The sequence below is a fragment of the Denticeps clupeoides genome, chromosome 9 (assembly GCF_900700375.1).
Source record: "Denticeps clupeoides chromosome 9, fDenClu1.1, whole genome shotgun sequence".
Lineage (NCBI taxonomy): Eukaryota > Metazoa > Chordata > Actinopteri > Clupeiformes > Denticipitidae > Denticeps > Denticeps clupeoides.
The window spans coordinates 13249875-13520049 of NC_041715.1; the positions used below are offsets into that span (position 1 = coordinate 13249875).

A 270175-nucleotide genomic window follows, 5' to 3' on the forward strand; every position below is an offset into this window, starting at 1 on the left:
CTACTAAGGGTCGCACTGGGCACAGGGCCGGGACTCAGGCCGGGAACCTCCGCACACGAAGGGTCAGAGTCGGGATTCAGACGCACCACCTTGCAGGCGTGAGACCACCAGCGGCCGTACGTAACACACATGTTGGGGCTGGAGTCGCTCGAGCAGCACAACTCAATATATAATACAAAAACCCACTTATAGTAATGAGACAGAAAACACACAAAAAACATATTATAACCAAGACAACGCTACATAAAAAGCTGGAGGTGTTTTTCTTGATAAAAGTTCGTACTTGAAGTAGTTGTAGCTGCTGTTGTAAATATTACTTTTATTCCTATTTAAAACACGTTTGTGTTTGAAGAAGTAGTTGTAGACATTAAATAAAATGTAATTGTTATTACTGTTGTCTTGTTTGTGATAATACTAGTAGTTAATTGTTGGAACTATTACTGCTGTTATTAGATAAAGGCCGGATTTTGTAATAGTTCCATTTACGGCATTTACCAGACACCCTTATCCAGAGCGACTTACAGTCAGTAGTTACAGGGACAGTCACCCCTGGAGACACTCAGGGTTAAGTGTCTTGCTCAGGGACACAATGGTAGTAAGTGGGATTCGAACCCGGGTCTTCTGGTTCACAGGCTAGTGTGTTACCCACTAGGCTACTACTCCCCTGTATTTGATGCTATTACTGCTGTTATTAAACACACGTTGGCCGTTACGAAATAGTTAGTGTTAGTAGCTAGTAGTTAGTAGTATTTGCATTATGCTCTTGTTAGTAAGTAAACGTTCACCAGATTGCCGTAAATTCACGTCGCGCCACCTTAACCGCGCGACTGTGACGAACCGGAAGTTCCTCTCCGCCAATCCCGGGCGCGGAAAAGAGAAACATCAACCATGAGCGCCATGACGCTGCTCTCCGAATGAAGACGGCGTCTCAGCTCCGACGCTAGCCACCCCGGCCGCGCGGCATGGCGGACGGCGGGGACCCCCCTTATTTGTCCTGTCCCCTCGTCACTGTCTCGGGTCTCCCCAGCAGCACGACTGCAGGTACCTGTCTCTGTAGAAGCGCTGTAGTAGTATTGCTGCTCTGCGCATGCGCCTGGGATGGGCTGAAAGGGTAAACAGGAAGCTTCATGCGGGCAGGTGTTTGGGGGGGGTGTCAGTGTGTGTGTTTGAATGGGTGTATGTGTTTATGTGTTTGTGAGTTTGTGTGTTTGTATGGGTGTATGTGTTTGTGTGTTTATGGGTGTTTGCGTGGGCATGAGTGTGTGTGTGGGTGTGTGTATGTGTGTAGTTGTGTGTGTGTGTGTGGGTGCAGCCGCTCTGACTCTGGACGCGTCCGTGGCTCTCAGGACGGAACCTGAAGGAATGGCTGCAGGAGCAGTTCTGCGATAAACCGCAGGAGCAGTGCGAGGACATGCGCCTCCACAACGCCGCTTACGTGGGTGACATGGCCACCCTGAGGCGCCTGCTGGAAGAAGACTCCTTCAAACAGTCTGTCTCCTGCTCACCTTTCCCTTGTTTGCATAATGTCACATGTTCTGAATGTTCTGGGTGACGCCCCTGGTCATGTCGGTGCAGGAGGATCAATGAGAAGTCCGTCTGGTGCTGCGGCTGGCTGCCCTGCACCCCGCTGCGCATCGCGGCCACCGCCGGCCACAGCGACTGCGTGGCCTTCCTGATCGACCGGGGGGCGGAGGTGGACCTGGTGGACGTGAAGGGGCAGACCGCCCTCTACGTGGCCGTGGTCAACGGGCACCTGGACTGCGTGCGGATTCTGCTGGAGGCCGGGGCGGACCCCAACGGCAGCCGGCACCACCGGAGCAGCCCGGGGTATCACGCGGCGCGGGTGGGCAGGGTGGACATCCTGAAGGAGCTCATCAGGTGGGTCTGATCCCATAAGCAGCAGGCACCATCTATCTTCTTGTCAGTCTCGGTGGGCAAATAATAAAAGGAAGTATCAGCCGCGTTGGATATTAATACTTTGTCTGTTGCGTGTGTTCATGTAGGGCCGCACGACGCCACCAGGGAGTTTGTATGCCCTCCCCCTGTTGGTGCAGGTTTTCTCCAGGTTCTCCGGTTTCCTCCCGTGGTCCAAAGGCATACACGCTAGGTGGACTGGCAATTCTAAATTGACCGTAGGCGAGAGTGCGTGTGTGTGCGCCCCATGTAAACTAATCAGTGAACGATGCAAAAACAAAGTCATCTCACGACTGGACTACTGCAACTCCCTTCTAGCTGGTCTACCACTATGCACCACTCTTCAACTCATACAAAATGCAGCAGCACGACTGATCTTCAACCTTCACAAAATCTCCACACCGCCCCTCTGCTACGTTCCCTCCACTGGCTCCCAGTAGCTGCACGCATCTACATTCAAAATACTGATGCTGGCCTACAAAGCCAAACATGGAGCAGCACCATCCTACCTCACAGCCCTTATTACACCTCGCACTGCACCTCTTATACTCCGAGCCTCCAGTACTGCTCGCCTGGTCCCTCCATCGCTAAAGGTAAAAGGAAGACTCTCATCTAGACTCTTCTCTGTCTTGGCCCCTCGGTGGTGGAATGAACTTCCCCTCGAGGTCAGAACAGCTCAGTCACTGAGTATATTCAAACGGCAGCTCAAGACCTTCCTCTTTAAAGAATATTTAGATTAACTTGTAAACTTCTTATTGTCTAACTTGTGTACAGAATCTACAACAGAGTGAATAAAAAGATTGTATTCATAGTTGGGGTCCTAGTGAACCGGAATTGATCTCTTCATCGATGGTAACTTGAAAGCACGTTGTAAGTCGCTCTGGATAAGGGCATCTGCCAAATGCCTTAAATGTAAATGTAAGTAATAGTTCATTATGTGAAGCAGTGTTGTTGGAATTAATTAGTTCATTATCATATTTTGTATGGTCTGTCAATTTTTTTTTTTGGTCCAGGTTAGAGACCCTCCAGGCCATGTACAAGATGGGAAAAACAAACCTGGCATGCACACATACACACACACAGTGGCAACCACAAGTTTACTCCTTCATAATGCCAGGAGTTGCTTAGAAGAGCCCATAACACCACCACAAAGTCACAGGTTCAAACCCCACTTACTACCGCTTAACCCTTAGTGTCTCCAGGGGGATTGTCCCTGTAACTAATGATTGTAATGTCTGCTAAATGGCATAAATGATTTTTAAAATCATAAGTTCAAGGAGGCAGAGAGTTGATGCAGCTGTGAAATGAGCTGGCCTTTCCCAACGTGGTCCAGCCATAGAGCAGAAAGCCAAACACAGTCTGGAATCTTGGTAAAGGTTACCTAAGTACTTAAATGTTTTGGGGTCACCATTATGTTTAAAACCCCTCAAATCTTCCAGTAAAAGGTGAAAAGTAATGTGTAAAGAAGTATTTCACTGTATACCTTTTGGTGAGCAGATCGTGTACCGACTTAACTACTCATAGACATTTAAAGCGAGGGCGTCCAGATTTTTGCAGATTTTTTTTCGTTGTATGTGTGGTTTCAACCCCGGTCTGCCTCCTGCTGCTGAGCGAGGGTTGGTGCCAGAATAATCTTGCGGTTCTTCTCTGATGGCCAAAACAGAACATGTGTGATTTAGTGCTACTGTAAACCTCCCCAGGTTCAACGCAGACGTGGACGTCAACCACCAGCTGGGCCCCAGGCCTCTGTTCAGCGCCCGCACCCTCAACACCCTGGTGGTGTGCCCACTCTACATCAGCGCTGCCTACCACCACCTGCAGTGTTTCCGCCTGCTGCTGCAGGCCGGGGCCGACCCGGACTACAACTACACCGGGCCGGTGAGCCGGGAGGCGCTGGGGCGCGGCCTGGCCTCCTGTCTGCTGGACGCGGTGCTCAGGCACGGGTGCGAGCCTGCCTTTGTCAGCCTGCTGCTGGAACATGGGGCTAACCCTGCCCTGGTGCCCTGGGAGGAACCGGACTCCGACGCCATGGGTCGCGGGAAGGTCAACCCAGAGGCGCTGCGCCTGTACCAGGAGGCCAGACGTGAGTGAGGAACAGGGACAAAAAGCCCTAAACAACCAAAATACAACCATTATTATCATATTTTATCCATATAACGTTTTTTAAGTAATATACACAGTCAAAAGTTCGGACACACCTACCCATTTATGGGTCTTGCATTTTTTAAATTCTAGAACAAAACTGAAAACCCAAGACACATGGTTATGTAATAAACAACCAAAAAATATCAAATAAGACAAAAAGTTGAGCTTGCTCAACTCTTGATTTTACACTCTTGGCTTCTCTCCACCACTTTAAGCTAGATAACAGGGACGGTTTATGCTGAACACTTTCTTATCATTCACTCGTGTTTTAATGAGCATCTTACGAAGCAGATTTTGATGATGACAATGGTGAACAAAGCAGCCCTGATGCAACAAATATTAAATATGTCTCTTGCATTGGATTCTACAAAATAGATCCATCTTAGTCTAATTAACCATCCAAACTTATTATCCACATATTATCCAGTTGGTGTTAATAATAATATTTGGTAAATTATGCTATTCAGTTAAGTTGCGCTGTGGGTGTTAACAGCGTAACGGGACCTATTATGGAGTGTTGTACAAATTAACTATATAGAACTATACAGAGCCAAGTCTACTACCACCTTTAAGAAACATTTGAAAACTCACTTGTTTAAAAAGTATTTCAAAAGAGTAACACACACACACACACTCACTTATCAGGGCTCTTAGTTTTGTAACTCACAATTTATGGAAACCGAATGGGAATTGCTGGTGTCTTCTCATTGTAAGTCACTTTGGATAAAAGCATCTGCCAAGTAAAGTAAATAATATTATGGAATGTTCTTTAATTCTTTTTTTATTTTATGATTATGGCAACACATTCTGGAGTAGGAGTGGGGAAGGATGGTGGTTAAAATGTGCAAGGAAATTACTGTATGAGTTGAATGTCCGTATAGAAATATAGTAATTTGAATAGTAATTTTTCTTTATTGCATAGATTCATTTTGCGGTGGTGTCTTCAGAAATAATTAAAAAATATTTAGCAATAAAGTGATAATTATATACTTAAAGCATTGGATGGACTAGACTAGGTATGGCAGGACTCTGGAGAGCGACTAATTTCTCAATGATGCGACCTAAAAAATCGGTGCGACCAGCCATTCAGGGGAAAAGTGTCCGTAAACTCCATGTGGTTCACGCAACAGATACATATTAGGAACTTATTGTATTCTAAACCAATTATATATTGTGAAGGGTGGGGCCTGCCTCTAATTGGCTGTATGTTGGAACGTGCGCGTGCTGCAGTCAGATGGAGAGGCGAGTAGTCAGATTGACAGTGGATGTGGATGTAGCCAACGATTAGAGCTTTAATCAGACCTGAGCCCAACAAGTACATCCTTTTAAAAGCCCAAATCCGACAATATTGTGGCTGCGGATGTCTGCCAACATGACTGTACCAACATAATTATACATTTACACAATTTTTTATGGTCTAAGTTTTTTTTCACACCTCAGACTTTGCTTTCGTAATTGCCAGAAGTAACCCCCATTTCCATTTTTACGCTAATTGAAACACATCACCTGACCGCTCATGTTCCACGCGAGCCTGAGTGTTAGACATTAAATGCAGAAAAAGCAGCAAAACACATGAAGCGATAAATGTACTGGCCCAGCGCCCCCTCTCCACAGATCGAGATGATAATAAAGTTCAAGCCCTTAAAAAAGTTAGACACACCAGTGCAAATGGTGCAAAAAGTTAGTCTATGTGAAAGTGAAGTGATTGTCATTGTGAGACACTGCAGCACAGCACACGGTGACACAACGATATGTGTCCTCTGCTTTTAACCCTCGGTGAGCAGCAGGCAGCCATGACAGTCGCCCGGGGAGCAGTGAGTCTGGTCTGTTTCCTAACCCGCTAGGCCACCGCTGCCCCCTGATCCTTCTGAGCTCTGTATGGATTTTTGTTTGGTTTGGCCCATTCATAATCTAAAAGCATCTAAAATGATTATTTTGTGTTGAATTTCTACCAGGAGTCCCTCGCAGACTGACTCATTTGTGCCGGGTGGCTGTGCGGCGAGCCATGGGCAAACAGCGCCTCCGAAACATCACATCTCTCCCCCTTCCCGATTCCATCAAGAGCTTCCTGCTCCATGAAACCTGAGCGGCCGTGCTGCTGCCACCGCTGCTGCTTGCCGTGGATGAGCTTCGCTCTTGCCGTGTCCCCCGTGTCTCCACTGCCACCAGCTCTCTGGTTTCCTGCTCCCCTCACCACTATTTGGTGTTGATTTCTGATGCTTCTGTTGATGTTGGCATTTCAAACCACTGCAGCGGACTGATTGAAACACGCTACTTAAACTTGGTTCTTCTGGATGTGGAGTGAGGGAACTGGCAACTTATCTCAGGGTAGAGGGTGTCATAATCATGGTTATATATAAGAAACATATTGTTTTTATTTCATTTTATTGTAACATATGATGACTGTTAATTATAATTAATGAATATTCACTACAGACCAGAACGCTGCTCTTTTAAAACATTATTACAAGAAGGAATTTGGGAGGAAATTCGTATGTTTAAACGAATGGAAGGGAAATATTTATTTACAAGCTTCATCAAAAGAACCCCCCTTGCCTTCATCACAGCAGATTTACAGACTCACCTTTCCAGTCAGTGTTTGGATTTAACTTTCAAACCTGCAAATTGAGTGTAAATGTACTGAACACACGCCTGTTCAACAACCAAGATATTGGTTGTTACTCTAGACTACAGATACGGATGAAAACTAGTCAGTTCTGTTTGTTTACTGTATTGCTAATGTTTTTCTTGTAATAAAATGTATTTACGTCAAGTCACATGAAGGACACACTGATCTGTTTGATCGATTTGATGATTGATGATGGATATAAAGTTGTCTGACTCCTACATGTAGGCTAAAGATATCTAAGGCGCGTCTCTTTCCTCTCGCTTATTCACTGATGTGTATGGTTTGAAGAACAATGAATTTTACAAATGCATATTTCTTCCTGGCGTAGTTGCCAGGTTTTGATTTTAAGATACCTGTGATAGTAATAAAGTTCCGTCAGTGTTCTTCCTGCGTTCTCTGGTGAGAATCTGTGAGCATTTTGAATGGACGCTTTGGTTGGTGATGTGATGCTGGGGAACACTGCTTACATCTCCTGTGGCTGCTTGGAAGTGGTGCTTGGAAATGTTTTTTAACGGTGTCTTCGCCCACTACTGAGTCCCCAAGCGCTGAGTGGTTATCATGCAGCGAAGTGCCCCTCAATATAAGGGTCTTCAGTTTAATGCAGGGTTCCTTTGAGGCCTGACTGACTGTTCTCATGCAGCCTTGTTCACAACCGGGCCTCCGAGCACAATTTTCTCCCCACTGAGCCATAACTTCAGCTTTGCCTGATTTTGTCACAGTGAAACCACATCTTGTCAAAAACCACAAACTGTAGGAACAGCAAAGCCTGGGAAACGTCTGTGTCTGCCAGAGGAGCACCAGCAAAGTTCATCGCTCACAAAACGGCTGGGCCTGGACCTGCCTCTGCCAAGGAGGGGAAAGGTGGGTTCACACGCTAGCACACTTTTACTCGAAACCCCCACCCTCATAGCCCGCTGCCTCCTCCATCCTCTTCTTCATATTCCCTGTTAGTGGGAAAGTGATCAAAGCTGAGGAGAAGCAGCAGGCCCAGTGTCAGTTCGTCAGAAACTGGGTCTTGAGTAATCTTCCACTTTTTTTTCTTCCCGTGGCCTTTCAGTTGTGGAACTGGAATGACGCCACAGCAAGCCGAAACCCCAAGAGCAGGGTTGGAAATTAGACTTTCCCATTGGCTTTTGTTCTCCAAAAACCTCCCAAACGTTTAAAGAGCATCGTTGTCAAACGCTTCCTGTCTGTAACCCACTGCAGGACAGGTCAGTTTGTCAAACCACCACACTGGAACCACCGGGAGCACCTTCAGCCCCTTAATAAATTAGGTGCATAGTTAACAAGAGCCCTTTAACCCTGTTGGGCGCATCTAAAAACCTTGTAATACAGGAGCATCCTGGGACTTATGGCCTCAGGAAGGAGACAGTTTAGGACCATGGGATGGCTGTAGATGGCACTCTCTTCATGTCAAGCTTCACAGCCCAAGTGCTTAAAGGGGCGGGGGGACTTCATCCGTCTTGCCCTCTTCATTCGAATAAGATGCACATTGTCGACCATACCAAGATTTTGACAAAGAAAAGTTGAAATATAAAAACAATAAACAGTGACTGATACACAGTAGCCAGAAACGGTGCAAGTTTTTTTTTTGTTATTACATGGTAACCAGATAATAACTATTAAGCACAGGCCAGTCAGTGTTTATACATGCATTAATAAAATTAATACAGTCAGTTCAAATAAACCAGACGCATTTAATGAACGTATTGCTGAAATATGCAGGAAGTGATTTTATTTATAGTTGGATTGACAAAAACGGGGGAAGGGGAATAGAAAATCAGGGTCTACTGAAAATTTGCAGAATGCGGAATGGGTAGAATTTTTTTCTGTTCCCCACCAGTCTGAATGAGCTGTTTATAGTATAAATTCTATTATGTTTCTACTCTACAGAGGCTGCGTCCTTTATTGTGCTTCTCATTATTGTTTATTTGTGGAGTCACAGAAGCCACAAATTGCCATCTGTTCTTATAAAATATATTTTTTATATCTCCCAGTGAAGGATGGTGCAGTATTTACACTTAGTAAAGAAAGGAAATGTGACCAACAGGCTTGTTAAAGGTCCAATTGTAAAAACGTGTCACAGTGTGCTGCCCTCGAACCAAAATATATTTCCTCCTTTTATTGGAATTGAAAAGCAGCTGTAAGTTATTTAAGGTTTTATCTGCCTCGATCTGATTACTTCTCGCACTTTTTTCAGCCTTAATTACAACACTTTTCTCTTGTAGTGATCTCAGGACTTTGACTTTCCAACTAAAACAGTTAAGCTATTTGTTTGTAACTCCAAAAAAGTAAAAGTGCACTTTCCTCTATTCGAGTTCGAGATCAAACGGCGTTTTTTGATTGTGCGCATCAAAGCCTGATAACCAGCCTGCTTGGTTCCTGTAAAATATGAAATATCACTCCAAGTAAAACACTGCACAGCATTTGTAGATCTGTCAGGTTGGTTTAAACAGGAAGGACTGGCCATGCTGAGGGATTTAGGAAAATATTGGTCATTTTTCATTTTAACGTCATATACACACACACACACACACACACACAGGCACGCGCACAATGTAAATTACAACAGTATGTCCAATCCTGAATTACTGTGTGCTATGCGTTAGATATCTTATATCCTGTCTGGTTGTGGTGTTAACTGTAAAGGAAGGGGACACTGAAATGATTAACTCGGCTATAAGGCAGGAAATATTGGATCTGGCTAATTCACCTATAAACATGGTACTTAGTTTTAATTAAGAAACCAAAATTGCTTAGTCGCGCTTAATTTGGCTTTTTTCCCAAGGGCACCGGTAGTCGTGAAAGGGGGAAATGCAGGACGATAGGATCACTAATTAATGTCTCAGTCTTTCAGTTCATGTCATTGGCAACATAATGCCGCCCCATAAAATGTTCCAAGTTCATTTTACTGCCTAATAAACTTGAGTCTTAGCTTTTTCTCTTCTTTAAATACATAAATAAAAAAACAATAAGATGATGTATAATTTAGTAGAACAGGGTGGTAGTAGCCTAGTGAGTAACACACTCGCCTATGAACCAGAAGACCCAGGTTCAAACCCCACTTCCTACCATTGTGTCCCTGAGCAAGACACTTAACCCTGAGTGTCTCCAGAGGGGGACTGTCCCTGTCATTACTCTGGATAAGGGCGGTAAGAATGTAGCAATTGAACCAATGCAATACTTAGATTTATTTTTAATCTGTGCAATCCATACCTTACAAATTTCCATGTGACCTTTTCACTTCTAAAAGTGTCTTAATATGTCCTTACCGCAGAGTTCCTTAATCTTTCCAGCCCTCTAAGTAGAGAGGATGTGTAATTGATTGTGTTCGTTAAGCCAAACTACCCATGGTTAATTGCTTCAGTGAAACTCCGGGTCTGCGGCGCCACAGATGAGAGTCTTTTCCGATGGCTTTGGGCAGAGAGTGAAACCGTCAGCAGGCTGGATCTGACGGGGATATGGTCTTCCTCGCGACAAACGGCACCACTGAGTAGAGGAGGGGGTGGGGTCGGGGGAGAAAGAGCGAAGAAAACAACAATTCCACAAGCACTGTGGGAACGTTGTAAAATGTGTTTTCCTGAAGTCCGGAATCCCACACGTAACCTGCAGGCATGGAAATGAGCGCAGAAGGGCCCGGAGTCCCAGGAGAGGCGAGAGCTCGTACCCAGTGGTCTGTGAGTTTCTGAGTTTCACCACAGCGCATCACTTCTGTGCCACCAAACCTCCACCATTCGTGCCACGTGCTGCAGCCTCCATCTCGCTTGGACAACGACAAAAGACAAAAACAGGATCGCCGTGCACCCGTGCCGTGGGCGAGTACATTAGCAGACATGGTCGGAGGCCGGTGGGTGTCACTTGCTGTGATTCCGATCAAGTGACCCTGAAGCACGGCGGGGACTTGGGGTGCCCCTGCTGGACAGATAGCGACTCCTAAGGGGACTCCTCCGGCTCTTCCTTCCAGCGCGACCCCCCTCATCCCCACCCTCACAAAGGGTGGGAACAGCTCCAAGCCTGCGGTCCAACGCCACATCAAATCAGCCATTTCCTCCCCTGATAAGAAGGCACAGACGAGCTTCCCAGATCAACAATAAGTGGAAAAAGAGAGGGAAAGAGATGTTTCAGGAGGCCATTGCTGGTGTCACACAAACTCTCCTCATCCTTCCAAACGTTTCACGTTTCTCCATCTGTGTTGAGGAATCACGTAAGCTGCTGATCCCCAAACCTTGGTCTCTGCTCTCTCGGAGGGAACGTATCTTTCCCCGATGGGGATTTTGTGTCTCCTTCATTTTAGACGCCCTAGTCCTCAGGCACAATAATAGACTGCGAGGTGAACCACACATCTGAGAGAGAGGAAGGAAGTCGAGGGAAGGTGGCCTGAGAGACCTCTAAGACCCACGAAGCCAGGGCAGCTGGCTGCCGGATTAACCAGGCCGTGACGGAGCGGAGGCTGAACGCGGGCCGCCAGCAGATGAAAAGGAAGCCTCCCCGGGCCAGGATTACGCAGCCCTCTCCCAGTGGCCTGGGGCACAACTTGCTCGTGTAGCGGTTCTTCTTCTGCGTTGTGTAATTTTTTGATTCCTTTTCTTGAACTGTAATTGACGAGCTGACACCCAAGAAATTTTCCGTGCAAAGTGTATTCTGTACAAAAAGCAAGGTCACATCAGAACATCGCGTCACAAACCGCGTCTCTCTGCAACTCTCTCTACAATATACAGTATTAACAGAACATAAAAAAATGTTCACAAAATAACACACATGTAAAATATTCCTAACATGTACATAAATTAAAATAGAAAAAAAAGAACTTTTTGCACACAAACCCCACGCAGCTCTCACAGCTCATGCCATGTGTCCTAGAGAACTAAACCGGGTCTCCAACCCACTAACCCAAGGGCACGGCTGCATCCAACCACTTTTCGGGGGGTGATCAAAGTTTTAGAACCCACATAACTTTTTACAATAACCATAAATTGAACAAACAAAAATACAGAAACATATTTAACATAACCAGAAACATTAACACATTTTAACATTCTACAATTAAACAACCACCCTGATTGTCGTTATAATTCCCTTACCCACATCAGAATACAGGTAAACAAAATAAAAGTCTTTAGAAAATAAGAAAATAAAAGACACAAGAAAGAAGAAATACACTTATAAATCTAGTGTAAGCATTTAACTCCGGCACACTTGTATCGCTGTATATATACTATACACCATATACTATACACCAAATACTATGGTGTGTGGTGCAGTAACATGCAGACAATGATCAACAAGACTACAATTTTTTGTAAACAGGATCTACAATGATTTTAAAGGTGCTTCTTATATTATAGATTTTTTATATTATATATTCTCAGTTTTGTTGATGCCAATAGGCAGGTTAGACACAGAGGGCACTATTTTCATAATGGCACTAAGCACCGTGCTACACTCTAAGGAGTGTACGGTTAAAGGCATTCTCATATTTACATATATAAAACATGAAAGAAACACTACCTGTAGTACCACTACCAGGTATAATCATCCAGAATGAAGACATGTCATCTGCGATAGCTGCCAATCGGGCTGCTTAACTTAAAATTTTTATATAAAAAAAAGTGAATTGGTTTCTCTTCTTTAAGATTCAGAAAACTACCAAGTGATTTTTCCTCGTTTGATCTTTTTTATTTATGCATGGCCTGAAGACATTTATGAACAAGGCCCACGTTTAACCCGTAGAGCTGCACTTTGCTCCAGTTTGAAAATATTTCGTATTTAGTAAGTTAGTATGAGCCAGTTATTAGTTCCTCGTTCCTGGTCGATGCTCGGAGGCGCTTGACAGACATTAGCCCATCGCAGCAGTGTTGCGTGCGAGAGGAGCGAACGGCTCCAGTCCTCAGCGAATTCCGCCCTGAATCACATTGCTCTTGTGGTTTCTGACGGTTTCTGAAGTCATGGAGAGGCCTGTTGATTTACGCTCTCGGATGTCATCGTCGTGACTGCGTGGAGACCCAGACCCGGAGTGTGTGCGTATGTGTAAGTGCCACGCGGCCGCCATTTCCCACAGTGGCAGATTTGCAGCGGGTTTGTGCGAGAGAATCCATGCAGCGTTCCACAGCACCGTGTTGGTAAATCGGGAACCAATTGGCTGGGATTTAAGCGTCATAAAACCGCCAGGGAACGGTGTGAGTCAACAAGGCCGTGGAGCGCTACCGCGTGCAGATGACACAGATGTTGGCCGATCTGATCCTCTCGAAAGGGCGTGCGGGCTCGTGTGTGCCCTGGGTGCAGACGCACAACGAGATAAACACCGTCTTCTTTACGACCAGGCCGCCCGAAAAACCTCCGCCGTTTCATCCTTGATTCACTGCTCCTTCTACTCAAGGGGACGTGCACCCATTAGTGAAGCTGGCCTCTGTAATTTACTCGTCGAGAATGCAGGATCCTCAAATTTACTGCTCATCCCGCTTCTCATTTTCTCGCCCGCACGCCAGCATGGACCAGCCATGCATGAACTCGGTGTCCCTACAGGGATGCAACCAAGCGGGAGATTCTCCTAATTAAACTGGCGGGATCAGGCGGGATCAGTGGAGCCATCAAGAGGAGATTCGAATGGGCTTGGTTTTCCCATGTGCTGCCATGTTACCGGTTGTTCCCTTATTCCGTACGTCGTATGCTGAGTGACGTCTCGTTCAACACGGGGGCCGGGACGGAGTAAAAAGCCACTTGATTGACTAGGCTTCCTGTGGCTGGTGCTTCTGGCAGGGCTGGGTTGCTGTTCTGGTACCCCTTCACCCCAGAATCTGAACAGCGCTCCCCAAGGCCTCTGGCCGCCCAGCAGTGAATTTTCCTTTTAATGGTGTATCAGACTAATGTGAGCATTCGATGTACAACACAAATATGCGATTCCTTTTTTTAATATGAGTATGAGCGGGAGATTTAGTGGGTTGTACTCCCTTCTAAACAGGACAATTGTTGTTTTTCTTCCACTCTGTATCACACGAACGCCGCAAGCTCGTTTGATGTAAATGCAGCGTTCGTGATTCTCATCAGCGTGGCCGATCCAGTCGGACCGGTGTGGTCTCCAGACTCGCGGCTCTGATTACTGTACGTCCCAGAGGGCTGAGCTGTCAGTGACGTTGCCAAAGATTCCGAGGGCCTCCGCTGTGCAAACACTCCAGCTCTGATAAACACACAATTCTTGATTTCGGTTCAGGCCGGCTCTGATAAACAGGAGACGGGACTAGGCCCAGAGCGGGAGTGTGTATATGTGTGTGTGTGGCGGGACCTGGTGCAGGCAGAGTAGCTGCTAATTGCCGTTGTGTATTTTGTTCTGTCTGAGCTCGCGGGGGAAACTGAGTCGCCCGGGCCCGCTCCAATTACGCCCCTATAACACCGGGCATAAACATTTCAACTCCTGATGCCTTTTTATTTATCGCAACGCGCTTCCACATCCTACAGTAATGGCCGCCATATTTCTCTGATAAAAGTGGGCCGCGGGGGGCGGGGTGCTGGGGGGGGGTCGGGGTCGGGGTCGGCGGTGGGCTGGGATGTGCGTTGCATGCGACGGCCCGCTCCACACTGTTATTCTTCTTTCCGTGTTTGATGGGTGGGAGGTTTGCCAAGGGAGGTTTGTGTGTGTTTATAGTGTCAAATGTGTACCACATGTGGGCTCAGGTCTACTCCTGCACCAGCACCACCAGCACCACCAGCACCTCTCGCCCGGCCCCAGCTCGGTCTCCGGCCCAGACGGCAGTAATTGGCCAATCATCTCTGCAGATAATCCGCAGTGTTGCACTTGTTCTGTGATGGTTAAGTGGCAGATCGTTCATGTCTTGTTAGTAAGCATGCGATCAGTTATGCCATGGCTGTTATTTCTGTGTTTTTTTTTATAGTGATTGTAAGAAATGTACAGAGATCTCGAGCATTCCCAATGTGCAACGTCAACAATAAAAAAACGCTAAATTCAAGCAAAAAACATTTTTACATACAGGTTTACCCTGACAGATACTTCAGAAAAGCTACTGCTTACGGCATGGTTGTCTTATTCTCACAGGAACAAGTTGATTTGAGAATTATGAATTTGTTGAATAGTACAAAAATTCACTAAAAGACCTAAATGGCTAAAAAACATTGCAACATCATCAGTTGCAACAGTTCCAAAATCCTGGAGGGACTAAGCAACTAATAAACCAAATATTTCTGTGAACACTCGATTCTGATTGGCTGGCAGGCCTGTTGTTTAAAATCTGGGCTAAATCATACAAATGGAGAAAAGGCAGCGCTTTACTGGCTTTACAGTTTCACGAATGCTGGACGCACGGCATGCCATGACACACACGGCTCAGGCTGCGGTGGCTCAGGCTTCTCCACCTCCTGCCAATTTTTCTGTCACAACAAAAGGCCCAATAATTCTCTCCTGTCCCACTGGTGGAGGAGGAGTTTTTTTTTTTTTTTTTTTTGTCCGGTTTTTCGGTTAGCACACGCTCCTCGATCCCATGGTGCTGGACCTGTGCCTGAGATCCTGGGGGCATGACAATTTATTTATTTAGGCCTGGTTATTTATACTTTTATTTATTTACTTTATTAGTTTGCATCTGACTCCGGGACATTTCCGTTCGGTAAATTGTCTGTTTATGTTTCTTTTCCCAGTTCCACTTCACAGAGCGCATACCCACACACCCACCGCCCCCTCAGTTCAGATGTGGGGATCGAAAGTCACTGACACGTATCAAGTGGCAGAATTCGGACTGACAAATTAACCCGGTCCAGCGCATCACCGCATCATCCACATGCATGTCAACATTAATGTGGTTTGTTAATCGGTATGATTAATATATAAATATTTCACATGCTAAAGCGAACGAACAGCAACAAGGCAGCTCCATTTTACTTACTTCTTGCGTGGGTCTGACCCATGTTACAGATGCAAAGTTCATCCTAGGAGGGGTACACTGTACCCACCCTGTACCACGTGACTCGATGTACCTACATGAAGGAGTGACCTGGTTGAATCAATCACGGGAGCAACGTGCCTGTGGTGTGTCTGTGATGCAGTTTATTCAGGAGGGTGGAAGTCGGGTGGAAATAGTTTAAACGCACAAAGTGATGATCCAACACTCGGCATCGTGAAAAGAAGTGATAAATAGGCCCGATGGTCCAAAATACACTCAAAAGAACATACGCAGCATAACATGTACAGCAACACATCAATACGGGACAAGGGGGTGAGGGAGGAACGACCGCAGAAAGGGTCCGAATTAGAACCCTTGCATGCCTGTGTTTTGGTTCCATGACACACACACTGTACCCACACTGTACCACGTGACTCGAAGTTGGCAGCATTTTTTGGGCATCCTGTCTGAATCAGCATTTATTATGTTACCCGACTGAACTGTCATAGAAATCTGCACAAAGTTTTACTCACTGTCAAAGTCTGTGGTTAATTGTAATTTATCCCATTTAATTTATTATGACACGTGGGATTCATTAGTTCCATTTTTTATGACAGCACTAACTTGTATATGGTTTAGTTTTTGTGTAAAATGAATAAAAGAGAGTTTTGTAAAACACCCTCTTCGGTGTATTTGGTTTGAGTCGTTAGGATGACTCACAACCGAGGCGAAGCGCGGAAGCTGACGGCTTCGTGGAAAAGCTGATTGCCGTCGGCCTCCCGGCACCGATGACTGGATGGGTCTTGAGAAATGAAGTGAACAGAGGAATCCAGCGAGCAGGTGAACACTGCGAAAATCCCCGTCTGTGTGCCAGGAAGATTCCGGCCCAACGGCTGCCAGACAGACAGAAACCGACTTCGCCGTGGCCCACCGCGTGGCCTCCTGGGGAAGCGCGGGGACACCGTAGGACCCGCCCTCCAGTCCTTAATTCAAAGCATCTTTCGACAAGCGCAGCTCTGAAAAGGATGTGGCTAAAACAAATAAAAGAATCATAAGGGGGGGGGGATCAAAGCGGGCTCGCAAATCCATTCCTTCTGGACAACGCGCCTTTCAAATGCGAAAAGGGGGTGGGGGAGGAGGGGGAGACGAAAGGACGAAATCCCACATCCCGACTACATATCTGGAACGGGTCGCCGGCGAGCGCGTGCCTGTCTGAGATTGACTGAGCGGACACGGAACGAGTTCGGCATCTCGCCTCCCGTGTCAAAGACCCTCCCTCCACCCCTCACTTCAGACCTCTTTTTTTCCATCCTACGCTCTATTTATAAAGCCGTTCTTTGTGTGTGAGAGTGTGATTGTGTGTAGTTGTGTGTAAGGGGGTCTCAAACACAGATGTTGGCACGAGCGGATGACAATTATAAAAGCCAGGCCACCGGGAAGCCTGTAACGCCATTAAGGCCGGGTGCCACCACAGGAACATTTGGTCCCGCCCCCCCCCAATCCCACAGCTGCTTGCCCCCCCCCCGTCCACCGTCCACCCGCGCCGGGGGGCTGATTTATCCCGCTTCCTTTACACCCAGAGCAGAGCGGCCAGGCCCGTCGCCGCCACGTACACACTGTATATCCATCACTGCGCCAGAGCAGGCCCCGCCTCCCCTCTCCTGATGTCCCCAAGGCCAGAGCGAAGGACTCTGGGTAAGGCTGGACCCAGAGCTGCACTTTGCACGCACCGCATACTTGAGGCATGATGCGTCCGGCCCTGCAGTAATGCGCTGGTCACGTCGTTTAATAGTCAATTTACCACGAGGAACATTCAGGATTTCACAACACGTTTTCTTTGTAGGAGAATAAAAGACGGTACTGAGGGCTTGAAGGAAAAATGAATCAAACGCAGCGGGCGAAACTATGCTGTTACTTCACTTGTTAGATTTATTTCACAAGGCATCAAAGAAGCTGGGCAAAAACCGCAAAATGTCCGTTTTCCCCCTAAAACAAATACGCATTTTTCGTCTAGCAGCGCGTTAGCTTAGCGGGAAATACATATTCCAGACTTGGAGCTGAAATTGACACTTTCCTGCCTCAGTCCACTGCTCGGCTTCGTAGGATCTCTGTGGCGGCAGAGACTGGCACATGGGCTTCATTTTCCCCGGCTGGTGCAGCCACCCCGAAACGTCTCAGAAACAAAGGAACGGCTGTGAGACGGTCTCGGCAGACAGGAGGTTCAGCGTGGCCCTTTGTTGTCACCGCAGAGGACATACCAGCGGGATAAGTCAATAACTCACCCCCAGCCCCAAACCGGTTCTGATGTCTGCAAATGATCCCGACTCCGTTCGGAACAGAAGACCGGGGCCTGGCGTGAAGGAGGATGTATGGCGTACTGTAGGATGTGTGAAGGAGCGCAACTGAAGGCCGCTTGGTTGACGGCGGGGGCTTCGTTGGCCGAGGTACTTACGCCAGACATTAATACCTCCTGACAATTGGCTGACAATCGTGTAATTGTTGGATCGGGCCAATCGGGGTCAAGTACAGACCGTGGATGGCAGCTGGTGACGCAGTAGCACCGTATTAACGGCTCAACGTCCACATTCTGGGAGTTTTGTGAGGAGGAGACCAGCAAAATGCGCGAGGGTGGGAAAACGATCCTCCCGGCATCGCGCCGGCGTTGCGGTTGCCAGGGACCCCTGCCGGGTGTTGTTGTTGCGTAATAAAGATACTCTGATTCTCACAACGCATGCTGTGTGGGGACCCGGGGCGGGGGTTCCTGCCTTGAAAGTAGCCGTTCTTGCCCATTAAAAGGCCTCCGAAAATATGGGATGCTTATCAAATAATAAGAACCAGATCGGCCAATTCCCTGGCAACCCAGCAGCGGCTTCTGCTCCAGCGATATCTCCACCTTTCAAGTTGCCTTTTGATGTTGGCGACATTACGTGGGTCCGGAGTGTCTGGGAATGCTGCATAGTTATATGGGCTTTGGAGCACCGGCCTCGGCCGGGATCACAGCTTCACAGAGGCCTGAGAGAAGCCCGGTTGGGCCCTTTGAATTCCCTGCAGGCCGGGAGATCAGTACTTGGCATTGGCTTGTTGTCTGCATGATATTTCGGAAAATCGGCATCTTAAGGAGCATCAGAAAGTGTCGTCCTTGGCTGAGGAGCACAGCAATCGCTTCTCCTCATGTGGAAAGAAGAAAAACAAAACACAGGATCCCCCCGTAATCGGCTTTAAATGTTCTTTCCGCACTGGTGTTTTTTCCAGCATTAAAGGGTCCAGCTGATTTAACTGCAGACCCGCTCCATGACTCTGGAGCCCGAGCTCGGGTCCGATCTGTCGGAGTCACTCAGCCTCACCTCCAGGTCTATTACCTCCAACCGACATATTTCCAGGTGGGGTCAAGCAGGTTAGAATAACAGAAGAGAGGAATGGGCCAGAGCAGTGGGGCAGACGCCTTCACCATGGATGAAGACTCCGGAATGACAACTGCAGGTGCAGGCGAGTCCCGGCCCTCCAGTCCCATCAGCATCACCAATGAACCAGCGTCTGCACCCCATATGAGCTGTGCAGTTGTCGCGGTGTGCAAGGTACAACGACAACATTAAAAACGATGTGATCTACAGAGCAGTTTTAAAGCACACGTTTGAATGCACATTTATTGAGATAAATGTACATACAACTTTCATTACCTACACAGGAAAATGCGTCATCGTAATAATAATCCACCATTGATCTTGTTGAGGTGACTTAATTAAGCGAGATTTAGACAACCAGAATAGCAAAACGAACTTCATGCTCTCCACTCTGAACCAAAGCCAAGGGCCCGTTATTTGTTTTCAGTCTTATTATTTAGTCCTCATCAAAGAATGCGTTCATGTGTTTACTGCACTGGTGCATGAACCGGCCGCTTGGGCAAAATTCATTCATATGCATCTCGAGGCTGGGCAAACAGTTCCGTGGCATGCAAATTGAGGATGGCCGTCTGTCTTTGACATTTAAGCCTGACGGTCACATTCATCGGCGCATTCCTCCTGCATGGCTCATATTCCTCGCGTTCGGTCCAAGACGTCTTCCTCGTGCAGCTTTCTTTTGGGAGGAAATTATTTTTCATTGCCCCCGAAAGAGTTGTGCGTTGCCAAGCTGCGCTGATCCACGCACTCCGGCTGTAAGGCTTCCAAGTCCTCTGTGGCTCCCGCAGGATCCGAGCTGGCGTCCTCCAGCCCAACGAGAGGCAGAGCCAGGTCATCTGTACGGGGAGATACGGGTCACGGGCTTTGCATTTAACCAGTGAGGCACCTGTACAGCACCATCTGTTGAAGGTACATATTTTATCTTAAATATGTACTCTCATAGGCTCGTCAGAACAATCTCACAGGGTCCAATAGTTCATTTTTATTTAGATAACCATTTTTTGGAGCATGGAGCTTGTTTGCTAGGTGAAATGTGTCATCAGGGTTCACATGAGTAGATGAAACAAGAAAGAACCGCTTGGTAGTTTCTGTGTCTTTAGGAAAGAAGAGAAACTTCGCTTGTCTTTGGTGTGCAATCGTTTAAACATGCTCTTTCATTATGTTTAGTTAAAATGAGTTTAAAATGGGAGGAGCTTGATGCTTGAGGATCAGGTGATATGTAAAAATGCCCATTAATCATGTTTTGGGCTGGAAGGGTTAAAATGTAAAAGGTCTGTTTTGTTTTTTTAACCAGCGGGAGTGATTCTGCAGATCTGTGCATTTGCTTGTGGGCGGCTCTCTGGTGAAATGCCGCTCCCTGCAGATTCAATTCTTACACGTTTCACCTTTCAAATCGTTCAGCCATTTCAAATGGCTTTGAACACTAGAGATGTAAAGTTCTGTAAAGTCGGTCATTTCTAATGAAACTACGTTCGACATGTAAACCAAAGTGGCGCTGTGGACACATTCCTCGTAGCTGCGGTTGCCTTTACTGGATCCTGTTTTTGGAAGGGATTGTTCTCACTCCGGTCTGGTGTCAGTGTCGCTTTTAAACTGCATGTTAGGTTACCCACGCGCATTCCTCAAGGTCCGGGCATCAGAGCGGGAGAGCCCGTGGCATTAAAAACACTTCGGACTCTGCTGGAAGTCCCCCCACCCCCCCCCTTCCCAGGCCCGCTGCCATCCGAATCGCCCACAATCCCACAGAGGGCCGCAGAGACCTTGGGAGCGCTGGTAAGGAGGGGGGGGGGGGGGGTGGGGGGGGGTTCATCTCAACCTGACCTGCCGCCGCGAGGCATGACATGCCCTTTCCGTGATTTCGAAAGTTACGCCGAGCCAAAATAGCGGTCCCGCTGGGAGAACGTGCTTCCACGGCCGTCCTGCAGGCCAGAGGAGAGTCCTCGGAGCGTCTGGTGTCTGTCCGGCGCGCTCCCATTGGCTGGCGGGCCGCGCATCGTGAAATATGATGATTCATTGATCTGAGCGAAACTCCTTCATCCTGTTTCCTGTCTCTATGATCCCCTGATTAGTGTTTATGTTCGCGATCTGTTTCTCATAATCTTCTGTCCCCCCCCCCAGAACACGGCCTCGTCCAAATTACTCCGCCGCTCCAGAGGAATCGCGTTTAGGGTCCTGGCAGAAGAAGAAACGTGGAAGAAACTGCAACACCTTGACCATGTGCTGCGCCTTCAACTCGTTCCTTCGCTCCTCTGAGCTTTTCCAATAGACGTCACCGCGTGATGCGACCGGCTGATGGTCGGTTCCGTGGACCCCAGCCTTTCGCGGTCGTTCAGATGTTCCTTACTTTGCCCAAAAGCCTCTTGCGTTCACTTTGATCATACGCGTGATGTCACTGCTTTATTTCTTCTTCTGTCTTCTCCACAGGAAACGCATTTAAAGCGTTTATTCCACAACGACTGTGACCTTTCTCAAAGCCTCAAAGCTTATCGCAATTATGGTCGTACGGCTTCCTTTCTTCCATGCAGCAGGTCCTGATCTGGAGCGAGGCTGCGCTGCCGGCGGGACGTTGGCGTCCGTCTGTGACCCCCGGTTCTTGGACAGAATGCTGGTGCACAGGCTGGCTCCCGGACCTGGCCGGGTCGCCCTACACATCGTCCTTTCCACAGAACCCGCCATCCAGATGACTGTCAGATGTGGGCTCGTTTCTCGTTGAGAGGCTGAATTAATTTATTGCCTTTTATTAAACGCTTTGAAGGCCTCTCTGGTTTGGTGCACTTCTGGCCTTTTACAGCGTCCCTCTTGTAAGGATGCAGCATCCTCACCAGCCATTTCATTCCATGTTCCCCAAGGGGAAGCTCTGGACGTGCTACGTGAGGCCTGGTGGATCAGGACGCACCTCCAGGTGCGTCCTGCGATGTCCGATCGTCTTTTGGGTGACAGTAATAAAGACCCTCGAACAAAAAGGCTTGGGTTCAAGCTCATACATATGACTAGCAAGCCGTCCTTGTTTGTGTCTGTCTGTTTCGGTTAATCCCGGAGACACACGCGACGTGACGTTAGCAAACACTCCCCACTCAGCAACGTATATTGCAGCTTCTCGCCAATCTCTCCCCTGTCTCACTGCCATTTTAGATGAATGCGCTTTGCTAAATTCAACATTGCCGCGTAAATAAGCTTCTGAATTCACCGTACACAATGGTATGGAAGAACGGAGTCGGTAAATATGAAAGCCATCTGGCGTGGAGCTTCGCTACGAGAAGGTATTCATCTTTAAATAGAACGTCCGGGACGGGCCTGTCTGCAGCGTGGGGGAATGATAGATTGGGATATTACTCTGTCAGATGGGCCTTCTTTGAAGCGCTGCTCCATACGTTTAATAGCCTGACAGCCTGCGATCCCGTCTCTTTTAACATGCCTTTTTGTTTCGTTATATGGCTCCTCCGAAAGAATTCATTACTCGTGCGAGCGCTGCTGAGATGCCCATCTGACTGATGTCCTCAAATAGCAACTACCTCACTGTCTGTGATTTTAGCTGTAAAATATGATTATTTGTCACGTCAGAATCGGAACACTGTAAGGTAATCTTCATGTTTACCCCTGTGTGACCTTTTCACAGGGAAGCATCTCGCCGACTAGTAAAAGTGATTTGAAGGCCCTGCTTAAAAATGGAAGTGGGGGGTCCTGAGGATTGGGTTTCGGGACCCTGCGACTCTCCGCTGATTCCTGCCCATTTCGGCGACCTTCTCCCTGGACCTGGTGACGGGGACTGGAAACAGCACCTCATTTCCTGAGGCCGTTCTCAACTGGGACGATGAGGAGCGTTCATCTCAGAGCGAGGGGGTCCGTCTTGGTCCAATCTACCCCCAAATACATATGTTTGGCATTAAGTGGAAAGAAGGTCCTGAAATTACAGAAGGCATGTCTTGAATGTGACTGTCATATGCTGATAAAAAAAAAAATGAGTGGTTCCTGTTATAAGGTGGCCTTTCTGTCCTGAATATCTATACACTCATACTCATATTGGACATACATGAATAAAAAATTTATATTTAGCACTATTTCATAAACAGAGGTCTATTTCAGATTTTTAAACATCATTTGGTTTAAATGTGCAATCAGTTTTATCATGTTATCAGTACAAACCTTAATATTTTCTTGTATGTTCTTACAAAACTTTTTTCCTTAGACACCTATTAGGAGTAGCCTGTGTTTTAATACTAGAATTAAAAAAATGCGATGAGTGACCTTCCACGATGGGTGGAAAATAAATGGCAAAAAATGAACTGTTATTCCTACCTTTTTTAAACATTATGAAGGCTTATGGTGAATGTTTGTCCTATTAAACATGTTTGTCTGGTTGTCTGCACAATTAGCCTGGCAAATGCCATTCCTGACGTAACCCTCCCCATTTACCCGGGCTTGGGACCGGCACTGAGAAACTCACGTCACATGCGTCCCCAGTTCCTGAGCCTGGACAATACGCAATCCTTAAACCTCAGCTTGTCACTTCTTTGACAGGAGACACGTTAAAAATATCATTTAAAATATTTTTTTTATTTATTTTGCTATGGTAGAAATATTGTCTTTCTTGTTATAATCGTGTTGGCAACAAAAAAGCCACATCAATTCGTCAGCTGATGTCCCCGTCTTGCTCCAAAACAAACAAACAAAAAAGTCCTTTATTTCCACCTAAGAGCTGAAAGAGCCGAAAATTCCGAACTGGTGCGCTCACAATTACAGCTTAAACAGAGGACAGACATTAACGCTCGCCTGTCCCTGCCGGTCCCCTCCAGCCTGACCCCGTCTCCAGAGGCCGACCTGCACCTGTGCCCTGGATGAGAGCCGCGCTGCACCTCACTGGGCCGGCGTGGGCCGGAGGAGCCTAATGGTTCACATCTGGCCTGTCAGCGGGACTCTCCTCGATGGATGAGCTCTTTGGCCTCTCGGCCCCGGAGGTGAAACACCTCTGCCTGCGCCCCGCCCGCTCCCTCCGTTCGCACGTACTCGCCAGCCAGAGAGCTTTGACCCTTTGAACCGCAGGTCCTCGCGCTGGTCTCTCTGGCTGCCACTAGAGGGTCTGGCGGAGCAATTATCACCCCTCCCCTTATCTCGCAGACCGAGGGGGACAGAAGAAAAGATCGGGGTCTCGCCTTTTCACACACGAAAGAAAGTCGGGGCCCTTAAGCAAGGCCGTGGTGGAGGCCATGCTGCCTCCCCTGTTCCTCCGCTGTCCCGGTCCTCATGAGGAATGTTTACGAAAAGCACTTTTATATGTGGATGATGCCTTTTCCAGACAAGTGGCCTGTGACAGAAGAACCTGGGGGAGAAAAAGGGGAAAGGAAGGGGTGGAGAAGCGTGTCGCAGTCGTGCTGGTGGACCGGTGCTCCCAGTGGACACATCCCTCCACATCATCATTCACCTCACACCCGGTCCTCCACCGCAATGTCTTCATCTGCCTTCATCCAGCCACGTGGGGTGTGTTAGCATCGTTGCACAGACCCTCCGTGTCCCACGCTTCCTCCAGCCCACCTCACTCTGAAGCACGTGGAGAACAGCCTGTGGTCTTCACTTTGAATCACTTGAGTACTTAACATGTCCAACCTGCATAGCTGGACTAGGTAGGCCCCCGTCTCTTGCATTTACGTTCTCTGGAGCTGTCAGTGATGAGAAGACGTGTAGCTGAGAGAAGAGCAGTGGAGGCCACATTAAGAGACTGTGATCACCGTCGGTAGAGACCTCATCTACTGGAAACCAGAAGTGCAGAAACTGGGAGATGGTGTTTGCTCTCTTACGGTCGCCTCTGAACCAGAAGAGCACAAAGTTACAGGTTCAAGTCCCACTTACTGCCATTGTGTCCCTGACCAAGACACTTACCTGAGTGTCTCCATGGCAACTTTGCCAGAAAATGGTGATGCCATGAGCACAAAATAAAGCATGTAAGGTGTGGTCTAACATTTATGGCATTTATCAGACGCCCTTATCCAGAGCGACTTACAATCAGTAGTTACAGGGACAGTCCTTTCCTGGAGACAACCAACCAACCAGCAGGAAGAACCTGGCTGAGAAACAGGGATCAGGAGAGATGGTGATCATCGGCAATGCGATCATCGGGATGTCTTTAGACATGAGAGGGTCGTGAGACTCGTGTCTCCTTTCCAAATCTTTTGAAACTCTGCACGGGTGTGACTTTCGTGTCGGTGTTCACCAGCACGCATCACGAGCGAATCTGGAAACTGGCGGTGACTATCGCAGCACCGGGCCGGGGACATGAAAGAAATGGCTGCTGATGCAGGAGATTGCAGATGGCTGTTGCGGTGCGAGTTTCACGGCATGACGTCTCCTTCCTAATCAGCATTTCCCCCTCGGGCCTGACCCTAGAATATTTCTGAACAGGGTGTCACGCTGATTCACGTTACAGCAATCGGCATCTGAAGTCCATATAGAGTTTTTCCTCGGTTGATTATTTGGGTTTTTTTTTTTGGTGATCTTTGTTGTTACTGATTTGACAGGATAGGTGTAGCAGGATGGATGGTTATGCACTTTTATATTCCCCCTCTTATTTATTTATTTTTTGTTTTCCTGCAAATAACTCCCAAGTTGAAAGAACTTCAAAACCCAGAAAGTATAATTGCAAGCAGATGTGAGCGCGCACGGCTTAAAGCGTCTCGTGTTCTGCAGCAGAGGACATGAGGCTGTATGGCTGGCTGGCTGGCTGGCTGGATGGATGGATGGATGGATGGATGGATGGATGGATGGATGGATGGATGGATGGATGGATGGCCGGCTGGATGTATGTATGTATGTATGTATGTACATTTACATTTACAGCATTTACCAGACGCCCTTATCCAGAGCGACTTACAATCAGTAGTTACAGGGACAGTCCCCCCCTGGAGCAACTTAGGGTTAAATGTCTTGCTCAGGGACACAATGGTAGTAAGCGGGATGTATGTCTGTATGTATGTATTGATGTATGGATGGATGGATGGATGGATGCCCAGCTGGATGTATGTATGTATGAAAGGATGGATGGATGGATGGCTGGATGGCTGGATGGATGGATGCCCGGCTGGATGTATGTATGTATGATAGGATGGATGGATGGATGGATGGCTGGATGGATGGATGGCCGGCTGGATGTATGTATGTATGTATGAAAGTATGGATGGATGGATGGCTGGATGGATGGATGGATGGATGCCCGACTGGATGTATGTATGTATGATAGGATGGGTGGATGCCCAGCTGGATGTATGTATGTATGTATGTATGGATGTATGGATGGATGGCCGGCTGGATGGATGGATGCCCGGCTGGATGTATGTATGTATGAAAGGATGGATGGATAGCTGGCCGTCTCCCGGGCTGGAGGGTGCTGTGCAGGTGTGTGTTTCTTCTTCACCGGTTGGATCAGAAGCAGCTTCTTCTCCCGCTTCATTGTTCGGGCCTGAATGACGCGGCCTGCGTTTGACAGCGCCGGAGCGGACGCGTCAGCTGCGCGTGAGCGCGGAGAGGCTGCGCGCCAGCAGGTTGTGACAAGCGCGCGCTGCACTTTTTTTTTCTTTCTTTTCTGTGACGTCACGCTTGTTTATCGCCGTTTCTTTCAAGCGGGAAAAAGAAAATAAAAGAAAAGAATCTTTTGTTTCTCGGCTTGGTTGGAGCGTGCTCATCTGAAAGGGGCGTTACCCCCTCTAATAATAAACAGTGTGTGTGTGTGTGTGTGTGTGTGTGTGTGTGTGTGTGTGTGTGTGTGTGTAATAAATGACGGTGTAGGTGAGGATCAGCGGTTCCAGGTTGATTTAAACTCATTCATAAACTATTCATTTCCTCTGTCAAGTGTTAAAAACGTGCGATTTTGGAAAAAAGAAATAGATTAAGAGATAGAAAGAAAGAGAGAGAAGGAAAGAAAGAAAACAATCATTAATCAGTTTTTCCCCTCTTCCGATCTTGGAATTCCAGTCGTGGTTGAAGTAAGGAGGGTCTGTGCTGAAAGGGGCTTGTAAAAACAGTGAAAGGCAGCTCATTAATCGCATGTAATTATTGTAAACTTGATCCTTGGGAAAACCAGGAAAGCCGCTGACCTGAGGTTTTCCACAAAAGTAACGAATTTATTATTATCATTATCATTATTTCTGTTGTTATCCCCAGCATCAACCATCCCCGTTCCTCATCATTTATTATTGCTGTTAGTATATGAATCATATCAAATCGTACATAACTCTCATCCGTCATAGGAAACAGTCATTCCACATGTATTATTATTAGTCATTATTATTAACAATATTCGTATTAGTAGTGGCATATTAGCAACAACTGTGACACCAATGAAACAGACCAAAGAACAACCTGTTGTGTTGAAATGTAAGAAGTGTTCATGCTTTATTAATCTGTCATTCTCCATAACCAGTTCTGGAAATGTCAAATAATTGACGTGTGATTCTGGTTATTATTGCCATTGTTGCCAGGTGATTAGTGAAGGTCCATTAAGAGGAGCAGCTGTCAGGTCGGCTTTATTTGAACGAGGTTTTATTCTCCTCCTCTGTTTTGTCGCTCCTCTCCAGACGCTCCTTGAGATGCGGCTCAGGGTTCCAGCTTTTCTTCTCGGTAAATATTAGTTCGCTGGCTGGGATTTGACATGCCGGCGAGTAAAGTCCATTAGGAGGGGCGGCCCGGGTATAAAGGCGGCTCTGCTCGTGTCCCCTGCGTGTCCCGGTCTGAGATGGAGGAGACGTTCTTCGACTTCGATCAGGACGTCGCCGCCGATGTCGCCTTCTGGGGACAGGTGGACGGCGGCTTCCCGCTGCAGTGCCAGCTGGACGGCCTGCTGCTGGACTGCGGCCCGCTGTCGGGACAGTTGTCCCCCTGGTCGTCGCTGGCCGACCCCGCGCTGACCTTCGCCGATCTGGAGCCGGAGGCCGGTGCTGAAGTGGACAGCTCCTCCACGGACGAGGCCCACGAGGGCGGCGGCCGGCGGCGGCGGCGTCTCGCCACGCACCACCCGTACAAGGTGCAGCGCCACGCCGCCAACATCCGCGAGAGGAAGAGGATGCTGAGCATCAACTCGGCGTTCGAGGAGCTGCGCTGCCACGTGCCCACCTTCCCCTACGAGAAGAGGCTCTCCAAGATCGACACCCTGCGCCTGGCCATCGCCTACATCGCGCTCCTCAGGGAGATCCTGCTGTCCGGCTGCGACCCCAAGGCCTACGTGGACGAGTGCGTGAAGAGCGGCTACAAGAACCACACCAACGCGGTCTGGAACACCAGCGGTGAGTGATGTGTCCTGCTCATGTGGGGTTTCAACCCGGGGCTTCTGGTCTAGAACACCAGCGGTGAGTGGAGTGTCCTGCTCATGCGGGGTTTCAACCAGGGTCTTCTGGTCTGGAACACCAGCGGTGAGTGATGTGTCCTGCTCATGTGGGGTTTCAACCCGGGGCTTCTGGTCTAGAACACCAGCGGTGAGTGATGTGTCCTGCTCATGTGGGGTTTCAACCCGGGGCTTCTGGTCTAGAACACCAGCGGTGAGTGGAGTGTCCTGCTCATGTGGGGTTTCAACCCGGGGCTTCTGGTCTAGAACACCAGAGGTGAGTCCAGTCTTCTGCTCAGGTGAGGTTTCAACCCGGGGCTTCTGGTCTAGAACACCAGCGGTGAGTCCAGTCTTCTGCTCATGTGGGGTTTCAACCCGGGGCTTCTGGTCTAGAACACCAGCGGTGAGTCCAGTCTTCTGCTCATGTGGGGTTTCAACCCGGGGCTTCTGGTCTAGAACACCAGCGGTGAGTCCAGCGTCCTGCTCGAATCCCATTTATAGGACTGAATGACGAATTTTGCATTTAAATTTACAGCATTTATCAGACGCCCTTATCCAGAGCGACTTACAATCAGTAGTTACAGGGACAGTCCCCCCCTGGAGACACTCAGGGTTAAGTGTCCTGCTCAGATGGGGTTTCAACCCGGGGCTTCCATGTGGGTATATACATACTAGAATCCCATTTATAGGACTGCAGTACTTCAGCTTTAAATATTGGAGCAAGAGACATTTTATTGGACAGAAGAAAGTTGAGTCAGGGCAACTGGACTTGAGGTCACAAGCCAACTTCCCTCAGATTAACAAAGTTCTGTGGACGCAGAATGGAACGTATCTACCTTGAAGAAAGAATGTCCAGTTGCCACGACTCAACTTTCAGACAATTTCACCTGGACGACCTTCACAGACGTGATGTTCTTTTGCCGATAATTAACCTGCAGTTAATGAAAAGGACGTTACTGAAGCTAATTGATGGCAGATTTCTCCCAGGAAGTAAATATCTCTTGTTTGGTTTAATTTGGTGACAGCAGGGACGCCGTTTTCTTCGCGTCGGATCCCATTTCGGAGGAAACTCTGATTCTGTTTTTTTTAATCCCAGCTGTCCGGCCCTTTGCCACTACACAAGTGTTCTCGATGGGCTCAACAGAGACGGCGCACTTCACTTAAACAATTCTCTGCGCCCCCCCAGCTTCGGGGGGGGAGCTTTAATGAGTGAACAGGACGCTTTTGTTGGGCCTCAGGCTGAAACTTGTTAAATGGTCATTAAAACGCAACTAAAGCTGAACGTTTGCATTGGCCTTTGTCTCCCGCTCGCCACAGATCTGACAGCGCGCCTTTCCTGGATAAAGTGGGATTAAGTCGACCTCGGGCGGAGCCGCTGGCCGCTGAATGGTGATCCCCGGAGCGTCGGGGCTGACTGACATCTGCCAGTTTCTCACCCAGTTCCTCCTCTCCGCGCGGGACCCTCATTTCCAATTCCAGACTCGCCTTTCAGGAGAGGGACTGGCGGACTGGCACGGGCCAAGTTGGCGCAGGAGGAAGGGCCGATGAAGATCACTTTATTTATAGAAGCACATGCAGTAGATCCTCAGTGTCGATGGATCTAGATGGACTGATAAAAAGTGAACTTGTATTACATTACATTATGTGCTATTACACTGTGTTATTTAATGATTGTAGACATTATTCATGCTTACATTCAGCACACTACATAAAGAAGTGACCAATTATTTATGATTATTAACCAATTTAGCAGTTGCATTGGAGGTATTGATACGGGCTTTATTAACGAAGCGTAGAAGCCAGAGCCGTACTAAGCAGGTACAGTTCGTAGCCGAGTCGATCCCAGTCTGGGAACGGACCCGTGCCTCCACACGATTGTTATAAATCACGATGGCCGTTTTCCGACTGGATTTCAGTTCAGCCTTGCTGCTGGGGCGGAAATACTGTATTACCTGCCAATCATTCCTGAGTGGCTTAACTTGCAAATGCAGTTCACTGTAGATCCTGTTATTTAATTACTGTTTATATCATTCCGGTTCCTCAGTCGTTTAAATCTTCATGGAAGACAATCTGTAGAATATTTAGCTCTGTCCACGACCTTATTTATTTATTTATTTATTTATTTATGACATTTAATATTTATGTATTGAATATTGATTGCTAACTGTGAAGGAGCGATGATGTTTAATTTGAATAAAAAAATGTAAAAAAAAAAACGTCGTTCTTTGCTACGTGTGGTGTTGATGTGAGGCAGGACGCTTCAATATGTTTTTACAATAAGGAACTGCAGCTCATTTTCACAAGAGCATAATGGTTTAAATGTGACCTGGGTTCAGAGTTACCCAGCATCAGTGTGTGTGTGTGTGTGTGTGTGTGAGCTCATTAAGTAAATCAGTGACATTGAATTCACAGCTGTCCCATCACGACTGCATTTGTTTTAGTCATTTCCCCTTAGAGAAGGAATCTCACCCTGGGGGGCTTTCACTCACTTCTCATGGAGCTGCTCTCCGAGATCCTAACTTGAAGATGGATGGATGGATGGATGGATGGATGGATGGACAGATAAAAAAAACAACAACAAGTCAATCATATATCTGTAGAGCTTCTCCACTGTTACCTGAGAGGACGTGACAGAGCGCCAGTGTGATGTCTGTCGTGGGAACAGAAGTCTGATGGGGAGATTTCGACCCCTAAAACTCTCAGACATCTGGAATATACCGACTTTTTTTCATAAAGTCATTGTGAGGGGTGGTCCGACTTCACCTGGATTATATGTCCCCCTGCACCGTGACATGCCCCCGTGCTGACTGGGCCCTGGAGTCCGGTTGAGACGGAGCAGCTTTATGGAGATTGGTACCGACTGCGTTTATTTATTTGGCTGACACCCCCAGCCGGGGCGATGTTCTTACCAGGACCCCTTCCTTTTCCTCGGGGAGGGGAGCAGCAGGTGGAGGCCGATCACACGGCTACAGCGGCAGCCGCCCAGAGGTTTTAAAAGTGTGTCGGTGCTACGTGTCGCCTCCACAATTTACTGCTGCGGCTACACACAGATGTGGCGCCTGCGTTTCCATGGGGACCTTCTGTAACTAGATGCCCCTTAAAACACATGCAGCCGCTTCATCAGGGACCAGCAGGTTCCTGCAGTGGAGGCCACATGTCTTGCAGAGTGCAGGTGAACTGTGTGTGTGTGTGTGTGTGTGTGTGTGTGTGTGTGTGTGTGTGTGTGTGTGCTTGCTTGAGTGTGTGTGTGTGTGTGTGTGTGTGTGTGTGTTCATTTCATCTACAGGTGAAGCTGGTCAGACCCTCACAGGAAGTGTGATGAGGACAGCAACTTCAGCAGGTAATGATCAGATGGTCACTACTGGCTCCCTCTAGTGGTTCATATATATATATCTATATATATATATATACACACACACACACACACACACACACACACACAACAGAATAAACAGAATTCACTTTAACTTAATGCTGAAGGATCTTTGGTGAACTGAGGCAAAGATTAAGCGTAATTGAACTATTTAAAGAGTGTAAGCCCTTATTAGGAACATAATAGTAACCTAGTTTTAAGCAGTGAAGTGAACACACACAAATTGATTATTACATGCGTCTCCTCGGGGATCTGTTTCCTCTTGTTTGGTGCATTCTGGCAGGATGAGCACACTCCTGCAGCGCTGACTTCATCAGGCTCCGCTTTATTTGTTTTTGGCCGCAGGAACGTTTACGGATTGAACATCCAAGCTGCAGGTGTGTTTATTGTGTTTCCTCACGGAACTACAGGCCGTCGACTTGTACAAACACAATTAAAACATCCCTTCCTCTTCACTTCAGACCAGAGCGTGAGATCCCCCCCCCCCTTCCTTTATTATGTTGCATAGGAGACCATTACCAAGCAAATGCAGATATCATAATTCTGCAGATTTTACAAAAGAAGGTCTGTAGGAACGATTTAATCCAAACCAGAGTTGCCCTTTTTTATACTGAAGGTTTAACTTCCATTAAAACTACAGCTTTTCATGCTTGTTATTTCAGAATGAATATTCATACGTAAATGCTAATTATTATGATTATTAGTATCAGAACCAAACTTTCTGAACACTGATGTTTTCAATTAATTCACATTCCAGTATGCAGGTTTCAGCATACAAAAATGTTGGGGCTCTCTGCATTATCTGCATATATTGTTGATTAAATGCGAACAGGCTGAGGTCCTCATTTATTGGAGAAAGTTTGATCTTTTTAAAATGTCTAATCAAATTAGGCTTATAGCTCCATTTTACCAATGGGAAAGTGTGAAATAAAAAAGTGTTTTTTCTTTACAGATCCTTAGCTGTTTCAGTAACATTAATACCCTTCATAAACGCTGCTCTGCGCCCCCTCATTACTGTAATTTCTCACCTTCAAGGACTTGACTCCCAGACTGAGATAATAGGGCCGATTAGCGCACACTGCTGGCCTCCCAGCGGCGGCTGGCACCGTTGGCATTCCTGCACGGCGGGGAGCGCCATCTGAAGCCTCTGTGACGCTGCCGCCACCGGGGTCCTCAGCCATTTCACCCCCCAGTTTAAAAATCACCGTTTTCCCTCATGCTCAGCATTTACAAGGTCACAGCAGAAGGAGTGCAGAGCTTACCACAGACACAGCGACATGACAGCATTAAGAATATCATATTAAAATAGGACACTTATAGCACACAGTTCACAGAAAAGACATGAATCAGAGCGATACGTAAAAACATTAAATCACTTCATTAATATAAAAGGTTTTTATAAAAATCACAATAATGCTGCTTCTTTGTAAAGTTGTTCTGATTTGGGGGGGTGGGGGGTTCCACAAATGACTTTGATAGGGGCGGTGGTGGCCTAGCGGTTAAGAAAGCGGTTCCGTTATCAGGTCGCTGGTTCAAATCCCGACCCGCCAAGGTGCCACTGAGCAAAGCACCGTCCCCACACACTGTTCCCCGGGCGGCCGTCATGGCTGCCCACTGCTCACTCAGGGTGATGGGTTAAATGCAGAGGACACATTTCACTGTGTCACCGTGTGCTGCGCTGCAGTGTTTCACAATCACTTCACTTTGATGCTCGTGTTCTGAACTGTGTTTGTCATGGAGGCCAGAAAGGACGGAACTGCAAGAGGAAAGTAAGGTGTAGAGCAGAATTACTTAAAGAAGTACAATGAGGTGTCGGAGAGAAACGTCCGTAAAAAATCATACATTGAAGGAAAAAATATAGAACTAGAGTCCACCGCTTGGCTGAAGCAGTAACACCAACAATGAACTCCTGGCTCATGCTGCCACGCCCCCACCCCAGCCACTGTTTCAGAATTCAGCTGTGGGTGGAGTCAGGCACAGTGCTGAGTTAGGGGAGGTGGGGGGTGAAATCCATGCATTAAATACTTAAACATGCGGCCGAATGAGCCCGTGTCCCAGACCGATGACTGATGGTGGCTCGGCCCGGCCTGACAGTGTGGTGTTAATGCCCCCCCCGCGTTTACATCCATGATGGGCCACTCTTTAGCCCCTGCCTGGCCCATCAGCAGAGCAAACAGCTCCTGTTTGCCCAGGTTGGCTCTGGCCGGCGTGGCCACCTGGGCCGCGGGACGCTGCGAACTGGGAGCCACGTTGTGAGTAACCTTGGCACTAGGGTCACAAGTGCATGTCTCAGTCGGCTGTGTTTGTTGAAGGAAAGAGGGTCCGGCCTGCCCTACCCCCCGAGGACCAGCACCCACTCACAGACTCGGCTTGCTGCACACAGTCACTGCAGTTGCGTTCATTTCTCCGTAATTGCCTCAGTAACGCTGTTCTCTGGAACAGTCGGGTCAACACAGCGCCAGCGAGGAGGCTGAGGTTCGAACTTGGAGGCCACCGGGGCGAAAGCTGACAGCACGACCGTATTACACACGGCCTGCTGGCTCGAAACAACACACGGAGAGGCGGGCCGATGACGTGCAGTCCTGAGGAGGTCTAATCCTGCGCTCGGACCTTCAACCACAGAACGAGACTGAACATCTCACCATGGACCAGAGGGAATCACAGAAATACTCACCATACGATACCACCACGTCGCTGCAGATTCAACTCACTAGCTCGCAATACAGCCATCTAATCATTTTATTAGAGCTTTTTCCAAATTTTAACATTCAATTATTTATGCTAGAAACTCATAAACCATTTAAAAATAATATTGATTGTGTGCTACTGTCCAGCAGCATATCAATCAGAGAAACAATCAGGGTCGGACCAAATACTCCATGAAAATGAGGTTAATATGATTTTGAAATGAATGTGTGACAGTACTGTTCTGTCATCATCATGTACGTGCACACAGTAATTGTTGTATTTATTGTTAAATTAACATTTGTGTTGAATCTGCCTCATTATTATTACTATTCCACCAAGACACATTTGTTTTGTTGGCAATAAATTTGGCCACAAAGTTAATTTCTTATTAATTACTTTTTGCCTTCCTACCTCAGCATGAATATTCATGATGTATTCTAATAACTTGCAAAGTGTAATGTGGTCCATTTTTGCATTCTGAATAAATTACATACCAGCCATTATACTGAAGGACACCTTAACAAACGTTTCCAGAACATATGCAGAACCTTGGACTCGAGTGATTGCAGGACCTTCACTGCATACAACATTAAACAGTGCAGATCCCCCATTTCCCCCCGGACCATTTTACCCCCCGCCCGTCTGAACAGACCGTGTGTCGAGGAGCAGCTGGGGGGGGCGGCACCCAGGACAGGGTGTTACAGGCCCGGAGCTCCGATCCTGACAGGAGACAGAAGGCGTAAAAAAAGCCTGCGTCGTATTAAACGAACCTAAATACTTCAAGCTGCCGCACGCTCCCTAATGAAACATTTATGAAGGGCCCCTAATATGATTTCAGGGACACCTTGTCATCAGGGTTACAAGAACGTGGAGTTTTGATGCCTCTATCAGCGTTCCTACGAAATATGAAATATGTCATACGGCGTCGGTTCTCAACCATTCCGCCCTGAGAGCATCCGCCGCTTTCAACAGATTCCCGACTTGGGACCGTAGGACTCTGAAAAGAATTACCGTCTGGGCACCATTTGTATTTTCAACAGAGGCTTATACAACAGTTCGATGGGAATGATTAGCAGGCATCTCCGGACGGAGCGAGGCCTCGAGGCCGAGGCACAGACGCTACCGCCTCCCCGTACCCCCGCGCCAGTCCACCGTCCGGCGAACTGAGATCAAAACAAGAGGACCACGCCGGGCTTCAGGATGATGGAAAGCTAAGAAGCGAATGGTCGCGTGCTGTACAGAAGCCAGGACGAAGGTGTTAAGCCGATTAGCCGCGGCGTGGAGCAGCTGGCCGTTCTTCTCCGGGACGAACACACCGCCCTCCCGAGGTCTCGGGCCGCCAGTCTGGTTTATCATCATCGTCGTCATCATCGTCATTAAATACGTCGCCCGCCATGTCGCTTTTTGCAGCCGACGTGACGCTGCGACAAGCGCCCAAGTCAAAGGGGCGCCACACATTTGTCCCTCTCTCGCCCCCGAGACGCGTCTCCATGGCCGCGGCCCAGCCGACGTGACGGGCCCCCGGCGAGAGGACTCCGCCTTATTGAAGGGTTCCAGCCCATGTGTTGGCGATTTGGAGGTGTCAGGGAGATAGAAACGCTCCATCTTCCCCGGGTGAAATACGGCCCGGCGCATCTTTGATCTGACGCGGGTCATCTCCAGCGCGCTCGGCAGTTCAGACGCCGCCGGGCCTGCGGCCTGCTACGCGCGGCGCATCAGAGGCGCGGCCCGAGGCTCGGGTTCCACCGGGCCGCGCAGCTGGGCCATATGGGCTCCGACTGAAGGCAGGGGGGGCGGAGCCTGTCCCAAAGCTCCTAGCAGCCCGGTATCTGGCCAACTGCGCGAACACACACACACACACACACACACCTTAACTTTTCCCCAAACCTGAGGTTCCCAGAAGCCGGTGTAAAGTGCAGACGGGAAACTAACGGGATTAACGGCGTGCGTGTGCGGGATGTTCAGGAACAACGTTTGTCGGGGGAAACAAAAGGCTGCAGCTCCGAATTCACGTTGCATCGATTAGCCGGGGCAGGGAAAATTGGCGGAGGTCAGAATATCTGGTTTAAAAACGGAATCCCCAAGGGTTCATCTGCAAGGGTCCTCAAAGAAAACACGTCTACCTCGGCAGCAGGTCAAAGGTCAAGGGCCGTAATCAGGACAGACCGTCTATTGTCCGTGGGCGTGCGTGACTGCCGGGCCGGGTGCCGTCGGCCACGAGCGGCTACCAGGACGTCACTCAGGGCCTGACGAATTTGATCAGATTTCACGTTGAGACATCGGGGTTTTGGGGGTCCGGAGGTGGGTTGGGTGAACCTGACGGGATTATAATGGTGTTTCGTCAAAGAGACGCTCCAGGCCCGATGCACAATGTCTTAAAAAATAGAAGCAGCGTTGTGAAGGCCAGCAGGTCCACCTCACAGATGGACACTTTTCTGTGGGGACATTTTCAAGGCAATTTCGGCATTTTTTTTTTACACATTATTAAAATGCTACGACTATTAAAATTGTGGTCGTTATTTAACAGTTGAATAATTCGTCATGATGCAGAGATGAACAGAGACGCCATATTAAAAAAACGGAAAAGAGATTTATATCTACAATAAAACCGAAAGACTGAAAACCCGCCGAGATTCTGATCACAGCGCGTAAAAAGCAGTCACGTGACGCTCGTTTCTTACTTTTGTGGAGAAGAACGCGCAAAATAAAACGGAACTATTTTTCTGAAAAGGAAACTGCTTAAATGATTGATTTGATCAAGCTACATATTCCATGAAATTGTGATTTTTTTTTTAATATGGCGGATATATGGAAAGTAAATAATATCCACCTGAGATGTGTGTGTGTGTGTGTGTGTGTGTGTGTGTGTCCGCCATGACTAAATGCCTCCTGCCCCCCCATCCCACACCAGGGGTTAAAATAATACCCAGTTCCCGTGATTCCCGTGGATATCCTGAATCCACAGTTGAACTTTGCGCCCAGAAGGAGAAATTCTGGAGAGAAAAAGAACGTAAAACCTCCGCCAGTAAAGGGGAGGCTCGTTTTCAACTTCCCGCCTTAAAAACCGACCTCGGGGACACCACGATCGAATTAGGAAGAACGAACACAACCATAACAATAAAGTGGGAAAGTGTCCGGAGTGAAGAAAACATGACACGACGCAGCCAGAGGTGGCGCTGCGGGCCCCACCCCGTTAAACACCCAGCCCCTTCCACAAGATTCCATTTCACCTGCCTTCATATGTTGGGCTGTCATTTTCTCTCATTTTATTCCATGTAAATTAAAAAAAAATTGAAACGTTATTGGCTAATAGATGAATGAATCACATAAAGGAATCACAACATACATTAACATTTACAGCATTTATCAGACGCCCTTATCCAGAGCGACTTACAATCAGTAGTTACAGGGACAGTCCCCCCCTGGAGACACTCAGGGTTAAGTGTCTTGCTCAGGGACACAACGGCAGTAAGTGGGATTTGAACCTGTATTACATACAAATAATACATAAATATTTTAAATAAGGTATATAGATATTCTTATTGCTCTTATGGACAGGTGATCGTAACTCTAGTATCGGTTTTTGTGGTTATTGTTATTATTACTATTTAGTTTGGGTCTGTAATTTAAAACCGGTCCCTCCTGCTCATTGGTCAGCCAATCAGAGCCCAGCGGCTCCGCCCCCTCCGCTATTTAGCGTCCGTAACGGCGGCGAAGTTCCCGACAGGCGCCGCCGTAAACAGCAGGCCGCGTAGCGGGAAGGTTCGGCGTGTCCCCACGCACCGAGGGAGGATCTACTTCTCCCGGCGGAGAGGAGAGAAGGAGGGAGATGGACGACGGCTCCAGCTCCCCCGTCTCCCCGGCGGGCAGCGTCGCGACCAGCGAGGAGGAGCCGGACCGGCAGCACAAGCGCTGCGGCAGGAAGCGGAGACCCAGCCGAAAGTCGAGCGAGGACGGCAGCCCCGCGTCGGCCAAGCGGGGCAAGAAGGCGAGTCCGAGCGGCGCGCAGTCGTACGAGGAGCTGCAGAACCAGCGCGTCCTCGCCAACGTGCGGGAGCGCCAGCGCACCCAGTCGCTGAACGAGGCGTTCGCGTCGCTGCGCAAGATCATCCCCACGCTGCCCTCCGACAAGCTGAGCAAGATCCAGACGCTCAAGCTGGCGTCCCGCTACATCGACTTCCTCTACCAGGTGCTGCAGAGCGACGAGATGGACAGCAAGATGTCGAGCTGCAGCTACGTGGCGCACGAGAGGCTGAGCTACGCCTTCTCCGTGTGGAGGATGGAGGGCGCCTGGTCCATGTCGGCGTCCCACTAGCCGGAGGGGAAGGTGGGAGATGCTGTCCGCGTTAGTGCGTGGGGTTGATGTACAAACAGGAGCATTCTTCTTATTATTATTACTATTATTACTATTATTACTATTATTATTATTATTAGTATCATCCGACGTTCCAGACGCGCTTTAGTGGTTACAACTACTTCACTGAAGTGGCACTTAACTCGAGAAACTGGTGCAGTTCATTCATTTATGCACCTAATGAAGTAGAAAACGACAAGTTCTGATTGTTAAATTAAGACGGAAAAAAAGAAAGAAGAAAGAGAAACTCTGGAGGATCTGGGCCTGTGGAGCGACACGCGTGTTTTGCTCAGGTCACCAGTTGACCTCCAGGAAATTCTCTCCGCATTTTCAACACCAGAAACCAGAAAACAGGAGAAAAATCGTAATAAAAGCCAGGTCAGTACCACGCAAAATACAGCTTAGCAGTGATTTAACTCAATATAACACGCGTTCTAATGGTCACGTGATACTAGCATAACGCCAAAAAAAAAACATTAAATAAAAGCCACGACATTTAAATATATATAAAATATATATCATCTCCATTTTTAAAAAAATGATTTTATTTTGCGCTTTCCCACCGGCATGCTTGACATTCTTTTCCGGTATCGACATGTGGTTCCGTTTAAGGTCGTAGTAATTATTTCATTAATTACTTCCCCTACTTACCGACCTGCAAATAAACAAACGCCGCAGCGAATTCTGGGAGTTTGAAACGCATCTGCATGAATTGTTGTCGTTTTGTGACGGAGTCCCGTTATCTAACCCCCCCCCCCTCCAATTATTCCCCACAGACTGTTCACTTCCACCACGCGCGGACGGAGACGCCATGGGATTTATCGAAGAACCTACGAACCTCAGAGACGTTCTAAGAGACGCGTAACGCGGTAAAGAACGGCGGAACGGGCACGCGCTTTTCCTGCGTCACCCCCCCCCCCCCCCACCGGAACCGGGACAGCGTCCTCTGACCCCCCCCCCTCCCCCGGGCCGACTTCGGGGTGTTGATCCTGCAGGAAAATGGAAGGGGAAAAAAAAACTATTTTCTCTACGTCTTTAAACAAAAAGAAGTCTATATATGTTTCGATAAAATAATATTGTAAATACGCTACCTGTGAGTACTGCCAGCTATAAAGGGACCAATGCAATTTAGATCGATTTTTTCCTCTTTGAAGTACGCTGCATGGATTTTTTTTACCTAGATTTTTTCTTAGGCATCATGTTTAAAAAAAAAAAAAAAGTCCACTGTATATTTGTGCTTATTTATTAAAACCAATATTTTTGAACAACATAGTTGAGCTGCTTGCTTTATGCAGATTAGAATCTAGGAAGCCGGTTCGGCTCAATTCTGATGCTGTTTCCGTCAGAAGTAGTCTAATAAGATCCAAAAAATAAACTATTTCCCCAATGCCGCCTTACATTCTGCGTCATAATTCAGATTTGGGTTCAAAAAGCAAGCAAGTGGGCCAGGTCTGGTGGGAGCCCACAAATCTCAAATACATATATATAAAACGCGCTTATAAAATCTGTACAAATTTTCCCGACTTCAGTTCAAAGGACATGAACATGATATCATAACCATATTTAATTCTGAACGAAAAATTTAAGATATTAGAAATATTACGAGCAACACACGACGAGCGTGACCTTTTGATAATAACTATAGACATAATGGCACATTTACCTCTAAATGATAAACATTACGTGTATTCAATTATTAAATTAACTTAGTAAATTAAACACTCTTCATCCCGCTGTCACGATGGAAATTATACGAATTAAAAATATTCCCCGAATCCGCAGAAAACGGTTCGAGTAGTTTAAAGAAAACAGTTTTTAGGCTTCATTCACCGCACATTCTAAACGAAAATAATCTTGCCCTTCTTAATATCGTATCTATAAATTGCTTGAGGTTGAAGCGCTTCAGTGGGTCTCGCGAGAACCACGGCCGTGGCGAGACCTCGCGCACCTGCGCCGCCTTTTTAAAATGTGCCATTTCCCCTAATTTCATACATGCGGTGCATTGTTATTAATATATACGTAAGCGTCCGATGAACTGGTGCGACGCAGTGACGTCATCGCTTCCCGAGATGCTCTTCATGCTCAGCAGGAATAAGGACTGAACGCTGCATCTAACATTTCTCAAATGAACGCACATTTATGATGATGATGATGATGACGGTGAATAATTTTGTTAATATCTTAATCGTGAAAAGCCCGAGTGAAGCGCTTCACGGCGCCTCATTACTCCGCTTCTGCTCTCGGCTTTTACCCATCAGCCAACGCGCCGCGGGCGCGCAGCTGTTTCCCGTAAAAATCAAACGGAAAAAGCAACAAAAAAATTTCATTCGCAGTAAAAGAGAGAAAAAGAAAAAAAAAACTTGGAGCGAGTTACAGGTTTTACGCGGCGCGGGATTCCATGTTGGTATTCCTCCTGCGTGGAAAAGGTGGAGGACCTGCGTGGGGCGCCATCCGCGTGGGTCTCCGTGAAGCCTTCAGACGGCCGAGATTCCTCCACTTTTTCCGCGCCAGGAAAGGAACGCTGAGGCTACAAGTCAGTGGAAATAAAGTGAGGTGTGTGAGGTGTGTCACCCTCATCCTCCTCCATCCACTAAATACAGCGGCCCTGGGGTGACACGGGGTGACACGGGGATCACGTGACCCGGTCATGGGCATCATGGTATTATATAAATGTTTTTTTTTTTTTACCAAACTATGCAGTCTCCGCCCGAGTGCTGTAATAATAGCGATAATAACAGACGTGGCGGCCTAGCAGGTAAGGAAACGGAGCCGTATTCCATACCATCGCCGGTTCGATATCAGAGGTGCCACTGAGTCCCCTTTCATGGCTGCCCACTGCTCACCGAGGGTGCTGGGTGCACTGTGTGCTGCGCTGTGGCCTTTTACTTCACTTCGCTAGATCGTCCTCAAATATCCCCGGAGAGCTCCGTTCAAGTTCCTGTTTCCGAAACGTCCCTTTCTCCGCTTAATGGTTTTAAAACTCGGTCGTTGTCGTGGGAACTAGCGCGGCGTTAGTCTGTACGGCCTGGCCAGAGGGGTTAACCGCATCTACAGTGAAATGATTACGTCTCCGTTTTTCAGGCCCGCATTTCCCTGAGCAGGTGGAGAATGTTTCTCCCAGCCACAGTGTTTGCGAAAGCGGTCCAACAAAAACCGTCCGTATTCGTATCCAGTGCAGCACATGGAATGTTTTCAGCAGCTCGAGTCGAATCATCCTGATTACAGATCTACTAAAAGAAAATCCGGTCCACCCCGACGGATGAGGTCGGCCCGGTGACCTTTGGGGTCTTGTGTGTGGCAACGAGACACAAGCTCAGCCGCCACTGAACCCATGTGTATGGCGGGCGGATTGGTGCCATTTATTCTGTCCCTCCAGTGTCCATCACATCCGCCGTGATGTCCCGCTGTCAGTATCCTGGTGTAACAGTCAGACTCGGTCCATGACGGTTAAGGTGCTCTTCAGTACAGTTTTGAGATGGTTCCGTGGAGCAATCTATGGATGAAATCAGTGTTCTGTTCGAGGCCGGCTGATGTGACAATAAAATGCCACGCAACTAGGCTCAGGCACTTCAAAAAGGCCAGCGCCTCCTAGAAGTCCTAATTGAGCCGTTTGGTGGCACAGTGCGAGGAACATAATGAGGTGGAAGGAAATGAGCTCACAGGCGGAGGACCTCAAAACGAGGAGCCGCACATCTCCCCCGGAGCCCGAAAGTGCTGACGGCTCTGGCTCAGTGCGCCGCGCCAGCACTCGGCCCCACCGAGCCGACCTCCACCAGAGCCCCCTCCCTCCCTCCCTCCCTCCCTCCGTCCCGGGCAGTGCCCAGAACCGTGCAACCAAAATGCTGTGAGGTTTCCGCAATCCTCAAAAGGGGTGGGGGGGATCAAACTGGACAAGAAAATGGGTTAAGAACACTAAAGTGGTTGTAAAGATGGCTGTAAAAAGGCCGGGGAGGAATGCTTGTGCGGGCCAGGCCGGGGAAATTATAGCCGGACTGAAGTGGCTTTCCAAGGATGAAGCCCTGGGCGAGGTTATTTAGCTGCAGCGTAGTGTTTTTTTTTTTTTTTAATAATGCTCTTCTGGCTCCGGCACCTGAGGTCTCTTTATGAAAATCCTGTCTTCTCCGCCGAGCTTCGAGGACACCTGACTGCCCGCAGAGAGCCGCACCCCGAGTGAAGGAGCGGGGCTCGTGAAATGCACAGAGGGGGGAAATTGCTGCCTTAGCACCTAACACGAGACGTTCCCCGCAGTTCTGGCACGTCTGCGTTGCTCACTGGAGCAAAAGCTCGTGGAGGGTGGAGCCTGGAAACTTAATAGCAGAGAAATGTTGAGGTCTTTAGTGAAGGACTGCATTACGTTGCAGGTTGAGGGACTGTTTACAGTACATCGTCCATTCCAAATGTTGGAAGTGCTACAAGGTCCCAAGGTGAGACAATCATGACAGGTTTGAGCCCTAGAAGAGGACGATCCCGCGGAAATCGATGGACCCACAGAAGAAAAAACCTCTAGGATGTACTTAAAGCCATTTTCATTTACAAGCTGCCAGACCATAATCTCTACCAGGAACAGCGCCATCAGCACTGGAACATGTAACTTCACAAAAGTGGACGAATCAGGGAAGACAGAGCAGCTCCCCACCAACTGGAGACTGCTTCCATTTTGGTTGGCACATCAAATTTCGAACCTTTCACACCGTTTCAGGCCAAAATACCATTTCTGTTCTCTGCCATAACATGTCATTCCAACGGGGACCCTCTTGATTGCAGTGATTGTACTAGAAGAAACATGGTTCAGCAGAATGAGGTCAAAAGATCCTGCTCGGAACCGCCTCCAGAATCCGCTCTGTTGGTGGAAAGGGGCTTGGTGAGGTAAGAAGGATTGGTTCCAGTCAGAAGAGGTTTTCCACGGGATGGGTGCTTCTGTTCTGGGGTCACGACAAGGCTGATGCACCCCACATGCTGGTCAGCTTGGAGGGAAGACAACAGACTGCTGACCGCTGACCAGAGCCGCACGGGATAAAAGAGGGTGGGGTCGGGGTCGGCGCCAAGACTGGCAGCTGAGAGGAGACCAGGGGGCAGCAGGGCCTGGGAGAGACCCTACTGGCGACTGAAAATAAACATGAGTGGGTAAAGCACATTAAAGTTACAACAGCAGCACACTTGGGACCAACCTTTAACCCGGTTTCACAATCCAGAGTGGTCAAATGATGCCGATGCGCTCGAGGAACCAAAATTTGTGACGTCCGGGATCTGTAGAGGCTAAACGAGATCACCGATCCCTTCTGCTCAGAAACCTGATCCTTCCTGGGGCTGGACCCTCACTGTGCCATGCCTGCCCACCACACCACTTTCCTCTTCATTTGAACAGGAGTCACACGGGGTCACCAGAGGTCAGGCAGCTAGGGGAGCCGCCGCTTTCTCCCTTAATCCCAGTCCTCTTTAGGTCACAACATCTGACATGAAGAGAACATCTTCTGGAAGATGCCTTCTGAGATGAAGAGGCCTATTCAATAATTCACAGTCAGTAGACCTGAATAGTCTTATAATGTCATATTGTAGTAATCACAGTCCACTTTAATAATTACCTACATTAAAGAGGCTCTTAACCATTTTTTGATAATTAATCGGGGAAACGCTTGAGAAGTTGTACAAGGTTTGATGGGTGTCGTGACCGCCTTCGCTCAGTGCTTTTACGTCCACTACACCACGACAGCGGTTCTTTTACGAGGCTAGTAATGCAGGGGGGAAAGAACAGATTATTTTTATCATTCAGATTTAAGGCCCTGCAAACAATGGGCCGTTATTAAGAAGCATCATAAATACCTTTCAAATCCACCCGGCTAGTAAATAAATTGTTTACAGTCAGGTTTCTGTGCTCTCAAGGGGAACCATTATAACACAGTAATAACTTTAAACGCTCAATTTGAAGCAGGATCCCTATTACGGCTGCTTTTTAAAGAAAACAGTAACCTTTTTTTTTCTGTCCCGTCGTAAGGGGCATTGGGGGAGGGGCTCTGCTGGGGGATTACTATGCAGAAATGTATGTGGTAATGCTTTCCTCATGTGGAGTCTTTAGGATAAAACATACATTCTCTTTTACAAGGTTATTCGTGCCCGGGGGACTTGCGGTGCGAACGACGTGAAACGAGCTCAAATGAAACACACTCTGAGGAGGCAAATCCTCACCCTTCCCCTTCCCCATTTTGATCTAGTACAGCAGGAAGGTGATAGGTCACCTGTATAATTTGGACTAACACAACAGGCATGAATTGATGCGGGCTTTTGCGTGGGTCTGTGTACTTTTCAAAGGTGTAGGAGGGGGGGTAATGTGAAAAATATGGCCCGGAGCCCAAAGGCTACTTTATAATACCGTCCCTGAGAAAGGAACCGTAGAAACGAGAGGGAACGTTCATCATTGAAGACCCGCTGGGAGCATGTACATTTTGATCAAAGGGGCCATCTTTAAATAAATTGATAAATGATCATTAATTCATGTAGTGTGACTCAGTAAGGTCGTACCAAAGGCCACGCGGCGATGTTTTCAGCCCTGAAGAGACCCACTCTGCAGGACACGGTCCACACTGCACTACTAGACTAAACAGACAGCAATACAAGCAAACGCAGCGCAGCTTTTAAAAACATGGAGGACATGGACAAGTTATCACACGGTATGGCTTCAGAAGACACTTCAGACCACCAAGTTCCCAAGGATGATCCTTACAGTACACATACAACAAAGGAAAACATACCAACCCACGGAATTAAAAAAGCCAACAAACACATGCACACAAACCTAACTTCAAGAGCACATATCAAAAGCTAAAGAAATATATGAATTAATAAGGGGATTATTTGAAAGTGAACTTCACAAGAGACCCAATGAGACTGATGATATCACAACGTATAATCAACGTTTGACACCAGACTGTCAAACGTTCAGATGCCTTCACCCAAAGGCCAAAAGTTTGAAGGACAAAGGGCAGAGGGATCTCTCCAGAGAGGCTGCATGTTCTCGGTCACTCAGGCCCACGTCTAATTGCTTGTGTCACGTCCCCGTGACCGTGCACGGCTCATCTGTAATTTCGCCGCTGCAGCACAGCTGTCCTCGTCCTCGAGCGCTCAGGGCTGCAATTAAAAAGTTGAAATGAGCAGCAAGTGACGCTGACAGCGGAGGCCCGATTTCTAATATAGGAGATGGTAATGACAGAGCACGCGGCTCCGGGATGAGCAACAGAAGAGACGGAAAGGGAAGGAAAGGAAGAAAAGAGCGTGGCCACAGACGGGAATGTCATTGTGCGAGGGAGGGAGGGGGTCTGCTGAGCCGGCCGGGCCTCCGGCTTCTCTTGGAGGTTTTATTGTGGGATGGGATGGCTTGTGGGACCGTGATCAGTAGACATGGGCTCTAAATCAAGATCCCGCCCATGAGTGCCTAACCTCATTTCTGGGGACCGGGGTCACAGTTCAGATGGTGGCCGCGCTGCTGACGAGCTTCCTGCCACCTTAACCCCGTCTCCCCTGCCCGTTCACGGCTCTGACATTTACAGCCTCGGCACTCCTCGAGGAGCTTCAGAGGAGCACATTCTTGGGTGTCGTGTCACCTTTTGTGAGGCGCGCTTCGTCTGGAGGAGCCCCTTTTCACGACTCCGAAGACAGTAAATATTGTCACTCTCGTCTCAGTTTGCACTTTTGCTTTCCGAACGTGCATCCAGTCGTTTGCTTTGGGTCCTGGCAGCTCGCGGTCACAGACTGATTTATGAATATTCTGACATCCCGGCCTGCGACACTTTCTACTTTATTTGCACCCCCCCACCCCTCCTCTCAAGCCAAAAAATAAAATAAAGCTGAGAAAACGGCAGAAATCACAGCCACTAATGCCTCCGTTTACTTGAGCGCTCCGAGGCGGACCGTGTTTTCTTATCAGCCCGTTTGTTCTCTGCCGCAGACTGACCCCTGTTTATTTGGACAGACATGTGACCTTTGCCTCCTCCGAATTCGCTGGTAATCACGGTCAGGCTACTGTGAACCCCAGACCCCCGCTGGTCAGCGGGGGCATTGTGGCCCCAGGGCGGGTTCAGGGACGTAGGGTGGTCCGGCTACCGCGTGGTTGGCACAACTTTCCGAGTCGCACAACCTGCTGCGTGTAAAGCTGACAAGTTTTTGCAAATAAATTCATACAAACCGATTGTTGGTTGTCGTCTGGTTGGCAATCAACCAACAACTTTTTCATGAGCGACCTCAAAATTGGCCCTAAGTTCTTTTCAGAACTGGGTAAGAGTGGCTTTACACTCATTTTACCTCCAGTAAAACTGTGTTCTGTTTAAAGATTCTTACCAATTTGGGAATCAATCAAAAAAGTTATCACCAATTATCACAAGAAACAAGAAAATGCAGAAATACCTCCATTTTAACACCCCATTCCTGGCTGGTTAGCACTTGGTAAATATCTCAGCAATGCAATGTGCAATCTGTTAATTCTTCGTTCTTTTGATAATTTTAGCACGTAAAACTTTTTTTGGAATATTTTTCTCACCATCTTCATGCGTGTGAAGATCTCAGTGGGTGGTTGATACCTGTTAGCAGTGATAAATGAGGAACCCAAGACGTTTCCTGTCTGCCTCATGCCTGAGCTCTGGTGATGGGGAGTCGCTGTGAAAACAAGCCGCCGCTCTTAAACGGCCCACAGCAGGACAGCTAGACCCTGTAACCAACCCCCCCAAAATCCAACGCTAACCCCAGAGGACCCTCACGTCTTCTCTCGGCAGCACAGCTTCAATCGCTGATTGCCGCAATTTCCAATCGAACAGATTTACAGAGATCCCCACTGCCGTAAGAAAAAAAAAAAAACGGCCCACTACTGTAAAAAGAGCTTCACGCCCTGTTTTTTTACATAACCAACACTGCACTGACGCTCTGACACAAGTGGACTCCTGCAAATAAAACCCGGGCCATGGGCATGTTCACTAATGAAAGCAAGAATAAAAGATTTGAAAAAGAATGCACTGCTTAGCACCTCAACTCACTGCTTTCTCAGAAATGTTCTTAAAAAGGAGGAAATTCCAGTGTCCCAGTGAAAACAGCCCACAGCCGTGGCATCTCTGAGGGGAGACCAGAGGGCAATTCTCTTTGAATGGAATCCCAATTGTACAAGTGCCTTAAAAAAGAAATGGTTTCATAATAATCTTCTGACATATGTGTCCAGACATATAAACGGGCAGATGAAAGAATGATTATTAGATAATGCATGAAAAAAAAACATTCTTTATTTCGAGTTCCTAAACGAATACAGCACGTCACCCTGTTTAGTGCAGTGAATTTGTACTGCATGATTTGTGACTTTGAGAATATCCATTGCAAACTTTGTGATAACGTTGAAAGATTGAGGTCTGACACCAAGGCTAAAACTATTTAGCAGTTCCTAGTTTAAAACCTCTGCATTTGCAGTTGGTGCATATTAATTTCTGAATACTTGAACCAAGGTCAGAAAACCTGATGTCAGCGCGGGAAGGTCATCGTGCAATTTCAATGACAATGTTTCTAATTACCCAGAATTCCCAGTGTGGAGCAGGTATGGAGGAATAACAGACCATAGTTCGTCGGAGTAAAGCATTTATTGTTAGTTACAAAGTTGGTTTAAAACAAGGGGCTTCAGTTTGAAAAAAAAAAACCAATAAAACGAAGTAAAGAAAGAAATCATCATGCCAGTCGGTGCGGCTGGCTTTATACACAATGTCAGTCAGTCAGTGAGGGCTACAGCAAACGTAGGCGTGTAAATCACACCTCTCCATGAAAAAGAAACCTGACGGTTGTATAGAGAGCTGCGTGTCTATGTACTAGTGTTACAGTCTGGAATGTGCGCAACATCAACACTTAAAAAAACGATAAAACAAACACTAAAGATTCAAACCAAAAAAAGTGCAACGATGTGGAATGTACTGACAAGGCAGCAGCAATAAGTAAAATACGACATGACGTTGATGTGTTGATAGTACAAAAAAGGTATTTGATGAGTGTTCTGTAGATGCCATGAATAATAACAATGACATTGTGGCTTTCCAAAAAGTGACATTTTATATGCAAAGACAAAAGGTCACAAAAAAATAATTTCCCAAGAGCAGTTCAACTGTAACAATGCAAACTAATTCAGACAACAAAGGTTTTTACAAATAAGACAAAGATTTCTTTATATTTGTAAACCTAAAACTGGTTTGGAACCACAGTGGTCATGGATATTACTGGCTGTGAAGAGTTCAGATGATCTGATCATGCTTTACCTGTTACACATCTGGACGTGGCCTTTTGATAGGTCCAGATGTTCTTGGAAAGGAGGAGAGAAAAAAAAATCATTTCCTACTCCGCCCCCGGCGCTAAAACCACAGTGAGCGGAGTGGAGGGGAAATGAACAGTCCGTCTGCAGTCGTGCTGTATTGTGTCGCTCACCTGAAAACAACGGTTGTACATGAACACAAGAAAATCTATCGACCGTAAGTGCTTGATGAAGATTTTTTTGGTTCTTGTACAATATTCTATATTCGAATGTTAAGTCGTTCACCTTCTGTTGTTTTTATACACGTTAAAAACACATCAGTTGACCGCGCAAAAAAAAAAAAGCTCACAGTTGGCTGTCCTCACTGACCGCAGAAACAGAAGGAAAAGAGGAGTTCAGTCCCGTGCGCTCGAAGGCTGCGAACTCTGTCCTTCAGTGGCCTTCCATTGTGCAAAAAAAAAAAAAAAAACTGTTACAAGGACAGACAGGCATGCGAGCACACAAACCATGCAGAACGTACAGAGGTGGTGAGAGCGAGAGCAGGGGACAGACCCACAAGCAGCCCTCCCTGACAAACCACTACTGGCCCCCGATTCATGGCAAAAAGCAGGAATGAGGTCAAAGCCCCCCAAAAAAGAAGGAATGTTTCTTACTTTAACACCGCTGAGAGGAAAATAAAAAAATTAGAATTAGTTAATTCGGCCGATTGAGAAGGTCCCTTTATGAATATCGACTCTGCATTAATTAAACCTTGTTCCTGTGAAATAAATAGAACTTTGTCAACATGTTCCCATGATAATGCAGTTCCTCAGTATGCATTCAGTGCATTTTAATATTTAAGAAAGGAAAATAAAATGAAGGAATAAAGAACTACTAATGCGCCCAAATGATTGTTTCCACTTCGGATTTGCTTCGGAGAGTAAAGGCAGCGCAGCGCCTGGATCTGCTGCAGCCGCCAGGGGAAGGCGGGGGTGGTGAATCTTTGGAATAATTGAGGATGTGGGGAATTTTTTGATGCAAGCTGGAGATAAAAAAAATAATAAAAATAAATAAAAAAATTCTGCGTGCAGGACGTCTTGAATTTGGCAAGATGAGCAGTGTTCAGCGAATCAGCTCGGCCCCTGGCCCACGGCCCATGAGCGTCTATCTGTAGCTTATCTGCGGGTGACGCGGCACGCTCCCCCAAAAAAGCGTAGAGCTCGCGACGTTCGTGACCGGGTGGGGTGGGGTGATGCTTGCTAACCATGCACGCCATAACTACATTTTATTTAGCTGTTCATTCCAGAGAGAGAGAGAGAGAGAGAGACGATGTGTCACATTACAAAAGCTGAGGGAGAAGTGAACCAGTGCCGCGCTACGCTACGCTCTTAACTAACCACAGCCTCCGACAAGTCAACAGCGCCTTCAGAGAAGCCAGACAGCGGCCAGCTAGAAAAGACGTGAGCACATCACCTTGCAATACTATTTTTTTTTTTTTTTTTTTTTTTTAAACAAGATTGTATTTTTTTTATAATATATAATATATCTATAGATTCTGTATTTTTTATCATATATATAAATCTACTATGAACAGAACATATAGTAAATACACAATTGTCAGAATCATTATACAAAGTAGAAATGTCTGCGTCCCTCCCACTCTTGCAAGAAAAAAAAAAAAAAAAAAAACTAAAACAAACCCCAAAGAGCCCCCAAAGATGCATGAGAAAAGCTTCTGCTTTCTAGGAAGAAAGGAACGACAGACTCACTAGATACGTAAGCGTGTAAAACACATTGTCAACTGTACACAGTGTAACAGTGCAACAGCAAAAACCATTCAAAACGGATCTTTAAAAACTGAGAGAGTGGGTACAATACCCAGAGTGGAGTAGTCATGTGTGGATAAGTGGAAAATATAAAAAAAAAAGGACAGTAAGAACAGTGACAACAGTATCAAACGCTTCCTTCCACGACTCCGATGTCTGAAATACCACAAGTTTTTCGTTTGTTTAATCGGACATCGGTGTTGCCGGAAAGGGGGAATCTGGACTGTCACCTTTAACATGCAGACTCTGCTTATTTACAGGTATATGTGCCATACGTAATACACCAAAACCCTGGTGTACTTGAGAAATGTAGGGCTGCCGTGGAAACCACGTGCGGATTGTCATCTGAGATGGTGCTTCCCCACCACTCACAGTTCTCACAGAAAGAAAGGAGGAAAAAAACAAAACAAAAAAAAAACGTTTTTGCAACGTTTGTCTGGATTGGAGCTGGTGGTCTTATAACTTTGTGTAGCACCTGCCACTCATGAAATGGTCTGGCTGTGAATAAGCCCCGCCCCCTCAGGAAACGTTAAGCTTAACACAGTCACAAAACATCGCCAGGTGGCACATCTGAAGGCTCAGTGGCTAAATGTCTACGTGGTGACCAGCCCTTGTCTAGAAGGTTGAAAATGGTCCATCTAGGAATAGTGGACATTATAGCACATTACATATTTAGATATTACAATGTATGTAATATGTACTTTTAATTATTAAAGGGTACTTGTGTAAGGGTGAGAAAAACAGAACCATAAAGTGTCATTCTTGCAGCTAGTGGCATGCTCTGCATATTCTCTTCCTTCAGCGAAACAGCGGTCAGATCCTGCAGGAGGAAGGTTGCTCTAGAACAGTGCATGCTGGTTAGCTAGTTACTGTCACTATAGTTACATGAAATGTATTTGGTCGAGAGATTTTACACAAGAAGCTACATTGGGCACCACAGAATTCACCGCAGAGGAGAAAATAAAACCCTCCAGCCCGAAAATACAAATCTACCGTTTCATCATTTCCTGTTCACCCCCCCCAACAAGCAGAGAGTCTGAAGGCAAGCAAAGTAAAATGTACACAAAGGAAAAAAGACAAAAAAACAAAAAAACCCAAAGACAAGAGAGTTAATTACGTCCGCAGGGCATTCCTGGTAAACATGCTGAGGGTCTCTCATGTCCACTGGCCGATCAGTAGCCTTCAGTCTCACATCCACACTTACGAAGCTGGAAGGGGAAAAAGAAATACGAAGGACCAAGGGGGTGTGAGACAGGAGCCTGAAGTCTTTACCCTCATTTAAGGCAATGTTCATCTGAAAAGTGTATGAAATCAGACCAGCTAAAAAAAAAAAAAGGAATAATATTTAAAAGGCACAAAATTCTTTAGTTCCACATGCACCCGGACCCGATCCAGAACCCTAAACCCCCGTGTCCTCCAGTGGCCCGAGAATAAAGTCGCAGTGTCAGGGCAGCGTGTCCACAGTCTCTGTCCAGCAAAGCATCCAGCGGTAACTTTCCAATCCTACAAACAGAACGAAAGAGCTTCTGTTGCCTTTTTGTCCTTTTTTTTTTTTTTTTTTTTTTTTAAACAAAGACAAGAAAAAGAGCGAGAGCAAGAGACAGAGAGGTCACAGCCAGTCATGTGATCCACAGTTCCATTGTGCAGGTGACACTACGGCCGCGACAGTCTGATATCGTCGAAAACACCGGCTCTCAGCATCTACACACGGAGGGACAATCACTGCCGCCGGCAAACGAAACCAGACGCTGTCCCTGGTGTCAGAGCAGGGGACGAGACCCCCAAAGCAGATCAGCTGCCTCCTTTTGCCAGACACGAAAACCGCAGAGGTTTTTATTTTCCTTTTTTGTTTTTTGGATGTTTCGGACGGTAAAGGCCCATTGAAACGAAGGTGGAGCAGAGAGGAACCAGAGGCCAGGACTGGCTCTCTGTCAGGAGGAGGTCACCATGGCAACCAGTGATGAAGACTCTACAATGGTGGCTCCTCTTCCATGGGCTCGTCCTCGGTCCTGCAGATACAGAACATCAATATCAGAACGTGGAAATCCACAAATCACCAACAAGCAGGACAGAATGATTTTGGGGATCACATCTAATTACCAGACTAATCAAAATCAATAATACATTCAAAATATAAATGTATGTATAATACAGGCTAGATGACAGAAAAAAAAAAACATTTTTCAAAAAATTATCTCAAGAAAAATACTTAAACCAGAAACAATAACTATAATGACACCTTATTTAGCCACAAAGGTTCAGGATTCACTTTGCAATCATAAAATGGCGCTGGGACCAGTTATTTCCTAAAAGGACCTGCTGTGATTTTGATGAAACTTGTACAGCCACTTTGACAACCATAAATTTATACTTTAAACAGAAAGTGAAGTGATTGTCATTGTGAAACACTGCAGCAAAGCACACGGTGACACAACGAAATGTGTCCTCTGCTTTTAACCATCAACCCTTGGCAGTGTGTGGGGATGGTGCCTTGCTTAGTGGCACCTCAGTGGCACCCCGGATTCGAACCGGCAACCTTCTGATTACAGCGCCGCTTCCGTAACCACTAGGCCACCACTGCCCCAAGTGTACCGTGTATGGTGTGATGTTACCCTTCAACAACCAGTCACTTACATTTGTATGCAGCATAAACAGTATGTTTATTACTATTATTTATTATATATTTTTTATTCCGAGGGTGGACCCAAACTGGGGAAATGTAGTGAGAAATGAACATTTCTCCTTGTTGGTGGGTAAATACGCAGTCATCTTAGGCACTGCCTGATCTCTCTCTCTCTCTCTCACACACACACACACACACACACACACACACACACACCATAGGAGGACTCCAGTAATGGCGAATGTGTGCATTATGAGGTCCGTTTTTTTTTTTTTGGCACTATTGAGCAAGTTGATGCTGCTTTGATGAAGTAAGTGTGTGTGTGTGTGTGTGTGTGTGTGTGTGTGTGTGTTAGAGAGAGAACTGAAATATACAGCATCTGGGCTCAGTGCTCCCTGTGTGTTTTCAATTAGAGCTCTGGCAGCCAGAGGCTCTCAGAAGCATTGCTCTGCTGGACCCGTGCCGCCCCACCAGCGGATATCCTCAGGGAACCGTGAACCACTTACTAACATGCATGCACTCACACACACACACAAGAAAAACAGAGGTGATCGGAAGGGTTATCAACACACAGTACTGTACATGCTATCACACACATACATCCTCACAGGTGTAGAAGACAAGTACAGTGTTTACACAGATGTCATTCATCATACATACACATATAAATGTGCGGGAACTCTTGCTCTCTCTCGAACTCACCACACACACACACACAGAGCAGCAGGAGTGGTAGTTCTCACCTCTTGTTCAGTTTGTTGGCCACTGACAGGGAGGCCATAGCAGTGACCGTCTCCGCCTCTTCGGTCTCACACCTCTGAGCCTCCAACAGAGAGTAGCCCAGCGTAGAGGCGTGCCGCTGCAGCGAACGCCAATATTTACCTGCAACACACACACCACCACAACCTCAACGCCTCTTGAACAGAAGCTCCAGTTCAAACAAGGTCTACGGACAGCTGAGTGAGGTATCGACTGCAACTTCACTATGCGCTTTACAATTCATCATGAAGATAATCACGTGTATATTGCCAATCTTGGCATGGCTACTTCATTAAACAAGACACAATAATAATGGTAAAATATGATTCATGAATGATTAATAATAGATTAATAGTTGCAACAGATTATGAAAACTGATCAAGCATCATTGAGAGTTTTTAAATAAATAATAATGTACTGTGCAACAGATTACAGATTACTGAAGTCAGCATGCCAACTAGCCAGCTTGATATACCACTATGGAGCTCATGAGTTACAAAGTGTGAAATGAAAATCAGGCCAAGATGGTCACTCACCGTGGGCTTCAAGAACCTTCTCCATGGAGCGTACAGCATTGGTGTTGGGTCTCTGCTGCAACACCTCCTCAGAGAGTGGCTCCAGCTGTAAACACACACACACACACACACACACACACACACACACACACACACAGAGATTACTATCCAAGCATCTACTCAAACCCAAGATCAAAACTGTCCACGGTTAAAACATCCGGCCGGTATATTCAGAATCAAGGTGCACAGAATAATACTCTCACTGTGTCAACTAATTGTAACATAGAAAAGGAACAGATACAAACGGGCGGCATTAATAGCAGCTTTGTTTGTGTGATGAACAAATCATCTGACTGTGTCCAATTTCGAAAGGCGAGCCGCTCCTTTACTCTCCAGCTGAAGGTGTGTGCGCCCTGGCTGCTCGGCATTGGCGACAACACACAGAAGGAGACAAGGGCTCCTTGTAAAAAAACGTACCGTCCGACTCTGCCCTCCCCGTAACAATGTGAGCTTTTATGCTCAGACCCACGGTGTTGCCCTCTGGCTGGGCAAGAACCCTGCCAGTGCCCAAACGCAGACCAGCACCCAGCACAGATAAAGGTGAGAAGGTACAAAGGGCCAATACAGAAAGGAACGGAGAGCCGGCGATGGAAAAAGAAATTATTCTTTTGGAAGGAAAGAAAAGAAACAGGGAGGGGGGGAGCACTAGTTGGTTTTGGCCAGAAAGGCTTTGCTTTAATTAAAACAAACACGATGTGGACGGGGTGGGGGTGGCGGGGTTAGGTGGGGTGCTGTGCAGGGAGAGAGAGACTTTAATCCTGCTGTGGCACGACACACAGCCGCACTACCCCTCACGCATCCCACTATACAGAAAAAGGAGAAGAAATATCTACTTCCACATGCTAACAGTTATCTAGCCTGTTTTAAGCACAGTTTCATTATTTTTATTCCCATTTTTTTTTTTTTTTGCTTTATATTATGTTTTTATTGTAGACCGCCACAAATGGGTTTATGACAAGAATACAGAGAGAGCAAAGGGAGGATAAACAACCAGAAACACATTATTCTTTCATTCTGTTGGCCTATGTGGAATGTGAGGATGGATGGTGTCCCTACACAGAAGCACTCTGGAGAAGGACAAGCTGCAGAAAGGTAAGAAAAAAAACCAACCCAAAGCATGTCAATAAGGCGCTGGCCACCATATGCAGCAAGAACGTCTTTACTGCTTCTCCAGATGTAGTCTGGTCTGCTAAGACTGCATGACTTTCAAAGCGAAAATGGGTCCATTCACTGCAGTGACTGGCGTGGACATACAAATACGGGATGGTCAGTTGGGTCTCAGAAATGTTTAATGGTCACACAAAGATATGTGAGTAGTGACATAAATTCACATTATCCTCCCGCAATTATAAATTCGAGAAATTAGTTGCCACATGCAGACACTTCTTTCAGTCATCAAGCAAGCATCTTTGACCGCGACCACATATATTCGTTTGGTGGAGCAGTGGTGGCCTAGCAGGGAAGGGAGTGGACTGGTAATCCCACACACTGCTCCCCGGGTGCCTTTCATGGATGCCCACTGCTAACTAAGCATGATGGGTTAAATGAGGAGGACACATTCACCGTGTGACAAAAACAATCACTTTCACTTTGAGATCTCGTAAATGGAGGTAATCAGATTTATTTCATTTTCATGCCAACCATTCAGTGACACTCAGGTCCCATGCACGAGAGCATCATTATCTTCCACCTCATCCTGGAAGAGACCACTTTTTATTGATTTGTGTCTGAACATGTCCCTCGCACCCCAGTTTCTTCCTTTCATTTGTTATCTGTGTGTGTTTTTCTTCTATTCACCCTCCCTGGCGTAGTTTGCGGATCAGTCCCAGTGTCTTATCAGCCACCTTTCCCGCTGATGCCTAACCTTACCAAACCTCCCTCCGCCCCTCTAGCTGCCCATCACGCTGATGGACGTTCCTTCTGCAGCCCCATAAACTTTAATGGGTCTTGTCAGTGAGCTCCTGCTGCCTGGCAGGTATGAGACATGCAGCGTTCTCAACCACCATCAACCCTGAGGCAGGAGTTTATTTAGATTCTGCTCGCTCCAGCTCTGCCTCTCCGTCTGGAGAGCAGAGTCATTCGGCTGCTAAATCCTTCCACCGAACAAAAAAAACAACCGAAAAAGAACTAAGAAATAGATGATAGAGCAAGCGAGCTGGATTCAGCCAGGATGGAAACAGTCCTCATCGCTGGCGAGCTGCAAAGAAAGCCTGTCTGAGTCACGAGTCGTGACCTCTAAGCTCAGGAGGAAGGGGCCGACCAGCGGAAGACGCCATGCAAAACCAGAGGAATGTGCTCGAGCGCGTTTTCGGGAGTCCCTGTAACCGTAACACTGCAGGAAATTTGACTTGTTCAGCTGACTACACAAGAGGGTATTCACTGCTGCTGCCTCTGCTCAGGACGAGGGGTGTATCGACGAGGGGAATTGCTAAGTTGAGGTCCCCAGCCTATAAATTACTTCGCCGAATCCCCCCGACTCCAGGAAGTTTGGGAGAAACGGCGTAGGTTTACAGTAACTGCTGTTCAAACGCGGCCACAACTTCGTCTGCGACTGGTAACAATTAGCCTATTAGAATGTTGTTTATCAAATAATTGCTGCGACAACAATTTCGGAGCACGACATCTGCTCGGGCACATTCGTCAACTGGTCACGAGGTCGAGGTGGACTCACGTCAGTGCCCGTGTATCACTCACAAGGGCTATAAAGGCCTTTCGATTACTCACACGAGCTAAAATAAGCCTTGTAAAGTCATCGCGGCATTTATCATCGGCGGCGTCTGCCTGACCGGCGTTCGAAAGGAACCCAATCCTCATTACGGAACACGTTTCGTCTTCTAACTGGTAAGAAAACCGCAGAACGAATAAATAAATAAATAAACAAAGACGCTATTTGTAGCTCTGGAGCCGTCAGCAAGCGGCCACTGAACACGGACTACTCTGAGGGTGTTGCTTTTTGGGGGTTGGGTCCTGCAGAGGGAACAGGATGATCCTGGTGGGCTCTTTGGAGCGAGCTGGGTGGATAAAGGCCGAGGTGGAGCGCGTGGGTGCGGAGCAGCGTGGATGAAAAACCTGCACGCCGCTGTACAGAGGTTGGGGCAGCTGACACAGCTGTGGTCCCATGAGTGTGCTTGGCTGTGTAACACCCCCCCCCCTGCTTTCTCGCTCAAAACACACACACTTCTCTTCTATCTCCCTCATCAAGACTCATTCCTCCGCATTCCAGCTCCATTACGCTGCAGGTTTTGTAAAGATTATGATAAAACACTTGCTTCCTGCGATTCTGATTAGAGACGTTTTCCCCTCTTTACTTTTTTTATCTGTTATCTGGGGGTCTCTGAACGGGCCGTGGCATTAACGAGGGCACAATCTGCGCTTGCTCAAACCCTGACAGGGGCCCTTGGTCCAGAGAGAGGAAAGCGGGGCCCTCGGAAGAGAAAGAATCTCCGCCAAGCACGAACCAAAGTTTGGCCGGCGCTCCTGTCGCGCTATTTTGCATGGAACGGGACTAATGAGCCGTGCTCCCGAACATTTAATCTTGTTTGTGCGGGGTCCGCGGTGCGTGCGGGGTCCGGAGTTGTGGCCCTCCCCCGTGGCCCCCCTCGGGGGGAACCTGCGGTGAAATCGGATTCCGACGTCGCTTTATGACAATGGCTTCCTCTCCCCCCCCCCCCTTCAAATGATTCCCAATTTCCTTTGATTACGCGATCCCTCTCTCCCGCACGCTGACCCTGTCTGCCAGAGGTGTGAACCTAACCACTTTCAGATGTGCGGCGGTGACGGTGTCCCGAGGCGCGGAGGAAGAAAAATACGAGACTGGTACTTCTCTCCGCACTTCTGCCTGCCCTCTCGACTTCACAAAGGTCCCCTACTGCGCCGCCGCTCCGGGAGGACTGAAAGCGGATCTGCCCAACAACCGCGACTCACGCCAGAGAGAGTCTGCGTCCTTTCTTCACTCCCAGATCGCTTCCTCCCTCCTCCGCTCCCTTCTCTCTGGCGAAACCCGCTTCTCCTGTGCCTGCTTTACGCCGCCTTTCATATGACAACAAACATTCCTATGGGGCAAATTGGAGGAGAAGGGAGCCGAGGCGGACAGGGGACAACTCCCAGAATGCTGTCTGCCGGCAGCGTGACGGTGACCCCTGAGTCACCAACAGTCGCCGTCGCAGGTAAAGTGATTAGCGTTATTGCATTAGGACGGCCGGTTTTCTAAAGAAAATGTTGCTCCAGTTCAAAGATGTTCAGATCTATTTTCTCTGACAGGTTGGAAGCAGGAAGGAGTTTTTTTCACCCCCTCCTGGGACCGCACAGGGCCCCTCGTGTGCAAAGCCGCGGGGTTTAGATCCATGCCGGACGCTAAGGCCCCTCTTCAAAAAAAAAAAACGGTCACTTCGACCTAACGGTGCCTTCCCTTCCCAGTGAGTCTGCAGCGAGAGCGGGATTTTTACGAGCGGGATCATCTCGTGTTATTGTTTTGTTTATTTTCCTCTCCGTCCCAAGATCCACATGGACCAGGGCCATCCGACGTTTTACAGTTCCAAGAACTTATTTACAGCCTTGTCTAGAAAGGCTGCGATAAGGGGGCCAGCCCAAATTTGTTGGGCCCAGGCCACCGCGTTCAACTCCCTGCGGTCATCTAAGCAGGGTGCTGGCTGCGAGGCGGCGCAACATTCTGCTGAATGGATTTCTCGGGCGACGCCGTGCTATTAGCACTGATCCTTGAATGGCACAGTGGTGCGAGCGGGTTTTCTCTTCATCCAATTAAAGTAAATACACAATTCGTTCTCACTCTTCCAATAATGCTCCCAAAATATCACCAGGTTTATGGATTCCGGAGGCCAGGCGTTCCAGCCAGGGCTTAGCTTTTCTTTCTATGGTGTCCAACCATAACACAGCACAACCATATCGTTCAATGAGGTTGGAGATTTGGCTCCTCAGAAGACAGTTCTGCCGAGCTGCTTTGCCTGATGCAGCTGGATGCATGTATATTCAGAGAAACGCCTACATGCTCAGTCCAGAACATCTTAGAGGAAGTCATCCGGATCTCACAAGGGGTTAACCTTATTAAAGCAACAGGCAATAAAGTAATTACCCCGATCGATGACGATTAATAAGAAAATAAGCAGAGAGCAGAGTGTTTTTAGTGCATGTAATCTGTTATGTGTATGAACCACAGAGAATAGTTTGTGCAGTTCCTGCTAGGGCTAACACACTCCCACAATTAACCTCCAATTTTTCAACTCGACGTCTGTTACTTCCTCTCCCATCCCCTCCAGTCCACACTCGGCGCTGCTCCCTCCCACGCAGGGTGGAGACAATGCAGCGACAGAGCGGAATAAAACCAGGGGAGATTGTGCAAGATCCAGGCCAGCAACTGGACAGGAAAAAGGTTTTCTCTTTCTCATTCCGAGTGTGATTATGAGGGGAGCGGACAGGGCAGGACCCCTTGGCTCGGACTTTCTTCCAGGCCTGTGCCGGTGCCAGCAGGAGGTGCTAGAGCCGCCCACGGCCTGTCTGACCGCTGCAGTGACCTCTGTCCCCTCAGTCAGTACAGAGGGCGTGGTGCTAACACTCACCTCGAGTAGGAGAGACTAAAATATTGACAATCGTCCCCATTTTAAACTTCTTACCCTCTTTTCCTATGCACTTTGCTCTTACCTCGTTTCCAAGCAGCGCAGACACGCAGGCTTCAGATGCATCACAAATTGCAGTAAGGTCGTGACCCCCCTCTAAAGCCAGCACCAGCCGGCCTCCGGCCAGCCCCATCAGCTGCTTGGTCAGGTAGCCAAAACCTGTGGCGGGAAACAGGAAATGCGTGCGGGGGTTAGAGTTTGCTGTGGTGCTTGGCCACCAATCAAAGGGACGTAGACAGAGGGGGAAAGGGGAAGGCGGGGGGGGAGGGAACGGTATTACATCATATTTTCTCTTTTAAAAAGAAGGCACCCGGGATTTACTAGGCCTAAACACATGATAGGAGCCAGGTTTAATTTTAATAAATGTGGCTTAGTGTTTTGGCTTCGCTCTGCTTTTGATCTCTAGTTTAATATATGCATCAAGCCGCACTCCATGCACCCTGCTCCCCAGACGCCATGAGTAGTTCCTTTTCAGCCTCAATCCTTGGGATACGTTTACATAAAGTTCCTTCGCCGTCTTGAAGCCGCCCCAGCGTTGCGCTGTCTAAATCTGACACAGAGAGGCCGTACTTCAGCAACAAACACACACTTATCTTAGTTCAGGGAGCAGAAGTTGTATTAATGCTTCTCATAAAACATACGTAGCAAGTTGTGTGTTCTGTGAATTCAGTACGACTAGACAGGTCTGCGTGATTAACAATCTACAATAATCCGAGAACAATGAATCAAGAGCAGCCGTTAGTGTTCTCAGGACTGGCATGAGGTGCTATATGAAATCCAATTTGGAAATGCATTACTATTGTTCGCATAGAGCCGTGACCATTGTGCAATGACTGCTCTTTAAACCTAAAACAGCAAAACCTTGGGTTATTTGACCCCCAAAGATGTTGGGAGTCTTGCAGTTCTATTGTATAGTGCCATATCGAAGGCAGCTTTTGCCAAAACCAAGAACAGCGTACCTCATTTTGTGGGGAATCAGTACTCACATTTTTTTTTACAAAAAAGCATTTATTACCCAGAATGTGAATAAAATAAAATCTTGTTTACATGTTTATGTTCTATGTGATTACCTGTATGTGTGTGTTTGTTTAGTGCATGCATGAGTGTGACCACGCTATAGGAGTTCCTGTCACAGGCTATTGAGTCAGCATCAGATTGGCCAGAGATTTAAACCCACTTTTATCAGCAGGAACGGCAGACCAGGCTGCCTCGTGCTTTCTGAAGTCTGGGAAAAGTTTAAAACGCGTCTGAGACCCCTGCCCTCCCGAACCCCCCCACAATCCGTCAACAGGTCTCAACTTTACTCTGCATGCGTTTCAAACCACTCTTATAAGAGCAGCTTTCACTGGCAGATGTAATCTTCACAGAGCGCGCTTTGAAGATCTGAAAATGCCCTGGTAGCTGTATACATAAAAAAGCCACTTACTTGAGGGGCACTTAAAGAGAAATGAATGCTATCTGTAACCAAAGTCAAACTGTAAAAGAAACAAAGCTAAGGACTGTTGGAATGCGTGTAGGGCTCAGGGGAGTTGCAACCTCTTGTTTTTGTGGCATCGGGACATTTTCGGTTGCATTAAAAGCACTGACCAGAAAGGACCTTCTCTCTCTCCTCTGGGCACAAGTTTGTGTTTTATTCCTGATTTTGAAACCGTGACCAGAGCAAGACGAATGAAAGAAAGGAGGGAAAAAAAGGACGGAAAAGCCGCAAAGCTGAAGGGAGAGAGTGAAGTAACTCATCCATTCATTTCAACAAATGAGAAGGCACAGTTTGTTTTCCCAAATTCCTAGTGTAAGGAACAGGGAGGGAGGGGTTGTGCTCACATTTGGCTGTCAGTCTGTATCCACCCAGTGGTGGTGGGTGGCCCTCGACCGCGTCAAATCCCGACGAGACCAGCACCACGTCAGGGGCAAACTCGTTGGCAATGGGCATTACCACCGTCCTGCGGAGACAGAAATCAAAATAACTCATTCATCTCCACAGTCGTTCAACACAAAGCACACAAAGAGGCTACTAGGGCATCTAAAAAAATTGTATTATTCAATGAAAAAAAAAAAAAAAAAAGAAATCAGGTGTTATATTCATTATGTGAATACCTACGAACAGTCAAAGAATTTGCCCAACTTCTCAGGAGTATCTTCTTCTTGAACATTATTACAGTATCACACAGTCAGCTTTGCAGATTTCTAGTTCAGTGCTTATGGAAACTATTCAACCTGTCACCAACTCACAAAAATACCCAACAAAACAAGCATTCGTATACCTCGCACACCCTTCTGTTCAAATGTTTAGAGTAATCTAGAAATGTCCTTTTTCCATTATGAAATAAGTGAGCAAGATTGACAAAGTAAAAAAAAAATGTTTTTTTTTTAACCCACTAACTCACCAAATGAAAATTAGAAAGCGAAACACTTTTATTATGTGAAACTCAAGACTGCAGATAAAGTTCCTCTCTACATGTAGGCAGATATTCAATAATTAACAGATATTACCAGCTACCAAAGCCATTTATAACATCAACAAGGTCTGGACGGGACTTCTGGTCAATTTGACATTTCTCCATGACCCCAAAACTTTGAATTGTAGTGAACTGCCTGCGTATTATTATTATTTTTAAATTTAGGTTAATGAAATTAACAGGACATAAAACAGGCGGTCCCAAACAGATACGGCTCATCTACAGACATCCTGTGCCCAGAGGTCGGAGCTCCAGAGCGCTCCTGCTGTGCAGAAGGGATGGCATGACAGCCCGGCCGTTTGCATGCCGTGAAATCACTCACAGGCCCCCGTGTTTATGATAAAAGGAGCCGACAGCAGGGGAGTCTGGGAGGAAGACGGGGGTTATCGGAGCGAGCTTCAGGGGCCTGCTGCTTCAGATGGGATGACTGACTGTCTCCACTCGCCACAGCCAGGCCGGGGGCGAGGCATGCTTACAGCTGTGAGGCTATATTAAGAAGGTGGATTTTTTTTTCTGGGCTTTCCTGCTCTGGGCTGCTGTAATTAAACATGCAGGTTTAACCCATCCGAACCCAGCCTACCAACCGTAACCACGCATCCAATCCCGAGATCCTGCCCCTAGGGTGTGCAGTAGGTAAGGAGGCTGTCCAGGGCAGATTTATTGGTGCAGTCATGGCAATACCACTGTCTCTACTCTATCCCTCACGACAACAAATGATGAAGTTCGTGTTTTAATTTCCTGTCCGCTGATTTATGGTGGCATTACGATCACGAGCAGTTTACGACAGGTTAAAATCCCCACTCTGGTAAAGTTTCATGCGGTTGAACCTGTGTCCAGACGCCCATGTCTGTGAATGGACGAATGAAAGCAGATATAAAATATGAATTCGTTGGAAGTGGGTGTTCAACAGTCGGGCAGGAAAGCGCCGGTGCGGTTGTGTATGGAACGCTCGGCTGCTCTGTGTGTGGTCAGGAGGGATTGTGTGTTTTTACAGGTGTACAGTGTCATGTCTTCTGACTCGGTAGGTGTTTTAAGGTGTTGTGGTGCATAATGCCGCCAAGCCTGAGTGTTTTATGTTGGTTTAATTTGGTGTTGTGGTTCAGGTTTTTCCACTCAGTTTTCTATGGCAGTCCAGGGTTATTTTCAAAATAAAAATGATCAACGGAGCTATAGATAGCTATATAAATACCAGAAAAAAAGGACACCACATTCATGTTTACTACATGCAATATTTCCATGGCTTGTCAGCATCTGACTATCAAGTAAAGAGAAGTCAGAAAAAAATTAACTGTTTGCAATATAATATAATTGGATTATAGAAATAACACTGACCATCTCAAAAGAATAGACAGTTACTATGTCGTAGGGACAATGCAAGGGATCTTAGGGGAATTATGGGAAGTTTGTATATATATATATATATATATATATGTGTGTGTGTGTGTGTGTGTGTGTGTGTGTGTGTGTGTGTGTGTGTGTGTGTGTGTGTGTGTATATAAATTAAAAAAAAAAAAAAAAAAAAAAAAAAATGAAAATTGAATGTGATTGACACATGGGGGAAAAGTGTGTGGGGACAGTACCTTGCTCTAAGGGACTGCAGTGGCACTTTGGTGGCTCGGGATTTCAACCCGCATCCTTTCGATCCCAGGTCTGTGATAAGTGTGATAAGTACAGACCTACCTTTCAGTTTGTTACCTGAAATAATGAGGTATAGTTACAAAAAACGCAATGTGGTGGTAGCAGCCTAGTGGGTAACTCAAGAAACTGTGTGTGTGTATTTACAGGTCTTAGTGGTCCGACTAATATTGTCTCTAAGTCTCTATCTGAAATTCAGCCATGGCGCAGAATTACCGCCACTTTGAGCAAGTCCCAAAACGAGATTTCCCCAGGACATGCCGTTTAGGTGTCTGTAGCTTTAAATGAAAATGAGGAGGAGAGAGGCCTATAGAAGTTCAACAACCACAATGTTTAGTGCAGAGAGCAGAGTCAGAGTTTTTCCTGAAATAATAAAATTAACCCACTGGTTCTTCTGTCTCATTTTTTGTGCTCATTTTTACTTCCAATCACTGAGTAGCTGCAATGCTTCGCATGTTTAGAAGCCATGACGGTTGATGGAGATAATGTTTTAGGGTAGGGGTGGGAAATTCTCTGGGCGGATAAAGCAAGAGAAACTTTAGACTTTTCTCCTCATGACGACATAAGGGGACAGATTTTAGATTCGACTTTCTGAACTGCCGCTCTCTGAATGGTGAAGTGAAATGGCCAAAGCACTCTTTATAAATATCTCCATTTTTAGCCAGAGCAGAACCACAGATAGGCTAGAAGAATTCCTATTAATGTTAAATAATCTCACAGTGTGAAATTTTCATTAAAGGGGACCTTTAATATTTGAGTTAGTATAGGTTTATAACTGTATGATCTGTGGGTAAAATAAGGCCTGGAGTCTGATTGTGTGGTGGCTGTTAATTTATTATCTTTATTAAATTGATAATTTATAATGATTTTATTTCACAAATTGAAATAAGTTTGACAGTAGTAAAGTAGTCAAGGTTTAGTACTGCTATATAATGTAAAACACTGCCAGATTACTAAAGTTCAAAAGGGTTAACAGTTAAGAATATGAATTCATAATTGACAAAAGTAATCAAAAAGTAAATCAAATGTAATTAGTTCAATTACATTTCTATAGTAATTGAAGTTACACTACTATTACATGTTAAATAGAGTAATTTTTTAAAAGAATAGTCACAACATGGTGTTCAGTACAATTTGACGTATTAGTACTGTGGTCTTTGGTCAGGCAGGCATTTACTGGCTCTGAAGAAAACAGTAATAAGACCTGGGTGAAGTTCTGTACGCTATGAAGTTCAACATGACTGTTCTTTGTTCTGTAAGGTCTATCCGGTGGTCAATAGAGGTGTGTGTGTGTGTCTGTAGATCTGCGCGTGTTCAGTAGGTGTTTGTTTCTGCAGCAGCTGGCAGCATCAGTGCTGAAGCCTGTACTTTCTTGACCTCAGAAACATGGCACTTGTTTGCTGGCTGTGGGTGGGCGGGGTGCCCGGGTCCTCAGGGGGCGGAGCCTGCCGCTGAGGCTTCATTCTTTCCATCCAAAGCTTGCCCGACTCGCCACAATTACAGGCTGTGCCGTGAGCACCGGGCCAAACCCCAGCTCTGCCACAGCTGTCTGTGCCACCCCGCCAAGACTCACCCCCCCCAATGTGCAGTATTTTTAGGAGACCTCGGAACACCGGAGGGTCTGAGCTGAGACTGCTTGCGTCACTGGTGCCTGAGGTGGATTTGGGGGTTCACATCATTAGGATGTGGTGGACCTGGGGGCCATCAGTTGCAAGATTGTGTTTTTGTGTGAGCATGTGGACTGCGCACAGTGTGATGTGTCAAATAAAAAAAAAAACACACAGACATCGGTCAAAACAACCTGCTGTAACTCCTCGAACGCAGACCTCGACTCGTGCTTTTGAGTAGACACCTCACAGATTGCATAATCCTCAGTGCACTTCTACAGCCTCAAACTGCTATTTCCACATGAACATTGTGACCGCGCTCTCCAGCACAGGATTTTTCAGGGTCTTTTTCCACCCCCAACACCCACATCAAAAAGAACAATGTACTTTGTCAAAAAAAATAAGTATAAAAATTCACTTAATTTACCTCACAATCATTTAACATCTCAACCAACCTTCAAGACTCCCAATAGCCCTACTGCACTCACCCCTCCAGAAAAGAACAGCGACTCTAAAGAAGCGGTCCAGACCAAGGACCGGTTTCATGTAAGACCACTTACCACAAACCGGCCATCATGAGAGTGTAAAAGAAAGCACAATAAAGCATAATAGAAAGCCCACCAGAATCACACATGGCATCAATCTTTTCTTGAATACACTTGTGCTTTATACTATACACAGCAATTTTTTTCATTGAAAACATCCTGAATTGTTTAAGTCGTATTTGAAAGAATCTAAAACCAAAGAATACATTTCTATTTTATTGCTTGAATTGAATTCTAAAATAAATAAATAAATAAGTAAATAAATGTGTATGGAATTTTATAATACAGAAACTGACTGTGATTTTAATATTTTTTTGGACACCCTTTAGAGTGTAAAATGGCCCAAGACATCTGACAACCGCACTACAGAAGGTGCGTCACACTTCCGGTTCAGGTCCACGACCCGGCGGCTGGGGACAGCTGCTCTAAGGAACAGGCCACAGGCATTTCAGAGACAACCACAGGCTTCGCTGCTGGTGATGGCAACCAACCAGACGTACGTATGCATCCCGTCTATGCACCCTGATTTGAGCAAGGCGCCTGCCTGAATTGCTCACATCACATTCCCCACCCCTTTACCAGCCAACATAATCAATTATATGGTAAAAGTGAGTGTGTGTGTGTGTGTGCGCGTGCAATAAAGCCTTTCAAAAGCAAGGCTCCCAATGAATCAGGCTGCATCTATGCAAAGATGAAAAAAGACTTGGCTAATTAGGTTATGGACGCTGAAATTTATGACCTGCATAGCTGTATGGTTCACAGAGCAGGGTAGCACTGTGTGTGTGTGTGTGCTCTGACTGTCAGCTCATTCCTATTTTATGGCCCACTGCTGACGTCTACAATCATTCTCGAATCCAACCGAATCGAACTCAACAATGACGGATGAATCATTGTCTGGACCACACAGATATGGCAAGAATAAAAGTCATTGTTGAACAGATCCCAGGCACGGTCGCGGCTCAACGTGAAAAGCAGAGCACGCGTGATTTCTCCCATGGGAGAGGTGAACCTGAGGCCCGGGTGATCTTCATGGAGATGTGCTGTCAGGACAGAGAAAGGGGAACGTTAGGAGGTGTGTGTGTGGTGGGTGCTTTAGATTAGCCTCGGGGTAGCCGTTTCTCACGGGAGGGACGGGCGTCAGAGAAATTCCTTTGACCTTGGCCGTAATCTCCATATCTAAACACACACACGCTCAAAGGAGGAGATCAAGCCACCAAAGTCCACCTGGAATTTCCTCCAAAGGCCTTCCTTCATCTCTCACCTTCTGAAACCTCAGGGCTCGTAAATGGGAGCCATGCCTCGTAAAAGAGAGGCGAGGGAGGCTTCATAAACACCCAAGGTCCTCTCTGATGGACCAGGAGCAGAACCCTTCACTCCCACACCTTTCATCTGTCTCTGTGTTATATGTCTTACACACACATGTACAGACAATCTAGTCCAAAACTTAGATGGAAAAGCTCCTCTGTCAATGAGCTTCATAAAAGTGGGCTTCTTGCAGCAGAGCCTCCAAAGTTAGAATAGAAACCATGAATGTCAAGGACATGTCTATTTGAGACAACACGACTGTGCCAAATTTTGTAAAATTCATGATTTCGGCTGTTGTCATTACATATTTGTAACTTCAGGACTATTTGTGCAAACAACATTTAAACACTTGCTTTTGCTGGTCATCCATTCAGTGGCTGGCCTAGCGGAAGGTTGCCAGTTCAAATCCCGAGCCGCCAAGGTGCCACTGAGCAAAGCACCGTCCCCACACACTGCTCCCCGCCCGGGCGCCTTTCACGGCTGCCCACTGCTCACCAAGCGTCAATGGAACAGCGCGCTCTACCACTTTCCTGTCTGAGAGTCAGGCAGCCGGTCAGCCCGCTCCCACAGTTCTCTCCCAGCGGCGAGACGACGCGGCCAGGAATGAGTCACAGAACTGGAGCACTGGCTCAGCTCAGGGAGGGTGAAGAGCGTCAACACCGCCCCGCCAGGTCCTCTCTGGAGCAGAAGGGTCTCTGGCGGCGCAGCAGCGCTGCCCCTGATGAAGGCCAGTCCTCAAACTATTCACACCCTTTGGAATCAAACACTTTTCCCTCCAGCCTCGGAATGTCACTGACGAGAGCCACAACGCTCACCCTGCATTTCTTCTGTTTAAATCACCTTCCTCCCATCCGGGCCAACGAAACCCTGAGGGGAAGTCAGTCCTGTTGCTCTGCCGATGACTTGATTGGGTGCGACTCAAGTTGGGTGGTACAAGTGTAATTCTGGACAGATTGGCATGGATTTATGGCCGGTAATTAAAGATGGGACATATAGATTTCCCTGAGACAAATTACAAGAACTGAAAGGACAGGGGACCACAAGGCATCTGAAAACTGATCCATCCTCACAGCTTTACCTAATCCTCAAGCAAACGTAAGGCAGTAGTGGTTCTGGCAAACAATAGAGGAATGGAGGAATTCGTTTTTTATAACGGAACTTTGAATATAAAAACGGAGACTCACAAAGGGTTAAACCACGCCACGGCTATCTGTCAGGCTCAAAGGCTTTTCCAATCACTTCCCTTATAGAAAAAAGTGGAGAGGGAAGGAAAAAAAAAAAGGGGGAAACACACTTCAAAGCCTTGTCATCTGGCACTGCGGAGAGCTGGTTTGAATTAACTTCAATTCTCCTCTCTGTTTCCAAGTTCATGGTGAGAGGGCCTGGGCTTCTGCTTTTCATTACAGCCAATTTTCTTATCTTTTTTCTCCCTCTTTCTTCATCTCGGGCTTGATCCCCTACAAATGCAACGTGGCACTGGCTGGGCCTAAATAAGAAGGTGCTGCCCGCGAGGCATGCATTGTCTCACGAGGCCCACAAAAACAGAGTTATGAGGAAAGCGAAGGAAAGCAGGGAGGTGGTGGTGGTGGTGGTGGTGGGGGGGGGGGGTGTAGAGACGGGACTCGGGGTGCAGGAGGAGGCGAGGTATAAGGGGGAGGCGGTTGGGTGAGTAAGGGTGGGGGGGGGGGGCAGACAGATGGAGAGATATATGAACTGTTGTGCTCCCCTTTGTACTCCTTTGGGCGCTGTAAATCAGCGGGTTGAGAACTCTGCCGTGCTATGCGGTGGATGAGAGGGAGGCCCGGTAAGAGAGGCCGCTGCAGCATCCACACCAGGTTCAGCTGCACCACGCACCCTGAAGTGGCACACTGGCTGCGCCAAAGACTGCAAAAAACAGTGATGGCACTGCTGTGTGGAGCTTGTTTGCTAGTGTAAAGTCAAAGGCATCCTCAGGATTTACATACATTAAACAGATAAAACAAGAAAGAAACGATCTTTCATGATGTTTGCATTGGTTTAAATTACCCAGAATGAGGAAAGTAGTGTGTCTGAAAGCTGTCAATCATTGTGTTCCTCCCATTTTTTACTCACAATAAATACCCAAATTGCCTCTCATGTTTTATTAATTGATGTAAATCATGAGGAGACCTCTGACCTTACACCAGCAAACAAGGCCCGGGCTGAGTGTGCAGGGCCAGCTTGAAAAAAGTGCCTTTAGAGTTTGTTGGAGCGTCTCAGGCTAAAGATAGATAAGCTGTGGCCAGTTGGAGACCAAGCAGCCATAAAAGCCTCTGGGTGTCTGACTCACAGGAAGTGCTGACCACTGATTGGCTGGGGCACGGCCACGCAGGGGTGAGCCTCAAACGACGACCCAGGAGAGTTGAGCAGGCCTCCCCTATTTTGGCCAGGAACACAGCCAGGCTGATGGAGGGTATAGGGTTACCGTTTCTGATGGAAGAGAACCACGACGACTCTAGAAACTGCAGGGCGCCGGTAAACGCAGGAGACGTTTTAAGCAGAGTGTGAAGTGTGTTTGGTGCGGGCTGGCTGAACCTGACTGATGGGATGGAGGATAGGGTTGTAAATAGCTGCAGTGTTTGTGGGAGCCATGTTAGCTTCTGCTCCGTGCCAAGGGTAGAAGAGAGGGAAGCTGGCATGGGAGAAGCCAGCAGGAGTCGGAAAGAGGGAGGGAAGGTTGCGTGGGTCGAGTTACTTCATTCAGCTAAATAAAGGGGAAAAGAAAAAGAAAACAACAATGCAATATGCATTATATGTAATAAAGTGAACGAGTCAAACGCACAAAGTTCAGCCATCACCACAGGCCGACACGCTACCTTACGTGGCCCAGCCGTCGTGCTAACGTTCATTCAAAGAAAACAGTGATTCACCACAGCCTGGCTGTGAGCTGCAAGCCAGCTTCAGCCTGCTAAATCCATCCCAAGCGACGGACTGGACGGCACTGCAGGCGCTGCTCTGGACTGGGTAGAGGCGGTGAGCCGGGCAGGGTGGACGGGCCTGCCTGAGGGGCAGCGGCGGGAGAGCGTGTGACCCAGCTGGCATCGCTTAGGCCGTGCGTGATGAGCGCGAGAGCTGGGAGCTGCAGAGCGGAGCTCCGTGGAGATTTATGAGTAGCGGGCGTGGGGCGTGATTGGAATGATGTGCTCATCCTGACTTTTATTTTCTCAAGCATTACCTGCACGCGTTTCTCGGCATTACCTGCTCAAAAACGTCCAGCGGAGGGGCGTCATGAATCAGCCCCACCTCTCTGGGGGCAGGGGGCTTGATAATAGGGCCAGACAGCGAGGCTAATGGGGCTCAGCCTCACTGGCACACCATGAAAGACCTGCCTCATCCTCGGCCACAGATAAAAGAACCCAGCCAGGGCAGAGAAGAAGCGCTTTAACAAATTGTTACAAGACATTGTTTTGAGAGCAGTTTTCCATCCATACTCCGCTCTCCCTTTCGTATGGATAAATGGCAGAAAATATCTGAAGAATATGGGGTTGGCTGCTGAGATATTACACATAGATATGTTACATGGCCTAAAAAATGTACTATAATATTTCTCAGTTGTATAAGATCTTCTCTAGAGCATCCCAAGCGGGGCAGTGGTTGGCCTAGCGGATAAGGACGCAGACTTGTAAACAGGAGGTCAAATCCTGAACCACCAAGATGCCACTAAGGGCCCCTTGATCAAGGTACCACCCCCACAGCTTACTTCCCTTTACAGTCACATTTACATTTAGGTATTTTTTCCAGAAGCCCTTAACAAGAGTGACTTACAATCAGCACGGACAGTCCCCAGGAGACACTCATGGTTAAGTGTCTTGCTCATGGACACAATGGTGACCATGTGACTTTGTGGTCTTCTGGTTCATAGGTGAGTGCATATCCCTCTAGGCTACTAACAACCATAATGTTCTGCATAATGTGTTGCAAAACCCAGACCTGACCAAGCTAAACAACCATAGATCATACCACTGCTTCCACAGGCTTGTAAAGATTTGATCTTTGCTTATTTGCAAATTGAAGCTCTTTATTCTGATTATCCTCCATTCTTCTGGCCACACATCTGTTTAGTCCCAGTCCTGTGAGCTCTTGTTGCGCAGTGCATGCTTCTACTGTCATTATTAAACAGAGTTGTGAGTTCAAATGTCAATTATCTTTTAACTGACCTCACCAAAACTGCATGTTATGGAGATGTCAGAAGTTATGACTGTTGTTTCTTCAAATGGTTCCCTCCCTCGAGTCAGGAGTACAGAGGCTGCGCCAACAAGTGTGTGAGCCTCCCAGCCACTTGTCCACTTCTGCTGAAAGAGGCCGAGAGCGTGCGTTTTATCCTGTGCCTTGCAGGCTGTGACAAGGCCTCACACTCATCCATCAGGGCCCGTCCACAGAGATCCCCGGGCTGGTGAAATACGGCCGGCTGCGCGGCCCGGCGGCCTTCCACCGGCACCACGGGCCAGCAACAAGGCGCCACTGCGCAGTAAATTCAGTCCTAAACGAGCGCGCGGCAGCAGAAGCTTGGAGAGGACGATGGTAACGAGGTGTTATCACCCCGAGGGGCTCACCTGAAAGCGGATAAATATTCAGCATCTCCCATGGGTGGATCCAGACCTCCAGTAAAGGCCATGTTCACGTTGAATCCCAGACCTGGCCCACTACCAACCTGAAAAACATTTCAGAGTTCTTATGAAGAGGCTCCTTTTACGATGCATTAATGAATTAACAGAGCCGGATAAGAAGAGCAACTGATGCTTTTATTTTATGCTTTGAGGCTGAGGCACAGTCATTAAGAGCCGTGTCAGACTGAAGCATCTTCAGGGGAATGACTCAGTAAGAGACGTGTTGGTGGAGCAGTGTAGGCAGTGTTAGAGTGGAGTCAGTAATTGGTTTCCCTCTTCATTTTCCCAACGTGCCGCTCAATAACGACGACACTTAGTCTCAGAGCGCAGTCAATTAAAGCTTAATCACTCAGCAAGAATTGATTTATGCAAGACTAATTCTGCCTGCTAATTGAACTGTTAAAAATATTAATGAGCAGTGTCTCTCTGTGCAAGAAGTCAAATTTTTTCTTACTTAATAGCACTTTTTTCACTTGGTTCTGATCACTGTGAACTCACTTGCCTTAAAGCACCACATATGATAAAATGCAGTTTGCTGTATCTGTACTATTTGTTAGCCAGTTGATTTTACGTGATTAGATTACATGCAAATATTAAGCCACTACAGCATCTATGTACTTTGGAATTCACGGTGGAAACACTGGGTTGAGTGAAGTGTTTATAAGAAACAAGGTTACGTAACAATTAATGATATATATGTGTTTGTGTGTGAGAGAAAGCACACAGTTCTTGCTGTTTGGGTGGAGAATTACACACTTCGTGTGATCCATGTTGTGTTGCTTTTGGTTTACACTATTGGCCCAATGACTGGTACTAGGTTCTCTGACAACCACTGAATAAAAGTGGTTAAAAATAAAAAGTATTTCTGGACCATAAGCTTTGTGGATGCAGGCACAACCGTCACCTGTTTTGTCCTTGACCCCCAAGCCAAACTCACCTCATCAGGTGCTCCACTGCCAGGGAAGAAGTTACCATTGTCATAGCGATGGAGTGACAAGTACAGAACGTTGGGGTCGGTATAGAATGCCTGCTGGGTCCCGTTACCATGGTGAACATCCTATATGAAGGGAATATGAGAGAATAAATAGCTCTGCCGTCTGTCCTACGTCCAGAAATGCTAATAAAATTCATGTGTCTGCATGATTCACTTTGCGTAGGTGGCCTGCATGTGGACTTCAATCATGCTAGCACTGTATATGATACATGTACTTTCAAATAGGACATGTAAAAATAAAATACAATGCTAAATTATTATTTTTTGGAGAACGCATCCCTTACATATGAGACGTCCCTCAGAAGTACAATGACAGACAGAAGGAAATGAAAGCCATTTCAGAGGCATTTGGAGGCCTTAATGACCCCAGCAGAGTCCAGCCATGACTCCACCGGCCTTCCTGTGCACGTGCGCCCATTTCGTGCCACCGTCTGACCTACTTTACCCATGCTGTGCTTCTTAACCAGGATGTACTGTAGGCCACAAGAAACGAACCCCGATGTTCAAAATAAAACATTTCAACTGGGTCTAAGCCACATTTTACTGTCATCAACTCACCCAGTCCACAATAAGAATCTTGCTGACGTTGAGCCGGTGCTGCAGGAGTTTAGCTGCTATGGCCACTGAGTTGAAATAGCAGAATCCCCTGTTATTTTAACACAGGAAAAATAAAAGGGAGGAGAGCAGGAGAGAGATGGTCAGCCACTTGTTTATTGTATAATTTCATGAAGTGGAGTGTGATCCTCTGGTGAGTCCACATGCTGGCCTGCTGCCTTAACTCGTTTCACTAATGGCATCAATCAGGCACAAAGCTTTGGCCTGGGATCAGACTGCACTGCCCCCAGTGAGGTGCAGAGCATTGGCCCACTGCCTGCGTGCTGCTACAGCAGGGCCACCCTTAACATTCAGTGTGGATGGCTGCACCAGTAATGCATGTGCAGTCAGATCCTTCAAAAACTCATACTAAATTCTGGTTTATTGATAAACTCCAGATTATTGATGAGCTTATATGTTACTGGCAGTAGTCAAGATGGTGAATTTTATTGCTTACCAGACATATTTTGTGCTGATGAAAGTGCACATGGTGAGAGACCAACTGTGCACCCTTTTTATTGTTGCTTAACAATATAATTAATATATTCTACTATCCTAAAACAACACGCATGGCGTGGATGTTATGTGTCAGATACTCAGATTTAGTCGCAAAGCAGTCAGGTTTTGAATTTGCCCTCAAATACCAGTGTGTACGCAGCACTCTGACTGTAGTCTACTCTCATGGCTACAGTAGACAATTCGTGTCACACTTGGTGTCGTAAAAAAAAGCAGAGTTGAGGGTGTGTAAGTAAATTCACGTGGGATTGTTCTTCTCATTTTAAGACACATTAATACAAACTAGTTTTAAGAAACACTTTATTTTCTTCTTTCGTTTGTGGCGCCCCCTGGATGGATGGTGTCTTTAACATTTGCCAATATTTCCTATGCCACGGGCCGGCCCTGGAGTCACCTAAAAAAATTCACTATTTGTGCATGTCCTTTCGCTCACGGTATTTTACTCAATAGGCCTACGTATTCATTGATATGAAAATAGCGCAAGAGATGGAAAAGAGGGATGTTCGTTTTAGAAGGGGGATAATTCTGTTATGAATTTATGATTAAGATTATGATTTATGATTAAGACATTCATCTACTACTGATAGTAAAAATTAACATTTTGTGACAGTCTGATGCAGAAATAAACAGATTTTGATTCGCTGTCTCATAGTTTAATAATTGGTTAATGACAAACATATGTCTGTTATGGGTGCATGCTGTTATTTATTCATCCTTTCAAAAATCACATTACAGGCAATATTGATTTTGCAATGCAATTTGCATTTTGCAATATTTACATTCTTATTGGTTCTTTATATACTGGAAATCATTTGCCATTTTTCTTCAAAAAGAATCAGACTTTTAAACCTTTATTGACAGTCATGCCTACATAAGTAAGTGTGTAGGATGTAAAGAATAAAACGGGATGGGTCCATAAGGAATGAATGAAGGGGTGTGGCCAACTCACATTGGGGTGCTCTCCTCTGCATGGTGTCCTGGAGGTCTTACAACAGCAAAACCATTCTACAAGGAAACGAGAGCATTCAGTGTTTTCTCTTACACACACACATTCCTTTTCTCCCTTAATATTAAATCCTCTCATCGCTCTCTCTTAATAGCTTTTCCATAGCAGGTCATTGGGTCAGTGGCCTATCACACATCGCCCATGTCGCATGAGTGGAGCTCCCAGTGGATCTCTGTGTGGAAGTGTGTGTGTGTTGTAAGCCGGCCGGGAGACTCTCCCCACTGTTTGCACGGTTGTGTCTGAGGGACTCCCACTCTAATGATGTTGAGGCAGCTGCGTTGCATTAGTTAGCCGGCCCACTCCAGAGGATATTATTTTAGCATGGGGGAGGTCCGGGGGAGATGAGGGGTGGTGATAGGCTCCGGCGGGGACCCCAGAGCGGACGGCCGGGCCGCGCCGGAGTCACGGCGCCCGGCGACGGCCTGATTTAAGAACGTGCTGATGGGCAGGAGGGTGTTGGGGCGAAACCTTCGGGAGAGGGCAGGGTCAAGTTTCAAATCATAACATTTACAGTAGAGATGGCAGCGTTGTGGTGTGAGCTCCTTGACCAGGAATGTCATTAGTCTGATGCCTGGGTGGGGTTGCAGACGCTGCAGGTGGCTCGGTGGCGGGGCCGTGGCGGTGGCAGCTCGTAAAGCAGGTACCTGCTACAGCAAGCGTCCCGCCTACTGTGTTCAAACGGTTGGCATCAGTGCCAGGCTCTGCCCGCAGACACAGGAAAGTGGGCAGGCGGGTGGTGATGTTTTATGGGTGGGGGTGGGCGTCTGACTCAAGGTGCTAATTAACGCCTCTGGGACATTCCTGTGCTCAAGGAGAAGGACCGGGGACGGACTCTAATAGAAGAGAGGTGACGGGTGATGACAACCACTACTGTCACCTGTGGTCACCCTGTGGTCACGTCTTTAGTCGAGAGGGGGCCCAGTCTTCTCTGAGCTCGCTGAATGAGACCCAGTCAGGGGTCCAGGCGGCTAATTTTTTTACCCTCAGCCCATGCGGTCCAGAAACCGCGTTATGAATTCTGAGCCCAGACTGTAAATGTCTAAATTGAAAACGTCTGGCTGCATCCCACCCGACACACCCCACTCAACAAAACTCAATATGCAATCATATCAACGCTACTACAATAAAGAGCAGAAAATGTATTGAGAGAATGAATATCAAAATCTATTGTGACAGTTTTTTACATTATATAATCTCATCATCAATATCTCAGTCAAAACAAGATGAAATTTCACAGCAGATTTGTGTTGATGTTCAAAAACAAATGAAAAAATATTTAAAATATTTTTTTTTATGTTCTAGGTAAACACACACAACATTTTCCTGTTCACACTGCACAAGTCAATGCAGACATCTAGCCACAAGACGGGGGAGAGAAGGTGACAGACTCACCTTCAGTTCTCCAGACGCCACTTTGAAGACAAGTTCTACCACAGAACCCACAGCCAGACGTGCCGCACTGGAGGAGTGCACCTCGTTCCAGATGGTGTCACTGTCCACCTGTCCAAACACACACACACACACACACTTACACTTCAGACACCTGCTGCATCTGTATACAGATGTTTGATCCCGTGGCCTGATTACATCACTCCTCATGTAGCGAGAACGGATGAAGTTACAAGTTCCAATGATCTACTACAAAATGCTATTTTAGTCCTTGTTCATTTTTCTTTTACCCTTCCACACACACACACACACACACACACACACACACACCAGAATATATCACCAGTGACATTACAATGGGGTCTAACAAAACATACAATAGATGTTCAAGTCCATTGTATCACATTCTGGCTGGCAGGCGAGTAAAATTCCTCATCCTGCACCAAGACTTTATTTACTCACTGCCATAAACCGAGGCAGGCCAGTGAAAGTAGAGACTTTGATTCCTTTCTTCGCACAAAGAAGGTCGTTTTGCAGAGCACACATATATAGTATCTCCAAGACTAAGCTGACAAAAGCCAGGGAAGCAGGGGCATGCTGGGAGTTTGCTCTCAGGGGCAGAGAGGGTGCAAGGGGGCATTTATTCTGTGACATGCAGAGCAAACATTTGAAGGGGAGACCTGGCGGGAACCGGAGCTCCAGCGAGGTGAATTCCCGGCCCGTCTGGGGACAGAGGCTGGCCATTCATCAGTCACAACTCATTATGCTAACACACGAATGCCCCGCGGCCTACAATTACTGCAGACGCAAACGCACGCACTCACACTCACACACACACACACACACAGACACACACACACACACACACACATGCCAAGATCCATTTTCAATTCAGTCAGGCAGCAGTTCAGCTCAAGCCAATAAGAGGAATTATTCATGTGATTCCGAGTCACCTTTTCAGCAGGTGCCATTTGCATAATGGCTGGGAAAAGACTTGGATTCGGCTGAGGGTGTGTTTTGTTTTATTGGCAGCAGAGCCACACAATTCTCTACAACAGTGGTTGACAAAACTGTTCGCAATGAGTGCCAACTCAGAAAATGCTCTCCGAGCACCTCCATGGTAAATGCATTAATGCAGGTCCATTTAACCGGCTTACACCAAAGGTGATTTTATTCGTAACATGAATATTATTTAATGACAGTCATCCACACAGAGTATATTGACTATATTTGAGGATTTCTATACTCTGCCTTTAAACACACAGCAGCTGTATATATTAACAATAATCTGAGAGACTCATGTTGTACCACTAGAGGGAGGCAGAGCAACACAGTTTGAGAACCAAGGTTCGAGAACAACCACACAAGGTTTATAAACAAACCAAGAAAGGTGGCTATTATACAAAAAGCTCATATACTAAAAAAAGTTACAAGGTATATGATATTACAGACCTGGATATTTTTTGCACTCTTTAAGAGATTTCCTTGAAGTGTGGTTTTGTTTTGTTTTCCATTCATATTTTATTTTGATATAGTTCATAAGATGTGTTCAAATATTTTTTTAAATAACATTCAGAACAGTATTAATTAAAACATGTAAATAATCCAATTGGCTGTAGAGTATTTATTAAGTACTGTATTTTAATTACATTTAGTTCTAGTATATATTAACCCAGTCTGAGAGATGCAGTGATTGAGACAACACATAGACAGCAGGAGCAGTATCTGGCACTGGTACAGAGTCAAATGGATAGTGGGTGTAAGGAGACCTGCCAGAGCACTTGACGGGGTCTGGTAAACCAAGGGTCTTTGGCCATTTATGAATTTTGTTTTCACTGGCATGAGCGCTCAAGGGCAGCACAAAAAACTTCCTGCTTTTTCAAGCTGGGCCAAAAATGACTGTCACGAATTACGAGCCTGTGGTGTATTTACAATAGAGAGGAATGAAGGGAAAACAGAGAGTGAAGCCAGTGAGCAAGTTATTGAGTGGGTGATAGAGGGACGAAGGGAAGTGGGGGGGTGGGAAATGTTAAGTATGTGGATGAGAGGCTGGGGGAAAGGGGGAGTTTAAGAGTAGGACAGATATGCATAAAGGGAGTGAGAAAATTGGGGGTGGGGGGTAGAGGAGGACTTCAGGAACGTGTTGGAATGAGTAAATACAGCTTATCCTCACTCTGACAGGCTAATTTTCAATGCAGAGGCACAACGCAGAGAGTCAGGAAGACAACAATTTTGCTCCATTTTCATAAAAGAGTCCAGAGCCCTTCAGTTTCTCACCAACGGGGCTCATGCTCCTGGGGAGGCCCACAGGCCCTGCGTTTCATCACCACCACCACCACCCCCACAAGCACAACCTGGGGACCCGGGGTCAGCAGTCACCCGCGCCGGCCCCCACACAATCACACACTAACCAGCTCAGATGTGTGCACGGGTTACACTTATACACACACTTGCATAAGAATATACATACAAACACTAGGGTCACACATACATAGTCATGCTATATAAAATACATGATCTTTATATGATAGTATGTAGCCACAAAGACTCAAACTACTGGTTGTTGAGCATATCAGGTGTTTTTAGTACATTGACATTCACTTTGGAAGCTTGGAAATTCACTTTGGAAGCTGGGAGGGTTTGGTCACAAAGCAGCTGTGACTATTGACAATAATCTCATAGATTGCTTGTGTACCACTCTACAATACACAAACCAAGCTTAAAAAAAACAACCAGAAAAGGTGACTGCTGTACTTGGATTTGTCTGTGATATTAAAGATCTGGATATTTTCTGCTTTCAATAAGAGATTCTCTGAGGTGATGGTTTGTTTTTTGAGAATTTAGTGGAATTTAGAAAAGATTCCCCATAATTTAGTTCCCTAAATTGGCGTGAAAAATATGGGATCTGCTGTGATAGAGGCAAGGGGTGCCGATTTTGAGGAAACTTTCATAATGTTTCACACCCATTCAATTACATTAACAGTATAAGTTGTCAAATGGCACGTCAACAACTGGACATAAATTTGCAATACATTAAGAGGAGTGTAGCTGAAAAGCAGCATCAAAGAGCATCACTAATTCCTCATTTCATTTTTCATTGACACTGACATCTGTACTGTTTGTGAAGAACCTATGGGTAATGTTCCTCACCATGTTACCAAGAGCCATGTATAATGTCAATACACAGATAGATATATACACACACACACATACATATATAATACATTCCGTAAGAATGCATCTAATAAAACACACATCAAAAAGTTGTCTGAATCATTAACTTAATGAATATTTAACTTCAGTAAATAATATTCCAATTTAAAGTTCATGATTCCCTATCCTTAAGATTATATTTGCCTCACCCCCCTACACACACACACACACACACACACACTAGACAGACACCCATTCCCCCCCCAACCCTCGCCTGTTCCTCTACTCTTTCTTTCTCTCTCTCTCACACACACACACACACACACACACACACACACACACACACACACACACACACACACACACACACACAGCTTGTTTATAGAAAACATCTGGATACAATTACCTGCTCTGCGGAAAGCAGAGCAACAGTTTTTGTTGCTGCTGGAGATGGGGGGCAGGGGGGCTTGTGGGAGAACAAACAGGCCCATTATTTACACATGAGAGAGAGAGAGAGAGAGAGAGAGAGAGAGAGAGAGTGAGAGAGAGAATAACTTACCCCCATTCCGCCACAGGGCAGCCGCACAAACATGGGTGTTAGCGAGCCTGCAGACACAGAAGAGAGGAAGACAGGAAGAGAGGGAGGGGGCCAACAGAGGTAAAGGTTACAGGTGAACCTCCGCACAGTGTGACCTCAGAAGTTACGCTCATTACCCAAAGTCATCCCACAAAAGCGAGTTCGTAATTTACAGGCACAACAGGTCATACCATCTCATGGTTCCTCAGAAGGGAAAAAGCACGAAAGCCAAAAATGTAAGATAATAGCGGAGGCATGTGCTTCCTTTGCTTGAATTCATTTTTGTTCATAAACACACCGCTTCTCATCATCCTGCTCGAAGTTCACGCTCTTCTCGGCCCCATTCACACTTGTAATTAAGGGGAAAGTAATGTCATTGAAACTGGGGCCGCGGTGGTGTCTGAGCCCTGGCGGAGTGGCGCGCAGCCTGCAGTGACTGAGCGAGGGGGTGGGCTATCGTTAAACCGAGCAGAGAGTGCATTCAATCGCAGCATGAAAGGCCCGGAGTGAAGTAATGGAAAAATTGCATGTGCGGTTGTTATTGGCAGAAAGGTGATGGCCTTGTCGGACAGCTTAAGGGCAGATTCAATCAGGGCCGTGTCTGATAAAAGAAGAAAGAGGGAAAACGGTGCAGTTTCGGACAAATAAAGAGTTTCTTTTGTGCGACTGGGAGGCTGGATTTTGCAAGAGTGCGGTTCAATGACCGGGGTCTGGCTGCTGATGGGAGGTCTCGGAATAAAACCACCACGTTCTGAGGTAGGAGTGCAGGAAACCGTAAACGCTTACTGTCCAGTTTCTGTCGCAGAGGGTTGGTGCCATAGAGAAGCACGTGGGCCTCAGAGTGCACTGTCTGCAGCTCCTCCAGAGTGGCTTTCCTGCCCCGGATACACTATGAGTGAAAGATAGAGAGAGAGAGAGAGAGAGAGAGAGTTTGAAATCCATGCACAATTAAAAAATAATAAGAAGAAGAACTCAACTTGTGCAGACCTGCAGACCAGAACCCAGACCTGCTGACCTCAGTCATGTGCCTAAAATCCATTCCTACCACCAAATAAACCAGATCCTAGTCATGTGCAAGTGCTGTGGAACTGAGGGGGTTAACTGCTCCTTTTTAACACTGGTCTAGGTGGCTCCTGTCCAGGTCGTGAGAGGGCACATCAGACGTGGGATGCTGTGTGTGTGTGTGTGTGTGTGTGTGTGTGTGTTTGAGTTGAAGTGACACCTGCACTGGGGCGTACTGTATCTCACATTTAACTGCGCTGCCTGTTAAATGGGGGCCACGGGGGTCCCGGCGCTGGAGGTTTGGGGGGGAAGGCTTGTGTTTTTAACAGGCCCCCTGCTGTAGATTAGGGGGTATTAGAGCACTGACTGCCTTTAATTGAACCCCATTTCTGTGTTCCCATCACTCAGAACAATAAACATCCCTGCTGAGAAACAACTCCCACTTCCCATGCTGCAACAGGACAGATGGGCGGGGTGCTGGTGGAAGCCTTTTTTTGTTTGTTTGTTTGTTTGTTAGTGAAAAACAGAGACCGCAGCTACGCAACTGTCTGGATCCCCTTCTGACGCTATGGAGGTGAGTCCGGCGATCAGATACAGGCGGAACAATCAGACTGGCCGGGTGAGTCAACTCTCCAGATGATGACAGGCCACTGGAACGGCGAGAACAGGTGCGAGGGGAGATAAGAAGCAAGACCCCGGGGGCCAACTGAACTCTTATCAGGACGGCCGACAGCCACTGACACAGCTAGGTGGACACTTCCTGCCAGACTGCTGGTCATTTCAGAGAAGCGTTGCCTATCCTGGAACGTGCCCTCTTCAAATCACAAACTCACTTTGCTTTGAAAAAGATAAATCGCTGATAAAGAAACGTGGCCTAAAAATTGAAGAAAAAGTGGATTTAGTGAAAAAGCCTCATGGACTCACCTCACACTTGCTGCGCAGTCCAGTCTCCTGTAGGCGGGACCAGATGCTCTGGATACGGCCTGCATGTTCAGGGTGCGTGTTCGTGTTTCCACACATGCACTGGTGCTTCTGCATCAGAGTGTCATAAACAAGACCTGCAAATTTCACACACACAAACACACACACAAAATTTACATTTACATTTAAGGCACTTGGCAGACGCACAGTGTTATTACAGTGAGATCCCCAAATAAGTGGAGTGTGCAGAAAAAAAAAAACAAGGACAAACAATTATTCCAGAGCAGAATACCTTATTAAACCACATAGCTGGAGAGCAGGGTTTATATTAATATTATAAATATTATTAGTATTATACATCCATAGTGATCAAGCATGACTGGCCACTGATAACACTGTAATAATCCTACGGCAGCCACCAGAGGGTAATCAAGTTCAAAAACAACAAAAGCAACACAGAAGAGGCAGAAATGCGAAAATAAATAAAAGATGTCTAAATAAATACATTATATAACATTAGCCTCTAACAGTCATATTTATTAATAACAACAAGACAATTAAAGTGTCTTGTTTTTTTTACTCTATGGTGTCAAAGTGTCACCCTGCACTTGCCATGAAGGATGGAATTTTAAACTCTTGACAACATCATTTAGTGTGGTGAAGAACAGAATTTGACAATTTATATTATTATTCTTATAGATTCTACAACTGGATTACAGAGGGGTGTCACTTCAGAATTTTAACAATAATAGATGTAGTTAAAAATGAAATTTTGCACATTATTTTAATTTAAAAATAAAATGTTAAAAACATCCAAATATTCACAATAGTAGCAGAGCTGAGTTCAGCAAAAAAAAAAAAAAAAAGAGGCATTTTGTAAATGCGCAGAGTAACTGTTGAGACAAGATGCTCTCTGCTTGACTGGCCTGTAGTGAAACGAGGCTTGGTGGGTGGCTCCTGCACCACGATGGGGAAATTGGCAGAAGCTGGGGACGACTGTGCCCTGGAGAGGGGCCGATGACCTGGGAATGTAACGGTCAGGCCTGCTGCCTCCATGGAAGCCCGGTAGTTCCTCAGCTGGTGGATCCTCTGTTGCTCCAACAGGAGAGCCTGCTGCTCAAAAGACAAAGGGTGTGTAAGAAAGAAAATGTTTCATATCCCTGCTCCTCGGCACTTTTTAAGGCTCCATTTGTTTCCAAAAAAACAAAGCAAAACATAAAGCCCAGTATAGCTGCAAAAGAATCATCTGCATGCTGTCAGTGTGATGAACCACCAGTAGGTGGAGCTCTGTACACAGACCAGCAGACGAAAGCAAAACCACCATGACATTTTATCAGCACTTAAATGTCAGTCTCTGGAAAGATTCCACAGAGCAAACCGGAAACAGACATTCATATCTGAATTGAGGTTGGATTTACATCTCCACCAGTTTAGAACACAGTATGCGCTGGTCCCGCTCGGTAGCCACTGAAACCCTGACGCAGTCCGTGCTGCTCCTGGAGAGGACATGAAGTGGCCTGGTGCGGATTCCCTGATGGGGACATGGGGTTCTGCACAACACAGATCACCACCGCTTGCCCGATGCCCCCTGCTGACGCTCAACCAGACTGACGAGTAATGATGGGGGAGAGAGGGACAGAGAGCGGTGTGTGCACCGCCACGCATCCAGCCGTGAGCCATTCAGATAAAAACGGGAGCTTTGCCGCTTCGCTGGGTGAGTGGGCGCCGGCAGAGACTACGAGTCTGTTTGTGGGTGGGTGTGTGTAAGCATGTCTGTGTGTGGGTGGGTGTTTCTCATGTGCAGACAGAAATAGGGCCGCTTTATATTCATAAGTTTGGGACAAGTCAAATAGAGGAAATTTAAAATGCACAGATGGTGGATAAATGTCCGTTCTAATGCAAATTAAGATTTCACTCTGAAGCACTGGCGTCCAGAAACCTGGAGAGACGCCTCGCGCGTCTCACCTGTCTGAAGAGCAGCTCCTCGGCCTGCCTGTCCCGCTGCAGCTCATCATCCTGCTCGTCGGGGGGCTCCTGTTTAATGGTGACCCCACGTGGCAGACCCTCCTCGGACAGCGCCTGGTGCTCCCGCAGCTCCTCCTCAGTCTCCTCTGGGTGGCTCTCGTGCTGCCGGCTCGGCTCGGCGGGCTTGGCCATCATCTGAGAGAGTAAATGGCAACAATTATCAAAACAATTCACACACAATACTAAACCGTAACAAGTCACAATTATACATACACTGAGAACAAATATAAATGCAACACTTAATACATTTCTACATCCACAAAAGAGCCATTACTGTGAAATATTGTTAATAATAAGCATGAATATGCACAGGTGCAAAACTGTGTGCATTTCAGAGTGGTCTTTTATTGTGGGCAGTCTAAGGCACACCAATTAATATTAATTTTACAAAACAAAAAAAAACGTTATAAAATAAACTAAAAAACGTTAAAAACTAATGTTACTCAGAATCCTTTTTTTAATAAAAAAGGCTCAGTGTTTTTTTCCCTTTGGAACAATCTGAGAACTAATGTGTCATTAGAACTTTGTAGCAAAAATGGAGAAAGAAAAAAACCCACATAAGTGAAAGAGTAAAAAGTGAGCAAAAGTCTGTTCTGGGTGCATCCTGCAGCAGCTGTGTCCAACACTGTCGCCACGGCAATGACAGGAATTGTACCCCGCCCACCCGCGCAGGTTTAAGGGGAAACCAGCAGCACTGGCAGCAACACGGGCCCATGGCTCCCCGCCAGGGGAACATCATTGACGTCAGAGCGCTCAGAAGTTGCCTCATCCTTGTCCTCTTCTCCAAACAAGCCACCCCCCCCCGCTCTACACTGCTCGCTTAAAGGGAACACTCACCCGAAGTTCCCGTCTGCCCGATAGGCAGTTGAAGATGATTGCTGTGTTAAACTGTGTAAGCATAAAACCAAAACAGATTTTATTATTCTGCAGCTGGAGGAACTTTGGGAACAAAGTTTCTCCACAGATTATTGCTGAAAGTGCAGTATTAGACCTAAATAATGTATATATATAGAAGAGCCGTATGCTGAAAATGACAGATTATTTAAGAGGAAGTCAAATAAACTACTGATGTCACCAGGCCCGTTTCTATCTCTCTTCTGCCTTGGTCTTTGTCGGAGGAGCGACGAGGGGCATGATGGGTAGAAGAGACAGGGTGGGCCCACCTTGTTGATGTGGAGCTGCTGCTGTTGGAACTGCTGCTTGTGTTTCTCCAGGAACTGCTGGTGCTGCTGCTGGACCACCAGCTGCTGCAGGACCTGGGCGTTCTGGGGCAGGGGAGCTGACTGCGTTCTCCCCAGGGGCCTGTGCTGACGGTGCAGCTTGGGGATGGAGGTTGACGTCAAGGGCAGTCCTCCTAGACCTGCAAAGCATAAATATAGATCACAACTCACTATGCAGATACATATGGTACACAATCCAGGCAAATAAGATTATGGTGTTAAAAAAAACAGTTGCTTCCATGAACATCATAATTTCATACCAGATGTTCTAAATTCAGACCAATACATTGGCCTTATACATGAAGTTTACACTACAGCACAAAAGCCTAGGCCACCCTCTGATTTAAATAATACAATATTAATGTTTTTTCAACAACCAATAGTTTGAAGTCTTTGTAGTTAAATAATGTGGTCAGGTCTATAGAAGTATTTCTGATTTTCAGTATTGAAAACATTAATTCACAACTTTGATGTTTCCAAGTTACTCTTTAAGTTAAGTATTTACCTATAGGACACATACTGAAATGACATGTAAGTAATGGAGTCTTGTGCACACAGCTAAATCATACAAATCAACTGGCCGATCAGAAGCCACTAACTTATTATGTTATTCTGGGCTCTTAAACATCTGCTGGTTTCTTAGAAATGAGATGAACAAGGAGTGCTGAGAATATAAAGCCCTGCATGATTAACACGTTTCAAAAAGCTGCTGCCGCGACTTCAATCAATACATAATTAAGAGTGCAAGAGCACACAAAACACGACACACCATGGCTAGGACAGCATGGGCACAGTAAAGCAGTTCCACAGACACAGGTTTTAAACCTGGTTAAATTCATTAAATTGGGCAATCACAAATAAAATATGTTTGAATCTTTTATTTTTTTCTTTTTTAATTTCAGACACTTTTCAGATTAATAGGGGAGTGGACCAAGCCACTTACAACTCTCAAGAAAAGCATAAAATGAATTATAATTTAAATTCAGCTATTCAATCAAATTTTATGCAAAGTAGGCTTTCATAGATGGACAGGAATTGGCCTGTGCAGATGAATTTCTGTACGGAAGGAAAATATTATTGCTCTCCACAGATCTCTGACGTTTCAATCAAGTTTCTTTGCGATATTGCTATCGTGGAGCAAATGATAAGTTTCTAAACTGCACCAAAGGCAGTTCAAGGGTTTGATGAGGAAGCTGATGTTTTGTTAAAAGAGCTTCAGCTTTGATTGAGCTCAATCTAAAACACATCCACCCACGCGCCCTTCCAACCTTTCGAAACGAGCCGAGTGTGACTGATGGGCCTGAGCGAAGCGGGGCTACCCCTTGCAAATGTTCCGTGATGCAGCAAATCGTTACTGCGAAAATTGACCGCTGACTGTGTCAAAGGGGCCGTTCATCTGAGGTGGGTGAGTGTATTGATCCCCTCGGTGTGGCCGTCATCCCGCCACCGGTCCATGAGGGGGGTACATTAACTGCGCTTGTGACTCATATGATTCAAAAGAGAGCGTTTTACAGGCAATCAGTGGAAATCAAGAGGTGACCCGGAGTGCGCTCTTCACACAGCGAGACGGACTCATTATGAGTCAGTGGAGCTGTGGGCTGGCCGTTAGTCGTGATAAAAACTGTGGCACTTAACAGGCCACCAAATTACAAACTCTTGCCCTTTTTTAAAGCCACTTTTAAAAGAGCACACACACATACATCCTGAATGCAACAGGTTTCATTTTTTACGGTTTTGGGGCAAAGCAAAGAAAAAGAATATTGATTAGTATTTGTAGAGTGAATGTAAGGTTTTTGACTGTTTGTTTTCCTCAGTATTGGTCTGATGGTCCAAAGTTGGTCCAATGGAGTAATGGGCAATAGTATGTATTTTTATTTGGTTCCTCGTATATTGGACCAGGGGCATTCTAGTGATTGCTATGGGGGAGCTACAGAAGGGGAAGTTGGCGAAAACTTAATGTTTTCTTTTGCAGTATGGATTGCAGCAGGATGGATTATTTGATTATTGAATTGGAACTTTTATCGGGGTCAGCAAAATATGTGAATATGTATTTATTGATGGTTGAGTGTACCCTTTTTGTTTCTCCAAGACATGTTTTAAATTAGTTTTGTGTAATTGAGAACTTGTCAGGCTCTGACGTCCTGAGTCAGCTGAATATTGTTCTCTGCTTAAATTAACCATTTAAAGCTAGTAACAGTGACATTTGTTGCTGAACCTTTGGCAAACACAAGGATTTACCATTATTTTTAAAAACTTGAATACTAGTTTTGCAACATTTTTTTAGATAGGGATGCTTGGGTTCCTCAAGCCTTCAACAAACGTATACTTTTACATTGTTCCAGTCACTGACTGAACCCACGTGTGATGCACTTAGCACCAGTAAGAGCCTGAACCGACCAACCTGCAACAAGCGAGTTCTGTGCAGCTGACTGTTCCAGCAGCACCATGTGCTGGAGGAGGGGGTTGTGGGCGGAGTTTCCATCCCGGTCCAGCGCAGGTGCAGGCATGTAGGTGGGGAGACGGGCACCTGGGATGAACGGAGAGGTGAGGGGTATTCCTGGCTGCAGCCCTGTCAGTGCCAACCTCTCACCATCCTGCTGGCCAGACACCACCTATGAGGAGAAAAAAAAACAATAAAACTATCCATGGCAACTAGAGCAGAAGAAGAGAAAACGTCCACGTAACAATCAATACCAAAATTTCCCAGACAATGAAAAGGGCAAAGCCTTACGTCACTTAGCTGTGGTCAGTCCTTCTTTCTCAATAGCTCCTTTCTGAAATGTCAGTGGGGCTGAAAAGCTGCATATGGCCACATTGAGTCTAGACAGGGCCCCTCTTTCTATTTGGACTTTTCCAGCCAAAGGCCAAGTGTGCGCAAGCAAGCCCACCGGGTGTCGGAGGAGATGAGGAAAAAAAAGGAGGAGAAAAAGAAGAAACAAAGGCAGAGAGAGACACTCACGCTGGAGGGGCCGGTGGCTGGCAGGCCCAGTGTGATGTTGGGGAGGGAGGGCGATGTGTACAGAGACAGTTGGCTCATGGGGCCCTCTCGGCCGGTGAGCCTGTGTGCCAGGGACGGCTGGAACAGAGCAGCGCACAGAACACAGACATGGAGAGATTAACAAACGGCCGATAAAAAATAAACAGGTCTTGTCTGACTGCACTCTGGTCCCCTACAGGTCTTGAGTCCACTGGAGATTGGAAGTTATCCAGAACTTAGGAACCCTTAGCAGCAGAGTTTCTGTTCAAGATTTGTGGAAGAATTAATGAAACAATATTATGGGATTAAAAAAAGTAGCAATGGAAGATTAGTAACTTCTAAAAGTTGTCAGGTTTATTTCATTATTATTTATTGCATAAGGACGGCCACATACAAGGATGGCCTTCTATTTTTAACTGAATTTAGAAGATAGCAGTCTCCTCTGCCGTCCAGACATTTAGTGTGATCTACTGCAGATTGCCGTGTGATTCTTTGAAGTTTATCCTGTGACTTGAAAATGAAGAAGTGGATTCGTTTCCATTTTTGGTGATATATGAAAGTTATTTCGAGAAAGATTTTTTTTCCACTGGGTGTGTTTTTGAGTTGCATTTTCAATTTGTGCAGTTTTGACTGTTAATGGAAACACACAACTAGTGTGGTTTGGCACAATTGCAGGTCCAAAAGCACTGAAGTTGCTCAAGACAGACTTTCACTCCGATGTTTACCTCAATTGAGCTACTGGAGATGGAGCCAGTGATCCCATTTTCATTGGTGATGTTGTTGGAGCTGTTGTTGGGAGAACTTGGTCCTGAACCGGGGGCGCTGTTACATGCTGATTCTACAACACAAGATCCACAAAACACCACCTATCAGTAACTGGTGATATGACACTGTATTGTATTTACGGTTATCCATAATAAATGCAGGGTTACTGAGGGAAGGAGGTCTCGGGCCAAACACAAAAACGTTAGAATCAAATAATATTGGGTGGTAGTAGCCTAGTGGGTAACACACTCGCCTATGAACCAGAAGACCCGGGTTCGAATCCCACTTACTGCCATTGTGTCCCTGAGCAAGACACTTAACCCTAAATTGCTCCAGGGGGGGGACTGTCCCTGTCACTACTGATTGTAAGTCGCTCTGGATAAGGCCGTCTGATAAATGCTGTAAATGTAAATGTAAATATTGCATTGTTACATAAAATGTTGAAATTATCTTTTGCATGCTAACATGTAACCCCCGGCTAACAAGAGTCCCCTTTAGGAAACGGAATAATCTTTGTACTATGCTGTAAGTATTCCACTGATGTGCAAATGCTGCCCTAAGACACATGCTTACCTGCCATGTCCAGAGAGCGTTTTTTGGCAGTGGTAATTGGGCCGTCCTTCCTGCGAAGCAAGGGACTGCTTCTACGCTCTGTCACCTTCTGCTTTAGTCTGGAACGGAGCTTCAAGTTGGGTTCAGAGGCTGGAAAAAGGAGAGAACAATCCATGAGAAAAGTGTGGGTACATGAAAGATGTGCCTCCAGTCTTTGTAAAGGGGTTTTCCAGGCACACACAGGAGAACAAGGGAGAACATATGAAGGAGAACAAAGGAATCTGTGGTATAGACAAAAGGTTAACGTCAAACATTCTACATTCAGAAAAAAAAAAAGGCTCTGTAGATGAACCTGAACTATCTGAGGGAAAAAAACAGTTTTAACATCACTGAATATCACCACATTTCTTCTTTTATTTGCTCTCAGGATGAGATCCTTCTCTGGTAAAACTAACTAGCAAGCAAGACACTCTTATTTTTCATTTAAATTTATTTCCCAAAACCCTGGTGGCCTTGACGTAGCATAAGAGCACATGACCCTTTACTTGTTTGTGCTGGCCTCAGTACGGTCAAATCCCAGGCTGTAAGGTTCACAAATAAGATTATACCATAGTTAAGATCAAACATTCCCTCAGTCGGAGGATATAAATATGACTTAATTACTTTGTTTACATTCATTCAGTCAGGTGACAAGCTCCTGCATGCTGCAGTTTGACGTTGAAACTGCCAATAAATAATTATACACGCAAACCCAAAAAAACAAAACCCAAAAGGTACTTTTGTGTTGTCTTTCTAAATATTTATTATTTCGCAGGCTGATTCTATTAATGAATAGATGGCAAATTGCATGATACTGAATGCTGCCTGTATAGTCACTAATTTGAATGAGAGGTAATGGGCTTCTTAAGCATTCTCAGTGCACTCTGAGTTGAATAGTCCGAGCAGTTTAGGATTCAGCTGCTACTGATTTCAGCATTTTATAGCTTTATATAAAACTTTATATGTATCCTGATGATATAATCAAATATAACAATAATAATAATGGTTTAATAAAAAAATGTAAGTTAAGATGTGAGGAAAGCAGTAAAAATATTCACTAACATGACACCTCCTGGGCTCTGTACAAAACAACATAGACTACTGCAAAAATGCAATATAGTCTAAAACATATTGCAATGAAGTTAACATAAAAAATAGCAGCTTTTTTTACCCAACATGTAGTATTTTATATAAATAAAATATTATTAGCTCTGTCATCCAAGCAAGTAAGTTAATTTACATGTTCATAGCCCACTGAAGTGCATGTTCTGATCAATTTTGATACTGTGTATAATAGGGTACAGTATAGGGGTGTTAGAAAATATTGCTAGAGCAATATTTTACATGGTGATATTGTCCACATCAAATATCGATATTTTTGTATACAAATTATGTCCACCGGGTGGTGCTGGGGCAGTGGAAGCGACCCTGTAATCCGAAGGTTGTCGGTTCGAATCCCGATTCGCCAAGGTGCCAGTGAGGTGCCACTGAGCAAAGTACCGTCCCCACACACTGCTCCCCGGGCGCCTGTCATGGCTCACTTCTCACCAAGGATGACGGTTAAAAGCAGAGGACACATGGCGCTGTACAGCTGGGTACTTTAAAATGCTTGGTACTTCAGGCAGAGTGAAAATGCCAAACATGACAGACCAATCACAGCATCTAATACTTTAGCTCTGTTTTTACATTTTCAGTGAACTGTAGAATATCGCATGATATACAGTGATATAATCGTACTGTGACCCACACCTCAATACTGAGCACTCCCACTCCAGTTTCATTTTTATAAACCTCCGAAATGTCTGACATCTCCCAATTAGCACATTACTGCCAATTAATAGAACACAGCAGTAACAGGCTATCAGCAGCTTGTTCATCATTTAACAAATGTGCACGGGTTGGGAATCAATGTACAGTCCGTCACTCCAGCCTACAAGACACAGAATGAAGGACGAAGAGCTGTCATCTAATTATAGGGAAATGTCCGTGTGAAGCCCTAATCTCGACACTCGCCCAACACATCAGACTTTATTCAAACGACGCACCCTTTTCAATCCTCCCCTCAATTAGTTGCCGGGCTCTAATTAGCTCCATGACCTGTGTTAAATGTGCCTGATATGCCACAAACACAAAGTTCATCAGAAATGAAGAAAACAAAAAATAAAATAAATTGCAATAGGAAACCCATATGCTCACACTAAGAAAAATTCCTGTCTAATGGCTGGGAGAGTAAGTTTAGCCATCTGGGAGACGGGATTACAGTAAGACTGCCAGGAGTCCAGGAGATGAGACTTTTTGAAAATGCACTTTCAGTTGGAGAGCAAGAGGAGTTGCGGTCGGACTCCCGTTAGAGGAGGGCTCGTCTCCAAAAAAAATACATCCAAGCGCTGCATCCTGCCATTAATGATTCACATTAGCAGCCTAGCCTTCAACAAACGTAAACATAACACATTCTAAACGTTCCATGCACTTTAGTTAAAGAAAAGTTGAATATTGTGTAGGTAAAATAAAATGACCCGCTTTGCGTAGTTCAGAAAAGCAGTTTTAACTCTGAGCACCACTTGTAACGCCAAGGTGATCAGCTGATGCCGCAGCATCGGGGGGGTGTAGGTGGAGATATGTCTTCATCTTCTATACTGCACGCTGCACCACATTCCAGGAAGCCTTGGCCATCGCTCAGCATAAGGAAGTCTGCGAGCTGAAATTAATAAATAATCAAGGGGAATAAAGAGGGCCAGTAAGTGCCATCAGCCTTCTTTATTCTGTGTTATTAATTGAAATCGAGCGGCGAGCCAACCTTGAGGTCTTGGCAGGTGGCCCACGGTGGAGAGGCCTGATGTGAATTGATGGGTGTGTATAGGGGAGATGGCGGCGCGGCGCGGTGTGGTGTTTTGGGGCCTGGACTATCGCGCCTGTGCGGTGGAAAAAGTGTTGAGCTGGCAGAAGCGGGGCTTAGAGCGTGTCTGCAGTCTGCAAAGGCCCGGTCATTCAGGGACTCGGTGACTTTGAAGTTGCGGCCCTGCTCTCACGTCCACTGCAGTGGCCCGTGATTTCTGCTGATGCCACGCACTCACAAATGGCAGCCTTTAACCATCCCATACACACACACACACACACACACACACTCTATCACTGCATGTCCAAACCACTTCATTTGGTGTACCACACAGATGCAAATTTATCATATGCATACATTCTCTCCTGGATGTCTAAAGAACAATATAGAACTACTGGAAATGTCCTTAATGACAGTCCATTAAAATCAAATGACCTGGAATAGAAAAGATTTCAGAGTGGAAAAGCACACATTCTGTGGTGGAGCGAGAAAACATCAGGACAGATGTGTCTTCTCAAAGGAAATGATTTTACCTTCTTTTGACAATACATGGATCTTGAATAAAAAAATAAGGCATTAAAAGATTATGAATAGGGACATCATTCTTCTGAAAAGTTATCTTCACAATGCTGGTTATGATGCCATGTCAGCCTGAAAGGACTCCATTCAGGAATGAAATCACTCAAAACTGCTTTTCACTGATTTAGTGGGGTGAAAGGTTCCAAATCGCTTTCCTGGAGAACACTCTTCCAGCATCCAAACTAAGCATGGCTTGGAACGTTCAAATGTTTCAACATGTGTAAGTTGGCCCGACATTCTCAGGATAAATACTATTTACACCTATGAGAGGCTTCATAAATTTCTGATTCAAGGGAATTTCAGAAGCCTTTTTAATGAGTTCACATAGAACAAAATCACAGATGTCAGATGGACAACTGGTTAAAAGGTCATTTTTAAGAAACACAAGAAACCTTTCTGGTAATTGTCTGAAACTCATCATAATCTTTTAGGATAAAAAGACCTATTAGTGGAAACTCTTCAAATGATGAATAGCCCACAGTTCTCTTCATACCATATGGACCCTCAAATGCAGTGTGGAAACAAAAAAATTGTTGCAGGCATGCAAATCTATGTCCATCCAAAGGGGGACAGTAATAAACCTTAAACAAAGGCTTGATTTAATGCATGATCCAAAACCCAATTTAATGTAGCTACCTATCTATAGAGTTACTGTAACAAAAAATGCATGCTGCAAATCAGCATACTGCAGAGAGGTTGAAACGGAAGCTTCTCCAACTCAATGAATGCATAGATGGATTAAGATGTTAGATCGGGTGATAATGTGCACTTGAGCTGAGCTGGGCTGAGGTCCTTAATCTCACACAATGTCTTCAAAATGTATTTAAATGACAGTTACAAGGCATGAGGTGTCCCAGAGAGGATGTTACAGAGTGATGAATCCTCTTAAAACTCTCAAATGCAAAATCCAGCTGGTGTTAAGCCATGGCGAGTCACTGGTGTGGAGAATCGGAAATGACAGACAAAAGTTATCAACTGGCATGTACTTAATAAGCCCTTGGTGTGGTCTAAATGACTTCAGATAAGAAAGAAATGAGCCATAAGCTCTGCTCTCAGCTTTTAATAAAGAGCACAAGTGCCTTTGGGAGTGTGAGCCGATTGATTATGTGCAGAGTGGGACAAAGTACAGTACAACTCAACATTATTCAATGACGTCCAGTGCGCTAAAAAAGTGGTGCTTTGTCCTTTTGGTGGTTTGTTAACCTTTTTGGAAATCTGATTCAATTACAATAAAGTTGGCTGTCTGTTAAAACCGGTTTAGTGGACAATTTAGTGGACTGGTCCAAAGTGACCCATACCCCAATCTTCAGCTCAATGAGGGACCTAACGCTGCCCACAGATCTAGTCCCAACATTCATTAGAAGGTATTAAATTCCAAAATGAGACCTTCAGGTTGATAAGCCTGATTGCGTTTAAGGTCCAAGGCAATTCATCCCAGACTTTTCCCCCACCTTTGGCCTCCATCTCCTCTGCACAACTGGTGAAAATTGCTAAATCAACGTGAATATGAATGGGCAGAGTGAAAGCTGCGAGTGAAAGTGCCTGGATGGTGCGCACCTACCCAGTGACATTCAATAACTGCACGATTACCTTCAGATTACGTTGTTAAAAATGCAACTGAATGTGAACTATGGCAGCTAGAGTTCCTGGGAACACCAGAAACAGAAATAATATTTCTGATGGTGTGACGATTTACTCTAGTAAATGCTACATCACCTGAATTGCATCACAATTGATGCATTAGCACACATTCTGATTCTATAGGCGCAGGATGAAACAGAGTCAATTGTCCCCCTCTTCCTAAACAAAGCAAGGTTGACTTGTATGACGAGTGCAGTTTGAAGACACATGGTGCCTACGCTTATGTCAAAGAGACCCATTTCAGATTTTTAAAAGGCTTTACCAACTGCAATCCAAATACGTGAAAGGGTCTCGAAGGGAAATGAATTACAGCCGAACAGTGGAAGCCACTAAAAGCTAATTACTGACGGTGAGAGCGGCTGGATAATACATTCAGGAAGCTCTAAAGGCGGCGTCCTTTCAGGCAGACCCACTCCCATGATGCAAAGCAAAGAATGATGTAAGATGCAATAGAACAGGAGCAGACCCAGCGTATGAAAGTCAAAATTTACAGGAATGCAGTCAACAGCGTCATATACCTTGAGCCGCTCAGTTTTTCAAAGTAGAGTGTAGGTCTGTGTGCGTTTGCATGTGTACTAACTTACTAATTCAACCATCGCTATGTTTATAGTTTAGAAATGAGAAAATATAATGAACAGTTACTATAAATGAAAACAAAATGGTTTTAATGGGCCAATTTAGAACATAATTAAAAAGGCTTCTAAAAATGCATGTGAATTACAACCATGAAAAATATTAGGGAAAAAGATTAAGCAGCTATGCTTGTTTATCATACAGGGGGATATTTTGGAAGCAAACAATAAGACAAGGGGCATTATTCTCATCTCCAAACCACCTACTTGAATTGCAGCACTGAAAATCGCTTGGTTTGGTTTTGTTAGCAGAGGTGAATTGATGTCAATTACTGCCGTGCAAAATGAATTGGGTCCACTTCTGTTCTTAAATTGATGTGTGCGCACACACACACACACACACACACACACACACACACACACACACACACACACACACACACACACACACACACACACACACACACACAGCGTTCATCTCCTGGATGATTACGTTCGTGGGACCAGCAAGTCTTTTGCCTTAAAGGTGTGTGCCTCTGGTGCACCACAAATTCCTACAGTCGAGCGAGGGGTGGGGCTACTCCACCTTCCCATCTGTGGCCACTGTAACGCAGACCACCACCATCCCCTCCGTGCACTGTGCAGTAATTGCTGTGGTCTCGCAGGGGGCTGTGCTGCAGCCTTCGAGCCTGACAGGCTCATTTCTAGCGTGATTTATGAGGGACTCCTGTAGCGCTATCTAAACGCTAAACGAGGGCGAGGTGGTCCTGCTTTTGCCGTTTGAGTGCCTGGCCGCTGTTTCTGCTGCCACTGGTGCTGGTGGGAAGGCTCTCGCATGCAACCCAGAACTTTACCCCCTCCCTTCCTCCCTGGGGGTCCGGAAGAAACTCTGATGCTGATCCACAGGGCAAGACACCCAGGACCTCTCGCTTTCGTGGATCATCTCAACACAGCTGGGGACAGAACAACAATCATTTCCAGCAGAAATTTTTTTTAATGGATTTGAATGGCCTCAATACACTTCCACCCAATCCTTGGAATGACTGGACTTCATTGAAGCGGACCCGTAATCAGAAGGTTGCCGGTTTGAATCCCGAGCTGACAAGGTGCCACTGAGCAGAGCACCGTCCCCACACACTGCTCCCCAGACGCCTGTCATGGCTGCCCACTGCTCACTAAGGATGATGGTTAAAAGCGGAGGTCACATTTCATCGTGTCACCGTGTGCTGTGCTGCAGTGTCTCACAATGACAATCACTTCACTTTTTCACTGTTGCCTGGCGCAAAGACCAGTGTGTATTTTTCTTTTTAAACGTGTTTGGCTGAGAGATCAGGTGAGAAAATGAGACGTGACGATTTTTCTCTTTCCTGCCTCGCCCTCTCAGGCTCAGTGGAGGGATACAGCTGTTGGAGCGCTCTGACAGAGTGTTTAGGGAGGCAGGAAGCCATCTCCACCGACTGACTTCTCCACCGCTCCTTAATCCTCTGAGTGAGGGGCTTCTGTCGGGCCTTTCATGTTGCAGAGCCGGCCACTGACTTGTGGGGATGACAGTCCTGCGACAGTCACGAAACGCGGACCCCCGTTGACAGGCCTCTTAAATTAACTCCAAGATGTGTGCACACGTGGGATTACATTTCAAGAGGAAATTAGAGCAGCTCTTGGATTTAAGAGAAAAATGCTCAAATTACAGCACTCATGTGCTGAAACCTTGGTGATTGCTGAAATAAGTCCAGAAAAATTTCTTGGGATCAGATGTCTGAAAAGTCCCAGGTTCTCGCCACCTTTGTCAGATATTAAATGATTATATAACACTTTTAAAACTATATATTTTTTGTGACCTCATGAATATCAATTATTTTTGGGAATGTTAGTTAACTGACATTAGATGTGCAATTCCACTGATTTTAGATTCATTCAGCTGGCCTTCTGATTTATGAAGGGAATAATAATAGTCACAAGCAGAGCAAAATAAAGTACAGGAAGTTGCCTTCTTCAAACAAGAACACAACTGTTCAGCTAGTGATGCATTCTTAAACACAGGCAGGCCTTTATATCTATTTAAATAACCTGAATTTCCTCTCATAAGTTCCTTTTAATCAAGAAGTCCTAACTGAATATGAAGGCCATATAACATGTAACATTCTGAGTCCAAAAAAATGAACTAAGCTAAAGGTACCCTGATGAACTCTTATCAGGTTCGATCATCTGCAGCGATGCGGGTGGAAATGTGCAGAACGTGCATCTTCCAGGTGCTGGAAATGATCCTGAACAAGAGCGTCTCAGCATGCAGAGATAAAGCAGCAGCAACTGCGTCAGCACCGACCGGCAACCGGCAGAACGTCAGGGGTACCTGTTTTCCGCAGTGGGAAGTCGTCTTTGGGGTCGTACATCCCCAGCACCGGGTGGTTGTAGGCGGAGATTGCTGTTTGAGGGGGTGAGCTCTGATCCAGGGAACTGTGTTGAGTTTTCCTGCACACACAGACAGGGCTGCCGTTAGACACATCGGCTCTTCCTCCCCAATCTCTGAAGCATTTATAAGATTACAAGTGAAACCGAGCGTCTCTGTTGCTCCCGCTCTGAATCAATATCAGTAGCCTGACCAGGACAGCGGCCGACACATAAATCACCCCTTGCCTAAGCCTCACTTATTAACCTGAAGAACAGGATATGAGCATAACTAACAGTTAAAAAAAAAAAAAAAAAAAAAGATGATCTGGCAACTAAATTAACTCATTTGTTAAAATTAGCACAGAAGCCAGTAATTGCAATGCCAGTTAATAGATTCAACTCTTATACTACTTTCCACGTCTTTTGTTTTCTGACTACTTTTACACTGAACAAAGAATGAACAGCAAGATTCTCCCATTGTTTTGGGGATAACTTTTAAGGCATAGTGAGGGTTATTCAGCAACTATAAACGTTCATCTAATTAAAACATTTTCATACACATTGCCATTTTTGGATTAGATCAGCCGCCCCTGCTATCCAATATGATGCCACAAAATAATGCATCATTAGGCATTCAATTGGGGGTGTTTTTTTTTTTATTATTTCTTATTAGGTAAAATTGACCAGGTAGAAAATTTGTTTCACACTGGAGGGTTGGAAAGATACGGAAGAGGATGAGGATTTTTTTTCTTACAATTATGACTTTAATCCTACAACTATAGGTGCCTGTAAACCAGGGACATCCATCCTTTGTTTGTCTTCAGTTTGAACTGTAGTAAAGAGCACCTATACTGTGTTATGGGCGCACGAGACAACCGTTGATTCAGAACGTGCACCACCAATCTTCAGTTCATTATAACATGTTGTGAAGTCATATTAACGTGAATGCAAACTAATGTTCCACATGTAGCTGTGTTGTGGTCTGGGGTGAGAAAGGGGGGGAGGCTGAGGCAGTGAGACATCTATGTTGATTATCCATTATAACAAGTTATTACTAGCAGGTCTTGGCATGTCATATATTTAGAACAATAAGGCAATAGCAGGAATGTGTGTACTTTTAATTTTCATCATTAAGAGATACACACATTATTTTTAGATTTATTTTCTGAGCTAAAGTACTAAGAGGTCCAGCCATAACTTAAAAAAAGTGTAACGGTTACGTACAACAGTAAAATGAGTACACACTCACTCTATACTGTGTACCTGATCAGCTGAGGAATCTTTTTGTACCATCATTATGCTTATGCATATATGAGCAATTCTGTATGTAGCACTGACGTATGGGATCAGGCCATAGTATTGTTTATGCCATTTGATCTTAAAGAAAATAATTGTGTTTTCTTTCCTCCTCTGTACAGATTGACAGTGACAAATGTGGACGACTTAATCAGACTGTACTTCAAACTTTCTTTCAGCAACAAAGAAAAACTTGCAATTTTAGCGCACAGTAATCAGACTGTTATAAATATTCATACTTTAAAAAGAATTTGCAGAAGACTTGGTCTGTTCAGAAGGAAGTACCATTCAGACTTGGAAGATGTCCTGGCTTTTGTCCAGCATGAGATATTGACAAAAGGACAAATGCAAGTTTATTGGTGGCAACATCTTCGTGCAGTTCAACAGGGGTTTGTTGTCTCACAAGATACCATAAGGCAACTCATCAGCCTGGTTGATCCACAGGGTGTGCAATTAAGAAGAGCACGACGCTCCAAAAGACGTCAATGCACAAATGCACTTTGGCACATGAATGGCTATGACAAAATAAAACCCTATAGAATCTCCATCAATAGTGGAATATATGTGTTGTGGATGGAGGCCTATACCACGAACAGTGATCCGAAAGTGGTTGCAAATTACTTCATGAAAAAAAGTTTCAGGTGTTGGTGGATGTCCAGAGAGGATATGTGCAGACTGGGGCACAGAAAATGGTTATGTAGAAGAAATGCAAATGTTTTTGTGGAGTTCTGCAGAGGAGAGCTGTTTGCTTTACAGAAGAAGCACAACCAACCAGCGCATTGAAGTATGGTGGGGTATCCTCCGCAAACAGAGTGCACAGTTCTGGATGAACTTATTTCAAACTTTTCAGGATGATGGACATTTCAAAGGAGATTTTAAGAAATGTATTTAAGAAATGGTACAAATACATATGTACATTACACTAACTACAACCACATACTATGCTGATAGTTAGTCATCTCCTGGAGGTGCTTTATTGAATAAACATTGCAGTATAAGAGATAATGTATATATGCAGGACAGTTTACAAGTCATTGTATAATGCATCCTGAATGTAAGCAAACTAAATTTATGAATTACTATGAAGTGGATTTTAATAATCAGTTTTATTCATATGTATTGAGAGCTTAATCTATATGAAACTGAAGACCAAAACACATACAGTATGTGGTAAAACAGGTACATTTTTATTGCAATTGATTTGTTGTTAAATCCATTAACATGGTAACATTTGTAATTTGGTAACACTGTTAAATCCATTAACATGGTATAAACCATTTATGCTTGCCTGTAAATGAGCATACAACAAGAATGGCTCAACTTTTAAAACCTTTTTAAACAACTATTAAGCAAATGAGAATAAAAAAGGTACAGTACAGGCCAAAAGTTTGGACACACCTTCTTATTCAATGTGTTTTCTTTATTTTCAGGACCGTTTAAATTGGTAGATTCTCACTGAAGGCATCAAAACTATGAATGAACACATGTGGAGTTATGTACTTAACAAAAAAAGGTGAAATAGCTGAAAACATGTTTTATATTCTAGTTTCTTTGCTCTGATTACACACTTTGCACACTCTTGGCATTCTCTCGATGAGCTTCAAGAGGTCATCACCTGAAATGGTTTTCCAACAGACTTGAAGGAGTTTCCAGAGGTGTTCAGCACTTGTTGGTCCCTTTGCCTTCACTCTGCGGTCCAGCTCACCCCAAACCATCTGGATTGGGTTCAGGTCCGGTGACTGTACATAACTCCACATGTGTTCATTCATAGTTTTGATGCCTTCAGTGAGAATCTACCAACGTAAATGGTCTTGAAAATAAGGAAAACACATTGAATGAGAAGGTGTGTCCAAACTTTTAGCCTGTTCTGTACATCTGAACAGTAAAAAAATATATATAAAAAAAGGACTTCCTAGTAAAAGCAAATGGTTTGAGAAATACTGGTGGTTTTCTTATGCTGGTTTTCACCTTTCTTTGTATTCCTGCATGTGCTAGTCAGCTGAATACTTAAAATGTAGTAAATTACTCAGTACAAGTGGTGGGATTCTAAACTATTTCCATTACCCAGATATTGTTTTCAAAAACTGCATTAAATTCTGAGCTGAAATCTGAGAAGTTCTCAAAGTTGTCGGCTATTTGCAGAACCTGCCCACATGTGTCCAACTGGGCTTCGTGTGAAGTTTGTCATTTTCTTGAAATTAAACAAGGATCCTGTCTATTACTAGATGATCAGATCCAGTCCAGAAACTTTCCAGTGCATTTCCTCTAGCTCTCTGATGATTCTTTTCAAATGATGTTCCACTTCCTTTTGCTTGGGAGTCAGATTATCTTCAAATTTCAGCAGTTGACAGACCTTTTTGGAAGTTGGCTGCAGATCAGAGAACAACTTGGTCAGTGTCTCTGGACTGAAAGACAGATGATGATGGCCAGTGATCTCCCGCCAGCAGTCAATAACAAACATGGGTTTTTGGACAAGCTCCTTGTGTGCTATTTCATTAAGTATTGTAGGAAAGGTCTCAGCATTGATTCTTCTTCTACAGCCATAGCTGTCAAGAACTTCCACAAGATCATCCCAGTCAATTGCTGAGAAATCACTTAATGCTTGTATCAAAACTTCTCATTCCTGGCTGCAGAAAATGAGCTTTAAGATCACTGTACACTCAATTGAAAAGTGTTTGTTCAACAAAGGGGAGTGCAATATTGAAATAAAATAAAATACGGAAATATTGACAATCTTGGAATCTTTCCAAGGCTAACTGCCTTCCATTTTTTAGCAGGAAAATCATGGCGATTGAGTGGCACTTTAACTGTGTACCAAGGGTGCACCGTTTATAGAATTCATGCCAGAAACAACTGCACCCAGATCCGGTACATGCTTCTTCTGTGTTGTCTGGAAGTATACGCTTCACATTCAGGGATTTTTTTCATAATCTGTGCATCAGAGATTCTGGTCCTTTTGGAGATACACCATTAGGAAAGAAGAGATTGTTTCCTTCCAGAAGAATCTCTATAAGTCCAGCTTCATTGGCCATTTGAATTCTTGTGGTGCCACCACCCTGCTTTGTTCACACCTGCTTGGTTACTTTTTCATCATGTGTCCATCCTAGCTCCAAATTTCGTGATGGTTTTTGCTTCTTTGTCTGACTTGTTCTCGTGGTTTGACATGAGACATTCTCCTTGGAGAAGTATTGCTAAAAGTCCTTGTTTCCTTTTTGAGACAGGTTTTTTACTTCTGCAAAAATTAAAGAGGGCAATTCTGTAATTTGCCAGAGTCGCATCATCCATCAGTGCGATGACGTCACTGTCAATCTGTACAGAGGAGGAAAGAAAACACAATTATTTTCTTTAAAGATCAAATGGCATAAACTATGCTGATCCCATATGTGATTATAGTGATTATAAATACAGAATTGCTCATAAATGCATAAGCATAATGATGGTGCAAAAAGATTCCTCAGCTGATCAGGTACACAGTATAGAGTGAGTGTGTACTCATTTTACTGTTGTACAAAACCGTTACACTTTTAATGTTATGGCTGGACCTCTTAGTGCTTTAGCTCAGAAAATAAATCTAAAAATACTGTGTGTATCACATTAATAATGAAAATAAAAAGTACACACATTTCTGCTATTTCCTTATTGTTCTAAATATATGACATGGCAAAAATCTGTTGAAAAGAGAGACCTGCTAGTAATAGCTTGTTATAAGGGATAATCAACATAGACGTCTCTCCACGCCTCTCTGTCGCTCCCCCTTTCTCACCCCAGTCCACAACACAGCTACATGCAGAACATTAGTTTGCATTCACGTTAATATGACTTCACAACATGTTATAATGAACTGAAGATCGGTGGTGCACGTTTTGAATCAACGGTTGTCTCGTGCGCCCATAACACAGTATAGGTGCACTACAGTTCAAACAGAAAAAAATTAAATAAATAAAACATGACAAATCTTGCGACACTTTATACAGTATTCAGTTCGAGCAAACATGCCCAATCTTGAATGCTAATGGCTAAACGATGCCGGTAGCCTACTAAATTAACACACAACTCTCTCTTTCCTTACCTTCTGCTCTTCCATTAATCCAAATGCTTATTCCGGAACTCCTCGAGCTCTCAAAAAGTCTTTTAAATCTGACACGTTGAGGTGAACTTCTTCTTCTCCTCCTGCGCATCTGAACACTACACCGTCTTCTGGATGTCCCTGGTTTACAGGCACCCGTAGTTGTGAGTCAGAATTGTGAGGAAAAAAGTCAGAATTGTGAGGAGGAAAAAAAAGTCAGAATTGTGAGGAGGAAAAAAAGTCAGAATTGTGAGGAGGAAAAAAAGTCAGAATTGTGACGTTTTTTATTTTTATTTTTTTGGCCCTAATCCTCTTCCGTAGAAAGATTCACCTGGCTCCGGTGATACTTATATAAAATAATTTAAAAATGTGTATTTTAGCTGTCAGCTTGTAAGTGTTTGATTAATAAAATATGTTGTGTCTGATGCATTCTCGCTTTCCCTCCTTTGTAGAGCTGCCACTATTGAACTCACTTCCTTTTCCCATTCTACTATAAGTCAACCAAAAAGTTGTAATATATGCTACTTTTTCTTCTATACTTTACTTCTTCTAGAAGTAATGATGAAAGTAATAAATAGTCTGTTCTGGAGTGGAATGATAGAGCCATCAATTCTACTTACTTTCCTGAGTGCTGCATTCAGAACCTAGTCAAAACAGGTAATCATGTTTAATAAAAAAAGGTTTACAATTAACTATCAGCTCCTAACTGCAGAGACTCTTGTGTTTGCTGAAGCAGAACAAATGTATTTGAAGACATGTAGATGTATGTAGAAATCATGACTTTATATGCATAAACTAAACAAGTTATCATCGACAAACGCTCATTAAGGTTTCGCTTCTGGACAGGTAATTCATTTTTCAAAGTCAGTATTTAATCAGAATCCCATATCAGATGGTGCAGTAAGTACTTGCAGATTTTATGCTGCCTAGATGCAACAATTCTAGGGTGAAAGATCTGGAAACACTGCACTGCAAAACAATACAGAGGTGCAAACAGGCTGCACGGCGCATTTTCAGTCTGAAGGCAGTGATGATCCACCAAGTGCAGTGCACTTTTCAGTGCATGCTCTATATTATTCCCTGATACAAGTCATTATGAGAGAGAGAGAGATATGCTTATATATATGCTTTTATATATATAAGCATATATATATGCTTTTGTGGATACTGCAGTCTGCTCTGCCCCATTCCAAAAAAACTGCAGTGCTCAATTAAGACAAAAGTCTACTGTGCACATGCGCGCGCGCATACACACACACACACACACACACACGCGTCGAGCATTTGTCTTCCTTCAGCCAAATCGGAGCACATGAAAAGGTTGAGCTGAGTGGAGTGCGGAGTAGAGAACAGAGGCCCTGATATGTTAATATTCATCTTCCTGCAGGCCCGGCGCTGCTGCACTATCACAGCCTGGCAGCCGAGGTGAGGTGGGGGGTGGTGTTCGCTCACAAAAGTTTCTCAAAACCTCTTCAAATATTTAAACTGCCGAGGTGACAACAAAACTGTCTTTCCTTGGAGGGGAGAAAAAAAAAAAAAAAAGCTGTCAGTCGAGGCAGCGGTGACAAACTACAAACAGCTCAGATGTCTGCTCCAAGGCTCCTATTCAGAAGCGGCCTTTGAGTGTTTGCTATAAAAACCTGCAAAATGTCAAACCCACCCATAAAAACTTTAAGACAAGATAAAAGTATTTGCTTATAGAAGAGTTTACTTTTTTTTTTTAATACTACTTCACATACCACCCCAGACCACCAAAACTAGCCAGCAGAAAAGTTAAAAGGTCACACTATACTTGATGGCTTGTGGTGAATGTAAATGTTTAATTTTACCCAGAGCAGAAGCCATCAGTCAAAAAGCCAGAAGTACCGGAGGGTGCGCTGGTTCCGATACAGACAGGTAGCAGGGTTCTAAAAGTATGCACATAATTCTCCTCCACCTGACACCTCTCCTCGGTCGGATTCCGCAGCATAATTTAAATCCATCCATCAGCTCGGTTGCTTGGGACTTGTTATGGGGCAGAGAAGAACTCTGGAGACACTCACCCGTACCAGTAGCGAGGGTCGTTGGGCATTCGATGGTTCAGGCTCCTCTGGGCCAGTGCTTTCTTCTTATTCAGGACGAACTCCTGAAGCCTCATCTTCACCTCCGTACTGGCCACCGCACCTGGCAGAGGCAAAGTCACAGCGTCACTCGCACAGGAGGAGAGGAGAACACAGGCAGACATTCTGGGTGATTCTCACCAGTGCTGGTGAAATCAGAAGCAGCCTTGTAAAACATGGCATAACCATCATTTAAAAACCTCATTTGAATTTAGCTAAGGGTTTAACTTTGAATTTTATATGAAGAAAGCGGAGTTAAACCTACCCTTACCCTTTAACAAAGGGTTGGACACACCTAGTCAGGTCAGGTCAAGTCAGGGTTATTTATAGAGTAATGTCATGGTGCTGCACAACAAGGCAGTAAGAACTCGCCAATAAACAGTAAAACAAATACAACAGACACGTATGAATGAAGTAAAAAAAAAATAAAAATTAAAGACAGTTATAATAATTTATAATAAGTAAACAAAATGAAAGAAATATTTATTTTAATATATTATTTTATTCATAGCACCTCTGTACTTTCACTGCTTTGTACACTATTCTAATCATCCTGAGCAGCTCCATGAGAAAATCATTAACACGAGTGAAGTAAAAAGCAGCAACTAAAATGTAAAAATAGTCAGAAAACAAAAGTGTGTAGGCGTGCTGAAAATTCTGACACATTCCAGAATCTGCACCCCCCATTGAGTGCACAATGTTAGGGGGAAAGTATCTTCACTGTGAAGTCAAGCAACCTCACAGTATCAGACGAAGAGAATATTGGGCCCCGCCCCCATCACCCGGGTTCGACCACAGAGCACTAATATCTGCTGGCATGTCTGGGAAGGCAATGAGGAAAACACTCTTTTCATGGGAATTCCTCTGAGACAGCGGCATTTTAACACAACACCGCGTTCCTCTTGCGTGCGCTTCTGTGTGTGTGTGTGTGTGTATAAAACACACTTCAGAGGGTGTGTTCTCTCACAGCACTCTCTTCCCTCAATTACTAGAGTCCCATCCCCTGCAAGGAGGTCCCCGAGGACCCGCCTGTGTTCTGTCAGTTCCTATTGAGGCAGATTCACGGCGGGCCGCAGGTTACTGCTGCGCCAGGCACGTGGGTGAAGGATGAAGCACCCACAGCACAAACAAAAGAATCAAGGTTGGATGAGGTTAAAGAGTGTTCAAAGCAGAATTAATAGATGCAAATCTAATGCATCGGCATCAAACGAGTTTGCAAATACTAATGGACATTTTTAAAAATTGCTGAATACTGGGACACTTGTTTTAATCATCGGAGTGAGTGCATGTTACTCACTCTCCTGGCCGCGCTCCTTGTTCTTCAGCAGCTCCAGCTTCTTGTCTCTCTGCTGCTTCTCCATCTCCTGCTCATGGCGGTGCCGCTCCATCTTGCGCTGGTGCTCCAGGAGCTCCTGCTGATGCTTCAGGGCCAGCAACTCCTGCTGATGCTGAGCAAACATCACAGGGTCAACACGGCAACAAGAGGATTCAAGAGGAGTCATGGCAGCAGGTCTAACGTTTAATACAATTAACTGCCATGGGATCCCTGAGCGACACTAAATAACAAACTTTACAACCATCACAACATAATGGGAGCAGGCAGGTGTGAGTGCATCTTCATGCACAGTGAGGTGAAGACTTTTGGAGGACGGCCTGGTGTCACAAAAGGCAGCAAAGAAGCCGCTTTTCTCAAAGTAAAAAATCAAGGACAGACTAATATTCTGCAAAACGTACAGGGATTGGACTGCTGAGGACTGGACTAAAGTCATTCTCTGATGAAGCCCCTTTTTCCCCATGTTTGGGGCATCTGGAAAAATTATTGTCCGGAGAAGAAAAGGTGAGCACTACAATCAGTCCTGTCTCGTGTGGAGCAGCTTCTCATCCCAGGACAATTTTGCCTAATAAATAATAAAGACAATAAATAAAGAATGAATGAAAAGCTATGAATAAAGAACGGTACCAAAACATCCTCAGACAGCAACTTCTCCCATCTGTCCAAGAACAGTTTGGTGAAAAACAGTGCCTCGTCCAGCCTGAAGGAGCACCGTGCCATAAGGTCAAAGTGATAACTTTGCCTCAGGGATCAAAACATTTACATTTTGTGAGGGGAACACCATGTTGAGTAAAATATAACAGATCGGCCAATTTCCTGAAGTATTTCTGGTTTTTGTTAGATGCCATTTTGAAAATAATTGTAATTAGGACAGATGTTTTAAACATTTTAAATAATTAAATCAACACCACATTTTTCAGGTTTTTTTTCATATGCAAATAAAATAAATGTATTGCCCATCATGCTCACTTAAAACACTTGGCACCATCTACCAATATTCCCTTTGCTGTCTGGACCCGGAATGTAATACACCACCACTCAGGCATATTTTGACAGGAAAAAAACTGTCTTGTATTTAGAGGTTATTCAATTACAAACGCCTGTACATTTCTGTGCTTTATGTGGGATGCAGCCGTAGTCATATTAAGGTATCTGGTTCCAATGCCTGTTGGCGTCGGTCTTAGCTGATGGCAAAGGCACAAAACTGTCAGATGATGAACCTGACATAGTGAGCGCCCTAAGGCTGGTCTTACCAGCTTTTATTCTCTGATGCCTGGCTACCTCCGCCCCATGTTTCTCCAGATGAACGTTAAAAAAAAAAAAAAGCATCACCTCATCAACACTTGGCCTATTAAAGATCTCAGCTCAGGCCCAGTGGATGGTGTTTTCATGGGAGAGCTGCTGACAACCTGTTGGCCCACTCGTCACTCACTCATCTGAGCTGGAATAATGCCATTCCTGCATAGAAGTGATTGGAGTGGGGAGATATCTGATGCATTTGTTGTGACGTTGCAAACAAGGTGCAGTTACGGAGGCAAAGAACGGAAAATTAGAGCCTTTTGCTTCCTGCCGAAATTTCTCATGAGCCTCCCACTAACAGACCTCTGATGGTCTTGTGTTAATTTCTCAAAGTAGTTGTAAAACCTTCAGTAAAGTTTAATTATTCTGCATCCATGATCTCACTTTTTATTTTTAAATCCAGGAATTATGAAATAAAAACCAAGACAAAGGGTCCAGTTCCCCACCACATGGAGCAGCATACAAAATATCAGTACCAGAATCTAGTATCACTAAGCTCTGTGATGCAAGTATCAATACAGTAAAACCACCATCAATATTTAATTTCAAGAGGATTTACTCTCAACACCGGGAAGCTTAAGGAACTGAAGGCTTCTCAAAAGATGGTTATGTTTCATTATTTGTTGCTATTTTACTTTTGGATTTGTCTACTGTATGAAGGCTTCAGCACTAGGATAAGAGTTAATGCATATCTGTATATTTTAATCCTGACCAAAAATTACAAATAAATGGTATTGATTTAGTAGTATGCAATAAACATTTTTTTTTCTAGTTCAAAAGGTATTTGGCCATGTGCACGTTATGTAGGGTGGTAGTAGCCTAGTGGGTAACACACTCGCCTATGACCCAGAAGACCCAGGTTCAAATCCCACTTACTACTATTGTGTCCCTGAGCAAGACACTTAACCCCGAGTTGCTCCAGGGGGGGACTGTCCCTGTCATTACTGACTGTAAGTCGCTCTGGATAAGGGCGTCTGGTAAATGCTGTAAATGTAAATGTATGTCATTGCATACAAACACTAAGCCATGTAAATGAGTTTAATGTAGACAAACACTGCGGCGTGTGGGTTGTATGTATATTTGCATTATACAACATGTAATTTCTGAAGTCAACAGAGCATCCTGTTATCATTCCAACTGGCTGGTAAGGAAAAGTAGTTTCCACTACTGTCCGGTAACAGCGGCCATGATGACCGCAGTGTCAATCACCCCTCCTTCCTCCTGTGAGGCCGGCAGCCCTAAGCCCTCCCCTGAACGTGAGGTTATTTTTAGAACTTTATGGATTTTGATTAGCCAGCACTACTGTTGCAGAAACACGGTGGGGGAAAAAAAAAAAAAAAAAAAACTAGCGGGCAAATTGTCTTGCGGCGCTGCGGTATTCCCCAAGGACGGCATTCCTATAACAACGTGCACCCATGCAGATCTTATTCCAGCTGTAGCGAAATCCCCGTACACACACACACACACACACACCTAACCTCCACTCCCCCTGACCGCCTCAGTGCTTACCTTACCACAGCACACTGACATTCTGCTGAGTGCATTCCCTACTGCAGTCACCGGATTTACACAAAGCCCTCACACAGCAGGGATCTGACAGTTTCCACATACACACACACGTTCAGATAGGTATGTATGCTATACCTATCTGAATATAAAAATATGTATTTTTTTTTATTCGGAAGGGTTCAGCATAGTGAACTGAATGCTGTGCCTCCTTAAAGGCAGGACAGATTACTGGATGACGGACACAGAAAACAAGGACATGCAACAGTGGCACTAGTGGACTACAGGTTAATGAAAATGGCAACAGGTTAATAACGTGGATCTGTAGCTTGATGAAGAGCCAGTACAGAATCTGTTAGAAATGACAGACAAAAAGCACGCAAACCAGTAAAAGTGGAAGTGGTGGAGGTACGAATGGCTGTGATGAAGGTGTAGCAGTAGTATCTGCATTTTCTCGGCCTGGATAATGTTATATGTGGTGCTTTAGAAATATGACCAATATGAGATCAATACCTTGTTCCTTTTTTCGATATGAACATGGCATCAAAGAGACATTCAAAGCAGTTTTACAAGCAAAAGAAAAGGTGGTCAAACGTAGTATTTGTGACAAAGCTGGCATCATCGATTTTCCACTGCAACAGTACTCAGTATGCAGCGGTTGTGGGCATTATTTCCATGAGAGTAGATAGCAGCTCTTTACATTTACAAGTTGTACTTATGGTGCAGATGAAACTTGGTCATAAAAACCCAGTAGGGCACCCAACTTGCATATTTGCATTTTTTTAAATCTGGAACCCAGCATGCAATGTGGGTTCTTCTATCATAGAAGAACCGCTGTTCAATATCCAGTCCTACTGGTATGTCGATGTGGTAGAGACGAGTGATGGTGAGCTTCACACCCTTAATGACGGTGTGGCTCAGTACCTTGACGTGTTCCTGCAGCTGGGCTTCATGCTGGCGGGAGAGCTGCTCGTGCTGCCGCTGGAACTCTGCGATGAGGAGCTGCCGCTGGATCTGCTGCTTCTGCTTGAGGGCCAGGAGCTCCTGCTGCAGCTGCTGCTCCCGCTGACTGGGGTTGGCTGGCGCCAGTGCAAACTGGTGGTCTACACGAAGGTCCATGGGGATGGCGGAGGGGGGTACTTGCAGAGGCAGGGCTGTACTCACATCAACTACAAATAAGGGGAAAAGAGAGCATGGGGTTTGGTAACAAGGTATTAAGAGGTAACAAGAGAACATCTAAGCTAGTTTTCTTTCCAGAACAACACTATATAAGAAGGTACGAGGAGTTCAATCAAGAAAAGAATCAGAAAGACCTGAAAAAAAAGACAACCTCAGTCGAGAGAAATATGAGTAATTTCTTCAGAATAGGGCCGTCTACTCATCACCCAACTCCTAATACAGGCCGAATGTCTCCCCTGAGATTCTCCCCACACATTCACACTCACTCACTCACTCACTCACTCACTCCTGGGCTAATTTCTGAAGACTAAGGACTGCATACCAGGATTCGATGGAGACCTGAAACGATCCATCCTGTGCAATCGGCGATGCATCAGGAACCAAGGAGCAGGAAGATCAAACTGGACTCGGAGGAGGACAAATCACAAATGTTTTATTGACTGAGGCCAAGTAATTGATTGAGCTAGTTAATAAAATGGACCTAATGATGGGTGGCAATCTGTTGCATGTTGACATTTCAACTAATTAAAGCGGATTCTAACTGCTTTCACAGCTTATGCAAATGCTCTGGTCAGATGGTGAGGGAGTTTCTGGCTTTTGAAGGCCTCCCTTCATAGAAGCAGCTCCATGAATGAGATCGAGAGAAAGGTGCCGATGACGACGAGCGCCATTAATAGTCTGAATCACTGCCCTCCCATTAGGTTTTGTTTGTTAGTTGTTTTTTTTGCCAAGATGAAAGTAGGACTGTGAATTGAGCCTGTCTGCATGAGAGGCTATAAAGCGGAGCTGCAAGGTCAACTCCATGTACGTGTTCGTGTGGGATGTCCTTGTCAACCCGGAGTCTTCGTGAATGGACGAGCGGTGCTTTTTTTTTTTTTTTCTATCACGCACAGGAAGTCCGGGTTGCTCGGGCGGGCAGAGCGCACACTGCTCACATTCATGCGCTGCATCAGGCCAACCGATGGTACGTCACTCGCGCGCAAATGCCAAGGGTTCAAGGACGCTGTGCCGATCTGAGGGCTGGTTAGAGCCAAAACAAAAAGGCCAGCTAAAAAAGGGGCCCGCGGGGGTCACACAAAGACCAGTGTCACACGGGTATTAAATATTGCCGAATAGAAAACCCTTTTCAGAACGTAATAAAATCATATTTGTGACGCAGAGCGTGCACCACAAAGGGGACCATTCATGCAGAGTGCACAGAAGTGACCGCCATGCGGCTCGGCCACCCCCACGCTTGACTGGACAGGAAACCATCCCCAATGAACCACTTCCTACACATTAACTTCGAATAAATAGCAGCAATAATTGGGACGAGGCTATCCGTGCCTGGGCTGACATGAGATGCACAAACATGTTTGCTTTGAGCTCGGAGCCTAAACAAAGTCCGGTTTCCAAACGTACACAAACAGCTATTAGTGCCAATTAACGTGCCGGCTAACACCACAGAGGACCGCCTGAGTAAACACCGAGGGCCTGCGTGCAGCTTTCCATAATGACAGGACGGCTCCACCGAAGAACAAAAGGGTGATAGTGTGGACTGTTTTTGTAATGCTTCAAAACAGATGTTTGTGGAGAAACTGAAATCAAGGAGGAGCGAAACTAGAATGACCGTGAAAAGACGACCCAATAAGACCAAAAACACACAAATTTGAAAAAATTAAGGGAAAGAGTGTAATGATTGTTAAACAATTTAATTTTGTGGAATTGGTTGAAATAGTTGGAAAATATTTTAAAAACAGTATGCTAGCATCAACCTGGGGTACGGCCATGTCAACATCAGGGCTGGGCCATGATGAGTCACCTAAAATTTGGTGACACTCAGGACAAGTTTCAAAATTAGCATGACACCCTGCTAATGCTTACATCAACAATGCTAATGGGGTGGGGCCACGATGAGTCACATGAAATTTGGTGACGTTTGGGACGTATCTTAGCATTTTAGCATGCTAATGCTAGATGACAACTGTAAGGGGAGATGCACGTAGAAAAACATCTGGAGAATAAGACAGTGCATCACTTCTTGTTGAATATGAGGGGTAGAACAGTACTTGAGTTGAGGGGTGATGAGGGGGGATCATAAAAGCAGTCAAAACGATCCTCCCTCGAAAACAAACATTCGCCCGTTCTGTCACTTGTGCTATTTTATCAATGAATGAGTAGGTGTATTGAGTAAAATACTGTGAGTAAGGGGGCACGCATGAATAATGCCGGCAAATGCTAATGGGGCCCTCCATCCAGGTAATAGTCAGGTTCAGTATTAGTTTTTTTAAGGATTAGTTAGCTAGCTACAATAAGAGTGAAAATTCGAAACCTGACTGCTTTGGAAGTAAATGAGTACCTGACATGTAACAGTAGAATATATTAATAATATTTTTTGCTTAAGAAATAAAAATGGAACACAGTTGGTCTCCCACCATGTGCACTGTCACATCAGCACAAAATATGTCCGATAAAACATAAAATTCACCTTCCCCCCCGATTTATTTTTACAACTCGACTACTGGGGTCACATCATGCTGACCCCTGTACGCCACCAAAACAGGCACATGAGCCTCAGATCTTAAGCATGAAGCGACGGAAGGAGGTGTACTTTGACAACGGATCTGTTGCAAACATGTTGGTGCTACATATTTCAGAGATTTTGTGGAGTGCAGAGCTGTTTCTGGCCACACAAGTTGGAGTTACACTATATTAGGTATGTGGTTTTCCTGTTGTGTTTTATTGATACTAACAAAAAAAATAAATTGAGACTAACTAAAAAATGAATAAAATTTAAACAAAAATGTACAATTTAAGTAAAAATGTAAATAAAAATAATAACTTTTTGAAAATGGTAAAATGACTCCATGCCACATTTGTTAGCGGAGTTAAAAGTGAAAACGAACCAATTTTTCTTAAATAAATATTACACATGCAAATGAAGGATTACCATCTAAATCCACAGATGGTAGGACGATGCTTCTCAGGGCCAGTCTGAGTTGGGATGAGTGTAATCCAATCCTCTAAAGAACAACAGGAAGCTGGCAGCATTAAGTACGATCCTGTTAGGACATCAATAACTGGCCCAGCACTCGACCCCACAAAGGACAACACTTCAGGGAAGAAAAAAAAAACGCTATATGTTTAGTCCAGATTTGCTGATGCAACATTCAGGCGTGTGTGTGTGTGTGTGTTTGTTTAAAAGTTGTGTATGACTGTAGCTAGGCCATGCTTCAGCATCTGAAGGAGATTGATTTAACAGGGACCGTGCGGCTGGACAGTCTTGCGTCCACTGTGAGGGAAGTGATGCATCATGGGATTGAACACTTGGCACAACGGGCTGGTGATACATCACCTTTAAGTCAGCCGTGGTGCAGAAAAGCTGCAGGTGTTGCAGAAGACCAGCCTCCAGATCGCATTTGGCCCATCGACAGCTCCTTCCTGTCCGCACACCAATGGGTGTGACTGCATAATGCTGTCGTGACCCATCTAAATCTCGATTGGCTGACACCCGAAGGAGCAGTCATTTGGCAGCGGACCACATGCATGCATGCGGTCGATAATGTTGACAGCAATAGTTTGTTTTAATGGAAGAAGATCACAAAATATCATCTATTGACTTTCACATTGACTAGCCCCACTACAATCACAAAATCAATGAGGCACCACTCTTTCAGAAACAAGAAATGATCGCTTGTCTGAAAACCTGTCTCCATGATGGCACTGGAAAGACATTAATAAAATCACAGAAAAGCCATATTTGATTCTTGCAATGTTAATCCCAAAAAGATGATTGATTGCACTACTATAGTCATTAGCCAAAAATACTAAATATCCATCTTGAAAGAAACACTTAAACACAATCATGTTTCTGTGAAATCAAACTGTCCACTTAGGAAGCAGCACTGTTTAACAATCATTTTCACATGCTGTTGAACAAATGGAATAGACAACAGGTGGAAATTATAGTCAGTTAGCAAGACATACCCAAGGATCCCCATAAAGGTGTGATTCTGCAGGTAGGGACCACAGACCACTTCTCAGTTACTATGCTTTCTGGCTGATGTTTTGGTCACCTTTGAATGCTGGCGGTACAAGTGGTTCAGGTAGAGCAGCTCATAGTGGCACATCAATGTGAACTGTGTCTGTCATCGTAGCGTCCAGAGCATGGAGGTGCTACCAGGAGACAGGCCAGCACATTAGGAGACATGGAAGAGGCCTATGGAGGGCAACAACTGAGCAGCAGGATCGCTACCTCCGCCTTTGTGCAAGAAAGAACAGGAGGAGCACCGCCAGAGCCCTGCAAAACGACCTCCAGCAGGCCACAAATATGTATGTAACTCAAACGGTCAGAAACAGACTCCATGAGGTATGAGGGCCCGACATCCACAGGTGGGGGTTGTGCTTACAGCCCAACATGTGCAGCAAGTTTAGAATTTGTCAGAGAACAACAAGATTGGCAAATTTTACATTTACATTTACATTTACAGCATTTATCAGACGCTCTTATCCAGAGCAACTTACAATCAGTAGTTACAGGGACAGTTCTCCTGGAGCAACTTAGGGTTAAGTGTCTTGCTCAGGGACACAATGGCAGTAAGTGGGGTTTGAACCTGAGTTTTCTGGTTCATAGGTGAGTGTGTTACCCACTAGGCTACTACACATAGGGCACAACTGGTGCCCTATGCTCTTCACAGATGAAAGCAGTTCACACTGAGCATGCGTGGAGAATGTTCTGCTGCCTGCAACATCCTCCAGGATGACCGGTTTGGCAGGGGGTCAGTAATGGTGTGGTGCCATTCCCCAAACCTGAATCCAGTTGAGCACATCTCGGACACCATGTCTCGCTCCATCCACCAACTCCACATAGAACCACAGACTAACCAAGAGTTGGCAGATGCTTTAGTCCAGGACTCGGAGGAGATCTGAAATGGGACCCATAATCAGAAGGTTGCCAGTTCGAATCCTGAACTGCCAAGGTGCCACTGAGCAAAGCACAGACCCCACACACTTTCTGCCTAGTGGTCACCAAGGGTGATGGGTTAAACCCAGAAGACACATTTCGTTGTGTGCACAGTGTGCTGTGCTGCAGTGTTTCACAATGACACTATGGGCACGTGAAGGTCAATCACACTACTGAGCCTCAATTTGACTCGTTTTAATGATTTCACAAAGTTGGATCACCAAGTGTTTTTCCGCTTGAATTTTTAGTGCGTGTCCAAATCCAGACCTCCATGGGTTGACAAATTTGATTTCAATCAATAATTTTTGTGTTATTTTGTTGCCAGCAACTATGTAAAGAACAAAGTATTTAATAAGAATGTTTCATTCATTCAGATCTAGGATGTCTTATTTGGCTCCACCAAATCCAATCACTACTAACCCCGGATGACCTTACCTCACATGTTACATCCACTGAAAAAAAACAAGTTAATTTTTGACAAGCAAATGTGATAAATGTCCTCAGTTGTTAAAAACAGCTTGCGTCAATTGAAAAAATCTTAACCTCTTAATTCCTGCTGGTATAACATCAGAACGCAGCAGGAAGACTGCTATCTGGGACTAAAAACAAGATTATCAGTTTATTATAATAGATAGACACACCTCATTTTGTGTTTTCCATGGTCTCATTGTGTACAGGTGTGCCTTATATTGGGGCCAATACAAAAGAGACAACCTTTCTCAATGTGGCATCAATTTCTCATTCAATGTTTGCAGTGGGCACAAGACCATGTGACCTGGACAATGCAGTAGTGGTCTACCGTCCTGTTCACTGATGAGTGTCGGGTCAGCGTTACAGGAGAAGGCGAGGTGAGCGATACGCTGAGGTCAACATGGTCCCCAGGTTCGACTTCAGGAAGTTGGAGCGCCTCATATGGGGCTATCCCTGTTATTGTCAGAATTTGGGGGGTAATAAATATTAAACTAATGAAAATGGTGTTTCTTCTCATACATTATTAGTAATATCAAAGGAAACTTTTATTTATTTCATTAAGATTCAAAGCAAACATGAAAAACAATATCCCTAACTTATTGTATTTTTAGTATTTTATTGCATTGTTTTATTATACATTTTAATTACATTTAATGTCATAATTTACACTCCTGTTCCTAATGTAAATGTCACTCACTGAACATCATTATGCTATCTATGAACGAAGGTGGAAGGAGGTTAAAGAGTGTCCAGCAGATTAAATGGGGGCCCAGAGCTTACAATTAGGCACACCCAATAAGCACATTCACTAGCTACACACTCGCCTTTCCATGACCCTGCCTGCATCCCCAAACCGCAATCGACTGTTCGCCAGCTCTTTTCACAACACAAAATAGCAACCAGCCATTTCGAATGGCGCCTGCGGAGTCAGTGAGACTGACACCCCAACACATACGGTCATCTCAGGGCCGAAATCTGCCCGGTGACCCCTGGTGACCTGCAGTTAATGATGTGTCGAGAAATTATCATGGGCAGCATGGCAGTGACGTCCGTGGCGCCCCTCATTTGTTAGAGCTGCACTCGGGGTGACAGTGAGGTGCCTGTTCTCTCACAGGGCACAAAGGGAGCAGAGTGACAGTGGGAAGCGGCGGATGAGCACAATCATGTTGGAAATCCTGGGCATCACACTCTTAATGTGTCTTAATGCAGAAATTTACTTGGTACTGCTTTATAAAAAATAATTTGAGTCATGTGTCATATAATACAATAAATGTGTCATAAGTGAGTGATATTTAATATGCAATTTAGATCATATAACAAATATTGAACGCATACCAAGAGCCTACATAGAGAGAGGTGACCGCTAAGACCCTGAATCCAGACAGATACAATTCGCAGCTTGTTTAATTGTTCCCAGGTGACGTGTAGGATGACGCTGTTAATAACTTTGTTCTTTTTATTGGCAAAACTGTAGCTGAAACTGACAACTGACCAATGAGATAACATTGATATTTCAATCCCAATTTACCCATATATCACCATATACATTGATGCCTTGTGTAGATTGGTCATGTGTCAGTCACAATATGCTACAGTCAAAGTTCAATAAAATTCTACTTTTGACCATGGTGTTCACAAAGACTTGCAGAGTGTCACTTTGTCATGCCACTTGCCCTGTCACTGGCCAATTTGCTGGGTGCAGGTGCACACACCATAGACAACAATGAGTTTCAGAGGGTTCTGCAGCAGATAGAAGCGAATTCACTGAGAAGCAAAAGTCCATATTAATTGGAGATTTGTTTAAATCATATATATTGGTGTCATTTAATAGGGCCAATATAGGACCAAAATTTGGCCAAGACTTACACTACAAAAATAGATTTTTTTTTTTCCCCATTTAGCACCACCATGTTTTATTAACGGCATTTATCAGATACCCTTATCCAGACAATCAGTAGTGACATGGACAGTCCCTCTGGAAAAACCCTGACTTGCTCAGGGACAAAATGGTAGTAAGTGGGGTTTGACTTTGTGGTCTTCTGGTCTGGAGGGGAGTTCTTCAGCCCTCGCCTTTACCTGGATCAATACGTTTTTCTTCTAGTCCAGTTTGGCATACAGTTACATGTTGTGTGGCATTAATGTAATCTAGTAGAAAAAAACGCTATTGGATCCAGCCAGGCCAGGGATCACAACCAGCAGTGTCTTGGGAAAGGCTGAGCCCACAGTTCTCTGGGCACAAGGATATTTCGGGTACACCTCCCCAGCCCCAAGCCTCCTATGTCTAAAAAAAATTATGGTCAGCACCGTGGGAGAAGCAGCCTGGTGAGGTCACTGTGACTTAACCAGCGCCCTGTGTTTACAGTAAGGCAGCTCTGGTTTTAATAAGTTTGCAGTGAGTGTGCCGACCCACTGAGCGTCCTGGAAGGAGGAGAGGATGCCTGAATTATTACATCAGGGTGGGAGACATTCAGGAAGCCACTTGTAAGACTAAACACCGCTTGAAGATGGATGCCACGAGCACATTCAGTTTTTCCAGGCAGCTTTGGCCAGTGCTGGCTCTGCGATTTTTGCCCCTGCCTCTGTGTGAAAGGTAAACATAATACATTTTTAATTTATGCTTTGTAGTAACCCAGGGTGTAATATTGTAGATGTGCATATGTCCTTCAGCAACCTCCCATGACAGAAATTGACATGGGTACTAAACACATTTAGACTATAGAAAAAGTATATACATAGCCATGCTATTAAATCTTTGAGCCCCTGACACAGTAGAAGCAGCAACTGAATGGATGCTGCCCTAAAAGACCAGGAGATCATGAGATATCTGCAAATTCTCATGACGTTAATCATTCCAAAGCTGCAACACAGCCTCATTTTATGGAAGCTAGCTAACAAAAAAACAATAAAATCTTGAATTTTCTGTAGACCAGTAAGTATTTTTGCAGAATAGAATGCAACTGATTTACCATTTATATCAATATGTTGATAATGAAGGTTTATCAGAAAAATAAAATCTAGCTTATAATGAAACTTTCTTGGTTAATGAATGCATATACGCATGCATATAGACACTTCAAAGTAGATGGCTCACTAAGAAACAAGTGGTATTTGTAATAATAAATGTAAAATGCACATATTTGCAGTTAGTGATTAAGTAATGTAGATATCCGAGAAAAACGTGGGCTGTTTTTCACAGTGCAGCCAAAATCTACTACATTAATTCAGTAGTGGAGAAACACAAAAATCAATGAAAGTCAGGGCTGCACATGGAACACACAATTACACCCTTGCGTTCTCGGCTAAAAAGGCACACAAGATAAGAGCCGATGCCAGTGATTACCGCATAATAAAGTGCCCGCACCAATGAGTGTGATCAGCCGAGGAGACTAGCAGGTAAAGCCGCAAGTGTGCAGACGCACTCACTCACATGACACTACCTGTCCAGCAAATGGACGACTGCTGATAATCAAACTGGCCGTTCCACTTCCACAATTAACTCACGGTCAACGATGACTGATATGAAACCTGAGGAGAGGTGCAAGCTCTGCCCCTACAAACCACAAGCAGTGATTATACACAACACACACACCCCAATGTTCATGAAACAAGTCCTGAAAACTAGACTAAAGTACAGCCTGATCATGCAACAATCAACCCAATTAACTCAACTGTTAGTGGCATTTACATCAGCCCATTGTCACCATAACAACCCACCAGGTGCTCTCAGGTGCCAGACCATGACAGATGAACCACCAACGGTCTAAATCTTATCGGTTTCATATATATATATATATGTGTGTGTGTGTGTGTGTGTGTGTGTGTGTGCCAATAGCAGTATTGATCATGCTTTGTGTACATGTTGTACCTAGAATGATCATCGTGATGTCAATACTATTTACATTTTTACATTATAATGTATAATTTGAAACATCAATTAAACTGATTATATATTTATTAAGGTTGTCAATTAATTTAATATGAGAAAAGAAATCAATACTTTTTTTGCAACTGATAAATCACAATAGATTTTTATAACTTGCCATTTGTAACTGAGACAGAAGCAACAGTGAGAATTAAATTTTTTTTTTTTTTAAATAAACACCCCTAAGACTCTGACACTAATGCCCTGTTTAAGTCACATTAAGTGCCTCTGCATCCATGAGGTTTTATTTGAACATAATTGGTCCTACAACTCCTTCACGGCCCCCATATTCTCTGGCCCTGCGTTAATGGTGTTAATTTATTTTCAAGTGATAATTTTAACACATTTATTGTTACAAATGTATAAATATTTAACAGCCCTAATTATATTCTACCACCACACTTCACCCAACGTGCTGAGGCTGCTGAACCATTGAAGGGCCGTATTCAAGATCAGGGAAACATGCAAAGCAGCATCATCAGGCAAATACAAACAGATGATGTAAAACGAGCCGAAACGCAGAAGTGCAGTTCTATTTATAGCCCTGATCCCCTGCAGAGTTTTCTGATCTATATCTCCGCAGCCCGTAGTGGAGATTAGGATTACCATGTGGAATCTCTGACACCGATACCACTGAGCCACGGGCCGTCTCAGGTGGACATGGAAGGGAAGCGGGAAATGCTGTTATGCTCCGGGAGGGGAATTATGAGCTATCTGCACCCGCTCCGGTTTTTCATCAGGTGAACCCCGAACCTGTTGAAATGCAGGAGGTGTGATGATCTACTGAAGCCCCATTTTTAACAGCGTTTCACAGCCAGAGACCCCCTGCAGCAGATGGACAAGATGTTCAGTTGAGCTGGGAAAGTTCCAGACATCACACACACACACACACACACACTCACAAGATACATACACATACAGACGACAGATTTTTGAAAACTACAATATGTGTGTGTTTTGTGCACATATGCACTTGCGTTTTGGATCTGTGGCTAAAGCCACTGTGTAGCCAGTTACATCTGCTTCCAATAGGCAGGGTGGGGGAACAGCAAGGGTGACTAATGTGCAGTGAGATGTGAATGGCACTGAAGTGTATGTACACACACACACAAAACAAACACACACACAGCTGAGGGGATGCTGTGAGGCTTGGCGTGGTTTTCGGGGGGTAGAGTTGTGCCAAAATCCTGGACAGAGCCCCGCCTCCATAACACCACAACACCTCCCTGCCTATGTTACCCCAATATATACAACACACACAGCATGACGGTCATTTATATACACACTCTACATTTATTATGGAACATGCAACACTCACACACACGCACGTGTGAAGGCACAGCATCACTAACGCCCTCTTGGCTTTAAAGTCCTGCACTGTTCTAGATTCCGTTCCCACAGCACTTCCAAGCAACTGCATCCCGGTCCCCATCACTCTTTGCCTGGTCCCTCAGAACAGTCTGTCCAGGACGGTGACCCGGCACTGCAGCACATCTCAGCCGCTGCGACCAACACACACGCCCAAACACACGGGGTGTATGTGGTGATAACAGCAGACACTGGAAGCTCTCGTCACTAAACCATTTTAATCAATATGCACAGCTTTTCAAGCAAACACACATACACTGAGCGTTAGGAAGTGTTTTTCATCACCATTCAATAAAATCCGCCTTTCAACATGGACAGACTGTGTTACGTCCACCCACCCTCCCACTGACACACACACACACACACACACACACACACACACACCCAGCTCTTCTTTCAGCACGCATCAGGCTATACAGCAGCCGGGCGAAAGCAACAGGGAGCTGGAGAGCTCGTGCTTACCAGTCAGCTGTAGAGAACACACTGCCGGGAGAAACACACACACTCGGCGCACGCAGGGAAGCAGGTGGAACAGGACAAGGATCCGGCTGGCGCCGAGCTGTGTGTGGAAGTGGCTTCTATCTCGCTCTTTCCTCCTCTTTTCCCTCCTCTCCTTCTCCTGTGTGTCTAACACACTCTCTCTCTCTCTCTCTCGACTGCTCCGCTCTCTCTTCCCCTCCGGCTGTGTCTCCAGCTCCCTCTGTTTCCCTCGTCTCGTCCCATCCCCTCCCTCCCTCTCTCTCTCTCGCTCGCTCACTCCCTCCCAGTGACATCAGAGAGCCGTCGCAGGCATGCATTGTGTTTATGTGCTCTGCTGCTCCATTTCCTGGAACGCCGGCCAGATTCACAGAAGGTCCAGGCAGCGGGTCTCTCCCTCTCTCCGTCCCTCATTAATGCAGTGACTACGCAGGCTGGGATAAGGCCCGGGCTCTCTAAATAGAATAAACACTTCATAAAAAGGTTTAAAAGATTAACCCACTAAAACAAAAGTAAACAAACAAACAAACAAAAGTGCGTCAGGTAGCATGGGAGCGCTCTTCCTTCTGTCCTGTCCCTGTCAGGGCCAATCCAGCAATCATACAGACAGTGGAGAAATTCCCATCCAGATAAAAAGCAGCTCAGTGACTTTGGTGGCAAAGCATCTCCGCCAGATTCAGCTGACGGGACTCCAGGGTCTCCTGGCGGCGTGTCAGAAAACACGCTTCGGGGGTCACGTCCACATCAGCACCAGCTGACATATTCAGTTAAGAACGTCGCGCTGACAGCTTCCAGGCTCTGTCTGCATCGGCTCGGCCGATTTGTGTCCTGGGAACTGTTTGTACCCTGTTCTGCATCACTCTTTCATTTTAAGTTGCCAATTTGGCACCAATCAATACAAACGGATACGATGGCCATTCTGCCAGCTCACATTCATATCTTCAAACTGTCCACTCAATCACAACCACAGCAGCTTCATCCATATCAGGGTCATGGGTGCCAGAACCCAATCCCAGGACACATACACACACACACACACACACACACCAACCAAATCACCTCTCACATAGTTTGAATGACTTTGGGTGGGAAAGACTAAACCGGAAATGGCGCCACCTGCCAAGCCACCAAGCCACCCTCAAAACTGTCCAAACTCTGGAGATTGTGTGATTGTGGTGGATATTTAGGCTACATGAGATGAATGAGAGAATCTGAAAGTGCTGATCATCTATGCGGTTAAGTTGCTGACATGTTCAAGGGAATCACATTTATACAGTCTGCTGACAGCCCCTGACAACAAGATGTATCACAAACGAAAGAACCTAAGGAAATAGAAGGGACACAGATATGTGCAGGATATACTGACACGAGAGGGTTTAAATCGTACAGAATGCATATTACTTTTCTCATTTTAAACTTTGTTTATTAAAGCATACATAAAGCATGAAATAGGTTGTTTTTGTTTCTACCTGTTCATTTCTGTAAAATTCGGAAGACATGCATGATCTCACATTAGCGAATGCTAGCCACAAGCTACGTCGATTACAGAACTGCAGAAACTGTAGGCTCTGAAGGTCAAATCCCTTTATATTCTCCACTCATTTCTCGGGAGTTTCCTTTGTCGCCAAGATACAGCTCTGTTCCTGAGACTCGGAAGAGGGGAGGAGCTATTATCTCTTCAGTTGAGAGCTTTGTTTACCTTGCTGGATGGTGGTGGTGGGAGTGGGTGGGGACCAACAGGTGGTTGTGGGTGGTGGTCTCAGACACCGTGCTGAATGACAGGGGAGGAAAGGGTGAGAGGCGTGCCGGCAGAGCCAGCAGTTAACAAAGCGGCGGATCAATGGAGCATTTACACAATGCTAATCAATAACCCAGCGCGTATCGATAAGGCCGACGAGCAACAAATAGTACTCGCCCTGGCGCGGGTATCCGCGAGGATCCCTTTCACGGCCCAAGAGCAGCAAATGAAAGCAGAAACAAAAAACCCCGCGGTTGCTCGGCAGGAATATATTTGGGGAAGGATTGTATTACGGCACTACCATCTGCGATTCCCAAATGTAAACAATGACAAAGCTCAAGCAGTATGGAACCCAACCGCCCTCCCAAGGCCGCCCGGATCAGTTCAGTTGGGCTCGGTAAATTATTTCACAGCGTTAGACCGTGTTATGGAACAGCCCATCACGTGAAGGACGTGGAATTCCAGACTGGGTTGGTTCCTCGGGCCGGGAGGAAGATAGAGCTCAGCGCCCGTTCCCAGGAACTCCATTCAGCGCTCATGTTGCAACATCAAACGCCGGCAGCAGGCAGATTCATGGCCGGGGGAGTTAGGCCACCGCCACCCCCGCCCATCGTATGAAAAGCACTATGGAACTCAGGGAGATCATGTCGGGAGACACGTGGACTCCCCCGACTCAAGACTAACCAGGATCCCTGCTGATGACAGACAAATTAAAGGATCGCGATTACAGCAAGTGCACATATGCACAGAAAAGGTTTCCCACACACACAAAACACTCATTTCAACCCCCTTAAGCCACAGTGAGAATTTCTGAAATATTTTCCATGTATGTGCATTTCAAAATGCCTCACATTTTGACATTGATATGCTTAAACCGAAAAATGAAATTATATTTATCAGTCTTGTTTAATGGGATGTTCCTGCATAGATGTGGTCTGGCTTAACACAAGCAAACATGTACCTGATTAAACAAAGCTTATCTTGAAATTTAAAAAAAAAATCCTGCATTTTTCTAATTTTTTCAAAGCTGCAGAATGACCTTTGTGGCCTGTAATGATTAGTATAAAAATTATAGAATAGTCAAAACAATTCACTTTGAAAAGTAAGTCATTGGGCACCAAAAATTGGCAACTAAATGACACTCAGAGGGCAGCTCTGACGCCAACGCTGCCTTCTGCTGCTCCCAGATACAACAGATAAGAGCAAAAATAGATCTGCAGGTCAGGAATGCAGATCCCCTGCATTCAGGTGAGTGGAGCTCGGGAATGTTTCATGTGGAAACACACACACACTTTATCAGCCCCCACTGGGGCACAGCTCATGCAAAACAGGGCCGCTTCACCCACTGGGCATCCAAGGAAGTCATATTCCATTGCTTTCCCCAATCCCATGAGCAAGTAGGAAAGTTCCACAGGCTGCTGATTATTTATATATGATAAAAAATAATTTGCCCTCAATCATCTCCCCACCAGAGCATCTTTCCTATGCTTATATCTGTCATAGTCTCAAATTTGCATTACAACAAGCTATAGTCTGAATAATTAATCATGATTAATTCATCGTAATATGTGACTACTTTGTTTAACTTTGACAGATTGAAAGACCTAATAAGAAATATGGGAAAATTACATTGAAAATGCATGAGCTGTGTGTGTATGTGTGTTTGTGTGTGTGTGTACACGCAATGGATACACACCTGCCACAGCCCATTCTCTCCATCATGCCAGCCTGGTAAATAATACATTCCCCGTAATGATCAAGTCTGAATAGAGAAATCTGTGGCCAGCCAAACAGATGAGAGGCGGGATAAATAAATAATGTCTGTTAGGGGATTTAAACAAGAAGCCTTGCACGCTGTAAGAAAAAGACAATTCTGGCTGGATGTCTCCGCAAAAAGGAGACTTACAAACGCCGCTTTCCTCGGTTCCCTCAGGACATGCCGGCCCCGCTCTGAATATGTGAAATACTGTATCATTCAATTATTGATTTATGTTATTTATAATACTCCGCACAGCTCGCCTTTCTCTTCCCATTTTTCTCCAGCTATAACCCCCCTTTTCCCTGTAGCTCTCACCTAAGAGATTTAGTCGGACAGACAGCCGTTTCATCACAATAAAACATGCCATGGCAGAGAGGTGGAAGCAGAAAGCAAGACAGGGCCACCAACATTTATAATGCATAACACATAATACAGACTTATTAAACAATAGTGTAATGAGGTGGCCATGGCTACTTCAGGATCTTGCAAAACTTCACACAGAAAATATATACACTGAGATTCAACCGTTCCAAAGAAGACATTCTTATTTAGTGGTTTAAAACTTGACTGTAGCACATATTTAGCTGCAAAATCACCACATTTCCTCTGATCCGAAATAAAAACTTCACAAAAGTCTACAAACACATCATTATTCATATCATCCATATGCATAGGGGTAAAGAAAACCCATTTCCACGGGGGAAAAGGAGACATCTGACGATCCTCGCACATGAAGAGCAGTTTGGCATTAGCGCCGTTCAAATTATTCTAGTAACATTTGTTTCAGCCATTGTGTAAAAACAGCCAGTCAGTGACACCCATGCATCTGACAGCCATTACCATTTTCGAGAAACAATGTCTCATTACTGAAGTGTGCACACTGCCCATTATTGTCGGTGTCAGGCTAATCACAGACTGTGAGCTGTTGAGCAAAGACACCAACAGCTTAAGACGAGTGATCCAACGGAATGGAGGACTTGACTATGACTATGTGCATCATATGTATTTGTGTGATAAATGATAGCCCATTCATACGCGGTGTAGCAAGCATTCGGAATATTTGGATGTGACTGCCAAAATTCCTTGCCGTTGACTAAAAATAATAATAATAATAATAGTAACACACACACACACAAATATGAACACAGAAATTCACTTGTGAGCTCTATGACCCAGACACTACGCTTTTTGTTGTCTCGCTTTTGGATGTTAAAGCATCAATGGCGGCTCGTTTCTGAATGCTAGCTGGCTGCCGTGAGGGATGGAGAGACCTGGCACTTGACTCGTTCGTTTTTATTGACTCCCTCCGGCTCGTCTCCGAAGCACGAGTGACTTTTGGCTGTGAGAGAGGCAGGATTGCATTAGCAGTGCTAGCTTTACGCTAAAAGCCCAAGGGGTCAGGGCACTGGCCTCCCTTGCAAGCATTAGCTCAAGCCGCTAACGGACACCTGACCAGAAATGCTGATGCAGGTTCCCCCTGCCGGCTTTGGTGGTTTGGGATGGATGGTGAAGATGCTCTCCTCTCGGACCCCTTCAAACCGCGAGGTGGTCAGGCTCTGGCCGAGACGCTGCATCGTCCGAGAGTTCCCACCCAGCAAACGCTGGACCCTCCAAGTAAACTTCATTAATAATGCAGTCAGTAAGTACATACAGATCCCGGTATGGCTTTTAAAAGGAGGCCAAAATAGGCCTTTCACATTAAGAGGCCCAAATGACAGTGGTGCCATGCAAACAGCAGCGAGATGTGAGGATAGGCTGCTTACTGTAAACTCCTTACATTGTCTAAGTCTGCACTGAGTTTTAGATCGATAAGTGTTTATGATGGGGTATACAACTATGTTGTTAACCCCTTGATGCCTAGAACATTTTCCCTACAGTAACTGACTAGATAGATAGAGACAAATAAATAAATAGCATCACAATGTTTAATATTGCAGTAATGTAACCACCCAGCCTTGAACCTGGGCCTACTGTAAAACTGGGGAGAATAGAGTAAAAAAAACTCTCTCTACACACAAAAGCACTGTATTCAAACCACTCCAACTTTATGTTACCTGGTAGAAAGAGGCATGGCACAACAGAGATTAAAAGGATGAACAGTTTCTAATTTATTAACACCAGATTATTATTGCAGTTACATGTGAATATTGTAAGTAAAAAATGAACCAAAATGAAAAGAAAGAGTAAAGGGAGAGAAAGAGAGAGAAAAGACATGGGAAAAATAGGTAAAATAGGAAAGACTCAGGTACTGATGGGAAAATTTCCCTCAGCTCCCAATGGAAAAGAAAATGGAAGTCCCCCAACCACAAGTCAACATTCCCTTATACATTTGACACCCAGGAAGTTGTCACAAACCAATCAGAATTTGTTGTTACTGACGTCACACCCCCGGTGTCTCCCGTCTGGGGAAGACAAAGAGAGCAGGCGGTCCCGACGGCCGGCGCCTCGCACCTTTGGCTCGGGGGAGCGCCGCCAAATGCTGCAATGCCATTCGAGAAAGACATGGAAAACGGAGGTGTTGAACCTCCACGCAAAAGAAAAGCGCAGAAACGCCATGGCCCTGCGACATCCCATCTTACACTAACAAGTACCAAACCACCAACTTCAGAACAAGCCTGGCTCATTTGAACTGCAGTCAGGGATAAACTCAAATGTAGTGGTGGAGTTTACACTGTAGGGTTAAACTTCACTTCTGATAGACAATGGATATTTATTAACTGACTTAACTGCCATGTTTATGGGGTGAAGTTAATCACCTGTGGTCCTGATTGGATTTTGGGAACCATCAGTGAACCTTTAGGCAATGGTTTCAGGAAAAACTGAACACATTCAAAATACTGGGACATCACATCTTACTTCAAAATGAAGGCCAAACCAGAGTCATGGAGGTATTTTCAGATTTGACGGTCAATTGAACAGTTATAGATTCTGGTTGGCTTCAGACCCAGAGGTAAAAAGAGGATCCTTGACTGGCTTGATCTGAAGAACCCACTCAGGTAAAGGAAACTGAATCTAAAGACACAACCAACTGGCATCGACCATTATCATAACAATGTCCTCTTATACCTGAGTTCCACCACATGCCACCATTCCACCTCCCTTGTTGCTGGGCTCAAAAGCAGACAGAATGCATGCAAAATTCAAAGCGAAATAAAAGGAATCTCTCTGCCCCGGTCTGCAGCTCAAACATGATATTACCCCTAGACTAAAAAATGCACCGCTGAGAATAGTTTAAGTAGGTTACGCCATTGCCCAGCCTAGTGGAAACAGTCTGGGTCTGGAAACACGTCTGGACCTAACAGACCTAAGATCTCGGTCTGAGCTGGCCTTGATTCTAGCCAAAGGCCAGGTGGTCATGTTGACTGTTTTGTATGTGTGAAATTAAGATTATTTATGAAAAATGCCTGAGTCTCAGTGTGTTTTAATGAGGTCCAGTGTGGGTTGTTGTGCTGTTTGCTGTTACAGAGCTATTTATAAGGCATCTGCTTTGATGCCTTCTGGTCTGATAGACCTGCTCCTCTGGTCATTATGTTTATTGCACTGGGAAGACTAAGCCAATCTGAGGCACCCATGTTACTAGGTTTGATGGAGCACACATAAAAACCATACAGGTCCATAAATCCAAAGGGTCATCAAAAAATTATAATCCCATAAACATCATTTATTTTGTATACAGTCCAAAATCATTTACAGTATTTCTCAATGGGGATTTGACAGAGCCTGCAATTGACACCCCCCACACCTGACCTACTGCACAAGGAAAAAAAAAAACTCTAGGAGACAAGAAAAAGAAGAACCCTTGTGAAGGAGTGATACAGAGATGGACACCCTTTCCAGGAAGAGTGAGCCTGCAGTTGGTGTCAGTGCAGGGCTGGTAATGATTAATCCAAGAAAGAAAAATGTCCATTTTAATGCTACAGGTCTATATCCCTGGAACTGTTACGGTGTTGGTGGCTGTGGTGACCCTCTGGTACATTTACATTAGTCTTGTCAGAAGCTCATTACCAGAAACCAGGATCTAGAGGAACTCAGAGACAGACAGATTCGACTTGGATGGATGGGACTGAGTGGTTATGGTAGATGCTTGTGTACATGTTGAGTACAATGGCCCCGGTGGGGCCAGCTTAGGTGAGATGAGCATCTAGTTGTTGTGAGTTTTAACTTATGGAATGTTTGGCTAAAAAGATGCGTCTTAGCCTGGACTTGAATATTGACACTGTATCTGAGTTCTGAACATTATCAGGAAGGCTGTTCCAAAGCAGGGGAGCTCTGTAGCTGAGAAACTGTTAATTCTCGGTACTAGTTAGAGCCTGAAGTCTTGTGAGCGTAATTCAGAACTCTGTTAACAAGTCAATCAGGTCATCAGGGTCCAGTCTATATTGTTAATAAAAGAATTTTAGTCTATGTGAAGTTTTACCAATAATGCAGTGAGGACAGAATCGGCGTGATGTGTGCAGACCTTCCTTCTCCAATTAGAATTGTTCCAGCGGCATTTTGAAATCGTTGCAGTTCAGAGAGATGATGCCGGGCTTCCAATAAGTAGAGCGTCGCAGTAGTCATATTTGTAGCAGCAGAGCTTATAGGTTCAAGGCCCACTCTTATTAACTCAGCTACTATTATTTATCAGTAATTTTTTTTTTTACCAATTTTTTTTGTCTAAAATCTAATCAACATTTACATGAATATGTGTGGGGAAAGCTTCTAGCTTATTCAATTGGAAGTCTTGTTATTGAAGAGAAGAATAAGAGCTTTTGGAGACCACAATGGGGCAATATAATAAACGAAGGTCACAAATTAAAAATTGCTTTCATCACAAATAGTTTTCAAGCTATTTTTACAGAAACCCTGAATACAAAAACTGAAAAACAAAAACATTTTTATACTAACTTTTTGTATCTGATGGTGTACAATACGTTTCAGTTGTTTTCTGTTTTTGTAGAACATCTTATATTGCAATTTGCATGAAAGGTACTATGTGTATAAAGTCAGAGCATTTAGAACAAATGCGCTCACTGGTTTAGTCTTGAGGGCACAATGGAGCCGCAGCAATCATCTGAAGACTTTCAGGGATGACTGGGTTCCTCCTCTCACATTGCTCAGACAAGCCTATCAATGAATCTGTCAATCAAATCATTGGAAAGAATCGTAGATGCAAGAAGAGACAAAGAAAGTTGCGGGCAAGGAGTCCAGTCGTAAATAAAGCAAGCAGGGGATGTGTGCATGTTTGAAACCTCATCCCGTCGCAGAGAGAGCCAAACTGCTAAACATGAGAAGATGCCGTTCAGACCTCCGGCGTGGCGTTCTTCCTGTCACGACTTCAAAACCCCTCCGCGCACGCTGCGAGAAAAACATTCCGAAACGGCGCTTCTCACAGAACCCCGCGTGGCGCCCACGGAGCACTTGATCCGCGTGACTCTACTCAGGGATTACTCCAGTCAAAGCACTCACATTACCTACTGAAGAAACAGGAGAGCAGAGCCAGAGAGGAGACTGCATTGTTTCAGTTCACTATGTCCGATGGAGACAGCAAAAGGGTGTGGCTCTTTCTGCACAGACCCAAGGGTCCAGAGAGACCAGGGAAGGGGAAAAAGTTCGCACGTGTGAGGCAGGGAAATGAACAGGGCCAAAAAAAATGGAAAATTCCAGAAAGAAGGGATCTTGCTGGCACGTTTTGAGTCACCCGTCCTCTTAGATCAGGATTTATTCAACTCATGGGTGTGAGGATGGCGTAGCCTAGTGGGTTAGACACTTGCTTATAAACCAGAAGGCCACAAAAACCACAGGTTCAAACCCCATTTACTATCATTGTGTCCCTGAGCAAGACACTTAAACCTGACTGTCTCCTGGTGGGGACTGTCCCTGTAACTACTGACTGTAAGGCGCTCTGATAAATGCCGCAAAACATAAAAATGTCCTGAATGTCCTGGTACTGCTGACTTCCCAACTGTCCTTTAATCAGGTGTGGAACATCTGGGGAGGCCTTGGTTCGAATTTGAGGTCCAGAGCTGAAGAACCAATATGGCCACAACTTATTCTCAACTCACGCCTGTTGACAAAAGAGAACCTGTTGGAAACCAACACAGAAGACACATTCCAAGTAGCGCTCGGAGCCAATTTGTTACTGGGTTGTGTTCTGTTTACTTTTCTTATCAGTTTGGTTGATATGGGAATCACCATGACACCCACTCCATCTGCGGCTCCGGCACAGACACAGTTAAGGATGGGCAGTAAAAGTGATGGAGGGGTGTATGGATAAACACTGCAGGCCTCATCACCAGGTCACCGCCCGGCCAAGATCTGTCTGAAACTCAACCCGCATCCCTCAAACGGCAGCACCCCAGAACAGAACCGAGGCAGCTGTCTCACAGCTTACGTCCGCTCGGCTTGGCACGGCAGGTTGGCGAGGGTTGCCAGGTGGGGGGAGAGAGGCTGTGCTTTCAGCGGCCGGAGTAGGAGCCATCTGCAAAGACTGGCACCGGAGACGTGCATGTACAGTAAAAATGTGCCACGTCACAATCCACCTTAAATTCAAACTTCTCCTTTTTTAAACATTGTTCTTTTTAAGTCTACAAAGCGTCACCAAATCTATGAATACAGAAATTTTGCAAGCCTATTATTAAACAGTTTATTAAACAGCTATTAAGCAGTCGAAAAAGTTTACATTTATTACACAGTGACAGGAATCTTCCATCATTTTGACACACTTCAACAGTTCCACCACCCAACTGGAATGACGTTCAAAGTGCACGGGGGCAGGCATTTGGTTCCACAGTGTGATGAAGGCTGCCGCCTTCATTTCAGAAGGGCTCTGGGTTACAACGGCATGGAAGGGCGGGGTGCTGCATTAACAGGGCATTAGCTGCGTAAAAGTCTGCGCTGGGTCAGGAGCTCGGAAGCTTCCGGTTACCCGTGAGGAAGAGCCTGCTGGACTGTACCGACCGCGCTTCAGTCCAACTGGAGCCCCGCCAGCCGGAGAGAGGGAGAGAGAAGGGTTCACCGCCTCTCGCCGTACGCACACACTCCCACGCTACGCTAAGGAAGCGGGACCGGTGCGGGTCTGGCTGTGAGCGTCACCCGCTGCGGGGCAAGGTGACCCTTCATGGCTCGTCCAGGAAGACTCTCCCTACAGCCCACAGCCCCTCCTCCGGCATGGCAGGGGCGCCAGTCCATTCCAGTCAGGGCCCATTACACATGAATCACTTCTTTCTGCTGATACTGTACATAAATACAAACCTTTAGAGGGACTGATGTAACTAAGCATAAATTCTATAATGCGTAATCCTAAAAATGACTATTTAATTTGTTCATGAGGACACACAAATCTTTATGTTTTATATTAAAATTAAATTTTTCTGAGGACGAGCAGGAGACACCGCATTCTAAAAAAGGTGAAAGGTGCAATGAAAGAATGACACACTGCCCGGTCACTGTTCAGCCCTTTCACCAGGTGGCAGAACATAATACTGGAGGCTAATGCGTGAAAAGGTCATGAGAGAAGTCCCACCCATAGCACATGAAACCTGCCAGAGGCATAAATGTGCACCTTCAAGTACAAACGTGAACAATCCAACCACGACTACGGTACACTCCTATAAACTTTCCAAGGGTCCTGTTGAGAATATTACTGCCAATTAGTGACCAAATATGAAGTATTTGTCCTGCTCATGTGGACATGGGTTTTAAACGGGACAGGAGTGTGTGCAGGTAAACGGTAGAAGTCTGAACTTTGACTTGTCTCACGATTCGATTACGATTCAATTGGATATCTCGATGAATCACGACGCATCAGTGAGATTAGTTACTCCTACAACACTATTATGTTTTGCACTGCATTGATGCAAAATAGTTCACGTATGCATTTCAATTTCAAGTTTAAATTCTGTCAGAGGGTCAAATTAAGACAAACTGCTCTTTCGCCATTGATTGTGATTTGAATGGATCATAATATTGAATTATCATGATGAACACTATGTATAATTAAAAAAAATAACCTATTTGATAGAAATAACAAAATCCCACACATTACACCTTTAAACTGTGCATCATGCACTGTGACCTTGGGATGCAACCATAGCGTTAATTCCAAACACCGTTGAATGTGGGAGAAAAGGCCGCTGAAACCTTCACCAATAATTGAGTTTTTCTGAGAATGATTGAGGTGAAACTGTACGTATGGATATGGATATACGATGTCTATTGTTTCAAGTTCTACTTCCTCTTCATTTATAAAAATATTGAGATCAAATTATAGACAACTGTCTTGTAATACATTAACAACCCCCAATAAGGTACAACAGAATCGTGGCGATAGCGTACAATCTCACATGATTACGCATGTATAGTGAGGAGTGTGAGGAAAATGAACCTTTCATTTAAGCAAAAGCCTCCTGACACACGTACTTCATTACCTTCACCTCCGAAAGAACTTTTCTTTTCTTTTTTTTTGCCTGGGTGATTGTTCTGCTGCTGAGGCTACAGTGCGGTCAATCCCTCAACTCCAAACTGTGTCCAGGGACCTGCATGTTTCTATAAGGGCCTCATCTACAAACGCGATGCAGGTCCAGGCAGAGCAATCAACATAAAAATAATAATAATGATGAGGATGATGATGATGATTATTCCACACCCATCTCCTTTGTGCACACACGTGAACAGAGCTTAAGTTGGGAGTGTTCCTGGGAAGCATACATAAAAGATGTGTCGGCATGTCTGTGCGTGTCAGATGAGGGAGGGCTGGAGCGGTGTGTTCTGTTACCCCGGAAAACAACCGGATCGGAAGCAGAACAGAGAAGAAAAAAAAAAAGAAGAAAGAGACAGGGGAATGAGTTTGATCCAGTTCAAATACGGCGGAGTTTTGAAATGATAATGAAGGTTTTATTGGCATGCAGCCCCGGTATGAACCCCCCACCCCACAGAGATCTCGTATTCTCTCTCTTTTTCCTTAGCACTTAAGACCTCATCTATTATTCAGCGAGCTAAATAAAGAGGCAGTGCAGTGATGAAGTGAGTCTCGGAGCCTCTCTCCGCCCCGCTAACGGTTACAGGGCCTGAACATGCCCAGCCCTGTACAGTCGCAGTGGAAGGGCACGTTCCTGAGAGCAGCGCCTCCTTTTCACTTGGCAGTGAAGGCGTGAACCTGCAGAATGAGTGGGTGGGCATGGAGAGAAAGCTAAAAGACGCATGATAGAAAGAAAAAAGAACAGAAGGAACCAGAATAGAAAGAGGGTATCCAAAGACCTCGGGGAACGAATACACATGACTTTATAACACACACACAGACACACACACAGACACACACAGACTGGTGGGCAGCGCACAGTTCAGTCTCCTCGGCGCTAACGGCTCCATTTCTCACTCCACCCCCATGTATGAATGGAGAGAAGGTCTTACTCAGGCTAGTTAATATGCATACAAATCTGTCTTTATCAACTCCACAAGCCCAGCCGCTTCATTAGCGCTCATCTACCGCTCTCGCACCAGCACTTCTCTCCAGCGCTGCCAAACGCTGCTGCTGCTGCCGCCCGCCCGCCGCAATTACGGTTTGGAGGGGGCAGGGAACACAAGAAGGAGCTTTAATTCCGCTGTTAAGCGTTTCACAATCAAAAAACATTGTGCTTAGCTGCAAACTATGCAGCGGGGAGCAGGTGCGAGCGCATTTCCATGTTTATTCCGAGCAGGCCTGCTTTTCAGGCGGCGCTACGTGGGCGTTTAACAGGCAGACAAAAGCTCATCTCCATATTCAACTCTCTCCCCACACGCACGCATGCACCCAACAAACAAACAGCAGCTACACGGGCGCGAGCGGGGGGCGTTTACAACTCTCTGGTGAAGAGGTGAATTACACACGCACACACACACACGGCCACACACCATGAACACACATGTAAAATGAGTGGCGTGAGCGCCCAAAGCAAATGCCAGTGGATTACACCACTTGTCCACGTACGGCAGCATGGAAAACAGATTAAGTTCATTTTTTGGAATTTGCATGCGTTTGGAGCTCAGAAGAGAGACTGCGGTACGTATTCATGCGCGTGTGTACATATGTATAATAAAACACCACCGTATAAAAAAAAAAACACCAGATTAAGAGTTGGTTAATTCCTCAGCATGCCAGTAAAGAACAATATTTATAAAGCTGCCAACATTCGGGGTCCTCAGATCTGACTGGATGAATCTGTCTGCCCTGCTATATGAAATATGGTTATGCAGATCATCGCTCAATTTCTTTTTCATAGAAGAAAGTAATGTCTCGTGTGAAATGAACGCCCTCTGAACACCACACTGCACGTTGTCGCTGCGTTTGATTTGCGTTTCGCTTGACTGTTTAATACTCGTCGCTACTTAACCCTCGTTAGGATTGGCAGAAATTGAAAAGTTTTATGCATCCGAATGTGCAGTCGACTGAGCGCTGGTGTTGAACGCTTTGGTTTGGTCCAACGTGCAGAAAAACAGTCGGAGTTCGGTTCGCACTCATCTGATGGCACGAACACTGGTAGAAGATGCAACCAAAAATGAAGATTTAAAACAAAAAAACACTGTATTGTAACCAGGGCCAGCATGGAAGGGATTTTCTAACAGACGTGTCCCATAAATTTGATCATTTGGTTGTGGTTAGTCCAACGTGTACTGGATGACCCTGGGCCCATAAATTACACACTAAAAGGCTGTTCCATTTACATTTACATTTACAGCATTTATCAGACGCCCTTATCCAGAGCGACTTACAACCAGTAGTTACAGGGACAGTCTCCCCCTGGAGTTACAGGGACAGTCCCCCCTGGAGCAACTTAGGATTAAGTGTCTTGCTCAGGGACACAATGGTAGTAAGCGGGACTTGAACCTGGGTTTTCTGGTTCATAGGCGAGTGTGTTACCCACTAGGCCACTACCACCCTATATTTCATTTTAATGCAATGATGTTCAGATTAAGGATGTTACTAGACAGATACTGGATACTGAACAGGATGAATGCATATTCATTCTTCATATTTTCTATATTTATACTGAAGTACAGTGTGGACTGAGCATGTGATTTATTCGATTAACTCACATAGCCAGAATCTCTCTCTCTCTCTCTCACACACAGACAGACACCACCCTCAGCTTCATAAATAAAGTATACCACAGGCCAAGTATAGCAAGTGATATTAGCTTTGAGTGAGCACTGGCAAAACTGTGAATTATGCAAACTCTGCATTATTCTGTCCTGGAAGAGAGTGATGGAGGGAGAAGGCGCCGAGAGTTAGAGTGAGAGAGAAAGGGAATCGTTAACGGTAGAAAGCGGCTGAGAGACGTCCGCCGGGGCTCCTGCGGTTCCGACACTTCGCCACTACCCCTCTAAAGCACCTGAATCCCAGGGACAGAAACGCCCAGCCCTGTGGCACTCGCCGTTACCAACCACGCCGGGCGGAGAAATTAATTAAGTGCCCTACGCAGACGCCGTACCGCCCGTGCGCCGGAACACACGGCTCACCGCGCCCAGTTTTATATAACTACGGAGCAGATTACTAGTCGAGCACACACACGCTAAATTATGTAAGAACGCATATGCGAATGTAAACAACGACAGACGGGATGTACGGATGCACAAAGCCATTAAAAGCCTTACGTTTACTGTGTTCACGGTAGCCAATCCCAGACAAGCAGCAAAACACACACATAAACCAATAAACAAATAGATAAATAAATAACTTTCCAAATCTAACTTTATTAAGCGAAAGTAAATCATTCAATGCCCTAATTTATCATGAACCATCAGGGTTTCCTCCATTTGCAACTATTGCAAAGTAGGAATACAAGACACCACACACACACACACACACACACAGTAAAATGAGGGCTCTGCTCGGAGAGTATGTTTCCAATCAATACTAATTTAGTGGTGAGGGGTGTGGTGTGTGGAGAAGGAGGAGCCCTTGGCAGTGTCCTGGTCTCCAGGCGGCGAGGCAGCCCAGCCAAAAAAGCTGCTCCCAGGCCCATCTGTTTCCTGCTCCGCTAGGTGGCTGGGGGGTAGGGGGCGGGGGAGCGTGCCGCCGAACCCCTCCACCCTCACGACCGGCCTCATCCGCAACCAGGCCAGTCTAGCGCCACCGGCGAAACACAACCTGGCTCTGCTGGCTAAACACGTTGCCGGAACAGGGAAGGCGGGACCGGTGGCGAAGGGGACAGAATGGCCAGGGAGACGCTGCGGTCGGTCATGGTCTCCTGTCGCTCTGACCAGAGGAAAACCACAGGAACCGAGCAAAGTGGAGCTGTGGTCAGTCGGTGCCTCGGCACCGCGCTCGGCCTCAAACTCTAACTACTAGTTTCCAGTGTGTTGTGTGTGTGTGTGTGTGTGTGTGTGTGTGTGTGTGTGTGTGTGTGTGTGTGTGTGTGTGTGTGTGTGTTCGCTACCACACCAGTGGCTTTCCACTTCTTTTTCCAATTCCACAAAACAGCAGATTCATTCAGACAGGGGTCAGATACCCCTCCACTGGTGTGACCTGGAGAAACACACATCCAGCACACAGCCAACCAGGGGCAAAGTCAACAAAAACACAGCCACACAAAGCAAGAGCAAAAACGTCGAGAAGAGAAGGGTACGATGTAACGTGAAACGAGACAGAGAGATCGGGGTGAATAAATCAGCTCCTACCAGTGGGAATGTGGTTGAGGCCGGACTGCTTGAGGAGCTCCAGCGGCCGCTCTTTTCTGGAGAGAGGTCCATCTGCAGGAGCGAGAGAGAGAGAGAGAGAGAACTTAGACTCAGCATCGGCGAGTGGTGGTCGTGGCGGTGGCACCGGCGCGGCGTTTAGCACCTGTGGCCCGGCACCAGCGTGGCACACACGCTCATGCTGCTGAATGCAGCCCCACGCATGCACGAGCGCACACGCATGCTGCAACCAAACGCCTATGTTCGCCGCTCACGTTATGACTCCTCTGTAATTGGCTCAGCGTGGGGAGTGCGGGAATGGAGGAGAGGGAGGGTGAGGACGAGATAAAGAGTAAAATAGACAACATGCACCAAAGGAAAAAATGATATATATCAGCTAGGAGGGAGGATCACACAGTGCACAGTGTTAAACAAACATGACTTCTTGGAAATGGTGTCAATATTAGTTATAGATCTGTTATAATTCTGTAACTTCAACAAAATGTCATATTTATTTATTTTTATTGGTCTCTCTGTCTCTCTCACACACAGAAAACATAAAAGTATTGTCAAAAACCAGTATTTACATGAATTTCTCTCATATGGTGGACTAGTGTATGTAAAATATAACATTCAATAAACTGCTGATCACATATGAATTGACATTCTAATATTCATCAGCAAGCAAAAAAACAGTATATATGTACACAAATTAAAATATATATATATATATACATTTGAGGCTGCTACTACTAAATCATTTAATAAAAAGTTGAGGCTTAATATACAAAACAGATGATAAAAGGAGAGTTATATCCACAGAAGTGGTTCTCAATCCCATCCCTATTTGGTGAGATTTTCTACATTTACATTTACGGCATTTGGCAGATGCCCTTATCCAGAGCGACTTACAACTTGCTTTCAAGTTACCATCGATGAAGAGATAAATTCCGGTTTACTAGGACCCCAACTATGAATACATCTATTTTATTCACTCTGTTGTAGATTCTGTACACAAAGTTCGACAACAAGAAAATTACAATTTAATCTAAATATTCTTTAAAGAGGAAGGTCTTGAGCTGTCGTTTGAAGGTGCTCAGTGACTGAGCTGTTCTGACCTCGAGGGGAAGTTCCTTCCACCACCGAGGGGCCAAGACGGAGAAGAGTCTAGATGAATGTTTTCCTTTTACCTTCAGAGATGGAGGGACCAGGGACCAGGCATTTTCTACTAATAATGGACACGAAGTGGCTGCCATTGAAAAAATGTACACACAGTAAATGTAAAAAAAAAAAGTGACAAACACCTCTCATTTCTCTAATAAACTAATTTGAGTAGGTTTTAAAGCGGCAGCTTGGGAGGGAGACTAGCGAGGCTACTGACACACTGACCCGAGCGCCGCACACACCCACACAAACGAGACACGCACTGAATCACAAGCTGCCCTGGCAGAAATGAGATATGAGGGCTGCTAAAACGCGAGCCCATCTGTCTGCGGAGAGACTGAGCGAGGGATGAAGGCCGAGAGAGCTTTAAAAGACACAGAGAGAGAGAGCGAGCGAGAGGCTGACAGACTACATCCACATTCCAGAAAGCATCTCCGGGGAGAAGGGTGGCCGGGACAGACACACTCTCCCAAATCCTGCCCCATCTCCCTCCTCTGGCTGAGGCGCTGCCAGTGACAGCCTTGGCGGGAGGGAGTGGGGCAGTTTAGCGGCGGTCAAGGCTGGAAGAACCGCCCGTCTTATAGCTACACGACAGCTACCGGGTTCTAAAGGGCTTCGGCAGAAATTCTGATTTCACCAAAGTTGCCACTTACTGCACAAGGGTCATTAGTGATTATTAGTACTGTGATCAGCATAATCAGTATATGGGATGAATCATCTGTGAGTATATTATGAGTGAGCAACATCACATCATGAAGCTCATAATCACCCCCTGGTGAAAGATGGCCGAGCCCTGATGAATGTGTGCGTCTGTGCATGTGTGTGCGTGGGTTAAAAACTGAAAAACTGCGGAATTGCCATTATGTGTGGGGATGGCTCCCTACGAAAAGGTCAAATAAAGACAATGTTGATGCTTTCGAATGTGATATATTGAGGGATGCGGGTTAAAATCATTTAGGATGAGAAGTAGCATGTAAGTGTAAGTGCTGTCAATCAGGCTCATCCCATTTTAAACTGTTGATAAAAGATAAAAGTTCTGGGTGATCAAATCCAACTACACATATACAAGGCGACATTCTCTTCATCAAGATGCACATGCAGCTAGCCAGCAGTTCTTACCTGGTTATGTAAGCTCTGAGAATGCCCCACTTTACACTAGTAAACTGGCCCCATGCTTGGCGAGTTAATAGAATAAAATTCTGCTTCTTAATTTTTTTTAAACTTTTCTTTATTCAGTCGTGCTTATATCATGAGTGCATCATGGAGAACGGTAATACAAAGTATAAACTATTGTAGAACAGTCAGTATCTCATTGTTATGTTGGACCGCGTATAAATATTTTATTGTACAGACGGATTCTCTGCGATTGCCACAAGCACAGCAGGCAGACATACACACACACACACACACACACACACACACACGATGCAGCTGCAATGCAATGACAGGGTACGATTCTGCCCACACTTACACCGGCGTCTGGCCTCCACAGATCATTAGCAGCTCCAGCACGCAGCCAGCAGAGGTCAAAAGGTGACCCAAAATATAATTAATATTACCGTGATCAGAGGGAGGGGAGAGAAACTGGAACGTACGTGAGAAAACACTCGGCTCCTCCTATCTCCCGTGCAAACACTAACAACGCAGGCCTGGGTGGGTGAGAGACAGAGGGATAAATATTCGCCCCGGGAGGGCGGGCACAGGCCATAGCCGCTGCCTCTCTGGCTGTAGATATCCCGAGCAACACACACACACACCAAACTTTCCTTATCACCGCGCCGGCCTCACCTGGTCATGTCCGAACACGCGGCGTAGCAGATAAAAGTTATACTCAGACCAGATCAAAACACGCTCCTCTCATCATGGTCCTCTGATGACCTGGCATCATCAGATCCCAGCAGAAGATGCTCCTGGTGTTGAACAGAGCAGACGGTGCAAGTTCAGGGGACGTTAGTGAGAGGAGCGCATGGGATGGGTGAATGAGAGAGGAAGCGAGAAGGGAGGGGGGGAGAAGGCGGCGGCGGCGGCGGCAGACGCTCAGGAGGCGAGAGGCTTTTGTTTTTCTGGGTTTCGCGCCGCTATTTTCAGCCCCTCCAGACTGGAGCCATGATTAATACATGATTGTGCGCAGGGGAATGAAACATTTATAAGCAACCCGTCGCCCCCCCCATACTACCCCACCCTTCTCCTGACGGAATCCCAACTAACGAGAGGCTCCCGAGTCGCCCAGAACCGCAGGAAATGACAGAAGAAAGAGACATGCGGGACGAGACATGAAAAGAAAAGCGATTTCAAGAAAAAAAAAAAAAAAAAGGCCAGGCTTCCACCTCCTTAAGCTACTTGTGCATCCGTTGCACGTTTGCCACGTATTTCGCTTGCCAGTCTATTTTTGGAAACCTCCCTGGACCATACGGCCCCGATGCCTGTACCATAATGGCATTTTAATTAGCCCACAGAGCTGGAGATGCAGCCTGCATCATTAAACAGCACCCACAGCCGCTGCCACCCCTCTCCACCACTGCCGCTGCGTATGGGGGCGTGTGTGTGTGTGTGTGTGTGTGTGTGTGTGTGTGTGTGTGTGTGTCAGTTAACCTGAGGAAGGGTTGGGCATTTAACTATGAATATTTTGTGTAGGCGCTTTGTTAATGATGTGCGTTGTGAGGGACAAGGCCCACAGACCAGAGCCTGGTGCTGAGGAGGGACTGGTACCCATCTGCTGCCCTGCTTGGGATCCTGTTCCTCATAGAACAGACCCTAAGAGCCATGCACACACACACACACACACACACACACACACAATCTCCCATGGTGTCACACACTGATATCTCTGTGCCCTGCATTGATGACAAAAAAAATAAATTTAAGAAGAAAAATGAAAGAAACTTCTCAAAACAATTGGGAAGTTTCAAAATTCAACTTTAATAATAATTAATAAAAGTAATTCACACATACAGCCCCATTTTTAGCAAGGCATCAGATGCTGCTGCATACATTAGAGTGAAAATAAACATAAGCAGTAGTGAGAGTGTGAACATGTGAGTGTGTGTTTGTGATAGCGTGTGCAACATTGCGAGTGAGAGAGAGGAGTCCAGACGGCCGGGCGGCAGATGGCAGAAAGCTGACACCAGAGCCTGACAGGCTGGACCAAGAGAGGCCGTCTGTCTGAGTGTCAGGATCAGGGTTAGAAAACCACCACCCCCTCCATCCCTCTTCGCCGTTCATCTGAAAATGCAGGTTACCCCTCGACTGCAAGTGGGACTCTGGTTTCACCATCGAACGCAATTCACAATGCACAGGTAAATGCAACGGGCATTAAAGAAAATATATATATAAGAAAATATATATACCACAAAATTTACAATAAGTTAAATATGTCATGAGGTGTCTCACGCACACAAATTTCCAACCCATTGTTGTCCTTACAGATGCAAGTTGCTCTCATTACATTACCAATGCAATAAGACTCACAACTATAAAACACAAGTAAAAACACAAAATCATTCTGCTTCGGCAACTAAAATACTTCTGAAATGGTCTGATATGCACTTTCATGTCCACGTTATTTAGTGGCAGTGGTGGCCTAACTGGTAACTCATGAGACTATCTGTATTAAAGCACAGATAATCTATCAGCATGTATGATTTTGTAATAATTGAGGTCCTCAGATGAGAAACATCACACACACCTACTTCATTGGAACCATCGATTTGAAGAACGGTTGCACCTCTACTAGTCTACACAGCTAAAACTTCACCTAATTAGTTACCTTACTTTGCACATAAATCGCAGAGATGTACTATGTGTGTATTGGCAAGGATCTCATGATACGATTATATCAGAATATTTTGTGATACTGTACGTATTACATAATTCTACAGTTCACTGAAAATGTAAAAACAGCGCTGGTATACAAGATGCTGTGTACAATCTGTGTGGATCAAATTCCATTAATAATTCAGCCAAAACAAAATAACTCAGAACTTAAATGTCGGAATATAAAAAAAAAATAAAAATCAATATTTATATCTTAAGCAGCTTACACAGAAAACACCACCATAGAGTTATATGCTGCTCCCAAAAGGTAGCAGTTGCTAACCACCATGTTTGGGGATAAAGAACCAAGACCATGACCTGCACTTGCTGAGTGAGAGGAGCCAGGGGGGCATGTAGTGCCGTGGTTATTCCATATAACTCAAGTGAATATAAGGCTAATGGCAGGAAGCACAGAGCATGTCTGAGGTCTTCGCACAGAGAGCCTTTAGCCAGGGAAAGGGCTCACAGGACATGATCGGGTTAGGAAAGACCGCCATGCTGAGACATTCTGGTCAAGATCCTCACGGATGTGGATCCCGACACGAGGGCTGTGGGCTCAAGAGAAAGCGAGAGGAAGGGACCTGAGGGAGAGGCTGATATTTTGTGAGAATTGGCCTGAAGTCCTGCTTTCATTACTGCGCGAGAACTGTCTCCGACCCCGACCTCTACAGCAAAAGAGGTGACCCGGGGCCTGCAGACACTCACCATCTCCAAGCAACCGAGAAAGCTTGCAGGCCAAAAACAGGGTTTCTTCAGCCTCCGGTAGCCTCCCACCATGACGCCTTTGCTGCCCAACTCCACATACACACACACACACACACACACACACACCACACACACACACACACACACACACAGAACAGGCCTACCTTGCTCCTGTTCTCGTGGAGCCGTAAAAATAGCCCCCTCTAGCCTTGGGATGCCAGCCACTGAACCCGAGCAAAGCTCATCAAGATTACAGGGCCGAAGATGACTTGGGATGGAGACGACCGATAGGAAGAGAGAAAAGGCGCTGCAATGTTGGTACAGTTCTTTGTAAGGTAACATAACACAGGTGGAAAAGAGCCAATCGCCCGTCACAAAAACGAGAGTCCTGCCAGGCTCATTATAAGAGATGAGAACCTCGGTCGGGCGCAAATGAGGCCAGACAGGCGCCTTCGCTTGAGGAGCTGGCACAGCAGGCCCAGGAACGCGCTAGGAACGCGGAGAGAATGAAGGTCGGTACCCGGCCGAGACGGCCCGCCTAAAAATAGCAGCTGCCGGCTGCTGCTGCTGCTGCCGGGTCCCTCTGAGGTCACCTTGACCCGGCTGCCTGGAAGGTGGTGGAGCGCGCTGGGCAGCGGGCCTCCATACACGTTGCAGGCCAGACGGGCGATGAAAGGGGGGCTAAAACGTGACCGTCGGACGGCTGCATTAGCTCTCCAGCCACACGCCAAGCCGCCAGCCATGCTGCTAATGGACAGTAAGTGGACAGGCCACACGAGGGCCTCTCCTCCGTTCAGACCGTAAAGTGAGTCATGTCAAATCCAATCTCCTAACTCAGCAATCTGATAACATACATACATTAAAATCATTAAAATAGAATAAAAAAAAAAAAAAAGGTATTGATCGAGCGAACGTTGCCCCAGGGGGCGGATCCACACAGGCCTGGCCGTAATTGCAGACTAAACGTTCATTATGATGTACTTATAAACAACAACATGTGCTTTCGGAACGCAAGTGCTTTTCTGGAGAAGAATGATGGATGTGCCAGCAGGAAAATCAGTGCTCAAGACCCAACCATGCGCTTCGGAGCGGGCGGCACAGCCAGACGAACAGCATGTCCAGACGAGGGACAAAGCGGCGTTTCCCGGTGCCCACCACGGCTGCGGAGTCGCCACATGGCAGAGCGAGCCTCTGTTTGCCAAGTGGCCAACGCTGGCAGGAGACGGGCGACTGGCAGGAAGTGAGGAGGAGGGAGGGGACCACCTGCTAGCAGCGTCCACTCAGTGACAGCTCAAAACGTACACACACACACACACACACACACACCTACTTCCATTCACACCTGCCGCCCCTCCCACCTGTCTCACAACTGGAACTGCAAGACAGTGCAAGACACATCTAGACAATTCCCAGGACTGCTCCCAAAAACTGGCAAGCAGTCTGCGTGGAGCAGCTGTTCTGGGACGGAAGCCATTTCCATTCCGGCGCAGTCTGGAGCACGTCACCATGTCTGGCCCCGTGGTTGTCCTTCCGGGAGACTCCAGCCATGCTGCTGGGGACTACAGATCTATCAAGCAGGAGATATACACGCTTGCAAGCCAATACTGATGTCCACGTCTAACCCAGGGGCCATATAGGACATGGGGGTGTTCAATAACGTCACACTCACAAGTGCACAAATCAGAATCCTCTCAATGAATGCACTGATTATCTATCTGCATGTTGGATCTTAAGTGGCCCTGGTCCTGAGATGCGATGTCCACTGTTGCCCATGAGAGCAAGGTAAATTAGTAGTAAAGAGACATTGACAGGAGAGGGTTAAAATAGTCCAGAATCTTGCTCCTCCCATTTGAAACTTCTTTTCTAAAACGTTATTGAAATTCATCCCCATCGGAAAAGTAAGCCTTAGATTGTTAGCCCCATATTTAGTTTCTTCAGCTACTCAGTTATCATCACAGTACACATATAGTGATGGAAAAATAAAATAAAAATAACCTGGTTGACAGTTACACACAAACAAAAAGGCTGGCGGGTTAGGCAGCTCCTCCTGGCCAAAATTTCTTAAATATTCATGATGCGCTACAACATAAACAGCACCAGGGCCCTAAATCTAATGGACCAATAAAGTACGCACGTCCACAAAACTTCACTATTTCTGATGAGGACATTTGGTCTCCACTACAATATCAAATGTAACACACACACACACACACTGACAAAGCCCTTGAGCCGCTTTTAGTAGCCCAGTGCTACAGCCACTCATTTGGGTTTTGGCTGTGTTCACAACTACTTAGCATCTGTTCTACAGATACCACAAGCAGATAAGAGAAGGAACATGGTGGAGGGCAAGACAGAGGGAGGGACAGTATTTACATGAGAGTGTGCTTGTGAGAGAGAGAGAGAGAGAGAGAGAGAGAGAGAGAGAGAGAGAGTGCTACAAAGCTGCACAAACACCTGAGCCCCATTCCCCTTCCACCAATCCCCACTCAGCACCACGACGGGGGTCTGAGGACGGCGCCATTCTGCGGCAGATGAAGGGAGAAACGGGGGAAAGAAAGGAGTGGAATAGATCACAACGAAATTTAAGAACCGGGGGACCCCCCCCGGAGAGGAACCACTTGGGGGTGCATGACAGGACTGGGCCACCACCTCTGGGCAGAGCAGGGAGCAGAACCGCACCCAACCGCACCCTGTCCAAACCCGAACACGGGCTCTAGAGCGAACAGAACGGCGCTGCAGAAGGAAAAGAGCGAGCGCGACTATCTAATGGCAGCCATTAGCAGCACAGCACAGCCGCATTAACACCATCCACTCCACCCCCTCCTCTCACTTCGATGGGGAGCGATTGCTCCTGAAAATGCACACTCCTTCAAAACCGCACTCGGGTTACGCAACGGCTGAGAGCGAGGCAGGAGCCGTGGTGGAGGTGGTTCTTTCCCCGGTCCACTCGGCACGGCCAGGGTGGCCATCGGCGCCGCGGCGGGCAGCACTCGAGCGCTCGGGCCGCCGTGCAGTTGTTGGCCGGTTCATCCCTCTCTGGTCCACTCTTCAGGGACAAAACCCATTTGATTAGAGGCTAAGTGAGTCTCATTAAGACAAAACGGGTGGTTTTGGATTTTTTTTTTTTTTTCTGGCAGCTTGTGAAAATAAATTTAACAAACCCTCAGAGGGCCAAACTCATCTTAGGCCAGTATCAGCCAAACAAGAGGCCTGGATCTGAATGTGGGGGCGTAATTACATGGAGAATTTTTTCTATGTATACAGTCAGATCCATTTCAAGCTTTGAGCTTGAGATATTCTAAATGTATCTGATGTACCTGGTAATGACTTATGCCTCATTCACTGGTCTACAAAGCATGGAATGGAATCAAAGAAAATCTATCCATTTTGAAGCATTTAACCCCTTTCAGGTCTCGTTTGATGAGACCTCCATTCCAGTTTTTTTTCAGACACCTCAAACTAGAAAACTATGGAACAATAATTTGATGACACTATTTGCTTTTGTGGGTATTGCGGTCACTGCAGTCGCAGAGAATCTCTAAAAATATCATAATCTTCCCAGGCAGACCGCTCCACAGACAATAAGTAAACCAACAGAACTATATGAATATTGAATTATACTTTTGAATACAATGAATCAACGTATTAACCCCTGGAGAGCATCTTATGATGAAGGGGACTAAGCAGTTGAGGCAAAAGTGGTGAGGCAGGACGAAACCCAGCCAAAACGTACTTAATGCTCCGGCAACAGAGTTTTTGGCCGTTTCTGAGGAGCTGAGCCAAATAAAAACAAAGCAGCAACGTCATATTCATTTCCCCCAAACACTTATTAATATTACCATGCCACTTCTCCGAGGATCATACGAAACACCACTCCCGTCAGGATTTAAAGGTTTCATCGTCAGATACAGACAAGCAGGAGATGGGTGGTAGTAGCCTAGCGGGTAACACACTAGCCTGTGACCCAGAAGACACAGGTTCAAATCCCACTTACTACCATTGAGTCCCTCAGCAAGACACGTACCCCTGAGTGTCTCCAGGGGGGGGAACTGTCCCTGTAACTACTGGTTGTAAGTCGCTCTGGATAAGGGTGTCTGATAAATGCTGTAAATGTGAAATGTGACAAGCACTTGTCACCTCCACTGATCCAATTTTCCTGCATAGGATGGTAGTAGCCTAATGGGTATGGAACTACCCTATTTACCAGAAGACCACAAAGTCACAGGTTCAAACCCCACTTACTACTACCAGTGTGTCCCTGAGTGGCTACACTTAACCCTGAGTGTCTCCAGGGGGGACTGTCCCTGTAACTACTGATTGTCGCTCTGGATAAGGGCGTCTCATAAAAGCCATAAATGTAAATGCATTGAGTTCAATTCAGGATTTTATAGTATTTTGCCACCAGTCTCTGGTTGGCCTTGCGGTAAGGAAGCAGAACCAATCAGAAAGTTGCCAGTTCTAATCCCAAACCGCTGAGGTGCCACTGAGCAAATGTACAGTCCCCCACACATCTCCGCAGGTGCCTTTTGTGGCTGCCCACTGCTTCCTCTGGGGATGTGTTAAATACAGAGACCCATAGTTCATTGGGTGCTGCATTGTGGTGTGTCACATGTCACAACTAATCACTTTTACTTTTACACAACACTGTGAAACTACAACACACACAACGTAAAACCGAAATCCCGCGCATTGAAAATGGCCAACAGTCTAGCATTGGATAAAGTCATGTGTGAACACCAGACCTCCATGACGCTGCACTGTGTGTTTATCCATCGCGGTGGACGCGGCCCTAATGACAAGCCGCGTCCTGTTTACAACAGCGAGCCGTAAGCACCGCATCGGCAGCGACAGGGCGCTGCGACTGCCAATCGCAGCGAGGGGGCAGAGTTTGGGGAGGGACTCTCACCGGGGGCCGGATTGTTTTCCAGAGGACGACCTCCCAGGAGGAGTGATGACACAGCTTCCTTGTATTACAGGAGCAGCAATGGAAGGGAAGACATCCACAACAGACCAGATCATGATCATGGCAGAAGCTTCATTCCCCGGGCAACTAACGAATAGAACAAGGCAGGTGGTGGCTACGTGACCAATAAAACTCGTACCTCATTCCCTAACAAATCTGCAAAAATGTCAACCGTTCTGTGTTTTTCTGTGCTTTTCAAAATGGGGTGCTGTGTGTGTACATTCATGAGCAGGCAACTGAGTGAATGTCAGGGAAATCCTACAAGATGAGACTTTATTGATAGACTGAATGCTGAAATTAAAATTAAATGTTGCTCTAACGTTATTAGTTTAAGGTTGTGCACACTTTGTGTCTCACATTAAAAGGTCCATCATTTTTTTTTTTGTCCTCTCACATCTCAGATCTTGTTTTGCTGAAGGAAAAGACCACAGATGTGGGTGGCAGGAGGCAGACGGAGGTGGGCCAGTCTCGGGACCGGACACGCCGTGTCGCCGTAACAAACCCACATACGTGCACCACTCGTAGATAAACAAACAATGAGCACTTTTGTGTTAAGCTAAGCCTCGGCTAAATCGCAGGCTCTCCTGTAATAACCACTTAGAGGGAATTTGTGTTGCGGTGGGGGACCTGGGAAACTCTCCCTGACAGTTCAGGCATGCTAAGTCTCCATGTGTGGCCGCAGAGCGAGGCGGGCGTATGAGCGGAGATTCCTGGGAACTGGAATAACACGCCGGGGTTGGAGGGTTGAAGCCGACTGTGGTTATGGCAGCTGAGGAAGACTAAACAGGCGACCTTCTGCGGGCATCCATTCCACCGCCCTGACGTTTTCATGAAGCTGCATAGCTGACGCTTCTTGCGCGGAGCGACTTACTTTCGCTACACGCAATTCTCCGAAAGTCCTTCACAGGTTTTTATTAACGAGAGTTTAAACACGTGTGCATTTTTAGCAACATGAAGACACATCTCTCATTGACGGGGGCTTGACAGAAGATGGACTCATGGCTAACCAAGCTCACGAGTGCTACCAGTGAACAATGGTTGGGGCAGAATTAATAACTTAGTTAAAATCAATGAAATTAAAACTTTGGAAACTTTTTTTTGGAATTCAAAAGAGACCAAATTATTGCCTGAACAGCATTACTGAAATAATCAGCAAGTTGTAGTAAGGCTGCAGTCACAAAACTTCATGGATTATTAAAAAATAATTCTCAGTACCAGGGCTGCTTAATTTTGGCAAATACGATAATGATGATTATTGTGGCCAAAACTTGCAACAACTAAAAGCAAAAAAAAAAAAAAAAAAGTCTGAAAATAAAATAAGTGTGCAGAATTTGTGACTTGGCAGAGTGGTGGCATCATTGCAAAACAGAACATAGCAAAATAATCTTGCTCTGATTAGGATATTTCTGCCTTTGTTGAATTTTACTGAATCGCCAGCCCCACTAACAGGGCGAATACAGGGCAGCGATGGTAGACCTGACAGAGAAGAAAGGCCTACCTTCTCCTGCAAGGAGGAGACAAAAAACTGCGAAGGAACGACAGATGCTAGGCAAGTGCCCTCGAACCGTGGCACACAGCGTCGCGCGGCCTGACAAACAACGCTGTGAGCGCAGAGGACTGGAAGTTGGGAAGCTCTGAGCGAAGTCTCTCAGTGTTTGTGGATGCGTTTCGGGCCGCAGGCTCTCCTCCTCTCTTTGGTTGCGATCTAAATAACAGAGCGACTCGGCTGCTTTCTCTCTTATTCTCTCTCTCTTTCTATCCTTCAGGCAGGAAGCTGAGGGTTGGCCTTCACGGACGGGGAGAACGACAGTGCCAAGCAATGAAATGCGGAAAAGGCATCTATGCATCTCGCACCTTCATTTATAGCCAACCATATTCTACACACAGAATCATCTGTGTATTGTTGTATTAAATTGATATATAGTATTTTGTATATTTTTGTATATATCAGTCAGGATTTCATGTTTCCAAACATTGCATGCAGCGTTTATTTGACATCATCTGAACGTCCGTGTGGACGCTGTTTTGCTACAAATGACCTGAAAACGGTCGCCGTTCATTCCACACTCACCTGACACAATGATCGGCAAGAAAATGCCTGGTTCAGAATGAGGCTTAAATGCTCATGTCACCGACTTCTTTTAAAACATAATGTGAATTAATGTAAAAAAAAGAATAAATGATAGGATGCATCAACAATTGTAATCTAATAAAACAAGAGACGAGTGAAGGTTTCTGGTTCATAGACGGCTGTGCTGCCCACTAGGCTACATCCATTTTACCATTCACCATGGTAATCAGATATACGGCCAAACAGGACCTGTGCTATATTGGTTAACTGACATAATGCAAAACCATATTTATGACTCAGGGATATATTTTAATAGCATCTGGACACAAGCATCACATTCATGTGGAGTAAAGAAAAACACACACATTACACAATCACCAGCTCCACTCCAGGGTCAGATCAGATAGGGCTGTTTGCTATAAGCAAGGAAATCATGACAGCTGCTCGAATTTCTCTGCTCTCTCGCTCTCTCTCATATTATGGGGTGTGGGGTTCTTTTTGTCATTATTTCCTTTTTTTTTTCGTGCAGATGACAGCCTAGAGATTCACTGAGAACGCAGGGAGTTGTCAAATATTGCCAATGTTACAACAATATTTAATTGCCAGTTCAATACCTATTGCAATACAAGGACCAGGAATTCAATTTTCACTACAGTGTGACATTGTGTCCCCAAAGTTCAGAGGTGTTTTAATCAACAACCATGTAGGCAGAGTTTTGAATAAAAACCCAAAAGGCGGGACTCTACAAATATACTGACATCCCACATCCATGTTTTGGAAATGTTCGACTTATCAAGTCAGATAGCAACTTTCAGACCCACTGATAGGTTTCACACTTCACTGTTCACCTTTTAAAAGGTGTTTCTCACCTAGTCTTTGTTGCAGAGTAGGGATCCACCGATCCGACTTTCTCAGTTCCGATATCAATACCTGGCCGATCCAGAGTACAAATCCTATTCCGGTATTTGATAAATAATCTCTCTTATTGGTGGAGAGGAGACGTGTTATTCTGTGACGTTTAAGTAAACGTGAAAGCTAAATATTGCTTTAAATACTGTACAATTACAGGAACTTATTTATACACTTAATACACAATATTAAAACAACAAAAAACAAACATATCCAAAATTAACTTACAGCTGCAAAAAACAGAAAAAGTGTAACAAATATCAGGAATTGTTAAAAATATGATTAAATTATAAAGATCCAATCACAACGTAAACAAAAAATTAAACTAAGGATCAATTAAGTTCAGAGTAAAAAGGATCTGCAAATATTGACATGAGACTTCTATTAGAGAGACATGTTGCTCTAAAAGCATTAAGTTGGCGTGGTTAAAGCATCACTGTGTACAACCCTTATGATCCTACCACATAATAACTATACCTTATTATTTCCGATGACAAACTGAAAAGTAGGTCTATAAGCATCGCATGCTATTTCTACACTGCCAATAAACACACACCTGGCAGGCCTACAGAAGCAGAACATTTGTATTTATTTATTTATTTTTACAGTAATACTTAAACAGGAATTGAATCACTACAACAAACTCATAATCTCTGCTATAATAGACCTTGGTGCTTTGTTTCTATTGGTCACGTGTTAATGTGTCACAACACACAGAAGTCAATATTCAACTTTGACCACATAGTAGGTGGAGGCTCGTAAAGCCACTGGCAATCCACACAGCTAAATATCGCTCTATTAGGCGTGGAAAATAATGGGTTTCAGAGCACATTGGGGCAGTGGTGGCCTAGAAGTTAAGGAAGCGGCCCCATAATCAGAAGGTTGCCTGGTCCGCCAAAGGTGCCACTGAGGTGCCACTGAGCAAAGCACCGTCCCCACACACCAAGGGTGCTCACCAAGGGTGATGGGTTAAATGCAGAGGACACATTTCACTGTGTGCAACGTGTGCTGTGCTGCTGTGTACCACACGTGACAATCACTTCACTTGCATTGCACACGGTCTACGAACAGCTTTAACTGAAAGCACACTTGCAGGATGTATAAAAAATGTTTTTCAGTTCATTTACCTGAATAGATCAATACTCTGTTAATCATACCCAGTCCAATTATTTGAATAATTATTTGATCGATATCCAATTAATGCATCACTATTCCAGAGCTGATGCTTTGTTCTCTGTTTTAGCCTTGTTCTCTCTGTTCCATTTAAAAGACATCCACAGCAGGTTTTCGTACCAAAGAGAATGGGTTTAATGCAGTTATTAATCTTCTGATGGTAACATTAACCTCATGACGTGCTCTCATGATGGACGCTGACTGTTCAGACTACAGAAAAACGGTTTGCATGTTTATCGCGTGTAGCTGTACAGGGTCTGCAGCCCCTCAGACAGAACTGCCATATGGCCAGAGAGAGAACTTCAGCAGAGCATCCCTAATCCCCCCTACCCGCCACCAAGCGCTTAGCCCTACGCTGGAGGGGGAAAGCACCGCGGCTTTCCAATCCACTGGCATCTCGGAGGAAGCGCCATCTGTTCGCAAAACCAAAGCTCTAATTTAAAGAGCTACATCGCTGCGGCCGTGTCGTCCAGACAACACACACAACTGGCGGCTCCCAGCACCGTCACCATCACCGATCCACAGACACCGGACCTCAATGGTACGGAGCAACTTCCTGCGGCTCGTTCACGATTATCATAAAAGATTTGAATACAGACTCAACTACTGGCACTTTCTTAAATACATTATTATGATCTCCTTGTTGCTGAAAGTGGGAAACCTGTTGCCCTCTAGTAGATGTATTAGATGCCTACGTAAATTAAGCATGTAGGCAGTGTTTGTTGAAACATTCGTAAGGAAAAAGAAGGTAATTTAGCACCTCAACCACAAATCATAAAAATCTTTTGGAACTCAGTCACAGGACCCATTAACACTTTTAATTTGTTAAAATGAGTAAATAACCCACACTTCACTGTTGAAACTGTGCTACTGGCAGGAAACATACATTGCAGCACCACAGACACACACACCCAGAAACAGACACAACAGAATGCACCCCAGCTGTTCTGTGCCTGTGGGGCAAGACATCTGGCAGCTTCTACAGCTGGGAGACTGCAAATGGCGTCTGATTGGCCAGGTCAGATCACACGCGAGTGGCCAGAGCCCCCGGTGCCGGGGACGTGCACACCCCACGTTTTCCTAAGAATAGCTCCCATGACCAGCCAAGCGTCAGGAGACAAACAAGTGAGGCGCGGCACATCAGAGCAGACGGGCCGAGACCTGAACTTCACCCGGCACGGCTTCTGCCATGTCAAGCAGGTAGAACCTGCCAAAAAAAGCAGGAGAGAGTGTGGGAAGCCACTTATAAACAATACAAAATTAAACAGATTTGTTTACTGCAAACCATAAAAAAAAACCCATTCTGAAACTAATTTTGAGGACTAAATACATAAAACCTGATTATGGGTATGGGATTATGATCCAGTTCTACACTGCGGTCCTGCGCTCCTCCATCACAGCCTGGTATATAGCAGCCACTAAACAGGACAGGAACAGACTGCACTGGACAGTTCGGAATGCAGAAAAGATCATCGGTGTCCCCCTGCCCTCCACCCAGGACATGTTCCTCTCAAGAACCTGGAAAAGGGCAGGGAAGATCATCACAGATCCCTCACACCCTGGACATAGACTTTTTGACCTGCTGCCTTCCAGCAGACGACATAGAAGCCTGCAGACCAGGACCGGTTTCTTTCCCCTCGACCCTGCTAAACAACTACAGCATTGTAACTGCTTTTTGATTGATTGATTGATTGATTGGTGTACACTTGAGGTGCAATAAAAACTATGCTGATTCACCAGTCAATTATTTATATTCATCCAAATGCTATGAAGGTTTACTTGATGTGCAATTTATAAGTGAACCCGGCATTAATTCAATTAACATTCTTTAAATTAATCTTGAAACATGTTGCTGTTGTCCTTTGCTTGGATTGTTCTATTCAACCAAAAGACAATTTGCGTCCACTAGTGTTGTCTGTAAAATGTCTTTAGAGATCTTTTGGGGAAAGAAAGTATAAGTTATAATGTATAGTGGTAGTTTGGTTTCAAAATTCAGGTAATTCGAGTAAGCATTCTCCAATGTGATGCCCCTCTGCCAATCTTTGGACCCGGATGAATACCAAAATCTTTTTCCTGATGCCACAGACATTTTGGACAATGAAATGAACTAAACAAAAGCTGGTGCTGGTGCAGAGATACCAATCTGACAATGTTCATCAAGCCATACGATGGGGTGGTAGTAGCGAGACACTCACCTATGAACGAGAAGACAACACAGGCCTGGGTTCAAATCCCACTATCTACTATTGTATCACCTGAGGCGGGTTAAGTGTCTTGGGGAAGGTCCCTGTAACTACTGATTGTAGGTTATGAATAACTAAGGGAAAAACACTCAGGCTTGCCCACAAAAAAAGAAACATATGTGGGTCAAATGCTGAGAGAAAGAATACAGAGAGCAGAGAAATGGAGAAAAAGGGACAGACACTTCCTTTTCTGGCCTCCACTGGGGATCCCACTTGTGTTCCACTAATGAAAAAAGTCCAGGAGAACTTCAAAGATGATCTTCACACTCTTCAGTGCAGTCTAAAAAACAAATCCCTGGGTTCCACATGCCTCCATTTATAACGGAAACGCATATCTAAAATTAACTCCAGTTGCTCCCGGCTCAGTTCATCACGTTTCTGAAAGTAGGATGAGCAAAGTGAGGGGGGAACCCCAGGACTGGTAAACTACCACAATCCTTCACAGTAGCACAGAGTCCAAGCACAACATTTTATTGCATATATGAATATATAATGTCAATTGTCAGCGATGACGGGAGGGTAACGTGGGCTTTCAGATTTTAGCTCCCCTTTAAAAATAGGGATTGTTTTCAAAATAGGACAGTTTCAGGATGGGACAAAAGCCCTGATAGATCCTGGAGCATGCTGGAACTGGGTCTCTTCAACAAGCCAGCTAGTCTAAACGCCTTAGAAAAATGATTAAAGGAGAAAGTAAAATTTTCAAAGTGGCACAAAGCGCAAGACCAGGCACTAAACATGACGCTTATTAGCTAGCGTACGGCATGCCCAAGATATTTGTCCTTAGTTATGCCTTTAATGATTTAGAGGTTATGAAGTAGAGGTTAAAAGGGGATGATTATGTAAACTCACACCCATCGACACATTTAATGCGCAAGGATCATTAAATTTGGTGCATGTTTTTGTTTTACGATATATTCATGTAAAAAAAATAAATAAATAAAAATGATGGGTGCATTACAACTCTGTTTTTGGAGACAGCTGGTGGTGCCTGAATGGAGTAGTACAATGTGCACACGCACAGACACACACAGCACCTTCCCGAAGGGAGGCAAAATTGGCCCAGACGACAAAACGAAAGATACGCATTTGGAAAGGCCTCTGAGCAGCGCCGTTTTACAGCACGCCAGCGCATTCCGATTAATTAACCAAGAATTTCTTACTTGTGGGTCTCTCTGACGTCAATCCTGTACCTCCCCGATTTTTCTTCTTCCTCTCTGGGTTTTTCTTTTCTTTGCGCAACTCAGTTTTTGGCAGGCATTTCAGGTCATGATATTGCGGAGGGTGGAACATCTTTGTCTGCTCTAGGAAAAGGGGAGCAGGGGGGGTCCAGTGGGATCGGGGCAACGTTGACCTCAAACCCACTGCCCGCGGCCGAGCCGACGCAGTGGACACGCGCCGGCCACCCAGATCCCACAGCGCCGGCTCCGTGAATCCGGGTGAGATGAGGCGCTCGGCGTGTCCAGACGCATTCCCCCTCAAAACCCAGGCCAAATCAGTTCACAGTTCCAACTAACGCTTGTGCACACGCATTTCAGAGCTCATAAATAAACTGCAGCGATCTGAGTGGGAGGATTACTGCATGATGTTTCCACTGGAAAATGAAAGAGACGTGAAAGAAAACATTTCTTTCCCCCTCTTCTTTCTTCATACCACTCCTTAATTTGTAATGAGTGGGAACTGGGGCTACCCCATTACTCAATAACAGCCTCCTCCCTGCTGTCTAAACATAGGCTCTAACGTTCACCCCGCTACACGGCCGAGAAAACAAGTTCCGCGCCAGGAGAATTACCTACAAATGAGCGTATCAAGCAGCAGACGACTACGGCATCGCTCTGGAAGCCTCTCTGGTATAATAACAAAACCAAGACTATGGATTACGGGAAGCCTTTGCTCAATCCAGTTCCAGCAGATCCAGTTACTCCTTTTTTTTTAGGATTAGGAAGAACCCCAATGTTGATTTCACCATGTTGTCGATAAAAATTAATTTCCTTTTTTTTTTTTTGGTCAACAAGTTACAAGATAGTTATATGTTGTGAGCTTCTTTTAGGAGAATCAGTTTGTAAATTTAGAGGGACCTCAAATATTGATATTTTTGTATACGTATTTAGAGCAGAAATCAGTTCTGAGATGTTGTTTTGAATGAAACAATAATGTAATGTGATCAACACAGATTAAACACAGCTCTGTTTTTACATTTTCAGTGAACTGTAGAATATCGCAATATGTACAGTATCACAATATATCATGATTTAATCGTACCGAGATCCATGTATCGTGATACGCATCATATCATGACATCTGTGGCAATACACACCCCTTGTTTGGACATTTTGTAAGATTGGGCGTAGCAGGACCATGCTTTTGTTTTGCATAGCGGCCGTCTGCAAGAAGAAATGTGACATTCCTGTGCCAATTGTTGTACATGAAGATTCAACACCTCTGTTTTACATGCCTTTTGTCGGACGGCCTTTTGTCAGCCTCCCCCAAGCTAAACGTGTGAGGTGTTGGCCGTCGGGACCGCCTACCCGCTTTGTCTTGCGCAGACGGGAGGCCCCCGTGCCAAACGTGTGAGGTGTCGGCCATCAGGACCGCCCACTCTCTTCGTCTTCCCCAGATGGGAGGCACCGGGGGCGTGACATCAGAAACAACAGGTTCTGATTGGTCGGTGACAACTTCCTGTAGGCCAGGGGTATAAAGGTCTGTTCACATGTGGGGAAGGGACTTTTCTTTTCCAGCTGTCTTTCCATCGAAACCGGATGTTCCGGTTTTCGAGCCTGCTCTATCATCTCATTTTTTCTCATGGCTCTGCCTCTTTCTCTCTCTCTCCCTTTACTCTTTCTTCTCATTTTTGTTTTCTCTGTAACCTTGGTACCTTTTACATACAATATTCACATGTAACTGCAATAATTATTTACTGGTGTTAATAAATTAGAAACTGTTCATTTTTTAACCTCTATTGTGCCATGCATCTTTCTGCCAGGTAACATCAAGTTGGAGTAGTTTGAATACAGTGCTTTTGTGTGGAGGGGGAAAGAGTTTTTTTACACTCAGTTCTCACCCCAACACATGTTTTACAATTTACATATTGGGCCAAAATTGTATTACAATCTTAGTTCGGACAATTAAAATGGATGAAAAAACATGAAAGTCAGATTACAATACCCAGATAAGGAAAATGCGCTTATAAACTAAGAGACGGATAGGCGGGGCTATGATTAAATAGCCTTGATGTGTTACAAGCATACAGTAGCTCGACTAAACAGTGCATGGAAAAGTACCACTTAATCAAGGTAATTAATAATTACTAATATTATTTTGGGTGTGAAAATACAGAATAATTTACAACTGACTTGAGAGTCTTTGCTTTCTAATTTCTTCCTATATTCTCTGTCATCACAACCATTACTACTTGTATTGCGACTGGGCAATGAGTGAGAGAAAGTCTGAGGGAAGAAATGGATTGGCAAATATTTTATGCCGATTTTAACTTTGTTTGCTTGTTTTTCCCACCTCCTCTTCTTGCCACTTGAGGAGCCAATTGAGTTTGGCTTGAGCTCATTCTGAAGACGGAGAGCTCAGTTCCCATCTGACGCAAACAGACTTTCTGGAGCTACCTAATCCACATCAGAGAAAGAGAGAGAGAGAGATTACAAAGATGACAGGCCAGAAACCAGCACGGAGGGGTGAAATTTCCAGTACCAGGAGAAACCGCGGCGTAGACCAATGCTCCCAGTTCAGCAACAAGGGGGGGGCAGTTCTCTCATCAGTTTAACCAGGCAGCAGGAAGGATGAACCTGACTCAGAAGTGTAACATGTCTTGCTTGTTTAAACAGCTTTGCCATTTCCTTTTCTAGTGTGATTGGACCGTAGTAATGGAGAAACGTGGACAGCAGCAGTGGGGTGGTGGTGGTGGTGGAAGGCTGATCGGGGGAACACTGCCTTCCTCTGGAATGCATCCTGTGGGGCTTCACTCACTGCCAGTTGCCCACAGTAAGAGGACCATAGCACAAGCTTTCAGTTTCCCGTAATAAAAGAAGTGGTGCAGTTCCTGGAAGAGTTGAGAATCCAAACTGATTTCCTAGATCAATTCAGCATGAATTCAATTCCTTTTTCAATATGCATAGGTTATTCCAGATTCAACAGTTATTCCACTTGGATTTAAGAGATAACGTAAGGATAAAAGGAATCACCTTTCATAGCATTTTACTATTAGATAAAGAGAATAAACTGGATTGACATGCAGAAGCACCTTCTGTAGCTGGTGCTGAATCCCCAAGAAACAAACAATCTAATATGCACAATTTTATTTGTGTTTAGAATAAATTAACTTTTTAGGGGAATATTGTACATCCAAAAAAGTGCATACTGAAAGAAGACAAGCTTAAAAATATTTTTTCATTGTTTTTTTGAACCCAGCCATTGTATGATGGCTCAGGAAGATGGTACTAAATGTTGAAGGGACAAAGCCACTCCCCTCTGTTTACTTTTATTGTCATTTAAAACGGCCATTGAAAATGACATCCAGACCGGCCCAATCTTCCAATCACACCGAGGCGGTCCCTGAGGAAAAGGTTCGTGGCATTTCCTGATGTTATGATTCGTTGCAGCGCCAGGGCATAATTACGTCACCCAGGAGCCCACCGAGAGAATGGTGGCGTACTCTATTCTGCTACAGCGACCCCTGAATCCAGCCAAGGTGCCAGTCAACTATATTAGAAAATGCAAAGCAAATTATGACACCAATAGCAATAATACTAGTCATCCAGCACACATTTATATACAGGGACAATAGTAAAAACCACCTCCAAAAGCATCCCCAGAGCTGTATCTGTTCATAAAGAAACATTCCAGACACCTCAGACACAATTAGGCGCAATCTTCGGCGAACCCGCCTAAATGTGTTTTAAAATAAAATTGCACAACGATAATGCAGGCAATAAACGGCATTAGGCGTCTTAAATCCCCCACACTCAGGCCCACTCACACCCTCAATCTCGGTCGAGAGAGGGAAATGCGCTAATAACGGCACTGTCACACCGGGCTATATGACAAACGGGCGATACCTATTACTTTTCATCGCAGACTTGGGTTAATTATAAGTGAGCTTTCCTGAACTGGGCCATCACTGCGCCGCCACCGAGCCGAAGCCGGCAATTAGGCAGGGGCTGCCTGACAGGTACTGGCGTTTTGAATCCGGGGAGGTTACGGGCATGAAGGACTTGCGGCGTGTAATTACGGGATCAGGACATGTTGTAGTTGTGCGTTTTTAGCTGACGGTGCTTTGAGACTAACCCATTTTGACCTGTCCCACCGAAAAACTGTATCGGTGACACTTTGTTTCCCTCACTACCGCGAGGCTACAGACGCTCAAGGAGACATTAAAAGCGGAACCCTGGTTTCTTCAAATGACAAATGGAGCCTCTTATATAGAGTGCTTGCCTGATTTGAAAATGCCAGGAAAGGTAATTATAAACCGTTCCATTAGGATGATAATTGCTCTGGTAAAGATGTATTGTTTCAATTTGAGGTCAATACCCATCAGCCGTGCAAAGAGCTCAGGGAGCATCTATGGGAAGGACACCCCGCGCACAAGTAACACCACCCCCTTTCAAAGCCATTGTACCACTTACACAAGGGGTGACAGAGCGATGGCGCTCGCGTCTCACTTCCGTCGCCAGATAAAAGCAACTCGAGTGGTAGCTTTGCGTCCCATCAACAGGGCCCAGAGAAAGTGCCCTTCAAGCTACCAATAGCTTTAGCAGGGGAATAGGGAGTTATTCATCTGTACACTCTGACCAATCATAGACACTGTTAGTTTACAACAGGCCACTCAAAAACCATCCACACCCAACCGTATACCGATCATGACAGGTTACCGAGTCACGTTCAAGAACCACATTTAAATAATAATATGATCAGCAGTGTGGTGCCTTAAAAAGATTAGCCTAGATTTAGAATCGCATTGAGTTCACTTTCCAATGAATGTGTTAGCCAAATTGAATACATTTCAAATGACAAAGTCTAGTTCAAGTTCAAGTGAGCTTTATTCTTATTTCAGCTACACGCAGGTTACACAGAGAGCCAGGCGCTACATATAACATAAAGCCAACCTTAGAGGCTGACAAATAAGACTAACTGGGCTACATAAAGCGCAAATATGGGACACAGGCAAGATTAATATTAAAAACATGTGTGTTTATCATGCTAATATGGATAACAATTTCCATGTTTATTGATAGGTAAAGCAGTCTTCCATAAACAGATAGCAACTTTAGTTTAAATATCTAAAACTAAAATACACTATTTTTTGTTAATCTGACAAACAATTCAAAATTGTTGCATTAATAATACAGACCTTTTATAATAGGATCTCGTCACAAACCTAGTATGCCTCTGAGGAACTACAGAGCCAGCAGATAATGGACTGAAGCCCAGTCTCAAAAAGAAAGAGGACTGAGTAAACATACACAATATGTACACACAAGTCTCTTCTGTTGCTCCACTTTTTTTGACCACTTCACGGGGCCTGAACCCTTGGACATTTGCCTCTGAATACTCTCTGTCTGCACATTTCCCACATGGCCACAGCTGGGTCCCACCACAGCAGATGTGTCTGGTCTCGGAATTGAACGTAGGTGATGAAAGGGTACCAGGACAGAATGAGTAAACCTTAATTAGAGCCTCAACTCACTGCAACGCCTGATCCCAGGTGATGACATTAATAAAGCTTTCACTCAACCGCCTAGGGGTGTTGGTTCACGCCCATGTTGGTGAGGCCACATTTACCTCCTTAATTTTGACCATATCTACGCCAGCTGAGGAGAAATGCCTGAGGTGCATGACGGCTTTCATATATTTGTGTCTTCCCCTGAAAGTAGTGCAACTATTCATCCTCTAGGTAACAGTCAAGACATTCAAACACATAATATTTTCAGATGCTCCAATTTTTGTACTGAGGGGAAACAGATTTGAAGGCCTGACACACACACACACACACACACACACACACACACACAAACGAACGTCCCTTTTTGTGGAAGTGCTTTGACTTTTGATCTATTTATAGGCATGGAAGGTCATGATTTGCATGGCCAGTGCAGAGTCGATTGTGAGTGGGTCCCCTCTATTGATCTCAAGATGCCATTTGAACTTTAAACGTCTACTGAGCATCAGTATACTAGTGGAATTACTCACCATGCGGGTTTTGGGAGACACAGTTACATTAATCTAATGAAATGCCACAATGATAAAAGATTATTTCTTTCCCTGTATGATCTCCACAATGGTCAATCTGCTTGATGTCATAACAGAGCGGTTGGCTCTTGTGTGGCTGACAGCTTGTTGCTTGATCTTATCTTGTGTGTGTGTGTGTGTGTGTGAGGGAGAGAGAGATATACAGTGCTACATTGCACACTTTGTTTATTTAGCCTAATGTTTTATTCTGAGGCTGAGAAGAATTCAAAATGAGTCACTGGTGCATGATGGGTGACCTGGAGACAGTAAACGGTCGCCATGTCCTAATGGCCTAAAGTTCTCGGTTCTCATTCTTGTTTCAAAATTAATCTCAGTTCATTTAACGGGCTGAAATGGACCACGTGTGAAAACACCCTGATCTATGTGGAGAAGCATTAGTTCATACCTTTTTCACCTTTAAGCGAAGGACTGCTCTGGCTTTTACTGCAGTTCTCTCAAACTCAAGCTGACTGCATTCTAATGCATGTGCTGTTCACCTCATCACTGAACAAGCACCAAAAAACTTTAAAATGAGCAACATGTCAAATAACGTACGATACAGCAGAACAAAATAGTCAGCAACATATTTACTAAAACTACTTTTGGATGTACAGGGCACTTGTTAAGAAGTTTCAAGTCACGCAAAAGCTAGGCAACATAAAAGAAAACCCCGGCAAAAAGGAAAAAAGCAATCAATTTTGAGCAAAGGAAATTGTTCTGAGGTCTGGAAACCGCGTTCACTCTCCAACTTTCCCAATCACAGCACACGATCAACGCAAATATTATCCCAGCTGCGCGTCATGTTTCTCATTTCAGCACGACCAGGCCATCAGGTGGAAGGAGGCGGAGAGGACTGGGAGGATAAGGCCGACCTCGTAACCACACCAGTCCCTGCACACAAAGTGGGTGTGTTATCCTCGGTCCACAGACCTCGGGAGAGAGGAAAATCATTTAACCTTTCTTCAGCAATGAGCCCACGTGAAAACACGTTTTTCAACTCTAGAGCATAAGTGAAGGCTGAGATTAAATGTGATTGCTGCTTTCTCATGAAGGTAAAAGAACTACAGACACTAGAGAAGGTGTTGATCATGCACATTAATCTTAGATCAGATATATTCATATTGTCTAAAAGCTTTCCTTTGTCAATTTCCAAGGGCCTGCTGGAGAATAAGTTGACAATCACCTCTTTAATAATTCCTTATAGTTTATTAACAATTTAAAACTATTTTTCAAATTCCCCACAGGACAGGAATTTGAAGAGGAAACGGGTATTCTAAAGGAATTCTAAGAATTGTATTCAACACATAAGAAAAATGACATGATCTTGAAAGTGATTGTGAAACACTGCAGCACAGCACAGCACATGGTGCACAACCAAATGTGTCTTCTGCTTTTAATCATCACCCTTGGTGAGCAGTAGGCAGCCATGGCAGGCGCCCGGGGAGCAGTGGGTGGGGACGGTGCTTTGCTCAGTGGCGGATTTGAATTCGAACAGACAACCTTCAGATTACGGGGCCGCTTCCTTAACCGCTAGGCCACCACTGCCCCATCTTAGCTCTCAAACAAATAATAAGACAGTAAAAGGCCATTGTACACTGGTTTGGAATGACATAAGAGTTGTATATTAATGGTGGCCTAGATCTGACCTTGTTTTGTGGAATAAGGGTTTGAGTGAATCACAAAAAAAAAAATAACACAGACTTTAAGCCCTCTGAGCTCTGCTCGTCATTGGCTGCATCAGAAGAATAAAATACAAAACAATTTTTGGAAAAACAGATTCAGAGTAAAAAATTAAAACAAACACATAAAAATAAAACAAAATACCATCATCAATACTGACGTGCATGAAGCTGTTTGATTTGATGACGCTGACTTGAGATTAATATTTAATATAATCCCTGGGGGATTCTGAGTAATCTCTTGGCAGTAGAGATGAAGATAAAGGGAGAGCTGAGCTAGTCAGGCTGTGGTTGTACAGTCAGTCACGCACCACGGTGACCAAACTGGCCTTGTGCATCACGATACGCATCACGATATACGGGTCAAGATACGATTACATCATGAAATATTGTGATGCTGTACACATTGCAATATTCTACAGTTCACTGAAAACTTAAAAACAAAACTGATATACAAGATCCTGTGTACGATCTGTGTGGATCACATTACATTAATAATTCAGACAAAACATAACTCTAGACTAAATTTTGGACAAAGTTTGTATACAAAAATATCATTTTTTGAAGTCCATGTGTCGATACAATATCACCACAATATATTGCTGTATTGATATTTTCCAACACCCCTGAGGTCCATTATCAGGATCGGGAGATTGGGTGGAATGTGATACTACAATCAGGATAACTTGGGACTAAAGGTCATTAAGAGGAAAACTAGTTTTAATATATAGCAGAGGGAATGTTTAGCTGGATTGTTTTAGCAAAAACAAGGACATTTTGCGATAATCTGGCATCATGAAATCTGCAAATAACAAATATGATTAGAGGGGGAGGGGAATACTGATAAAAGGAGAAAGTTGAACCCTCCTGCCTGGCTCCTGGAGGATCAGAGGTCTTCAGGCTTGTTAAACACGATTAAACTCAGACTCTTGCCAGATACCGTTCGTCTCCCTAATGGGGCAGGTGATCGTGCCACAAGACGCTTTCACTCCTTAAAAGGGTGGTGCAGGACAGTGGGTCAAAAACTCCTGTCGTGCTGCAGCCTAAGGGTGACTGATGCCAACTGTCTTCGGGCAACTGCCGCTCTGTTGAGTCATTTCTGGAGCCCAGTCTGAAGAGGCATTTCATTATGTCACCATCAATGAGCCTCAGGGCGGTCACACCTCAGCCCCTGGAACAAACTCTGATTGATTACTCAGCATTTTTTAAATACACTACAAACAAACTCAGAGCACTTTGAAATGAACAGAGATGAACTTTTGCATCTCCCGGTTTGTTTCAATTCATTTCTCTTGCCATCAAGCCTTGCTGTCAACGGTAAGAGTGAGTTTAGAAAATCAGTTATTGCTACAGCACACCCTCTTTCTCCGGCCATATTAAACCACCAGGCTTTCAACCTGCTTAGACCCATAAAAGAGGAGGAAGCTTTTGGCACTGCAGACTAATTTTAAAAAGTAGATTTCAAATCTTGTAATTGGGCACAAATCAAACTCCTGTCAAGGCACAGAGTGCAGGCTGGCTGCTTGTCAATCTAAGACTGAGCACTCTCTGCAACGCTCAGTGGAAAGTGTGGAAGCCTATTGAGACTAATTTAACCCAATTAAGTATCTGCACAAGCTGACTAACAGAAAGTGATATTCTATCAAAAAGTGGGTAATACAGGGCAAGATGACTGTGCCTTCATTTTGACTCAAGACACACCCCTTCCAGGCACACAAAGGTTAAACTTGAGGTTAAACTTAAAACTTAAAGCTTAAGAAGAGTGAAGAGAGACAAAGAGAGAAATCTCTCTTTGGGTAAAGAAGTGAAGTGATTGTGATTGTCACATGTGATACACAGCAGCACAGCACACGGTGAACACAGTGAAATGTGTCCTCTGCATTTAACCCATCACCCTTGGTGAGCAGTGGGCAGCCATGACAGGCGCCCGGGGAGCAGTGTGTGGGGACGGTGCTTTGCTCAGTGGCACCTCAGTGGCACCTTGGCGGATCGGGATTCGAACCGGCAACCCTCTGATTACAGGGCTGCTTCCTTAACCGCTAGGCCACCACTGCCCCAAGAACACAGCCCTCCAACCCAGAGGCCCTCCAGGGACAAAAAAAAGCCCAATGAAGCAGTCCACTCCAAACAAAAATGCATCCAGAGGGGATGGAACGTGCGGGTGTCGCCTCAGCCGTACGGCCCACATCTGTTTTCCACCAGCGGCCCGGCTCACAACGATGGCCAGAGGGAGAGAGTGGAGGAGTCAATGCACATGCGTAGACACACACCTCCAACAGGTTGAGGATTCAGAAGAAATAAATGTCAGCCAGCTGGTTCTTCAGGTTCACAGAATCTTCTTAAAAGACCACATCTCACATACCTTTAAGGATGAATAGCAAAAGCTTGGCTGACTTTTATTAAACACTGATTTTAATCAAAAGCCACAGAAAGATTATCATGCACCAAATCCAAAGCATAACCTTATTATAGAAAAAGTTCAAAATTTACTATAAGCTAAAAAGTACACAAAAAGGCATATTTTATACAGAAAAAAAGCATACAATGATCTTGTATGTGCAGGTAGAGAAGTCTAGGCTGATCGGAAGTAGATAAAAACAACATTAAAATGTCTTACTTACTGCTGACTCATTTCTGGGGTAGCTTTTAGAATCAGAGGGAGACAAAGTGTTTTTCCGAAGATGTGAGGATCTAATGGAGCCAGCGTTCTTTATAGGACCCTTGCCAGAGCCGCTCAAGCCGGAAACGGCTCCAACCCGAGGACAATGGGCAACCACGCTCGCTATCTCCCCATTTCCTCTGTCTTTGTTTAGTCAGAAACCAGTGGGGGGTGACATGAGAATAAACTATTTTTCAAACCGTGTTTTAAGACAGCCATTGCCATTGTTGGTCAAGGTACTTGGAAATAGTAATTAGTTACTAATTACTGATTACTTCTCCAAGAAAGTAATCCTGTTACTTTATCAATTACCTATTTTCAAAAGTAGTTATTTACTTTCAAAAACATGATACACAGCCTGAATATGCTATAAAGCAATATATCTATAGGCCTCTCTCCTCCTCATTTTCATTTAAAGCGACACACACCGAAATGGCGTGTCCTGGGAAAATCTCATTCTGTGATTCTCTAAAAGTGACTAATAGGGGAACTTTAATATTAAAACTTAATTTCTGCACATTCCACATTTAAAGAAAAAATAAAGCTAGTCTTTCTTATCTTAACCAATATTTCTTCATACTCTACCCAGCATATAAAATTATCTTTGTGTTTACACTCACAAGGTGAATTTTTATAAAAATTAACAGTTGGTAAAGTGTAAAAATGAGATTTGCAAAACAGAAAATGCTGGTGCATGCTACATTTAGGCTGTTAATCTAGTCTAATTTTATGTACACCCGTAGAAAAGGGTTTGTTTTATTTTGCTGTGAAACAGTGGTTATATCACATATATAATATTTGGTCTTTTATTCGATTGTTTTAATAATTGTACAGATCACTTTGTGTACAAGATGTCCAGAGCTATGGTCAGGGGCTTCATCACACTGCAGTACTCCTTCAAGAATTGGTACTTCATTAAGGCACTTGATTCCCATTTTTACACACAGGGGATTAAGTTCCTTGTGATGATTCTGGAAATAGCCTTGTGCGGGGAATTCTACCTTGTGGATGTGGGTACGATTAGCTTCCTGCGGCTGACTTTCTCCACCTGTTCAGAGGTGATTGTCGATCGACTTGCTTTAGTCCAAAGAGAAGATCATTTTGCAATGATTGTCCTATATACAGCCTCGGTGCCGGTCAACGTCGCTTGCTGAAATAAGGTTGATCTGTAAACTGTCCATCACCACATGCGGTTGAAAGTGCTTCTATGACGTCAGTACAAGTCCTTTTTCCTTGTAATCACCTCCTTCATTTTTAACAGGGCTGACATACTCGGAATGCTTTGGCAAAATTGGACGCATTATCTGTTAGTGGCAGTAACTTTACTATGCAGTACGTATTATGAATGGATTTCTTCAGTCTCTGCTCCAGTTACATCATAGGTGTGCCTGCCTCTAATTCTCTTTCATGCTAAGGCAGCCTTGTTACACTGTAAAGTGGAACAAATCCAGCGAATTTCTTTGCCGCAGCATGACACCGCTTTTTGACGGTGTTTTTTTTCTTCGAAGCATCAAATTGATTCAGAGTCTACAGTGGAATTCGGCAACGTGTCCTTGACGATATGGCCAGTGACAAGCTTCTTCAGTTCAGCGGCACGAAGGAGTGCGGTCGTAGGGGGTTTGCGCGGTGGAATTGGACGTGGTAGCCGCAGCGGTCGTGTCACATTCCCGTGACTGCTTGCTAGGTGCTTGCTCAGACTTGAAGTGGAATTTTTCGCCGTAGAAAGAAGTTTTCTTCCCACGCCGTGTACAGCGGACTAATGTTTTTGCTACTTTTTACAGAGTCAAACTCAAAGTAACGTGGACCTTCCAAGCATTAAGTTTATTCCTCTAAATGAACAATCCCTACATAAATATGGAGATGAAGTAGCGTTAGCGTTCGCGCTGGTTCAGATGACTCACTATTGCCAGACTGAAGATTGAGAAAACCAAAGTAATTAGCACAAACTTTTATTTCCATTTCCTCAAGATAAGGTATTTTATTTCTTTCCAATACATCTGAGCCTCTTTCCCACACTCGTCCGAAGCTTTAGCTTTCAGAATCAATCACAATAATTTCATATGTGATTAATTAGTCAAAATTGTTTTAATCAATTGACAGGGGGAAAAAGGCGACTGATAGCAGCACACATACGACGCTCGGATGTAGGCTGCATGCAGGGGCTCCAAATATAATGTGCTGTGAAATATTTGGGCCACACTTCTGGCTTGAGGCTTGGAGGAACTATTTCCAGGTGAAAACCGAGCTATTTTGGTAGATTGCGCTGCTGCTGATTTACGGCTGCCTGTGGGGCTGTTGCAGGCCTCTGCCCTGCGCTGCGCTGAGGAGTTAAAGACAGATAAGAGAGGTGATTTTTTTTGTTTTTGTTTTGTGGACCCCAGGGCCTTATTTGGTACCACTAAATGTGCATTCTATGAACAGGGGATGCCTCTGGTGCTGTCGTCCTGGAGATAAGGCCTTCACAGCCCCCCACAAAGCAAGAGAACACATGGCAGAGCAAATCAAGAAAGGATAAAAATGGAGACGGACCACACCCAACACCACATAAGCGTTGGGATCGGACGTTGCTCATTCTATGTGACCCAGAATGAACCAGGTCCCAAGAACCTCTGATTCTCACCTATCAGATCTACAAGCTTTTGAACAGCAAAGCAAGTGAGAACTTTAAAGAGCAAGAGCCAAAGCTTTATTAACCTAGTCACATCCTGAAAACACATAAACTTGCCCAAGGTGCAGGTTGTAGCAGGAGTGACATTAATAAAATGTTTTTCCTAGCAACACAGACAGAAAAAAAAAGTCCCCTGCCACTATTGTCTTGATATTCCAAACTCAAAAGAGACCAATTTATACAATTAGAGAGACGTCAGACAGGACAGGACTATTCGTGTATCCTGATGAAGGTCAAGAGTCCCTCCATCAGGCTGCTGCAGGGTTCGGCATGGCCCGGAAAGGTCAGGAACATCACGACACTAGCGGCAGGTTGGTCAACCTTCAGAAAGACATCCAAATGCAGCACCCATTTATATTTTTATTAATAACCCACAAGGGTCAGAAAGGCAAAAGGTCTCAGCAAAACTCTGTAGCAGCACTGAAGAGAGTCAAAACATTTTAAAAAGAAGCACCATTATGCAAATGAACACTCTGGCCAGGAACACTTGGTCCACATGTGATTGGTCCCCTAAATGGAACAGCACATTATAATGGAACTTGAGAAATTTGCAGTTAGTCAGAGGGACCCATAATGTAAATCTGCTTCGTGCTGCTGGGAGAAAATGTTTGACAATACTTCTAAAATCTTCCAACTTATCTATCAATCCACCCAACTCACAGGGGTCACAGGGAGGGTGGTTTTAACCTATCCTAAGAGTCTATGGTGAGATCAATAAAGGACTGGGCCAATAAGTTGAAGAGATAGTTTAGGTGCTTAATGCTCAACCATAGACCTGGCAACCGAAAACCCCACAAACATAGTGGCCACTGACTGATAACCATTACTTGCACCTGACTGCATGAATAAGAACCAGCTAAACAAGACCAGAATATAGTTAGAATTGGGCAATTGCAGTTGGTGCAAGTTAAAAATCAAGAAGTCATGAGTGCACCAACATGAACATCCTGCCCATCTCCTCTTTGCCTGTTAGACCAAATTCCTTGATAAGGGACGAATACATTTTTTTTTAAATCAGTATCCATTTAGATGGATGCCAAATGTCATTTAAATGGAAACATGATTGCGTTCTCGGACACGGTTTGGGAGAGAACAACAGTAAGTATCACATGCCAGGGTTTTTAAGGCTTCTGTTTTGTGGTTAATCCATGGATTATAGCCTGGAAAAGTTCATTCCAGAACTGGATGCCGAGGGTGCTGTTAGCTCGCTCTATTCGGTTGTGTAAGCCTTTTTGGTTCCTGTAAAAAAAAAAAAAAAAAAAAAAAAAAAAAAGGTAGAAGATTACTCCTCTGGAACCAGAACACAGACACTGCGCCATGTCCTCAAGCGAACCGTGCCCTAGACCATTTGATTCTTTTCTCATCAGATGCAACAATCGACCAATCCAATTCCATTTCAGATTGCTTCCAGTGCAGACAACTGACCAAGAGGGAAACAGATCTATTAAGAGTGAAAATGATTATTGCTTCCAATCCCGCCAGTGCTTCTGTATTTAAAAAGTGAGCTGGAAATGACATAATGGCATCACAGGCTTGAATTCTCAACACATCAACATGCCTCAGGACGATGCTGAAGTCACGACTTAGTCAAACATTCATTTCCTGTTGGGATCTAGAATATACATTATATAAATGTTCTGTAAAAGCATGTACAAAATAGGATTCATGATTCATGGACATAACCACACTTTAAAATTTTGACTCAAACGTGGTCTTGTTCTCAGACTGCAAATTAGAAGTGGGCACAAAAAAAAAAAAGCCTTGATACAGAATCACCATAAATATAATGACACTTTGAACATTTGTACTTTATGTTGATAGATAATAGAAATAAAGTGAAATAAAGATAAGAATAGGTAGAGTAAATCACATGGCTGGACTAGAGCTCTGCTGACTTCTATTTTTAAATTCAATTTCAAAATATCATGATTTTTTATTTAGGCGGCATCTGCAGCCTGACAATTTACTCCTCTTAACCTTGCATGCTAATTAAATCATAAGATTAAATCACACTGTTCCTTTTGACACTGACTTATAACTGTATTGTATATCTAAATATATAATGGTCCTCTATATCTAGCTCTACTGCAAATGCCTTTTTGGCCTGTGTTCACGGGAAAAAACAGTCACAAAGACAAACTTAAATACTTCAACTTAAATAATAAGACAAATAAATATAAATAAATAAATATACCGTGACCATTATTACTGAGGTATCAGCCTTTTCACCAATACAGTGGTGTTTGCAGTGCAGAGCTTGTAGATGGCAGCCATATGGGATCCAGGTGGTCTGTAAATAAAAAACCCCTGCCTCGCCAAAGAGGTGTTTCACACAATAAAAACCGGGCTGCGGCATCTGGTTCCTTCGCTTCAAAGCGTCTATATATGCCCCTCCAAACGGCAGTTTTACTTTGTGTCTCGACGGTGGCTATCTGGCGATGGCCTCTGTCATCTGCTCAGCTTAATGGAGCCGAAAGCCTAGTCACGACTGCCCGGCCTGCTGCGACCTGCCGCCGTTCGTCTGCATCACTTTCGAGACGTGCAAACACGCAAATATGCCTTGATGTGTGCTAGTCATGGCTATAAAACAGTTTGCACAGCAAGTGCGAGGACTGGAAAATAATTAAACGTAATTAGGCCCACCATCCCACCCAATGGCTCTTAAACATACGTCTGCACCAGGAAACGTTTCCAGAACGTTGGCAGAGCTTCTGGCCTTGTCTTTCTCCTCAAAATAAATAGGGGACCGGAGGATCATGTATTCATGTAACAGCACATAACTAAAAAGGAAGATTTACTTCTAATGTCTGTCCAAAACAATGGTGTACTGAATTCATAACGGAATAGCGAACTTCCCTGTTGGGAAGTGTTTAGTAAATTTTATTATGAAGGAAAAATGAATGTGCGTTTCACCCTCCGATGAGATTACTTGAATGGAATATTATGGGAACAGCAGGGATAAGACAATGACTGAAGACAAATCTCATTACTCCATGGAAACTCGCATTGTTCTCCGGGGACGGGGGCTGTTTAGAATGCTTGTTTGAGTCAACAAAGCGACTGAATGCAATATCTTAAAAAACACTATGAAAGAATAAAAGTGAAAGTGAAGTGATTGTCATTGCAATACACAACACAACACACGGTGACACAAGAAAATGTGTCCTCTGCTTTTGGTAGTAGCCTTGTGGGATTATGAACCAGAAGACCCAGGTTCAAATCCCACTTACTACCATTGTGTCCCTGAGCAAGACACTGAACTCTGAATGTCCCCGGGGGGGGACTGTCCCTGTAACTACTGATTGTAAGTCACTCTGAATCAGGGCGTCTGATAAATGCTGCAAATGTAAACATCACCCTTGGTGAGCAGTGGGCAGCCATGACAGGCGCCCAGGGAGCAGTGTGTGGGGACGGTACTTTGCTCAGTGGCCCCTCTGATTACGGGGCCGCTTCCTTACCCGCTAGGCCACCACTGCCCTGGCATTTTTGTGAAATGACAAAAAGAGAAATATGGAAAATTAAGTCTGTGCTATCCGTGTAACAGGCTGGCTGGAATTAAAAACCTCATATTTGGGAATTAACTCAAGAGAAGGGTTTAAGGGTTCTCTCGTCAGCAGACGCCACCCTAATAAAAATCAGTACTTACGCATATCAGTTTGCATCCTGGAACGCTCTCTCGACCCGCTCGTGGGAGGGTCGGCAGAGGTTAAGTCCATCTTCTGAAGATTATGATTCGCTTTACATCTGCCACTCCACAAGACGAGCTCACTTGCATAATCCCAGACTGCAGACTTCGGATAAACTCCTGAAGCTCCAAACTCGAGGACGTGAGAGTTCTACCTGCTCACGTTTTTCACCCTTCCATTCAATGGCACTTCACATCTGCACTACCTTCATAACAGGTTATCCAGTACAGTGAATAAGGGTGCAGTACAACTTTTAAAATGCAGAGGTTGCACACTGCAACATAATGAATGCTCAGACCTCTATAGCTGGTTTTAGAAGAGAGTATTTTTTAGCAAATACTGGATTATAGCGACTGCTATGCTTGGTGTAAAAGAAAAACAATCACAATATTGAAAGTAAATTTGTGATAGTGAAAAATATACTGATCAATATGCTTAACACCCCTTAATTCACATATTTGCAACATCATAAGAGTTACGTAAGCCTTATGTCTGTGATCACCAGTCCAGGCGAATAAGGGAAATAACACCAAAGCAGGAATGAAAGAGATAAAAGTTTTATGTCAGGGTCTTGCTGAAAGCACCGTGTCAGGTTAAAGCAGCTTGTCACTGTGAGCCACTCCTCGTTCTTGACGGACAGGAAATGCTTTTCATGGCTCCCGTGTTTGTTTGACAACATGCCTCTGTCTCTCTGGACCCTAAAAGCCTTTTTCATTGTCATCCATCTGGTTGCAATCTTTTCTTCACACTTTCCTTGTGCTTTGAGGAACTGTAACAGGAGTACGTGCGCTTTGGCTTGTTTTCTCGGCAGCGTGGACATACCTGTTAGCAGTGGCAGCATGAAGGGTGTCAACACAACAGTTAATACAAAAACTGTTTTTTAAAAGCTACTTGACCAAATGCCATACACTGCAATTAGACCCATAAACATTTATGGCAGAATTAAAAATTAGAATGTTACTGTATTACGCTTGCAGATCTTTCTTCTCAAATGTAATCTGCAAAATAGATCTGCCACCGTGCACTACCCACAAAGTTGACATGAATAATTCAGAGCCATCTGCCCGAGAAATGGGAGCTGAGGATGGACTGGGGGGGCTCTGCACTCCGGCACTGTTCCTTAGAGAAGCCTCCACTCAGTCCACTCGCTTCCCAGCCTCACACCTCCCACCGGCGGCCACTCGCAGATAAAGCTCACACATGCGCCCTCAGATCAGACACTCACCAGGACCATGAGCAGCCAGGGGGGGGGGGAAGGCACAAAAAGGCATTAAATCCTCAAACTAATGATCACAGCACGATTGAAATCAAGGAAATGAGTCTTCATTAAATCCAGATCATTAAAAAGCTCTTGATTGAATTGTACTTGAATTTGCACAGAATAACAATTAAATATGAGCTAAGTCTGAAAAATATGAAGACATGAATCAACTATGGCCAACACGAGTGAGTGAATTAACGCAAGGGGCACTATTTTCAAATTTGTGCTAAGCTTAGAATTAAAGGTTCCCTCAGTTCATATAAACTGATTAAACAAAAAAAACGAATCACTTTGAAGTCATTTGTAACTAACAAGTTATCTCTAACTACACAGAACACAATCTTTAACCACGTTTTCATTAACTCCGTTCAAAATGGGAGGAGCCATTGACAGCTCTCACGCCTGCTACTTCCTCGATATGGATGGCTTAAAGCTGTGCCCTCAACACAACATGCACAAACATCACTAAAGATCATGGATCTTGCTTGTATTAACTCTTCATAAACACAATGAGGTCAACATTGAACTTACACTAGCAATCAAGCCCAAAGGTTGAAAATAGTGACCATGCAGTTAAAGAATAAAAATCATCTGTTAATAGAAGTACCGAACGACTGCGAATAGCAATTACTATTTCATAAATAAATAGCAATATTATTCCAAAACCGGGATTTAGAGCAATTACCCTTGATGTGTGTGATCTGGGGGGACAGATGTGATTCAGGCTGGATTAAAAAGCCCCAAGGGAGATGCAGGGCCAGAGCTCTCATAAAATAATTTGGGTGTTAAATAAACGGCAATGTGAGTCTTGCAGGACCCGAGGAACCCTAACCAGCTCTGGCCTGGCTTCAGACACAGCCCGGCCCGCCTGCATGTTTAATGTTCCAAGCAGAGGAGTTGCCTTCGTGACGATTTATTGACTAAAGATCCCTGCGGTTGGGCCCTGTCGGCAATTAATCACAGCGGGAGAGCGGGGCTTGTTCAGGCACGTAACTTGCTTGCAGAGTGTGTGTAGCACATGGCCCGAGAGTCCGAGATCACGAACACGATGAAGGTCTGAAACTTTCCACAGGGACATGCTTCTCAGAGAAAAAGACAGATAAACTCCTCAAATGTAATCATTTGTAATTAAAGGACATGATTTACGCTGAGATTGCCAGATATGGCTCGGGTTTACGTTTGGTACATGACTAAGTGAAAACCAGAGAGAGAGACAGACACACAAACCCCAACTCTAGGTTGCAAAGGCTTATCGATATTTGGTGTCCTATAAGGACATAACTAGATGGAGTTGCTTAACTGTGGATGAGCAAAAAAGGCATATTTACAGGAATAGGATAACAGAATACATTCCAGATGACATTATGTAACAGACAAATAAACAATATTTTCTTGCATTCCACCCAGGGCTGGCCGATATGGCCCAGCAATATCCTTACATTTCCTCTAATTCACCCCTTTATTGCGTAAAATGAGAACTATAAATGAAGGTAACTCTAGTTTAATACTTTTAATATCATTAACACTTTTATTTTAAACCAAAGAATAATACCGATAAGATTAAGTAGCTCACATGTTAAAATTTTCTTGTTGAAATGTAAAACTCCAGTAGCACTTTCTCAGCAAAAATAGCGACCAGTCTGTTGAAGATTTGGGTGAAGTGTGGCCAGACATCCTCTTGTCCTCAGATGTGTCCTCTATTTGGAACATGGAAATTGTGTTTGGTCGCGTTATTAGAATTGTCTGGGTTACTGAGCTGCCTAAACAGTTGAAGTGAAGTGTAGTGATTGTCACATGTGATACATAGCACAGCACACGGTGCACACAGTGAAATTTGTCCTCTGCATTTATCCCATCTCCCTGAGTGAGCAGTGGGCAGCCATGACAGGTGCCCGGGAGCAGTGTGTGGGGAAGGTGCTTTGCTCAGTGGCACTTCAGTGGATCAGGATTCGAACCGGCAACCTTCTGTTTACGGGGCCGCTTCCTTAACCACTAGGCCACCATTGTCACGTTCTACATGCCTATTCACTTCTATTCCAGCTAGTTGGACCGGTCTCCCACAGCCTGATAGTGATAGTGTAAGTAATGCTAGAAACCCGCAAATAAAAGAACCAGTGTGAACAGATGATGTAGAAATATAAAGTGCGAGTGGAAGTGAATAAGCCTGTAGGATGCCCATGAAATGAAAAATGTTTAGGCAGCAACTGGCGAGAGACTCTGTGGTGCCATACTGAACCAACTAATCTTTGTTTCAGTTTCGTAGCATTTCCTCAATCCTGCTACAGACTCGGGTGCTGATACTTTGGTCAGTTCTACATCTGCTTGCTTGTTTGTTTCAAAAATAATTCCTCACCACTAAAGAAGCTGTTTTTTTGGGAATTAATCCTTCACCAGTAGCACTTCCAGCCATGTTTGCCTTCACCATCACAACCTTGGACCGCGCATGAGTGTAATCCGCTGTGATATCTTTACGCCATGAAATTTGTATATAGGGTTTTTAACCGCTATTATCATGAATGTGAATTACATGATATGGCCCACTTCTAATTCCACCAGACCGGTCTGGATTTTTATGGCTAGAGAAAATTATTTCGCATAGCAACATGCACTACGACCGGTCCAAAAAGGAACAGGGGAAACTGGCCGGCCTTGCTGTCTCTGATGTCAAGATTTCCGTGGGTTACGCTCACAGCTGTTCTCCCCCGAGGAACCCAGACGGAGTCCAGCCACCTGACCTCTGTCCAGCACATCACATCAGCCAGTGTCCAAACACCACCTGGCAGGGCTCAAAACACACACTGCATATCCAGGCTGTGTGTCACCCTCCCGTTTAAGTCTCTACATTCCTGAAGGACCATCAAAGAACTCCTCTGCGTAAATAAGATCTGGGAGTCCTTCACAGCGAGGAGTGATGTAAATTTGGGGAAGTTTCACACAGCATGAATGATACAAAAACAAAATGAGCATTTGAGCATGATAAGGCTTGCAGGCCTGCAGAACAGATTGGTGTAGAAGAAATTTAGAAGAAAACTGAAAAAGATGATAGAAAAAGGCTCAGCCTTAAATAAAAAGAAACAAAGCAACATTAAGAATCTGTGTGGCCAGTGCAACCTAGTCAAAACCCTACTTTACCTAGAAACATGATTTATGGTCTTATGTAATAAGTATGCAAACCCAAACCAGGATCCTCAACCAAAGAATCATTTACGTAAAAGCACACAAATTTTAGCAAAAGAGATTATGTAGTTTAGACGAAAGTAAAGTGCATTGGATTTGATCATCCCTGCTGCAAGATTAAGTATTAGTGGAGCAGTCCTATAAAATTCATCCAAACATACTCCTAACACTGTAGCAACACACATAAATGTAGAAAAGTAGCTAATGTTAGCTGAAATGAAGAAAACATCATACACAAAAAATCCTAAACTTTGAATATTTGATGTTCTGACCTGTCGAAATGTAAATTTTGAACTTTAAGTTGCAGGTGGTGAATGGCAGAATGCTGGAAATGATTCGCTCTAACACAGACCTAATTTGATCATCCACTGACACCCGCCATCTAACCACTAAGAGACACCAACCAGCCCTTCCACTGAAGCTCCATCTGGGGTTCGGTGATGTGGACACAACCTTGTTCAGCTTCCATCTCACTTGCAGAACACTGGCAACCTCAGTTGGATCAAGTTGAACCCCCCCCCCTCCCCCAACCCTGGCTAACCTTGGGCCAAGGCATCACTAGTGCCAACGGTCTGGAGCAATAAAGCCTGGAGATTATGGGCCCTGACGTCAGCGTGGTGGGCCAGTCTGGGCCTCCTGGGCGCCGGGGCTTGGACACAATGAAGTCTGTCTTGCAACAAAGAGCGTATGGGCCATTCTTCAGGAGTGATGCATCTGCATCTTTAGCTGATCATCAGCAAGGACCACAAATTTCACTATTAGTTGCTAAATAGAGGATCACTGTGTGCAGTGTGTGTGTCTGTACGTGTTGCATTGGAGGTAAAACACCCTGAGCGGGACACAAAAGAACAGTAAAATGCAGAAAAAGCTGTGGATTAAAGCAGACCATTCCGGTTTGCCTTAAGGCGGTCTACTTGGAGAACAGTGACGAGCAAGACCATAAATGCCATAAAGACCATAAAAATCACAGGGCCAACGTGTGTTAGTGTTAAATCTACAAGGTGGGCCATTTATATATTGATACACCTTAATAAAATGGGATTGGTTGGTGATATTAACGTCCTGTTTGTGGCACATTAGTATATGTGAGGGGGCAAACTTTTCAAGATGGGTGGTGACCATAGTGGCCATTTTGAAGTCGGCCATCTAGAATCCAACTTTTGTTTTTTCAATAGGGTCATGTGACATCAAATGTATTGGTAATTTCCCAAGAAAAACAATGATTTAACATAACTTTATTATTTCTTGAGTTATTTACAAGTTTCTGACCACTTATAAAATGTGTTCAATGTGCTGCACAGTGTGTTGGATTGTCAAGGTGTATCCATATAAATGGCCCACCCTGTATATGGAACCTCTACAGGGGTTTCTCTTGGAGAGAGAAAAGAAAAAGTAAATAGATGAAGCAAATTCAAGTTTGTTTGGAAGAAAATGCATATAGAGAAACTGGCTCAGCATGATAAAAACTAGTGGTGGGCCGTTAACGTGAGACTCTTATCGGCGATTCACAAAGTTGGGTTGGGAGCTGGGTCTATACTACGCAAGCTATTGTGCCGGAGTTAAATGGTTACACTAGATTTATAAGCATATTTCTTCTTTCTTGTGTCTTTTAGTTTCTAATTTTCTAAAGACTTTTATTTTGTTTTTGAGACCCTGTTCAGGTCTCTTGGACACATGGCGTGAGCTGTGAGAGGTGCGTGGGGTTTGTGTGCAAAAAGTTATTTCTTTCATTTTAATTTATGTACATATTAGGAATATTTTGCATGCGTGTTATTTTGTGAATTTTTTTTATGTTCTTTTAATACTGTATATTGTAGAGAGAGTTGCAGAAAGACGCGATGTGTGATGCGATGTTCTGACGTGACCTTGCTTTTAGTACAGAATACACTTTGCACAGAAAATCTCTTGGGTGTCAGCTCATCATTTGTGGTTAAAGAAATGAAATCAAAAAGTTACACAACGCAGAAGAAGAACCGCTACACTATGATGACTTTCACCTTGATATTTTAGCGTGGATGTATACCTAGCCGAATTGCACCGTAGGGGGCGAGAACGAGTCTTCGAACTGTGAAATAACCACATCAAACGTGACGTGGTCACATGGATGCAGCTATTTAACTGAATAAACAGTTGGTAAACACAAGTACATCTTATTGAACATAATTTATTTTCATCACCAATTATCATAGTAGAACAGCTTTCTCAAGCAGTTTATGATGCATTTTGGAAACAGGAGATGAGCCCCTGGTCTAATTGAGAAACCCGTTCTCAAAGACTTACTTTTAGTCATTATTTGGGTAGCACACATATTCTGAATGCCTTTGGCAGAATTCAAATGAGCCATTTTAATCTAGATTAATTCCAAGATTACAGTGAGATTAATCTAGATTTAAAAAATTAATCTATGCCCACCTCTAATAAAAACACAATCATAGAAAGGTAGTGTTTCCAAAATACCACACTTGTCCCTTTCTAAATTAATTTAGGGGAAGTATGTGTCTGGCAGTAAATTCAGGTTTTTTTGGGGTACGAGGAGCCAGAGCCAGCCCGTAATTGCTGGTCCCCTCAAGCCAGCCAATCTCAGACTGATGACAGGAGCACTGGGCATTCGCAGCAAAGCTCTGCTGTCACAGTTCTTATCTCAGCTGGATTTATTTCGGAAAGCCAGGAGAAGGTGGCTGTTTTTACGGATGTACAGATCAGTGTACCGTAAAGACCGTAGCAGAAAAAAAAGATCACATCATCTGGCCAAAAGCCTAGACAACCCCTTCCTTAGCAACAATCTCACAAAAACAGAGCACATGAAGATAACATTGGGACTAATTTTAGTAATAACTACACCTTCCGATCAATCCTTCAAAGTGAATTATGTAAAACGGGACCTTTTATTTGCACCACTGTAGGGTTACAACAATAACAGAGAATAACAAAGGGTGGTAGTAGCCTAGCGGGTAACACACTCGCCTATGAACCAGAAGACCCAGGTTCAAATTCCACTTACTACCATTGTGTCCCTGAGCAAGACACTTAACCCTAAATTGCTCCAGGGGGGGACTGTCCCTGTAACTACTGATTGTAAGTCGCTCTCAATAAGGGTGTCTGGTAAATGCTGTAAATGTAAAATGGATCTGTCTGCACACCAAACAAAACCAGTTAAACATGGCAAGGATCTCATATGATGCGTATCACGATCCATGGGTCACATAAGATGAAATCATGATACTGTACATTTAGCGAAACTCTACAGTTCAGTGAAAATGTAGAAACCAAGCTGACATACAAGATGCGGTCTGAGATCTGTGCGGATCACATTTGGTCATTAGATGATATTTGAATACAAAAAAATGTGATTGTTTGATGTCCCTGAATCGATCCAGTATCACCACGTAAAATATCATGATGTAGTTCTATATCGATATTTTCTAACGCCCGTAACAGTGTAAGAAATGAACCACCACCAGAACATCTACAAAACACCACCAAATATCCCAGCCTCCGATGCACGCATCTCTTTTAACAGGGCCAAAAACAGAAAAGCAAGTCAAAACTCAATATCTAGGTATAATTTAATTCCATAGCAACCATCTTTTTGGATCTGAACCAGAAGGACGGAGCCGACCCTTTAAACAGGTTGGCAGAAGTGAGTGCTTGGAAGCGCGGGGAGGATTCGGGTAAATGCTGTGCGTGGAGCTGAGCGAAGAGCACACAGGTTGAGTTAGACTGCTAATTACATTTAAAGGTGGACTGGGAATAGAACGGGCAGGACGAGGTTGGTAATGCCTGCAGCCGGGCAGCCTCAGACGATTTCTCTGCCGGAGAAACCAAGTCTTTAAGAGAACACGCAGAATTGTTCTGTACAGCCAGTTCATGAACAGCAGTGACAATATGTTCAATATGTTCCCGGTCGTGATTATGAGGTTGAGTATATTTGTAGGACAGGTATGTTAGAATCTTGAAATTTCTTCAAATTAAGCAAAATTGTCCATTAAAAATTTTTTTTTTTCTCAATACGTTTCATTAAATCATTCAAAATGTCAATATTAATAATGCATGACCACACGAACATTAAAATATATTGATTTTTCAACCAACCCCAATTCATGAATAAGGCTGTGAGGAAAATTCAATTTTCAAAGGCAATATTTTAATTAAAGTTTACAAGCTTATTAATAACCTTTGAAAAACCCAATATATAAAGTTCAACTCTTTCCCCCAAAGTAATTATTGTGTACCCACGTGGGGATATACCATCAGTCCTTTTGTAAAATAAGATGTAAAAACTGCTCTGATCAGATTGCCAGATCCTTGCCGACACACACAGCTCTGAAGCAACTAAACCATCATTCCAAAGCACGACAGACCAGACGAGCCCCGGCAGAGGGTGAGGATGTGCGAGGATGTGTTTGGTGGGACGGGACAAGGGGCCGGCGGCGTGGTGAGTATATAAATCACAGGGAAGCATTAACACCGCGCCGGGGGCTTGACTCCTGCGTCGAGAACTCTTAGATCAGATTGACAGCAGGTGATCTCCGGTTGAAGCTGCTCTCTCTCCGACGTGTCGGTAAGAGGATTAGCGACGGCCGGGTCCAGGGAGGTGACACCGCGAGCCTGAGGCTTTAACTCTCGGCTCACGGCGAGAAAGCCGCTACATCATTAGATCAACCCTTGGATTAGCAGATCCCCTCTTATCGGTGTGCAGAGACTTTAGCGGGCGGCTAATTAGCTCGGCGTTTAACCAGCAGATGCCCGGGGAGATATGGTGCCGTGGGGCAACGCGACAGACTTGAGAAGGACCTCTCAGAGGAGCCGAGTTTCGGAGGAAAAAACCCAGCGAAGGGCAAGAGAACCAAGCAGAAGCCAACAGCAGACAAATACAAGTAGAAAACCAGCGCAGGGATCGCAACACGTCAAGCGTTAAAATTACAGGACGCTGGAAGGTGCCTATGGAGCCACTCTCAAATGCAAATTATTTCCCAGACGGCGTGTATTTCTACCGCGATCCCTTTTGGGAAATTCAACAGGACAAAAATAAAAAAAAAAAAATAAAGGAAACAGTCAAGTGTTTGCAATAGCTGTAAATCACCCAGGGATCCAAGCAGCAATAACATCAAATACTCATAACACCTCTTCACAGATGATGGAACACGTTCTCCCCCTCGCTTCCCACTTTGGCAAACAAAACCGAAGCTGCCGGAGTCGGCCAACTCAGTTCCCGGCCTGACTGAAACCTGCAGCCTTTAACGTAAAAAGATGTGGAAATTGGCTTAGCTGTTCGGTGGAAAGTGTGGAGTGAACACTGTGAACTGGAGTGAAATAGACAGAGAGCGAGAGGCGAAGCCCCAAGGTTGCTCCACCGCCACAGATAGGAGGGCTTAGAACCTAAAAAGCCAAACGCTCAGGTGTGAAGCCTCCAAAGACCAAAACAAAAGAACATGCCGTCCCAAACATTCACAACACAGACAGATACAGGGGACAAAACATCATTTATTTGAAATGAGATGCGGAGTTTGAACCTTTCTTGGGAGGTTCGCAGAAAACAAGGGGGCTACAAGCATGTCGCATTTCAAGGATTCTTCCCATGCAATCCTATCACCGCTTCCCATCCAGGATCGCAGCAATTAAATGGAACTCTACCAAGCCCCAACAATTCTGCGAGACACTGCAATTTTACCCAATAAGAGTCACCTATTTTTCTTCTTTTTTTTTTCCCCACCATTCCTGTCGAAATACCATCGCTCTGCCGAATTGGGTCTTCTGCATGTATGTACACACACACACACACCACAAAAAGCCTCACAGATATTCCACTAAACATTTTGGCTGAGTATGTGAGAACATTACATTTTTGTACAAATACTCTTCACGTGAACTGGTAGGGTGGTAGTAGCCTAGCGGGTAACACACTCGCCTATGAACCAGAAGACCCAGGTTCAAATCCCACTTACTACCATTGTGTCCCTGAGCAAGACATTTAACCCTAAATTGCTCCAGGGGGGGACTGTCTCTGTAACTACTGATTGTAAGTCGCTCTGGATAAGGGCGTCTGGTAAATGCCGTAAATGTAAATGTAAATGTTGCCTATATTGAGGCAAGTTAAGTTGCCTTTGGTTTTTAGTTCATTATATTTATTAAAAAATATAGAAATATGCGTAGCAACCAGGTGAGCGGAGTCCGGAAGGCACTGCATCCCAACGCAGCTCCCGTGCCAAGGAGGACCAGAATCAGTTCAGAACGTTTCCATCCACTGAAGAGTATCGGAACAGAAGACAGTGCCAGAAGACTCTTACCTGGGTGGCTGCGGGAACTCATGGTTATCGGTGGCGGAGCAGAAGGCGGGGAAGGAGGGGGGAGGGGCTTGGGGAGGAATAGCGCTACGCTCCGATGCGCGTCAGGTGCGCGCGGCCCGATACCATCCACAGGCGGCTGTTGAGACTGCTCAGGTGGAGGAAGATCTCAGGAGTTCATGACAGCCGGAGGGGCTCTGATTGAAACACCGTCCAGCTCCTTCTCCTCCTGCGACCAGTTCTGCGTGTCAACTAGAGAATAAAACCTGAAAAAAAAAATGAATCAAACAGGTTAAACTGGCTTTTATTCAGTTCAAACGGAGAAAGATCAAGCGAAGTGTCACTTTACCGTGGCGGCCACCTCCAGCTGGGCGATTCGACCCCCCAGCCCCACACACACACACACACACACACACGTCTCTGCAGTAAAACACAGCCGATCAAACTCCTCACACGTTGGACAGAGTCTCAGCTGCCAGAGACGCAGGCGGAGTTACCGAAGTGAAGCTCCACGCCCCGCATAGTTACGGTATTTATCAGCAGGAGGTGACATGTAAGGTATCTGCTGCTACTGGAGGGACTTATTGTCCGCCAGCACATCACCGTGTCAACGCAACACAACCCGTCTCTGTTTATTTTGATAGGGTGCGTCATGTCAGCGGCCACAGGCGGCACTTTACACGCAACCCGACCCTCCCCGCCGACTCAGCATTTCGGCGTCCCTGGCGTCCCATCGGAGGCAGCGGACCCTCCGTGAGGGACGCGTCAGCCATTCAGCAGTCCTGTCTGAGGGGCACGGGGACAGGCTGCACACCTTCTCACTTTTAAATAAGACCTGTCAGGCAAGGTGGGTGAATAAAAAAAGATGAATAATGTACAGTCCCTGACAAAAGTCTTGTCGCTTGTATACAAACTGACCTCTTTTTTTTTTTTGACAGGAAATGGCTCATTTTATTCCCAACAGCTTTTGTAATAATGTTTCAGTGTAAAACGAAACTGTCAAAAAGTATTCTAATAGTCAAAACTTGGTAAAGCCCGTTGAGTCCATTTTTGTTAAGACATAAGTGTTGTCACCTTGTCACATGAGCTTCACCCGTGACTAATAATGGATGCATTAGGTCACAGGTGAGTATAAAAAGAAGCCCAGGACACTAGACCTTCACATCAACTGCAACTACACCTCTGCAAACATGCAGGTTCACCCTGAGACTAAAGTGGCTGAAGACCAGATCCACTGCTGATGTGGCAGACACCTTCTATGTGTCTCAGTGTCAAGTACAGAGGATAAAAAAACCATTTGAAGAGACTGGAGACGTTTTTGACAAGCCAGGTCAGGCAGACCCCACAAGACAACTGCTCGAGAGGACCGTTTGTTGGCTCGGAAATGCAAGGCCAGCCCATTTTCCACTGCAGCAGAGCTCCACGAGACCTGGTCACCTGAAGTCCCTGTGTCAACCAGAACAGTTTGTCAGATTCTGTCTCGAAATGGCCTCCATGGTCGAATCAGTGCCCAGAAGCAGCAGCAAACAAAAGACAACTGAAAAACTGTGTGTCATTTTCCAAGGCCCACAGCCTGCTAGGATGGACGCTGGAAAAGTGGCAGAAGGTGGATTTTTCAGATTAATCTTCTGTTGAATTACACCACAGAGACTCACTGGAGCCGCGATGGATCTGAGATTCAGCCAGAAAACAAGGTGAAGTAGATCAAGATGCTCCAGGATTGGCCAGCCCAGTCATACAAGATAATATATTTGGATCTCACAGCACCACTACTTAATTTGCTGACATATTTTTGTATTTGAAGTAAATTTGTTCAATTTCTGTATAAGCAAAGATGATAAATCTTTTTTAGTAAAACTAATTTATTTCAATGCATTAAACATCATTTGGTCGGGTTTTAGCTTTTCATATGAGCTATTTCTAACACCAATTGATTAATTAAAAGTTAATAACAGGTGTTTGAACAAATTAGATTGTCAGGGACTGTATACTAGGGGTAGAAATAGCCAGTTTCTCACGCACACGTTCAAAAAAATTCCAGGATATCAATTATGTATCACCAAAGTATCAAAAAATATTGCAGAATCAGTTTAAAGTATACATTTAGAAAAGTGCATAAAAGTGTGGAATTGCAAATAAATAATGATTCCACTAGTAATGCTTTCAGAGCACTTATTCTGTGTTATTGTTGAAACCAAACATGACGACAGTGGAAAATGAAAGGCATGGGTGGCATGGGTGGAGTCAAATATTCAGCACTCCTCTCAACTGCATGCAGCGATCTTCGTTTTGAACAAGAAAATCCAATTCAACTGGCAAAGCGTGATCCCAAGCCAAACGTCAGAACCCTTATGGTACTCTGACAGACCAGAGAGGCTCTTCAATGAAATGGACCAGTACAGGACAGCGGCAGCCTGTATGAACTGGAGTCACTGCCACCCACACACTTCTCAATAAGTCACAGAAACTCATGAAGGGTGGAAAGGACACAGCAGAGGGGAGCAAAAAAAATTATTTTTTAAATTAAGACAAAGCAAGTCATCCCGGTAAAAAAGAATGCCTTTCATAGACTTTGTTTGTTTAACAAAGGCCTGTAGCAGGGCTGGGTAATATGTTTATTAAATCCATAATGACGTATGAATGTTCCAATACAAAGTAATTTGCTTTCTTTTCACCAGTTCCCTAAAGATATAAGACTTGTGTTCACATAGTTGATCAATACAACAGCGACGCACCATGTAATTATGATTAGAGCCTTATTGACAAAGTAACCTTACCGCACACCACCAGTTAAGCTCTGGGGTGGAACTGGCTTCTGTCAGCACAGATGACAAACAGAGGGACGTTATCCGAAACTGGGCTGGAGCCTTTGAAATAATGAGGAAATAAGCTCTTCCCAGGCTTATAAAGGTCTAATGACATCACATTCCCACGTGTGTTGTGTTTACGTGTCCAAGCAACTTATCCATCAGCTAAAGGCACTAAGTGCAGGTCATTGGACTCTTTAGAACAATGTCCACTACCTTTGCCCGGCCTCAGGGTGCACTTCAAAAAGCAATGCAACCTGGGAAATAAATGAATTAATAAAAACTTTTCTGTGGCCACAAGTGGCAGGATCTGGAGTCAGTTCTTCATGTACACTGGAGACCCAATGACAGCGTTCAACCTGCACCGATAAATAACGAACCAGCAATGGGCACAGTCTGGACCAGAGGGGGTTTCGTCCTCAGAGCGACAACGTGTGTGGGGACGGTACGGACGTTATTTTCAGCCCAAGGCCAGGGCCCTATGCGTTTAGACTGCACGTTACGGGCAGGTCCACGCACGTTACGTTTCCTCCGGGGTCACCTGCAGTTTCCCACTGAGGCCTGCGAAGAGGATATCAGTGCAAAGCAAATTTACAGCACAGAGGACGCTGTGGAAAACCTACGCATGAGGTAGGGTATGATGTGTAGGAATACTACAAGAAAGTAACGTAGTGAAAAAATGTTGGTGCTTAGAGTGCTTCACTGAGCTGAAATTAAAACAAGATAAATGAAATAAAAAGGAAATCTAAATTTAAAGTGTAAGTGTTTTAAGGGCTTGAACTTGTTTATCATCTCGGCCTGAGGATCTGTTTGCTGAAAGGCAGCGAGGAGCTGGGCCAGTACATTTATAACTCCATGTAATGTGTTTTATAGATGCACTGTGCTTTTTCAGCGGTGATCAAAATGCATCACCTAACCGCGGTAAATGCTGTTTACAGTTCGATTAGAGTGAAAATGGAAGGTGAAATGGTGAAACGGAGGCTACTTCTAACGTCTTGTTTGCAATGGAAAAAAACGACTGTGAAAAATGACGTTAAATGTATGAATGACTCATAACGAACATGTTGGTACGGCCACAATAATGTCGGGTTCAGGCCTTAGAAAAGACGTACTTATATGAGCCCGGTCTAACTGTTAAGGCCTGATTACAGCTTTAATCCTTGGCCACACCTACTAACCCGACCGCGGCAGCATGCGCACTTTTTTTTCGGGGCAGTGGTGGCCTAGCGGTTAAGGAAGTGGCCCCTTAAACAGAAGGTTGCCAGTTCGAATCCCGATCCGCCAAGGTGCCACTGAGCAAAGCACCGTCCCCACACACTGCTCCCCGGGCGCCTGTCATGGCTGCCCACTGCTCACTCAGGGTGATGGGATAAATGCAGAGGACAAATTTCACTGTGTGCACCGTGTGCTGTGCTGCTGTGTATCACATGTGACAATCACTTCACTTTCACTTTTAAACAGACAGGAATATCTGGACCATGACCAATCAGAGCCAGGCCCCGCCCTCCACCATCTCCGACTGGTTCAGAATACGATACGTTACAAAGACTTTCCCCTTGGTGATTTTTTATTTTTTTTTGTTGCACTATTGAGAAATTAGGCAGCAAATTGGTTGCAGTCTATAGACCTGCCGCTACTGAACTATTAATTTGTTGTACATGAGCGCTGGCATCAAGAGAGCTCTGCTACTTGGCACCACCACGACGTTCTAGTCCATATTTTTCATTATTAAAAGTTCTTTTGTTGAAAAGGCTCCAAATGGCGCTGGAGTATTCGTAGCGGCGCAAACATAACATGTGGTTGAGGACGCATGCGGTAAACAGCAATTAGGCCCGTGCTGGCTGCGGAATTCATCTTTCCGACGCACTCCAGTCAGACAATGGCTGCCTCTCGAACCTAACCGGCAGTAAATAATTCACTCCGAGCCTGATTCCTTGCGACGCGCTTCCCGTGGCAGCAGCCTCTCGTGCGAGAATAGCAGGGGGACGGTTATCAAAAGATGTCACTCAAGGACAAAAACTCCCCAAAAGAGAAAAAAAAAAAAGTCGGTCAAGCATTGTCCTGTTTTCGGGGGGGTGCCTGTCTGAACCTATTGTCGCCGGGGGCAGACGGCGCAGGACACCCAATCCCTGCACCCCAGCGTCTACGTCACGCACTCGCGTCCTCCAAAGGAAGCAGGTGCAGGTCCCCGCTGCCGCCTGTACGAGCGGCCTGAAGCACAAGCGAAGACGCCTCCACCGAGTCTCGATGTGACCTCAGCTTCCTCTCCGGTTGGTTTGTTTTTTTTCCCGCCCGCCCCTCAATATGTTCTGTTCTTTTGTCTCGACTTGCGTCAACAGATACTGATCTTGACTACACGCGCGGTTGAGCGAGAGCGTTGGCTTTAAAGTACAACGAAGCGGGGACATACCCCCACTTCCAGGCAGTCACTTTGGAACGGAGCGTTCTTTTTCACCAGGAGCTGCAACCAACGATTCCGCAAAAACAAAGTGGGGCAGTGGTGGCCTAGCGGTTAAGGAAGCGGCCCCGTAATCAGAAGGTTGCCGGTTCAAATCCCGATCCGCCGAGGTGCACGTCCCCACACACTGCTCACACTGAGATCTTAAAGCACCATGCAGGAAAAAAGCAGGCCCAGATTGGGCCGAACGATTTAAATATGAACAGATAGGGCTAACAAGCATAGCCCATGTCGAGAGCAAGCGTCCTTGCTTGTGGCTGATTGGTGAACATGACTATCACACAGTGATAGCGCAATGTGATTGGACACCGGGGGGGGGGGGGTGGCACGTGCACCCTCGCACCTGCTGGGCTACACCTGTTCTTAGGCCGAACACAGGAAGCGCCTGAAACCCGGTATTTCCCATAGCTTGTCAGTGCGGAATCCGGAACACCGGATCGGTTCCGGCTAGGCATTCGCATGGCGCCGCCCTGAGCACAGCATTGGAACAGGGTGGGTTTCAGTCACGCAGTTATGATGGACAATACGTCTTTGGAGGGCAACATTGCAGAGGGTCTGTACTGTACGATTTAGACCCAGCGTCTAGACAACAATACAGGCGTTGGCGCATTGAACGCCATTTGCGAACTTTATTTTACTGTCTGCACGCCGCCTCAGACACACAGCATGTTGTACGGCCAACGCTCAGCTGCCTTCGTCCGGTCCCGTCGCTGCCGCTCTTCTGCCTGCATCCCCTGACCGTCTCCAGCCAACACCGGCATGTCTGCGCATGCATCTTCCCGCAGCAACCCAGACATTCACCGATGGAGCCTGCGGTTGCACGGTTTCAGTGTGATTATATCGTATAAGCCTGGAGTAGCGGTCCACTGGATTTCCCACAGGAGGCTGACTGGTAGCTGATTGATAATGCCACTGTTATTCCCCCTGAAACAAGTTAATAAATGATGTTGAACGACGGTTTATATTAAATTAGTAGAGTATCCATTAACCTTTGAGATTTTGATGAATTTTGGCCATATCTGTAATGGAAATGCAGCTACTCTTATATGCGGGCCATGAAATAAGGGATAATTAACAGCAGCCTTAACGGAGTATTGAAATCTTGAATGAACAGTGACCACTGATCCGTTTCAAGCACGCTTTCAAGCTTGATAACCCTTTCCTGAATTACAGAGAAGGAAATCCTAGAGTCCTAGATTGGCAATAAAGTGTTGGCGGTTGATGCTGAATGCAGCATTACGGCCACATTTTCCAATTTAAAACCATCAATGCCATCGACTGAAGAACCCAGCCAATGGGGACACGTCACTGTGTGTTCATCGGTGCTGGTCCCAAGCTCGGGTAGAGTGGCAGGTGCATCCGGCGGCCTGTCAACGGTGCGGAATACCAGACCGGTTGACGCGCCGTGTCGACCCCGAACGGGAACAGTTGAGGGAAGGACTAAAGGTCAAAGCACGAACGGCATTGTTGTACCCGTCAAGACACTCAGACTCACACCTTCCCCATCGTCGTCCAGCTGGCTGGGACAGCCTGCCGCGGTGCATCGTGGGGCAACGAGCAGACGCCGGTGGCAACCTCTGTTTACGGAGACCTGCTGTTTGCGCGCGCTCAGGATCGTGTCACCTAGTCTCGCGCTAATGAGGATGGCGGCGGCACTCCGAAAGAACCGCTAGCATTCATTAGACCAACAATATAAACAAACAAGCGCTTCATAATTGCAGTCTTGGGACATTTCGGCTGCAGTTGATTGCCAAACCAAGCAGGCGGTGCCAAGTTCTGCAGGAGCACAATTGAGGGCCCAGTGAGCATTCAGACAGGCGAACTGCACCATGGGTAAAAGCCCATTCCAGCTTCCTGGTGTGATTCTCCAACTCCCCGAAACAGAAGTCAAACAGTGTCATGGAGGAAAAGAAAAAACACACACACATGGGAAACACAAAAAAAATCAAAAACAGCTACCAAGCAAGAAGGACTCGGCACCCAAGCGATGAGAATGAGACCTCGTAAGGAGACACGATGTGATTGCCAGACCACCTCCAATGTCCAACGTGCCCACTATTCCGCCCCTGCATCCCATTACCAGCCCCCTCCCGCTGGCAGCGGCCCAGCTCTCATCTCAGCCGCGGATACGGGCGCGCACCGCGAGCTGGCAAGCGCCGCGAGTCGGCCGGCGCTGTTAATTACGCACCCCGAGGAGCAGAATTGATTAGCGGGGCCTTCAGACGCATTTGGAGCCCCGCAGCCGGCGTTTAGGCCACGCATGCTTCCTCCAGGCCGCTGTTACGAGACCGTGTTCTTAGAGAGCAGACTGCAAGGCCCGGAATTTACAAGATGGCGCGATGGCAGAAGCACGTTCGTCACCACACGTGCACACCACTGGTACAACTTACTGGTAGGCGGCTAGTAGCCTGGCGGGTAACACGCTCGCCTACGAACCAAAACACCCAGGTTCAAACCCCACTTACTACCAGCGTGTCCCTGAGCGAGACACTTAACCCTGAGTGTCTCCAGGGGGGACTGTCCCCATCACTACTGATCATAAGTCGCCCTGTACAATGAGGGTGGTTGTAGCCTGGTGGGCAACACACTCGCCTACGAACAAAAACACCCAGGTTCAAACCCCACTTACTACCAGCGTGTGCCTGAGCAAGACACTTAGCCCTGAGTGTCTCCAGGGGGGACTGTCCCCGTCACTACTGATCGTAAGTCGCTCTGTACAATGAGTAGTAATAGCCTGGTGGGCAACACGCTCGCCTATGAACCAAAACACCCAGGTTCAAACCACACTTACTACCAGCGTGTCCCTGAGCGAGACACTTAACCCTGAGTGTCCCCGTCACTACTGATACAATGATCTTCAGCAGGAGCGTTCACTCCTCTGATCACCTCACACTTTATCTATAGTGACGAAAAAACACTTGATAAGTCAATTGCATCGCATCCAATCTTTCTAGTTATGAAAAAAATACTTTTTACTGCTTAAAAAAAAACACGTGTTGACGTGTTGATCCGACGTGCGAGAAACTGTTTAACGCAACAAGTCGCACGACGCACCGCAGCCGCGACGGGGGGGGACGAAGTGACCCCGGTGGGGGGGGGTCTCGGTGGTCTCGGCGCGGGGGTCCGCAGGTTGACGCGTCGGCGGCGCAGAAGTGCGTGAAAGTGGCCGAGAGAGTTGCGTGGGTGACTGAGAGCGCACGGCGGCCGGGCGGGAGCGCGTTGTTTTGATCGCGTCGAGCGGCGAGCGCCGCTTCAAAGTTTCTCGGTCCCGGCAGAAAGGCGCGCGGGCTTCGGCGCGCCCGTCGGCGGGGGGAAGCGGGGGCGCTTACCTTCTCCCGGTCGCACCGCGGACCGGCCGCTCCGCTCCGCTCCGCTCCGAGCGGCGCCCTGAGCTTTAATTCCCGCCGGAGAGGGCGCGAGCGAGGAGGCGCTGGCCGACGGGCTCCGCCATACTGGATTTTGGCGGAGGGACGGGTCACGTGTCCGCGTCCCCGCGTCTCCTTCGGGGGGGGGGCGGAGTTACGGCGGCGGCCGGACTGCACGTCCCCGCTCGGGACCTCCGCTTGTCCTCACCTGGCGGAGGGCGCGCAGTTAATACAGGGTCACGGTTCCCCTATACATCCTTCGTGAAACAGATATAACGCTGATAATAGAGACACAAATACACCATGGTTGCTTTCACGGTAGCTTCAACATGGAAACTTAATTCAGCAAAGGAACTTTTCTGGCGTTTTACAATCAGTAGTTACAGGGAGACACTCAGGTTTAAGTGTCTTGCTCAGGGACATAATGGTAGTAAGCGGGATTTGAACCTGGGTCTTCTGGTTCATAGGTGAGTCTGTTACCCGCTAGGCTACTACCGCCCATGATTGTCATTGTGAAACACTGCAGCACAGCACACGGTGACACAACGAAATGTGTCCTCTGCTTTTAACCATCACCCTTGGTGAGCAGTGGGCAGCCACGACAGGTGCCCGGGGACCAGTGTGTGGGGACGGGGCTTTTGCTCAGTGGAACCCCGGCGGATCTGGATTCGAACCGGCAACCTTCTGATTACGGGGCCGCTTCCTTACCTGCTAGGCCACCACAGCCAAGATTGTGAAACGCTTGTCCGCACATATTAGTATAGCCACAGATGGATCCCAGGCATAAGAACTGCAGACTTTATTTATGGATAATAACCGGATTAGTTAAATTTGCCTTAATACTCATATTTACTAACACCTAACCATTTTCAAATTATACTTTGTGTCCCAGCAAATTACCTACATTTACATGATTATCTGCAAATGGCCCGTAATGGTTACACAGAATATTTATTTGAACAAATAATGCCATTACGTAAAGACGCCTCCCCACATCCTGTCTTTGACAGCAGATGTGCATTTTGTTCCGCACAAAAGGCATGGGAGATAGTAATTAGCATCACAATGCTCTCCCACCCGCCACTGTACGTAGCTAAAAGCTTGCAGCAAATTTGCTGTGGGTGTCACTTAGTCACGACAGCACTGACTGAAGAGCGGCAGGAACACTGCACTCCGTAGCATTTCATTATTATGGAGGACATGGGTTCGCTGTGGTGATTACTTTTTTTTGGTGGAAATCTTGTCAAAAGTTCGGATGGCGTAGGCTACGGCTCATTATGAGTGTTTTGAGCTGCTGTCCCGAAAGACCAAAGTCTTGTGTCTTCATTAGACTGCACCCATACCAGACATACACGCATTAAAATGCATTTAGAACACACATGCCATGCATGATTGTGGGTTGAATGGGGAAGAAAGGCTGTATAAATTTAAATATATATAAAGGCCGGAATAAAGTTTCCCATGCTTTTCAACCTTTGCAGAGTTGATATCCACATCATTTAATCTGGAATAACATATAAACATAAAAGGTTTGAAAATAATTACGTTTCTTTAGATACCAAGTCAGATGGGTATTGGAATATTTTAAAAAGACTAAAAGATAGGATTCATTGGTTGGTTGATAACAGTATTTGCATTGTACATCATATGCCTCTTATCTATGGAAGCACTGGAGATTGTAAGCATTGTTTCACTGCAACAGGCATCCTATTTAGAGCGCTCTCCCATCTGTAGCTCTGTTGTACCCCCTGCCAGAACATTAATGAAAGGTTGCAATAAAACCCTTATGCCTCTACGTCCATCCTCCTATAGAACGAAATGCAAAAAAATGGCTGATGAGCTTGGTAAACACAGCTTTCTTTCTTAGCTTTCTTGAGAAAGTGAACAAAGTGAACGAAACCACACAAAAAAACCTCAATAAGCTTTTCGCTCTAATGTAATTATCAGCATGTTCTCCAGAGCTATGCTAAATTGAAAACGATTGTGGTTCATGCTGCCTCTCGCTGTATTTAGCTTGCTGCAATTATGCCAGCGCAAAACATAAAGGAAAATAATTAGTCTGTCATGAAACATTATATCATAGCAGAGTAGGATATTTGCAGATGAGCAACAACAGAGTGTCTCAAGAAGCTCTAATGGTTAAGTGACAATAATAATCCCCTGGCAAATTAATTATGCCTGCAGAAACAGGCATTTATGGGAGAACACTGTGGAGATTATTTCAACAATGCAATTGCTGTTGCAAATAATATCTACCTGCGGTCATTTTTAAAGCAGAGCTAACTGGAACCTTTCATTGAATGAATACAACTGTAAAATAATGAGTCAATATGAATTGAACCAAATGTAAGAACCATTTTAATGAGGTTTTAAAGAGTTTTTTATGTTGAAAATGTGGCAAAAGTAGAGAGTTGGCTGATAAGTAAAACGGGTATTTGTACGTTGTTTCTTGCTGTCGATGTTGTTAAGCAAGCTGCTAGTTAACTTTGCATTAACTTCTGCTTCTTTTGTATTACGTTTTATTTCAAAAGAGAAAAGTACAACAGACTTCCAGAAATTAGCAATGTGTCAGTGAATGGTTTTAATAAAAAGAACATTGGGGACAGAGAAAAGTCTGATTTCATTTCTCCTTCATTAACGCAACCTTTTTATTCTCCATTGAATAATTTTATTCTCCATCTCACACGTATGGAGTTAAGTTTTTCCTTAAAGGCGCAAAAACAGTAGAAGCCAAGATCGAAACGTTGCATTATTAGGTATGGAATGAAACACACCACAGGCGAAATAAATACAAGGAACCGGGTGGGATGACTTGTTGTCGTGCAACTTTCTTCGGCCAGTTGTTTCCTGTCAGGAGGATCCCATTTGCACTTATCCTCAAAAGCAAACATTCAGCCGAGGGCTGATGAGGGGAAAAGATAGATAGACAGAGGGGGAGCCCTCCCCATTGATAAAGCCGGGCCCTTTTTAATGATCAAAGCGGCCCGACGGCAGGCCCGCTGAACCCTGCCCGAAGGAGAGGAGGAGAGTCCAGCTGTGCGGCGGCCCATCGTACACAACGTGACAAACACCTCTGATGGATCACAGCCGCCCGCCGCTCGTCCTCCGCCGCCAGCGCTTTAAAAACGAGACGTTCCGGAGGGCGTGTCTTCCCCGTTTGCCATAAACTCTGCAAATGAGTGCGATCCCTCTGGATGTTTTCAGCTCGGTCAGTCCATTCTCTGTCCACGGTGCGATACATAACGTCGATGGATGAGCAGCAGTCAAGCGCCACGCTTTTCTTCTGTGCGCAATGGTTCCCTATTCTTCTTTGCTATTCCACTAAATCCTAGAAGTGACAAAATCAGCACAAACAAGCACTGACGTGGCAATAATAAATCAAACGGCAGGAAACCAGGAAAAGCATAAAAGTCCACCAGACGTCATCAAAATGAAGCATCATAAATAAATGTAAAAAAACGTTAACAACGTAGAGCACGGAGAGTCCGCATTTTTCAGCCGTTTTAACAGGGAACCCACGCATTGCTGGCACCGCCAACGCCGGTCTGTTTACCCCAACCTCCAGCAATCGTTCGAGGTTCGCAGGCCCCAGCCGCGCTGATGGGAAAGGTGCTCCGAGCCGAGAGAGCTGCAGGCAGAAATGAGATTACAGCCATCCTGCAATCTGTTTACATTCCCTAAAATGAGCCCGTCGCTTTTCTTCCTCTCCTTTTCCATCGGCCGGCCGCCTGTCGCCGTTATTAACCATGAAGCGGCCAATCTCCCCTGCCGCATTCCGAGCATTCCGGGCGAGCGGCACAGCTCCTGAAATTGTTTTTGGAGAACGCATGGGGGGAACTGTGCTGTGTTACGTGTCAGGGAGACAGCAGTGTTGCAAAAAAACGGTCTAATAAAAATAATGGCCTGTGCTGATGCACAGTAGTCGGGTTTCAGCCGAAATGAGGCTCCTGTCACAACTATGCTAATACGTGTAACCTGTGAAAAGATGCTGTGATTTTCACATTCTGAATGCTGACTTGCACTTTCGCTTGAAGGTATATTGGTAACATACTGTGGAAACCGGGAAACCAGGGATTTTTGTAGGAGTACACATCTAAAGTGCATCTAGCAGCAATCAGCGTGACTTCCGCAATAAACATACAAGGTGTCCCCAGCACTTTACATCATTTGTGTGGCAGCTATTTGGCTACCCAATAGAAATAAAACTATATCGCAATCATAGAAAACAAACCATAAAAAAATCTGACAAAGCTGTTAACAGATTGAGAAGTTAATAGTACTGGTTTAGTAATATCAACCTGGGTAAAAGATGAGGTCGCGACATTTGAACCATGCGACCATACGTGTGTGCCTGTGACAGCCATGTCAGCATTTTCTGTGTATTATCCATGCATTAATGCCACTGGTTTACCTGGTCTTGACCTGCACAGACTGTGGCACATTCTGACAAGACACCAAATCATATGAGGAGTTTGCATTACATTTACAGTATTTATCAAACGCCCTTATCCAGAGCGACTTACAGTCAGTAGTTACAGGGACAGTCACCCCCTGGAGCAACTTAGGGTTAAGTGTTTTGCTCAGGGACACAATGGTAGTAGGTGGTATTTGAACCCGGGTCTTCTGGTTCACAGACGAGTGTGTTACCCACTAGGCTACTACCACCCCATAGTACCACCCTCAGTACTTTGACCTCGGCCCCATAGACATGACTGCAAATTGTTACAGTTGTGTCCTAAAATGGAGTGATCTGTCTGGGGCAGAGAAAAAACGAGCAGGATGAAGTTAACTAATTATGGTACTTTATCATAAAAATATGTTTTTGTTAGATGGCTAGCACTTTGGCTAACAAAATATAGCAGTAGTTACATTTCCCTCATTACAATAGAATTATCCATGGAGCTTTGAGGATTTAAGATGTCAGGGCTACATAACTGGTAAATTTGGACCCCTTTTCCCCTAATGCATCACAATATCAGATTATTTATGTGATAAAGACTAGAGGCCTAGTAATGTAATAGGTCAGTTTTTTACTGTAACTGTCAGGGCCAGTGGGGTGGCGGGTGGTGAGTTCAGCTGGGGTCCAATTTAGCCCAAAATACAGGTTACACAGGCCAGTCCAGTTGCCAACTGGCATATCAGTTGGCAACTGGCATATCAGCATCAACATGAATAAAATATCAACATGAATATTATTTTTTATTGATTGTCACACACATCAGCATTTTTCAATCACAGCAGATGTTCTCTGAAAGCATAACTGCATGTAATTGTATTCCGATTTACTGTAGAAGCAATGACAGTCTGCAGACAGGAGGACGATCTTTGTTCACTTGCAGCAATCTGGTGAAATACTGCCCCCTATTTGATGGACTTTGAATTTGACATTAGGACAAATGTTAAACCTTGTGCCTTTAATCTAAATGTACTGAATGGAAGTTCATTGCAACCAGTTGAGGGTGTCATTAAAATTTCGGTGAAACATGAAGATCAGTAGAGTTATTTTCAGAATTGTGTCTTTGGAGCATTGCTTCCAGAAACACTACAAGAGCCAATGTTTCACTTGGTATTTTGTTTTGATAGTGTCATGGCCAATGCGCCTCCAGCCCGCTAGAGGGCACCTCACCAGCCTGGGAGACGACGACCCGGAAGAGGAAATGGAAGCGGGCGGTGGCAAGTATAAAAGTGAGGTAACCCCAAGGAGACGCGCCCGCTCTTTGTATGAGTTTACTCGCCAGAGACGCTAGCTCTCTCACCCCCGACCTAAGATAATTGTGATTCCTGAAATACGACCTTCGCCTGCCCACGACTTCGAGAATTGCCTGATCCCCTGGAAACCACGAAAAGAACCCCGACCGGAACTTCCTGGCTACAACCTCTACCTTCCCCTGACCTTGAACCTACCTGACCCATCGGTTAAGATGGGATTCCATGCTCCCCTACCTTCCTGCCGCCCAAGACCTACTCCCGTCCAGTCCAAGATCCTGGACCATCCTGAAACCCACCCACAGATAGATATGTCATGGGAATCAAATTGTATTTTGTATTTTTCATACAATCCTGTTAGAGAACATGGCCACTGTCCCCAGTTAACACTAGACGGGGTTTCAATTAAAAATAGTCTGCCGATAAAGCAATGGTGCTGCCACTGTAAATGTCAATACATTTTTAATGCAGAGCTGTGGTGAGACGTGGCAGCACAAATCTGCCATTACAGGGCATCTGTTGTGGCTGAGCCATAGTCATTTTTTTTTTGTGGATCACTGTTTCTTCTGAAGAACTGGGGAAATGGGAGAGGAGCAGCCATGGACTCCTTTCCTCCCCTCAGTAGGTGCCAGTCAAACCAGCAGGGGTTCGTGCAATGGTCCACACCACGCAATCTCCAGACTCTCTGTCCTCACCTCTTCCCTCCTCCAATGCTTAAAAGCGCTGGAGGTCATTCCTCCATCCCTTCTCAGGAATCTAATGCATGTCCTCGTGGTTTTTTGTTTTCTTCTTTCCTTTCATCTTCTTGCTGCTTGGCCTCCACCATTTTCACCGGAACTGGGGATGGTTCCTCCGGGAGCTTCCTCTGCCAGCTTTTTCAACGCGTTGCCTGCGGCCATCCTCACTGTTTGTGTTTTTCTCACACATCTGACAGTCCCAGTCTCGTCCCCCACAGGTTTAGCTTCTATATGGGAGCCAATTAGTGGGGACGTTCCTATCAGGAACAGGGCAGCCTGGTGAAGCGCCACCCACGGAGGCCTGACAGAGGGTGCAGGGACAACTCTGGTAATGAAGGTAATTGAATTTTTAATTGTTCCAAGTGGCTGGACCTTTGCAGTACGATGCAGTGGGTTGTTCTAACTGTCTGATCAAATGTAATTAGCTTCATTATTCATCACCAGTCCTTGCACCAATGACATTTTTCATCATTCTACAGGCAATTAACCTGCAGTTACATAGTTTTATTAGAGACAGTTGATCTGAAATGACATTTAAAATATGTCTTGAAAGACAATGCAGAGAGAAACCAGACAAACCAAATTCCAAATGAGGGAGTATCCTGCACTGTGGTTCATGTCCCTGTGTAAAATAGTGTACTTCAATATAAGTAAGGTACAGTAAAGAGTGAACACAACCAGGGTCAAAAGTTCAATGGGGGAGGGAGCACCAGTGCAACAGGGCATGGCCAGTCATTTGGCTGGAGAATCCACCAAGCGTCGGACTGACATTCACTTACATTTGTTACGCCCTTTAGGCCGTAGAATGGCTTGGTGTGCTCTGTGTTGTGTGTTCTCTTTTAGGCTGTCTGCTGGGGAGGAGATTTGGATTACAGCTCCACCCACCAATTCCCTCGTCAACTGGCATCCAATCAACACACAGGACAGAGAACTACATTAGGACCATTCTAGCCACCAGCCGGAGGAGGAGGAAGTGAGAGGAGAGAGTTTGGAGTTGGAGTTTTGGATTGTGTTAGAGTTGGAGAAGCCTTTGTTGTGTGTTTAGTGATTAGTGATTAGAGTGATTAGTGTGGTTAGTTGTGACTTTGTTGTGTATTTGTATTGTCTCTCCTTGCATGGTGTGTTGTCCTCCTGTGAATTGTTGTGTGGTTGTTGTATATAGCACTTTAGGTTTGGTTGGTTGTTCACTACTCACTGTAAATAAAAGCACAATATTTCACTTGGGCTTGGAATCTGTGTCTTCCCACTGCACACATTCCCCTTGTTTGTTGTCATGTTTCTTGACCCCTAGACAGGGACGTGACACATTGTATTGTATTCATCTGTAGATATAGTTGTATCTTATTCTTATTCCAGAATACTTCTGTCTGACTATCTCTGCTGTTTTCTCTGCTGAAAGGAGCTGGGCAATTGAACGGCACACATAAGTGGTATGAAATGAGAACGCGCTGTCCAAATTTGTTAAATGTATCATTAATTACCCTTTAATAATTATTATTGCAAGGAAACGCTGAGCTCTCTGTTGTGTCTTTAAAGCAATCCAATGGGGCTTCCCGTGTTTTGTTATGTAATAAAAAAAATTGTGATTGCTTGGTGTGACCTCACTTTGGAGGAGCAGATATCGTCTGTGTGACTGATTGTGACAGCGTGTGCTGGGACACTTTACCCAACCACAAGTCATCCTGGATTATGTGCTGGATGTCCCTTAATGGGATGCAGCTGCCAGAGCTGCAGAGTCTTGGCTGAGATGCACCATTATAATAATAACCCAGGTGGAGGACTGAAGGACATTCAAATCAAATTACTGTAAGTGAAAAGCCTTAGACGCTCCCTTTAAAACGCAGTCCCTTTTAGTCCCATACTTTGTCACATACTGTCTGGACAGTCTAGACGGAGGTGTCTGCTGTGCTTTGTCCGTGAATTTTGAAAGTGCATTTTGCAATGGGCAAATTTTTCGATTGCCGCCTGGCTACGAGGCGAGAAATAATTACACCTGAGCTGAGCTGAATGAAGGACGAACGGCTCACACCAAAAAAAAGGAGCGGAGAACAAGATTAAACGAGAGTGACCATAATTGCCAATTAACGTAATATACAGTACAGGCCAAATGTTTAGACACACCTTCTCATTTAATGTGTTTTCTTTATTTTCATGACCATTTACGTTGGTAGATTCTCAATGAAGGCATCAAAACTATGAATGAACACATGTGGAGTTATGTACTTAAAAAAAAAACTCTTGGCATTCTCTCGATGAGCTTCAAGAGGTCGTCACCTGAAATGGTTTTCCAACAGTCTTGAAGGAGTTCCCAGAGGTGTTTAGCACTTGTTGGCCCCTTTGCCTTCACTCTGCGGTCCAGCTCACCCAAAACCATCTCGATTGGGTTCAGGTCCGGTGACTGTGGAGGCCAGGTCTCCACTTTGTGTTGAGTACATAACTCCACATGTGTTCATTTATAGTTTTGATGCCTTCAGTGAGAATCTACCAAAGTTAATGGTCACGAAAATAAAGAAAACACATTGAATAAGAAGGTGTGTCCAAACTTTTGGCCTGTACTGTATATCACAGTAATAAAGCCGAAAAGGAAGGGACAGCTTATAACAACGCAGACAGGTATTGGACAGAGGTGCTGCCTTTTAGGAAATAACACTGGCACAATTGTGCACCGCACCTAATACGATTTAAGATGGGGAAATGGAAAATGCCAGAACATGTCTTGTGTACACTGTTAACGAGTAAATGCATTGCTTTGGCTCCATCAGCACCACAGAAGAACAAATCTTTTCTTGTCAGACAAAAATCTAATAACGCCCTTTCCCCCATTATCTTATTTAATTTTAGACTTCAGCCACCCACTGGAGAAAAGATGCTGAAAAAAGAAGTTCCTGTGGATTTAGATAAACTGATTACAGCATTGGGTTTTGTTCTACCATAGAGGCGTGCTCTAATTGGGCCCGATGACAACGCTTGGACCTGACCATGCTGGGCTGGATGGCATCATTAAAACAAGGCGCAACCACAGGACCTGGGGGGGGGGGTCCTTTATTTCAAACATCCACTGAGACCTAGCCAGACATTATACCATTACACAAAGCCCTGAGGCTTTTGTCCTCAACCAGAAAAGCTTCTTATATTCAAAAATAAAATGGAGACACTTTAAAAAAATGGTAAGGTATAGAAACTAACAGCCTGTTGTGGCATTTACTGGGGTCTAAACTTTATATTCTCTGTGATAAGAATCTTTAGACCCCTGTTTCTGTCCATAAAGATAAAACAGTCGTAAACCTCAGGCCAATAAAATTCTACAGCGATCCTTCAGTTTACTGAACAGCAACATTTCGAAACATCCTTTATTTGGATGCATTATGAAGTTCTTTGCAAGCCTGGAGTTGCAATGTGATTCTGCATGTGGATATAGGTTAAAAAACCTAGTGGTCTCAGGAATCAGCACCACAGAAAGCTCCTCTTTATTATGAACACAATAACAACACAGAACACATGCACAGAATGGGTATATGTACTGGCCACTTGGTCCAGGGTATATTTAGGGTTTTTTTAATGAATCAACCCATAAATATTTAATTTAATTTACAAGAACTGAGGAAACTTACATGAAGAAACATGAGAGAAAAAATGATACATATTATGAAAATAAGTACTAACATATACACGGTGGGATAAAGATTCTTATTGTCACCACACGAACAAGGACTGAGATCTAAGTACAGTTGTGGGAAGTGGGTTTTTACTGAAAGAGAGCAAAAGCAAGGCAAGGGAATGGGGAACTGGGACCAGAAATGAAACACAAGATATCATACATCACACAGGGCTAGTACTTTGGGAAAAAGGTCAGTGGGAAAAGGGGTGGGGGAAGGCAGACACACAGACACGGGGACAAGGCACAGGGAACCAGGCAGCAGGAAATTAAAACAGATTGCGGCCAGAGTCACGCTGACAGGAACTAGGATCCGAGTTTTACCAACTCGGTTACAGAACACTGACTAGGATAATAAATACAAACAGATGTACATACGAACGTACATGACCAAGATGAGACCAGACCATAGAAACACATCTGCGTCAGGATCCTGAAATCTGTGTCATGACATTATTATATTATTATATAAAAATTATTATTTAGGAAATGAAATTGAAATATTTAAACAAAACCCAATTAAAAGCTATGGTAAAAAGGCAGCTGTCAATAGATTTTTCTGTGAGAGAAAGAGAAACTGTGGGCTCGCCAAGAGAATTAGCCATGTTTGCAGGCTTGGACTCCTTTCCTTGCTCTGCCAGGTACTTTAATTGGATAAGACGAACAGGCAGATTAATGGAATCCATCCCTTGCCCAGCAGCCAATCCATTTAAACACGGTGAGGCGCTGCATGGTGGCTCAGACTTCCTTTGGCCTCTAGTCTAGCGCTCTTTACTTCTCTCTGATTTCATCCTCCCAGGCGTTTGCCACTGGTACCCTCTACCAGCCCTCCTCGCTTTCATCTTCAGCTTGTGATCAGATGTGATCAGTTGGGTTCCCAGATCCTTTCTCAAGAGGTGCCAGTCAGGCTCAGACTGGCTTGTCATCAGTGATCTGTACAGCGAAATGACAGAATATTGGATGGAGCAGGATGTGGAATACTGGCCAAAGCTAGCTGGCACAGTAGCTGGAATAAAAACAAGCAATGAGGGAAAGGCAGAATGGCAGTGAAAAGACAAGAAAGAGGATAGTGGCTTTCAAAAAAACAGGGTGCATCATCTATCCCCACTTTGCGTGGGTTTTTGAGAAACTGTACAGCAGCCCATCACCCAAGTGACATCACGGAGCTGGACAGCTCATGGCTAGAAACTTCCAGAAAGCAGATGTGTCCTTTTGAAGTTAAACTCTACTCCTGCGATCCCCATGCCCGTCACTATCCAGATAAAATTAGATAGTGGAAGTCCTAAAAAACTGACACACACAGAAAATGTAGTGACTTTCATGCCAGGTGCGTGTAGCTATCGGACCTGTACCTGTGTTCTCTGTGTACAGCATCGTTGTTATCTGCCCCCTCGTCCCACGTCTCATTCCTTGCCTTCAGTCAGCACGATAAGGACCCATGCCATTACTCCACCGTACGGCCCTGCCACTCACACCTCTGTGTGCCCTGAGTGTAAGGAAGGCATGCCGCTCCTCTGCACTGATGATGAAAGGAAATTGCTGTTCCTCTGCATGCTTGTTAAATATGGGGGGGGTTTCATTAACAGGGGCTTTGAAGCTTACAGCTGCGTAGAAGAAGGGAGGATTGGATGTAATATCTTTGAAAAAGATGGAATGTCGTGCAGATGCACCTTTGTAAACAACAACTATTTTAAAGCCCCTACGAGAAATCCCACCATTTGATTCCCTACACCTACAGGAAATTGTTCTTCTCACAAAAAAACCTCTTCCTTGCTGCCACGCTCCACGAACGCTCCTGTGGAATGTTCATGAGGCAGAGGTTGCCACAGTTCCTCTGATATTCAGGGGTTGCCAGACGCACAATAGTCCACTAATCCACTGACAACATCACAACGCTGTTGCTCTAGAGGGATGAGCCTTTGTGAGAGTAATGGCTTAAATTCATACCTTTCTTCCAGCACAACCAAAGTCAGCTGGGGCCATGGTATCCATAGAAACAGAGGATTATCATGTCTTACATAACCATGCCTATGCTTTAAACCCCCCCCCCCAGATAGACTGCAGTGAATCCATTTTATATTTCGTAGGTGCCTTGAAGACATGTTTGGATGCACAGAACAGTAGAAAGCTAGCAAATCAGACCATGTATATTTCACAGTGCTGTCACTCTATAAATAAGTCATGGAGTCATTTGTTTTCACCACAGTAACCTTTGGTAAGTACAGATAGCTGAAAGCCAGATGGAATCCTGAACAGCAACAAGCTAAATGGAGAAATGCAGATGGGTGACAAAAAAAAGGAAAAAGATTAATAATGTGTGGAGCTTTTTTTTTCTTTCCTTTTTTTGTGACACTTGTTGCTTTAGAGGGAAGGGTATGACGAGTATATATGAAATCAGGGGGATCAGGATATGTAATAGGCAATATAGGGTGTTATCCATTCAGGGGGCACCACAAAAGAAGGAAGAAAACTAATTGGTTTCTTAAGACTAGTTCTGATTAAAGTGTCTTAATGTGAAAACGAATTTCCTACAGACATAATATTTATTAAAATGCAATAGTAACAAGCAAAAATTACAAATATTGTGTCACCTGTTGCAGTGGAGTTGGACATCAATCAATAAATCAATTCTCCTCTCATGCTTGTATACTGGGACAAGAACATGGGACAAGAAATCAGGGGGATCAGGATATGTAATAGGCAATATAGGGTGTTATCCATTCAGGGGGCACCACAAAAGAAGGAAGAAAACTAATTGGTTTCTTAAAACTAGTTCTGATTAAAGTGTCTTAATGTGAAAACGAATTTCCTACAGACATAATATTTATTAAAATGCAATAGTAACAAGCAAAAATTACAAATATTGTGTCACCTGTTGCAGTGGAGTTGGACATCAATCAATAAATCAATTCTCCTCTCATGCTTGTATACTGGGACAAGAACATGGGACAAGAACATTGGACCTGTGCATGGAAAAGTTCTGAAAAGGTAAATGTTAGCTGTTCTAGTTTTGTTCATCTCTAACACTGGCTGCTGCTTTGCTGACCTGGAAAGACCTGCAATGCCATTGTTTATCGCAGTTGGAGACCGTTTACTTTTAAATAAGTGCATGAGCACTAGAACACCGTCACAACAGCGCTACAGTCCCTGAAACGCACTCCAAGTAATAAGGAACAAAGTACCGCTAGTGCGATTGCTGGCCTGGACATGCTCTTGCTGTGTCCTTCTGTAGCATTTACTTGGGCTCCTTCCAGACCTGCCATCTGTTGGTCCTTGTTAATGACGCAGCACGGGGCTGCATCCATTGCATCTCTGCTAGTCTGGTAATCACACATTCACTGGAGTGTGTTCTTTTCCTTGATTGAGGAACCCAGGCCCTTGATGTCTTTTTTTGTAACCTCGCCCACCTCCACCCCCCTTCCCGGTATATTTGTGAGAATAGGAATTCGAATAAAACCCAGAACTCCCTTTCATTTGATAACAAGCAAAATGGTCCCCGCTGTTTCTTGTAGGTCCTACAAGAGATCTGGACAAACTTGTAGAGAGCAATTTGTTCATTAATTTATTTTAACCAGGGGAATACAGGTTGCTTTGAGGGGAACACGTAATGATGGTACTCCAATGTTTAATAAATGTGTGCAGGCCCCGCCCCCACCCAGGTCGCTGCAGGGCAGATGCGGTACACTCTGTGCCAGCAGTTTTAGAGAGTCATGGTCAGAGTCTGTGGGAGTCTTGATATCTTGGTGTCTGTATTAATGGTTGTTTTGTATTTCAGATGTGGTGAAGTTCCCCCGTGTGAGAGTGCCTTTCCTGTCCGCATTTCCACTTCCCCTTTCCAAAATTAGAGCCCTACATGTCCACCTTGAACAAACTGTTTGTTTAAGCTGGACATTTACATTTACATTTACAGCATTTATCAGACGGCCTTATCCAGAGTGACGTACAATCAGTATTACAGGGACAGTCCCCCTGGAGACACTCAGGGTTAAGTGTCTTGTAAGGCAAGATCCTGGGTCTTCTGGTTCAAAGGCGAGTGTGGTACCCAGTAGGATACTACCACTCTCCCTTTCCTTAGTTGAAGTGATTGTCACATGTGATACACAGCACACGGTGCACACAGTGAAATTTGTCCTCTGCATTTAACCCATCACCCTGAGTGAGCAGTGGGCAGCCATGACAGGCGCCCGGGGAGCAGTGTGTGGGGACGGTGCTTTGCTCAGCGGATCGGGATTCGAACCGGCAGCCTTCTGACTACGGGGCCGCTTTCTTAACCGCTAGGCCACCACTGCCCCAAGTAATATCACTAGCATCATCCAGACAAATCCAGATCCAGACAGCACTACATTATTTTTAGATCCCTGTTCATTATGCAATTAGTTTAGTGATTGCAACCCCCAGTGAGAATGTATTCCATGTTTTGTACAGCAAATCTCACTAAAATGAGAAATGTAAGAAATGTCTTGCTTGCGTGAAATAAGCATTTGCCTCTCATTAATTCATGAGCTTAAATTTGACAGTAAAGGAAGGATTGCTGCTCTGGGCACCATGAGAAGGGCACAAGACATATCTGGCATTGTGCATTTTAGTTTTGTTTTTTTCCTTTGCAATCTGAATCTGTTCATTTAACACTTCAGTGATGCATCCTGTATTACCACGCTGAGCTGCCATCCATTCTAATTAAGGAGGATAGGTCAGGCATTTTCTCCTGAAATGGCAGGATGAAATTAAAGGAGCATAAAGAACTATTCACTCAGCTCGGATTGTGCAACTGCTTCACATTATGCTGATACAGTCAGGGTTCTGTAAGCTTGTAATAAATGGAGGGAGTGTAAGAAATGTCTAACACATTTTCTTTGTAATTAAACCATACTATGTGTGGAATGGAAACAAATGAAAACATGCTGTACAAACAAATAACCTTCTGTATGCATATTGCATCATTTGTATTTTACACAGACGATAAGGAACTCATTTCAAAAGAAAATATCTTCTTTGGAAAAGCTTCTGGCAATTATGTTCCCACCGAAGTCTCCCAGGAACAGCGCAGGTTGGCGAAACAGCCCCCGAGTAGCCATGAGAATGGTAATCATTCACTCCAAAAAAAATGAATATAAAACTCATTCCAAAATTCATGTTACGTGGGACACAGATTCCACAGTCACCTGACCAGCATAATGTACAATGCACAATGCTAGATCGTGGCATTCATGAAGGCAATGGAAAGTGTGGAACAGACAATATCACTGAGAAGCTTCTCTTCATATCATCAATCCATTCAAGAGTGGCTATTGTTACAACCACAGCTATTTATAGATGTCGGGGAGAGAAGCTAATTACAAGACTTGTGCAACGATTAAAAAAAAAAAAAAGAGGTAATGCAAGTTCCCCAGAATGGCAGCGGTGGGCTGTGCTTCTGGCCCGGTCTCCTGCTGAGTAGCTCAGAAGGAAGGAAGTTGCTTATTTGATTAATTACACAACCTTCTACGCAGCCTAAGAGACATTAAAGCGCAGTGGGTGGGTGGAAGGTGTTATCTGCCGCGTGGGCGAGCAGCGGGTAGGCCCGGAGTCGGGCGAGGCGGTTTGAGCCCTGCGTGACTCATGGCACCCCGCAGAAGACGTCACAGGCAGCGTCGTGTGTGGAAAGCCTCTGCGTGCAACAATCAATGCAACCCAGTCACGTTTACATAGGCAAATATGAATGGAAATCACACAGCCACTATGTTTTATATTCACATGCAGATGCTCAAAAACCCAATACAGACTTATAACACATTTAACATCAAGCTAGTCAGAAGATAAGAAACGACCCCGGTCACTTATCTACAACTATGGGGACAAGTTCCCTGCACAATAAAAGCAATCTGCGTTAATATGGCATCACCATTTCATTTAACTTGCGTGTCTTTGACAGTGGTGAAGCCATACAAACACAGAATGAACCTCCATCGGAAGTCAGACTGGGATTCAAGCGCAGTGTGCCATGTAAAGACATAATATTTATGAAAAAGCAACTTCTGTTTAACCACTTAGAATACAGGTCTGAATCTGCCGACGGGTCCTGGACAGGTTTACGGTATTATCTGGAAACCACAAATTACCACTAATTTGGACCTTTACAGATGCAAACATTTATTTGATCCCTATTTTTAAAGTGCAGTATAAGTAATGGGCCTTATTAGAATCAGAATTTAGATTTAGAATGTAAAATCAGAAAACAGATAAGAACATGAAAGTGCTGTTTGTTAGTTATTTGTATCCTGAAGCAGAGAAAAGAATTACCCTTCTTTGTCTGTAATCATTTCTGTCATTCAGAACACATTATGTTAGGTTTAATTGTGTAAAGAAACTCAAAAGAAAGCTTTAAAATGAAAGAAGCTCATGGTGATCACTGACAGCTCTCACTCATCCCACTTCTTCATTCTGGACAATTTAAACAGAACATGTCAGCATGCCACATGAGCACACTAGTGCAAGAAATTTTGCCAGATACCCAATTTGTCCAAAAATATGTCCAAAAATGAACCAAGAACACACGAATGGCATAAACCAAATGCAAATACTTGTCCCCACAAATGTCCCCCTTCAGAAAATTCAAACCTTGTCAAATATGGCAACACTGAGTGCAAGTTCCCGTCTTCTCCCTCCCTCTGTTCACCACCACAATTTTCTTGTTCAAAGTGCCATCAGCTGACATCCCAAACACGTGCCAATCATGCAGAGTATCAGCACTTTTTTATTCATTAAGTCAGATCACCAAACTAGTGAATCTGATATTACTGAACACATCAAACATACATCGACAAACATTCTAGTTCCTTATGACTCGGTAAAACAATTATGCAGTTAGTTAAAGTACATGTACTACTTTGTTCATCATTAACATCTGAAATTCAAATCTTTTTTTCATTAAAGCATACATAAAAATGAAAGATGAAAAGCTTGATGGCTAAAATAAGTTTTTACACACAGAAGTTCTTACACACATGTCATTCAGCCGAACCCATTTCCTGTTCCCATATCAAGCCATCAGGCAGAAGCAGTGTAAATTATTACATAAATTATTATGGCGGAGAATATTTTCTTTTCTGAGCTTCACACATAATTTCAATTAGGCAACACAAGAAAGAGAGTGTCATATTTACAGGCGCTGCAAGGCCTTTGACAGCTATCAGGCTTTCTCTTTTTCTATTTCTTTTATAATTCACCAGTCTGTCATGAATATACTTTCTCTTCAACCTAAAAATGGTCTCATTTTCTATGTTTACAGTAGAGCTTTCGAATTGAGCTAATTCCTTTACACATTAATCACAACTAATTCTTAAGACTGAACTTGCTACAGCAGAGATAACTCGGGGAAAGAGGCTCAAATGGTGACACGATATAATCATTAAAAAAAAAACTTAACACCCTGCATACCATGACAGTGAATAAAAAATTAAAGTTTGTGGTAAATTTGTTCAGTTTTTTTCCTCTATAATTCTGTCAGGCCACTTTGCATTAAACTGATGCTTTAATCGTGTTAATTTATTTTAACATGTAAAATGTTTGGGAAATTACATTCAGTGATTAACACGATATTTTTGACAGCCCTCATTTACAGCAAATTCTTGTTAAATGTTAAACGCAGTGTAGTTATTATTCTTCATGTCCTCACTGGAGTGCAGTTATAGTACTTGCACAGTACAGTGTAGTACAATCAATAATGAATAAAATTCATAGCAGGACGCCTGGTGGTATCAGTTATTAGATAACTCAACTTTCACTCAAGAACAAGAAAACTCTTCATTAGTTTGTACTAATCCCATGCTGCTAAAAATAGTGCCGATACATAAATCGGCACAATAGACTGGCGCTGAAGCTCATCAAATCACTGGCAGTTTTAGGGCTCTGCAGCCCGGGAGCTCTCTGACAGCACATCATCACAGCGGCGCGCGGCTTTCAAAGCAACCGATCAGGTTTCGCTCCAGATTGACTTTGACACGACGCATACATGATTCATCTCGATTGTGACAATCCTGTAGGAAGGCTGACACGTCCTCTGACAGCTAAATTACAGCGTGGCACTCCGGGCTGAATGTGCCTCATCCGACATCCATCTGTGCCCAGCAGCGACTCAGCTTGTTATCGGGGGGCGGGGGGGGCAAAATAAGTTGCTGTGAAGTTAGCAGCTCCCGGCTGCTCCAGAAGTTTTGCTGTGCGGAGCGAGAGTTGCACAAGGTGCAGCGATTTAGGAAAGTTTGACAAAGTTACGGGTAAACGAACTCTCTGGCGAGTTTCCTTTCGCCGACCCCAGCAGGGGCAAAACAACGGCTAAATAATTCACTGGGGCTGCGAGCATGACGAGCGGGTTTCTCAGGATCCTGAGATGCCAGTGTCACGTTCCACGCGGGCGGGGTGGCCTGAAACCAGAGAGGAGGTGTAACAGTACGATGCCCGAGACCTCCAGGGCCCAGGGGAGCCTGTGAGTGGCTGAAAGGGCCGGCTGCCAGAGACACCAACCTCTTCCCCTTCCCATCCGCGCTGGACTCTCCGACGCCGCTGACACACATCACACAGGCTGCCATTCCTCTGGTTAATGGCCCCTGTCCACGTCCAATTTGCTGGCAGACACAGACACGTCCCTCTCTGGTTCCCAGGGATCGGTAGTGGTCATGATGTACGTCGCGCTGTGTACTTCAGACTGACTTTAACTACTGTAACTACTGATTTCAGAGCAAAAAATGGCCTTTCCAGCCACCATAACATCAGACATCATGTCAACCCAGCAGGGGAGAGACGTTCCTGACATTTTTTTAATCAAAGAAACATGCAGAAAAACCAAAGAATAACCAGCACGTGTCATCATTTCTTACAACATGTAGATTCTCACCTTTCACTATACCATTTGCAATATGTTGCTCAATGTGTTGCCTTCATGTAACTCTTGCAGCTCTATACATTTCAAACACAAGACAAACTATGTAAAAATGAAATGTAGACATAAATACAGCACAGCATGGCATTTTTCAAAAAGACACGGCAGTAAACCATTTGACATCAAATTTAAATGGGGTGGTTTATTCATTATGTAATGTAAAAATATTACAAAATGAAAAGTTTAGCACGTTTTCATTTTCAACCAAACTTTTAAAATAGAAACATTTGTCACACCTCCGGTGTTTAACACTCCTTGCAACGGCGAGCAAAAAAGATGCTCCATAAAATCCGAACAGGGAGCAAAAAGTTAATCCGTTCAAGTCAGTCCTTTCAAATTGGCTAATTAACGGAGAGTGATTCTATTTACATATTTAGCCACGGAGCGAGCAAATCTTCTCAACTATAAATCCAGCGTATGATTAATTCAGCATGCAGTTGAGCATTAATCACATCCTTTTGTGGCAAGGGATCAGCAGATTGGAACGTCTTGTGCAAAAAATGGCTTTCTGGCAGGAAAAAAATAAATATTCTTGCCATTTGTAGTGATTTCACCTGAGATTTAATATCACTTGTACTTTTAATGACTGTGTGGTGCTATAAAAGGTTACAGAAGCTGGGAAAAACACATGTGCACTGTTTTACGCAGCGCTTCATTCGCCTCAGAGGTTGGATGCAGTGCTGTCATGTTATCCAGAAAGTCACTAGATGGTCATGCGAATGGTCTTTGAGCAAGGCACTTAACCCTGTGTGTCTCCAGGGGGACTGTCCCTGTAATTGTCCCTGGGGAATGATCCAGGGATGGAAAGATCCAAGATGGAAAGCCACCTATGAAAAGCCTAAAATAATGCTGTTCTTTTTCTTAATTTACCAGTCGAATACAGAACACAGTTACATTTTCATTGATTGCTGCCCCATCTTATGAGTCTGCGATGCTGGCCTTTGCAGTCTTAGCACTGAGACAAGGTCAGCATCATCAATCCAAATTTTAAAATCCATAGTTTTCGGTTATATGAACTATATTTGAGCAGCACTCTACACAGAACTGTACTCCACATTCAGGTTGCACAGCCAGGTTTGAAACAGAATCTCGTCCCAAACTTTTCTTCTTCTGGCAGGCATTGCAACCTCAGATTATTCTGTTTTAGATATTCCAGATGGAATTTCCAACTAGGAAGTCTGAGTTCAAGTGGAATGCATCATTATTAAGTCCCTCCAGGATTTTATACCCTTTTTTTGGGGGGGGGGGGGGTTGCTGCATGCATTTTGCAATACTTTTGGTAATGTGAAAACTGTGGGGTTTGCATGCATATTTAAGTTGATTTAAAACCTTTTTAGCAAGAATAGAACAGCACCATCTTTAGCAGTCATTTTTCAAAAAATGAGCGACAACCTTCTTCTTTCCTGTCATGATATTGTCAGAATGATGGTACTGACAGCAAAAACTAATGCTAACCATCAAGTTTGTGGAACGGTTGTGGTGCTTATAAATTTGAACAGTCACACAGCATTTGGACAGTTGTTAATGACTATCTCTGCTTCCTCTGTTGTGTAGTGCGTGTACAGCGCCAGAGGGGCTTGGGTCTGGCATGGACTACAAGTCCACCTTTGATACCAACTTCAATTTCAGGGCACTGTGGAAAGCTCCAGCAGATAGGCGAGGAATCTTACTGTCATGTCCCAGGGTGATAAGAAGGTACAGCGTCTGTGGTTATTCTCCTGGGCTCGGATCTGAGAGCCCTTACAGGTGGGAACTTGCAACTTATCCTGCCAGAGCACCAGAGCGAGAAACTTCAATCAGGCAACAACAAAGCAATGCCCAAAATAGACCTTTTGAGTGGCTTCTGCTCAGTTTGACGGATTCCAGCCGAACCCTCGGAGTCTTTGCATTTTGCCCCGCCGCTCAGGCCGCTCAGGTCGCTCATCGAGCTAATCAAAGAAGCAGGGCGCCTAAAAAGAGATAATTAACAATTTACGTCTGAACGATGCACTGGACAAGGTCTTCATTTATTTATCTAGTTATAAGTGCATTTCCGCTTTGTGCCTCTCCTAATTGTGCCAATGAGAAGACATTTAACATGCTGTCTGAGTAACAGAAGAAAATAACCCTTTATCACATGCCCATGCCCCTTGTTAAGTGAAATCAAAAAAGAAAAGACGGCTGAACTGCAGCCCAGTTGGATTAATTTGATACGCTACAATTTCTCCATCTTTGCGAGATCAATTTTCTCCTAATCAGATCACTTCAATTACACAGGAAAAGCATTAGGTTCAACCGCTGCAGTTTCAGCAAAATAGATAAATAAATAAACCCCATTTTAACCAGAGCGAGGCCAATTAGGGGCTCAAAAGTGGGCTGAAAAGGAACACAGTGCTTTTCAAAAAAGCAGACGCAACCATATTCTGTGCATAATCTAACAGATCTCAGTAGCTCAGGTTTCCACGACATGCATCAGTGCAGAAAGCAGAGCCTCATAATTCAATGACGGATGCATTCAACAGACCAAAAAGCAAGGAAAAAAAATCTATCTATCTATCTATCTATCTATCTATCTATCTATCTATCTATCTATCTATCTATCTATCTATCTATCTATCTATCTATCTATCTATCTATCTATCTATCTATCTATCTATCTATCTATCTATCTATCTATCTATCTATCTATCTGTCTATCTGTCTATCTGTCTATCTGTCTATCTGTCTGTCTGTCTGTCTGTCTGTCATATATGTATGGTTATAGCTACAGCTGAATGATATGTTGAAATCAAACCAAAATCACGATTTAAATAAATGAGATTTTATAATTTGCGAGGTTGTGGTTTTGTTGGGTTGGCTTGAGTGCTGGTGACCCCCCAGGGTGTTGGGGAGGCAAGCAGAAGAGAGGCAGCTGCAGTGAAGGTGTGGTGGCCAGAGAAAGGCGAAGTTCTGGTAATCCGCTTTCAGACACACCACGAAACACTAACTGTTGCGCATGCATGCGCGCCCCAAACGAGAGCAAGGGCGCTCACTCTCAACTTGCGGTATGCTAGTTGCAGTGCAGTTCATATTTCAAAGTAAGGTTATGCTACAGTTTCTATTGCACATATTATAGTGGATAATTACATATTAAATTGCGATCACAATATTTGTGAAATAAATCGCAATTCTTTTCTTAAAATCGTTCAGCCATATAGCCATGATATGAATTTTACCCAGATAAAGACCCTATATAGATACAAAAAACAAATACTGAAAATTACTATAGAATTACTATAGTTATTTTTTGTTGAAAGCATGAGAAAAGATTCACCCACAATATCCATATCACATAATATTTAACTGACTCCTGCAAGTTGTTAATGGGGCAGTGGTTGCCTAGCAGTTAAGGAAGTGATCCCGTAATCAGGAGGTTGCCGGTTCAAATCCCGATCCGCCAAGGTGCCACTGAGCAAAGCACCGTCCCCACACACTGCTCCCCGGGCGCCTGTCATGGCTGCCCACTGCTCACTCAGGGTGATGGGATAAATGCAGAGGACAAATTTCACTGTGTGCACCGTGTGCTGTGCTGCTGTGTACAATCACTTCATTTTACAGTTTTTCTCATTTGCTTTGGTGCGTTTCTTAGAACACTATTAACATTTGCACAGCAGCATTTCTCAAAACAGTTAGTGCAAACTGCAAAACCTAGTGGATAGCCTGCAAAAGCATGTCACACGCTCAAAATTGATAGTCCATTCCTCAAAAGCAAGTATTCATGTCAATGAAACTGTCAGTGCCATCAAAATGAAAAGTCTTGACACCATCTTTATGAACAGGATAGTCAAATGGCTTTGTCATGTTTTCATTATGACAGTTCATAATTTCAGTGTTTTCCATTGCAAAAATATTTGGTGACACCTTAAAATGCTCAAGACAGCACTATGCACTACTTGTACAGCCATTTGAAATGTGCAGTAAAGTTACTGTAGATGTTATGGGAGTTTTGGGAGTAACTGAGACACTGAATACATACGTTTTACATTTTTGCTGTATAGAAGTGTTTGTAATTCTACAGCATTGTGCAAAAGAAAAATATGCTACAGTCACTTGTTTACTGTAGAATACATGTAAACATAAAATTACCCTTTTGGTAGAGCTGTGCACAAATGTGAACAATATACAGTACATGTAACAGTACATACAGTATTGTACAGTATTGTAACATACAGGTACAGTAAATCATTCTGGCACATCCAGACGTTCCTGTCTGTCTGGCCACATATTTTCATCTACATCACAATGGATGGTATCTCCTGGAGTGGCGAATCCATCCTCTGCTTGTTCCCAGCATGTTGTCACATGCTGCATCCATGGCTGCTAGCAGGGCCACTTGCTCATGTGGATGAAGGTCATAAACTTTCCACCTCCAGGCAGAGAAAAACTCCTCTATTGGATTAAGGAATGGGGAATATAGAGGGAGATATTCAACCAGCATTCTTTCATGTGCTGCAAACCACTCTCTGACCAGATGGGAGTGGTGAAAACGGACATTATCCCAGACAACAACATACTTGCTGAGTTGGCCTCCACCCCTCTCTTTCTCAGGGACTAGGTCCCTGTAAAGAGTGTCTAAAAATGTCAGGAGATGTTGGGTATTGTATGGACCAAGAAGGGGAATATGGGTGAGGACGCCGTTGTCTGAGATGGCTGCACACATGGTAACATTTCCTTCGCGCTGACCAGGGACTTCAGTGGTTGCTCTCTGTCCAATGCGATTTCTTCCACGCCTTCTGCCTTTGGCCAGATTGAAACCTGCCTCATCAACATATATGAATGTGTGCAGTGGAATTGCAGACAATTTCACAATTGCCCTGTGTACAGTAACAAACAGTAATGCATGCATTTGGTAAAACACATTGTAGAGTATGTTTTGTAGAATTGCTAGTGTACTGCATGAAACTACAAAGTACTGTAAAGCAGTTTACAGTGCTGAACATAGAAGACCTGCTTTACCTGCACATACTGGTGATGGATCTCCTTCACCCTTTCACTGTTTCGTTCAAATGGCACTTTATACAATTGCTTCATGCGGATTTCATTTTTTTTGAGAACTGTCAATTGTTGAAATTGAAACAGATTCAATATTGCCAAATATCGCGTTATTCTCTATGACAGCGCTTTGTTTTTCTCTCAACTTTATTCCATTGTTTGCAAGGACCATTGCACAAATGGCTTCCTCTTGCTGTGGGGTAAAAAGGGGCCCTCTTCCACCTCCGCAAGGTTGTCTTTCAATCCTATGTGGTGCAGAGTAAAATGACAGTAAAATTACAAATACAGTACAGTAACATGAGATATGTATGAGATGGTACAGTACAGTACAGTAAATTACTGTTTGCATAGCTGTTTTCCCTACGGAATGTTTGAATGATTGAACTGACAGTAGTTCTTCCAATACTGGGTTGCGTCCTTCAACCAGCCTCCTCCATGGTGAGGCTGTGATTGACAATATGGTCCACAATTGTAGCACTAATTTCATTAGGAATTTGCCTATATCTGCCTCTTCTCCCTCTTCCCCTTCCTCCTTGCATCCTCACCGCTCTTCCACAATGCTGACCTTCCATTTTGTGTCACAGAAGTGTAGAAATGGTACACACTAGCTCCTGCTCAGTTCATATATGCTTGCCAATTGAAGATTCACAGGATTCATCCATGATTGACAGTGAACAAGTTGTTTGTCATTGGTTACAACTAAAATTTCACACACCTCCTCATGAGTGACAGCTGAAATTCACCTGAGATCAATTGTTCAATTTAGGAGACATTTCCAGGAAAAAATGATAAAGAAAGGTATAGAATTTGCTTGACAGATGACTAATATTTGACATTTGATAACTAGTTCAACAATTTTGTCTGTAATGACCCAAGCAATGAAAGTAAGACTATTAGTTTTATTGAGAACGACTATTCAGCATCCATAAGTATAATTAATTTTGACTGACATGACATAAGCAAATGGAAATGTCAAAAAACAGCAGAGAAATGTATGAAAGCAACTGATACATGTCCAAAATCATTTGCAGTTTGTTCAGAGAAAGGAGAAATTGCTACCATGATGTGCACAAATGACTAAATGTTGTGGAGGTTGAACTAATAGTTATGAGAATTTTTATTCTGATCTGAGAAACGCACCAAAGCGACTGAGAAAAACTGTAATGGTGCAAATTTGATTAATCTACTTATGATTTGTGATTGATCTATTTATGTGTGCTATGTAGTTAGACTCAGTGCTAACAATATTGCATTGTGTTTTGTCATTGCATAATAAAAAACAAATAAATCCAGTTTCTAGTAGTTTCCTGAAATATGTTTGGGGATGTGGATGTCTGGGAAAATGAGCAGAATGAAATCAGTCAGTTTAAGAAAGAACAGAACACTCAAACTTTTTTTTCTGCCTTTATTTCCACCAATTGTGTATTCTCTCTGATCACCCTACAGCCTCTTGATGTTTGCAACATTATGCTTTTTGAAAGCATAATCAATCTGATGTATATTCAAGAGATTCCAGCTCAACAGTAAAGGTTACAGCTATTTTCTTCTCGAGAAAGGGGGATTCATCAGGAATGATTTCCCCAGGAGCAATCAGTCAAATCTCTAAATTAACCTTATCAAGAACAGGCAAGCTTCTCTCGTGTCTCCAGGAGTAGCTGGAGCTTCCAGTGTGTGCATATTTCCACACAATGTGGCTTCACTAACTGTCAAGTCTGGTCTTCCCGATCACTGCAGACGAAAGGGATTTAAAGTTCGGAGAAGAACAACGGACAGACGCCGGCTCATTAGCCCAACTGGTGAACAGGCCCAAAAATCCACACAACACGTCATACTGTGACGCACAGCAAAGCTTGAGTGAAAAAATAAATATTAATTTGGTCCATGCCAAACATAATTCAGGGTTTAAAAATGTGCAAATTTAATTTTTGATACATTTTGACCACCACTGACCCCTGTAATGTATTCATTGAAAGTACAAAAAAAGAAATGTACACAGAATACGTTTATGTCATGGCCTGAGTCCGGAGAGGTGCCAGTAAATCCACAATCCAAACTGTAGTTTATTGTAAATGTCGTCATCTCAAGATTCACGAATGTTTGAACCTGTATTGCTGTTATAAATGGTTGTCTGTTGTCAACCTGTCCTTGTACCTCATGTTGTGTATTACATCCTCTTTGTAGTAGTCCTGCATTTGAGTCCATGCTTCCACCTGCCTTGTTTGCCGTGCCACCGTGACAGGTGAAATACAGTTTTGAAATGCATGTATAGGTATGGTGTGCATTGTTATACCTTTGCGTACTGAATTTGTGAATTCGTTTTTGAAAGATATTTTTTTTTATTATTCATATTGGATCACAGGGTTCACATACTTTTTCTTGCCAATGTAAATTCATTGGAAGTCCATGGTGGTGCTGTAAATGTTGGTTGGAGCTCTGGCACAGTTTGCAGGTTGTACCGAGTTCACATGGGCTTCCTCACCGAAAACCAAGAACCAGCATTGGCAGTTCTGGCCTTTTTCAGTCCTTTGCCATGACAGTTTTGATGGTTCGATGGCTCTTATAATGACTGGCCCATTTACTCCAGCTCCATGTTCCAGTCCGGAGTTTTGTGTTTTCTCTGTCTTCCGTACATAATGAGGTTAAAGACGTGTTGTTTTACTGCAGTGAGATGTAGAGACTTCTTCCATTATCTTCATTGCCTTGAAATAATGTGCATCCCCGCTGCTTTTCAATCACTGTATCCACTGAAGTGTAAGGCTGCCCTTCTGTACTCCTCCACAAAATGGCTGAGGGCCTGAAAATGAGATTGTAAAACTTTTCACAGTGCTGTGACCCCCCATCTGGCCCCAACCCACAATGTGCAGTCTTGCATTGGTGGTCTCCATTGCCACCAGACACAACACTGCCTTGACCAGTGTTAACACCCGGCCTAACACTCCGCAACCAATCCAGTGCAGAAGGCAGTCAGTGATTTTGTGTTGAATTGGTTGTGGCTGAATTGTGGTTCCCAGTAACAGGATACAAAGCTGCTAAAACGTTCCCATAACGTGAGTGAGCAGGTAGGCATTTTAACCGTGGTAACCCAAGAGCTTTTATTGCTTTTTGCCTCTTTATCGAAACTCTCCTAATCACTGGCCATTTTCTGATGAAACTATAGTCCATTGTGTGGCCTCACCAAGAATTATGGGTAGCCATGGGGCAAGGGCTGAATGCACGGTGTCTCAGTGTCTTTCCATCGCTGTTATCAAATCTCCGCTTTACAGAACCACCAGTGTCTTCTCGAGCACAAAGAGAAGTCTATGCTGTATATATATATTCATTTTTACATGAATCCTGTTTTTATAGCCTGCTTTAGTTGTAATAGTTGTGGTAATACACGTCCATTATAATGCTGATGAATCTACTGATGAATCTTCTCAAAAAAAAAAAAAAGCTTTCCATATATCTGCACTCAAAAAGGGCGCTTATGCACTTGTTATTCTTCCAATATGTTTAGCAGATTAAAGTGGATTAATAATTAGAATTGTTCAATTGTGCATTTGTAAATAATTAAACAGTTGAGTTCATTTACACAATTAACCTAGAAATTCATCCTAGCCAGAAACAATCCCTGCAAAAAGATCAATCACAACACAATGAAAGAACCATGTGCTCCATACCATGGGGTGCATCTGACACAGCCCTTACACAGGAATTTTACAAATCAAAAGTTACCCAACTGATCCATTAGCAAAATAAAAAGAATTTTAAAAATATATTTTTCACAAAGTATTATTTTCTGTCAGAGTCTGCAGGGTGTTTTATTTTTTTTTAAATGACCAGATCATTTCCCTGTCACTCCCCATCTGCGCCTCTTTCTCACACTTATCTGTGTGGCAATTAGAATTTTGCATTAGTCTTAAAAATGATCACAATCAATTCCTCGTAAAATGTGCAAATAATTACTTACATTTGATGATGGAATTTTTTTGGAAAGATGTATTTTTCATATCACAGATTTTAATAGTATTCTTTGGGAGAAAATCTTGCCCAGCATCTGAGGAATTTTCAGACATGAATCTTAATCAAAGCATCTGGCTGTGTGCTTTTTTATAGCCTGCTCTATGCGGTGGTTGTTGTGGTAATCAGCGTTCATGTATAATTCACTTCATGATACGGCAAGTGGAAGATGGATGGAAAGAGGAGGATGCTGTTGAATTCTGATTCGGGTTGTTCTCCTCAAAGAAATGCTTTGTGTACATCAATCAAAACGTTCTTGGATAAATGTACGCACTCGAGAAAAAGCCTAAAGCTGAATGCACATGGTTGGAATTCTGAATATATATATACAGCTCTGGCACTGAAAATGGCAGACACAATCTTTTCCCCTCCCAAAAAAAGATGCTTGCTTTTCAGAAACGCTTTGCACCACCTTCCAAACCAGGCAAGGCTCCAGCTGGGAACATTCTTGGAGTATCATGTTCAAATTATTGAAGTGAAAATATTCACCCCTCCGTTTGGGATTCCTATGCTCTGTCCCACCCGACATCTTTGCTTTACAATAATGTTTTCATGCTCTTGTGTTTCAGATGGGAAGACTTTTTCTCGGAAACAGACGCCTGTCTCTTTAAAGGCTTTAAAGAAAATATGCCATGGGCTGAGTGCTCACTGCACCAGTTGCTCCTTTTTAAATACTAAACAGACGTGTCGTAACAATCCATTCAAATGCATTTGTGGAATATTTGATTATGAGGCGTGTCAGACATTACTGGAATCCACCATGTGATAAGTTAGTAATTAATAACATCAACCTGTTGCATGTCCTGCAGATGAAACAATAGGAAACACAGTTTGGGTCTGTGCTGTTGCACTTGCGAGAGCGTTATTATATCCCTGCTGTATCACTCACAGTAATGAGGCCAGAATTTCTCATAGTCATTAAAGCCCCATTAGGCTGGTGAAACAGTAGGCAGCTAAAGTGGATGAAGAGAGAGTAAAAGTCTCTTCCCCGATTATTATTGGAGGGCAGTATCACCATTACTCAAGAAAAGACGCCATGAATGCAAAAGAAAAGACTATGGTGGCCCACTGAGGACTCCACCGAATTACCCATAGCCCCCATGTGGCCAGGGAACAGTTTACCCAGAGGGCTGTGCTGAAGTTGGAGATCGTATGACGTCAAAGCCCACGTACCCAGGCAACGTAAGGACCACAAGGGCCCTCGCCGCAGCTAACAATGCCCCAGGCAGGCCGAGTGACTTCAGCAAAGGCACGGCAGCAGACTGCAGCCAGGCCATGAGAGGTTGTGCAGAGCCGTCCACAGAGACTGAGCAGCCAGACTCCGCTGATGAGTAAGGATTATGCTGAAGATGCAATACCCTCCTGACTAGTTTATGAATAACAGAGTTTTTTTTTACAATGAGCATGCACACACTGAAATTGTAATTATTCTTTTAAAGAAAGTATTACTGTTGGTATTACAGGCTGTTGAAGAAAGGTGACCTGAAAATGTACGTTTAAAAAAAAAAAACATGAAATAAAGAAACATGATATGTGCCTGTGTGGCGTATTAATTGGCACAGGTTTAAATCATGAAGAAGTAGTGTGTGTGAAAGTTGTCAATCATCAGGCTCCTCCAATTTTATAAAACCAAGTTAGAGATAAATACCAAGTGGATAGTCATTTAAATTCAGAGGACACCTTTGACCTTACACTAGTGAACTAGTGGCAGTTTGAAAATCATGTCCATATTGCCAAGTGTATAGATCTGTAAGGCATATGCTAAAACCCATTAACACAAACTGCCTGTGATTTTTATCTATAAAAAACTTAAATGTCATAGCAGGATAGATCATTGACGTTCATGAAAAACAATTTTTTTGATGAATTAAAGATTTGTTACTTATTCTAAAATAAATGAAAAAAGAAAACAGAATAATTTAAAACACATTCATATAGTCATATTTAGGTTACAAATCAAATGTAATAGACAACTGAAGAATGTTGGAAGATTGTAATTTAGTTCTTAATTTTATTTTGAAGTTTTATTTTATATTGTCAGTCAACCATCACCATTAGTGAGCGGTGGGCAGCCGCGAAAGGCGCCAGGGGAGGAGTGTGTGGGGACCTTCGGTTACAAGTGAAGTGACCATGGTGACATTGCTTATTGATAACTTGGTCTGTAAATGCACAATGCTCAAGTAAACCAAACCAAGCAAAACCAGTACAGTTTGTATGACATTTGATTGGCTTTTGAGGTGACAAGAAATGGCTTGAGAATAAAGTAGACTTGACCTATAGCGCCTCTTTGTGGCCAGATTACATCATTGCCACTTGATAAATGACTATCCACATAGAAGCAACCCCTCAAAACAAGTGCACACCCCCAAATACATTGGAAACGAAGCCTTTGTCATGTGAAAGTGCCAGAGATAAATGAATTTGAGCTGAGATCCTTCTGCCTTATGAGGGGAACAGATACTTTAATAATAAGGATGAAATCCAGACTTTGAAGTGTTTTGAATGCTGCAACAAAGTGTCCGTCGCACTCAGCTTGATCTGAGTGGCTGTGAGGCTTCTCTCAGAAGTGTGGCACAGACAGCTTCAAATGAACAGAATCAGCAGCTTTAATCAGGAAAGTGTTGCAACTGACTGAACTACACGTTTGCAGCCCTTCACAAGCAAGCACACCTTAATATCACTCTTGTCTAGTTCGCTCTTTTCCTTATTAGGTCATGCTAGGTTCAATACTACTCAACTGAAACGTCCCTTCTAACACAACTGGTGATGAACATAAGGTTTATGACCTCATGACCCCCCCCCTTATTTATTCCATTTGCTGATTTAAAAAAGAACAGAGAGCTCTGAACTCAATATGCAATCAACAAACTATTTTTTGTTGGAATTATATTTAGGTTAATGGCCTTTGATATTTTATTGCTAGTGGGAGTATACATTGCCTGCAAATGAGGTGGTTTGACAGCAAAAGAAGGCACAATTCCAATAATGAACCAGAGACATTTATTAAGGTACGTGGTGTAGTGGTGGCGTAGTGGCTAAAGAAGCGGACAAACGAAAATGTTGAAATCCCGCCAAGGTGCCACTGAGGTCCCCTTGATCAAAGTACCGTCCCCACACGCTTCTCCCCGAGCGCATTCCATGGCTGCCCACTGCCCATTAAAGGGTGTTGGGTTTAATGCAGAGGACACATTTCCTCTTGTGTGCATGCTGTGCTGTGTATCATATATTATTTGTTGTTCCAGTTCAGGGCCATAATTAACTTTAAAAGTATGTTCTGTGCCCAATTTGTCCAGAGTGGTGTGCAGAAGTGTTTTTTTGTGGAACTTTGGATATTCATCCAGATGAGGGCGACACAAACACAAAAGAAAACCTGAATTCGATCAAAATATTCCTTTGCATCTAAATGATTGTAAATTATGCATATGAGCTAGATATTGTGTTTCACAAAAGCAAAAACCTCTAACATCTAGGAGAGAGTGGGTAAGACGAGACAGTTGGCAAGTTGACCCATCCTGCGCATCTGAATTGTTGTACTATGATTTGAAATTAAAAAATAATTTTTTTAAATGACATTTATTTAGCTATTAATCAATAAATGTTGGTAATTTTTCACTACATTTAGCTATGTTTATCAGGGACCAGCCTGAATTGCAAACTCATTTAACATTGCCACTGACCAATGTATCCCTAATCTGGGGCAAATTGACAAAAAGGATCACTTTTTCAGGCTTTGTCAGAGATGCAAACTTGTAATTTCACTTGATGGGAGTGTTCCTGACATAAAAGCACAGAATTTCATTCTCCCATTTATCTACAGAACAATCCGCTTATACGTAGTTAAAATCATATTTAAACCCATAAATAGTCACCATCGTAATAGAACATTATGACTAGTCACCATTTGATTTAGTGTTTAATGGTAAAACATCTCATCATACAAGCATACATTGATAAAGGGCTTCAATCACATGGAATACAGCACATCAGATATAAGACCAGGTATAGTATACATTATCAAACGCACTTGTTTTTCTGGTTTCAGACCAATGCTGAATGAAATGTTACACCATAGACGAAAATGCAGGAACACTGTGCACCCTATGCATAGAGGAAATGTGCAAACATGCCATTTAACAAGAACAAACGACTGAGCAAAATGTTCTACATTCTGCTTCAGAGCCCATCCGACCATAGATGTGATATCAATGATAAGATAGCTGATGTGATGTCACATTGGGTGCCGCCTAAATCAGCTTTGTTTGTCCTTGCTATAAGACAGGATAGCATTTCAATCTCAAACACTCTTCCAGAGTTCCTCTCAAGTGGCCCATGGCAATGTTTTCTCTATCTATAAATACGCAAGAAATTATTCAAATCGAATTCTTCCATTTAACAAGATAAACCTCTGTCCATACACCACCTTAAATCAATAGTAGTGGAAAAAATGAACTGTTCAGTGAATTATAACTGCACATATAACTGCAGATTTAATGCTGTGGGTAATGTTTCATTAGCAGCTGTTGAGTTTGCTTTGCTTTAGATCCAGACATTTATAATCTATTTTGTATAATGAACATACATCTTAATTAAACCTAAAGACTGCTTTTTTTTTTTTTAACGCTACTATGAAATCAGTCATTTCAGGCCAAGAAATCCTGGAGGGAAAAATACATTTACTAAAGTCTACTTAGCTCCTCTGTACTATATGATTTACTGAAGAAAACAATTCACAGCTTACAACCTTCTCTCGAGTACTATGTTATCCTGAGGGTCTTGTTTCGATCTTTTTTTCGCTCTGATGTACAGGCAGGTTGTAAGAGCAGCACATACTGCCCCGATGATGGTGAAGCTGAAGAGGACACTGAGAGCCACTTCAGCATCAGGTATAGACACAGCCATGCCTAGAAAATTCACCCCCATGGCCTTGTCTGGAGTGGTGGTGGGTGGAGTTGTTCCTGTGGGCAGGAACACAGCTGATTTTTGTACCCGACCACTTACCTGCCCTACAGCCCAGCAAAATCAATCCATAATTCCATAAAGGAATTCATATTTTAATGAAAGACTCCTCATTATTGCTACTTTCATACCTTCGAGGTCTGGAGACAGACACTCATGTGGCCCTTCTGGAAATCCATTGCAGGAAATAATGGTGGAATAGTGTTTCACTGACTGCTTCGCTATACGAGGCAGACTGGGGTCTGAGCGGTTCACATAGAAGAGTCCAAACTTCTCTTCAAAGCCTGTAGCCCACTCCAGATTGTCCATTAAGGTCCAGGCCGTGTAACCACGAATGTCCACACCATCAAGCAAATACGCTGGGAGACACATTATTACTCATGTCACATAACATTGTCGATATTGATTTTCATGTACATTTAAAATAACGTTTCTCTACCTTTTAACGCCTGGTTTATGTAATTGTCATAATAGTGCGTTCTGTGTTCATCATTAAGATCCATGGGGCCTCGTTCAGAGATACCATTCTCGGTTATGTAGATTGGTGGGTTCCCATACTCATCCTTGATGAAATTGAGTATTTTTCTGAACCCTACTGGAGTCACTTTTAACCAGGAAGACCCAGAGTCCAGCCATGCACGGTCTGCAATGGTCCCAGCGCCTCTGGGGAATACAACATGGCATTAAGATACAATCTATGGACACTTTTTTGCTAGTGTAAGGTCATAGGCATCCTGAATATTTACATAAATAAATATTATGTTACACGGGCAAATATCATTAAAGACAGTGTTTCTTTCTTGTTTTATCTATTTATTTATGTAAATTCTGAAGACATCATTGACCTTAAACAAAGCCACAGGCTTAGTGCCAATTCAAAAACAGTGCCCTATGTGCCCTATAGTGCCCTATTTTTGGCACAGCCTTGTTTAGAGACAATAAAATGTTTCTACATTTATGCCAAAATGTTCATATTTTTAGAAACTGAAAACCATATTAATGAACTAATATTACTTCATGCCTGACCTGACCATCCATATCTTGTTCCACTGTCATACATTGTAATTTAACACGTAAAGATAAGAAAAAGAAAAGCAATAATTGAATAAGCACTCACCTGTCTGCATCATAGTGCTGAAGATTTTTGTAGTCTACCTTGAAGGCCAGGACAGTGGTGTAATGATTAAATCCAAAATAATCATAGGTACCTTTTATCCTTTCGACCTCAGCAGGAGTGAACTCAGGAAGTCTGAAGGTGACAGAAACTGCACTAGCAGAGACATTTAGATTTTTTGGAACTGTTTTACCCTAAGACCTTTAAGCTCTTACCGTGATTTAGCAAGGCCTGCAGCTAAGCTCCGTTCTCGAATGACCGTCTTCATCACATCATTGTAATCTCCATTAAACACTGGGTGAGCGAACCAGCCTATATAAAACTACGGAAGTTGAGAACAGACAAAAAAATCATCAATAACCCTCTGGAGTGTCATCTCAGAAATTTGGCAAATTCACCTGTATTACACGTCTTGCAGCATCAATATCCTCCTGCTTGTATGGGTTTCGGGGTTCTGCCCAGTCAGAGTTGATGGTTATGGAGATAATACCACCTTGTTCAGCTCGGTATTTGTCATTGTAGAGATGCCAGGCCTCAGCATGAGCTTTCAAAAGGTTGTGGGCCACTATATAGGGCAATGTCCCTGGTCTAAAGCTTATACCTGGATGAAGGGCAAAAATCTCTGTCATTTTTATTCCGCAGCCTTTAATTAAGACAATGCATCCTACATTTGAATGAGGATTGCACAATGTGGAATTTGGGGCATTTTAAATTTTATTCTTGTTCTATGATCCCACAGAATTGCTTTGAGATTTAAGACATAACACAATGATATAAGATGGGCAAACTAGGGCCCACTGTCTCTTATCATGTCATATATAAAAATGAGTTTACCTGGTGCAGCTGTGCCATATCCATGTCCTATATTGGCTACATTGTAAGGTTCATTAATTGTGATCCAAAATTTGACTTTATGTCCTAAGTTCTTAAAGATAACGTCAGCATACTCTTTAAATCTTTCAACCACAGTTTCATTCTCCCAGCCTCCATGGTCCTGGAGTGCTTGTGGAAGATCCCAGTGGTAAAGTGTTACCTGGAAAACAGTTAAGGAAACATGAAACTGTTCCCCTGAAATATTCATAAATATCTCGAATCAATTTGAATTAAGTTGGTAACTTTTGAATGAACTTTTTTAGAATTATCATAGAAACCAATGCATTACATTTACATTTATGGCATTTATCAGACCGCCTTATCCAGAGCGACTTACAATCAGTAGTTACAGGGACAGTCCCCCCCTGGAACAACTTATGGTTAAGTGTATTGTTCAGGGACATAATGGTAGTAAGTGGGATTTGAACCTGGGTCTTCTGGTTCATAGGCGAGTGTGTTACCCACTAGGCTACTACCACCCTACATATTTTTCATGACAAATTTCTGTGTGTGAGATTGGTAACTGATCATTTATTTTCTTTCATCATGAACAGCTTAGTGACACATGAGAAGCATTTTGAAGGTGTAACATGTTTTCTTACTTGTGGCTGGATATTGACAGCTAGTAATGCATCCACAAGGCGGTGGTAATAGTTGAGTCCGGCCTCATTGATGAACCTGTTCGTGCCATCAGGCAGAACCCTGGGCCATGATATTGAAAATCTGTAATGTGTCACTTTGAGTCTCTTCAGCATATCTACATCCTCGGCTATCTTGTTGTAGCTGTCACACGCGATGTCTCCGGTGTCGTCATTCCAGACCCTCAAAGGTGTGTGAGCAAATTTATCCCAGATGCTCAATCCCTTCCCGTCCGATCTCCAGCCACCTTCAATCTAAAGAAAGTATTAAAAGAAAAAACTACATCTCAAAAACAGCAACATATTTATCTGACAGCTCTGCTTTTCACTAAAGATCACCTGATATGATGATGTAGACACACTCCATGCAAATCCATTGCGGAAATGTCCATAGATGAGCTTCTCTTCTTCTGGTAGTGGAAAACCATTGTCCCTGATGACTTGATAGTAGTAAAGGGCAGAGCGCTTCGGTGTGCGTGGACGGATGGGGTTTTTGAAGTCAACGTGATGAAGGCCAAATCCCACTGTGTACCCACTGAGCCACTCAAAAGAATCCATCAAGGACCACGCCGTGTATCCCTTTAATTTGACTCCATCCAAATTGTGTGCTGTAAAATGAATTGTTATCTGACAACAGCAATTGTGTTCAGAAAATAATGAGGATGTATATATTTTTACCTTTAAGGGCCTCGTCAATGTAAGTCTTATAGAAAAAAAATCTGTCAGTGTCATCAACAGTAGTTTTGGTGTCGGTAGCGATGCCATTTTCACTGATGTAAATATCAGGGTCTCCGTACTCCTCCTTGATCCAGTTCAGCAGTCGCCTCAGTCCCCATGCCGCCGCCCTCAGTTCTTTGACAGCGGTGCTTTGAGAATCCTCTGGATTCTTGAGCTGCAGGTCCTGATCTGTCTCATATGACGCGGGCAATATCTTCATGGTCGTGTGGTGAGCAACTCTTGAAGTGTAGGTGTTGATACTAAAGAAATCAGCTGTGCCTTGGATATAAGCTTTCTCCTCTGCAGTAAATGTTGGAATTCTGGAATTTTCGTGACCCTGAAGTTCACTCTTGTTTCCCACTTGCCATTTCATGGCATCAGGATAGTCACCATTTTTAAAGATAGGGTGAGCGAACCATCCCAGTTGGAACTGCAGAGCACGGTCGGCGGCTGCTATCTCCCGAGGGACATCTGCATCTTTTGGCTCAATCCAGTCTGCGTTGAGGGTGATAGACACAAGCCCCCCCTGGAGTTTCTTGTATTTCTCATCATAGGTATGGTAAACCTTGGCATGAGCTTTCAGAAGATTGTGTGCAATCATGTATGGTGCCTCTCCAGGCTTTTTTATACTTGGAGGCATCAGTCCAAGCCCATAACCAACCCATGCAATGGTGTGTGGCTGATTGAACGTCATCCAGAACTTCACCCTATCTCCAAAAGTGTCAAAGCAGAAGTCACAAAATTCATTGAAGATGTCAATCATATTCAGGTTTTGCCATCCACCAATATCTTGCAGAGCCTGAGGAAGATCCCAGTGGTGAAGGGTCACCATAGGGGTGATATTATGTGCCAGGAGACCATTTATAATTCTGTTATAGTAGTCCACACCAAGATTGTTCACAGAAGTCTTATTACCATTGGGAAAGATTCTTGACCAGGACAAAGAAAACCTGTAAGACTTGACCCTCAGGGCTCTTAGCATGTACAGATCCTCATTGAATTTATTGTAGCTATCACATGCCACATCGCCATTGTCATTATTCAGGATGTTACCAGGTTTCTGGCTGAAAGTGTCCCATGTGCTTGGGCCCTTTCCATCTGCATTCCACCCACCCTCAACCTGATAGGCAGAGGAGGACACCCCCCACAGAAAATTATCTGGAAATGTCCCATGGTGATAACGCTTTCTCTGAAATTTGTTCTGATTGGAGAATTTTTCCCACACAACTTTAGATTTAGAGGGGACATCAGATGGTGGTAAAAAAGCTCTTCTGGACGCTTCTGAACGTGCCATTTGCTTAGGAGAACTATTAGGTTCAAAGCCATTATTCTCAATGATCTGAGAGTAGACATATGCAGATTCCTTTGGGGTTCTGGGCCTATCCATGTCATCAAAGTTTACATAATGTAGACCAAATCTTTCACTGTAGCCTTGGGGACCTTCAAATCCATCCATTAAGGACTGAACGGTAAACCTTTCCACAGAAACTCCATCCAGATTAATGGCTTTTTAGAGGAAAGAAGAAAAAAAGGCACAAGGATTTATCTGAAACATAAATCTGTACATACAGACAGTACAGAAAATTCTAAATATTGTAAAATATCTTTCTATTATTAGATTTTATTGTCATGTTTTATTAAGAGAACTTATTTAAAGAAGTATTTATTTAGAAGCATTATCTTACCTTTTAGTGCCTCATTAATATATTTTTTCAAGAAATCGACACGTTGGGTGTCATTGAGCAGATTGGTGTTATATCCCGTTGGCACGCCATTTCCAGTAATGTAGATGGGCACACCAGAGACAGAAGTGTATTCATCAGAAATGTAATTAAGTAGCCTCCGAAGCCCCCATGGCACAGAGTAGATCGAGCTGGAGACTGTTGGTGGCCAGGCAGGATCAACATGGGTCTGGAAGTCTCCAACGTTGTTTAGTCCTGGTAAACAGCCTCCATTCACCTGACTCACAAGATAGGAGGTGTAGTGGTTGAGACCAAAGAAGTCTGCAGTCCCCTGGATCCGTTTTCTCTCACTTTCAGTGAATGCTGGAAGCCTTGCTACTTCAGAGGAACAGTGTTTATTCTTCTCCAGTATCTGACCTGTCAGTTTGACCGGATAGTCCCCATTCACAAATATGGGGTGGGCAAACCAACCCAGTGTGAAGTGCAGGTAGCGCTCGGCTGCTTCAATATCCTGCGGCTGGGAGGGGTTTTGAGGCTCAGTCCAGTCTGAATTCAGTGAAACACCCACTTTTCCACCCTGTTGCTTCCGATATTTATCATTGTAGACATGCCAGGCTTCGGCATGGGACCTCAGTATATTGAATGTCACCTAGAAAAGGTTACCAATTTACTTCAGGTTATATAAAACCTTCACACCACACCATCACACATATTTCAATGTTTGCGGCATACCTCATATGAAGCCACAACTGGGTCTGTGATCCTTGGAGGATGGTCCCCAGTGCCATATCCAAAGTGGCTAATAACCCAAGGGCTGCTAAAAGTGCTCCAGGTCTTTACTCTATCTCCGTATCTGGAGAAGCAAAAGTCTGCAAAGTCTTTAAAAGCTTCCACAATGGAGGCATTGTTCCAGCCTCCTTTTTCCTGTAAGGCTTGAGGCAAATCCCAGTGATGGAGGGTGACAGAAGGCTCAATTCCAGACTGGAGGAGAGTGTTGATGAGCTGATCGTAATAAAGGACTCCTGTCTCAGACAGGCTTCCTCGAAGGCCAGTAGGAAAAATACGGGCCCAGGACAATGAAAACTGGAAGGTACGTGTCATCAGACCCCTCAGTAGGTACACATCATAGTCCAGCTTGTTGTAGCTGTCACATGCCATGTCTGCGGTCTGGTTTTCAAAAACGTGACCCTCATGGCTGAAACGGTCCCAGATGGTCTCACCTTTGCCACCTTCAGACCACCCTCCCTCCACCTTGAAAGACTCGCTGGAGACAGCCCACTGAAAGTTGTTTGGAAAGGAGGCATTGAGGAAGTCGTCGCGTACAGATGGGCTTTGAGAGCTGAAGGACTTCCACACTTTCTCATATGTGGATGGGACAGTGGTTGTTTCAGTGGTGTCCTTGTTTAGAGGAGCATCCTCGTGCAGATCTGATAAGCTTTTCATTAAAAAGGAAGGGAAAATGTCACTTACACCAGTAAAAGAAGTAATTACATACAAGTTGAGAAAGTATTCTAGCATTTTTTGCTATTGAAGGAAATTAATATATAAATATATAAATCCTGCTTTTATATATACATCCAGGGTCATAGGTAGGTTATAATCTATACCAGCAGTATTAACCCAGGATGTTAGCAGGATGTTAGTCATTTAAACTCACACACAAACATATTTTATCTTTATCTTTATTAACACATTTTATCTTTACCAGTGCAGCATGTGAAACCTGAAGCGAATGAGATGTTTTTATATATACAATTTTAAAGAGTTTACAGAGATTAATAGATACTACATTAGTGAGATTGGATTGCAGAAATCATGTTTTATATCTCAATGTAGAAAAAAAAGCATCAATAAATGGCCATGGAATGTTAGTGTAGCACCCGATTTCAGTTTACAAAATAAATCTTCCAATGACTGCAGCATCATAAAGCTGGCAAAAGTATTGCGATGAAGAACCTATTTAGAAAATGTAACCCTTTAGCCCGTTCACGTACCTCTTTAACTCATCTTGAAAATTTCCAAACAGTTCAGTGATGTCACAGCCCATGACATTTAAGTTAGTATTTTTTAAAACTGAAAAACAATTTGCATATTTGTCAGAATAATGTTAACGGCTTTGCAAGATCAACACGATTTTACAGTCTTAAAATAAACTGACTGGTTTTACACCATATACTGTAAATTCAACATATTAGTGCAATACGTACATATTTGGGAACTGAGTTCTCTGTGCAACATGGCACCATGATTGTCAAGAACAGCAATGTGTTTGATTCAAAACTTTCAACACATGGACATTCTGAAATGTAGATTTCTTTTCAAAAATTGTTATGACAAACTCAAATAGGATTTTTTTTTTAGCCCCAGCCATTTCCAGTAATTTCTTTACTTTTAATGCTGTGTTCAGAAACAAATCTTACTTTCTGTGTATTCCATGACATCCATCACACGTGTTTCAAAACCTTTGCATCAGCAAAAGATTAGTCTTTAACAGCATTATCATTTTATCTGATGCGCCTGATATATCTGTTAATGGCTGGTCATTCTCTGACTGTGATAAATCTATAAAAAAATCATCAAAAGGTAATAAAATTCTTTAATGTACCTAATTTTAACCTTTTTAAGAGAGTCCTCTTCATTTACTTTATGATCTTATACATAAAATTAGTGAAAATAGCAAAGCATAATGGAAGCTAAACTGTCCTCCAGTTTCCATTATCTGTGATTATTATGTGAGGCTGGCATGAAAGTAAAAGATAAGTTTAGCCAACAGTAAGAGATAAGAAGGTGGTTAGAGGGCAAAGTAAAGACTTGCCTGGTCTGCATTTCTTACCGTTCAAAACGGCGGCGAGAGGCTGGTAGCGGCCTGTTTCTGAGGAACACTGTTTAATGTTCAACTGATATATTACCAAGGGGAGTTCACTGCTGAGCATCTGGAACATTTTAACGTAGAAAATAACAGCAGTGGACAGTTATTGAGTTGCAATATGAACGTGATATTTCCAAACCCTGTATAAATTCATAATACAAGTTTAGTGTTTAGATTACCTTCGCTGCATTTAGCTGATCTTGTAAATTTGTTTTTGAGATGCAGTCAAATTCGGCGCGTAGAGACAGGAAATCTGTATATCCCTACAAAAGTCAACAGGTATTAATTTTATGTGGCATCCATAATTAAATGGCAGTTATAATTAAATACAGAACACAGTGTGGTGTGAATAAAATAAAAAGAAATATTCACCATTGTGTTATACTGAGAAGCCGCACTGACATCACTGAGCCTCAGTCCGACGGCCACTTGACCGCCTTAAGAAATCAGATGACCATGTTACATTTTCATTGTGGCCCTTATTCAAGGACAAACTGTTTACAGTGTGGGAGATTAAAGGTAAAAGCCAACATGATATGCTCATGTGTGAATTTATCACAGATGCTAATGGGCTTAACTGATTGTAAAGTGAAATGAAAAATTATGCACAACCAAAGGAATTTCATTGTAAATATCAGATATTATCAGATATGCTTTACCTCTGCTAGGGTACGTGTGATGATAGAGCTGGTAGACTTTTGCATGAACATTCAGGGCGTTTTGAAAAGAGGAACCTGAATTCCCTTCATCCATTCGTTTCCCATCCCTTTCTCTCAGCTCATCCACGTGGCTGAATGTGACCCAGGAGTTCACAAGGTCACCGAATTTATGAAAGGCAAATGCTGCATAGTGCTGAAAAGCCACGGACACTTTAGGGTTCTCCCATCCCCCGTGTGTGGCTCTGAGGTCCTCTGGGACTCTTGAGCGGTGGAGAACCACCAGAGGCTTTAGACCTGATTCAGTCAACTCTGTCAGAAGGGTCCGATAGCAGTTCACTGCTTCCTCGCGGTGGTCGCCAGCGTCACCATTCGGAAAGATATGAGTCCAGGAGAGTGGCACTTTGAAATGTGTCACCCCGTGGCTGTGTAGATCCTGGAAGCTCTCTCTGCTTCGTCTCAGCATCCCGCTGCTGCAATGGGGAAGGTAGTCAGCATCTTCAGTCTCTGCTGACAAACCCTTCAAATTGCTGTTGGATAAAGGACCCGCAAGAAGCATGAAGTCCTGTTCACTTGCAGCATTTCCATGACAGCAGAGAGTTGCCAGCAGACACAGCGACACTATACCCAGCAGAGGCCTCATTTTCAGGGCCAAACGACATGGTTCCCTCTCACAAGCAATTTATACCTGGCAAGAGTTTCATAATCATGGCAAAATAGCCTTTTATTGCACACCACTGAGACTCTGAACTCTGGGTCTGATAAAAGGGTTGCTGCCGGATTCTGCTGAGCTGGTGATAAATCACCACAACACTGGCTGCAGACTGGAGCTGCTGTGATCCCCGGGCCGATATTCAGTTAAAACAACCTTCCATAAAATGTGATCGGATCTGCACCTAAGTCAAGGGTGCCTAATCTGCACCTAAGTCACATAATGTGCCTAAATTAATAACAAAAAGTTCTCAATAAAGACATGAAATGTCAAATTATTGTGATATTGTTTTAGGCATATTATTATTGTCATTACCCTTGACTTAGACGGACATTCTTGCCACCTTAGTACTGCGTGAACACTCGCACTGTTTAGGAAAATAGATTTTTGAACATTTTTGGGTGGTTAAGGAGACGTATGATTGATCAGGCCGAATAACCAGCCATCCACTGGATTTAAAGCACGCACCATCCTTCACCGACATGAACTGATATTTATTTGCTGAAAACTATTATTTATCTCAAAGGGATTTGTGTATATTGATTAGTGACCAGTACATTAAATGTACAGTATAACCATACAAAAAGTGAGTACACCCCTCACATTATTTTCCGTAACTCTCTTGGGCATGACGTTAGTTCACTAGAGCGTCACGGCCGTGCCGAAAAATAATGGTGGCCACACTTCGGACATTTTCACTTAGCGGCGTATTAACACATTTGTTGACAGTGGTTAAGATATTAATGGCGATGTGTTTAGTCATTTTTCAGGGGACTTTTGTGAGATACTGTATATTGAAATAAGTTAATGCTGTTAATGGAACTGTTTGCAGCAAGCAGAAGCGCGCCGACCAATCGTTGCTGAGCAGCATAGCCGGTTGGCTACAACTGACACAATTATTAAAATTTGGCCTCAGGATATTACCACAAACGTGTTTGGAAGATGATTGCTTAATGTAAATTTGGGATAGATTAATTTGATTGCCTGGTGCTTGCGCTATGAAAACAAGAATATCAAAACTAGGATGGTAGTGGCCTAGTGGGTAACACACTCGCCTGTGAACCAGAAGACCCAGGTTCAAATCCCACTTACTACCATTGTGTCCCTGAGCAAAACACTTCACCCTGAGTGTCTCCGGGGGGGGAACTGTCACTACTGACTGTAAGTCGCTCTGGATAAGGGCCTCTGATAAATGCTGTAAATGTAAAAATTATGCACTCGTTTTCTTCCGGTAAATTAAATCTAGAATTGTGGAGACCACAATAAAAAAAAAAAAAAAAGTCTTGAACACCGAAGTCTAAGAACTCAGCTTCATGTATAATATTTCAAAATACTATGGAGGACCCACAGACATTCCCATCTGCATCCACCACCAACATTCTGGGTGGGAATCCTTAATATAAATCATGATACTGTAAATTCTCAAGTCTACAGTTACTGATACAGAAAGATACATATGATATGGATATAAATAATATGGAAAAATTATATAGTAAACACAAAACACATGCAAGTCCAAAAAGTTTATTTAAGAAACGACACAAAAAAATACTATTTTTACAAAACATATAAAAAAATTGGAAGACTGGTATCAAAAAACATGAGATGACATCATTAAAGGTCCTTGCGACAAGAACAAACTACTGCATTTGAACGCAACTGATTGTGATTATTGCTTTGATGGCACTGGTTTTACTTGGGAGACATTGTTACCGGTAGCAACAGTCAACATTCTGATTAACATTTGGCCGAATGGCCCATATCTACCGGTTTTGTTTTAACTCTTGAAAATCTCCGCATCAGTTGCAGCATAATATTGGAAAGTTAGGAAGCAGGGAAAACTGCTGGCATATGAAACAGAAATAGCTTAGGCAACTGCTTTCATCCCCATCCCACACGGAAATACCCCTTCAGACCAAAGCAAATGAGATATTTGCAAAATTGTGAGAAGTAGCAAATGTACAATAAAAAAAAAGAAATATATTTGAACTATTTTCACTTTGCACAGGAGGTGGCACTGTCAACAGGAAACCTCCCCAGTATACGAAACATCTCAATAGACACAGGTAATACAAAAAAAAAAAAAAAAAAAACCTTGATCAAGATTCACAAGTTTTCAAGCATTTCCCAGGTTTGTTTTTGTTCAATTCACTCAAAGAAAAGGCACTGAACTGTGACTTCGTAAAGAAAAAAAAAAAAAAAAAAGTTTGTGGAAACAAGATGATATCATGACATTCCATTCAAGCTGTGCAGGTCACCGCTGTGCGAAAACAAAGTGAACAGCTTCAACAGCAGACCTGCCATGCTGATCATATTGGAATATTTATGAAAAGTAAAAAAAAAAAAAAAAAGTACCTCCATCAGAGACAGAAATAAAGAGAAGAAGCCACGCTTGTTCAGTGCCGAGTCACAGCTGAGAGCATATAATCTATGCAGGTTCACTAATCCTACAAACACAAATGACTACTTTGCTCGATGACAAATGAAGAAAAAAAAAAAAAAAAAAAGAGAGGACCAACATACATACGCCAGGGGCACGAATGTCTGATGTGGCTTTACTCAAGTACAGCCTTTTTCGTTTGGAATGCCAAAGAAAATGTAAACTCCAGTTTAAGGCATTATGAGATGCAAACACGATAAAAAAACAAAAAAACAATATAAAGGACAAATAAGGGGAAAAAGAAGCACAGATGCCTTTTGGAAGAGTATTAAAAGCAGCTCCTCTACCATTGGCTTTTGAGTACTTTGGATCTTCAGGTGGACTGGCTCTCAAGTATTGGCTGATTGACGAGATGCTGCTCCCCAAGTGTTGTTCGATGTTCACCTGCCACAATACTGCAAGGCGTTTTACCCCAGAACGCGCACACACACACACACACACACACACACACACACAAAGCACGCAAATACACACACGTACACATACACTCCCAACCAATAACCGGAATGTGTCCATATCTGCTGTTCTATGTCTTGAGGTGGAGCATTCGGGGAGGGTGAAAAGCAGACAGCAGCTCTATGCAGAGGATTCAGGCACGGATCCCTGAGAGGAAGAAATTACCAAAAAAAAATAAAAAAAGTGTTAATAATGAAATAAAGTACAGGTCAAGTTGATCATCAAGCTGATCATTTCCAAACACCAGAAGAGTTTTATGGATTTTCTGCAAGGACGTTACGAATAAAATAGATTTCCATCTATAAAAATGTCCTTTATGCTTTGCTCTTACATCTATGTGTTTTGTTATGTAGATTTCAATTCAAACGCGATCATCAGCGTTGATGCAGGGTGTCTTGTGTTGGGTTTGTGTGGATACTGTGGAGACTTCATCTTAGAAATAAATTAGAATATGGCATGTAACGTCACTGTATGCTAAGATGGGGATTTTCAACAAATTCTAAATTGGTTCTAAAGTTAATTAGTGCTGACTTTTTTTTTGGTTTTATTTCACCTTGCTAGACTAAACGTAAAATAACGTTAAATAAACGTTGCCCTTTTCGATATCTATTATCCTATGGTAAATCCTCATGTTTTTTTTAAACATGGCATACCAATTTCAAGCCAACCTTTCTCCGCACCAAACCAACTACGAACCTTTTTCACAGGTTCCGCTTTGCTTCTCCTGGGCAAAGTTGAGTCGGTTCTGTTCTACGGCCGTTCCATTGGACTCCGGGCTGCTGCTCCGGGACGGGCTGCTTTCCTCGTTCTGATAGGCCAGGTCCAGATGCTGCTGGGCCAGTTTCAGGTGTCTCCTCAGACGGTCCAACTCTCTGGAAGACGCCTCGTCCCCAAAAGACTCGCGGCCCGAATCGCCAAGGTTGTCCCTGAAGTCAGACTTGATTCCCAAGGGCCCCTTCTTCTTCATGGCGGTGTGGTAGCCAGGGGGCGCTGTGGGCACCTGTCTGCAGACGGCGGGGCGGGTGCTGGTCATTGCCACGTTGTGGCGCGAGGAGCGTCTGCGGAAAGCGTCCCTGATGCTGCTGACGCCCAGGTGCAGGATCTCCAGCACGGTGAGCAGCAGACAGAGGAGGCTCACGGCGTACATGATGTGAAGGAAGATGGTCTTCTCGGTAGGACGGGAGACGAAGCAGTCCACCGTATGAGGGCAGGGGCTGCGGGTGCAGACGTACGACGGGGCCACCTCGAACCCGTACAGGATGTACTGTCCGAACAGGAAGGCCACCTCGAAGGCGATGCGCGACAGCAGCTGCAGCACGTACACCTTCATCAGGCCGTCTCTCTTGATGCGCCTGCGGCCGTCATGCTTCTTGCTGGGCTTCTCCTCCACTTTCTCCTTCTCGGGCTCGATCTCCTCGGAGATCATCGGGTCCTCCTCGCCGTTGTCCTCCGCCTCCTCGTAGTCGCGCGCGGCGCCGCGGCTCACCATGGGCATCCGCTTCCTGGCGTGCAGCCGATACTCGTCGTCTCCCATGCGGGCGATCTTGTGCATGGCGAAGCCCAGGTACATGATGGTGGGGGTGGTGATCATGATGATCTGGAAGATCCAGAACCTGACGTGCGAGAGCGGGGCGAAGGCATCGTAGCACACGTTCTCGCACCCGGGCTGCTGCGTGTTGCACACGAACTTGCTCTGTTCATCGTAGTATATCGATTCGCCGCCCACCACCGTCAGAACAATCCGGAAGACAATGAGCATGGTGAGCCACACCTTGCCCACGAAGGTGGAGTGGTTGGAGACCTCCTCCAACAAGCGGGTGAAGAAGCTCCAACTCATGGCGTCTTTGGGTCAACCAGCCTCTGAACACTTCAAAAAAAAAAAAAAAAAAAAACGAATTATGGTCATTAGCATATTACAATCAAATCAAATATTTAATGAAATGCGAAACATACAATCATTTTGGGTAAAATGGTTAAAGCCACGTTCAGCTTGTAAGCTGAGACAGAAGCACCTATTGTTCCGGGGACACGGGGGAGGACAAAACAAGCTGCATACCACAAGAGACATTTTACACAAGACATTGTTCAAAGTGTGTGGGGCTGAGCAGAACGCGGCAAGTCTAACAAAATTAAAAGGAGGAAGGGCCCGGATCAAACCCCACTTACTCCCATCGTGTCCCTGAGCGAGACACTCCAGGGGGGGGACTGTCCCCAGTCACTGCTGATTGTAAGGCGCCCTGGATAAGGGCCATAAATGTTACTTTCGCCATATCTTCCTGTTGCGAAGTTGACCTGATTTCAAGATGGAAAACTAGCTCTTTTTCATATTCTGACTATATAAACAATTGAATACAGGAAACGGTATTAAAAAAAATTAAAATAATAATAATATATAAATATATATATATATATTTTTAAGTCTGTTATTGCAGCCCCATGTTATCGAAGTCGAACTGGATAAAGGTGTCTGACATAAAATCACTTACATGTGAAACACACTTCAAGTTTAAGACATTATGAATATTTTGCAGATGTTATTGTAAAAGATCATAAAAAAAAAAATGATTCCCATAGCCACTAGGTGGAGCCAAGACAGAAAATTCCTGAATTATTCCCAAAGACGCTGCGCGTCTGATTGATGCACCTTTACTAAATCCAGCTTTTCAGGTCTGTGAAATAACTCGTTCAGCTCAACCTCAAACTAGACTGCAGCCAAACCGAAATCCTTCCGAGCAAGAGGTGAGCAGCCTGGTCTGAAGGTTCACATTCCAGTGGATCTGAAGCCAAACTTCACTTCGGTGCCAAGACCCCCATCCGGCCCCCGCGGCTTTGCCACCTCCGTACTAAAACCCCAGGCCGCCTGCGACCTCGGAGGGGACGAATGGGGTCAGAAAGCGGCCGCAGGACAAAACCAGCGTCTTACGCCCCTAACAAACTGGTTTACACGCTGGGGAGGAGTCGTATTTATATACGCACAAGAAGGGAGCAGAACAAATAAGAGAGGTAGTCTCCGCGAGACTCGTCTGAAATACCGATTTCTCACATCGAGGTGGGTGCTCGATTGCAAACCTCCCAACCAGAGAGGGATCTGAAAAATGCAGGCCGGGGTGGAATCGGGTTTGAGGAGTGATCAATGTTCAAATGGAATGTTGCGAAGCACAAAGTTCTCGTCCAGACTCATCAAATGAGTGTGTTGGAGACTTGTACTAGAACTAGAACTGTGCTCCCTGGCGAGGAAGCAGGAGCGCTTGATACGGAGGGCTGGAGCACCACAGTGACGTTACGCCGCCCTGGATGCCACCGAACACGGAGAAGGAGACAAAATTCCCATGATCGATGTCATCAAGGAAACCGGTGGGCCGTGAGCGGGAAACAGGCGTCACCGCGTGAGACAACCGTAGTAAACCCTGCGGCTCAGCCTGAGTCAGGTCTCACACACACGGCTCATTACTCGGGCGTGTTGACGCGCAGCACGAGGCGCTGGTAACTCCCGGTGGAGGTCTCCGCAACGCACGTGCTGCGCGAAAACAGACCCGGAAAAAAGGCGGCCCGGTGGCGGCGCTGGTACGAATGGCTCAGGGCGTCCGGCTGAGAAGACCAGGACCTCCTCCGCTCCGCCGGGGCCACAGATGTGCCGTGCGCTGGGTTACAGGGAGGGTGGGGGTTGTGGAGTAAAGGTGTTGGGTGCCTCAGACATGAAAAGGTGATCCACTGAAGGGTTATTTCCGAGGGACAAAAAAAAGAGAGACAACAATAGACAGAGGAGAAGGCCGGATTGTTACTGTGACCGAAAACCACATTCTTTTTCAGAAGGACCTTCTGTAGACACTTTCTTGGCGCCACCCGGGACCTTTGGCGCATATAAAACCATATCTGAAAAAGATACGGGTGGAACAGGAACCCGGGGAACCTCTCTGATAGAACTCGGACGCGAGAGCTCCGGCGTCGGGACCGGTCCGAGAAGCTGATCCACGTGTTGGGGGTCTGGAGTACCACTTCAAGAAGCCCTCCAGATCCCCCCCTGCACATCTCCACCTCCCAGCACGGCGAGGCTCAGTTGTGGAACACATCTGGGAGAGCGGTTGTCGCTCCGGACCAGGACTTCTTCTCGCCCCGGCGGGCCGGAGCATCAGTGGAGGTGGAGAGCGCAGTTCCGGGCCGTGCCACATCCCCATCTTCAGCCATGGACCTCTCAAGTCAGAGTTAAAATAAGGACAACGCCAACATGAAACCAATTTAGATTTTTAACTTTAGGTTTAAAACAAAAAAAAAAAAGTAATCAAATGACGCTGGTTCCGACAAGCCACAAATTCCGAAGTGTTTAAGAATTTAAAGTGTTCAGTCCGCCAACAAATTAAATTACTAATCAGATTACATTAAAAATACTATAAAAAAATACCCAACCATCCAGCTAGCATGTTAGCCGCGGCGGGCTCATGCCGACGCGGCCGAATTCACGGTCCTCTCCCCCGACCTCCGCCGCGGGACACCGGGCTCCTGTAAAACCTGCTTTCTTTCTTTCTTTCTTTTTCATTTCTTTCATTTCAGCGTAATAAAGCGAATAATCCCGTGGTTTTAAAGCACCTGGCTTGTTATTTTGTTACCGGGGTCCGGGGGTAACGAGTGGACTATTGTCTCCGCGGCGGTGGCGGGACGGGCGACGCGCAGCGAAAACTTACACGTATCGCGGCCGCTTTCGGCTCCAGGCGACGCCGCGGCGCAGCGGCGTCTCGGTCCCGATGCTCCCGACTTCCAGTCCGGGGAAGAAACGCGCGGAAAAGCAGCGGCGACAGCGAATCGCGCCAAACGCGCCGCGGCAACACTCACCTTTCCCGGAATGAAGGCTTCCGCCGTCTCCAGACCCCCTTTCTTCTTCTTCTCTTTCTCCTCCTCCTCCTTCTTTATTTTAACGGAGGAGCTCTAAAGTCACCCGACTTCCACCAGCTTTCAGCATTCAACCGACCCGCCGGGCTCCGTCTTCACCCATTCGGCGCTCCGCGGCGCGCAACCATGTGACCGCGGCGCCAGCGACGGGGTCCTAAATACGAGGGGAGGTGGGGGGACAGACAAAGAATCTCCCCCGATCCCCCGTTTCCTCCTCCCCCACAGCCTCCGCTCACCCCACCCCCTTCCCGGGGGCCCGCTGCTCCTCCGGCCGCGGCTCCTGACGCAATCCCCGGCTTCCCTGACGCGCGGCTCCGCGCGTGTTGGGCAGGACGCGACGCGACGCGACGCGACGCGTCCTGGGCGCGTTGTGTTCCTTTTCAGCCATCGTGGTGCAGCAGCACAAAAACATGCCCGAGACGGGACTACACGCAGGGGACAACACGGGCACGACTACACGTCACGCAGCAGACACGAACATCTCGCATTCTACCATTTGGAATGCAAAAAGAGCAAATGTGTGTGAGGTCGAAATACGTTTCCTCTGTGTACAATCATTATTTAAATGAAAGTGAAGTGATTGTCATTGTGAGACACTGCAGCACAGCACACGGTGACACAACGAAACGTGTCCTCTGCTTTTAACTGTCACACTGCAAATCATCTAACATTGCACACTGCACTTTATGTACACTCTGTACGCAGGATTTAGATTTTTGCCTATTTATTATATTATTAATCTCTGTACACTTATAGACCTATGTACATTCTTACATATATTTATACTCAGTAGAGTATAAATATATGTTTCTAAACAGTATAAGCAAATTCCACAGCTTGTGCAATAACACTTACACGCATCCTTGCACATTGTTGTCTTTTTTTGTTCTTGTTGTTTTCTTCTATTCTGTACTTGAGAGACACCGTCTACCGGAAACAAATTCCAATAAATACAATTCTGATTCTGATTAACCATCACCCTGAGTGAACAGTGGGCAGCCATGACAGGCGCCCGGGGAGCAGTGTATAGGGACGGTGCTTTGCTCAGTGGCACCTCGGTGGAGACCACAACCTACCGATTATGAGTCCGTTTCATTCGAACCATCGACCTCTGGGTTACGGGCCCGGGACAGTTCCACTGCACCACTCTGCTACTCATCATCCCAGATGGGACTCGAACCCACAAGCTGGCTTAGGAGGCCAGTGCCTTATACATTTCTTGCAGCAGAAACAAATGGCAACAATTAATGTCCAGAAGGGAGTTCGAGTTTTACAGCATTTATCAGACGCCTTTATCCAGAGAGACTTACAGACAGTAGTTACAGGGACAGTCCCCCCCTCTAGACTTGCTCAGGGACACAGTGGTAGTAAGTGGGGTTTGAACCTGTGACTTTGTAGTGTTCTGGTTCATAGGTGAGTGTCATGCTCACTAGGCTACTACCAACTTAAGGTCGTTTAGAAGTGCCCTCGTTTTTTTTATTGGAATCAATTTTTTGGTGCGTTAAAAACACATCTAATGAGTCAAAACTCCAGTCCAGACCTTAACTCGAGTCTGTCACTTTAAAAGCTTAATTTCCTTTTTAAAATATTGTTGCACTGATTAAAGAAGCAATAAAACTGTCCAAAGTCACACTAGTACAGTTTGTGGTACATAGTTTTAATAAGGACGTTTCTAAATGTCTCTAATCTTTTGAATGGTTATATTATACTATAGTCATATGTAGAGGATTGACTGTGTGTGTGTGTGTAAATGAGTAAGGGAAATTATGTCTGCCCATCTCTCCATCGTCTTATAGATCCAAGAAATTTTGTGTTGGAGTGAAACCACTGTCTAGTGTTTGTGTTCTAAGGAAACAGGTTAAAGGCTCAGAGAGAAATCTGCTCCCAGTTCGCCCAGACGGTCAGAGAAATCACACAAGAATGAGACGACACTGCCCCACACACTGTGATATACAGTATAGGCCAAAAGTTTGGACACACCTTCTCATTCAATGTGTTTTCTTTATTTCCAGGACCATTTACTTTGGTAGCTCAGGACATTGGCATGCTCTCGATGAGCTTCAAGAGGTCGTCACCTGAAATGGTTCTCCAACAGTCTTGAAGGAGTTCCCAGAGGTGTTTAGCACTTGTTGGTCCCTTTGCCTTCACTCTGCGGTCCAGCTCACCCCAAACCATCTCGATTGGGTTCAGGTCCGGTGACTGTGGAGGCCAGGTCTCCACTTTTTGTTAAGTACATAACTCCACATGTGTTCATTCATAGTTCTGATGCCTTCAGTGAGAATCTACCAACATAATTGGTCATGAAAATAAAGAAAACGCATTGAATGAGAAGGTGTGTTTGAACTTTTGGCCTGTACTCCTGCCTGGTGCTTCTTCTGGTGTGATGCTGCTTTCTGGAAATATGTCCGCGCGCATGCTGTTTGTATTACATGCATGGCTGCAGGCTGCCGTAATTGCATGGCATGAGCCGCGTGCACTTTTCCTGTCTGAGCGGCTGCTCGGAAGTTGTTGTTATTCGAGCCTCTTCCTGCAGGACACTTCAGCTTGGAGCGCGCCGTCGGCGGGGGTGAGCGGGGGTGAAAGTCCTCAGCAGCCTTTTTTTTCCGACTCCCGTTTGTGGAACAGCGGCGCCGTTGTCCTCTCATTGTGCCCGGCCAATGGCCTGCTTCCAGAGAAAAATTGTGCATTTCTTCTCCGCTATACTCTTTCTTAACCACGTGCGGTGCCTTAAATAATGGCAAACAATCGAGGCCTCTCACTGTAAGACGTTGGGAATCGTTCGCCAGCATTTCTCCGAGGACAGACCCATATGTGCCACCAGCTTAACACTCAGCTGCCGGTGCAAAGGCATTTGGCTGCTTGACATTCCAGGGAAAGTTGACTGGAGGGGCCTTCGGACCTTCTCACGGCGTCGCTCTGCAACCGTATCAGCCGTATTCAGGTACTCGTTATTTAGCTTTTGGTTTCCTTTTTTCTTCATCCCCTCACTTTGCAAAATCGCAGCCCAGATGCTACTTATTTGGTGGCTTTTCAAAAAGAATTATCACATTGTTCCTGGAGGAACACGATCCAGTGCGGCTGGTCGACAGCCAAGCAAATCAAACACGCTTTGCCGATGGCTTGCAACGTCATGCAATGTGGTTAAAAGCGTCTTTGATTGTTTTAAACTCTTTTGATATCTGGCCAGGATCGTTTATTTGGTTAGAGATTATGGTTTAATATCCCCAGGTCGCACATGGTCTCCAAAGGTATTTAATTGCCCCCCCAAAATCACACCACACCCCCCCGTCGTTCAACACTACATATGACTCTTCTGTAAATAATTGGCCAAAAAAAAAATAAGGGTTTTAAGAATGTGGAAGACTATGCTTAGAACATGCTTGGATAGATGGAAATCAAAGTGCTGGCAATGAGCCGAGAATTTGTAGTTCACCTATTAACATGAACAGAATTGATCATTGAATGGCTGGTACGTGGACAACACCGCAGGTTGACCGTGAAAAGGTGCAGACACAGCTCCCCACACCACAGCCCTGCTTAGCGCCAAAAGTTACGCGGCAGAACGGTGATGAAAGCTTCCCCATTTGGCACCAAATGTCACTTGGGCACTGCCCTCCAAATACCAGGAGACCTCATTAGGAAAGCAGTAAAGTGGCACCAATGCAGGGGTATGACGTGTTAATTTGACGAAGTGAAGTGATTTTCCGTGCAGCACAGCGCACAGTGACACACCGAAACGTGTCCCCCGCTTTTAACCATCACCTTTAGTGAGCAGGGCGGTGACGGTGGGGACGGTGCTTTGCATCGAGCCGGAAACCTTTGGATTACGGATCCGTTTCCTTACCCGCTAGGCCACCTCTGCCCCATTGATTACACAGACCATGCAAGAGTTAGCAGCCTGTGTTTTGGTCCAGAAGCGGTGCAGGAAACACACTGCTTTGATGAGTCAAGCTTTTGTTAAGAAGACCCTATGACCACATGTAGAAAAACAGATGTGAAACTGTTGTGGCGAATGCTTCGTATCATGTTGAGGCAGCTGCTGTTGGCCTTCCTCCCACTGGCTTCATACCTGAAGCTTTCTCCATGCCAACGTGCGCCGTGAGCGTTTTGTCATGTTAATCTCCAAACTAGATTTCCACATACCAGGACCAAATCACACGGGGGGCACAGTAGGCCCCGAATTCCATTTCCAAAGCTGGTTTCTGAGCAGCCATAAGACTTGTTTCCCCTCATTTGCTTTTCATCCCAACTTCTCGTGCTGCTTCTCTAAAAGAAACCATATGATTGTTATCTGAACCCATTTCTGATCCGGTGTTTATGAAATGCACATTGAGCAGAAAGCACCTGCAGGGGCAGGGCCCATCTGAACACTACTGTAATAAACTCCCATAGTAAACACCCCTCCACGCCGTTACTGTTAATTCTGCGTGGGGGTGAGATCAGGTGCCAGCTGCCTTAATGCTCACCATGTGCTCTCGTGCCCTCTACTGTAGCCTGCCTACCAGTACCAACCTTGTCACTGAGCTACACAGAAATGTTCCAGGCTGCTATCCCAATACACATAATTATAGGCTTTGTGCACTTTTATGCGTCTTTATGCACGAGCACGCTGCAATGGCAGAGCCCTGTAGTACATGTTGCTTGGATGCAGAAGTTGGTGAGTTCTCACTATGGGTTAAAGTAATTACCAGGTCAATTTATCTTCCAGAAGTGTTTAGGAAGCCTAGGTTGGGGCAGTGGTGGCCTAGCGGTTAAGGAAGCGGCCCCGTAATCAGAAGGTTGCCGGTTCGAATCCCGATCCGCCAAGGTACCACTGAGGTGCCACTGAGCAAAGCACCGTCCCCACACACTGCTCCCCGGGCGCCGGTCATGGCTGCCCACTGCTCACTCAGGGTGATGGGTTAAATGCAGAGGACAAATTTCACTGTGTGCACTGTGTGCTGTGCTGCTGTGTATCACATGTGACAATCACTTCACTTTTAGGTGGTAAAAACTCGCCTTTGACCTAGGTGATGCAAAACAGAAGGTTTTAACCCCACTTAATTGTAACTGATTAATCATTTGTCATTAAGTTTTCAGTCTCAGATGACATACTATCTAACTAACCAATTGTGGTGATTAAAATTATATTGCGATTATATTAATCATATGTCATATCACATATCAAGACATATGTCAATTGGTCATTGTTTGATCATTTGTTGTATACATCACTTCAGAGCATTTAGAACCACTTGATGGAACCACATGTTGCTGCAAATCAATTCAGATGCCATCACAACATTTTGCAAAGCATTTTGCTGGTTAGTTGAAAATATACAGCCACACCTGTCTTACATGTACAACTACCTTTAAATGAATGGTTGAGTGCTCTTGTTAAAATTAATAGAGCAATAATGTCCAATTTGTCTAGTCAACTCTCATTAGCTCAAAATACAACCTTTCATCAAAAGTACATTTACAGCATTTATCAGATGCCCTTATCCAGAGCAACTTAAAATCAGTAGTTACAGGGACAGTCCCCCCCTGGAGCAACTTATGGTTAAGTGTCTTGCTCAGGGACACAATGGTAGTAAGTGGGATTTGAATTTAATCTAATTAAAGGCATTGAATAATGAATTCTGTTTACATTAAACTTTATTTCGCAGCATTTAAAGGATTTTGCATTGTAGTGGGAGAATACCCAAATAGGACAAGAATATGAGATGCCTATCAAGCTGGGCTTTGTAGCGTCCATGTGTGAGATGGGGGTTGGGGGTATGTGCTGAAGGACGGGGGGTTGGGCAGTGGGGCTGTTTTTTTCCCGGGTCCCTCCTGTGGTGGATGAGGGCAGGGGGGCTGTAATCACCACCTTGTTTCATTACAGGTCTCTCTGCCCTGTCCTTTTTTCAAAAAGTAAGGTCGGGTTACAGGGGAAAAACTGCATACAATGGCCCCTTCCACCCATTTGGGGTAGAAGGGGCAGGGGGTTGTCATGGCAACAGACAGTTTTGCCTAGCTCCACCCCTTCGCTGAAGAAACAGATGGCTGGAAGGTAGTTTGGGAGTATGCTGGACTTACATGGAGTTTCCTTTAATGATGATGAAGAGGTTTCCTTCCTAAAGTACTTCACTCAGCCGCTTCACTGAACGTTCATTAATCCAAATCATTCATTACACTTTAAAATTGGGTGACCGCAAACCTAAAGGGCCTTTGTCAAGAAAAATGTGCTTTAAATAAATCTTTCGTTTGTTATTTTAGCAAATGATTTTTGAAAGGATGGAAAACTGTTGGTTTCTCTCAATTATTGGGAACACATAAAAATCAAAGTGTGTCTTTATCTGTTTTGTGTTTTGCTTTTAAAGTGAGAGACTTTCTGTTCACTTTATGTTCATTAATAATATCTGGTAAAATCTTACTGTCTGCGGCTTACATGGAACACATTTTTCTCATTGAAGAAACTAATTTGATGTTATTGTACATTTCACTTGGGTTTTTGGGAATGAGAAGCTGTCAAATATGCATGTGGACCTTGATGTTGAGCAATTACTGTTTTTGAGTGACTGTGTAAGCATGTTGCATCATATTGCATTGTTCAGTTAACCCTTCACCTCAAGTTGGTGGACAAATCTACAATTTTAACATTGAGGTTGGGGCAGTAGCCTAATGAGTAAAATGAGTTCTCCCTCACGCAACTGACCCACAGGTTCAAACCCCACTTATTCACTTAACCCCTAACCCAATGTTCAGGGTCTACTGGGATACTTTCAAAAGCTAAAATTTCATTTGTCTTCATTATTGGTGTGAACTAATTTTATGAATCATTGTACAGAAGAGGGTGGAGGCCGAGTTTTGGAGCAGGCTTATCGGAGAGGCCGGGGTCTCCACCCGTGACTGTATGTGCCCTCACACACATTTCTCCCCTTTAATGCCTCTGGGATGACATCATTTGCTTATCTCCTCCCACTAGAGAATGGCTGTAGTAGAGGGTCCTCGGTGAAGTTTTAAGCAGGCAGACAGACCTGTACCCAAGTGGACAAAACAAGTGCAAACAAAGTAGACTTTTGTGTTGAAGAAATTGAATTCCCACTATCCAGTGTCATCATTTAAGGCCTGGTAACTCCGAACATCAAGATAACACTTCATTGTGGCATTGTGCAGAGTTTCAAATCGCACTTCGCATTCAATAAAAAACAGTGCCGCTGAGAATTTCTCCCTGGAAAGACTGATTACTTCCATCTGGAGTCCAGTGTGCAGGAGAGAGTGGGTGTAATTTTCTGCGGTCCAGTCAAAGAGGAAAGGTCAGCCATTGCTGACAATAATAACTTCTTTAGAGTTCTTTCTCCACATATCTACAATAATTTGTCTTATTTCCCCCCCACATTTCCTCTTGCATTGCAAATATTGTATATTCCTTGTGTGCTGGAAAAAAAGTATGTCAAGAAATTCCAAAAAGGGTGGTAGTGGGTAACACACTCGCCTTTAAACCACACCTCCACAAATTCACAGGTTCAAACCACCTTACTACCACAGTGTCCCTGAGTGTCTCCAGGGGGGGACTGTCCTTGTAACTGCTGGTTTTACTCTGAGTAAGGGTGAATTTCGAATGTTCAAATGGAAACATGGCTACAATGCATAAAGCAAAAATATGGTCATTCACAACAAGCAACTGCTGGGAAGCACATGATGCACCTTAATGCACTTATGCTTCAGGACTCCGGCAAACACACCTAACGAGCCTAGAATTATCCTGCCCTCGAATCGACCCGGCAAGCCCATCAGCACGGACACAATTGAGCCTCTCACACAGAACTGGCACACTTTTGGGGACTGTGACCCTTCTAACTTTCTTAAACTTGAACTCAGGCAAACAATAAATAATGGTGCCTTTCAGCTTTTCGCATGCACGGCTTTTGGCTTTGCCTTCCGGTCATGGGCGGATGGTGCTGGATTTTAACATTACAAAAGCCATTTAAAGGGTGCGAAAGGCCCCAGTTTAAGGCAGGTCATCAGGTTGACCTCTTACAATGTTAGGCACCAGGAGACAAATCAGTTACCATACCATCTCAGACCACAGCCATGGCCATTGTCTTTTTTTTGGTGGGGTTTACCATCTGTATCCCCCAAAAAAGCAGAATGTAATTTTTATCTATAATATCTTGTTTGCCTAAATTACAATACTAGGGTTATTTTTATATTATATTCCAGGTTAGAATAAATGTGCCTTTGTGGGTTCATATTTCTAAAGTATATATGGACAGTGCTGTTCCAGATGCCTCTGGCCATTATGCAATGACCTACTAATGTTTTAAAAGAAGCGCCATCTGCCTTTTGTGATGGTGACACACAAGATCTCGGTGGCTCAGATCAGGGCCTGAGACCTTTTGTCTGCAGCTATCAACACGTCTGTGGTAAGTGTCAAAAGCCTATGGAGAGGCTCAATGTATGCATATAAAATGTTGCAGTTCACTTCAGAGTTGCCTAGTTTATTGTTATTCAAGTCATTGTTCTCCCCCAAGAGGACTGTCAGGATCATCTGTCATGCTGTTCTCACCCCATCATTACATTTTTATCTTAAGCTGTTTTTGGTGCAAAGATGTGAAGATGCAGCCATGGGGTCACTCTAGATATCCTTCATGCTGATTGGAATTTGGACCAAGAGTGGTTGTAGCCTAGCTGGTAACAAATGAACACAAGGTTGACCACAAACTCACAGGTTCAAAGACCCAGAAGGTTGTCTTTGCAACAAGTTTCTCCTGATAAGTGAATCAACTAAGTGCTGACTATCATTTTTAGGAAGATAAATGGAAAAAAAAAAAAAAAAAATACAAAAAAAAAAAAAAAAAAAAAAATACAATCAAATTTGCCACCATCTACATGTATTGCCTGTTTTGTGCACACCATGAATGCAAGTTGTATTTTGAGAACTGTAAAAATTGCTTTCTGACATACATTAATGACTTTCCATGTTTGTGTCTGTGGACTAGCCAAAGTGCATCTGTGAAGCTTTCATGCAGATTTTCCACCATCGTTTCAGAGGTCTAGAGAGGCCATTGGAATGTGATCCAGCCCAGCTTTTTTTCTTGCCCTTCTGTCACACAAAGCAAAGCTGTTGCTGCAAATTTTTCGAAAACTTCCAAAACTGTGTCAGCATTTCCAGTCCACAAATGTGAGGCTGCAACCAATCACAGCTGTCGTGAAAAACTCAGTCAATGCACAAAGTTGCATTCATGGAGGGTTTTAGTTACTCTGGAAAAGAGCATCTGAACTTTTATTTTCTTTTGTTTGATCTGTCCTGTGCAAAAGAGCATATGTTTATTAAGAGTCTGTTTATTTTGGATCCACCAAAATGAAAAAAAGAATTTCTAGGAGTTTTAGGGCTCAGTCTGAGTTCTGGAGTTTGACACTTACATTGGTCTTCTGACTCAGCTTTTATCTCAGCTGACAGCAAGCTGTTTCTCGTGGGCCATGCAACGATCGGCACACAGCTTTGAGCCACATGTCCCCGATCAGCCCCTCATGCTAATGACCGTCACAGGCTGGTCGGCACTGATCCTTAATCCCTCAAAGAATGCCGGAGTTAAACTTCTGGAAGTTTTGCTCAGTGGTTTTGTTAGCATGCTTGCATCGCACAGGATTAAAGAGGCAATTACAAGTGGCAATTAGAAACATATAAAAGCCCTTTTCATGCTGTGACTAATCATGATACTTTTTTTTTTATTTATGTCGGGTCTTCGTAAATCTCCGAACATCGCTGTAACCGTTCACTTTAAATCTGCTCCAATTACCCTCATATTTTCTTTTCCCAGATTTGAGGGATCTCAAGTTGTGTTTGTAAGACACAGATGATCTGTTTGACTTGGCCGCTGCGCCCGGAAGGTCTGGAAGCGTCTTGTTTTTCACCACTAATTAGCAGAGCAAGACAGCAAGGTAGGGCGCCTAACCATTAACAGGGGTTCTTTCTCTCCGCTCAAACATTCCACACCCAGAGAGCAGGGGTTGGTTTCTCGGGGTGTTGCACCCGTGACTTGACTCGGGCAAATAAAGAGTAGGTGTAATTTTCTTTGGAGTTGCCTTGTTTACTGCTGTTGTTGACTTTATATGCTGCACAGGACATGTGTGAACTGTGAACTGAGGGAAGTGCTACTGTTCCAGCCCGGGGTTTATTCTGATGCACTCCTTCCTGCTGTTGTAATGAATGCCAGAAGTGGGTCATGCACTTGATGGATTTTGTGTTTACAGAGAGCTCAGTCTGGGTTTTTAACAAGCTATGGAAAAAACACTCAAAAATCACAATCATGCACAAGACATTAGCTATTTTTTTTTCTGAATAGACATTTGTTTGTGACCTTTCACCTACTAATAAACATAACAGAGTTATTAAGTAATGGTCTGGCTGCGTATCCACATTTTTGTAGATACGGGTGATTTACGGCACCGGCCTTCCTGCTGCTGGATGCCCCCTACACATACCCCATCACTGGCACAGAATATCCAACAATCAGCAGACTCACCCACAGCGGGTGTCCGATCTTCACTTTGCAAACCACATTGATTGACGGTCTACATGTGCTTCAGCTGAACTGAAATCTCTCCAGGTCAAGTAAACCACTTTGTGATGGCCACCACCACACAGGGTAACAGTGCACCAACACCCTCTGCACTTTATTGGGTTGATTTATTAAGTTTCCTTCTGGTGACACGTCCTGTGTGGGCAAAGCTGAGACTGAGGCATAAGTCCAGAAGGGAACAATGTTGGTCATACCATCACTTCCGAGGGGGGATTTGGGGTTTTGTTGTTAAGCTGTGTGTATGTATTAATAATTGGTGTTCATTGCATTCCCCTTGTTGTGTTCTTTGCTGTGCCCAAGCCACTTTGTCACTGTTCCCTTTGTCTCTTTGTGTTGTAGGTCAGTAATGTTCAGCTGATGTCCTAGTGTTTGTCATTTTGAGTTAGTCATGTTTAGTGGACCTCTTTTATGGGCCCTTTTCATTTGGTTGGCCCCTTGTAATGTTTATTTTTGGGTAATAAAACCCTGCCTCTGAACAAAAAAATCTGGTTTGGTCCCTCACACTCATAGAGAATCTGGTAGAACCATCCTGGTTATTGTTTTTTTTTTTTTATAAACTAACTTTTTCTCTGTGCATAGGTCCCTCATGCCACTCCTTCCCCACAGCATCACAGCATCTCAGCTAAAGGTTCTGCTCAACATCCTGGCAATGGACGGCCGCCACATTGGAGAATGACGGGTCACTCTCCGCATACATTGCCATCATCTTTAAGAAGTAGCACACCTAGCACACCATGCTTTACGTCCTATATGCCAAAAAATAACAGGGCAGTGGGGGCATATCAAGTAAGGAAGCGGGCCTGTAATCAGAAAGTTGCCGATTCCAATCCTGAGCCACCAATGGTGCCACTGAGGTGCCACTGAGCACACACTTTCATTGCTGCCCACTGCTAACCAAGAGTGATGGGTTTAAAGCAGGAGACACATTTTGTTGTGTGTACCATGGGCTGTGTTTCACAATGACAATGACAATCACTTCACTCACTTTCACTTTAAGTATGACAAAAAGTAAGTACACATAACCTGCTCATAGACTGGGCCTTGAACACCAATAAAAATGTGTGTTCCATCAAACCGAACGGTGGTCTTCTTCCTGGGTTATATCATCGAGTTGGAGGGGGTGAATATGGAGATGTCCCAGGTGTAGGCAGTGGGGGCTTGACTGTACCTTGGAACTGGCAGGGAGCTTCAGCAGTTCATGCGCTTTGCCAATTTTATGAGACATATCTCTATAAATTATAGTACCATTGCGGCACGCATAACAAATCTTTTGAAAAAAAAATCTTTTGAGAGGCTGCTCTCGGATCCTCTCGTCAGAGGAAGTCATTCTGAAAACCCTTGGCCCATCCTGCCTGCTGACCCCATCCAGGCAACCATAATTTGGGACTTGGACAAGGGCATTCACCAATCAATGCATCAAGAAACAACTCTTCTGGGGTGTCCCTGTAATGCTGTTCAGACGGCCTCACACCTCGCCATCCTCAGGACACCCTGAGGAGAAGAGGACCCGCAAGGTGATCAAGTGGAAATATTGGTGGCCCAACCTTGGAAGGGAAGTGTTGTGTGTTTAATAAATAAAAAAATTAACAGCATGCAAAGGCAAACAGAAATAATGGCATCTGGAGTGATCAACATAACACACCTGTCAATAGGCTTTACCTGGCTAGTCAAGAGAAACCGAGGAGTGACAGCAGTGACGCTTCCTCAAGGCGCACTGGCAGATCATCCTGGTGGACAGGGAATGCTATCTGGGAGTACATCCAGAACTGTCTGAGGAAGGCTCGTCCACTGGTCTAACACCCTGCCCTGACTAATCAGCACCTCTGTTCTCTTGGGATGTGGCCCTGACGGATGTGCCGACAGTAGACGACTGGTTCCGTTGGTTGGAAAGCTTATGGGAGGGGGCCAACATGAGCAACACGGAGCAGCAGGTGGGAGAAAGAGCAGGCAGATTGCCAGCGTCTGGGATATCTCTGCTACCAGCCCGGGGATAAGGTGTGGTTCTCGACTTTGGACCTCAACCATTTGTCAGGTGTACCTGGAACCTCCCACTTTCCATGTGTCCCTCCTTAGTCCATTACCGTTGGACATCCTCCTGAGCCAGGCGCACAGGATCTATACCACAGGATCTGTCCTGCTCCTTAGATAGATAGATCAATAGATAGAGATACTTTATTTATTCTAAGGACAATTAGCCCACTACTGTTATGCGGCGCAGTGGTGGCCTAGCAGTTAAGGAATCAGAAGGTTTCCGGTTTAAATCCCGATCCGCCAAGGTGCCACTGAGGTGCCACTGAGCAAAGCATCGTCCCCACACACTGCTCCCCGGGCGCCTGTCGTGGCTGCCCACTGCTCACCAATGATTAAAAGCAGAGGACACACTTTGTTGTGTCACCATGTGCTGTGTTTCACAGTCACTTCACTTTCATTTATGCCCTGATACTACACACCCCACACATGCTCACACCCAATCACCATCGCCCACGTCCTGTTAGTTCAAATATCACCAGACATACCCACTTCACCACTACACCTATGTACACCCGAATCACTCCACTGCACTTGTCACTGGGTGTCTGATCTTCTCTTTGCTTTGTGTGCTTCAAGTAATCCACTTATCGTGACTCTCGTAGAACTGTTACAGGCCGCGTCATGTTATTGTTTGTGTCCCTTTTGTTGTGTATAAATAAACTGACTGTTTGACTGCACCTGGGTCCCTCGCTTCACTCTGTCACCACAGCATGACAATAACTGTCAGGATTGACTGCAGCTGTGCTTATCACCGGTGGCCAATCCTGACGGCGCATAAAGGCCGGACATTTCCGCCCCTTCTGAAGGGACGGCATTTTCGTGAATGTTAGTGCACGGTTGTGTATTTGAGTTCTGGCAATCGGCACACGCCTACGGGTTTGTTTAAGTTCTTCATTTAAGTTAAATCGTTTTCGGCCACCGAGCCGCGTTTGTTTATTTGTGTTTATTGTTTATTATATATATAATAAAACCCCCTTCCCAGCATGTCAGACCTCTGCACTTCCTTCCCCCGTAAGTCCGTAGTCGTGACAATAACAAAATAGGAGACCACAGTTTTCTTTCCTTAAACCTATGGGAGCATGCTTTCCATTGTACATTCCTGGTTCATAGTTTACATTTATCAGACGCCCTTATCCAGAGCGACTTGCAATCAGTAGTTACAAGGACAGTCCCCCCCCGGTTAAGTGTCTTGCTCAGGGACACAATGGTAGTAAGTGGGATTTGAACCTGGGTCTTCTGGTTCATAGGCGAGTGTGTTACCCACTAGGCTACTACCACATAGTTAAAATACAGAATAAACTTGTGGGATCATGCCCAAACACTCAAACATAGGAATACTCTATATCTAAATCTAAAGCCAGTTAACTAATCTCCCAGTAAGTGTGCAGGTGATTGTGATCTGGTGTGATGGCCTGTAGGGACAAGGATGGTGCAGGGTGTCACACTCACTATACTGGACACTGGGTGCAGGGTGGGGACTCAACCAGGGCGGGGCACCAGCCAACCACATGGGAAAACGCACACACACAGACAGCTATGGTCAATTTGGAGTTGTCAAACCACCTAGTCTACATGCCTTTGGACAGTGGAAGAAAACCGGAGACCCTGGAGGAAACCTGCATCATCAAAGACAGAGCATCCAAACTCTATTTATCTAAGGTGCCTAAAACATTTTCACAATACTGTAGTTCTGTGGTTCTTGAAGTAGAGTTCATGGAGTCACGTGATAGAGTTCATGATATGTGGGCAGAATTCTAACTGAACACAATTACATTTAAGGCATTTGGCAGACGCCCTTATCCAGAGCGATACAATATGCTTTCAAGTTACCATCAATGAAGAGATCAGTTCTGGTTCACTAGGACCCCCAACTATGAATACAATCTTTTTATTCACTCTGTTGTAGATTCTGTACCTGAGTTAGACAATAAGAAGTTTACAAGTTAATCTAAATATTCTTTAAAGAGGAAGGTCTTGAGCTGTCGTTTGAAAATACTCAGTGACTGAGCTGTTCTGACCTCGAGGGGAAGTTCATTCCACCACCGAGGGGCCAAGACAGAGAAGAGTCTAGATGAATGTTTTCCTCGTACCTTCAGAGATGGAGGGACCAGGTGAGCAGTACTGGAGGCTGGGAGTATACGAGGTGCAGTGCGAGGTGTAATAAGGGCTGTGAGGTAGGATGGTGCTACTCCATGTTTGGCTTTGTAGACCAGCATCAGTATTTTGAACCTGATGCGTGCAGCTACTGGGAGCCAGTGGAGGGAACGTAGCAGAGGGTTGGTGTGGAGAACTTGGGAAGGTTGAAGATCAGTCGTGCTGCTGCATTTTGTATGAGTTGTAGAGTGGTGCATAGTGGTAGACCAGCTAGAAGGGAGTTGCAGTAGTCCAGTCGTGAGATTACTAAGGACTGAACCAGTATCTGGGCGGCCCGTGTTGACCGATAAGGTCGGATTTGTCTCATATTGTATAGAAGGAATCTACATGAGTGGGAAAGATGTGAGTCTAGAAGGAGAGTTGGTTGTCTATTGTTACTCCAAGGTTGCGGGCTGTTGTAGAGGGAGAGAGCTGTGAGTTGTCCAGGTAAATAGCAAGATCCTGATGTGGTGAAGAATCTGTTGGAATGAATATTCGTTCAGTTTTGGTGGGATTGAGTTGGAGGTGATGGGCTGCCATCCAAGATGAGATGTCAGTTAGACATGCAGAGATTTTGGAAGCAGCATGTAGATCAGAGGGAGGAAAAGAGAAGATGAGTTGTTTGTACTCGGCATAGCAGTGGTAGGATAATCCATGTGAGGAAAAGTGATCTCGTGTATGTAATGTGCTAATACTGTATATAACACATATTACCAATTCTGATTGCTGTTAAAATGGACCCCTTAAAAGTGTAGCTGCCCAAAGTGGTCCCTGACCTGAAATAGTTTCAGGACCTCTGCTGTAGATGATAAATTCACATTTGCATATTAAATGTTAATGGTTACATAACATTTTAAAGTTATGTAAAACTGCATTGTTTAGCAACTCTTTGTCATTACCAAACAGATTGTGACTCATGAGGTGCATCATGGGACGCTTAGTCAACTTTCATAGATGATGCATAGATGGACACATTTATTGCACACAAATGCAACTGGAAAAGTAACAAAAGTAACATATTTTTATTTTTGATTTGTGCATCAATTGAACGAATACGTACCTCGTGGTGACGTTAAAGGCTTTTCAGTCTTCATTTGAAAATCCTTTGGATTTCCTGGACCACACATTCCCATTCAATGAAAGCAGGATCGTCATAACAGTATGTGCATTTGATAATTTTTGAATGTTTGTTGATTCCCTGTCTCCTGATGTAGAAATGTCTCCCAGTGTTTGTTTGTTATTTTCGCTGTACACAAGTGGCATTTTTTACCTGCTGTTTTAGGCTGTCTGTGGCGTAATTCGTGACTGGTTGGTCGAGTGTTCATGCCTCAGCCTGACTAGTCCTTGCGTGCATCGTGACAGAATCTACCCTTTGGTTCTAATGACAGCGTGCGCTGGAGCTGCATGGACAGGTCTGAGCAAAACCCATTGATCCATGTATCTGTGTTACGTCATGTTAGACAACGCTTGGAAATCTGACCAAGATAACACTGTCAGTGTGTCAGATGTGCTCAAGTATCGTCAGTGACCTACAAGCAGAGCAGAATAATAATAAAAAAAAACATATACCTTCATTTTATGTTGAACATTCCTAAAATTCCCCAAACTTTACAGGCTGGCAGTGGGGTCTTTCAAGTCTTGAGTGTGTGTGTGTGTGTGTGAGTGTGATGAACCTTTTGTAGACCTGCATGAAAATGATAATGGAATAAGAAGATAAATGGATTCAGAGAAAACTATTCTGAATGGAGGAGTGTGAGATGGTGCTGTCCTCCAGATGGTTATCTGGATTAGGAGACTTGGCATTTAGTGAAGTCCTACTGAACATGCTGCATTACTTCATGGCTCATGTAACCCGTAATTTTAAATCACTAGTTGTTCTCCACTGGAGCTGCTCAGGGCTCAGCGCCTTGCTCAGGGACACGGTGGTCGTCAGTGAGATTTCCTTTGCTCAAATAAAGTCAAGCAGCACGCTTAAATCAAATACAGTCAGCGTCAGCAGTCTTCATAAAACCTTCAGAGAGAAACTGAAGTATCTGCGCCACCACTTCCTCAGTCCATATGGCCTTCTCTGCCTGGCTCCCCTCTGGACACAAACATTCCCAGCATTCTCTGGCTCCTCTCGGCTCATTCTCGGCTGTTTAGTGAAAATGTTTCGCATTGATCGTGTCCCAGGGTCCATGTCTTGCTTCTTTTCTCTGACACTTTTCTCTTTGAATAGGACCAGCTTAGTAACAACTGGATAAGAAGTTGAACTATTTTCTTACATGAAGATTTCTGTAAGATTTCTAAACTTAATCAAACAACAATGAAAAAATTGTTTAAGATGAAGTGATTCACTCCTTGTCTGGTCTTAATTGCACTTTGATATGCAATATATGTGTATATGTGTGTGTGTGTGTGTGTGTGTGTGAAATATAACAAAAATACAGTGAAAGATATATTTCACTGACTGGATGTTTCTAGATGTTCCGTTTGATTGTGACAGTAGTCCTGATATGAGCACACCGAACAGAGGGATGCTGCGGAGAAAGGCACCACTATATTAGAATGTGTCAGAATGCTTCTCACATAATTCCCAAAACAGCAATTGTCTTATTTTCCAACAGTTTTCTTGTCTGCAATGTGAGAGGTCTTCTAAATGAACCCGCTGCAGCACAAATGCTCTCAGAACAGACACATTCCAGACCTGTAATTGGAGTAAAATATTAGTCCGAAGGATTGACGACCCCTTCCAAAACTCAGTGTGTGAAGGGTCTGTAGTGAAGAAATACAGCTGCACTCTGGGTCCGCAGCGCTGCCCGTCCGTGCTGATGGATGCGTGGGGCCTGGAAGTGTGTGCAGCATTAAGCAACCAATGGCCTGTAGCACAGAGCTGTCCTTCTATGTGGAACTGGCGTCTCATAAAGACTCAGATTTATCCCGTAGCCTCCCTGTGCACCAGACAGATCTCTGTTTAACTCGGTGTCACCCTGGGGCCCTGAATTTCCTGTTTATACCCCTAACAGGGAAACAATGGTGTCCACTGTGAGCCTGATGTGAAGTGCACTCATTACGATGGCCCACTCAATACGTCTCTCTAGCCATAAAATCTGGGGGAGCATGTTGAGGAGCATATTATTTCCAGCAGGGGTGATTGGAGAAACCATTGAGGTACAAAATAACCATGTAAAATGTACAAATACAGTACAGGCCAAAAGTTTGGACGCTCCTTCTGTGTTTTCTTTATTTTCATGACCATTAACTTTGGTAGATTCTCACTGAAGGCATCAAAACTATGAATGTACACATGTGGAGTTATGTACTTAACAAAAAGTGGAGACCTGACCTCCACAGTCACCGGACCTGAACCCAATCGAGATGGTTTGAGGTGAGCTGGACCGCAGAGTGAAGGCAAAGGGGCCAACAAGTGCTAAACACCTCTGGGAACTCCTTCAAGACTGTTGGAGAACCATTTCAGGTGATGACCTCTTGAAGCTCATCGAGAGAATGCCAAGAGTGTTCAAAGCAGTAAATAGAGCAAAGAAACTAGAATATAAAACATGTTTTCAGCTATTTCACCTTTTTTTGTTAAGTACATAACTCCACATGTGTTCATTCATAGCTTGGATGCCTTCAGTGAGAATCTACCAATGTAAATGGTCCTGAAAATAAAGAAAACACATTGAATGAGAAGGTGTGTTCAAGTTTTTGGCCTGTATGGTAAATGTATAACCATGTCTATTGTAGCAAATGGAAGCAATTCACAAAAAAACCTACCACATATTTCCTGTCTGAACCCCACAAGCTCGGTCTCATGTTTCCCTTATTCTGTTCACCTCTGCCGTTTGTTCCCTCTCCTCACCTATTGTCTCTGTGTGTAACCTCTATCTGCAAGTACTTTGCACATTGTGTTTGCCCTATTTTAGTTTGCTTTCCCTTTATGCCTTGTTTGGGGCAGTCTTTTACAGATAAGGCCAAAGTGAAGGTCTTGGGCCCTTCACCTGTGCCAGGAACAAGCAGTTTCAGGTGCAAACACTCAACTCACTGGGGTCTTAACTCATAGATTGAAGCCAAAACTCAAATATCCCACAGCAACTAAAGATCCCAAAGCACACAAAGGCTGTATTAAATTTCAGGTACTGCATCCTCCCAGCATTGTTAAATGAGACGGACCGACCTACTGAGATTTCCACATTTGCGTCACCAACTGGGACTGATCTGCGGTGAAAGCAGGGACACGCTGGCCGATCTCCTGGGTCCTTCAAGCATGTGGGCCTTGCTGTGAGCCTTCTCACAAAACATCACAGGTCTTTATACTACTCCATTACTGATGCAAACTTTTGTGGTTAAATCTAAAAACCGTGTTCATGGTGAATATTGCTTTACATGGCACCTGAACTCATTGTAAACTTCACGATAAACCTTTGTTGTGGTGTTCAGGTGTTTGGGACCCACTTATGTGTTAACCATATAATATAATCCTAAATTGCCTTGACATATAACATACAGTGTGTTCAGCAAACATATAAAATGAGGCAAGTTGTTTGTTGGCAAGTTCTTCACCAGTCCACTCATTCTGTTCCCATGTCAGGCTATGGGACACAAGCTGCTGTATCTGCCTTGCCAGGACAGAAAAGTGTCCCAGTGCTCTCTCGGCTGGACCATTTTCCTGGTCCAGGGAAGATTTGTGTTTTCTCCTTTAAAATGTGAGTGAGAGCACCATCCGGAAAACAGCTGCTGTGCTTCCCACGAAGCTTGAAGAATGAAGACGGGCTTGTTATGGTTCAATCATCCTTTTTAGGTTGTTCGCTGGAATAAATATTACAACAGCTGCAGTGTTAAAAGTGCCAGCTTCAGTAAACACATTTCTCAGTTTCTGATACGCATTGGGCACGTATTTGGTCCAGTTTGGTAAATGTCTCTGTCTTTAAATAGTTTCTACCCACAGAAAGAAAAACATAGATATTTTGGGATTTGACTCGAATGCATTAAAAACCAAAAACTGGTGGCGCCAGCCTCATCTAAAAATGGCCATTGACTGTATTCAGATGAGCTCTGGGTTTTGGAATCCCTTCATGGCGTCTCAGATTCTCATTTAATTTCATGCAACCCCGCTCGGTGGCGTAGGCCTGGCTCGGTTGTTGGTAGGTGGGGAATAGCTGAGGTACATTCAGCGGGATTGAATGCCTATGAAATAACATTTAATGACATGGGATGTCTGCACCAAGAAAACAAATCTGTCAAATCGGATGTGCCCAGACCTTCAAGTGAGGAGAAGTATTTCAGCCTGGTCCATGGTTTCGTGGTGACAAGATTGGTTGTCTGATCCATGCCAGATCTCTTTTTTTGGCACTGTAGTTTGTGGTTAACTCCTTGTGTCCAAAATGTTTTATTATATTATAATATACATTGAATTAGCATTGTATGTTACAGTGCTCTCATTGCATTAATCTGCACCACTGCAACATACAGTGCAATAATAACCACCTACACTCACTCACTTTCCATAACTGCGTAGTCCTACTCATGGCTGCAGATTGCGGCTGAAGGAACCCATTCTAGGACGCTGGGTACAGGGTGAGGACTCGTCAAGGGTGGGGCGCCAGCACACTGCAGGGCACACACACTCACACCTGCGAACATTTCAGAATTCAATATGTTTTCACAATACAAAAAAAATCCGTTACAAGTATTTAGAATATATTCACTTATAAAAAAAAGGGGCTTTAAAATTTAATATAATAATATAAAAACGTGCATGTGTAAATATGGATGACTGTCAATCGAAACAGCACTCATGTACATGTAGAGAATGTGAAGCAGGTTTCTGTGGACAACAGTGTAAAGCAGGGTTTAAAAGCGCACTTAAAGGGGGCAAATTCAGACTGTCAGCTCTAGAGAAAAGTGCAGCTACAAAAATTATAAACAAAGAGGGTTTTAGGGTTTTAACCCATAACCTTCTTCATAACAATGGTTTCCAGTTTCATGATAAATGTTCATTTAAATGAAAGAGCTCGTTTTGTTCAGTTCTCATGGTTGAAGCCTTTTCCTGACTGGAACCATGATTTGGCCTCTGCACTGCTCTTTTTTTTTTGTGTAGTGTTTTTTTTATTATTGCAGAATGAGAATGAATTGAGTGACATTTCACGGCATGTTACAGTGTATATGAATGACATTGTATGTGACAAATAAATTTCTTGAATCATGGTTTTTGCTGACAGTTTTTGGGGATAAGGGTTGAAACTTTTGAACAGTTTCATGTGTAATCTGGATTAAGGTAAACAAAGCATAGCAAATGCTATGAACCTGATAGGATTTAGGATAAACACCTATTATCTAATCCCAGTAGCACATCACTATCTGCAGAGTAACTATCAGAACCTGTACAGATGGAGAAGGCCATCGGGTGGTCTCACCCAGGGTGGGCCACCAGCCTAGTGCGGGGCACACACACTCATGCCTGCTAACCAAAACCTATAAAGATGGAGAAGCCTGTCTGACATCCCATCCAGGATGGCAGCACAACATCTCAACAAAACTGAACTGCTATTCATTCCAGCTGATTCATTTACATTTACATTATCCAGAGCGACTTACAATCAGTAGTTACAGGGACAGTCTCCCTGGAGCAACTCAGGGTTAATTGTCTTGCTCAGGGACACAATGGTAGTAAGTGTGATTTGAACCTGGGTCTTCTGGTTCATAGGCGAGCGTGTTACCCACTAGGCTACTACCACCCTCTTCACAACCTTTTATGAATTTTATTTTGCTTTTATAAATCAGTCTTATCTGAAGTCTCTTTCGTGGTGGAGAATTTTATACAGTGACCCAATGAGATTTCCCCAGGACTGTAACTTTAAATGCTAATGAGGAGGAGAGCGACCTATAGAAGTGAGCTGGCATTTGCAGAAATGACGTCTTGAACACCATTCACCAACCACAATGTTTGGTCCAGACAGGAAGTCGCGTCAGCATTTTCCAGAAAAAGAATAAATTGACCCCCTGGTTCTTCAGAGGCTTGCGTGACAGAACTAAAAAAAAACATTTGTGCTGATTTTTACATCCAATCATCGAGCCACTGCAATGCTTCGCACGTGACAGTCGTGACGTCATGACGGTCAGTGGTGCTACTTTTTTAGGGGAAGGGTGCAAAATTCTCTACGTTGGCAAAGCATGAGAAAAGGAGGTAACCGCCTGAGCTTCAACCTATAGCTGCCTGCATCAGATTCAAAAACCACTGTTCGACTGGTACCACCATTTCTCAATAGTCGTTCGTCCAGAGTTTTCATGCTCCTGGGTGGTGGAATGAACTTCAAACAACTGAGTCATTAAAGATCTTCAAACGCAAGCTTCTTGTTCACAGAATATTTACACTGAAAAGAGCTCTTTTGCACTTTCTACATGAAAAAAAGGATTGGGTTCTGCGTCATTAAGCTAATTGTATTTACCGATCGGTCCCTAGTGAACCAAATGAGGGATTACAATGATGGACATTTTAAAGCACTTATGTAAGTCAAGGGCGTCTGCCAAATGCTGTAAATGTAAATGGATATGAGAAGCCCATCACTTCTGCTTGGACAGTGGTACTGACTGCTGCCTTTCATGGCTCATGTCCTGTTGGTCCCAGCCTTTCCTGCCCAGTGCCGTCTCCCAACACATACTCAGGGTCCCGAGGCCCCTATTTCCCAGTCAGGAGGGGTACCCCTGCTAAGAAAGCATGTGCTTTTCAAATGGAAGAAGTGGTGGACAAAACCTTGTAGCCTGGCCAGCGAGACAAGGGACCATTATTTTATGGACACTGATTGCAACTGTCATATATTTTATGGCATGTGGATATGATCATGCTTATGGCCATACCATCTGAAGAACGCCCGATCTAGTCTGATCTCAGAAGCTAAGGAGAGTTTGGCCTGGTTAGTACTTGGATGGGAATACCTGGTGCTGTAGGCTTTAAATTGGGGCAGTGGTGACCTAGCGGGTAAGGAAGCAGCCCCTCAATCAGAATGTTGATGGTTCGAATCCCCGAACCGCCAAGGTTCCACTGAGGTGCCACTGAGCAAAGCAGCGTCCCCACACACTGCTCCCCGGGCACCTGTCATGGCTGCCCACTGCTCACTAATGGTGATGGTTAAATGCAGAGGACAATGTTTCACAAAGACAATCACTTCACTCATGGATTCTTTGGATTCAACATTTCCCAAGTGCTCCGAAAACAAAAGAAGTCATGTGATGTACTGCAACATTTTGTTGTGGGATTGTGGTGACTGCTGCGCATGGTTCCAACAATTGAGAAGTTTGTGCATGGCTTGTGGACACATTCCAACGCGAACTCAAAAGACACCCTCCCCCCAACCCTCTGGCCAACCCTCACATATGTCTGATACATCATTAGTGGTGCAAGACCTATTAATGCATGAAAGAACTGGGTGTGAGTGGGTTTCCTCCCACTCCCTTTTCTGTTGTGCAGGGGTTGCCTTGTGTCTGAAGATTGCTGGGATACACTCCAGCTCTTCTGCAACCCTGACCTGGAAAGGGCAGATTTATAATAGAATTTGAAAGTCTTTAGACACTCACACACTTTCTCCTCTTCTTGTTTGCCGCAATTAGACTGATTGCTTTCCTTATATGTCCTTTCCCTTCAGCCAGCATGAACTAACTCACTTCACTAAACTCCAAGATGTTAAAAAAGGCTCAGAAACTGGGTGTATGTGCTCCTGCTGATCTGGTGTTAGGGTTAGAAAAGTTTCATGAAGGGCTTAGTATCATGAAGTACCTTCATCTACAACAGATAGTGAGAAAAATCTGACTTTTGAGACAAAAAAAAAATGTGCCAGAAGCGGCAATAAACGTGCAGCTTTTGCACTGAACGCAAAATAATGTAACTGAAGCATGTTTCTAATTGAAACTGGACTGATTAATTGGTATTCAAAAGGAACAATAAGGAAAAACAGAACCAAATTGCTTTAGACAACCAAATGAGGAAGAAGCATAAGTACTCACCTGAAAACGTCCACTACTGTTATAAATAACAAAGTGGTTATGAACTGAAATTATGATAAACTTGCCTGGAAGCGGCCCCACATTTATTTTACCCCCCCATGAACAGTAAGAAGGATGGTAAGAGAGGGGAAAATTATCTCCAAGACCCTGGGGCTACCAAGTCTCAAGAACCACCATCATTCTCCGACTGAAACAAAACCTTTTGTCAATAAACACTCAAAAAGAAGGATGGCGATAATAAAAAACACTCAATGCCAACTCTCACATAAAGTGCAGGCTCTGTTACTTTCCTCCGAAGGCCTTGCAAACATCTGTCTCCACCACAAAACTGAAAACTGGGTCATCGTCGTGTCTTTTCCAGGAGGGTGCTGACCCAAATCAACCCTGAAAGGGTTAAATGACCACGAAATCAAGGTTGTGCCACAGTCATCTCCATCTCCTGACATGTCATTTCATTTGTGTGTACTTAACAAGAACTGAAGCCAGTCCACGTGCCCTTATTGACTGTGGGGCAAGAAGAACCATTCCGTTTGAACGCAAGTGCGTTTTCAGAGAATTTAAGAATGAAACAGTAATAAAATGAACTTTAAAGCTCCAGGCACCCTTCACAGGCCATGGCAGCTGTTTTTACTCAAAAGACAAACTCTGCAAAACATCAGGGACGCAGCAAGCGGTACAAACCCAGAGAAACAAGGCAGTGCAGCTTCCTCTCGGCACCAGGCGCCAGATGCAGTGGCAGCGCCCCGTGTGGTGGAACCAGGCCGGAACACGAACGGGTGTTAGATGTTACGGCGGCTGTGAAAAGGTCATCTAATAAAACTGGCATGTTTCCACATGTCAACCACTCACTCCGCATTTTGTTTGTCATATTTCTGTGACAAAGTGCAAAACATTTGCTGGAACCCAATCCCTTCCATATGAACATATTAATCCCAGAACATATTAATCACAAGGTTCTTGTAAACTATGAGGAATTGTCTGATTCATTAGAACCTGTGCAGGCCACGGACAGAGCTTATGTTTTTTTTTTTAAGACTTGCTCTTTATATATATATTATATTAACTCATGAAAATATCCCAGCAACAACCTCTTTTGAATCGAATCAGCAGCTCATCATGTTGAAGGAAGCGTGTTACGCCGGTAAAGATACACGAATATGTAAGATATAAGAATTCCTGTGCAGTGGCAGCGCCCCATGTGGTGGAACCAGGCAGGAACACGAACGGGTGATAATCTAATCCCAGTGCCTTCCTTGGTCAGCCTTGCTGTGAGACTCAGATGAGGAAACTTGGTTCAACATGTCGAAATTCGTTTTCTCACACCCGACCCCACCTTCACTTTTCCATTCTGCACCTGTCACGAACTCTTCCTTAACAGTTGACTTATTTCATGTACTGACAACTATTAATTCATTTGAAATAAATGAAACGTAGTTTAAGAGCAAAGCACAAAGAGTGTTTTTTGTTGACTAATCATTTCCCCATTAAATTTACTAGTTTGGGGAATAAATTGAATAAATTTAATTAAACTTCTAGGATTGTATTTAGCTGTGAATTCTCAGATCATTTTCTATTAATTACTAATAGCAAAATTACAAATGCATTTCTAAACCTGTAAATTACAATTTGAAAGGGATTTTACCATGTTTGTTCATGTACGGATGATCGACCAGCTAACCTTATAATGCATACATTTCTACATATTATACAAACGTAGAGTACATATTGGGCAAAACTATTTTTTTATGCATAGTTCTCACCAGATGTTAGCAATCATATGGTGTTTAATGGTCTAACATTTCCCATAAAATTGCCTGACGCAAAGAAATAAAGGTAGACACACACGAATTTCCACCAAAAAAGAGAAAAAATGGAGAAAATGATCTCAACGGAAGGGTGGAAGACTTATAAGATAAAGATAATGTCTATGTCTGTAGCATAGCTAAAGAATATACATATATATTTTTAATCCTTTCATGGTTTATAGATCTTGTGGACGTAATGAGGACATAATCAAATTGAATTCAAGTTTCAACCTAATAGTAAGTAAAACACAGAATACTGTTTTAATGTCTGCTGTCTTGATTTATCTGATAAAGAAGAACATGATATAAACTGAACGGGTGGCTCACATGTTTTATTATATAACTATAATTGAAGAATGATTATGTAATTATTGCAGAAGGAAACGTCTCTACACAGACATGTTTATTAATCCCACCAACCTCATTGTGACACCTCAGTCTGTTGTTTAACTATAAGTATAAAGTAATCTTTTTTTAAATATTTAACTACAGTATGCCCACTGTAGAGCTAATTTTGCATTTCTCCCCAGGGGGGTTTTCGAGGTTAAAAAAGTTAAACTCCGAGCAGTCACGTTGGCCAGACAGGAATGTGAGCACCGCACACTCCGTGCCTGTTTCCTAGGTGTGGTGCTGTGTGGGCACCGATCGGTTATCCCGCCCTGCTTCACACACCTCGCCCGCAGCCGCCGCTTCGCGCTGCCTGTGTTCTCAAGTCCTCCAGCACACGAAGGCCCTCTGCGGACATCTGCCAAAGCAGTGAAGCTCACACCCAGTTCACAAGCCACAGATTGTTGTTTGTTATCATCTTGTCTAGTTACCCATAGTGCACTGTGGTGAACAAATTTCACTCTGAAGGTGATCTAATGTAATAAGAAGTTGTGTTTTTTTTTTTTTTGTACGAATTATACACAATATTTAAGATAAATTCCAGCGCAGCGCATGAGTGTGTCGGAGTGGCGCAAGCAGCTATGTGAGGGCCCTGGAGAAAAATCTGGGAACCTTTACTGTACCTCATGCCTGTTAGTCCCATTATCTGCCCTGAAGAAAACAGCTGTGGCCCCTTTCCATCCACTCCCTTCCAAAAAAACAAAAAGTCATCTAATAAAACTGGCATGTTTCCACATGTCAAGCACTCACTCCGCATTTTGTTTGTCATATTTCTGTGACAAAGTCCAAAACATTTGCTGGAACCCAAGCCCTTCCATATGAACATGTTTTCCCAGAACATATAAATCACAAGGCTCTTGTGAGGAATTGTCTGATTCATTAGAACAGAGCTTATGTTTGCTTTATGACTTGCTGTTTGATATATTAACACATGAAGTCCTGGAAAATATCCCAGCAACAACTTCTTTTGAATCTTATCAGCAGCTCATCATGTTGAAGGAAGCGTGTTACGCCCACATGAGGGGACAACGGCAAAGATACACAGCGTGTTGATCAAAATTAATATGCAACATATATAAATAATATTAGAAATAATGCAAACGTCTTGCAAAACACATGTATCTTGGTAGCGTTCATGCATTCGTCCAAAGTTGACGTGAAGCGATTGTCATTGTGAAACACTGCACAGCACACGGTGACACAAATGTGTCCTCTGCATTTAACCCATCACCCCTAAAGCAGATAGATCCTCCTAATGTACAGAGAAATACAGATTACAGAACATGTGCAAAGCTGAATGCTCAAAGTGCATGAGGGATTTTTCACATCTTTCTTTGTGAACCATTGATCCGCCGCTTTGTTTGCTTTCATTTTCTGAATATGTGGAATAAGAGCACAATTAAAAACACAAATTATTTGCTCTTCTTTTATAATATCTGTCTTTATTATATAGTATTTGGGGCAGTGGTGGCCTGGAGGGTAAGGAAAAAGCCACTCCCTGACATCACTGGGCCAGAAAATAGTTTGCAGAACTCTCTGACACTCTTGTTTGACACTCTGGTCTCCTTATATCAGAGGTGAAGCAAAGGCTCAAAATACTATTT

The 270175-nt window shown here is 44.6% G+C and overlaps 5 protein-coding genes across 8 annotated transcripts; 2 read left to right on the plus strand and 3 right to left on the minus strand.

Annotated features, from left to right (window-relative positions):
• The first annotated feature begins 843 nt into the window (after window positions 1-843).
• Window positions 844-6836, plus strand: asb1 (ankyrin repeat and SOCS box containing 1). Its single transcript, XM_028992267.1, has 5 exons — window positions 844-1041; window positions 1347-1488; window positions 1576-1878; window positions 3615-3997; window positions 6015-6836. The coding sequence occupies exons 1-5, from the start codon at window positions 963-965 to the stop codon at window positions 6143-6145; spliced, it is 1038 nt and encodes a 345-aa protein (XP_028848100.1). The 5' UTR covers window positions 844-962; the 3' UTR covers window positions 6146-6836.
• Window positions 6837-38051: 31215 nt separating this feature from the next.
• Window positions 38052-39872, plus strand: twist2. The gene is made up of 2 exons (XM_028991451.1): window positions 38052-38663; window positions 39467-39872. The coding sequence occupies exon 1, from the start codon at window positions 38166-38168 to the stop codon at window positions 38649-38651; it is 486 nt and encodes a 161-aa protein (XP_028847284.1). The 5' UTR covers window positions 38052-38165; the 3' UTR covers window positions 38652-38663; window positions 39467-39872.
• A 12427-nt stretch (window positions 39873-52299) lies between these two features.
• Window positions 52300-192763, minus strand: hdac4 (histone deacetylase 4). 3 transcript variants are annotated; one of them, XM_028990486.1, is made up of 27 exons: window positions 192633-192763; window positions 184042-184304; window positions 138354-138425; window positions 110786-111030; window positions 107021-107171; window positions 105667-105787; window positions 98225-98343; window positions 90229-90357; window positions 89616-89728; window positions 88873-88989; window positions 88315-88525; window positions 85857-86053; window positions 84634-84828; window positions 83595-83781; window positions 82672-82805; window positions 81532-81634; window positions 80728-80774; window positions 77019-77126; window positions 75570-75625; window positions 74069-74156; window positions 73454-73573; window positions 72463-72560; window positions 62165-62283; window positions 60369-60502; window positions 54675-54759; window positions 54123-54261; window positions 52300-52765 (listed from the first exon to the last, which is right to left on the minus strand). In XM_028990486.1, the coding sequence occupies exons 2-27, from the start codon at window positions 184061-184063 to the stop codon at window positions 52726-52728; spliced, it is 3150 nt and encodes a 1049-aa protein (XP_028846319.1). In that variant the 5' UTR covers window positions 184064-184304; window positions 192633-192763; the 3' UTR covers window positions 52300-52725. The 3 variants fall into 3 exon arrangements, with proteins under 3 accessions (XP_028846319.1, XP_028846320.1, XP_028846321.1); XM_028990487.1 differs by lacking the exon at window positions 192633-192763 and adding an exon at window positions 184388-184519; XM_028990488.1 differs by lacking the exons at window positions 184042-184304; window positions 192633-192763 and adding an exon at window positions 140986-141193.
• A 32660-nt stretch (window positions 192764-225423) lies between these two features.
• Window positions 225424-234837, minus strand: LOC114796861 (lactase-phlorizin hydrolase-like). The gene is made up of 15 exons (XM_028991369.1): window positions 234198-234837; window positions 233911-233966; window positions 233718-233801; window positions 231402-232067; window positions 230673-231318; window positions 228949-230493; window positions 228610-228878; window positions 228235-228525; window positions 227594-227792; window positions 227158-227360; window positions 226975-227081; window positions 226763-226894; window positions 226085-226308; window positions 225777-226004; window positions 225424-225644 (listed from the first exon to the last, which is right to left on the minus strand). Exons 1-15 carry the CDS (start codon window positions 234835-234837, stop codon window positions 225424-225426), a joined length of 5511 nt encoding a protein of 1836 aa, XP_028847202.1.
• A 2258-nt stretch (window positions 234838-237095) lies between these two features.
• On the minus strand, window positions 237096-242860 carry gjc4b (gap junction protein gamma 4b). Of its 2 annotated transcripts, none has more exons than XM_028991046.1 (3): window positions 242630-242860; window positions 238499-239669; window positions 237096-237949 (listed from the first exon to the last, which is right to left on the minus strand). In XM_028991046.1, exons 2-3 carry the CDS (start codon window positions 239637-239639, stop codon window positions 237936-237938), a joined length of 1155 nt encoding a protein of 384 aa, XP_028846879.1. In that variant the 5' UTR covers window positions 239640-239669; window positions 242630-242860; the 3' UTR covers window positions 237096-237935. The 2 variants fall into 2 exon arrangements, with proteins under 2 accessions (XP_028846879.1, XP_028846880.1); XM_028991047.1 differs by having other exon boundaries at window positions 242482-242860.
• Between the last annotated feature and the right edge of the window lie 27315 nt (window positions 242861-270175).

Excerpts from the sequence above, each read along its gene's own strand:
- asb1 (XM_028992267.1), top strand. The coding sequence starts at position 963 with ATGGCGGACGGCGGGGACCCCCCTTATTTGTCCTGTCCCCTCGTCACT. Across the intron at positions 1,042-1,346 it reads CCCCAGCAGCACGACTGCAG|GACGGAACCTGAAGGAATGG; the intron begins GTACCTGTCTCT and ends CGTGGCTCTCAG. Across the intron at positions 1,489-1,575 it reads GAAGAAGACTCCTTCAAACA|GAGGATCAATGAGAAGTCCG; the intron begins GTCTGTCTCCTG and ends ATGTCGGTGCAG.
- twist2 (XM_028991451.1), top strand. The coding sequence starts at position 38,166 with ATGGACGACGGCTCCAGCTCCCCCGTCTCCCCGGCGGGCAGCGTCGCG.
- hdac4 (XM_028990486.1), bottom strand. The coding sequence starts at position 184,063 with ATGAGTTCCCGCAGCCACCCAG. Across the intron at positions 98,344-105,666 it reads GACCCTCGCTACTGGTACGG|GAAAACTCAACACAGTTCCC; the intron begins GTGAGTGTCTCC and ends CTGTGTGTGCAG. Across the intron at positions 84,829-85,856 it reads AGCAGCTCCACATCAACAAG|ATGATGGCCAAGCCCGCCGA; the intron begins GTGGGCCCACCC and ends TTACTCTCTCAG.
- LOC114796861 (XM_028991369.1), bottom strand. The coding sequence starts at position 234,837 with ATGAGGCCTCTGCTGGGTATAGTGTCGCTGTGTCTGCTGGCAACTCTC. Across the intron at positions 233,802-233,910 it reads CTTCTCAGTATAACACAATG|GGATATACAGATTTCCTGTC; the intron begins GTGAATATTTCT and ends TGACTTTTGTAG. Across the intron at positions 231,319-231,401 it reads CAGTTGTGGCTTCATATGAG|GTGACATTCAATATACTGAG; the intron begins GTATGCCGCAAA and ends AACCTTTTCTAG.
- gjc4b (XM_028991046.1), bottom strand. The coding sequence starts at position 239,639 with ATGAGTTGGAGCTTCTTCACCCGCTTGTTGGAGGAGGTCTCCAACCAC.